The sequence below is a fragment of the Leptosomus discolor genome, chromosome Z, assembly GCF_034619465.1.
Source record: "Leptosomus discolor isolate bLepDis1 chromosome Z, bLepDis1.hap2, whole genome shotgun sequence".
NCBI classification, from domain to species: Eukaryota; Metazoa; Chordata; class Aves; order Leptosomiformes; family Leptosomidae; genus Leptosomus; species Leptosomus discolor.
In genome coordinates, this window is record NC_141419.1 from 80,364,409 (window position 1) to 80,652,766 (window position 288,358).

The 288,358-nt window shown below is 38.6% G+C and overlaps 2 protein-coding genes across 2 annotated transcripts; one reads left to right on the forward strand and one right to left on the reverse strand.

The window, feature by feature from the left end:
- Positions 1–21,033: 21,033 nt before the first annotated feature.
- SPEF2 (sperm flagellar and cilia associated 2) lies at positions 21,034–116,057 on the reverse strand. The gene is given in 34 exon segments (XM_086479742.1): positions 21,034–21,117; positions 27,341–27,463; positions 27,589–27,771; positions 30,982–31,155; positions 31,837–31,929; positions 36,473–36,655; positions 42,324–42,430; positions 58,771–59,000; positions 60,169–60,307; positions 63,112–63,234; positions 65,549–65,714; positions 66,452–66,635; positions 69,173–69,333; positions 71,782–71,919; positions 75,061–75,199; positions 75,313–75,440; positions 76,916–77,055; positions 79,292–79,449; positions 80,238–80,343; positions 82,042–82,289; positions 83,165–83,268; positions 85,867–85,951; positions 87,307–87,374; positions 87,591–87,721; positions 88,179–88,398; positions 92,645–92,813; positions 94,527–94,714; positions 95,869–96,057; positions 101,360–101,576; positions 102,465–102,544; positions 103,554–103,694; positions 107,236–107,488; positions 115,110–115,212; positions 116,000–116,057. Coding segments are annotated over 34 exon segments (5,013 nt in total).
- A 146,929-nt stretch (positions 116,058–262,986) lies between these two features.
- On the forward strand, positions 262,987–278,557 carry PRLR (prolactin receptor). The gene is made up of 12 exons (XM_009952687.2): positions 262,987–263,056; positions 264,076–264,208; positions 266,249–266,418; positions 267,214–267,380; positions 268,967–269,108; positions 270,583–270,715; positions 272,215–272,384; positions 273,664–273,833; positions 274,816–274,960; positions 275,801–275,900; positions 276,829–276,898; positions 277,532–278,557. Exons 1-12 carry the CDS (start codon positions 262,987–262,989, stop codon positions 278,555–278,557), a joined length of 2,496 nt encoding a protein of 831 aa, XP_009950989.1.
- Positions 278,558–288,358: the final 9,801 nt, after the last annotated feature.

The following is a 288,358-nucleotide window of genomic DNA, read 5'->3' on the forward strand; positions in this document are numbered from 1 at the left end:
TTCCTTCTTCCTCTCCTTCCTTCCTTCCTTTCTTCCTTCCTTCTCTTTCTTCTCCTTCCTTTCTTTCTTCCTTTCTTCCTTTCCTAATTAACAAATACAGCAACAGCTGTAACAGGAACAGTCATAGTACTTCTGGGCTTCTTTTATTTTCTTGCTAGTGTCTCAATCTTTAGGGTGTTCAGTATTGTATTTTCAGCTATTCTTTACAACAACCCGAGTTAAAGCATAGTTAAAGAAACGAAAACTTAGATTGACTTCACATTATTTACTTTAGCTCTTAAAGAAACACATAAACTACTGCAAGACATAATATCACTTACGAGATCCAGCAGGAAAGGACCTGCCATAAGACCACCGTACTTGCTCAACAACATTTTTCAAACACAGTGTTGAGCAAAACCCCTGCCATTTTGGTAACAATGAAGCATTTTGTGAATATATTTAAATTCTCCAAAATACTCCAATCTGAGCCCTCAACTTTAAAATTAAATATGTCCAAATTTTATTTCTTTTTGATGAATTTGATTTTAGAATTTCCTTAAACATTTGGATTACTAAAAGCTGATTTGGTTTCAGATGAATACATTCTTTGAGAATCTGCCTACAACAGTTGTGGCTGCGTTTGGATATTTATTATTTAGCCATGGGGTTCCTGCATGCAGACCACATTCTAAAAATAAAAGCCAAGGGGATGTAGGAGGCTCCATTCCTATGTATTACTACTCCATGACACAGACCTGGACTCTTTTGTAAGCCCCAGATGAAAAGCAAGCATAGACCTCATCAAACAGGACAAAGCGAATGAACGAACGGGGGGAAACATCATGACATGTCCCTGTAAAATGGAAAAGATGGACAGAAACCATCTTGAGGGAGTGGAGGCTGGTGACATGTGTGAAAGAGCACAGGGAACCTGAAATAGCATTTGTAATATCTATGTTTAATGTGTTCTGGATGTAGGGCGTCACCACCACCAGGTAAGTGGGAGGGAGGGAGGGTGTGCACCCAGCAGGCAGTGCTGGTGCGAGGGTGGCAGCACCCCCATTATCGTTCCCCTTCCCTCCCTCTTGGGCAGGCACAAGATCCACGTATGCCTGGGCATTGTATGACGCACAAGTACTGCCAGTACTTTTGGTAATAACTGCTGCAGTTATGAAAGTGGGTAAAAGTGGAAGCTAAAACTCTAGGCGAAAAAAGCCGGTGTTGAGCGCAGGTGGTGTGGCAAAGCCAGGGTGCTCATGGCCCCAAGGGAGCTGTGGTGGGGTGGGATGGGAAGTACTGGCTGCTGTGCTGAATGGCCTGCCATGGGGCTGACCCTGACGATGTTTGTCCCTTCACACCTTTTGTGTGGGTTTTGTGCTGCAGCCTGTGAATGCCAATGATCACGGAGCCCTCACCCCTGTACTCGGAGAGAGGGACATACCCTCAGGGAAAGGCAAGTCCTTCAGAGACACGGCTTATAGGAGGATGATGGGTTTCTAAACCAAGGTTTGTGCTGTTTAGATGGATACAAAGTGGACTTGGGTGGCAACTTGGGTGGATCAGCCTGCTGTAGGCAACCTTGAATACCAGCGTAGGTTCCCTTTGCTTCTCCTTGCACATCTCAGTGCATGTCAGTCTTCCAGTGGCTTATTGAGCAGCATTGAAAATGCAAAGCCGGCTACAGCCATACCGACTGTTAACCATACATTTATGATTGTAGATTGTAGTCAATCATGATTATAGAACTTATTGGTTAAAATTAGCGTGGTTGAATGTAGCTGCATCAGTCAAAGACTGTTTTTTAAAAGACACTTAGAACACTTCAGCCTATGAGGGCTAGATAAACATTACATAACAAAAGGTCATAAAAGAATGTAATAATTTAAATACATTTAAAAATCTCTTTGCTGGTAGGAAATCTACTTATAGACAGAGGAAAGACAGACAAGCAAATGGAATTGCAACTGAAAAAAATGTATTGCAAACAGACTTTATCAAAGGTAACAAAAATATTTCATGCAATACAGATTGCCATAACTTTTGTGCATTGAGATGTTTATCTTTTGAAAATTTATTACATCTATGTCATATCAATTAAATAAGAATAATGTTTGAGATATCATTAAATTGAGACATGTCGTGCCAGAAACCACAGGAAAATATATGTCATCAACCTGAAAGATTGTCCTCTATTTTAAATACGAATGTAGGGGTGGGGAAATCTCTATAAAGGGAAAAATAATTACATATTTTGTCTCCATTCATTATGTCTGATTAGCCAGGAGAAAAAGAAATATGCAGATAAGGCACTAATTGCAGATGGACATGAGCAAGATGTGATGGGACCCCAGCTGGCAGAGCCAGCATACAAATTTTTCGTCATCTTGTCATTGCAGTGAGCATTTAAAAACCACATTTTTCACATTTGAAAATGGAGAAACTCCATCAGATTTTAAATACTGTCCAGTGTAATGCAGGTAGCGTACTCTCAGCCCAGCTACCAGCAACTGGCTTCACTCTTCCCTCTGTGTCCTTCAGAAATTCTCTTTCTTTTGATCTCTGTTAAGGCCTGCTGCTGTCTGTTTTCACTGTCTACATTCCTGTTGCAATGTCTGCATTCACTGACTTGCTCCCATGGCTGCTATCCCTCCCTGCTCCTCATGCTCCACGTTTCCCTTTGGGCATGCATAGCTGTTCAGGGGCAGAGCTGCTCTTCCCTGCAGGCTCCTCCAAAGCAGGGTGCCACAACTATCACCGCAAGGCATACACACAATGCTTCACCCTGTCCCTGTCCTGGCAGAGCACAAAGAACGCTTTTCTTGATCTTCTCAAGACTTGAGGCAGAGGAGGAATTACTGCACCCCTGAAGTTAGCCATCCTTATCATTCAAGTTCTACATGTAAATTTGTCTAAATCCAACCTCCAGTGAGCAGATCTTGTCCGCTTTTTTTACAAAAATAATTATCAGAAATCCTTCCCCATGCAGGTAATTGTAGTCAACTATGAAATTATCATTTTATTGTGTTTTTGAACAATTAAACTAAAGCCATGGCTTTAAACTTGTCACTAAGACAGGTCTCCTGACACCAAAATTTCCTTCAGCTTTTTTCTGAAGTGCTCAGAACCATACACAATGCTCTCATAAGAGTCTCACTAATGCCTCTGTGCAGGGATATTACCATCATTGCGGTTCTTCACATTCCCATGCACTTTCTGGATAGCAATGGTTGTTTTAACTGCTGCGTCTACTGGTATCATGTGCTGAATTACATGGCCACAGTCTTACCTAACTCCATTTTGGAGTTATTACTTCCCTGACATCAGACCTTTATCCAATAAAAGGGATGAGATAGTGCAAACATTGACCAGATGACATACAAAAGCTGACTTCTGGGAATGTGAGGCTGCTGTTGAGCACATCTATTTTGGTCAGGTCCACTTAGGACTCTAATTGCTTAAATTCATGGGGTTGTTACTTGTCTTGCTCACATGCCTTCCCTGCAAGCTGCAGTCAACCTCACAGCTGCTTGGGCTGCCTACTATGGGCTGAAGAGACACCTTCACAGTTAAAATGAAGTAAGTTTTATTAAGGAATGTATTACCCAAAGTGGTTCTGATGAACAAACCAAATTACATTATTCTTTCCAATTTCAGCACTATGGTTTAAGAGAGATGTTGCCTATGTGGAGGGAGTAGAAGAACAAAAATGAAAGGAGTGGAAATCGTAGTGCAGGGTGAGAGGTGGAAAGACAGCTGTCAGTGCCTGCAGGGGCAGCATAAGCAGGACGAAGTGACCTGCAGTGGAAGGACTAACATGTTGCTTGTGGAGAAGTTTGCCAGGATCTGTGCAATGTCAGAATCACATGAATGGAAACCCGTGTCTCAAAGAGAAAAGGCCTGACTTGATTTTTGGGTCTCTGCACAGAGGCATGGTGCAGAACATAGTGCCCTGAAGGTACGCCTTCTTGTAATTCAGGGGGTGATCACACCTACAGTATTACAGGGCTTTTTCCTTGCTGTGGATGCAGTGTAGGCCAAGAAGGAGCTTTTTGTTTGCTGTTCACCTCACTGAACAATAAAAGCTGCACTTGCAAGTGCTCTTTGCAGTCAGCAGAGATGCATGTGCTGCAGGAGGAGCTGGCCACCTGCAGACCCTCAGAGGGGTCAGGTGGTTCCCATTCCTGCCAGCCTCCTGCAGCAGCTCCCTTCTTACACTTGTCTTGCACAGCATCAGCCACTGTTTTCTACCATTACACAAAGCTGATTTCTTTCTACTAAAATTCATACAGGAAAGTTAGATATATACTGGCTCTTATTGCCTACCACATGTGTGGGTTAACGTCACGTACTGCTGTCTGGACTTGTGAGGATGGCACAGAGTTTTGTACATAAGATACAATTTTAACTCAACTTTCACTCCATGGTGAGTCATATGTAAGGAGTGTTGCCTGAAAAGTCAAGGAAAATGTCAAAGCCAAGTCAGAAATTGATCACAGTCATATGAACCTGTGCCAAGGCCTTATACGAAAGTGAAGCAATGCTGGTGAAAAACAACAAACATGGATTGCTTATAGGTTACGGAAGCTGCCCAACCTTTCAGTGACCTTGGCCTGAGGTGGAGTTTGTATCAAAACATCAAAACAGGCATACCTCCCCTGGTTTCACTTTTCAAGGCAAACACTGCAAGCCCAGCCTCAGTGCAGCCGAAGTGTAACTGCCACGGGAGTCATCGGCGTCAAGGTGTTTGTGTTCACAACCAGAATGTTCTGTAAACCTGCACTGAATCACCTCAGCTTGGAAAAGAAAAAAGAAAAAACAAGAAAGGAAACAAAATTTGAATATCGAGCAGCCAAAGAGAAAAATCAAACCACAACAGACACCAGCTGTTGAAATGCACATTCGTTGCAACCCAAGATTCAGGTAGGAAAGTGATCAGCAAGATACTAACTGTAAGTACAGCAGAAAACAAAAGGATGGCTCTGACGATGGACCTTCTGGATGTGGCAGTGAAACTGTTAGGGTCTGCTATTTCTCCCTGTGATCAAGTAGAAAGGGAGTTAATGAAGTGCCTACTTCTTTTCTCAAGGAAATGGCGGTGTAAACCAGGGGAAAGTCTGGGGTCTCTGCTCTCCACATGCCACATCACAGCTGGCTAGAGGAGTCAAGCTGGCGCAGTGCTAGAAGCCATCTGGGCATAGAAGGAGAGCAGCTTCCTGTCCCTGAGAGGAGTAGGAAAGGCCAGGGACTGAAGTGAGACACAGGGACACTGAGACAATGAGCCCTTCCACCCAGCTGGCGCTGCTGCCTAGTGCAAGACTAGCGAGAAGGCATGTGTGTCTGAGTCCCTCATGGCTTGCAACCTGCTGTAGTAAGGTTATTACTATGCCATAAATGATACACTAAACTCACTGAAGTGTAACATCAGCATTCAAATATGCCCCATGTCATGACGTATGCATTCCTTCATCCCCAGAAACCATGCTGTACGGCCAGACCTTCACTTGAGCAAACTGAGGTCATCTTCAGCATTTGTATTTGCATTCCCTGAATATTTCTTTTCCCTTAGAGTCTCAGATGCAGTAGATTTTATAAACTTTCCTCTACAGACTCAGCCACACCTGAAGGAAAGCCAGGAGAAGTTTTATGGATAGCCAAGATGCTGTAAACACTGAGAAACAGGAGTATATGGTGAGATCCTCCACAGCCACAGATACACTGCTTAGTGGTTCAAGATCATTGTGTTAATGTGTCCAGTGTAACATTATAATTCCATATGCAAAATTCATCACACTTATAACAGTGAAAATTTGTAGAGCTTGCCAATGCTTCGATTATTTGATTCTCCCATGAACACCTTTTTTTTACATGCTAAAGCACTCGGCATTTATGTATGCTTATGTGAAGTGAATTTCCAGGGACAAGGAAGTTGCATTGCAAATGGTACTGGAATCATGGTTTCATACTTCCTTAGCTGCTGCATTTATATTTTTCAGCTTTCTGATTATTGTAGATAAAAAAAAATCGAAGTGGAATTTTCCAGTTTAGCCCCCACATTAGGAAAAGATTTTCAAAGTAATCAAGTAAAAGAGAGGGGAAATTAATCATTTCAGTGGATTTGTGCTTCTCAATCGCTGGAAAGCTTTTGAAAATGCCATGACAAACCTTTTGTTACCTAATATTTATTTTGATTTTCACCGCTTCTCAGCACCCTCAGAAGTTGGTCATTACCTCTAAATGCTTAACTACATATTTGAGTAAGAAAAAATAGATTTCTGTACCTGACTTTAAGTCACTATTTTGGAAAGGACTGTCCATAGTTTCTTCTACAGAATGGTGTTTACAAGGCTGTTGCACTAGAAAAGGTTCGTTCCATTTTACAGCCCCTTTGCCTAATTACAGGGCTACACAGGGCAGTTTTGTTAGTTACTGTGCATTGTCATTCAGCAGTTACTGGAAAAGGTATGTATAACATTTTGCAGAAATGCCCAGAGTTGAGTCTGGTTTTACGTTGACTCATTCAGCATTTAGACTGTGTACGAGGAGTACTGATTTCTTTCTACGAAGAAGTCAGGAGAAGATTTGCTATAGATAGAAATGGATGTTCATTTGAAGTGCTAGCATTGCTAAGTACAGTTTTAAAGGCATTCAGAGGTTGCAGTCATTCGCCCTTTCCAGGCCGGCTGGCTGCACACGTTCCCTGTGTCTGTTGCAGTTACCTTCAGCCCCACAGCAAAGAGGATGTAGGCACCATCAGAAACATACTTTGTAAAAGCAAAGTGGAATCAAGCTATTTACAGAAAACTGATTTGGGGCTATGATAACAAAACCCACAAAACCTTATTTTTAAGATAAGTAACTATTAGCTTCATTTCTCAGAGAGGAAATTCACTCTGCAATGTGAACTATGAATCCTACCAACATCCTGATCCTTTAGCAGCCTTTTTTGTCCACTTGTCCATCAAATTTAAATACCTGAAAAGGAGGAGAAATTTGGAAGAGGAATTGGACACTGAACATTGTTGGTTAGGAAAGCAGATCAGAAAGAGCACCAGCATTTTAGCAGAACTGCATATTTTGGAGTACTTTGTACTTCTGCTCTGCTGGAACCTTAATGAAGGCAACCTTATTAGCAGTAATTAGTAGCTGAAGGCATTAAATGGATGAATATGAATTTCCAGTGAAGTCATCGAGCTGTCAAACTGAGTTTAGGAAAGTCAGAATTTTAACCAACCACAACGTTACATCATAAACCATGATTTTATACTCAGAAAGTAATAACAATAACAATAGCAAAACCTTTGATTTCTGCTGCTTTCTGAAACCACAGAAAGGCTGTACCAAAAAAAGCAGCCTCTTAACCTTTGATTTACACTTCTATGTCAGCTTCACTTCGTTTTCTCTAAAATTGTTCAGTCATGTCAATTCTGGATTTACTAAGTAGCTGAGCACAAAAGCAAGAGATGTAGGGTGGGAAATGCACCATGAATCAGACCAGGACATGGGCATGTTCTGTCTCTGCCGCAAATATGCAGCTTTGAGTCCTATATAGGTATTCTCAGGCACCTTTGATATCTAACACTGGTTTATGCTGTCACAGAAGTGGTATTTTAACAAACACATGCAGAATCTTGAAGTTGCCTGACGATTGACTCATATGCACATACAAATGAGAAAATCACATTGAGATAGGAAGCTATCAAAACCCCTGTGTTTTCCTGTTTACAGAGGAGCCAATATATATAGCCTATAAAGCTCATTATAGACAAGAATACTATTAAAATATTCTTACTTATGTAAAAATTACCAACACTTTATGAGCACTGAACACCTGAAATTTTCTGTTCCAAGGTAAGAATACACAATTGATGAAACAGAGGGTTCAACAATAGCTAGCAATAGGGAAGACACCAGCATTGAGTACAATACAGAGTTAAATCACTTTAACTGGTTTGAACTGGTTATTTAGTTCGGCTAGAAAGCCTCAGAGCAGAAATTTGGAAGAGAAGATTTGGTAACTGATTTGCTGGTGGTGATCAAGGTCCATAAAAGTTGCTCCCATGCTCAGAGGCAGTGGAACACTGCAGTGAGCGGGAGGCTGACTGCACCAGTAGGATTCTATCATAGACATCACTGAGGCAAAGAAAGCTCCCAGCAGCTGCTCCATTTAGCTTTCTACCTCTCCTCGTATACTAAAAGAGTTGTAGAAGTGATATGAGTTTTACGTAACTATTCAAAAATTGCTTTTTAGTTTAGCTGCTGTAAACATGTGTACTTGGATATGAAGGGGACAATTATTATTAATGTATGAACTAGAATACCTGTTGCTCATTTTCCTCCCATTTTATCATCTCATATAAACAGGAATGTTATAACAATTTGCATTATTTATGCAAATGACTAAAAATGTGTAGGACTGATACAGATAAACAGAAAATTTTTAAACCAAAATCTAAATGAAGTTGTGAATCACAAGTACATTGCTACATCTTCAGATCAGTTTGTGAATGACTGCAAAGATGAAAGGGAGGCTAAGATTTTTTTAAAAAATATTTGAAAATAGTAATTTCAATAATTACATATAGCGATGGATTTGACAGCTCTGCTAATGATGTTAGTTAAGCAGTTTAATCTGAAAGCCTTTCATCTCTGCAAAAACCACAAAAATCTAGTGCCTTCAAATCATCTGCAAGGGTTACTACACCTGAAAAGACAGTCTACGAGACTTACTTCAGATGACAAACTCCAGTTTATTACCATAATTAAACCTCAGCTCTTACACTGGGTTTCTCACCTTCAAAGAGATACAGAAATTTATGTTACCATATTTTGTTCCATGTCTCCTTTTAAACTCATTACCTAATAAACTGTTTTGTTGCATAAAAATAAAGAAGGTACTTCTAAAAAAACATGGACCAATGTAGATTATTTTATTTACCTTAAACATGTACGAGTGGTTCATTAGGTGTGGGTGCGACATGACACTTTGCCTGTGGTTTATGTGCTAGCACTGTTTTATCTAAAGAGCCACTAGCATGCAGGCAACCTGTTGCTGTTGTACGTGTCAGGAATGAATGATTGTGGTCTTCATGTTTCTCAGATCACCACTCTACAGTTACTTAATTACATACCAAATCTCTGTCTTTGAAGAAGTTCACTTCTCATAGAAGAAAATAGAAAAACCTAATGCTTGCAAGCAATCAAAGTCCCTTCCCTTCCCTTCCCTTCCCTCCCTTCCCTTTCCCTTCCCTTCCCTTCCCTTCCCTTCCCTTCCCTTCCCTTCCCTTTCCCTTCCCTTCCCTTCCCTTCCCTTCCCTTACCTTCCCATCCCTTCCCTTCCCTCCTACCTTCCTTCCCTTACTCCCTCCCTCCCTTCCCTTCCCTTCCCTCCCTTCCCTTCCCTTCCCCTTCCCTTCCCTTCCCTTCCCTCCTCCCTTCCCTTACCCTTCCCTTCCCTACCCTTCCCTTCCCTTCCCTCCCTTCCCTTCCCTTCCTTCCTTCCCTTCCCTTCCCTTCCCTTCCCTTCCCTTCCCTTCCCTTCCCTTCCCTTCCCTTCCCTTCCCTTCCCCTTCTCCTTCCCTTCCCTTCCCTTCCCTTCCCTTCCCTTCCCTTCCCTTCCCTTCCCTTCCCTTCCCTTCCCTTCCCTTCCCTTCCCTTCCCTTCCCTTCCCTTCCCTTCCCTTCCCTTCCCTTCCCTTCCCTTCCCTTCCCTTCCCTTCCCTTCCCTCCTTCCCTTCCCTTCCCTTCCCTTCCCTTCCCTTCCCTTCCCTTCCCTCTTCCCTTCCCTTCCCTTCCCTTCCCTTCCCTTCCCTTCCCTTCCCCTTCCCTTCCCTTCCCTTCCCTTCCCTTCCCTTCCCTTCCTCTCCCTTCCCTTCCCTTCCCTTCCCTTCCCTTCCCTTCCTCCTCCCCTCCCTCCTCCCCTCCCCTCCCCTCCCCTCCCTCCTCCCTCCCTCCCTCCCCTCCCCTCCCCTCCCCCTCCCCTCCCCTCCCCTCCCCTCCCCTCCCCTCCCCTCCCCTCCCCTTCCCTTCCCTTCCCTTCCCTTCCCTTCCCTTCCCTTCCCTTCCCTTCCCTCGTTGTGTGGATGCCACCATCATGCTCTTGAGGGGTTAATCCTACACCACTTGGATGCCAGCCAGTCTGGGCTTAGCACCAGGGCAGGACAGTCTTTGACCATTTTTTATTTAGCAATATAGACACAGCCTGGGCATCTTTCTACTGCCTAAGAGTATGTCTCAGTATTTACTAAATACCTTAAGTAAAGGTCCTAATCATCTCCTTCCTTCCTTCTTTCTGCCACTCCCCCCTTTCCCTTCCACCTCCTTCAATAGTCTCTGGGATCTGTCAGCTTCTGCTTCTGTCCTTGCCCTCCTTTCTCTCTCAGTGATGCCCCTCATGAGCACTACTCAGTTTTGTCCAAATGCTAGTTGAACCATAAAATAACTGAACAGCAGAGCTGAAGAGGAAAAAAACCCAGAGCTTCCTACTACAATGCCACCACCTCTTTTAAAATAACCTTTTTAACAGAAGAGGTTGACTGGACTTAACTTTGTGTCCATTGTAGTCCTCCAGTATCCATTACAGACCCTCTGAAGAGATAGATACTTGGCCTTTCAGACAAACGAAGGCAAGAATCTGTGCAGAAAATGGTAAGTTCCTAATTAATACTATTGACTCTGCATTTAAAAACCACACAGGATTATGTAAAAAAGGCTGAATATGTCCTCCAGCACAGCAATAGTCTGACAAAGGATGTATTTGCCATCTTTTCAGATACTAGAAAAAAACCTGACCTGATATGGAATTTCCTGAGAATATCTCAAATGTTTAAAACATGGGTTAAACTCAAATATGTAAATGATGATATTTGAATCACCACTGCTACAGCAATTATTGAGACATTAGTTTCATTTGTTTTGGCTGTTCGGAAAGTTTCCAAAGCCTTTCACTTTTACATAAGCATGGCAATTAATTTGATGCAAGGACCTTTTAACCACAGTAATGCATGGTGATCTAAACTAGGTCAGCTTGTACTGATGAGTGTGTTAGCAGTGTAACCTACTCGGATCAAATCAGGTGAGCTCACAGTGTCCTGCTTATTGAAATATGTCTCTAGAACAGGAGGCATAAAATCTGTTGAAATATTAACTGAGAAAGCAGAGCAACTCGGGAGTACACCATCTTCTGTTTCACATCAGTATGCCTACTTTTGGCCCTTGTAAATGGAAGTGAGGAAATATACAAGCAACATATCTTTCCTTACTGTAATTATGCATTTTCTCCTCCAATACCATTTACCTGTTTGTCTCCAACATATGTCTGGCTGAATCTAATTGCCTAATCAGCCAGGTGAAAATCATCAAGGGAATTCTACAATATATTCTCTGCTTGCACAGAAAATCCAGCAATATAAAACTTGTGCTCCAGCTTTTGTAAGTGTTAATTTTTCATGCTCGTGCATTATTTGACTAAGGAGAAACAATATGATAACATATATTGGTACTTCCTTTTCAGGTATACAGCTTCTGCCCTCACTAAGCCCTTGAACATGGTGCTTTTGTTTCCATAAACCATCTGTGTGTAAGCCATGCTTACTGGGTATTTATGTTATACTGTATGTTCCTTTATTGATTAACATCTCCCTAATAATACAATACTAGTAGAGTAAGATGGATTCAGTATCTTGCAGCTGCAGCTTAACTTCACTAATTCCCTGTCAAGACTTCTAACGCTGACACATACAAGTCTTTTATCTTATAGATAACACAAATGCACTATGAGATCAGTATTAGCACTTCACTCGAGAAAACATGTGGCATTCCTTATATGAAGGCAAATTATTTAATGTGCAAAAGCAGTTCAATTCAATGCTGGTGAGTATTACAGCTGATCTTGATCACATCAATGCTCTTGGAGGCTTAGTTATGAAACACTGAGCTCACCTCTGTGTTAGTTTTACGTATAGGTTTTCCAGCTTAGAACACAAACCTAACAAAGTCCAGGCATTGTAGCGTAAAGTTAGAATTCAATTTGAACAAGAGGTGCACATTTTTGAAAACGAGAGTAATTATTAGAATAAGTCAGTGCCTAATATTCTCCACTCTCTTTCTCCTAATCTCTTGCAATCATGAATGGACACTTCTAAAAACTGTCAAGAAGAAATAGTGGACTTTTTGTTGTGAACTTCAGGATGAAGTTTCTTGCAATCAAACGTAAAATCTCCAGATGAAAACTTGGTTTAGTTAGAAATCAGTAACAAAAAGTCCACTGATTCTAGTAGAGACAAAAATTCACCATATGAATACAAATGCTCCAAAACAAACTGATGGTAGGAAACAATCTTTGATTTTATCTGAATACCGGCTCTTTTTTTTTCTATTTTTTTTAAGTTTGTCCTCATTTTGTTCCTTACCTTACCATTGTTTTTGTTGTTTGTATGTTCAGATGTGGGTAGTGGTAGCAAAGAGGAAGCCTGTTTCTTACTTCTAATTCATCTGTTTCTGAGAAGCCACCCTAGCCCTTCCTTTGCTCAGCTCTGGATCTTTTAAGGAGTCTTGCATTTTAACCATTTGGGCTTACAATCAAGCAGGAGAAGAATGAAGTAACAGAAAGATTTTTATTTTTCCTTGGCACCAGATTGACAGAAGATCAATTAAAACTAAGATAGTTTGCTTGGGGAAAAGATAAATCTGTGCTGATTATCGAGTACCCTATGTAATTCAGATAATGAGAGGTGAAAATATGCCATGGGCTAAGCTTCAGACAGCTCATCTAATTCAACAAATTTTAAAGGAAGTGGTTGGGGAGAAAAAAAGCCAAGTAGGCTGAAAACATATTTCTTTTAAAGTAAATGTTAATTGTTGCTGAAAGTGTTAAGAAGAAAACCCAAAGAGATTAATGTTCATCTTTAAAAAAAAAAAAAAAGGAAAAAAAGCTTCTATGGATTCTTTGAAATCCTCCTGACATGGAACAAAGCTGAAACCTTCTATTTCCTGCTCCCTTTGCCAGTGGAAAAATGTAAAAAATCTGAGGCATTTTTCAGAAAACTGATATGTCTTAAACTCCTTTGCCTCCTAAGGATGTATGTATGCTGCAGAATGTAGTATGAAGTTCAGGTGCTCTAAGTTTAGCCATGGCACTACAATTACCAGCCTGTTTGTTCTAGCAAGACTCCATTGCCTGAATTAGCTAATTAATTTACTTACAGCCAGCTTTGACACCTCTATATTACATTTCACTTGACAAAGAGACATATCCTTACTGCAGAACCCTAACCACAAGACCATCCTTCTTCCCTTTTAGGCTTCCTCGCAGAAACAATGTGAATGACATGCCCAGTTTAAAAAAACACTGGTTTCATTGTGTCACTATTAATCATTAGGAGGCTAAAAAGGAAATCATGATGCTAAATCAGTTGCAACACATACTATCTGAACTTCAGCCATGCACTACGACTGCCAAGTTTATTTGTGTGTTTAATCTGGGCCCGAGTACACAGGACCTTGAATTCCAGCTGACTTCAACACATCCAGTTTTTAAAATACTGGCAAAAATGACTTGATTTATATTAATAAATTAAAAATTACCAACAAAAATCGTACACTGACATAATTAAATGTTATTTCTCTACAATTAACCACAGTTCCGCAAGACCAGCTATGATCAAGACCTGCTCCTAAATCCTAAATCTACCTTATCATAGCTATAATATCTGTGAAGTTCTGCGGTGGATCAGATTATGAGTTCAATGGTTATAATACTGTAAGATAAAAAAAAAAATCAAATGGAGCACAGGCTGTTGTTTGCTGGATAAGCAGCAATTCACAGTTAACCAGGATGTAATTAAACTTCTTCAGATGAAAATGTACTCCTGTCTATAATTAGGCAAGAAAAGTTTTAGCTTTCTTTACGTACGAATATACGCGTACACATATACATATATATATATATACACGTATATATTGGAAACAGAAAAGATGAACCACTGCTACGAGAAAAAGATGAGAGGAAAAACTAAGTCTTTGCCTAAGCTGAACTATGAACTGGACATGGACACATTCTTTGCTACTAACAGGTACTGCTGCTACCTTTTAGTTAACAGGTATGATACTCATAGTGCAAGATCAGTACAGGTTTTTCTCAGAGTACAGACAACCACTGGTGTTACGTTAATGTAACAAGGCCATAAGCTAGAAGCTTGTCAAGCCTTGAGCTGCTAAATCAAAGCTCTGCTATTCTAAAGTATATGTCTAAAGATGTTGCTACTGAAGCTATGACAGTGAGAAATCTTGAATGTAAAGTGACTACAGAAGACAAAGGAAATGAAATTTAAAATGCTTCAGAGAATCTTTAAATGAAGAATAGAATATTCAAAGGTCAGGAAATTCCCCTTACATTTGCCTTTACGATATGAATGCTTCCAAACTAAATGAAGGTAGTGATGTTTTATTTCTATTTTCTTTGTTATAACTCTATTGAATCAACTTCTGATATGAATTAATGATAAATGCATAACTCATATATGGCAAAGCCAAGGGTGAAATTTAGCACACATTTAAAAGCAACAGTGGAAGATGTAATTTCTGCTTAACAACAGTGCTACCTGGAGATAGACAAAGTCATACCTTTTGATCTCAGTAATGAAAGGATGTTCACTTTTTCATTCTGTCATCATGGTGCTCATAAGATCAGCAAAGACACTGGATAGAGTTCTCATTCATTTTCATCTTCAGGAGAACTAGTTATTAAAAACCATTTACTTATGCTCGTGTTGCATCAATGAAATGGTGCAACCGAAAATAATAAATTTAAGATCATAGAAAAATTCAGGAAGGAATTTGCAGTGGTCATCTATTTCAACCTCTTGCTCAAGCAGCGTCAGCATGAGGACAGAACAATTTGCTTGGGGCTTTATGGAGTTAGGTCTTGAAAACGTCCAAGGATGCAGACTGCACAGCAAATCTGGGTAACCTGTTCCACCGCTGGACTGTTCTCATGGGGAAAAAGTTTTCTCTTACATCTGCTCAGAACCAGTTGTGTTTCAAACGGTGCCCCTTGTCTCTTATCCTCCTGCCGTGCACCGCAGTAACGAATCTCACTCCATCTTGATAATACCTGTCATAGGTATTACAAAGCTACCATTAGATTACCCCAAAGCCTGCTCTTCTCCCGCCTGAAAAGCCCAGTTCCTTTAGTGTCTCCTGTCCTGCCAAGTGCTCAAGACCCCAACCCTCTTGATGGCCCTCCACTGAACTCATTGCCATTCGTCAGTGTATTTCTGATATTGGGAGGCCCAAAACTGGACACATATTCTAGACATAATGGCTGCTGGTTGTTAGAGAGTAATGACTTTTCGCTTAATCTACTAGCTGTGTGTTTGTTAATAAATGCCAAGATGCCATTGGCCTTTGCTGCAAGGGCACATTGTTGGCTCATGTTCAGCTGGCTGTCCTCCAAGAACCCCAGGTCCTTTTCAGCAGATCTGCTTCCCAGCTAGAAAACCCTCAGCATTTATCATTCCGAGAGGTTACTCCTTCCAAAGGGGCAGCCTTTTGCACCTGTCCTTCTTGAATCTGCAGCAATGTCTTATGATGAGATGTCAAACTGCAGAATCTTCATTATACATTGTTACGGTTTGAGGCTGGGCCGGCCACTAACGAATGACAGACGCTCTCTATTAACCCCTCTCCCCTCCCAAAAGGGAAAAGGAGAGAGAATAAGGCAGAGAGACCTTACAGTTTGGAAAAGAAAACTAAAATAGATTTAATGAAATAATAACAATAAAAGGAAAGATAATAAGAACAAAATAATGAAATATATACAATAGGTACAAATATATACAAGTAGATACAAACAGATACAAAACCAATACTGAACACAACTCCCCCCACCCTGATGATGATACATCACCACGGGCATCACAGGGCTGGCACTGGGGCAGTCCCAGGCTGGACTGGGCAGCAGACGGGAACGGGATGCAGGCGCTGGACTCAGGCACTGGATTCAGGGATGCACGGATCGGGATCGACAACAGAAGAACAGACAGAGTCCTCCTCAGGTGTCGGCCATCGAAGAAGAGAGGTTCACCCTCATGATCCCTCAGCTTTACACTGAATATGACATGTATGGGGTGGAACACTCTGTGCGTCAGGTTTGGGTCACCTGTCTGGCTCGCTCCTCCCTGCAGGTGTGAACTTTCACTTTGCTCTGACCCTTTTTAACTTCTGGTCTCTCAACACGGGACACAGAATTTAGCAGTGACCTTGGTTGCTTACAGGAACAAGTACAAGCAAGGGCCTCTCTGCACACCGTTCCTTGGTACGAACTATGAACATCAGGCCTGATCGCTGCTGGAAGCCGTCACTGACTGGAAATACGTGCTGCTGTTTCAGAAAGTACCGTTAGTTAGAAGAGACTTAACTGAAAAGTTAAAGCACTAATTCAGAATTAGTTTTGCTTCAGCCAAACCAGGACAAACGTAATACTTAAAAATAAAATAAAAATATACTTCCCACTCTCAATAAAATTTTGTAAAATCAGGAATGAGACAAAATTGCTTTTCCACTTACAAATGAGCATATTTGTTATAGAATCTGTTAGAGGTGACAAAAGCAGTACTAAAGCAAGTAATTTGTACTGGTATTACATCTTTTTTTGAGTGATATCATATCTTTTGAAATTTTTGATTGCTGTTGTTTTAATTTCCTAACTATTATATTTCAAATAAGTTTGTGAAGTATGCTTGATTTTCAGAATGTATCTATCATTCTATGCTTCTTTGAATGGTTTGGAGAACTTTTGAGCAGTCTTACGCATTAAGTAAATTCAGCATAGCTAAGAGGCTTTTCACAAAATGGCTTGCTTCACTTATGAAGAATACGAAAGGAAACCATGGCTGAACCTCATGCTTAGTGGAAATTTTGAGGTATGGACCACAAAATAGATTGAGGAACTATTCTTGCTATTATGGCGACAATGTGACATCACATAGATGCATTTTAAAGTGAAAAAAATACTGTCTTTAGAAATGTTCTGGTTACTTGCAAAATTTTGAATCTGCCTGTATCAGACTCTGCTTCCCGAGGGACATGCCTGGAGGGATTCTACTTATGTAAAGGAATGGATCACATTCCTTAAACAGGCTGCTATGGAGCCTGAATTCTTTACAGAATGAAATGTTGAGCTTGATTTATGCAGAGAGATTTTATGCGTGTCAATAAAAGTGTAGGAGACATCCTAATTCAGCAGTACTTTTTGGTTTGTTGGGTTTCTTGAAAGAACATTTTTGCAGTGATGGAATACAAATAATTTTAATTATGATAAGAATATTGTTAATGTAAACTCCCTTGTGTCTTTTCTAAGGCAAAATACCTAAGGCATTTTCTATGCAGCAAACACAAGAATACCTGAAATAAGTGATGTTAAGGAGTAGAGGAAATACAACATTAAAAGATAGCATGCTGTGAAAACAGGATCAACCACGTTGCATACAACTAACTGAAAGACAAACTAATTTTTCAGGGTTTGTTTTTAATTATGTATCTTAATATCAAAAGTGGAGGTATTTCTTGTTTCAGTTCCCATCACAAACTGGATTCAAAGAATTGTCTATCTTAATTTTACAACTCTGTGATAAGGAAACTGGCACAACATTTAGCAAGTTTCTTCAACAGTTAAAAATCTGCATGTTACTTTGAAGCCTAAGGTTCCAGACACTGAATCTTGCTCATCTTTGTCTATCAGAATGAAGATGCCTTACACAGACACTTCTAAACTGATATCTGAACCCCCATTAAGTTTTCCTTTAATGAAGTAAGAAGACTGAGTTACTTGAATTTTCTGGTACAAGACATGATTTCCTATCACTCCTGTGGTTCTTCTCTGAACACTTTCCAGTTTTCAGCACCCTGCTTGAAGTGTTGATAGGAAAACTGAACATGATATGATTGTAACTCCACGGCCAACCTGAATGGAAATCTACTCAGCATCCCTCCTTCATAAATACAAGGACCTCTTTCATGTCTGGGCCCCAGCATTAGGCTGGGAACTTCCAGTCCGTTGAATAACTACTGTGATACTCAATCATACTCAATAGTAACTTTAACAAAAGTAAGTTACTATTGTCAGGGCATATATTCTTTGCTTTTTGAATTATGCCTTTACTTTTACCATAGAGAAACATGCACTGTTATAAACTTCACCATGCAATCCAGTTCACTTTTTATTATTTGACATTGCTCTACTATTTGCACTTTTTTTCCCAACTTTATCAGTTATAATTTTATGTTCCATTCTAGGCCATGGGTAAAATATATAAAAAGCCTATAACAAAGCAGTAACACTTGAAGAACCTTACCTAAATAGCAATTTGTGATTTCCAGTAGCTGAAGCTCCCTTTTACCTCATTCAGATTTATGGACCATAGGCAAGCCTTTCTGAAAATACCTTTTTATTTTCACATGGAGAACTCCAGTATGCAAAGTCAGACTTTAACAGTAATTAAAGCTGGCTTTTATTAGAGAAACTAAACAGTTCCCTATTTAATTAGCAAAAATTTAAAGAATCTGAAACACGCAAAAAGCAGAGAACTGCATTATAATTTTTTTCTATCCATGTAATATTTTCACATGAGAAGAAAAAAGCCAAAGTCATGTATGAATATATATATATAATATTTCAAAAACATTGGGGATGAAATTTTGACCAAGTTATACGTGCTATGTGTAGAAATGATTCTAGTAACAAAGCAGTTTTAATTTCTATGCATCATAAAGTCTGTTGTCATAAGTAAAACAAGGATGTTGAGGTTTTAGCATGGTTTGCGGGGGCATAACAAAGTTACATCTGTTTCTAAGATAGCACTTAGCTACAATGTGCCAGTGTGGTTAGCAGAAAATATGTAGAGTGAAGAGACACAACATTATTTGCCTGAAGTGATAAGCTTACTGGGTTCTATTCTGAGCTTCGTATATCACATATAGATGCTCTGATCTGCTACTGCTAGACTACCAACTTTCCTTTCAAAATTTGACTGTCTTTAATCAACAAAGAAACAAACCTGCCATTATTGACATCAGTAAGTTCTAAAAATCTGACAGAATGTTTATTATTTTATCATGACAGGAAACAGAATGTATTTTTCTGACATGCCAGTCATTGTCTAAGTATAACTATGCCAGTTTCTCTTTTTTGTATGCTGTTACTGCTTTTTTGATACATAATTGTTTTATAACTCAAGCAGGCATTTTAGAAACCTTGTTAGGAACATCCGCAAATGTTATGCATTTACTATTCTATGTCATGCATACTTGACTAGAAAGTAATAAAGATATATTGAAAATATAAAAGTATTCCGTGCAAATAATACTTCTCAACAAAGGGCAAAGGTTTGTGGTTCCCTGCATTAGCTGACTTCAGTCAGACTATTTGTATTGTTAGAGAGCGTCATATGCTTGAGTACTTTGCTGAATCAAACCAGGGAAAGGAAGCTTTAAATGTTTTGTGTAATTGTTACCAGGGTACTGCTAAATGCAGAAAAAAAATACACCAGAATGACAGAGCAGTGTTCAGCTATAAGTAGGCATCTTGGAAGTATTTACTTATTATGTTTCTAAGTGAGTAAGACAATGTACAATGCACAAGGTTTGCTAACAACTTGGCCAGCTGACAGATTGCAAATTAGAAGATACACTGTGTTTACATAATCACAGTTACCTACTTGCTATGTTCCGTCTTCAGAAAAATTGAAACTGTAGATCAGAAGAATGAGTACCACCAAAAACTGAGGATTTATGAGACATCTCAATGTTGAATTCCAGAGGAATTAATTACAAAGAGTGTTCTAAGTAAAAAGTTCCATGAAAAAATAGTTCTTATCATCTTATAGTTAGCCATCACTAGCCACAAGAGAACAGAAAAGTTGAACAAAACTGCAAGGAAACACAAACATTCCATTGACAAGAAAATTTCTGTGAAAACTGTTCCAGAACAACTTCCAGGAAAGCCAATACAAGTCAGACTGGATATAGAAAAAGAAACAATCACTTCAGCATTAATGAAGGAGAACATTTCATCAAGACTCTGCTTAATCTGCCACAGAAGGCAACATCCTCTAGGTGTCATCATGTGCCATAGAGACTGTTAGACAAAGACATACCATAAGCGAAAACCTGCAGTGTGCGTCTGGAGTATATGCTGCCCTTGAATACACTGTGCCGATTAAAAAGGACTTTTAGTCGATTACTGGAAACAGTTGTGAGGAACCCCACTGTAATTCTAGCAACTACTGATATTACGTGCAGAATTAGCAGTGGAACAACAAGTGGTGTAGCGCCTACCTTACCACTTCATTTGGGGCCTGCTCAGTGCAACATGATGGGAGGGGAGGTTATGGGGAGCAGCACTCTTTGCCACCCACACCCTTGGGCTGTGCGTGGTGCTGTGCTGGAGAAAGAGCCTGCAGATTTTTAGCGGGTGCAGCTGAGCTGTAATGCAAGGTTAGAAATACAAAGGTTGGATAACAAAGATTCATCATCTACCCTGTCAAGAAGCACTCCATTTTCCTGTACATGATGTCCTTCTGGTAGTTTTTCCTAAACTTAGAGGAAATAGTGTTTTCATTTACTTATTTTGTTAGCTATGAATTGCCATGTTTTTAAAAATTAATTGATTACAACATTTAATTAATTAAAATTAATGAACTAATAAACTATACATACAACAAAAGATGACCAGATATTTTAGCTCACTTACAAGAACTGGACATATTCTGTTCATATACAAATTATTAATGAACACACTATCAGCGCTATTTAAATTCAGAAATTGGTTTAATTTTATTTAAAGTATCATCAGATTATTTAATATGAACTAACCATAACTTTCCCTGTTTGTTTTTTTTTTTTAATTGCAAGGAACAGAAAATGTGTAATTGCAATGAGATTTTGCTCTCGCAATAAACAAACAACCCTTTCCCACAGAAGAGAGGACTGGACATTTAAGACACATTTCTTACAAACCCAGCCCCCCCATTTCTTAATGTTCATGAACAACAATTTTTCATAATCTGATGTCTTTACATGTAGTGTTTTTTCCATCTGTTGACTATGCTTGTTCAGATCTTTGGAGAAAGATTTTAATATCCTATGAAAAGGAAAACAAAATGTTAAAAGGTCACTTAATGCTGCAGCCCAATCTACCTTAAAACTTGTCATTATAATGCCTGTCTTTTCATGGGGTGAGCTTTCCAGGTAATTACTACAATGATGAAAAACTAACTTCAGATACTATAAATTACACTTCCCTAGGTTACATAAGATGTCTTCCAGAAGGGCACTAAAAACAACTCTGTCATTCAGCTTACGCGCTATGTACGTTCAATGCACTAATGAAACCATAAACATACAGTGATAATTGTGGAAAGAACATTCTTAATGGCAAGTTCTAAAAGAGTTCCTGAGGTATCACTAATATCACTGAGATGATGTTTTCATGTTATCCACACAACATCATTGCCCTCAGTGCTTTTACAAAACTATGGGGAATTAAAACGCAATTCTTAAAGTAAGAAGACATCTTAAGCTTTGGCTTAAACTTTGCAGCAAAGAGAGGTATTAAGACTGTTGTTTAAACCAGCAAATATTTAGAACATACAGAGACAAACTCTTCAGTAAAGTTTCTTTTTTTGTATGTCATATCTTGGTCTGAACTTAAACAACACTTCAAGGAAATGGAAATAAAAGAAAATATGTAACATCTGGAATAGTACATACCCACATTTAGTTCATTTTTTGTGCAGTTCTGCAGTCTTTATAACACAGTTCGATTTGTTAATTTTCAATAATTTTATATTAGCACAATCTTGTCTATTTCCAGTTTCAGCAATACTATCCATTGTGTAAGAAGCACGAACAAAAAATTTTTGATTTAAAAAAAAATAATGTGCTGAATGTTTAATACAAATAGCAATTAAACTTCCTAGCATTTTCTGGTATTGTCAGTAAGAACATTTTTCCTTTAGGAGAATAATAAACAGTCAGAATTTTTATAAAATAAATTAGTTTAAATTAAAATACATACTCCAACATGCATTTTGTGCATATTTGGAAAATACACCCTTTTTTCAAAAGCAGAAACTGCCTGTATGTAATGATGCCTCACATGCCTTGCAAAATATCAGGAGCATTTCCGTGAATACAGAAGAACCATGTTAAAGCACAATTTTACCAGTCCTTTGTTTTAGAAAGTAGTACTAACATCTATCTTTGACTATAAGAAGGTCTTCAGTTTAAGAAGGCCTTTTTCAGGACATTGAGTCAGAAAAAAGAGTTTCAATTCCGGTTAGACAAAAGTAAATGTTAGCAAATGGAACCTTCAGCAAGTTCATTATCAGTACTTATCATTACCACATGAAGTAGATGAGGATCTCAGTAAACTGTAGTGCTCTGGCATGACAGAATGTGAATTTTATTATGAGAATTCTAAATATAAAGTACAAGGCTATATTCCTGTAAAAAATAAGTTTGAGAAAGCTACTGTTGTCATTATGGAGCAAATGATATACAGAGACACATCCAATACTGTCCTTGTGTTCATGTGTGTGGGAAGCAGAAATTTTATACTGTAGCAATGGCACATAAATATATGTTAAATATCAATACAAAAGTAAGAATGGTATGATTGAAAATTGTAATCTCATGCAGAAAAGAGAGTGACAGAACAGCATTTAAGACTGTGTTAAGAATGAAAAACAGTTTCCTCTGGATAGGTTTTCTTTATGTAACTACTAGTTTTACAGAGGAAACCAAAACTAAATAACCTCAAAACACTGGAGAAATAGTACTCCAACAGATTTACTATGGCTATGTTTAGGGAAGCAAAATTAATGTTTCTGTTACATGAATAGATACTTTTATCATTTTTTAATGTAAGGAAAACTATTTTTCATATGTATTTGCATTTCCTAAGATTTTTTTTGATGGAATACATGAGAACCATAACATAGGTCTCTCTTTTAAACTAGGTATTCAAACACTAAGTTAAATTTTCTTTTGCACACTGGGACATTTAAAAGACCACATGAAAAAGGCTTCTCCAGTTTCATAAGTATTACAAATATTGCCTATGAGTAGACAGTGATTCAGCAGTGCTTTATTCTGCCAAAGCATTGACTATGAACTATATAGTCCATCTCATAAACCTTACTGAATATAATTTGTACGAACTCTCCCTGGACAGAAAGAATTTTTACTTTGTTAAATGGTACATGAAGTCCTGAATGTTTGTTAAGTTGTGTAATATTGTTATGGATCTGATGATCTTAGAGGTCCATTCCAACCAATGGTTTTATGAAATGGCTGCTGTGAATATAAACAGAGTTTGTAATAATTGTTCAACACGCTAATAATTTTTTTTTGATAAAGACATGTTAACTACACATTATGAGAATTCCTCTCTCAGTGGGACTCCTATTTGAATGAACATCTGAGTAACGTTACTGAAATGACTATCAAAACAAAAAATAAAAGCAGCAATAATATGACAATTAATTTAGAAGGAACAAGCTTGATGTAAGGGCCTATGTTAAATGCATTCAAAATATAGATGCAGAGAAATATGATGTGATATCCCTATCTTCAAAACTAGAGGTCTTTTTAAATGGACTATTCAGGATTTGAAAGCAGAATAAAAAATGTAACATAACATTATCAAATGCATAACAGCTTTGATAGCAACAAACTGAATGTTAATTATCAAACTACCTTGTTATCCTCAGTCATTATAAGAATGTAGTCCACTCAAAACAACAGATTAATGTATGCATTAAGAATTATAGAAGTAAAACATATTCCAGAATCTTTATTTCAATTTATCACAATCAAAATGCAGAGTTACTAAAATATGTGGGTGTTTCTCTATTACTGTACCTGTGACAGTCTCAGGATAGAGGCAAATTTTGTAACAAGAATGAAGAAGACCCCTTAATAGATCAACCTTAATAGACAAATCTATGCAGTGGAAAAAGCAGAGTCGCTTGCTTCTTCCATCTGAATCAGCTGGTCTAATAAAAATATTCTCTTATTTATTATTAAATGTATATAAAGACAATTTAGTGCATTCATTTACTGACCAAAAAAAAAGTGGATACATTTAGTCACATATAGGTATGGTCTAACTATTTTAAAGGAATATATTTCATCTGATAAGTGAAAAAAATGTGTTCATAATGGCAAACACTTGAAAGTTCTATCCAGGACCAGAAAGAGTTCTAATCAGGACAGAAAAGACTGAATAAACAAGTAATAGAATTTCCAGGCTTATTAATTTGTTGGATTTGTACTGAGGTTAACAGAAAGGTCATCATCATGTAGCATGTTGCCAACCCACTGGTATACAAACGGAGAAAACAAACTCCCTACAAAAGGCAAGAATATATCTCATCTGAAGAAAATACTTTTATCAGAGATAGTATTGGTTAAAATTGAACAAGTCATCAAGAGGCCAAAGGAATCAGGTGCCCTAACTTGAATTAAAAAAAAAAAAATTTGTAAGCTAGCTATTTGATTTACAGTTTTCAGCAAAACATTTTCTTTTCCACTGTTTATCACTGCAGTAGTAGAAACATTTTAACCTTAGAAACCACACCCTAACTTGCTATATTTATCTTGTAAAAGATCTCAAAATAACAGTACTGTGGTTGAATGCAATTTTTATAGAGATTTTTTATAATCTCAGGAGAATTTCTGAAAAAATAAGTGATGCTAAAAATATAGTTTACTTACTTCTGAAGTTTTGGGAATAAAAAAGTTCACCTGTTCACGAGATATAGAATTGTCAGAGGAAAACTGTTCTTGGAGTTCATATGCTTTTGACCAGAATCCTAACCTACATAAAACAACAGCCACTGGGTATCTATGCCTGTTTGCTGCTCAATATAATAATTTGCTATAAAGCTGAGCAAGAACCTGTGGTCTTAGCTCTTCCCCAGTTAGTCAGAATTTGAAAGTAAGACTGTGAAGTGTTGATTTCATGCATAAAACAGTAGCCTGCATTTACCAGTACAGTCAAGGAGTATCTTCCCTTTTTAAGTACAGAAACCATAAAGCACAGTATTTGAGATACAGTAAGTATAAGCCCTTGCAAGAGGAAATTCTAACTATTACAAATGAAAACTGAAGCTCTGCATCATCTAACTGTCAAGTCAGGAGATACTGGCATCAAATGCATTTGCCAAATAAGTAGAAAAATGTATTATTTAAATGCAATGATACCAATGTATCTTTGGTAGGCAAGCTGTGCAAATTCCTTTGGGCCAGAGCATGTGCACTGAAACCCCCAGGCACTGTGAAGATTCATATACAATAGCTTCTCTCCTACACCTTTTCTCACAGACTGACAATTTTTATAACTGTAGTGCCCTGAACATATCCTACCAGCCACAAATAATGTAAGTGGTTGATGGTAGCTAACAAATTTTAAACATATACTACAAGCTACTCTTCAAGCTATATAACATACTTCCTCCTGAAAGTAGTATATGAAGATTAGAAATTTTGATAAAGAATAATCTCTGTGCTCTTGGTATTCAGCTATCGGTTAGTCTGAAAAGGTTTTAAAAAGAAGTTCCCTTCCCTGTAAATAGCAGTGTATATGCATATGGAATTACACAGTTTACATCCTAGTTAAGTGTTACCTTAGGTTGCATCACTTTTGGTCTTCATGGGGATGTTAAATGTTGCAAAGCAAGTGAGGTGTTTGTGTAAAGAACAGTTCTGGAGATGGATCATGTATAGAACACAGAGAACTAGTTTAAGAAATGCTTCGGTCTACAAGAAATTCAGTGAAGCTGGAAAAAATGTTCAATTAGGAAATGTAGTACTTGATAAGATAAAAAGGGTCAAGAAGAGGGAAGGGAAGGGAAGGGAAGGGAAGGGAAGGGAAGGGAAGGGAAGGGAAGGGAAGGGAAGGGAAGGGAAGGGAAGGGAAGGGAAGGGAAGGGAAGGGAAGGGAAGGGAAGGGAAGGGAAGGGAAGGGAAGGGAAGGGAAGGGAAGGGAAGGGAAGGGAAGGGAAGGGAAGGGAAGGGAAGGGAAGGGAAGGGAAGGGAAGGGAAGGGAAGGGAAGGGAAGGGAAGGGAAGGGAAGGGAAGGGAAGGGAAGGGAAGGGAAGGGAAGGGAAGGGAAGGGAAGGGAAGGGAAGGGAAGGGAAGGGAAGGGAAGGGAAGGGAAGGGAAGGGAAGGGAAGGGAAGGGAAGGGAAGGGAAGGGAAGGGAAGGGAAGGGAAGGGAAGGGAAGGGAAGGGAAGGGAAGGGAAGGGAAGGGAAGGGAAGGGAAGGGGAGGAATGATCTAACATTCCATGGTATCTATCTTCTCAAATTGGCTGAGACAGGCACGATAGATACTCATTAATATTATCTTCAGTTCTGTTGTCTTTGTCTTACATTTTCCTTTTGTACCTCTTCCTACCATAGCAAGTACATTTTTAACCCTTACTTTGACAAAATACATGTATTCTTTTATTCTTGTATCTTGTATCTTCTTATATCTTTTACTAGCAATGATTATGAATGATATAATAAATGCTGGGCACTTCACTTCTTACAGGTGATAAATATACATAAGAAATAGCAAAGTTACTCCTAGAGTATCATGTATCTTATTCTGAGTTACTGTTTGTGGGATGCTGTGTGGCTCTGCTGATGAGTATCTCAAATTTGTGAAGACTGTTTATGTTTGATCTTTGGGCATGCAAATGCAAATAGTTTTTCATCTTGTCTCACAATATTTTCTTACGTTCTGTATATCATGGATTTTTGCCAAAGTTCAACACGTTTAATAAGTTGATAGTCTGGCCCAAACTTGCCTTATGTGCAACTGTTGTGATGTATATTTAGACATAAGTGTAGGTTATAGGGAAGCTCTAGAGTATGGCAGGGAAGAATATTTGAACCTTTACTACCTCTGCATGCCCTTTTCTGCAGACTGGTTGGCCTGGGATGTGATGTGTTCTATCACTATCCCATACTGGCTTGCAATAAGAACCTGTTGGGAAGATAATTCAACTAGGCTCCTTCCTATGGGTGGGAGGAAAGGCAATGCCACATGTGACAAAGCAGCAGAAAACCTGTAGGCAGTTATAGGCCAGCAAGACAGGTATAAAACAACAGGTCAGAAAGCAGTGCAGTCTTTGATGGATGGAATTTTCATGCAAAACAATACAACTGATCCAATCTACAACTTGCCATGCTGTATACCTGGTTTACACTGCAAATCGGCAGTAGCTAAATTAATTCCATTTACATTTCTGGGATAATGCAAATTTCGATGAGTGTACTTACAAAGTTCTTGGTCCCAGAAAGCAATACTTACAGGAAGCTTGTATTCTTGGTACCTGTTGATCAAGTCTTGAATGAAAGGATGCTTCAAAAGGAGTGCAACTGGAATGAGTGTCAGATCTTCAGTGCCTAATTCTTTGTATATTTTGATGAAATGCTTTAAGAAAAAATATGTTGTTGATTTATTAAGAGTTTAAAAAAATTTGGGGAAAAGCGAAGATTGCAGCACATATTTATTTAACATATATGCAAGTTACAAAACCTTTAAATCACCCAGCCTACCTTTTCATAGCTGCCTTCCTTCTCCAGATTACTAAATCTATGATTATCTTCACTTCCTCCAGTATGAAACACTTTGAGTAGAGTTGCTATTGAAATTATTCCTTCACTCATGTAATTCAAAATTTCTTTTTCATCTTCTATGAAAGTTTTCTCATTTGCCACTAAGTTGGTATAAGGAAACACCTAAGAAAATAAAGCGTAAGTATAATACTTGGTGACAAATAGTCTGTCAGTGGGTCAACAGTTTAAGTTAGACATTCATTAAGGATCAGTGTATTATAATTCCAAACTTTGGTTCTTACAAAACAAAAATCATCAACTCACACAAAATTATCTACTGAACTATAGGATGAAGGAAGAGGGTCCAGAAATATCCGTAATGTTGGTGTTACTAGAAATTTAATAAACAGCTTTTTCCAGGAAAGTGGCCAACATTCCACTGAGTAATTAATACTCTTCAGAGTAATAAAACATAAAAATACTTAATAGTTACAAATTACAATACTGTACCAAGAACTTTGTGTTTGTTTAAGAAGTAAACTTGGTAATTCTGGATGTTCATATGAAAAAAGCAGCATGAACTTTCTAGTCCAAATCAAGGAGTCACTACAATGACTTTATTTTGGCTAACAGTTAACAGAGGCTCATCATCTCTCCACAGAAAAAGATGAAAGGGCTTTATGCAGAAAACCTAAAAGTTTGCTATGAACAAGCAATGAGGTATTTCTGTGGTGATATTAAAGATGGCCAAAGAGAAAAACAAAACAAAATGAAACAAAACCAAACACTGTAGAGATTTGTGAGCACAAATATGACAAACGACTTTACATAGATGAACAATGCATTGAATAGATTACCACTGTGTAGACTAACCACTAACAACATCAGGAAATTCCATTTAATTGAACGTATCATTTCTTTCCTCACTAGGAGGGAGAAACTGCTGAGATTCAGTCACACTTGTGCTACATGTCTTAGGCCATAATACATGTCTTTTTCAACACAGGAGGAGTAGAGTCATTGATACATTCATTTTAACACTCAACGGTGGAGATTGCACAAATATGATCACTTAGGTTTTTCTATCCCCCACTGTACTGTTTATATTTAGCTATAAGACCTACACAACCATTAACAAAATTATTGAGACTTAAAAGATAAGCAATTTAAGTCAAATGGTCTTTGCTATGAAGTTAGTAAAAGTTACAAAAGTCTGTAGAATATGTTTGTCTGTCTTCTATTAACATCACTGAAGTTTCAGGTGTTATTTCTGTAGGCAGCTATTGATGAGAAGTCATTACAAGTATCAGCACAGAAAAAGAAAAAGAGAAGCGGCAACTTAAATTAGATGTTGCTGTATAAGTGCCTAGTTATAAGCTGGCTATCTAAGGTGTATTACAAAACTTTGAGATGAGCTAGATAGCTCTTTATATTCCACTGATGAATATTCCACTGACAGTATTTACTAGATTTCCAGTACCTGTAGTAAGAACTGGGATATTTAGATCACATGTAAACATCCACAGTTTAGATAAATGTTTAGGTTCTTAATTTGGTGCTGAAAATCATTTCGGACATCTGCAGGGATCTATGTCTTTCTCTTTGATGGAGCTTGACTCAAACATGATGCAATACCAACTCATCATTTACTTTTTGTCCCCTTGTGGTTGTGGAATATCCTGCATGAGATTCTGGCCCTATTGAAGCCAATGGTGAAAACTCACTTCAGTGGAACAGGATTTTGTTCTCTTTTTTTTGGCATTCAACATTATTGTTGAAGTGTACACATATGGAACACAAGGCATAAGAAGAAAAAAAAGATTAAAATTATGTTCTATCAGCCCTGCAATTCTGAGCATTAAGCTATAAAACATGACTATAAAGTCAAACAGAATTCACACGTGCAAGATGTTAATTTAGCATCTAATTCTTAGATATTTCTAGGTTTCTAAGGGACCTCCCAAGATGAATAAGGCACAAAAACTGTCTATATAGATCATTGTGATACATACATCAGACGTAGCACAGATTCACAGAGCCAGTACACTGAGTAGAAAATTAAGCATGAGGAAATTCTCAGGTTGGATGGGGTATACATGTTGCTCCTCAGAGATATGTTGTTAATTCTAGTCTGAAGGGAGCTGTTTCCCTTCACCTGTGACTCACAGCCTTAAGAAGTCATTGACAAACAGGTGTGATAATACCCGTACAGTTAATTACAATCTTATAAAAGTCCCAACCAAACAGATCAAACCAAGCAGAAAACACTAAGGAGGAAAACAGGTTGTGTTGCTTTATATCCAGCGACATGAGAGTTAGAACTTCCCATTGAAATATGGAAAGTACATCTAGATCTACTGTATGTAATTGGGAGCATTCTGTGCTCTCCTTCTTTCTATGAAATGTGAAAAGGAAATTTTCTAACTCACTCTCTCCCATGGACAAAACTTTGTTGTGACAAATAATAGCAGATACGGGGCAGTACCATAATATATTTTGTCATCCAAAGTGATAAAATGTAAATATGAATATGCTTAGGATTACACTGTGTGGTAAAATAACACCCTTTCTCTACTGTTTCTGGAGAGCACAACTGTTAAATATTAGGCAAATGCCATAGTCACTGTGGTTGTGACAGTATAGCTAAACATTTTGTTACCTAGAAGAGTGAACTCTTTCCAAAGTGTGTACAGATCTTTATTTTATGTCTCAAAATATTACTTATACTTGAAAAATAAGTAGCTGATGCATGCAGTGCACTAATGGCTGTTTCAAGACTTTGAAAATAACACATACTCCAGAAATACTAACAATGTTCAAAAGCCCAGCTCATTTGATGTGACAATATGTCCATCATGACTCTAAAATATTTTTAAAAATTATTTCATATTAAACTAATTATTGGTTATCAATCTTTCTGATTTACAGGTAAATTGAAACTCTTGAAAATAACAACAAAGGTTTATATACCTCTAAATACCCCAAAGAAGCATAGTGGAAAAGAAAGTAGGACCAGCAATAATACCAGGTTTTGTATCTTTAGATGACAATACCATAAGTCACACTACAGTGTAATTCCTGGGGATTGATAGCTGGACTTAATTGTCTAAGATTCAGTCAAAGAATGTCTTCCATTCATCTGTACAAGGAGTAGTTAACAGTAAATATCTTAAACTTTCATTATTATTTGTCAAGCAAATTTTCAGACCTTTGAAAGAATACTTCTGGGCATTATTACCAAAGTCAGTGGAACTATTTGCAGAGTTCCTATTAAGTCAGTGGGACTAGCTGTAAGGACTGGAGCTACCCAGGATAAGAAAATATACAGAAATGTAGCTAATTTATAATTTGCAAGAAACTACTATTCTCCAATATTTTACTCTAATATTTTACCACACATGGAAGAGAAGCTGCTTCTTTTCTATGAATATATGTTCCAGTAGCAATGCTAAGTGCTCTGTAAACACCTTCAACTGGATCAGAGTGGGACGAAAAATAAAGTAGCATCTCAATGTAATTGAGCAGAGCAGGATTTTTTCCAGTATCAGCAAATAAACTGAAGAAAAACTACAAAAAAACAAAAATATGTAAAGTAATTTCTACAAGTGGAAAGACAAATACTGTAGAGAAAAGGATGAAATAAAGTAATGACTGATGATAATTGATATTATCTTTTAAAATGTGTTGAGGCTGTGTAAATCAAGATAAATCAGAAGTGTGTCTGAGTCATTGAGGGAAACAGAAATTGTTGGGTTTTTTTTCTAGATTGAGGACTTTCATGAAACAAGGAGAAAATAATAAAATCTTGTATCATGATAGGAGCAAAAACATTCTCTTGTATCCATATTATTATTACATAATTATGTAATAATTATTATGTATTACCTCACTATTCCATGGAGACTTCTACAAGATTAGATGCAGGGACCATTTGCCTCCCACTCTACAAAGCTAGCTACTGTATAGTAAAATTGATGCAGTTCAAAGGAGAACAAGAATAATTAAGTCTTTCTGAGTAGACTATGATTTAGAATGCTGAAGGACAATTTCTAGGTTCTTTTTTACATTATTTCTAACTTTGAGGTTTTTATACTTGGAAATCATATTCTGAAGCACCACCTGACCTCAAAAACCACTGAAACATTGCAGCAGTTAAGGAAAAAAAGAGACTCAAGAAACTTCTGAATGAGACCTCTCAGGTTAGAATAGTGACTGATCTCTTCAAAATATCTATGTTTTTAATGTTACCTTTATGAGATGTCTTAGCCTATCTAAAGGCAAAGGTTCCGTGCAACGTTTTGTTATGCTTAGATCTTCATTTCCACTAAACCATAAGCCGACCTGATTAAAAAAAAAAAAAAAGTCATTTATTTTCACACATTAAAATTCAGGTCTTTACACTCTGCAATTGTTCAACAGACAGATTACTAAGAGCTTAATTCCTGGACTTAATCAAGCTGAATTTCTTATTAATATACAATGATATCAGAATAATTAAGTAGTTGTCTGTACTTTGTAAGATATTTTGGGAATTACTGAAAATGGAGTAGAATAGAAGTGACTATACTCTTGAAAAAAAGTGAAAATCAACTAGGTATTTATAAACCTACACTGCCCAAGAAGCAGAATATGATGCAGAGTTTCTATGTGTGTTCTGGTTTCTTCCTTTTATGGTATCCTTTGCTACTGCATAGCTTTTTTCCTGAATGTATCTTTGGAAGAAACTGTCCACACACTTCAGTATAATGAAGGACATGGCTCTTCCCATGCTTCCCTGCTCCGAACAAGATTAGGTGTCCTTTAATGCCTACAGAGCTATACCTACAACTGTAAATTAAAAGCGCCCAGAACCAATTCTCTGATATTAGACCCAACAGGAAATCTCAGATAAATCTTACCTTCTAAATCAGGATGACCATGAACAGACTGCCTACAGAAAAATTCACTTGCTTGGAAGTTGCTCATGTTAAACCATGCCAGGTTGTGCAACAACATCACAGTATGGACAATTGAGCACAATTGAGGATGATCCCTAGCACTCTGTAGTCTACTAGTACATATGCAGATTGAGGCGCCAACTGGGGCACCTCAAATTCCCAGTGCAAGTTTCTTCCAGTTATTCTCAATGAATATTTATTATTGTATCTTGTTAAGACAGTAATATAAAATAAAGTTTCATGACATTTTGAATGCATGCAAGTCTCAGTATGAAACAGAGAATAAAGTTTGTTTCCATTTTTATTGAAAGTTTTTAACATTTGAAAAAAATCTCAGTATATTCCCTATTAGGTTAATAGACTAGTATGGAAGATTTCAAATAGTCGGAAATTTTCGTGAATCACAGATGCTAATGATGCTAATAGTCTTTCAGTGCAGGCATTAAGTTAAAATATTGTAACAAAGTTATAAATTTCATTAGCAACATCCTTTCCCACATTTCAGGTGAATTACTACATTCTTGATTATGCAAAATATTGCATTATTATTATGTCTTTTCTTTACAAAGTAAGACAATGAAATAGGACAAAACAGAAAGTTCCAAAAGATTTTCAGAAAGAAAAAGAAATCGGTAAAGCTAGTTTTCTGCTTTTTACCCATATGAATTATCTGGGAAAACAGTAAATTAATAACAAGAAAATAGACATCATGGTGTCTTTGAGATCTTTACCAGAAATATATCAGATGGTTTCTTGTAGATGATACAATCATAATATTAATGATAACAACTGATGAATAATCATTTTACTAACTTTTTTCTATTGCTCTTTCCTTAATTTTATGGACTGCACTGACTCATTAATTCTCTAGTGCACCATGTTCCACAGAACACAAATCCTTTTTTCTCAAGAAATAAATGAAACAAGTATTGTCCTAATAAAATTTACCATGAATTGCTCAAAAAGGATACAACAAACATTGCAATAAAAACTACTCAGATGTTTCTCACCAATTAATTTGAAGTTAGAGGACTAAATTTTACTTGTCTGAAAAACTCTGTTCCTGTTCTTCTCATAAATGTATATGAAAAAATTCCAAACACAGTACTGTCAGTAATATGAACTGTAGCTCCTCATATATAGCAGATATACAGGGGTTTCATGAGGTTTTTAAGTGAAGAAAGTTTTGGCCATATTTTCAAACATGAAATAGGGGAGACAGGTATTACAACTTTTGTCTGCAATATGAAATGGTTGCAGAGAAAAATCTTCAGAGTGACACAGACTGTTGAACTGAGTTGCTTTGGATAGTCTCTGGAGGTTCCCATAGCATTCTCCTGAGCACCTAAGTTATGCACGTGTCTATATAATTATCTTCTGAAAAAGGAGCTTCAGCTGTGGAGTTACTTGTGTGTTTATAAACTTTTTAGTCCTTTCTGGTCTTTAAGCAACTGTATGAGACTGTAGGTTTAGAGTCATCACTCTCACAGAAATTTGGCAGAACTAACAGAGGGTAGGTCTGTAAAGAAACTAGTATACACAATTGCATATATACTGTCATTGACTGAATGTGAGCCAGTTCCAATCCTGAAGTGAGTAAATAAATTGCTTGGTTAATATTATATTTGAACTAGGTTTCTGTGTTAAAAATGTACATTCACAGTCTGCATGTCTTGTAACTGTTAGCTTATTTTTAAACTCTCACACTTCAGTAAAAATTACATCAACAGACAAATACGTGCAGATAGATCTACACATTTTGAGGGTTTTCTGGCTTTGCAGAATTTGTTTCTTTGCTTGTCTGGCCTGGGTAGGGTGCAGGCAGGCACGCCTGGAAGTTGTAAAATAGTCAAAGTAGTTCCAAAACTGACAGGCTTCTGGAATAACACAGCCTCTATATAATTTTTGAAAAAAACTAATTGTAATGGGTCTGCGTGGCAAGGTTTTGGTAGTGGGGGGGGTTACAGGGGTGGCTTCTGTATGAAGCTGCTAGACGTTTCCCCTATGTCAGCTATAGCCAATGCCAGCCGGCTTTAAGACGGACTCGCCGCTGGCCAAAGCCGAGCCCATCAGCGACAGCGTTTTTCACCTCTGTGATAACGTATTTAAGAGAGTGAAAAAGTTGTTGCGCAGCAGTAATTGCAGCGAGTGAGAGGAGTGAGAATATGTGAGAGAAACATCCTGCAGACACCAAGGTCAGTGCAGAAGGAGGGGGAGGAGATGCTCCAGGGGCTGGAGCAGCAATTCCCCTGTGGCCTGTGGTGAAGACCAGGGTGAGGCAGGCTGTGCCCCTGCAGCCCATGGGTGGTGGAGCAGATGACTGCCTACACCCCGTGGAGAGCCGCCATGCCGGAGTAGGTGGGTGCCCGAAGGAAGCTGTGACCCCGTGGGAAGCCTGCACCGGAGCAGGCTCCTGGCAGGACCTGTGGCCCGTGGAGAGAGAGAAGCCCACGCTGGAGCAGGTTTGCTGCCAGAGACCCCGTGAGGGGGGCTCACGCTGGAGCAGTCGGTTCCTGAAGGACTGCACACCATGGAGGAGACCCACGCTGGAGCAGTTCATGGAGATCTGAACCCATGGGAAGACTCAAGCTGGAGAAGTCATGGAGGACTTTCTTCCGTGAGGGGGAGCCCACATTGGAGCAGGGGAAACATGTGAGGAATCCTCCCCTTGAGGAGGAAGAAGCGGCAGAAAACAACAGTGTGATGAAGTGACCCCAACCCCCACTCCCTGTTTTCCCCCCTGTGCCGCTGGGGGAAAGGAGGGAGAAAAATCAGGATCAAAGTTAAGCCTGGGAAAAGAGGGAGGGGTGGGGGGAAGGTGTTTTAATATTTGGTTTTATTTCTCATTACTCCTCTCTGAGTTAATTGGCAATAAATTACATTTTCCTTTAATCGAGTCTGTTTTGCCCGTGACAGTAAATGCTGAGTGATCTCCCTGTCCTTATCTCAACCCCACAAGCTTGTTGATATTTTTTTTTCTCTCCTCTCTCCTGCCCAGTTAAGGAGGGGGAGTGATAGAGTGGCTTTGGTGGGCACCTAGCATTTTGGCCAGGGTCAACCCACCATACTAATACTAGGTGACTGGAAAACAAACTGCAATAAACATTCTATGAAATTTATTAAAAGCAGTTTAAAAATTATTTTGGCAACACCAAAAAATACAAACTGACAAAACTGTAGAACTTTTGTGTTCTATATGCACACACATATAAATCTACATGAATATAAGTATATATGTGATAGATATGGCTAATATACATTAAGAGTGACCCGGCAGTCATCCTAATTATGATTAAGAATTCAAAGTAAAAGTAAGTGAAAATTTAATGAGCAGAATTTTACTAAAAGAAGAAAAATATATTCTTGGTACTCTTTCATGAAACTTTCTTCCTGAAAAACCTTATTGAACCATGTGATGGTTTAAATAGAAGTTGTCTTTAGAGAAAATAATAGATCAAAGAATTTTATAATTTTCCATGTATTCAAGGTCTGAAAAACAATCTTCATTTGCAAAAAATATTGGAAAAATTCTAAAAAGTTTTAATTAAAGTAGAGCTGGTGAGCCCAAACTAAAATACTTATTTCTGTTCGGAGCAAATTTTTTGTCTTTTAGATACAGTGTCAAACAAGGTAATAGTAGCCCAAGTGATCACAGAATAGTTTCTTTGGAAGAATAAGAATTTTCATTTGAAATTAATTTACAGGGAAAGTAGGAAATGTAAGTAAGCTTAATTAGGGGTGAAAAAAAGTAAGCTTAATTAGCCTGATTTGTGGAACTATGCAGAAGATAGAATTAGGCCTTTAATTTCCCGAAGACAATTTTTACTAGAAAGCCCCCTCAAAACCCCAAACATTTAAAATTCAGGCTGAATGTCTTAATGTGAATAAACCCAACAATACATCATTCAATGCAGAGAGTTTAACAAAATAATATTAAGAATTATAACCTGCATACAGTATTCCTGTGTAACAAAGCCTGATCCAGCTACATCAGCAGACTGGAAGGTATTCAGCGTTTTGAGAAGTTGTGTCACAGATGGCACTGGCCAAGGCTGTGCTGCTGCCAGCAAGAATCTGCGCCAGTCCATATGTTCTGAGTTCACTGTGAACGCAGATGCCAGGCTTTGTAACTATAAAAACAAAATAATACATATTGTGAAATATGTGTGCATAAACATACTCCTTCTATATACTATTGTATTGGGTTTGCATGGCAAGGTTTTGATAGCTGGGGGTGGCTTCTGTGAGAAGCTGCTAGAAGCTTCCCCCATGTCCAACAGAGCCAATGCCAGCCAGCTTCAAGGCAAACCCACCATTGGCCAAGGCTGAGCCCATCAGCAAAGGTGGCAGCACATATTTTAGAGCGGTTAAAAACTGCTGCAGAACAGCAGTGGGAGAGAGGAGTGAGAGTATGTGAGAGAAACAGCCCTGCAGACACCAAGGTCAGTAAGAAGGAGGGGGAGGAGATGCCCCAGGCGCCAGAGCAGAGATTCCCCTGCAGCACATGGAGAAGACCACGGTGAGGCAGGATGTCCCCCTGCAGCCCATGGACGGAGAGAGCCAGGTCCCCCTGCTCCATGAGTGGAGCAGATATCCACCTGCAACCCACGGAGGACCCCAAGTTGGAGTGGGCGGACGCCCAAAGGGGGCTGTGACCTCATGGGAAGCCCACGCTGGAGCAGGCTCCTGGCAGGACCTGTGGGGGACCCACGCTGGAGCAGTCTGTTCCTGAAGGACTGCACCCCATGGAAGGGACCCACTCTGGAGCAGTTCGTAAAGAACTGCAGCCCCGTGGGAAGAACTCATGTTGGAGAAGAGTGTGGAGGACTGTCTCCCACAGGAGGGACCTCATGCTGGAGCAAGGGAAGAGTGTGAGGAGTCCTCTTCCTGAGTAGGAAGAAGCGGCACAAATGTGTGCTGAACTGACTGCAACCCCCATTCCCTGTCCCCCTGCACTGCTGAGCAGTGAGGAGGTAGAAAAATTTGGAATAAAGTTAAACCCAGGAAGAAAGGAGGGGTGGGGGGAAGTGTTTTTAAGATCTGTGTTTATTTCTCACTATCCTACTCTGATTTACCCAGTAATAAATAAAATTAATGTTTTTTCCCCATCAAGCCTATTTTGTCCATGATGGTAACTGGTGAGTGATGTCCCTGTCCTTATCTCAGCCCATGAGCCTCTCACTGTATTTTCTCTCCCCTGTCCAGCTGAGAAGGGGAGTGATAGAGCAGCTTTGATGGGCATCTGATGTTCAGCCAGGGTCAACCCACCACAAGTGTACTCGTGGGTTTTTTTTCTGACTAGGATGGACAGGGTTTTACACTGAGATTTCAAATGTGTATAAAGGATAGATATCACAGAATCACAGAATCACAGAATCCCAGAATCACAGAATGGTAGGGGCTGGAAGGGACCTCTGGAGATCATCTAGTCTAGCCCCCCTACTAGAGCAGGATCACCTAAAGCAGGTCGCACAGGATTGTATTCGGGTGGGTTTTGAATATCTCCAGGGAAGGAAACTCCACAACCTCCCTGGGCAGCCTGTTCCAGGGCTCCGTCATCCTTAAGGTAAAGAAGTTGTTCCTCACATTCAGGCAGCACTCCCTGTGCTCCAGTTTGTGCCAGTTGCCCCTTGTCCTGTCGCTGACCACCACAGAAAACAGCCTGGCTCCATCCTCTTGACAGCTGCCCTTTAGATAGTTATAAGTGTTGATAAGGTCCCCTCTCTGTCTCCTCTTCTCCAGGCTAAAGAGCCCCAGGTCTCTCAGCCTTTCCTCATAGGAGAGATGCTCCAGTCCCCTCATCATCTTCGTAGCCCTCTGCTGGACTCTCTCCAGTAGTTCCCTGCCCCTCTTGAACTGGGAAGCCCAGAACTGGACACAGCACTCCAGATGTGGCCTCACCAGGGCAGAGTAGAGGGGGAGGAGAACCTCCCTTGCCCTGCTGGCCATACTCTCCTTCATGCACCACAGGATGCCATTGGTCTTCTTGGCTACAAGGGCACATGGCTGGCTCATGGTTAACTTGCTGTCCAACAGAACTCCCAGGTCCTTCTCCACAGAGCTGCTCTCCAGCAGGTTGACCCCCAACCTTTACAGGTGCACGGGGTTATTCCTCCCCAGGTGCAGAGCCATACACTTGCCCTTGTTGAACCTCATTAGGTTCCTCCCTGCCCAGGTCTCCAGCCTGTCCAGGTCTTGCTGAATGGCAGGACAGCCTTCTGGCATGTCAGCCACTCCTCCCAGTTTTGTGTCATCAGCAAACCTGCTGGTGATACACTCTATCCCTTCATCCAGGCCATTGACGAGTGTGTTGAATAGGACCAGACCCAGTACTGACCCCTGGGGAACACCACTAGTTCCAGGCCTCCAACTAGACTCAGCACCACTGATCACAATCCTCTGAGGTCTGTCCTTCAGCCAGTTCTCAATCCACCTCACTGTCTACTCATCTATCCCACACTTCCTAAGCTTACCTATGAGGATGTGGTGGGAGACAGTGTCAAAAGCCTTGCTGAAGTCGAGGTAGACAACACCACTGCTCTCCCGTCATCCACCCAGCCAGTCATGCCATCATAGAAGGCCATCAGGCCGGTCAAACATTATTTCCCCTTGGTGAATCCATGCTGACTACTCCTGATAATCTTTTCCTCCACTGTTCAGAGGTAGAAGCCAGAATGAGCTGTTGCATCACCTTTCCAGGGATGGAGGTGAGGCTGACTGGTCTGTAGTTCCTCAGATCCTCCTTCTTGCCCTTTTTGGAGACTGGAGTGACACTGGCTTTCCTCCAGTTCTCAGGCACCTCTCCTGTCCTCCATGACCTGTCAGAGATGATGGGGTGCAGCTTAGCAATAACATCTGCCAGCTCCCTCAGCACTTGCCAGTGCACTCCATCGAGGCCCATGGACTTTTGAGTGTCTAGTCCAGCTAAGAGATCCCTAACCCAATCCTCCTCGACCAAGGGGCAGTCTTCCTTCCTCCAGACTTCCTCTCCTGCTTCCAAGATCTGGGATTCCTGAGGACCAGCCTTAGCAGTAAAGACTGAGGCAAAGAAGGCATTCAGTAACTCTGTCTTCTCCATATCCTCAGTCACCAGGTCATCTGCCTTGTTCAGCACCTGCTTCATTCAGCAGTGGGCCCACATTTTCCCTGGTCTTCCTTTTGCTACTGATGTATTTGAAAAATCCCTTCTTGTTGTCTTTGATGTTCCTACCCAGACTTAATTCCAAATGGGCCTTAGCCTTCTTTGTTGCATCCCTGTATACTCTGAAAACATTCCTATATTCCTCCCAAGTGGCCAGTCCTTTTTTTCACATGTTCTAAACTTCCTTCTTCCCTTTGAGTTTTTCCAGGAGCTCCTTGCTCATCCAAGCAGGCCTTCTGCTTCCTTTGCTCAATTTCTTCCTCATAGGGATGCATTGGTTTTGGGCTTGGAGGAAGTGGTGCTTGAATAGCAACCAGCTTTCTTGGGCCCCCCTACCTTCTAGAATCCTAGCCCATGGGATCCCTCCTTTGAAACCGCTAAATTTAGCTCTCTTGAAGTCCAGGGTTGCAATCCTACTGATTGCTCTGCTTCTTCCACGCAGAATCCTCAACTCCACCATCTTGCTGTCACTACAGCCAAGGCTACCCCCAACCTCCACATTCCCAACCAGTCCTTCTTTTTTGTTCATATGAGATCCAGCAGCACACCTCTCCTCATTGGTTCCTTCACCATCTGAGTTAAAAGTTATCATCAATGTTTTTCAGGAACATCTTGGACTGTGGATGCTTGGCTGTGTTGTTTTCCCAGCAAATATTAGGGTGGTTTAAGTCCCCCATGGGAACCAGGGCCTGTGATTGTGAGGCTCCTTCCAGTTGTCTGTAGAAGGCTTCATCCACCTCCTCATCCTGATCAGGCGGCCTATAGTAAACACCCACAACAAAGTCTGCCATCTTAGCCTGCCCCCTAATTCTCACCCATAAGCTCTCAACCCGCTCATCATCCCCCACTAGGCAGAGCTCCATATACTCCAGGTGCTCTTTCACACAAAGAGCAACTCCCCCACCTCGCCTAGTTGGCCTGTCTTTCCTAAAGAGTACAAGAGTATCATTAAATAAATCAGGTTACAGACCTCTGTCTGTCACTGAAGCTAATTGGCATGTGCAGTTGATATCCCTCTAAATAAATACTCTGACTCCCTAGATAGTGGTCTATACCTAAACTGCCTATGAGATAACGGCCCTTAGTACACGCTAACCCCTGAAACATGCTCCATCTGGGAGAATGCTAAGAACTGAACTGACAATTTAGCAGCATGAGTTCAAAATCTAGGGCCTGTGCCTTGGCTCTCTTCTCCTTACTCTTACAGGTGTCCACCATGTGGCTTTTCTCTGCTCCAGCATTATTTTCAGTTACAAAAAAACAGTAGTAGAAAAGCTGCTTTGCGGCTTGCCACACGTGTCTTTTTACCACTGATGACATTGTATGTGTACAGCAGAGCAGGGTACAGAAAACAAATAGTAAAATCTCCTGACAGAGTATTGTGAAGGCTGTGTCTGATAGAGCGAACAAAATTGGCACAATTAATTTCTTCACTACTGGTGTAGTGAGACTCTACCATGTACCTCTACACTATCTTCTGCCCCCGACCCCCCCAGATTTCCTTCTCAAGGGAAGGGTCTGGTTTCCGCCAGACTGGAGCTCAAGAAGGAAGCAATGTGTTTACAGGAATAAGGGCTTGGGGAAACACAGGTTGAAAAAATTTGGTAATGTCGTAGATGTCATCTGCCCTAACATTGGCAGGTACAGTACTGCTTACTATAATTTGAAAACTTATTTGAAATTCTGTTAAGTCACACAATGATGAAATGATAAGTTCAGCTCAGAATAAATAGCTTGTGCTGAATAAATATATACTGTAGCTTATGCTTCATGCATTTCCTTTTGTATGTAAGTTCTTGCTTTCACTATAAAATTAAAAGTCTCATTTTTAAAAAGTGCTTTTAAGGAAAGGAAAATGTTATTAAAATAAAAATAGTACTTACAAGCACTAAAAGTTCTCAAAGAATAAAGAACATGGGATATATGTACTTATGGGCTATTAATAAACAATGTTTGACTCACAGTTTTCCCTGTATAATTAATTTCCTGTGCTAAGATTAGATTTTTATATGCTGTTGATGACAGTTGTGCCTAGTTTTCACTCAACTCAGTGGAAATCCATCACTCAGTAACTTTAAAATTGCTTACTCATGCATCTCTGCAAAGAACATTCGAATAAGGCTCTTTCCTTCATGGAAAAATCAATTAAAATTATCAAAATATGCTAAAACAAGTAAACCTTTTCATGCCACAGGCTTATCAGCAACATCTGAAAGTAAAATTAATCAGAGAATTCAGTGATGGAAGATTTGGAAAGACTAAATTATAATTTTTCATGTTCTTTTTTATGTTCTAATTTTTCAGATTATCTGAAAATCTTGGATAAACAACTTTAAGGTCGTACAGCTCCAGATTTGATTCTGCTGTCTTCAGATAGAGAACATAAAGTCTTATTTCAGCTCCTGGAAACGAATTTTCAATGGTGCCTAAGGAACTGATATAATTTGAAAATTTTAAATAAATATAGTGCTGACAAAAGATTTTTATTTCTGTCACAGTGGCTTTTAGCAACTTTCTCTAGTGAAAATGAAGAATTTTAAGGAAAAACTGTTAACGTCCTATAATAGTTATCTCTTGACTTTATCATAGTAAGGACAATGCTGCATCTTCTACACAAACCAATACTACAGTTGAAATGAAAACAGGGGTTAACTTACATCTGGAAGTGTTAAGCTCATCCATGCATCAGGAAGGCAATTTGTTCCAAAAGTCAAATTAATCAAGTCCATAAAAATGTCAATAAATACTTTCTTTTGTATAAAACCTAATAAAAGAAAGTCAATATAAAAATAAATTATATTTACAATTTTTAATAGAGTTATTTTGTTGGTTTTTTAACTTTAATGGCCATATGGGAAAATTCTTTATTTTGGTATTATGTGCTATTAATAGTGGTAATATCTTTCAAGCCAAACATAAAATTTTCTCACTTAAAATAAATCATGTGTGGCCTGCCTAATAGCAAAATGTCAAATATTCCAATACACTACAATTCTTTTGATACTTGTCCTGATCTGCATTGTGATCACTAACCCATCCTCACACAGTCTACACTGATAGTTAATGAACCGTTCACAAATACCAATCACACACATTCTGTGTATTGAGTACCTACCAACCTTTTCTTTCACTGTGCCCTGTTTTAATTCAGTCATAAATCTATCTCTAGTCCTGAAAATAAGTGTGTGTTAGAGAACATGATGGAAACCACAGACCATTGTCTGTTAAACTTTGATTGTTTAAAAAGCTTCTCAGAATCAGCTTGTGGGACTTATAAATAGCTCCAATAATTTAATTTTAAAGAAATTGTAAGATAAAAATAAATAGGTGCAACCAAACCTGTTAGTTTTTTAAAATAAGCATGAATTTGCTTATAAGCAAATAGAACCTTCAAACTTCATGCACAGTATTAAAACACAAAATTAAGTATAGCAAAAAATGACAGACAGATGTGATTCTTTTCTTTAAGAATTTGACTTTGCTGGCTTAGTCAGGATTCACTGTGAAACCTCTGTAGTAATGACAAAAAATGTAAAATAAGTTTCAAATTATCTAAATTTTGAGAGACAAAGCTGATATGGTCAGGTTATGATCACTTCCATAGCACCAAATCAGTAAGTTTTCAGACTACAGTTAAAAGCAAACACAATTAGTGAAATAACAGGACTCAAATTTTTTTCTTTTGACAGCTGAACTTCTTGACCTTTTGAAAAGGCACATCTGTGCACATTCTATGGCTAACAAACTTTTTTCTTTGAAGTGGAACAGTGAAGTGAAATTCATTAAGTTTATGAAGAAAGATTTAAGTGGTAGGAATATTAAGAATCTGTTTGTATATTAATTGCATAATGTCAGTGTTTAAAATCAACTTGCCAATTTGAATTAATAGTCTACAATCTCTGTAGACATGTTCGCCTCCAATCAGGAAAACCAGGAGTAACACCCTCAGCACATCTTAATACAGCAGAGAAATCCTACACATATATAACCTTTGAGAGAAGAAGGAAAAAGTAGATTTGGGAAGCTTAAAGTCTGTTGGGACAGGAACAAGAAAAGGAGAAACATCTGGACGTCAAGCCTTTTGTCCTACCATTAATTTCAGCATGAAAGCAAAATCTGGGAGAAAATACTGGCAGATTGATAACAGTAATCTGATGTTACCTCTTCAATGTTTTTGAGGTTTCTACTTTGAGAAAGACTACCTTTTAAAATCATGTGAGTTAGGCTCTTTACTGTAGCACCTTGGATTGCTGATTTAATAATTTTAAGATAACCAGAAACTTGTATTTTGAGAGAACTTCAAGCCACAAGAATCATATGATTTCCATATGGTACAATAAAGCCTACATCACAGAAGCATCATTATTGGGAGACTTCACAGAAGATTCAATAAACATAGTAACTTTTTACTGGTCCATGGGGACAAAAGGCTATAATCCACTAAGGCACCAGTGAAAAAATGATATTAAAATATGAGAAAATTTTTTTCATCTTATTTGCAGTTTCAAATTGTCTAGTACTTTGCTTTACCCTGAAAATCCCTATCATAAGTTTTATTTCATGTTTTACTAAACATTTCCCTTTCCACATCTGGTCCTCAGTACTCTGGCAATCTAACTTCTTTCTCATATTATCTTGTGGTTTAAATTGTTCAGTTCCTACTGTGATTTCCCTATATGACAACAAAAAATGCTGTTCCTGTATTTGCTATGAGTTTCTGGCTGTCTAAAATGAGATTGAATTTTGTTCTTCTGCATAAAATTCTAAAAGGATACTAATAGCCTCATGTCATTTTCTGTGAGGATACGTGACTTCAGAAACACACCTAAAAAGTATTTGATGTGCAAGGAAATTAAAGCAGTTGAATCAAGTGATAATATCTGAAACAGGATTAAAGGATTGGAGTCCAAAGCATTAATCACAATTTATAAGCTTTGGATCGTATAACATGCTAGAACATAGTTTTCAGGTAAATTTGACATTAGTTGATGTTAGCCTACATCGAACAGGAATTATTGTGAGGTATTTAAGCACTGTCAGGTGATGTGCAGTGTTTACCCATTTTTCTTCCTCTGTGGTAAATGTGAAGAAATAACCCTCTCTTTCATTCAGAGCTAAGCTAATTTTTATCTATTAGTTATAGAATTGCTGATGTGCTGTAGGGTAATTTCTTTTACTTTACTACTTTCTCCTGAAACATCTGATGGGGGACAATTCCAAAGTATCTTCAAAAAGTTATGATAGTTAGAAACTTCAAATGGTGTGTGATCTAATTTTTTCTCATGACATATCTAGTAGGAATGAAGAAGTCTCAGAGAGAGAGGTGAAATCACTCATAAGCATATAAAAATATACATCAAATAACTTTCCTCAACCTATTTTTAGATATTTTGTCTAGGTTTAATGTATTTGGGTTTATATTATAGAACATGGAACTGTTTCTGAATATCTGATTATATTATAAAATTTATTATAAAATTTAATTTGGGGTTGCCAATGTTTTATAATTATGGAGAGATGCTATGAGTGGGTAGTTACACAGAAGGTGCTGAGAAAAGAATACTGGTGGATGAAAATTGGGAAAAAATTCCCATCATTGGCTTTGTCCACCTAACAAAACTGTTTCAAAACAGGTATGCTCTTTACAAAACCTTTTTGTTAAGTCAAAAAAATAAAAGGAAACCAAACCCAACAAGTTTTTGTTAAATGATACAGGAGACTGAATAGAAAATGAACTTATTAAATGTGTAGAAACACTTTTAATTAGAAGGGGTAGCAAGAATTTTGGAAAAAGAATCAGAAAAAAAGCTGGAGAGATGGTCAAGATCAGTAAGTAAACGTCACTGGAAACAGACGAAAGTACGTTGAGGAAACTGACTGCAAATTAATACACCTACTACATTGCAGATAAAACCAATCAGGAAAGGATTTCAAGAACACTTGAGAACAGGATTAGAATTCAAAGTGAACTTTACAAATCGGAGATACAGTCTAGGATAAAAAGGACACTATCCAATAAGAATAAATGTCAAGTGCCACACTGGGCTGAAATACGAATTACACAAATGTCACAATGGGAATCTTACTGTCAAAGTAAAATTTCTGTAGAAAAATCTCCAAGGATTATGGCAGACTACAGTATCACCACAAAGTACAGGGAAGACAGCGGAAATAATCCCTGCATTCTTTTTAGCCTGTGAGGCTTCTGCTGGCATACAATTTTGGAATTTGCAGATCTAGAAGGAAGTATGGAAACTATAGAGTGTGTCCAGAAGAAAGCAACAACTATCATCACAGGCTTAAAAAGCATGTCCTGAGAGGCAAGGTTGAAGGAATTCTGCTAGTTTCATCAAAAAAAGGAAGACAGTGAGAAAACATAGAAGTAGTTTTTCAGTTAAAACTGAATGTTACAAAGAGGATAGGGATAACTCCCTCTCCATAGCTGCAGTTAGGAAAAATTATAGAAAATAAAATTCATTTGCAGCAAAAATATTTCAGATAGCAGTAAAAAATATATAATCAGAAGGACTAAACTTGATCCCATTTTTATACATGGATGACTTCTTGATATCCCTTTCCAACTACTTGTTATGATACTAAGATTTTACTAGTATTTTTCCAAGGGCAATGTATCTATCTTCAATCCTAATACTAAAAATGTGATGCTGCCCCTGTGCATCATGGAAGTGACTTCAGTGTTATAGATTCTAAATATACTTTTTTTCATTACTCTGGTTTTTGTCTTCTGCTGTTAGACATTCTGGAGACACATTGTCAAACTTTTCCTAATCTTGTTGCAGTTAAAATCATAGACTCATCGAACAGTTTGGTTTGGAATGGACCTTTAAAGGTCATCCAGTCCAACCTCCCTGTAGTGAGCAGGGACATCTTTAGCTGGATCATGTTGCTCAGAGCCCCGTCCAACCTGACCTTGAATGTTTCCAAGGATGGGGCATCTACCACCTCTCTGGGCAACCTGTGCCAGTGTGTCACCACCCTCATTGTAAAAAATTTCTTCTTTATATCTAGTCTAAATCTACCCTCTTTTAGTTTAAAACCATTACCCCTTGTCCTATTGCAACAGGCTCTGCTAAAAATATTGCTCCCATCTCTCTTATAAGCCCCCTTTAAGTACTGAAAAGCCACTATAAAGTCTCCCCAGAGCCTTCTCTTCTCCAGGCTGAACAACCCCAACTGTCTCAGCCTGTCCTCACAGGAGAGGTGTTCCATCCCCCTGATGAACTTTGTGGCCTCCCAGGTTCATGTCTTTCTTGTGTTGAGGAATCCAGAGCTGGCCATAGTACTGCAAGCGGGGTCTCACCAGAGTGGAGTACAGGGGAGGTGGAGTCTCACCTGCCTTGATCTGCTGGCCACACTTCTTTTGATGCAGCCCAGGATATGGTTGGCCTTCTGGGCTGTGAGCACACATTGCTGGCTCATGTCCAGCTTTTCATCCACAGGTACCCCCAAGACCTTCTCCTCAGGGCTGCTCTCAGACCCTTCATCCCACGGCCTGTATTGATACCAGGGGTTGCCCTGACCCAGGTGCAGTACCTTGCACTTGGCCCTGTTGAACTTCAGGGGTTCACATAGGCCCACTTCTCAAGCTTGTCCAGGTCCCTCTGGATGGCATCCCGTCCCTCAGATGTGTCGACCACACCACTCTGCTTGGTGTCATCTGCAAACTTGCTGAGGGTGCACTCAATCCCACCATCTATGTCGCTGATGATGATAATAAACAGCACTGGTCCCAATACAGACCTCTGAGGGTCACCACTTGTCACCCATCTTCATCTGGACATTGAGACGTTGACCAGTACCCTCTGGATGCAGCCATCCAGACAATTCCTCATCCACCAAACAGTCCACCCATCAAATCCATCTCCTTTCAATTTAGAGAGAAGGATGTTGTGGGGGACTACGTCAAAGGCCTTACAGAAGTCCAGATACATGACACCCATAGCTCTTCCCTTATCCACTGATGCAGTCACTCCATCATAGAAGGCCACTAGGTTGGTCAGGCAGGACTTGCCCTTGGTCAAGCCATGCTGGCTGTCCCAAATCACCTCCCTGTCCTCCTTGTGCCTTAGCAGAGCTTCTAGGAGAATCCATTCCATGATCCCATTTGAAAACGTTGAGGGGAGAAACTTGGTATTATATCACTTGAAAATCCTTAGACTTAGTAATACCACATATCCTAATAAAGTACTCTGTATAATAGATAACCTCTTGCTTATTAGGTAAAGTATAAATATTTTTGTTATCTCTATGAGAAACCACAAATGAAGATATTTCAATGACGGATATTTTACAATCAACCATATGATGCACAGTACTGTTCTCTTTCTGATCCATACAGATAAACTCTACTCGAATGGACTAACATCCCTTAATGAAGCATGCATTCAAAACTTACTCTACTTCTGATGTACTGTTTAGACCTAGAAGTAGCATGAACACATATGCAAGAGACAAAAAAACTTCTATATATATGTATGTATATATATAGTATACAGTGCATCTTCTGCAATCACTAGACATGTTTTATATTGAGAGAGTTGATCTTGATTTAGACAAGGGCTGATTCAAAGGTGAATGACCCCACAGTAATTTCTCCCAAATTATTTCCAGTTCCTCTTCATCACTGTTGGAAGAACTATGAAGGGTCATTAACGATTTCACTTTAGCTATCTTTTTCCTTGATCATAGAAATATATTCTGCTGGTATGCTTTACCTTGATTGGAAATTATTAAGTAGAAAGTTGCACTTACAACATGGAGAATTATGAAATTGTGAAATCGGATACTTCTCTGAACAACTCTCATTCTCAGCTCTTAAGATTAAAAATCAAGATACATCACTCACTGCAACCCTCACAAACATTTTTACAGGGAAAAAAAGTGATTCAAGTTGTGAAATATATTAGTCATACCCTGGCTGTAAGAGTATTTGTTATGGGAAGACTGATTTGTGCAATTAATAATCAGCAATGGAAAATGGATCTGTTCTGCCTCTGTAGGAAAATCTTCTGAAGGACAAGTCTGACAAAAAGCTGTGAAAGGTCACGTTAAACATCTGTAAGAGAATAATAAGTAGCAACACATACAGATATGGAGAGAAGGTAAGACCCAAAATTCATAGGCTACAGAGGTCAAGCAATCATTTGACAGAAATAATGCACTGATTTTCCACATATTTATCAAAAGAAAACCAGGGTTTTCAGAATCAATAAGCTTCTTGAATTATTAAAGACTGATAGTAAGATGACAGCTAACTCCAATGATTATGACTCAGCTAAATGCAATAAACAATCAGATAGAAGATATGAGTCATACTTCTGTCTACATGTCGCCAAGGTAACAATGTATTCCATTTTTTGGTTCATTTTCTTCAGATTTTTAGAAGTTGGGTATAAAAGGGCAAATGTAAAGATCTACTGGCGATCCAGCAGTGAATATAAAGAAAAGCCATATTTTAACATTGTAATATGTTATGAAAAAAAAATAAATTTTACAGTAATTAACTCCACAAGGTATTCTGTTACAGTGTCCATGTATGTTACAAGAAGATTGTGAAATAAAAACTAACAATTTTCCTCTAGTCACTTCCACAGAGACTCTCCAAATCAAACTCAGATGAGTAATCTGGTCTTTCATTTGTCATCCTATCACCTCCCTGCAGTCTTCTATTTCTTTGCCAAGTAGCATTCCACAAATGAATAGCTTTCTGGGGGTCAAATTTTTTGATATCTGGAGAGTTCATCTGAATTATCATAAGATCTGTCACACTTTCAGACCTTAGTTTAGACTGCAAATGCATCATGGTGAGTTTCATTTGACTGAAGCCTCGCTCTGTTTCAGCTGAGCTTGCCGGCAGAGTTAGAATCAAATCTACCAGTGTCAGGATGTTGGGATACTTCTTCGAATAATCTGAGTTCACCGAATCCCATGTCAAGGTCTGGATGTTCTGAAATCTACAAAGCATTGGAATTATTGTAACTATCACTAAACGTATTTCCATAATCCTTTTGAGTAAACCAATAGACAGGCACAACTGCAGTTTTCTTATTACCTGTTATACAGCTCTAATTTCAACATGCTCCATTCAGTTTCTACTTCACCTATTTTAACACTAGCAGCTTCTAGTATGACTTCATAATGTTTAACCAAGACAGACACTTCCTCTTCACCAAATTCTGTAACAGAGGTAAAAAAAATTTGATGCTTTTGAAAAATTTAGAAGGTGCAGTTCAAATAGCCACTATCACAGTTCTATACCTTGTTTCATTTTGTCAGGCCATAGTTTAAAACTTCCAATAGTAGTTGCTCTCAAAACATCTTGACTTGCATCACAAAAACAATCACGTAGCCTCTTCACCAAATTACTTAGTACTTTAGTTCGTACTGCTGCAATATTTCCATTTCCAATAAGCTGGTAACCATGAAATTGCTGAATGGTCTCCATCAGGTATTCCTTTGGACCAGGTCTGAAAGATACAGAATACAAACCAATATACAATATTCTTTTATTATTTTCTGAGATCATAGATCAGTTGTTAGAAATACTAGACCTTGTTTGATACATGTGAAGTGTTTCCAGCGTTGACTGCACAGTTGCAAATATGTCTGCAATGGAGGACTTGTAATCAAGAGTAACACGTGACAGAATGTTGAGGGCATTGATAACATCCAATAAGAAGTGAGAAAACTTGACTATCTCCATTCTCAGAAGGAGGTGTAAAAGGCTTTTGACTTTTTGCTGGTTTGAGGCTCTTGAATCTTTTTCAACCTGCTAATGAATATTTTAAAAAAAAGTGCCAGGTATATGGACCAAGATCAGCCATAGCAATTACTTTTTCCTGAATCTATAACAAAATTTTAAATAATTTACCTTACTCAGATGTAGAACAATTGCAGGATAGCCTTTAAGGAGAATTTGTAGGGCTGTTTGTAGACGAGGAAGCCACTGGGAGCCTCCAATGCGAGAAGGAATAGCTGGGTGTAAATTAATGGCTTCATATGTGGCTTTGAGAGCACTCTTATTTAGAGGGGAGTTATGATAAAAGTAATACATATTTCTCAAGACATTGCTTAAGATGTTGTATAGCTGAATATTTTTCAGTGCTCCTTTATAAGCCAGCTTTAGGCGTTGAGCAAAACAATGCACAGACTGTACACAAGGCTGAATTTCTCTCAGAAGTTTAGCTACCCCACTGTTTTCTCCTACCATGACATCTGTCCCATCGCTTCCAAAACCAACTAATTTTCTTGACCAGTCTTGGCTGGCCAGATTGAGCTGAAGATTTATTTGTAATGCTTCCTCAATTGCATTTTTTATAGTTGAAGCATCAGTTCTGGGAATGGGTTGGACTCCAACAATCTGGCAATGGACTTTTCCTTCATTTGCAAAGCGCACATAAACAACTGCAGCTGCTTTCAGTGTACTGTCTGTGACTCCATCACTAATAACAGAAAAGAATTTACATTTCTTCAGTTTCTCTTTCAAAGCTCTTCTTTCTACTTCAGCAATAAAATGTACAAACATTCTTGCTGACTTGTCATTTCTAAATACAGAACCAATATCCACTCCTTTCATATCATCTAGTTTGCACATCCAGGAAAGGTCTGTAAAGGGACGACCAGACTTAGCAATAGCATGGCATGTTCTAAAAATATTTTCTACTCTACCTAATGTTATGGAGTTCATGCTCTTCAATATCTCGTCAGCAGAAGCTCTATCTGGTGAAGCAGTACTGGCAGCTTCCATACAGGTAGCCCAGGCATGAGCTTCACTACTCTGGTGTGTATTTATAAATTCAAGTTTGAAGTCATCAGTACCAGAACAAAAATTATGAATGTCTTCCCCCAAATCCACATTATGCTTACGACATGGTGCACAAAACATTATTCCTCTTTCACCATCATATTTTAACCAGGAGTATTTTGTTAGCCATATTTTTGGAAACTGGCGATTCCTCTTTGTTTTCTGATGTTCCAAATCTTTCTTCTCTTTCCCTCTGTCACCAACTTTTCTCTTGCTAGAAGAATTACTCTTGCTTTTAAATTGCTTCAGTGCTTTTATGGCTATAATTTAAAAAGAAACAACTAAATATAAAATAGTTTTTATTTCATAAATTATCAATTGTATTTTTTCTTTTTTTCATCTATATTTATTTTGTTAATTTGGGACTAAACTGTGGCTGAAAACAACACCCATAAAAGAGAACAAGGAAAAAGCTGAGATCTACTCTTGAATTACTTGGAGGCTACACAGGATCCTGGTAAGAAATGGTCAGTTGTGACTCCAATTTCCTTTGGCTACCAAAAGTTTGTCAGCACATGCAATCAGTAAAGTGCAGCAGCACCAATACCTTTTTGGAAACAGAGAAAAACAGAGTTAGGGAGTGCAATTCAGAGTGGTCTTTCAGGCAAAATGTCGTCAGGAGTTACTACTGAAGTCACAAACCTATTATGATTCCCATTACAACTGATATTTACAGAAAAGTTAACTTGGAGCAAGTCCGTAAATACATAATCAAATACCTGTTACAGAATTCATAAAATGTTCTACAGCATATGTAGCTGGCCTGATCTTCTTAAAATATATTTAACTGCAGAATGATTTTACTTCTGCTCTGAGAAAGAGGAACTGTATAAGCTTCGCATTTTGTTCTCAAAATGAAAACATTCTTAAAGCATCAAGATTGTTCTCAGTATTATTTTCCCAAATTGTTCTCAAGATGGTAATTTCTATATTTTGTAGGAGCAAATGCCACAAGACGACATTTTTAAAAATTCTGTCTCTAGAGCTTGTGAATCTCCTAGTTTTGGCAAGGAATTTAATGATTTTTTTAGCACACTGTTGACATAAGGTCATGACTTTGAAAAGAAAGCAGTCAAATAATGAAGACAAATTCCATGCAGAACTGAGGCAAAAACCCTAGAAATCTATTCATTGGGAAATAGCAGAAGAACCAAGGAAATGACCTAAGAACAGTCTGACTCCCCACCCTCCTTACTGTAATGTGCACGTCAAGAGGCAAAATTAACAATCACATTAAGAGAGAAATGCCATTTCTGGCACCTTAAAAATCTTAAGAAAAAGAGTCCTTGTACCCCACTCTTTTCTATTTTACAAGAAGGGGCAAATTTTCACATATGCATTATACAATTTGTAAGAACTGTTTGTTCCCATTCTCATAAAAATGACAGTTTGTCTGCTCCATTCTATTCTGGGCATTTTGAAAGGCCATAACATTAAAAAATGTTAGGAACATGCAGTTTAAATAGGTTTCCATTATGAACGATTCTTTTAAAGAACTTTAAATCTGAGGTAGCAGCTGTGGTCCACATGGACAGCAAAAAAACCTAGACCACAGCACCCTTTTCTGACTAGTGTCCAAGTACCATACCGAGGACCAAAAAGAGAGGAGGAGAAGAATTCTCAGCATACAGGAAAGATTAAAAACATTCCCTGACATTAGGTAGCCACAAAATCACAAGAAATTATGAAAAAGAGATGGGGAACAGGATTAATGGATCTGCCAGAGAGTGGAAGGGACAAAATGGCTGTAACACCTCTATAATGCCTTCTGCTTCCTGAGGTGTATGGGCACCTGTAGAGACCAGAAAAATGGGGATTAGAGTAGATTCTGTGAGCCATTGTCAGGGATAAAATTCCCTGAAAAATGGACCTTCAATGTTACCAACATTTTTTAAGTTTTGAATTTTTTTACTTCAAAACACCAGGGTTTAAAGTCTTAGAAAAATATATTGGGGGCACCATGTGTTTATAAGTGATCAGTTTCAGGTGTCTTTAGAAAAACAGCATATTCTGCAGTGTGTGAGAACAGTAAATATACAGCTGAGATGCATGAATCATCAAATCAGCTCTATAACCCTCTCAACTGTAATTATACTCATTACAAATCCTCCCACTAGTATATTCTTACTGGGGACATAGGAAAAGGTGGGATTTGTTGCAGTGGTACTATGAAAAGGACAAAGGATACAAAAGGAAGCCAGTCTGTACTAATTATGAAGCAGCTTCTTTTTCACATAGAAGTTTGTCATCAATGAAATAAAAAGGAAAACTAATGTAGAAAAAGCTACACAAGGTAGAATTGTTTTTCATTAAAATCTTTTAAAAAGTATCATTTGTCATATCAATACCATATCACGACATTGACAAACATTTATATATATATCAATAAGCAGTGCAGACATAATAAACAAATGCAAAAAACTGATCAGTGAAGAAACTAAGATTATGACCACAAGTGAAACCAAAACCAGAAAAATAAACATTCAAAAAGGAGCATTAAGAATGAGAGAAGCATAAGAGTACACTAGACATGCACCCTGTGAACCAGGACTGTGACTTTTTAAAGGGGCATAAGAAATAAAGAGCAATCACCACGCCTCAATTATAAGGCACAGATATACAAAAGAGGCTATTTCTTAATGATACACCAGTCAGCAGAATATTTTCATACAGGCACTGTATGAAAATATTTCCCTAAACTGAGGAACTGTGATAAAGAATCAGCTTATAAATTTACACAGGAAACAAAAAACGAAGAGAAGAGATTGTAAACCTATACTAGAGAATGACATTAACATTTTATTCCCTTTTCAACACATTTTTACCAAAACGTTTAAACAGATTCCTTTCCTCTCCATTTTCACTGAGAAAAATTTTTCCAGAGCAATTTCTGACTAGAAGTTTTTATGATGATCTATGCAAGTTACACACCACAGTCTGTAGCTATGCTGTAAGGGATGAATGAGTGAAATAAATCCTGAGGCTGAATTATATTCATTTAACTTTAGTAGTGTGAAAGCTAGTAATATGGGATACCTCTATCCTTAGATGAAGAAGACAGAAGTCTCAAAACTATGATTCATTCCCTCCAAGATATTGAGATACTCATCACCACCTGCAGGTGATTTTCACTGTAAATATTTACTTCATTTATTCGCTAGTTATTACTGATTCTGCTATGTTTTACATCCAAGCGTCACTAATTAGTGAGAATCAGGATTTTAAATTTAGTATTACACAGAGTAAGGTACGCCTGCTGCTGCACAGATGCAATGAGGTGAAAGGAGAGTTCACCTGTCACGCTGACTGAAATCTTAATACTTGGATATATATATTCAAGTATACATATACAAGTATGTTAAATATACATATACAAATTTACATATACAAGTATGTTAAGTATGTTTCATAAAAGTAACTGGATAAACAGATTTTTAAACATGATAGGCAAACAGTCACAGATTTCTGAAATTCAGTAACACACATGATTTAGTAAGAGACATAACAGGAGATGTAAATGAAACTGAGTCAGTAGAATTACCAAATTTTCCATTACCTGTAGGGAGAGGTTTGGATCTCTGATTAAGTGCTTTATATCCCAAAAGTTTGGGCATTTTCTATCTGTATTATTGGCCTAGTAAAAGATTCTTCCTCCGTCTACAAACTTAACCTTTCTTATTTACAAGTATTGAAAAAAGCACATTGAAAAGGAATATAGACTTAGAAAAGATAAGTTAGAGATGACAAACTTATTTCTACACTCATATACAGACTTCACTCTCTATTCACATCAAAGCCAGATCCTGAGGATTACTATTGTAGGCTTTGAATTGTTTCTACAAAAGTGCTTAGGAAGAGAAAGCATAATCTATAGACGTTATTCAAGATCAGCGGGTAATTCTGACTGTTCCACTCAATAAAATATTCTATTAAAAAGGTAAAATTTGAGCTGAACTAGATACATATTTTAATATGCCTATCTGTTTCAAATTTAGCAACACAGTAAAACTGAATTGACAAGTCTATAATTTGAAAAGAAATACCAATACGATTTGGTCATAGGCTGTCCTCTATGTTTTACTAGTTCACATCTTAGCAGACTATTTTATAGTTTTATAAATAAGCATTTTAAACACTTTTTGGATACTGGGTACATACGTTTTTTAAACCTGATTGAAGTTTATTTCTGATGAATAATCAGTTCTGTAATTCAAACTGGAATGATTCATGAGGATCATGACTGACAAAACAAACAAAATTTAAAATTCCCTTCTGTAACACAGACATAAGATGAGGAAAAAAAGTCTAAGATAGGACCTATTTTGATCTGTTTGGTAATACAAACATTACCAAAATTGGATTTTCTGAAGAAAATTGAGACATTCCAGGTGTGTGCTAATTGAATTGACAATAGAAGTGGTATTAGGAAGAATATAGTGCAAAGGGGATGAGATCTAATAGATGGTTAGTTTAATTCTGTGGATAAGAACAGAACACTTCCAAAGAGACAGTAGAAGAGAAAAGGAAAACCAATGAGTGTTAGTAGCTCCGTTTAAGACCTGCCACATTTCTTCCTGTAAAAAAGCAGCTCATTCCTGAGGCAATGTATTAAAGCACTGTTAACAAAGTGATCAAAGGAGTTAGTAAAATTAGTGAAAATATTGCAGAGCCAGAGTTTGGGCTATGGCACTTGGAATAATAAAAAAAATATATAATTTAATATTTGCTTATCAAATGAAAGACTCTGTCAGTAGGATAGGAAGTCCAGCATAGGCTGTATTTTCTGTCCATCGGTGCTTAGAATGGTGAGTAACGTGCTTCCATGGAGAACCAAGCATGCAGGATAGAACAAAGTTGTCTGTGATGAATCAGCAGTTCCTTAATACTTTAAATTCCTAGGAAACACAAAACTATTTACAATTTTTATACGATTTCTTTTGTAAATACCAAATGATTTTAAAGTATATTGGCACTCTCACTTTTTGCTTTCATTTTGGCAATTTGTTAAATGTATCTTGAAAAGGCATCCTTTTGACATTTACCAAATATCCTATGAAAAACTGTTTACATGTTTATTTCTTCCAACATAATAATTTCTCCTTTGCTACTCTTTGTTTTGCTTGGAGTTCTATGTAAAATTCTTCTTCATGTAATCTCCATAATGCTATAAAAAATAAGCCTAATACTCCATTTGCAAAACAACTTTAGGAATTTTGCTACCTATATAGTACAGAAGATTGGTAGATTTATTCTATTCAGACTTGCTTTATTGTGCATGCCTCATCTGCTCATTCACTCGGCTTTCCATTATGAATGGTCTGCGGACTATTTAGGTGAGTTAAGAATTAGAAGACTAAGGTATTTGGCAGCAAATCTAGATCTGTTTAGAGGTTGTCCTAGACAGGGACTACTTTTTTGTATCTCCTTTAGAGCTGCCATCCAACAGTGTCACTGCTCGATGCTTTAATGCTTTTCTCTCGTGTTTACTAGAGACAACTACTAAGGAGGCATCTATTTTCTGTTGAGCATTCTATTGAACAAGCATAGACAGAAGGATGTGAAAAATTTTCCTGATGTTTTAGGAGATTTTGGAAGGACTTAACTCTTCCTGTGGAGTCTCTATAATGAAGGGGAGTGGTTGCCTTAGGAAATCTGGGATGTGATTTATGCGGTCTTAAAATGGGTAAGTGCATGGGAGGAAGTATGTTAAGCTTGTGCTTCCCATCCTAATTTAGCTATCCAAAAAGGTAAATATCTTGGCTTAGTGGTCATCAGACAGTAGAAGAATGCTGTTGCACGTTCTTTGGTACCTTACTTTAAACAATAATTCCTTACCGTTGTTCCAGAGAACGTGCAACAGCATTCTTCTACTGTCTGATGACCACTAAGCCAAGATATTTACCTTTTCGGATAGCTGTGCAAGTCATCTTCAGTTATTTTAGTGACTATCATAATATCAAAAGGACAATATTGTAGAAAGATAAAGATTTCATTTGTCTGCTTGCTAATTATTACAAATGTACAAGGAAAACAGTTATTCTGTCTTAAACATGTCAAGACTATTAGAGTTTGTAGTAGATAAAAAATGGTTTAGTTTTAAATATCTCAATGAATAAATGATTTAAAAACAAAAGAAAACCTTTTGAATGGAATGACTAGTCAAACTCGTATCTGCGTTTCACCTCTACAGCACTATCTGATGATTACAAATGCACAGATTTTTAGTTTCACATGACATTATATATGCAATACTATCTGCTAAATTAATCTCTGTAGAAGAGTTTGGAATGCTTACATACCCACGCGTGCTCCTACACTATAGATAAGATGATATGCACCTCTCCGAAGGAAAACTGTAAACCTCTTTCTGCCTAAAATGGGTTCATGCTCAAAAGGTAAATTGAATTTCTGCATAAATATACATGAAAAGCATTTCTGAATAAAGAATTAAATTCAGTTTCATTGTGCCTTTGTAGCCTTATTATTTTGGAAGTGTTGGATACAAAATTCTAAGTATATGTTTACAAATTGTATTTCACAGTTTTAGTGGCAATCATACTCAAATTATAATTATAATACGGAACACTGGTGGTAGTAACAAAACCCTCTGCAAATATGTGTTTAATAACTTTCTATCTCAGTTTAAAACTGCTTTACCTAAATTGTTTTATAACATTTATACAGCAGAAGGAAGTTTTGCAAGAAAGTCTTTTCAAGCATGATAAGTCTCAGGTTCCCATAATTAGAGAGTAGGCGCACAATAAATGCATGTACAAAGGAAAAAAAATAGATATCTGAGTTAACACTTGCAAATCACCCAAAACAACCGGCACACAGTGACTTGAAGAATATAATGGTTAATAGTTATAATAGACCCTATACAATAGTTTCACTAAAATACTGATTTCTTTGAAAAAGTATTTTAAAATAATACAGCTTCAGTGTTCACTGGGCTATGAATTTGTAAACAAGTTAAAGACTTGCATCTTCAAGCAAAGTAAGCATGATATATACCACACTTAAAAACATATTATAGAGACACCTGCTAGAGCAATATTAAGTATGTGGTCTTGAGGATATAAAGCCCATAGCAAAGATATTAAAAGCTTTCAAGTGGTCTCGTATTTCACATTTTCAATATTCTCTCTACGATGTTACTTTTATATGTAGCAAGATCTTTGATTGTAGTATGACCTTTAACTAATGTTTAGTAGCCTCCAGCAGTCACTTAAATTTTAAGAAGGTAACTAACAGGATTGAAAAGTAAAAACTTTTCTTACCTTTAGGTGCCACCTGTAGAAACTGCTTGTGAAGTGTAGTAAGTTGTGAAATAGTTAGAGTACCACTTCCAGAGGTCTCTATGTGTGAAACATGTGGTGAAGGAACAGGGTCAGGAATCACTTTTACATCACTGCTGATGAAAAAATTTGTTTCTTCTAAAGTAATTTCGTATTGGATTTTGCTAGAACTTTCAATATGATGTCGTGCAACCTCAATCAGCTTTTCAACACTGTAAAGTGTAAAAGCAGAAAACAATGAGTACTTTTAATACACAATGTTAATAACTTAGGTTCAAATTTCAATGTGTTTATACATTGAGTGCTTTCCTGAAGAAAGAATTACAAATCCTTTACGTGAATTCTGTACTCAGCAAAATCATTATGAAGTGTACTCCTCCTTTGGCAGCAGAAAATTGTTTGACTCTGGTAAGAAATTTATATAAAGGCAGATCTAAGCCACAGAAGAAACCTGATGGAAAAATACAAAAAGGATGAGCCTTTCATTATTCCATAAATTTTATAGGGGTGGAACACACATGTTCTAACCATGTGTTCATCCTCTAGCCTGTTACAATGCCTTGTCTTCTGCTCTGCCCTTACATCCTAGATGCACAAAGCACTTTGTAGAGCACTGTGGAGGAGCAAATAAAACTGGCTGGAAGGCAGAGGCTTGGCCTCTTTGAGCTATTGCCTGTTAGAGCCTTCACATCTTACATTAATGTCTCTTATCTTGGGCTTGCCCTGGCATGGATCGACTAGCACTGTCCCAGTTATGATTCAAAAGCTAGTATAGGCCAGAAACATTTTCCAAAAGGCAAAGTGACCCCTTTCTTTTGGAGAGTAAAATCATTTAATGATATGGACATAGGCCATTCTGTGCCAGATGGCCTAAGTGTCATAGAGTGGTCCCAAGCACATTTTATTTACCAGGACAAAAAAATTGCAAAGAACTTTTTTTTTAATGGACCTTGAAATAATTTTAAGAAATGTTATACATAGTAGTAATAACAGTAGGTGGAATTTTTCCAGCATGTGTAAAGCACAAGGAAGAAAACAACCCCACAATCCAAAGTGACAGAAGCCACTGAAATGATATAGAGACTTTTACTAAACAGAGTAATTGGTTGTCTGCTGATGCTTGCAAATCTGTAATCTAGAAAAACAGTAGAACTGATAATTACCTCTACTGCTGCTAGTAGAACCTTCTAATCATCCAAGAAATGAGTTATAACCATTCAGGTATTTAAGATAAAAATAAATTCCAGTTCATGAAATTAAATTATTATTTTCTACTTTTTTTTTTTCCATTTTTTTGCTTCTATAGAAACAACTATTTTTACTAGCATAGTCTAGTTTTTTAAAAAAAAAGGTTCCTCTTTAAAATCAGATATACATTACCTGGACATTTCTGCCAAGAACCTGGATCCAAGCCACTTTTCCATATCTCTATATGTCTCTTCTGCTTTCATTGTTAGGTCTTCAACAAATGCTAAAGCCTTTTTTTTTATAAGTTCTAGTCGAGATTTTGTAGCTACCTCTGTTTAAACAGTAATGTCATGATAATATTTATAAAACTTGAGGAAAATTATTAGTCTTAAGCACCTAAAGTTTAACATGTTAACCTGTTTTGGGGCAGTAAAATATTTATTTAATTTCTCATATTCTTGAACAAATTATTTTTCAGAATCACTCCTATTGCATCACGTATTTTACAAAAGTGTGTCTTCTATAAGCATCAGAATTCACAAGGCAACAAAGATCTTAATAAAACCAATATAGAGGTGCAAGGGATGTTTAAGCAGGCAGTGACATTGAACTAAATTAGCACCATACAGCAACAGACCTAGAAGGTTAATGATGCAAGTGTGAGTACCTTGTTATAAATTTTAATGAAAACACATCTAAATCATTATGTATATTAATCACAATAAAAGTTTGCTTTTCTGTTTCTAACCTCCAGCCTTTTAAATTAACCTCACTGGTTTTCCTCCAATCTTCCTACATGTGATTATTTTGTACCCTGAAGTTCAGGTTACATTAGAAAACAGTTTTGTTAGTGAGTGCTAAGAAAATAATTCATAAGAAAATTTTGCATAGAGTATTTACATGAAACTCTAAAAACAGTGAGAATTTCATTACTTTTAGTTTTCAGAATGGGACAAACTGAGAGAAAAAAACAAATCAGTCTTTCACTGAGGGTTAATACTTAAAAAAACCCCTCTAAGCTGACAAGAAATGAGAACAAGTCAGCTAGGTCCAAAGTGAAAACAATGCCAATGGGATGAAAAGACAGCTAAGGTAATGTATTGAGAGACACATAGAACAGGCACTGAAAGACATTCAAAGCCCTACACAAGAAGAGTAAGAAAAGACGACCAGTAGCTAGAAATTATTTTCAGTCCTGAAAACAAATTCAGTATTCAACTGATTTTTCTTCATATTTAACCTTCTGTACTGCAGAATCTTTGAAACAATATTAAATAGTAATCGGTACAGTACTTCAAATTTAAAGACTAAAATTATTTACATTATAATCCTTATTCTATACACTATTAAGTTTTGAAAATACTTAGATTTGGGGCTGAAACATTCTTTAGGCAACCAATGTGGAAAGATGTGCCTTGAAAAATACAAGGCATGTCCTTTTAATGTTATTTCTCAGACACAGTAGAATGCAACTCTGCACACTTTCTGCTTTGAGCAAGAAAGAGTTGACGTTCAAAATCTTAAAACACAGAATGGATTTGGGTCTCACAGAGGGTTATTATATTTGATGGCAAAGACATGTGTAAAAGTTGTAAGCAATGAAAGTACCTTACAGGATGCTTTACACCTGTCTAGTCACTTTTCTTTAATACAGTTTAAGGCTACCTTATTTGTGACTTCTCTGCATTTTCGTTGAGTACTTGCTATCAGTATGTTTCAAAGATAAGTGTACGACAATTTTTGTCTCCCTGCATTTTCAGAAGCAGGTACTGCACAGTCCAGTGATAAAGCTGCTCTCTTAAGAGTAGCAGAGTAAAAGGCAAGGCACATTGAGGCAACAGAGAAATGGAATATGAAATCCACATTAAAAACTTAGCAACTGTCTATAACTAGTGATTTTGCTAGTCTCTGTGTATCTATATAAGCAAAAGCACAAGCATCCAGTTAGTATAGCTGCAAGTGAAACTACGATCCTCAAATGTACCAGCTATATGCCTGTGCAATTATGAAATACAGCTCAACAAGTTTAGTCTTCCTTAGATTCTTATACCAATTTTTTGTTAAATATGAGATGAAAATTAAGTAACCTCAAGAAAACAAAACATGTCAATGAATCATTAAAATATATCTTCCTGCTATTAAGATCTTCAAAGTTACTACTGTTCCTCTCCTCATTACCCCAAAAATTTAGAATATTTATCCCTAAACCGCGTTTGGATTAAGCCATGTTGATAGTGGTATGTCTACAAGCATTTGGTCTGGTGTGGACCTAAATAAGCCATATGAATTTGGGTTTTGTTCATTAACTGCTGTTTGCCCTCTGTTTTTCATAATAAACACTATGCAAAAGTTAGCCTGCCAAGGAGGTAAGATATATGATGACAGGCTTGCCATCTGCTGCCAAACAGAATCTCTAATAGTTAGCTTCTGTATTCCCTTTAGTGAGAAAGAGGTCTTTTTCTTCTAGTCTAAACCCATTTTCAGAAAAAAAGTCAACCTATTTTCAACTTGGGACTTCTGTTTTTCAGACATCTACTTTTTGGCTGAAATTGACTCATTGGCTTGGAAGTTACTGGTTAAGACAGACAAAGAGACAGAATGACTGATCATTATGTAGTTTCTGGAAGGGTCTGACTGGAAAGGCGTTTGGAAGAATAAACACAATACATATTTTGCTGCTTCAAGCCCATGTGGCTTGAGGAAGAGGGAATCAGAGAGAAGAGAATCAATGAAATATATAATTGCCACCAAATTCTTTCCCAGATTAAAACATTTCAAATACTGAATTCAGTTTAATTGAATACTGAAGAGTGGCTAACCACCTATGTGAAACATAGTCTTTCATGATGAATACTTGCTTAGTCATGGAAAATGAAATTAAATGAAAATTAAACAGAAGAGAACAAAAAGAAGAATGAAAAACACATTTCTATTTTAAATATATTTAACATAAACCCACTCCTGACTACCAGCCTAAAAAAATTCCTGATTTCTCCAGATACTGCTTTTTCTCCCCTCCTTTTTCTTACTTATCCATCCATTTTCCCTAGAGTTTCTGGCTAGTTTTCCTTATTACACTATCTAAATTAGGAATAAAGATCATGCCCCAGTATAAGCAACCAAATAGTAACATACCCTCATGTTTCAAGGCACTGAAATATTCTTGCTTTATTTTCAGTGTCAGTTCTCGTTTCTTTAATTCTTCTGGAGTTATAGGAACTGAAATGACTTCAACCACAGGTGCGGTAGAAGGTGGTCCTGCAGGAAAATAGACCTCCCACAGTCTTTGGACTTTGTTGGTAAGTTTGCGTATCAATACACATGCACCCACAAGGCAGCACATTTTTTTAAATTAAAAATGGCACTTTCCACCTTACTTGATGTGACCATTTATGAGAATACAAACACGGTTACTCAGGTGTCTTACGCCAACATAAAATATCTAGATTTCTTCAAATGTGATTTACATCTGCAAGATGTGCTAAGATTAACACTGCATAAAATTACTCCAGTATACACAACTGTATTAAAAGTGGCTAAATAACATCATAAAATGTATTTCTAAATGGAAAACATGACTGAGCAGGTGTAACTCTGTTGTGATCCTAGTGGTCAAAATATTCTCTTTGACCCTAAAACCTATTTATGCAATTTATCACAACCAGCACATAAATAAACCTCTTTTGAATTATAGCTGTTCCTTCTGAAGTGAATTCAAGTTTAGACAACTGTAGTAAAAATTCTATGTTAGTAAATACCATTAGTTACCATTAAAGCAGTGAAAAGAACAATAATGCTACTTAAAAACCCCATATCAGAAAAAAAAAAAAAGAGAGCTATGTGATTTCATGCCATTCTAAACCATTCATTCAGCTGCTTCTGCAGCTTGTTTTAACTTACATATCTATGAACAGACATTGTAAAGGTATTTTATCACGTTTTTAAAGATTGCTATTCACATTTTGGCTATTACTCAAAAATATTAATATATTTGTAACTGATTTGTCCTAGAGGAAAAGCAGATGGATCTGCTGTATCTGCATGATACATAATGTCAACATAAAGCAAATGGTCGAATCTAGAAGTGATAAAATTACATGGGATAAGTTGTAGCACTCAGTTACTAGCCTATAGCTGTATCCTAGGGAATTCTGTTACAGGAGCACTACAGTAACACTGTATTTGGCATGAAGTCAAAGTTGATACTTCAGTTACAGATACAACAGTTGGTACTCGATGTTTTACATGAGGAGTGCACAACAGAGTTCTAGTTGCAGTTCTGTCAAGGTAAGTTAGCTAGTACTAGGTCTGAGGAAAAATCTACTTCCAAGAAGTGATCCACAAACCCCAACCTAGTGACTCAGCTACTGATTTTTTATCACAAGACTTTTCTAGAAAACTGAAAATCTGCTACTCTCTTGGCTGGATCGAGGTGTTAAGCATACACCTAAGGCTCCCTGGGGCTCACAAATTAGGTATCCATGTGGCTAAGAATTTGCAAGGTTATACTTGTTCACTGTACTATGAGCAGAATCAGCCAGAGTGAGAGCACTGAGTACAGTGCAAATAGAATGTCAAACAAAAAAAGTCAGCCGCTTTACGCATAACAACTCTGCAGTTACAGCTTTCTCACTTGGAAATGGAGTACCTGAATTCCAGGCTACCATCGCACCTGCAGGGCTTGAGCCCCTCTCTTGCTATGTAGAAAGTCTTCACAAAAGGTACAAGGTTTAGGCTAATAGCCTTGTTTCCTGCTGGAGCTATCACATTTTGCAGAAAAAAGTCGAAGTTACTTAAACCACTGCCTGCTCAAGTAAGAACTATTTATGAAAAAATGTAGAAACAGCGTGGCATACCGGAATTCCTTCCAGCAGACTGCCTTAATTGCTAGGCTAAAGAGATAGGGGTTTTAGATCTGTTTCTCTTTTGCAAATAAATTTTGTATTCTCACCTGGTTGGACAGATTCTTGCCAGGCCTATGAGCAAGATCTACCTCAATGGGAGTCTGGTCTTTTTTAGGACAGCATATGCCATTGAATTTTATGTTCTTTATTTACACCATGTTATAGTTATATATAAAAACAATGGACCTTGATGGATTCATAGTACTATATGGCTGATGAATTAATTCCAAAATAGCTTGGGGTATTCAATAATTTATCCATTCTGTTCCAGTACTTTTATTTTAATATTTGAAATATTTTGACTTATGGCTGGAAAGTAGGCAGAATTTAATGGAATTTCATTTAATTTGATAAACTAATGCTAGCTATTCAGTTCCAAAACAGCACATGGAGAAAAATTAATCTTTACTTTTGAGATTCTATTTAGAATATTTATTTCTATATAATAATAACGGCAAGACATAAGATTAAATGAATGCAATTGACATTCAAAAGCCTCTGCCATCCTTTAACGCTATCAGCTTTTCACATTGATATGTCATATTTGACATTTCAAAAGGGAAATTAAATCCAAATTAAACGTCTTGGCTTACTCTTTTCTATATTACTGACATATTTACATTTCAGTAATTTCAAGCACTGCTAAAACAAGTCTGCATTTCAAATACCTTTCTTTTTAGTAGCTGATTTGGGAGAAAGCTTTTTAGCATCTTTGGCACCTTTCCCAGTAGCTTTGCCTGACAGCATCTGTGAAGATTTCAGATCTTCTTTCAGTTCTAGCTGAAGATGTTCTTTTTCTTTCTCCATTTCTTGAGACTGTATTTCAGCTGTTACCTTGACACCATAGTCACACATAGTAAAGTACATAGTATCAACACTGTGCTACTACTATTTTAAATAGCCTATACTTGCTGAAAGTAGTTGCTGAGACATACACACCTAAATAAAACAAAGCAGATATTTTAACTAATTAAATTTATTATCTTTTGATTATTTATAAAATAAAAATCTACAACAAAAACACAAGGAAAAAATGAGAAATGTAAGAATCAACAGCATGCAAAGCAAGACTACAGTTACACTGCAAGGGTGCAGAAATCCACTTATTTTGAAGTGATCAAAGAAGAAAGAAAAACAAACATAGAAACTAACCATTTGCCCATCTAATTTACTTTTAGTTATATAAAAAAAAGAATGTAAGTATAACTTTTAAAGTTGTGAAACGTTTGAGCAAACACTGCATCACAGGATAAAACTTGTCCCTCTTCTCATGCTTCTATTGAGGGATAAGGGGGGAGTTTCTCATGGAAGAGGTACATATATAGAGTTAACATTCAAAACATTTCTCTCAGTAATGAAGGGGTCAGTTATAAATACAGAGGTGCTGATCATACACAGATCTCAACATTTTCCTCATAGAAACACAAACATATTAAATGGAAATATCAGTGATGGAGCAAGAAGCGTGACATTCAGATACACAGTGTGAAGGCTGTGTGTTTAAGCTGCCTACTGAATATAAGGCTTTGACTGTCCAATCCAGAAATGTTTAAGTAAATAAAATTCTTTACCATATTTGATACTGCTGTTACTGCTGATTGCCATGTACCAGTAATCAGATTTTGATCTTTCCCAAAAGTGGCCACTCCATTTTCAGAATTCTCATCCTTGGCACTCTTCCGTGGAGTTCTCTTGCTTTTTGACTTGGTAATATTTATTTCTGGTGAAGGCACTTTCCAAGAAACCAGAGGGATCCTTAAAATAAAATATAAAGAATAATTCACACCCCTCTTTATAAAAAGTGTTAATTTATAACTACATTTGAGAATATGCTAAGAGAATGAGAATGCTATTTTCAAAATCTTCCATAGCAACAGAAAAGGAATGAACTTTCCCTATGACCAAAAGTGGTGAAATGTGTGGATGACAAGAAAACTGTCTAGTTTAATTACGGAAGCTAAGGAATAATAATAGATGGATAAAACTATGTCAAATGACTGCATGATCTGCTAATATATGTATATTCCACACAGGCTAGTAGCACAGCCTCATTGCTAAGATAGTTTCTAAATGAACCATTAAGTATTTAAAAAAAGCCGTGGCCATTATCAAAGGCATTTCTGATATTCTGGTTATTTGATACACTTGTGGCCAAAAAGGCCAATGCTATCCTGTGGTGCATGAAGGAGAGTATGGCCAGCAGGGCAAGGGAGGTTCTCCTCCCCCTCTACTCTGCCCTGGTGAGGCCACATCTGGAGTGCTGTGTCCAGTTCTGGGCCCCCCAGTTCAAGAGGGACAGGGAACTACTGGAGAGAGTCCAGCAGAGGGCTACGAAGATGATGAGGGGACTGGAGCATCTCTCCTATGAGGAAAGGCTGAGAGACCTGGGGCTCTTTAGCCTGGAGAAGAGGAGACAGAGAGGGGACCTTATCAACACTTATAACTATCTAAAGGGCAGCTGTCAAGAGGATGGAGCCAGGCTGTTTTCTGTGGTGGTCAGCGACAGGACAAGGGGCAACTGGCACAAACTGGAGCACAGGGAGTGCTGCCTGAACATGAGGAACAACTTCTTTACCTTAAGGGTGACGTAGCCCCAGAACAGGCTGCCCAGGGAGGTTGTGGAGTCTCCTTCCCTGGAGATATTCAAAACCCACCTGGATACAATCCTGTGCAACCTGCTTTAGGTGATCCTGCTCTAGTAGGGGGGCTGGACTAGATGATCTCCACAGCTCCCTTTGAACCCCTACCATTCTCTGATTCTGTGATTCTGTATCCTTTACCTTTTAATACGGCATTCAATTCTGTGCATCTTTGTAGGCTACTTTGATTTACATTTGTCATTACATAACCCATTTAATTATGTTTGTTGGTGCAAATTTTAAACCTGTTAATGTTCCATAATGATATTTAACTTAGTTATGTGAGGATTGTGCTGGAAACTGTCAGCAACACAGAGGGAAGTAGGAAACATTTCTATAGCAGATTTCTTTCTAAGGTGGCTATTAAAACGTTTTATAATTCAGAGATGCATTAATGAAAATGGTATAGGGAAATCACTAAAAAATCAGGGACAAATCAAACGTATAAGATGATTCACAATTCACCATTTGACTATAATACCTAGTCAAAAATTCTTATTTCCCCATCATTTGAAATATATACACACATATTTCCACACACACTCACAAAGCTATCTGTGCATTGTATTTGTTAATATTTATCATAGAATCATTTTGGTTGGAAAAGACCTTTAAGATCATCAAGTCCAACCATTAACCTAACACTACCAAGCCCACCACTAAACCATGTCCCTAAGCATCACATCTACATGTCTTTTGAACATCTCCAGGGATGGTGACTCCACCACTTCCCTGCGCAGCCTGTTCCAATGTCTAACCACTTTCAGTAAAGAAATTCTTCCTAATACCCAATCTAAATCTCCCCTGGCGCAACTTGAGGCCATTAGCTCTTGTCCTGTCATCAGTTACTCGGGAGAAGAGACCAACACCGGCCTCACTACAGCTTCCTTTCAGGTAGTTGCAGAGAGTGATAGGGTCTCCCCTCAGCCTCCTCTTCTCCAGGCTAAACAACCCCAGTTCCCTCAGACACTCCTCATAAGACCTGTTCTCCAGACCCTTCAACAGCTTTGTTGCCCTTCTCTGGACATACTCCAGCACCTCAACGCCTTTCCTATACTATGGTGCCCAAAACTGGACACAGTACTCAAGGTGTGGTCTCACCAGTGCTGAGTACAGGGGCACTATCCCTTCCCTACTCCTCATGGCCACGTTATTTCTGATACAAGCCAGGATGCTGTTGGCCTTCTTGGCCACCTGGGCACACTGCATGCTGACGTTCAGCCAGGTGTCAACCAGCACTCCCAGGTCCTTTTCTGCTGGGCAGCTTTCCAGACACACTTCCAAAAGACTTCCTTCTTGAAAAATATCCAGCCTTCCTGGACCTCTTTGCCCTTTAGGACTGATTCCCAAGGGACTTTCTCAACCAGTGTCCTCAACAGGTCACAGTCTGCCCTTCAGAAGTCCATGGTAGCGGTCTTGCTGTCTCTTCTCCTTACTTTGCCAAAAACTGAAAACTCTTATCATTCCATGGTCGCTAAGCCCAAGATGGCCTCCTGCCACCACATCACCCACCAGTCCTTCTCTGTTAGTAAACAGAAGGTCTTGTGAAGCATGTCCCCTGGTGGGCTCACTTACCAGCTGGGTCAGGAAGTTATCTTGTATAATTATTTGTTATAATTAAATTATTTGTACAATTTAATAATGCATTTCTACCTTCTTGATTTGCTTTGATCTTCTTTCTGCTCTGCATCAATAATATCTAACAATGGGATTCTAGTAAAATCTTGACCATCATCTGTTGGGATTTTTCCTTCCATTGCCATATAATAGTCATAAAGAAGTCTCTTTGTATCTTGAAAACGATCCACTTCAACCTCAAGAAGAAAGGACAGAAAGATTGCAATTCAAAACAGACAGAACCAATTTTTGTTACATTTTTAAATACATGATAGCAGAAGCAATTCTAAATCCTATGAGTTTGTGGGAGAGCAACAAACATAACCATATTTGTTTGAAAATTTATAGTGTATGCAATGCATACTTCTATAATGTCTTCACACTGGTATTTCTAAAGATTAACAAAAATCTTAGTTGTTAGAATACTAAAAATTATTTACAATAAATAATGTTTGATGCATTAAATTTATTTACAATATATTTTGATGTATATTTATTTCTGTAATAGCAACTACACTAGTACCAACAAATTATAGGCATCTTTTTGTTCACAAGAAATAAAATCCTTAATAGCAGAAAATAAAAAGGGTTAAGCTATGGAGAAAAATTTAAAAGCCATACAGTTTTTCTGAACCAAAGAAACCAACAGACTTTACACACTTAACTGTCTTGAAGATCTTTTTGTGTGAATCATCTTGGAAGAAATCAAGTAAGATTGAAAAAACATTTAACACCTGTCATGTTTTGATTTATTGATACAGTATGGTGTTCTAACTGTCAAAACAGTACTAAATATTCATGGGAAAATGCACAAAACCACATTCACAAAACAAAGGATAAAACCTTTGTGGTGTAAACCAGCATTTATCCATAAGTTAAGGAGAAAATATCTTCTAGTATAACAGTGTGTACACAGAAAGGTGGAAAGAAATCTGATAAACGGCATTTATAGAAATCTATGTGTTTACACAGTAACAGAGCCACCTGGGGAACATATGTAACTTCCCACAGAAAAACCCACAGACAGAGAGCTCAAGACCAAAGAAGCCTATTTTTGGCTGATTCTTAAACAAAGCCATAACACAGCTGTTATATTTTTAGTTTTGTAGTTTTAGCATTAATAATTCATTTATTTTGGGGAGTATATACTAAGTAAAGAAAGTAAAAATTGTTTCCTTTGCATTTTTCTTTAGGAAAATAAAAGCTTAGATATGTTTAATACACGTATTTTAATTTTAAAGGGCTATTCTGCATATCCACACAAGACAGATGAAATCAGATTCATAGCGGAACTCCTCTGGACTGCATCATACATGTCCATGAAATCCTGTTAGAAGAGAATTAGGACTGCAGAGTTATACATAAATATAAAAGGGGAAAAGTAAAAGATTTGAGCTCAGCAATATACTATTAATTTGGCTCCCTTATCCATATAATTCAATAGGTATTTCTTAAATACTCAGTCCTATAAATATCCTAATTACAGGACACATATGGTTCAGTTGCCAGCAGTTATTTGATATTTTGATGTCTCTCTTTAGTCGACGGTCTTAAGTCTTTATTTATGGCATTATTTAGACTCTTTGGAAACAGAATTAATAATTTCCTAACTACAGTAACTGACCACTTCTCACATTTCACTTAAATTACCACAACACGCATATGAGATAAGAGAGTCGTTCCCTTGTTTATTAAACACACAAAAATAACAGAGACTTAAAGGGCAGGAAGCCCACCCTAAGCTGTTTAGGCCTGATTTTTCAGTCAAATTAGCATCACATGGCAAGTGTTTAAAGCACTGTTTTAATTGTCTTCTTTAAAGTTGACAAAACTTTCACTAGCCTGTCTAGTCTGGTCTAGTCTGGTCTATTCCAGTCCAGTCCAGCTCTAAACCAAATTTATGCAGCTAGAACAACAGTCACACGGAAATCTTACTTTACTTCAGGAAGTGAAGTAATTAATAATCAGGCTGAATGAGAGGAAACGCTTAATGTGGGGGAGGGGAGATCAAAATAATTGAAGATGGTCTCTTGAAACTTAAAGATAGATGTGTGAAGCCTGGATCATGTTTGAATGGATTTTCTCAAGAGCAACAAATAACATCATATTCTCAAAAACATTCCTTGCAATTTTTTTTTTTCAGTCTCTAGGTAAAATTTCAGGCCACACTGGTGAAGTTACAACTGAAATAATTTTGTGATATAGGAAACACAGGAGAACCTTAACAGCACATACCCACAGTGAATTACGTAATTTGTAAATTAAGAGCAGATGTCAATACGATCACAGAAGGATAAACAGCTCTAACATTTCTGTTACAAAACTCAGATGATGCATTCACTGGACTGCTGAAATTGCAAATAATATAGCACTATACACTACAGATGGAAAGTGTTGGGGGTTGGACAACAATAGTGGTTTTCCTTTTCATTTTCTGCCTGCCAAACAGTTAAATGTATGGAATGTCATCTACTTTTTGTCTTTTAACTTTCTAGACACATTCAGAAGAGGTATGAACATTTGCTAATGCAATTCTCAATCCCTCGCTTATTTGGAGCCAACCATATGAAACTGCTCTGAGGCTTGCTGTCCTTCAAATCCAATTTGTGTCCCCTTCCATTGCAGACTCCATAGTGGATTCATACCTGCATAAGTGAAAAGAAATGGTTCATTGCAATCCCCCTATGATCTGGTAACCAGCCATCATTCATGATATCTGTACGCTCCTGCTCTGCTTCTTCCCTTCTCTTATCACAGATATCCCATAGATGATCTCTTAGGTCCTAAAACACAAAATCAAATATGAGAAATAATTATGAAAGAAAATGTAAATACCTTTTTGTATTTATTATTAAAAATTATAATTTTTGCCTGGTCATAGGTTATCTTCCCGTTTGGGGCTTTTTCTTTATCATTATGAATGTCAAAGCCTGGTCAACAAGTCATGTGCTTACAGAGACCTGCAGAAAGCAGGTTTACAATTGTGCCAGAGAGAATACAAAGGTGTGAGATGAATGTGTAGGCTGCCTTGCTTTCCTCAGGTAGAGAACATCTATATATGCTAGACAAAGACACAAGAATATGAACAGCTGAGCTCCCAACCACACCAACAACTTTCTACTTGAATGGTTTGCTAAGTAATACATGAGAATACTCTAAGGAGATGTGCAATACAAAAAATTCTGACAACTCTGAGAATCAGAGTTCAAATATTCTTCCAATATGGGTAGCTCCATGCCATTTTTCTTTAAAACTAAGGGCTCTTCAACTAGTGACTATATCTAATAGCAGCACTATGTGGCTCACTGACGGCACTGAAGACATACTAAGCATACAACATGCATGCAAACCCTCTGTTCTCCATTGCCTTCTCTGCATGGAAATAGTGTGACAGACCTCTATGCAGTAAGAGGTGACAGGAAGAGAATACTGTTAAATGCAGTGCTACGGTAGGCTAAGATGAGCTCTCTCTTGGGCTTCAAGGAGTTCTATCCCACTTGACCTGTTTCAGGATAAAGAGAAAAGGTGTTGCAGGCTACTAGCCTTTCAACGTGGAGCGTAGGCTTCAGGTGATAAGTGATTCCATATTCACCAGGTCTTGGTCCCAGCCTAATATGTCAGATTCTGTTTCTCACCCCACCATCCAAAGATTTCAGACAAATCCAGTTGCCCTCTGTTGGTCAAAAGTGAGCCCAAGTAGTCCTTGGGCTACCTAACACATCAGTGATGGCATAGATAGAAGGCAACCAAGGTGAAGGCTATCAGGTATTCATGATTGTCTTCATGGTAGAATAAACAGGTAAGGTTATGCTACTGAATAAAAAAGATATAAGCATAAAACTTCTCTGTTTTGCAGGGCTGCAAGGCACCAAGCTGCTCTATCTTTCCTCCCCCTCACAGGACAGGGGGAGGAAATATGATGGAAAAGTTCATGGGTCAAAACAATGATGGGGAGACCACTCACCCATTACTATCACATACAAACCAGACTCAACTTGGCAAAATTAATTTAATTTATTGGCAATTAATAACAGAGCAGAATAGTGAGAAATAGAACAAAACTAAAAACACCTTTCCCCCAGCCCTTCTTCCCAGGCTCAACTTCACTCATGACTTTTCTACTTCCTGCCCCCGAAGTGGCACAGGAAGGTTGGGAAGTGGGGGGTTGTGGTGAGTTCATTATGCGTTGTCTCTGCCACTCCTTCTTCCTCATGCTCTTCCCCTGCTCCAGAGTGGGGTCCCTCTCATGGGAAACAGTCCTTCATGAACTTCTCCAATGTGGGTCCTTCCCATGGGCTGCAGTTCTTCAAGAACTGGTCTAGCGTGGGTCCTTTGTATGTGTGCAGTCCTTCAGGATTGTACTGCTCCAGCGTGGACTCCTCTCTGTGGGTTGCAGTACCTGCCAGGAGCCTGGGTGTAGCCTCTCCACAGCCTGTCGCTCCCTTCAGGGCACATCCACCTGCTTCAGTGTGGGGTCCTCCACAGGCTACAGGGTGGATATCTGCTTCACGGGCTGCAGCAGAACAACCTGCGTCACCATGGTCTTCTCCAATGGCTACCCTCCTTCTTCACTAACCTTGGTGACTGCATAGCTGTTTCTCCACATTTTATCACTTCTCTCTCACAGCTGCAATGCAATGTTTTTTAACCTCAAATGACAGAAATGAGCAGGCTGGGAAGGCTGAAAATGCTCGAGGAAAAACATTCCACAGATTATCACACTTGTCATTTTTTCTTTCTTCTTTTCTAGCATCACAGAAAGATGGATGACAGAATTCTTACATTCAGGGAGGTACAACATGCAGGGCTTAAAAGCATAGAGGAGGTATCACCTTCACATTCACCCACAGCTTTGGGATCCACAAGTACTAGAATGGCTGGCTCATTCATAAAGCGAAATTCTGGAAACCATATATTTACTCCAAACTGCCCCACTTAGTGTGCTTAGCTTTGTCACAGTATCTGTGATATCTCCATCATATGGGACTATCACCTCCTCTTAACCTAATTTGAAAAGGACAACGCCAAACATGGATTCCAGTTACGAGTTAAAGGTCAAATATTTTAAATTTTCACTTTCTAAAATACAGGACAGAGGGATTTCAGTCTTTTTACATTTCCACTTAGTAGAAATCAGGAATATGGATGATGATTTTTAAGTCTTCTTCTTCATTCTATTGAAATAATGCTATAGAAAAGGAGGTCCAGTGCTTTTTCCATCTCAGTGGATTCATCCATGATTCCACCAATGTTACCTTCAACTAACAGTGTTGCCAGACTTTTTTTTCCCCTTTTCTGGGAGCATTTCCTGATATGATTTCAACTAAAATTATATCTGTTCTGAAATGGGAATCTGATAAATTCAAAGATAGCTCCTGCTTCCTGTCTACGTTAAATCTGGCTCTGAACTTGTTAGGACCTTTACTCTTACAGATTCATGTGAAGAAGAACTCTCAGGACATGTACGACTTAGCTAAGACCTACCTGAGTCAAAACATTTCAAAGAAATTCTCTGTATTTTGTATGAGTCAGTTTTAGAAAACATGTATTACCATATATCATTTATGGTCAAACTAAATGACTGCCAGGATTTATTAGAATGTGATAGAAATGTCCAAACTTGTGAGTAAAATCTCTGAAAACCATAAAATGTAAAGAAAAAGAAAGCACAGAAATATTTATTTTATGATGTGCCAGAATACCACAGTATAACCTAAAAAAAGAAGCAAGACATAAGAAAGGTATGGCCAAACACCAGAGAAATAATTGTGAAGAACCCTTTATGTACAAGAGGAAGTCAAAGAGTTTAAGAGGAATGGTAAAAAGGAAAAAAGTGTAAATAATAATATGATTCCTGTTACGTAGAGTTTGTACACGATGAAATAATACTTTAGGGTATATTATAACTTTTGCCATTTACTTACAGTAACTCTTTGGTGTAGTTCTGCTTTTGTTTCCTCATCTTCTCGCAGGTCATCAGCAATTGAATTGAAATCTGATTGCCACTGAGATACAAACTCCTGCTTAAGATCTGGATGCTTCAAATAATTTTGGAATTTTTTTCTGTAAATTATGGTAGAAATAATTTTGGTGTTAAAAGACATATATATATAGAATACCTTCATGAAAATACAAAAAAAAAAAAAATAACATAGTAAGCTACTATTTCTACTCACCTAACATCTGCTAAGTAATAAATCACAGAGTGCTGTTCATCTCTTAGATATCTAAGTATAGTTTTGATGGTATTCACATACGCACTTTCTACCATTTCCCAGTAAGGTACCAAAAAACCAGGTATCTCCTGTGAATTTTTTCAAAACATCAAAATTAATTGATACATTTCCTGGTAACCCATTTAGCTGCAGCATCAGCAAATACAAGAAAGATTATTTCATTGAATCATATTACTGATTTTTTTCACTATGTATTTCATTTGATTTATAACTGTTTACAACAGATTATAGACACTGTACCAACATATGATTTATCCTGTGCATTTCTTTGGAAAAAAGTGGCAGTAGTCAAAATGAATGGGAAATTTCAGCAGATTACTCCAACAGCTGTTGTTTTAGATATATACATAAACTAACTGAAGATATTAAGTGAGTACTTAAGTGTCAAAATTTGGCAGTACACAACTGTTCAAGCCGGTACAAGCTGTCTAGTGTTGCAAAAGTGACATTTGACTGACTGATTTTCATGAAACACTAAATAAAGCCCATGGCCAGAGGAAATCCCACATATGCGAGCTAATTGCAGTCATGAAGGCAAAACTGGTAAATACTAGGAAAGGAATTACAGAACAAAATGCAAAGCATTATTATACACCCTTCAAATCTACACGTCAAATACTACATGCAGTCCCAGCTCCCCATCTAAAAAAATTTACAGTAGAGCTAGAACAGACAGACAGAAGGGTAACAATCAAACTGAACATATGAGCTGCTCCACATAATGAGAGTTAAACAGATTATGACTGGAGAAGCAAAGCAACACTGAGCAAAATGAAGATGTAATAGATGTCCGTCACACCTTAAATACCTTCCGAAGGTGATTATAGAATTACTATTCATTGCAGCACACAATACAAGCACTGAAATGACCCGAGCAAACAACAGGTTTAAAACAAAGACAGAAATGCTTTTTTCAGAATTAGCATAACTATACATGCCAGATCATGGAGACAAAAAAGAAAATTGCTTCAAAAAAACCAATTAGACATAATCACAGAAGAAAAGTCTATCGAGGGCTACTAAACACAAAGATGCAGATATAAAGTCATCTCAAGAAACCCCTAAATTTCAGACCATTGGAAACTAGGAAGATGTTCTTGGGGAAAATACATCAGGCAAAAAGTATTCTAAGAGAAAGAGCATTAAAGACTCTCCCCATTCTTAGGTTCCTTCTATGAGATCCACAACTGGCCCTTGTTAGAGAGAGGAAACTGACCTAGTAAGTCTATGCTAGTAAGTCATATTATTAAAAATATTATTTTGGCATCCATGTCGTATTCTTCATCATCATTGTGAAGAATGTAGGAAAAAAACCAAACCAAACAATTATCAAAATTCTAAAGGTGTTTCCTTTACATATTTTAGGAGTAACCGTTATTTTTATTTTCAGATATTTATAGTACAGTCCTAGTGTACCTTTCTTTGAAAATATTGAAGAAAATAATGTGCAATGAGACAAAACATTTAGGTAGATTATGCATAAAATACTGAGGAAAAAACTCATACTTTGATATCTAAGACTTTTAATCATGAATGAATGTACCTTGGGAAGTGGTTCATCTACATAAATCCATTCGTCTGATCCTGGTTCAATTGGTGGTGCTGGCACAGGAATGGCAGGAAGCAGATCTCGATGTGCAACTGCTAAAAGCTTTTTTCCTGGTGATATTTCTTGAGCAGACCCTTGATTATGAACTTACAATTAGTACGTTCAAACGCCTTTTAAGTATCAATAAACAGAACTGACATCTCTGCTCTCTGACAAGTTCAAAATAACGGAATAGATTCAGTATTTCATTACTTAGATTTGTTGATCAAAAAATACTCTAATCAAATCAATGATGCCATAGTTAACAAAATCATTTTCCAGTTAAGCTTATATTTTGCAGGGCTGGTACTTTTCTAAAACCATCACTAGGAGAGAAACAGGAAGGTAATGAATCGTTTGTATGGATAAGAAACAAATTCTTTATCAGATAAACCAAGGCCAGTGGTGTTGATACAATTCTGAGATGCATTATAACTGTCATGAGTTCAAGGACTTCCTGCTTAATTAAAGAACAATTATAAACACTCACAGCTTTCATGCTAGTCTTGGGAAAGAGGGAATCAAGAAAAATAAACATTGAAGAAGAAACAAACAGGTAAATTGAGCTAAATCTTGCCTAATATGAAAAATGCACCTTACTCTGAGGAGAAGTATAAAAGATGATGTATGGGGGCGGGCGCGGGGGGGGAAGAGACAGAAAAGATCATAGAATCATAGAATGCATTGGGCTGGAAGGGACCCCCGAAGGTCATCTAGTTCAACTCCCCTGCAGTAAGCAGGGACATCTTTAGCTAGATCAGGTTGCTCAGAGCCCCATCAAGCCTGATCTTGAATGTCTCCAGGGATGGGGCCTTGGTACAGAATGAAATAAGGGAAAAACTAACCCTGCTAACCTATAGTACAGCAAAATAATACTGAATATAGTCGGCATCTTCAGAAGATGGTTCAACTCTAGGATCTGAACTGACCTCTGGAAAGATACCAGCATCTCCTCAGTGACCACAGAAGGACCCTACAACAACTAGATTTTTAAGTTCACATTAATTAACTGCTCAGAATCATCTGCAGGAATTCTGGCTAGTTTTGCTGTGGATATGAAAATATTCTTAGAAAACAAATAGGCTTGCATTAAACCACTGTTGTAACAGTCTTGTCTTTTGGTTGGAAAGAAGCTTAACATTTAAAGATTAGATGTCTTTTATTTTACTTCGTGTGACAAATCTACCTCTGGAAAACACTGTCTTCCTGGGTGCTTCAGTCATTCTCCTGATTTAAGCTTATAAAAAGAACAAAACTGTTGGCCACATAAAATATTCCAACTACTTCAGCTTTTCTTAAATATTTTGAGAGCCAGTCTCTGGATTTAGCTTTACTATGTCACTCCCAGAACGCTACTGATGTCTGACTAATTAATACACATTTTCATACCTCTGTTCTGCTTGTATAAACTTAATAGTGAAGGACAGTTTGGAATCTATCAACATAAATATGAAATTAGACATTATTAACAGACACCAAGGATTATTTCTCCATTGGGAGTAAATAGCCCTTATGGTACTTCTACAAGATAGGTGGATTCTAAACAGATAATCTCAACTCCATTTCTATCAATAGGAATTTTGCCATTGACTCCAGCAGGGTTATGAATTATATCAAGCATATAAAAAAATCCAATTCCAACCAGGTAGTTCTTTGAAAATGCTCTATCCAGTTTTCTGTCAGGTGAGATAATCCCAAGAATTTTTCATGAACTGGAACGCTTGTTCAGGAGTAGTAGTCTAAACTTTTACTGTTAAGAGTGCTTTTCAAGCTAATTTTTTTTTCCCCCAGTGGTAGAAGACATATCAAGACTTTATCTGCTTTTTCAAGGTGATTAAGAGGAAAAATGGAACAAAGATGCAACAAAACACATGTCAAAACTCCAAGTTATCCATGTTTTTAAGCTGCTGCTGATAAACGAACACAGGTTGATAATAGCAAGTTAGACTCATATCATTATGCTATCCCATATTGTGAAGATGCTAACTGTAATATTTAAATCAGGAAGAAAGGACTGAATTTAGTAATCCTTCACTTCATGGAATAAAGTAAATAAATAAATCCAGTTGACACTTTCTTTTTAAATATTTTAAAACTTTTTCCTCAAATGGTTTACAATTATGTGAAAAATTGGTCCGAAAAGGTAAAAACACAATAGAAAAGTTCAGAGTTCTAGTGCAGTTATCACTAACTCACACATCCCCAAAGTCTTGCAGGGGCCAGTAAAAAAGTATGTTTCCATATAGTTTTATATATTAATTGCTAGTGTTAATAATAAAAAACAAAGTGTTTTCTTACTGGATTGTAAGAAGTAAGAACGGGAAAACTTACTTCTATTCCTGTTTTTGGCAATTTCTTCCATTATAATTTCCTTCACTGTTTCACACACGAGACTTTCTTCTGTCTCTGCATTGACTTTCACCAGAATATTTTGATAGACTGAAAACCATTTCTCTAATTCTGGCCACGTGTCTAGAAAGCCTGAAATTCTACAAAAATAACATTAATGTATAAAATTAAAATCTAATGGAAAATAAAACATTTTCCCAAAATAATAAACAAAAGAAAAAGCAGACCATCTAATTTAATACTAAACAAATCTGGGCAATATTTTTTGCAAAATAATATCCCATCCACAACAACCCCTTCATTTTCAACATAGGAAAATTTTCAAAATCCTACCATTAACTAGCCTTATATATTTCTTAGTCTTTCTTGTCACAAGGTAAACCTACTTTCTTATATCACAACTAAAACAATAATAATCAATGTATAATAGTCTGAAATAGTTAACAGTATCAAATATTTAGAAACAAATCTTGTTGTTCTTGATTTTGCTCTTTATGTAAAGTTAAACTCCAATGATTCAATAAGAAATACAAAAGTAATTGGGTTTTTTATAAATGTAAAAGTGGAAAATACCATTTTAGAAAATCTGAGGGCAGTCACATGATGTATGACATACCTCAGATATACGTATGCATAGATACATATAGATGCATATATGTTTACATATGGTTCATGCAATATACATCTGAAAAAGACATTCTCCTTGGAAGAATACCTTGAAAAAGCAAAACACACAAATTCTTATCTTCTAGGATTTTATAATGTACCAAAAATGAAAGCACTTTTTAGGCTCCACGTTAGAGAAACTCTTAGGTAAACTCTTAACATTAGGCATGTCAGAACTATTATGGATCACATATGAGATTCAGATTAATTACATGCCTAAACATTTGGCAGAAGCAACGTTTTTGTACATCATATAATATACCTGTGTAGGACCTGGTCCCTGGCTAAGTCAATCTTCTCTTCTAGGATTTCAGCATCTGAATTTTTATTGTTCTCCTGTTCAGTTTGAGATGACTTTGATTTACCTACTGTGTGGAAAACAGCATATATGAGCATATATTGAAAAAGGCAACTATGTAGGTAGTTATTTGCCCAAACTAAGATATTAACATAAAAATGTCAGTGTTCCTTGATCTTAATTTCTTCATACCCAATTTTTATTTGGTACCAAACTTCCAGAAAGAAAGCCAGAGAAAATCATAGAAATATAAAGCTAAGCTGGAAAAGACCTGAAGACAATGTCTTGCCTCTTCCTCTGTTTAAAAGCATTGCAAATTATGGTACTAATGTTTCCTGATGGATGCTTTGCAGTCTTAGAAATCTCCAGTTGCATACAGGAAGCATTACTGTGGGCGGACTATTTCATGCTTATCTGTTCTAACAGTTAAAATGTTTTTTTTCCCGTCTAATCTGAATCTTCCTTGAAGTTAACTACTTCTTTTCGCAACAACAGGCAGATAGATCACTGTATCGGGAGACAAGGTATTCTCTCTCTCTGAGTCTTCTCTAAATTAAGAAAAAACACCTTCAATTGATTAGAAATAAGCCATTTCTATAGATTTCTAATTTTTTTTAGTGTTCTTTTGACTCTCAATCACCACATTACATCTTATGAAATAAATTCTCTTTGGATTTCTGAGACTGTATCATATATTATCACATTTTCAAAGTGTTTTGGTAACACAAGGTCTTGAACAAGAATTTTGAATGTCTATACACTTACATCTCCACTGCACTGTTAGCAGAAGCTCTAATGATTTTGACTCATCTTCACTCCTACCTATGCATAAAAGCTAAAGGTAAATGTTGCTTTAATTCAAGCCATGTACCATGTAAGTGCTGCAGCGAAAACAATGAAGAGGAATCTCCTTATAATTTGGACAATATGGGACATATTCATGAAAAGAACCTATGTTTCGCCAAGGTGAGTAAAGGCAATTAATAATGTGTGGTCTGCAAGTAAAACAGCCCTCAAAAAGCCTTTGATGCCTTTGCCTTTATTGGCCAAAATTGACAATTTCTGATTGTTCACTGACTAACTGAAGGCAAGACAAAGGCAGAAATCAATAGGGAATGAACGTTGGCACTCCCAGGGAATGAAGGTTGGCACATCACTTTGTTTATCTTTTCTGTCATCCCTTTCAAAATGTGTCTCCTGAAGAAAAATACTGTTTACACATACTCATTTGTAGAGGCATACTTCTGCATCTGTTGTAACTTGGGTTTTTTCCAGCTGCTGTTCTATGTGATAACTAACACAAGCCACTGCTATCTCAGCTCCAGTATTTGAAATAATCCAGAAACATTCAAGGTGATAATGCACAATTAATGAAAGCGATACTGTGAGATGCAGAGAAACTGTGCAGTAACGTTATTTTGCTCAAGTAAGTACAATTTACAGGTATATTTGGTAAATAATGTTCAGGATTAATGTATTGCTTATACCTAGTCGTGTACTTTTAGATGGCTTTTAACTTTTAAAGTTAAAAGGGGCTTACAAACGGAGAAGAAAGTTGTCAAGAAATCTAGACTATTTCTAATACCATAATTGTGAAAGGAAAATAGATATATTATATAATTTATTATTTCTAATTAAATATGCAACTTGGTATTATGTAGCAAAGTACTCACAATTTAGTCACTTTGTTATTATAACAATCTTTACATTCCACATACATCAGAATCTGCTTGTCGTTTTACTTTGTTGAAAGTAGTTGTAAACTTACACTTGAAGTTAGCCACACGTTTCAGTACCACGATGTCTGAAATATCCAATAATACAGAAACATCAAATGCAGGTGAGGTAACAGGAGGCTTTTTAGGGGCTCTGGGATCTGTAACAAGTGAGAGCTTTCCAGAATTTGCATCTTTTTGTTCAGGATCAATCCCTGTATAGGCTTTTTCAAATAGCTTTGCCTGATTAATTGTCATTGGAAACCCATCCACAATCCATCCCTTCTCTGGTGGTGTTTGCCTAAAAGTAAATGAAGAACCACAATTATACAGTGAATTGATAACATAATAATAAAACCTAAAGAAGAGCTTGCCCTAGCAGTCTTTCATTCTGAATTTACTCTATTAAATATCCTGATGAATACAGAATACAACAGACATAATTAAAACTTAAACCGTAAAGCAATGGATTTTAAATCAGAAAAATAACATCAAGCCTAACTAAAAGTGAAAAAAAGCAGAAACAAAACAATTTTTGCTGTCTTGATAAATAAAGTGTTCAAAAATATTCTCTATATAGACTATAGATCAGAGGTGTAATTTCAATATTTTCTCTACTAACTTCTGCCCTGAAGTAACAAACAGCAAAATACATTTTGTGACTTTAAAATACACTAATAGGTGTAATATAACTTAAATGATATCTATGTGGGAACTTAAGTGCTAATTGCATATCAGGGTAGTCGAGAAAATTTTCTGTCAAATAAGAGTAGACAAAAATAAGTAACCTAACTACTGAAACATGAATGCTTGGATTACACATTTCACAAAAACTAAAAAAACCCTAAAAATCCTAGCACATGCTGAATAGCTTCCATATTCATAATAAACAAAAGAGAGACATTAGTTATACTCAATGACTACATGATAGTCGTGTGTATTTTTGCTCACCTTCAGTAGTGTATACTATCTGCATAATTTAGGGGCTAGACTCTACTGCTAGCATTCTACTGCTAGCATAAAATGAGCATTAACTACACTAATTAGCTCCACTTCCCAAGTAGAAGACTCCAGCATGCAAAAAATACCTTAATAAAAAGAAATGGCTGAATCTGGATTACAAACCGGATAACTAAATTTTAAATAACTGAGGAAAAAAGCTATACACTTTCATACCTAATGGCTTCCAATAGGATGTCAATTAATAATTCATCGGGAATACTTTTTCCTTTCTTCAACAATTTCTGTGATGCAGCACCAAGCTGGGCACGAACAGACAGCTGTGGAAGAGCGCAGTGTAAAACTAATATGTTCAGAATGTTCACAACACTCACTGTTAAAAAAAGTATGATTCTACTTTATGTATTATGTATTATTTATTTATTTAGTTAATGTTTATTGTGTTATTTATTTATTTATAGTTGACATTTATTGTTATCTATTAATCATAGAATCATAGAATGGTTTGGGTTGGAAGGGACCTCAAAGATCACGTAGTTCCAACCCCCGGCCATGGCAGCGACACCTTCCACTAGACCAAGTTGCTCAAGGCTCCACCAAACCTTGCCTTGAACACTTCCCGGGATGGAGCATCCACAACTTCCTTAGGCAACCTGTTCCAGCGTCTCACCACCCTCAGGGTGAAGAACTTCATCCTTGCATCTAGTCTAAACCTGCCCTCTCCCAGCTTCCAACCATTACCCCTCATCCTATCACTGCAGGCCCTTGTAAAAAGTCCCTCCCTAGCCTTCTCGTAGGCCCCCTTCAAGTACTGGAAGGCCGCTATAAGGTCTCCCCGGAGCCTTCTCTTTTCCAGGCTGAACAAGCCCAACTCTCTCAGCCTGTCCTTGTAGGAAAGGTGTTCCAACCCTCTGATCACCTTAGTAGCCCTCCTCTGGACTCGCTCCAACAGCTCCATGTCTGTCTTGTGTTTGGGGCTCCAGAGCTGGGTGCAGTACTCCAGGTGAGGTCTCACAAAGGCAGAGTAAAAGGGCAAAATCACCTCCCTCGACCTGCTGGCCACACTTCTTTTGATGCAACCCAGGATATGGTTGGCTTTCTAGGGTGCAAGTGCACACTGTTGGCTCATATTCATCTTATTACCCACCAACAACCCCAAGTCCTTCTCCCCAGGACTGCCCTCAATCCACTCATCCCTCAGCCTGTATCTGTGCTTGCAGGACCTTGCACTTGGCCTTGTTGAACTTCATGAGGTTGGCCTGGGCCAACCTCTCAAGCCTGTCAAGGTCCCTCTGGATGGCATCCCTGCCCTCTAGTGTGTCGACCTCACCACACAACTTGGTGTCATCAGCAAACTTGCTGAGGGTGCATTTGATGCCACTGTCCATGTCGCCGACAAAGACGCTAAATAGCACCAGTCCCAGTACCGATCCCTGAGGAACACCGCTTGTCACTGGTCTCCACTCAGACATCAAGCCATTGATCACAACTCTTCGAGTGCCACCTTCCAGCCAATTTCTTATCCACTGAGTGGTCCACCCATCAAATTCATGTCTTTCCAATTTGGAGACCAGGATGTCACGCAGGACAGTGTCAAAGGCTTTGCACAAGTCCGGATAGATGACATCAGTTGCTCTTCTCTTGTCAACTGATGCTGTTACTCCATCATCAAAGGCCACCAGATTCATCAGGCAAGATTTTTCTCTTGGTGAAGCCATGCTGGTTGCCATCAATCACCTCCACATTTTCCATGTGCCATATCAGAGCCTTCAGGAGGATCTGTTCCATGATCTTGCCAGGCACAGAGGTGAGACTGACTGGCCTGTAGTTGCCTGGGTCTTCCTTTTTTCCCTAAATGGGGGTGAAGTTTCCTCTTTTCCAGTCAGTGGGCACTTCACCGGACTGCCACAACTTCTCAAATACGATGGAAAGTGGCCTAGCAACTTGGTCTGCTAGATCTCTCAGGACCCATGGACGGATCTCATCAGATCCCATGGAATTGTACACCTTCAGGTTCTTTAGGTAGTCACAAACCTGATCTTCACTTACAGTGGATGGATCTTCCTTCTCCCAGTCTTCAGCTTCTGCAACTTGGACAGTGTGGCTAGAGTCCTTGCCAGTGAAGACTGAGGCAAAGGAGTTATTGAGAACCTCAGTCTTCTCCATATCCCTCGTGACTAGTTCTCCTGTTTCCTTCTGGAGAGGGCCCATAGCCTCCCTAGTCTTCCTTTTATCACTGAGAAATAGTTAATTAAGGAGAAATAGTTCCAACTGATGTAAAAAAGGCCTAACTTAATTGAAATCTCCCAAATGATTTCCATCACTACACCCATGAAAAAGCCAGACAGAAATAAGGTTGAGAAACAAAGGATTTGAAGGCTGAGAAATAAAAAATTAAGTGTCCTGGTTCTAAGCTTATTCTGATTTTTCACTACCATAAATTCACTGATGGTTTTCTACAGTAGCACTTAACTTCTTTAGTTCTACAGGGATTCTTTTATATTTTAGCTTTCAAAGTATTTTCTAGTGAGCAATAAAGTCAGAGAGATTATTGCAGAATTAAGTATCTCTAAACATAAATAAAGGAAACCTTGGCATGGGACAAATTATCTGCTTGGCAGCAGCAAGATCAGGAATACATATTTGTTAACTCAGAAGTGATGTAGAAAGTATCATATCTTACATAAATGTAAGATTTAACAAGAAGATATAGAACTTCAACAATACATAACCTCTAACCAACATACACAGGAATAGATTTTCATAATATAACATTTTCATATTTCACACAGAAAATGCTTGCAGTGAGATCAATGAATTAATACAGAATTATGAAAGGGTGTCACCGTCTTTTAAGTAATTTAACCATTGTAACTAATGCATTTTTATAAAGTACAAGCTAAAAATGGATTACAAACCTTGGATAGGCCATCCTGACTGTCATCTGATTTAAACTCTTGCCCAGATGGATCCTTTTTGACAGGACAATTGCCTAAAATAGGTACATTATAAAGTTCGACAATTCTATTACTATGATATTTGTTACTATATAAGTAATAAATAATAAAAGTATATGTGTCATTCTTGTTCTTTGAACAAATCAATACAGAAGGTACATACAATTGTTAGAATCATAGGATCATTGATCAATTCAGGTTGGAAGCAACTCCTGGAGATCCCCTAGTTCAAGTTCAACTTTCTGCTCAAAGTGGCATCAGTTAAAAGGTCAGACCAGGTTTACCCAGTGTGATCTTGTCAGCCTTCAACACTGGAGACTACACTGCCTCTCCAGGCAATTTGTTTCAATGCTTGATGGTTCTCATGGGGAAAAGGCCTTGTCTTACATCTAGTCAGAGGGGCAACAAGGGCTTTTACATTTATCTTCACAGCAAAAGGAAGGCTGGGGAAAATGTAGGCCTGTTGAAAGAGACATACAAAAGACTGAGGTACCCCAAGGCCCTGAGACTAGCAGGAAAGTCTGCAGCAAGAAAGATTTAACCTTGATGGAAGAGACCAGCTCAAGGAACATTTAAATAAAATGGAAATGCTGAAGTCCATGGGACCTGGTGGCATATACCCACACACGCTGAGGGACCTGGCCGATTTCATTGCGAGGCCGCCTTCAATAATCTTTGAAAGGTCCTGGTGATTGGAGGAGATTCCTAGGACTAGAAGAATGCAACTGCCACTCCTCTCTTCAAGGAAAGCAAGAAGGAGGAATTGGGGATGTGTAAGACAGTCAGCCTCACCTCAGTCCATAGGAACTGATGGAGTAAATAAACCTTGAAGCCATTTCCAAGTGTATTAAGGACACCAAGATGATTGGGAGTTGTCAGCATGGATTTACAAAGGGGAAATCATGCCCGACTGTAGTCATGACTGCTACATTACTGTGTAGCAGTCACATCTGCATCCCACGTCCTATCTCCTTGATTCTGACCCTAATCCACACCTGCTGACTTGAGTTCCCAGCTTGACCTCAGACTTGCTTCAATGGCAGAATTCCTGGGTTATCACCAGACTGAGGATCACTTTGATCAATGTCTCTGGACCCAGTAGTGACTCTGACTTCCGTCAATACCCTCACTCTATCTGTGAATGTTGGCGCTTCCTGCCCTTGTCACTTAGCACACCTTCTTTCATGGAGCAGCCTGCACTTGCTGCTCCCAAACAGCTAGTGTGGAAACAGGAAATTCATAACGGAAACTACTACGAAAACTCAGATGTCATGGATATTACCTAAATGTACAAAAGAAAGGGGAATAGCCATTTAAATCTAATAAGAGAAGAAATAAAATTAAATTTTATAAATATATATATACATCTATAAATAAAATATATATGCACCTTTGGTTCCATTGACAGGTGTTTCTCTCTGGAGTTTCTTTAGAACTTTCAGTGGTGATTTTGATAAGTTCTTCCGGACCTTGTATTAGTTATGCAAGGAAATGGATTAGAAAGGAAACCACATATTACAGGAAAAACTAGCCTGTCAATTCAAGTGACTCTTGAAGACTTGTCTGTCAAAACTTAGAATTAAGTTTGAAATTGAGTAAAAAATTGAAACAATATGCTTTTTTCCTTATATATTCATTCTCACCTCCCTGTGAGAGCCATAACCAAAATTAACAAAAATGCTTACCTCATTTTGTTCCCCAGAACTCTCAACTTTTTGTGGAATCACATTGTGTTCATTTTTCATTTCATTTTTAAGAAAAGCTTGGATGGCCTCCTGAACCAGAGTATCAACAGACAGTACCCGGATATTGCAAACTAATACACAAAAAAATTAGATAACTTTACAATTTGAGTTGAGCATACATACAGAGAGACTATTACTGGCAGTTAAATTAACAATTTTGTTTGGGCTTTTGATGTAAGTTGTTTCCACTATCTCTTCTCTATAACCACTGCACAGTGTGTATCCACGATCACACAGCTATCTTGCTAGTCTCTTCTATAACAAACTTAGAGACGTTTGCCAAAAGCATTTTCAAATTCTCAATGCAGAAGTAACACTATGTTAACACTATATTCAAGTTCAGATGTTTTTAATCTTACTTTGGAAGACAATGAATGATCGACTTGCAACCAAGCCCTGCAAAATACAGACGCATCTGAGGTTCAAGAATTAGTAATGCAAAGATGTGCCCAAATAATTTTCATTGTGAGTGGGATTTTAATGCAAATAAACATTTTAAAGGATTTTAGGAAAAAGAAATAATTCTACCTTTTTCAATGAACTTTACACAGGTAGTTTTTCCACTAAAAAGTTTTCCCAAAATACATCCCTTGATAGGAAATCGAGGAAATACAGGTGGTGAAGATTCAGGTTTTGGAGGATAGAAAATCTCCATCAGTCTATGAATCACATGACCCAGTATGTTATTATTAAGAGGAGGTTTGTTTTCACTGTTCTCTTCAGCTGGGCACCATTCCCCTGACATACTCTGTATAAATGACAAATTACCCAATAATTTGTCAATATGCATCGTCTTTCATCTTTCTAGAATATGTATTTATACACAAACACAATACATACAATAACCAAATATGAATAGTACTAAATAATAAAATATTTTTTAGAATTGACCCTTGTTAAAAGCCATAATTATGCGATAATCATTAAGCATGTATTGATATTTAGTAATACCTAGTTGAGAGAGACAAGTACTCCTACAACCACTTTCATAGATTCCTAGAATCATTTTTTTTCTTCCAGAAACATGAAAAATCATTGTACCAATACCACAGAATGAATCAACAGCACGTTTTTGGAACAGAAGCCGAGTATTCTAAAAACTGGGCAACATTACTACCTAGAATCATACATAAATCTTTGCAAATATTTATGGACAAAGATTTCAAATATACATATTTGCCTAACACACATTCAATGGAGAGGAAAAAACCTCACAAAACACAACAACCCAATACAAACACAAACCAACGAAGCACCATATAATCCAAACAATTTTAAGGCAAGGAAATACTGAGTAGAAACTTCCAGTTCATCTGCTCTGAGACCATTATAAATTTATCAGTGGTATGAGTTACCAGCATAGAGCTTAATGAAGTTTTGCTAGTAAAGATACTTCTACTGAAAATCACATTGGAAGAAAGATAAGAATGGAAGGATGTGGTCAAAAGAATTGAACACAGAATTGTGCTTTTGCACTCTAATTCTACCAGTATTGGATCTTACAACACTAGGAAAGTCCTGAGGTGCAGTTTATGCTATGAGAAGTTAAAAGAGAACATTCTAGTATGAAGGGTAATACTAGTTCTGTATTAATTATTATTTGGTTCCAGGCTATTAAACAGCTTTTTGGAAATATGTGGACTAATAATATTCCCAATCTGATTCTAGCTTGTCATCTCATTTGAGGAACACAATAAAGGGTTGAGAGGCAAAGTCAAATGTTTCAGCAAGAGAAATTCCAACCAGGAAAAAAAATGAAGATAAAAAATGTTCACAGTGAGAGTGGTCAAGCACAGGAACAGATTGCACAGGCAGTCTGTGGTATTTCTATCCTTGAAAACACTTGAAAGCTGACCAGACAAGGTACTGAGCAACCTTATCTGACTCAGAAGTTGGCCCTGTCTTGAGAAAAAAGGTTGAATTAAATGACCTGCACACCCCTTTCAACCTAAAAAAATGTATCATTCTATAAATTAAATATTTAATCACCATCAACAGAAGCAACCAGTTTCAAAGTTCTACTGAAAGACAATGTTTTGGATTCATGTTCCAGACAGAATATGCAAACTTTCCCTGAGCTTACTCTCATGAATGATATATTGCCACAGCTACAGGCTTGGGGATGAGTGGCTGGAAAGCTGCCCGGCGGAAAAGGACCTGGGGTGCTGGTTGACAGCCGGCTGGACATGAGCCAGCAGTGTGCCCAGGTGGCCAAGGAGGCCAACAGCATCCTGGCCTGTATCAGAAGTGGTGTGGCCAGCAGGAGTAGGGAGGTGATCGTGCCCCTGTACTGGGCACTGGTGAGGCTGCCCCTTGAATCCTGTGTGCAGTTTTGGGCCCCTCACTGCAAGAAGGACATTGAGGTGCTGGAGCGTGTCCAGAGAAGGGCAACGAAGCTGGTGAAGGGTCTGGAGAACAGGTCTTGTGAGGAGCTGCTGAGGGAACTGGGTTTGTTTAGTCTAGAGAAGAGGAGGCTGAGGGGAGACCTTATCGCTCTCTACAACTACCTGAAAGGAGGCTGTAGTGAGGTGGGGGTCGGTCTCTTCTTCCAAGTAATTAGTGACAGGACAAGAGGAAATAGACTCAAATTGCACCAGGAGATGTTTAGAATGGATATTAGGAAAAATTTCTTCACTGATAGAGTGGTCATGCATTGGAACAGGCTGTCCAGGGAAGTGGTGGAGCCAAAACGTGTTGATGTGGCAATTTGGGACATGGTTTAGTGGGCATGGTGGTGTTGTGTTGATGGTTGGGCTTGATGATCCCAGAGGTCTTTTCCAACCTCAATGATTCTATGATTCTACAATACTAAAAGAACTTGATCAGTGTTGATTTTGAACACATGTGCATTGGACAGAATAACACAGTGTAATTTATTATCACTCTAAATGCAAATATACCTATTTTTAAACAGTAAAAACAAACAAAAAAATCTTTTTAGTTGTACTATATACCCTCTCTAATATATCTCAAAAAACATACTTCTTAACATATATTTGAAAAGAAATGCTTAAAAAAATCAAATCCTTGTCCTATCTGAAGCACTCTTCCTTAAACACATAAGTAGAGATGGATCAGTTGTTTTAAATTCTACCTGCAGGAAAAATGAATTCCCAACGAAACGGGCTCTAAATTCAAAGTACTCACCTTTCAGATTTCTTGCCCTCTTAACCAGAAGATTGCTAGGCTGTACCTGTCTTGAGCTAAAGTAACTTACCTGTCAGAAACCAGTTTTCAGGTATCCAGGTATCCTGGTCAACACTCTCGATCAAAACTGGAATTTATTTGATATTTTGAGCAGTGCCTCTGTTATGCTTGTTTTTGCTGATTCCATTAATTCCTGCAGTGATTAGCCGCAACTGGTGATGTGGTAATTTCCAAGCTCAATGTAATGTGGAATAACTGACCGATAGCACTAATTTTGTTCTTGTATTTTACCAAATATATTTGATAATTTTAGTCAGTATTTCTAAACTTAGTATGCTTGAGAGATGCCAAATTGCCTGTGTTGGGCTTTTTTCTCAAGGGTTAAGAAAATCAGCATAAACTTTGCCAGAATGCCCTGCCAATACAACTTTATCAAGAAGCAATAGTTTGAAGGTATTAGCTTCCATTTAGGTTTTTAGAAGGTAAGTATGAATTTTGCCAACAATTTTACACATGTCATATGATACCAGCTTTCGGTATTTTTTCTCAATACTGATTCAGAAAGGCATAAGACTAACAACATCTGGAAAAAAATTAATTATGTGAATGTATATTAGGACCAGACTGGTAGTAAAAAGGAGGCTTTAAATGTGTTATTAAATGTTTGGAACCTTTCGTTCCCTTAGATCTAGGGAAGACTACTGAGTCTTTGCAATAGAAAAAACAACGTGACTGTAAAAACTTTATTTTTCATTAGTGCTCCTCACTGTTTCCTGCCTATCTGTCCTGTATGTCCTCCCTGTTGATTTGCACGTATGTCTTTTTCACCTAAAGAAAGTGATCATGAAATTCATTACACGAGTTGATCTCGTCTGAACAAGGACCTTATAAATAGATAAATCAGAAAAACGTAGGTTAAGATTGAAACCAAAGTAAATTGATCTGTCAGGCATTCATTACAGAAACTTGTAAGAAACATTTGCATTCATTGCAATAGCAAATGTACTAATTGGGTCACGATGTGGACAAAAACACACATATATTGTAACTATAATTTCCCAACAAATCGAAGACAAATTATTTGCCATGATTTTGCCATATTCTAGTTAAACAGATTATTTGAAAAGACTATGGGGCAGGATTTTTTTTCCCAAAGAAAAGCATCATTAATGTCATTTGCAAAAAAATGGTACAATACGTTTTAACAGGGAAACATTTATCCTTCATCTTTCACTTGTGAAATTACATTAATGTATTGTAAAGTTGAAGAAACGCTTCAAGGAACCCTGAAAAACAGTTACACACATTCTAACAGAGTGTTAAGAAAAATGTCAGCCATTTTTAATAATTTTCACAAACGTAATTATCTTAAAATAAATGGATCACTCAAACCAACAAACCTTGTTAGAAAGCTTTTGCTCAAAATTTCTGAAATTAAGACTCTCAGGTTTTGTAACAGATACAGTATTTCATTTTGTTGGCTACTTTCTATTGTATTTTTGAATGTGGTAGTATTAACCACACATTCAAATTCCAATTAGCTCAAAGTTAATTGCATTGCAATTAACATACTTGTCCTATGAACTCAAGAGAGAAACACAATCAATTTTATATACGAGAATAAATTTATAACAGTATTTTAAAATTGCACCAGTTCTTCAGTGCTACTAACATAAAATATAGCCACGTATTTCATATAGAACCTCAAGCAATGAAAATAAAATACATGTCAAAATGTGGTATCAGAAACTAATAAAAGAACAAAACAAAACATCACAACAAAATGTTTATGATTATGAAAAATCAAGGTGTATTATATTCCATCATGTCTTAACAGTTTGATGTACCTTGTATTCACCATAATCTTTTTCATCTAGCAGATTCACTTTATTCAGCTCTACAAGTTGTTCTGGGCTTGGTTCATTTGGCAAAGGTTGAATTGAGGCTTGTTCATATATTGGTTTTCCATTAAAAAAAAATTCCTTCCAACCAAGCATCAGTTTCAATGGAATCCTGCTGTGGAACGAAAAAAAAAAAAGAATGAGTTCCAAAACAAAAAAGTCAAGGGTCAGATATTTGAGAACAGTGGACCCAAGAATCACAAACACGAAACAAGCATAGTTGAGCATATGCATAGTTCATAATGCATTTTTTAATTATTACAGCTTTCTATAAGTGCTTGGTTACTTATATGACAGCCATAGACCCTTGTAGGCTTCAGTGTCTTCACAAACATGTCATCACACCATATTTATTCAGCTGGCAGACGTGTAGTAACAATTTTGCTATAGCTATGTTTCCTGCTCCAAAATATTCATCCCTTTCGTGAGGTAAAGCCTCCTCTCATCAAAAATCTGTAGAAATTTTTCCTGGAAGCTAAAATGAATTTAGAATTATCTGAGTAATTAAACTCAATTTTTTTTTCTTTTAGAAAGGAAGAATATTCATATGAAACAACGAGACAAACTGTATATACTAGCAAGTTAAATGCAAACAGGATGCTGATATATGACATATTAGAATTCTATGGCTGCTAAATAAACAATATAAATAACAGCTTAAATTAACAAATGGTCAAAAAGAAAGTTTCTACTTTTTCTAAAGTTTACATCAATTTGGACTTCTTATTTTTTAGTAATGGTTGTAGATAGTTGAGAGTTACGGCTTTAAATAAACTCTGCATATGCAATAATTTAATACCTATCGTATGCATCCTGCACAATGAAGTGCACAGAAGGACAGAGAAAGCAAACCTATGGTGGCAGTACATCCAGATTCAACCTTGATATGCATACTTTGGAAAGATATTTCAAATATCTGTACATGCCGTGCACCACTCAGTACAAGCAAACGTGACACCAGCTTACATTGGAACCATGACTGTGTCAAACAAGGACAACATCAAACCATCACCAAACCGTGTCTATTTTATCAGGTACTTACTGGCCTAAATTTATGTAATTTCCATAAAATACAATTATATCTATTTCATATGATTACAGATTTATTATTTTAACATACAATTACACTAAAATGCAATGAAGATTTTGCCTTAGTTTCTAACACTGTAAGCCTTACCCTGTAGTCTATCCACTGAATACCCATAAAAGAACAACAGTAACATTGCCCCACTCTGTAGTTTTGGAAACGCTCCTACAGCACAGGCACTTGGAGGTTACTGCCTTTTTAGGACCTTCTCAGAAAACCTGCGCAATTAGGGCATGTCAGAAGAGGGAATCACAGCATGTAGGACTTGGAAGATTTTGGGCTGAGCTGACAGTCTTAGGATAGTCCAGGCAGGTTGGTGTATCTTAGGAAATTCATTCTGTTTATATTACACTGAGGAAGTGTTCAGCTAGTGAAGCAATCCAGAATGGGATGAGCATCAGTCAGCTTTTAGCCTTTAAACTAAAGAATTTGCTCATAACAAAGGAAATCAGTAGTTCCACAAGCTGTAGAACTAGTGGATCTTGGTCTCCTAAGGGTTCAAGTCAGTTGAGTTTTCAAAAAATTATCTTATGGCTTCAGCATTAGTTCACTCTGTACTACACATTAGTGAATCCTCACAGGAAAGTAACATCATCATTTTCCCACATAAACTAATTGGAGCTTCCCTGTAAGATATATGAGAATCTACATAACATGTTATGGTGCTTAAACTAGTCCAAATAATGAAGCCTAACAGCTACCTAACAGCTGTTATTATTGCCTTACAGCTACCATACTCACTTGTTTGTCAGCAGACGATATTCTCCTATTTTTGTTGACAAATCAATGATTTGGTCGATCACTTCCCAACATATAGAATAATGCTTTTTATAACGTGCCTGAGCTCTTTCAACGGCAATTTTCTCATGACGTTCTCTTTCTTTGATAATTTGGTCCTCATAATCAATTTTTTCTTGTTTTGCAAGAGCCTAGAAATTTTTTTTAAAAAGTAAACTTGAGATTACAAAGAAGGGGGAAGTGCAGAAGTGCACAGTCCTGGAAATGAATATGAACTTGCTCATTTAAGTCTCATTAAGCCTTATTTTCAGCATACTCGGGTAGCCAGCAAGCAGATTAACACATAGACAAATCTAAAAACTTTTATTCATTCTATAACTTCCAGTTTGTTTGCTTTCTAACTGATAAAATGTAATGAAATGAAGGAGAAATATATTACTTTTTTCCATGAGAAACAGATTAAGAACATATTCAGTGCTTAGGGGGCAGGGAAACATGAAATGATGCTGTCTACTCTTCCTAAGGAACAACTATGCAAATGCGTTGGTAAAGGAAAGGCTTAGTTCCACTGAAATCCACAATGGAATACTCATTTAGAATATGTGACAAGTAATTTAACTCACAAGATTCTGATCCGCAAATAATTTTATATTACTGATGCTGTTTAAACTTTGAGAAAGATTTCTGGTCATGGTAGAAAATTATCAGTAGTTTCTGTGACAGTGTGCTCTGTTTAGCCAAAAGTGTACTTAAAAGAGATGTTGTAATCAAAGCTATAGCTGCTGATTACATAGGACTCGGCTGTGTTGGAGGATTTGGAGCTGCTAATTGCTCCTGGCAGGAGCTAAATAAGACTTTTACCACCACATTATGGCCTACTATGAGCGTAGCACTTCACAGTTAGCCACAGGATTGTGAGTCCTTATAATTCATTAATCAACTCCAAGCTCCAAGGTAGGAATTGGCACTCACGAGTGACACACCCCCTGCATTTGTCAAAAATGCATGTTAACAGATTACATCTAAAGAAAATGAAAAGCATGATTCTTGGAACAAGATCTTATGTCACCATCTTTTGTCATTTTGCTTCTGCAAGACTGTGCCTTTTAAACTCAGCACACAGACATGTTTTCCTACAAAGGTAAAATTGGATTGGAAGAAAAGATCAGAATTGGACTTTAAGTTGCTCAGCTTCATCCCTTATTAAGGTAGCTATAACTTTGAATCTAGATAAAAGAAAATATTCACCCTGTCCCTAGAAAAATCCTAAAATACAAATTCCATTTTATAGCAGGCAGGTACAGTAACAGCCCTGCAGCAATTCAGGGAGCAAGTAATATTTTACCACTTCTCTATCAAGAGCTTCCTGGAACTCCTTCAGTCGTCTTTCTTCATATTGTCTTTCCCTGAAAATTCTGTTTTGCCTTAACACCTCTTTTTCATGTCGAACGTGCATGAGTTGAACAGCAATCCTCCGCTCCTGCTGAGATTGCCTCATTAGTCTGTAAATAAGTTGCTCCTCCCGGTATGCCTCCTAAAAGATAAAAAAATAATAGTATTAAGTACAGCTTACAAATTATTTCATAGACATCTCCTCAGTGTCTCATATGAGAAATATGAATGGGGTCATATAACAGCATTTACCTGCTAATTTGGTACATAAACCCAGAGCAACATCCATGAGTACTATTTTCGTAAACTTTATATGAACTGTAGAATTACAGAAGTGAATTCTAACTATGTCTTAACTGAGATACACTGTAAAAATACATTTGTTCAGATTAACTCAATTTTGACTCAGATATTTCCTGTGTGAAAAGAAACTGCAGCATATTTCAAATAATTGCTTCTGTATGTAAAGATATACCCTTTCCTCAAATCATTAACTTATCCCTGCTCTTCACCATTCCCCATTCTCAGACATACACTGCTGGATCCTTGATCAGTCTATTCTTTTATAGGTCTGAATTTTTCCTTCTTTCTTGGAATCTGGGTAATTATCTCCTCCATTCTCCTCCATTCAGTAGACTGGGAATACAAGGAAGCATTCAGAACAGAGGAAAATACAAGACTACTAGGTCACAGTTTCAGTGTAATCACTGGGACATGAACAGAATCCCCTATTTGGTACTATAAGAAAATAATTCTGAACCATTGCTTGAAGCATGGCCCGTGTGCACAGACACTTTGAAGGCTGTTGACTATTACTATTCAAAGTACTTGTCAAAACATAATAGTATCTTCTCACGGCCACACTTCTCTAGACTGTTCTTGGTATCTAAACTAAAGCTTAACCTAACCTAAAGTTTTGCCTTATTGCTCTCACAGTCCAGAACTACTTCTGAGTTCTGTGCAAAAGCATCATCTTGCCTTTGAAGCCCCATTGCCAAATATTACTCCTACAGCAGAATTTCAGAGGAAATTTCTGATTCCCTGGACACTTGTTTCAGATGCAGCTACAAAATTAATTCAAATTTAAGGACCTAAATTGGGAACAGATCTGAAGATTTCAAATTCACTCTCCTAAGAACAAAGGAACAGGTAAAGCCAGTTAGTTTGTTTTGAAAAACAAACCAAAAGAAAATATCACTACTATTTTCTTTTAATCTAGTTTATTTTCCATCATCTGTCTGACAGAGAGGGCAGAACACATTACATAAATTCACCTACAGGTGAATTTATTTCATTTACAAATGAAAAATCAAACATATATAAATTATATATTATCATACTATTTACGAAAGAAATATACAAAGGGGTCTAGATCTGTGCTACACAATGCAATCAGGACATCTGTAACAGATGTCTAACACAAAGCTGCAAAACATGGCTATTTTAATTGCAATAGTAAGAACATCAACTTTCTAATTAATTCAGGTCTTTAATGATGATGCTAGAGAGAAGCCAATATTTTTCAAACAAAACTCTTCCCATATTTTTAAGTTACTTTACTTTATAATTGCTGGGAATAAAGTGCACTCCAATTAAACACTACGCTAAGCTGATATAAAAATCCCTCCACATCGTTTAATTTAGCCAAAATGTGAGCTTTGCCCTCCCCTTTCCTAGCACTGAATCTCATGACACTGCATGATAGTTCTAATCGCAAAGATGCAGTTGCCTCAGGCTTTAAACTTAGAGCGCTTCACCTGCACACAATATTGTTTCTCTATAAATCTTATACAGGATCTAATTTTGAATGTGGGATTTTTTGTACACTATTTCAGTGTACTGTTTGTACACTATTTTTCTATGCACAGATTTATCACCATTCATGCATCTGAAATGCAAAACAATGCAATAGTAACACCTCCGTATGCATTTTATATTTTCATATTCATTCTATGTGTCATTTGTTATAGCTTGGGTGATAAAATTTTCCAATAGCACTGCCTACTGAAGAGCTAATCTGTCCTTTTGTCTCTTACATTCATGAAGTCAAGGCAATAAAAGGAGACATGATGCCCTTTGCTGCCTCAGTTTTATCCACTACTTCTTTGGACTTTCATTAAGTATTTCATTAGGATTTCAAAGAAGAGGATGCACAGACTTTCCTTCCTATTACAAGCAAATACCTTTCATTGTTTTCTTCACTTGTAACTGTTTATCCTCAGCCATGGACTAGTACAGCAATAAGTACCCCACCAGCAGAAAACAGATCTTTAAATCCTAATTCGCAGGGGACTGAAGGAGCTACACTAACAGAATGGACATTTGTCATACTCAAACCATCAACTGTGTGGTGCAAATAGTTGATTCAATGAGAAAACAAAACTCCTCATCTAGGTGAATGCGCTCTTTATAAAGGAAATGGGAAGATGCTCCTTTAGGACAATTCAGAGCAGGAAGGGTAGAGAACTTTGATACTCTAAGTGACCGAATACTTTGACATGCTGAGCAGGCCTAAAAAGAGTGAGCAGGAAATTTTTGAGGAACAAGAATATATGAAAAGGCAATTATCTCAGAGCTACACAATGGATAAATTAGGATTCAGAACACCAAACTTGTAATTTCAAAAAGGGTACTTATTGGTGGGGGACTGAAGCATTGATAGCTACCTTTCATACAAACAGGAATGGACAAAGTACAAAAACCTAAGGTTGAAAAGTTTTGAAACTTTTGGGCATACCAGGAGACAAAACAAATTTGGTAGTACCATTTTTTGATCTAACATTTTACATCACCTTTTTCAGAGGACTGCGAAGTGTCTGAAGAAATCATAAATATCATAAATGGGTCATCTCAGTAATCATCCAAAAAATTACTACTGAGAAAGCATAATACATGCTTTTTTTCAGTTTGCCTACTCGAGACAACAGTGGCATCCAGTGGCCAAATATTCATTTGTTTATATTTCATGTTCACACATAATTGCTAGATAACATTTTTCTACTTCCTTGTCTAGTTTACATACAAATGAAACAATTCATCTTGTTGTGTAGTCATAAGATTTATGACCAAAACTTTTAGCTTAGCGTACATAAATCTATTTGGTTGACAAGCAATAATCTAGTAACAATTCATTTCCCCTCCCTTTTTAATCTTTTCAATTTATCGCTGATGGAAACTTCTTCCTGACAACTTTTAAAATTCAGAGAGGTAAAATCTGAACAGAGCATTTAAAAATAATGAGTACTAAAAACAAATACTTTATTGAAATGGTGGAGATCAAAGATTCAAATGGGATGAAGCCATGTTACTGTCAATGCACTTTCGACTCCCGCCTAAGAAAATCTGACTGGCATCACCTTGTGATCCACATAGATTAGTCTCATGTAATTGTAACATAATTTTTCTCACAGGCTCCAGCTTGCAGTGTGAACAATATTCTTTTACTAGAGGTTTATACGTACGGACATGAAATACACTAAAGCACTCTGAAGGGATGAAACCCATTTGACTCTAAATGATCCCATGCCCGGTGTTCAAGTTTTATGCAGTATATGTAAAAATCTGACCCTAATCTCTACAAGAAAGCTACAATTTCAGTCTGCAAATCCCTTCTGGTTTGACGGCTAATGGAGGGAGAAAGTAATTTTCAATTATTTTGTATATTTATTTATTTATTAAAGAAAATATCTCAGTTTGCTTCACACTTCTCTGAAGTCAAGCAACATCTAATTTCTGAAACCTCACAGAGTCCCAACCAGACACCTCTTCCTCAGCTAATTTAGAACGGAATTACCATTCTAAATAGATTCTCTGATCTGGTCAGACTACTGTTCCAGTCAACAGCTCACCTATCTATCCTTCTAATTTCTGCAGTCTATGACTTCTATTTTTCCTATATCACACGATTTTTTCTTTCTGAGAAGTTAGGAACACTATTGTTACTTTTGCCTTGCTTTGGAGCCCCACTGGAGCCAGTCTGATTGGCAGTACGTTGCAACAATTCTTCCATCTCAAACCAAGAAGACTTGTACTACAACCTCAGGTGGACCAGCTGTCTGACCTCTTCTACAGCACTGGCTTAGAGCTGCTGTATCTACTAAAGGCCCCAGTGACTGCTGGTGGCCACATGGCCATTAGTCTATAGCCATGGCTATCGGAACCCACTAGTCCAGGCTGCTGGGGCTACAACAGCTGATAGCAGATAAAGAGCAAGTTTCAGGACTACAGTGATTTCAGACATCTGGGTTGCAAAGTTACTTCATGGCCTACGTATATCCACAAGAACATGATATAGAATCTCTTTGAATTTGAGCTCAGAGACAGGATACAGGGATAGACAGATTCTTGGTCTAAGCCACTACAGGTGTTTTTCACAGAATATAGGTCTGGGATAGATATTGAGAAATCACCTAATTCCAACATGCCTACCACCACAAATTTAATTTTTTCTTAACAACTCCAAAAACATCTCCAGACATTACATGCCAACGCTGAAATATAAATATTAGATAAAGTTTCATACTTTTGCTCTTCGGAGATGCCACACATCTGAAGTGCTATTATTGCACAACAGCAGTGGAGACAGGCTCAGCTATATGCACCTGGGTTCAACACATGATCTAAACTAAGGACTCAGTGCAATATATTAAGACAAAAGACAAAGAAATCACAGAAACCTAGTAAGTTACAAGGTTCTGTTTTGATACAATCATTACAAAAGAGAAGATCTGTGAAGTCAGTAATATAAGAGCTGCTTTTTGAATGAGGAGTGTCTGAGGAAGAATCTGAAAACCTTGTGCTTTATGGGACAGGATTCAAATGGCATAGCCTCAATACCCATTTCTAGACAGAGCACAGACATCCTCCAGGCACATATCTTCTATTCCATAACACATCAAAAATCAAAGCTCTGATCTGCAAAGTGTTTTGCTTCTTCACATCACCCAGCACAACCATTTCCGAATTCATGCAGCCAGATCAAAAACTTTACATAATACCTTTGTAAATATACAAATAATTATACAGTATATAAATAATACCAGTTTTCAACCAAGGAATGCCATGTTTGGTGGTTTTTAATAAAAATCTTCTTCAGAACTAGTATACATTTTGACAATCTAAAGTTCAGCTTTGGGGGTGGGGGGAATAGAAGGCAGGTCTTCAACTGATCTCTAATAATCTTAGCTTTGCTGCCTTCATTTGATCCTTTATGACTTATAAGGATGAAGTATGACATGAAGGTGGTGAGAAGAATGGACAACTTTACATATTTTTCAAGGAAAGACAATGGTTGGCATAAAAGTTATTTTCAGAGAGAAGTGCATATACCTCCCTTTAGCCCTCCAAATTTTATTCAGTCCTCAAAAATACTGTTTTATATTTGTAAGCCAATGTGTAATTACTAATTGTGCATGAGTTATATACTTCAGCACACATTTTCTCACCTGTTCAGCTTCATGTGTTATTAACTGTTCCATTAGCATTTTTCGTCGTCTCTTGTCTCGTTGTTCTCTAGCAAATGTATCTTCCTCTAAATGTTTTTGAGTTTTCCTTATATATTCATCATCTGAATAAATATTTAACAGCTCAGTTGCTGTTTGTGCTGCAGTTTCTAGAGTTGTTTCTTGCAGCTTCTGGGTTTGCAATGGTTCTTGTATACTGCTGATCGAAAAGATTAAATAGAAAAATATGACTGACTTTATAGGAATTATGGTTCTTAGAGGTGTTTTCATACAGAACCTTGTACAGTTATGTGCAAATCTGACAAATGCACAACAGCACTTTTGTGGACACTGTGACTACTCCTTGATGCCCTTGCCCCCCATAATGACCCCTAAGTCTAGAGGAGGGCTCCAGCACTGTCTTGAGCCAACTGTCAACTAGTTCATTTGCTAATATAAAGCCAAATTCTGCAGAAACAGGAAATTAGGATGGCTCACAGAATATCAAAGAAAGATGGGTTTCTCTTCAATATCTCCACAGACTCTAAGTGCAGTTTTGCAGAGTTATTAATTGCATGTTGTTTGCACACAGAAGTATCCACAGCAGTATGCATGAGTGCCACCTCTTCTGAGCATGGTAAACATATCACTAGACGTGGCAGAAAAACTATCACTCAAAATTATTCACAAATAAATCAACATAGAGATAAGTTTAAGGAGGAAGGTTACTTCTCGCTATTTTCTTTGAAATGTTACCATGTATGTCCACAACCATTCTCGTCTCTCTGCAGATCTAACTGACCTTACAGACTCAATGACTGAAATGAACAGAGAAGAGATGCACTTTGTGTCCTTTATTGCTGCATATACAGCAAAAAAGAGAGAAGGAAGCTTGAGTCATTCCGACGACAACTAAAGGCAAGGTAAAAACACTGTAACAGTGCTGGAGCTGGAATATTTGCAGAGCTACTGGGACAATCACTCAAAGGGCAATCACAGTTTAAATTAAACAAGCCATCACATTTTCCTCAAGTAGCTGTCTACAGAGATAGTAGGCACTTGAGGTAGGATCCTGTCTAATCTTAACAATCTAATATCCAAATATTACCTGTCAGTGACTTGGCTGTGTACTGCAGAGGCATTTGCTGCTATAGACTTCTCAAACTTTTTAATCTCCTTGTATGTGTCCTGAAGAAATAACACAAAATCTAATGTTTCTTTTCTCTTTACAAAGTATCATAAGGATAAAGTATTGGGGAATTATTTTTATGTCATGTTAGTAAAACTGAAATGTTTGCACTGAAAATATTTCAAGTGTCTTCTAGATCAAGAAAAAAGAAAAGACTATTTCCTTCTTTTACCTTTCACTTCCTTCCCCATCCTTTTCCTAGCTATATCTATGTCCACAAGCCTGAAAATCCTACCATTTTGTAGCTGTTCATTCTACAGAATAATTTTGATTTTGTGTAGGATTCTAGCAGTTTATAGAATTCCTACTCTTCGGGGATTTTAAACAAGGTATTCTGGGCTATGATCTGCTTTAGTAGTAGCTTGAATTTATCCCTGCTAGTTACTCAAGCAACTATGTTCCTACATTCTACATTTAAATGCATCTGTCATGGTTGCACAGTTGTAAAAACTGGTAATATTTGCACTCCTGATGACAATACAATCCACGAACTGTAAGATTACAACCCAAGTACTCTTCAGCACTAGATAATATAGATTTATTTTTTTTCATTGGTGCATTGCCATCATCTCTTGATTTGATCTAAGAGTGTTGTCAGTTTCAGCTTTTACTAACATTTTTGAGAAAGCAGACAATTGTATAGTGTGTTACAGAAGAGTTCGTACATTATGGTGCAAAACTTCAGCATACGCAAATCAGAAGGAAACACTAATGCTTTTATTTCACGTATTCTACTCAGTAGACTAGAAGCTAAAATACTGTCGGCAATTAAATTAGTATTTATTTAATAAGGACTTTCACCCTTATTTTTACTAAGTAACAAATGCTGAATCATAATCATATTAGTATTTAGCCCCATTTTCACTGATTGAGTCTACTTCATCATTTTAACAGTTATATCATCAGCTTTTGGATGGTGCAAGTACAGTATTTGCAAGTGTAAGTGCTCCCAGAAATCATATGTTGTGCAAGTTAATATAATTAACATTAAAAGAACATAGATGTTACCTCTGCTTCTCTTTTCTTCTTTAAGAATTTTTTGGCTTCAATAGCTTTTATGCCGTGGCTTGGTGGTGGCTTTGGAACCTGTATAACGGCTGCTCGAATCCTGGCCATTATTTCATTTTGTCTCCTTCTTCCTATGAGATGCTGAATATTTAACATCTTGTGTTCAGATACTTAAGTTCAAACAAAATACACCATATGGCCCTAATACACTACCTATATCTCTATGAAGTAAACGTAATTAAGCCATTAGGAAAAAAATCTTCTAGGAAGAAAGTAGAAGAGCTTATCAAGCTCCGGGCTAGAGCAAAAGACTTTTCATTCTTTCTTTTTTTTTTTTCTTCCTAAAGTGGATCACTAAAATTACATGAAAGCAAAAAATTCTGTATCTTTTGTCCATAGTTAAACCTTCTCAGCCACTGTACTAATAGATCATCAGTTTTATATCAAGAAGCGGATATCGTAAAATGCATTTTAAATTAAAGTATCATTCTATATTCTGAATAATTTGGCAGCTTAGCAATATGCTAGTATATGTTACCAATATTTTAGGATGAAGATACATTTTTAAGTTCCATTATCAGAAAATTATACACCTATATATGCTATGCTTGCATTAACAAATAGTACAGTGCAATAGAAGCACATCTGTAAAGAAAAACACTTTGTGCCCTATGCTTATTAGGCGTTTAAGAGCTTGTATTAAATTCTAGCTCTAGTGCGGTAACTATTTCAGTTCAGAATTCAGAATAGAAACTGAGAATACCAGTTTCCTCGTACGGAAACTGAGAATATCATCAGGTAATATTACCACGGAACAACAAGTCTCAGATGATCAAGAAGTAACAAATATTTAAATTACACTAGTTAAAAGTGCACTACAAATACATGCAGTTAAAACTGGAATTGAGTGGAAAAGAAGTTTTTTTACAAAGAGGCAAAGACAGTTAAAAAAAAAATTAATATATCAAATAAGATATTAATAAATTTTCTTTTAGAATTTTATTTTGAATATTTGGGATATTGCCTGTATTTTCTTTTCTAGATACATGGACTTTTTTCTTTTCATTCTTGTTCATGCAGTGGCAATAGAACAGCTAAATAACCACAACAAGCCTCTCTCCCTTTAATTAGCCATATAAAATGCATCTCAAATTAGGCAACTTCATTTTCACTGTGGTTCAACACCCCTTGGATAGCTGGCCAGTTCCTCTATACAAACTACAGGATGTACTTTGGTTGAGTGTTCCTGTATCTTAAGAAATTCCTCTTTTTCGCTCTATCAGAACAGCTCCACAGAGCTACAAGATGTCCTGAGGCCATACCCACTGTAGGTCCCCCTTCCCTGTGTTTTTTTCCTGCTTTTGAACAATGCTTCCTCTTTTCTTCACAAATGAAGAATGTCACAAAATTCTTTTACAAGGACATCTTAAACATGTACAGTTGTGAAATTTATGCTTTTGTCTTCATATCTATAAGTATTTTCCATGCATGATAATATGCAAATACTCTTAATTTAAAATTAAGTTATTTTTAAATATAAATGTTTTTTAGGGTCTTTTAACAGTATATTGGCTTTATATCTACACATTAATGATTGTCATGAGTACTCCTTTTCTTTGTTTTTGTATAAACATGACTGAGCAGCACAGAATTAAAAAGTACCCACACTGGCTTTAACTAACCCGTTGTGTACATGACCTTAAGAAAATATTTCTTCAGAAGACTATTAAAAGTAAGTAGTCACCTTTTCAGTGTCTTGGGCTCTCTGTTTCTCTTGGAGCTTCTGAACTTCCTGTTGTTCTGCGATATGTATACGAGCTATTTTATCTTCCATTGCCTTAGATTTTGTTTCAAAATGCTCTGAAATGTGCTGTAGCTGCAAATCAGCCTGACGTGGTGTTAAAGTTTTTAAACTCTAAAATTAAACATCAGTTAATGAAGAGTCAGAAATACTAAGAAATATATTTAAATACGATAATTTTGCTATAGTAATTTCAAACTGTGTTTTCCGGTGTTAATGTACACAGAACATCTAAACATGGTCAAATATTTTTCAGAAAAACAGGCCTAACTCTATTGAAAAGAACATGCAGATTTGAACTTGAACAATGCCAAACTGTATTTAGTTTGGAGCCAAGGAGGCTGAGGGGTGACCTCATCGCTCTCTGCAGCTTCCTGAGGAGGGGATGTGGAGAGGGAGGTGCTGATCTCTTCTCCCTGGGATCCAGTGACAGGACGCATGGGACTGGTTTAAAGCTGCACCAGGGGAGGTTTAGGCTGGACATGAGGAAGCGTTTCTTCACCGAGAGGGTGGTCAAACACTGGAACAGGCTCCCTAGAGAGGTGGTCAATGCCCCAAGCTTGTCAGTGTTTCAGAGGCCCCTGGCCAATGCCCTCAGTAACACGCCTTAGCTTTCGGTCAGCCCTGAAGTGGTCAGGCAGCTGGACTAGGTGATCGGTGTAGGTCCCTTCCAACTGAAATATTCTGTTCTATGCCAACTGAAATATAGAAAATTCAACTTAAACATAAGCAAAAAAAATAATGAAAGGGTGATGAACCTGCTCTAGGTGGTCTTGCTCTGGCAGGGGAGTTGGATTAGATGATCTTTCGAGGTCCCTTCCAACCCCTAACATTCTGTGAAACAATTTGCCCAGGCAGGCTGTGAAGTCTCCACCTTTGGAGATATTCAAAACGCAACTGAACAAGGTCCTGAGGAACCTGCTCTAGTTGACTTTGCTTAGAGCAGGGAGGGTGGATTAAACGACCTCCAGAGGTCCCTTCCAACCTCAACTAGTCTATGATTCAAACACCATTCTGAACCCAATCTATTAACAAGAGCTAATCTCAGTTGTTTTATCTTCTTTAAGCTATCCCTCTACAGGTGAAGGGATGTTTCCACTGTTTGGTACTATCCTTGCACTTTTGGTAAACTTTCTGCTTGTAGAGTATTTTTCAGGAAGTGTGCCGGAAAAAAACCCTGAAATTTCACCCAGCCGAATTTGTTTCACAATATACAGCTTCTTAAAGATTGCTCATCCTGATAACAAATTATGATCTACACATGCTGAACATTACTGTTGAAGACAAGAAGAACATCCTTAACAGAATCTACTACATCGATACTGACTTCCTCTTAGATAATCTCCTTCCCCTTTGTTTTTTCCTTTTTATATTACTCAGCATATGGTTATTGCAGGCTGAAGTGTAATATAAATATATGGAAAGACATGCAACAGAAGGAACCACTGTGGCACAAAGCTCAACACAGTTATAAACAGGTTTCCTGGGGGGGAAATTAGTCTAAATTGATACCTAGACTGCAACACAGTCTGCAATCTGTACTTATCAAATGAGTAAAATGGCAGCTGCTGAACAGCTGCTAGCCTTTGTTGCTATATGTATTTTAAGTCTGGTGAAAGCTTAAAAACAGAGGTAACACAGGTAACACAGAATGAGCCAAAATAGACGATCAGTATCCTCCTGAGTCACAGACAAACTGTGTAATCCCACTGTCCACGTATAAGATATGGCAAAGGACTGCTTCTTTTCCATGTAAGGACTGGGTTTTGAATAGGAGATTTAAAAAGTGGGGAGGGGAAACATGCAACATGCTTGAGAGGTACATGTAAATATGCTAGCTTTTTTCCTATTTATTTATACAAAATAGGCATAGTTAGTTACCTCTTGATACAAAACACTTTTAATAGACTTAAGCTTTGCAGTTGCTGCAGGTCTCGTTGCTTCCATGGCTACTCTAGTGAGCTTTGCCTTTCTCTTTTTTTGTAAAGCAACATACAATTCATATAAAAGCTTTGTTGCAGCCCCATGCCGTCCTGTCATGATGTCTTGGGCCACATTCTCATTAAACTGTACACCAAGGAGGTGAAGCGTGGGCTCCAGGCGAGAAAAATTGTTAAGTTTTGCATTTGCAACCCTATATGATTAAAAACAACAATAAAATCAGAACATAAACTTATTTTCAATACCAACTTGTTGCAATAAGCATGGATGTGACATCTATCTCACACCAAGATAGGAGCATAAAAAAACCACAGAGGACTTCCTTAAAGTAACGTGATGCACACTTTAGCTTAGGTTTTATACTGCAGTACATACAACTGCATTGATCTACAAGGCACAACTTTCGGAAAAAGTAGAGAACACATTGCGTTACATAAATCTTGATGAACACACATACAAAGTGCATTTGACAGCAAAAGCTTAGCCCCCAGTTGCAGATAATTTTATACCACCCACAAAAAGTGCAGAGTTAGAATGAAGTTTCTATATCAACTGTATCAATCCACTTGGGCTCTAACCAGACAAAATATAGGAAATTATTAAAATATAGTCTATTAATCCTCACAACACATCGTCATATTTCTACTCCAATTAAAAAAAATGGACACATGGGTTGCAGTACTGTTGAAAACAAAGACTGTGGTCTCAATAAGCAATTTACATTCAAAACTGAAATAGTGCATCATGGATTCATGTTTCTCTTGATATGTAGATTCTCCTGTGGGAGCATCGAGATCAACAGATATATAGGCCAAAAGCCAATAACAATAAATTATCATTGTATCACAATTAACACATGAAATTTCATCAAACAAATCCATAACTTCAACCTGAGTCAGAAGATCATGATTTCTATACTGCTCTACCATTTGAGTTCACCGTAGTTCCTTCACATGAACAAACAAGTTTTGAGGTCAGCCAAGCTACAGCATAATTCTACAAAAATGTCCAATATTAATATAAGACCTTCTGGTAACACAGTATTCACCTTATTGCTAGACAAAACAGTCCAGGAGCTCATTATTCTCACTAGAATAGTCCATGCCTTATTTCTTACGCAGTTATATATAACGTAGCTTACAACTATTGAACATTTTTCTGCCATTGAGTCAAGGTTAAGGTGAGCCCTATTGTCAGAAATCACCACACATGCATTGAAAAGCTGTGGTGGTATCACCTCTTCAATTTTTGTTCTGTAATCAGGTCAGATGGAATTTCTTAACCTTGCCTTTTAATAAAAAAAAGTTTTGTAAATCTTATTTCAAGAACATTGTAAGCGTTCAGGGAAAATTACAATGTTTTATTTTTCAAATATGGACAGCTAAACTGGAAAAGGTTTTCCAGTAGTATTCCCTTTAAAAAAGTAGTATCACTTTCTCAATTAATATCCCCTTGCTTATATGTCCAAGAACTGTGGAACATAAGCAGCTAATATAGCTAAGTAGACCTTGACTAGTTAGTCGCAATGACCCCACACACTTTTCTGTTAGTGCCTTCTAGATTACGGTCTCCTATTCCTAAAAAGGGAATCTACATTTCTCCCACCACCACCCTAAGAGGTATGATATTGCCTTGAGCTGTGCTAAAAAATATTAAAGGGATGCCAGCTTACCAAATGATCCATGAATAATATGCTTTCACTTAATAGCACACTCCAAATTTTAAAAGTATTACTTCATAGATATGAAGCAAGCTTAGGCAGGTATAGGTTCTTGCAGGATTTCATAACCATACAATGACTATTACACAGGAATAATTTATTTATTGTGCAGAAGAAATATCATGGAATTGAGGAAAGATTGCCTCAATTCTTGATAGTTGTCAAAAGATCAATGTCAGTAATTATTAGAAAGGAAAATAATGAAGAAAGGTGAAAACATCAAATTATCTTTACAAAGTCATAGAGTACCCCATTGTAAATAACACCACATACAGTCCTCCCTCTCATATGCCAGACACTCCCAGCCCTTACTAATCATCATGGCCTTTCTCTGGTCCTGCTCAAATACATTCATGTCATTCTTGCACTGTGGAGCCCCAAACTGGACACAGCACTCCAGATGTGGTCTCACCCATGCCATGTCTTCTTAATATGGCCCAGGATGCTGTCAGTTTCCTTTGCTGCAAGGGCACATTGCTGGCTCATGTTCAGCTTGTTCTCCCCCAGGGCCTCCAGGTCCTTCTCTGCAAAGCTGCTTTCAAGACAGCTGGCCCCTAGCTGGTACTGAAGGCATGGGGGTTTCCTCACCAGAAGCATTTCCCTTTTTGCTGAACTTTGAGAGATTCCTCTCAGCCCTTGTCCCCAGCCCATCAGGGTTCCTCTAAAGGGCAGCACAACCATCTGCTGTATCAATCACTCCTTCCAGTTTTGTATCATCAGCAAACATGCTCCGAGCGCACTGTCTATTCATGCAGATTGTTAATGAAGATGTTAAACAGCGTTGGTCTCAGAGTCAGCACTTGGGCTACACCATTTATCACTGACCGTCACCTGCACTTCACACTGCTGATCACAACCCCTTGAGCCTGGCAGTTCAGCCAGTTTTCAGTCCACCTCACTGTCCACTTACCTAGTCTATACTTCATCAGTTCGTCTATGAGAATGTAAGGGAGATGATGTCAAAAGTCAATGTAAACAGCTTACGCCGCTCTTCTCTCAACCACTGAGCCTGCCACCTCGTTGTGGAGGTTGTCAGGTTAGTCAGGCATGATTTTCCCTTCATAAATCCATGCTGACAACTCCAAATCATCTTGGTGTCCTTAATACACTTGGAAATGGTTTCAAGGTCTGTTTACTCCATCAGTTCCTATGGACTGAGGTGAGGCTGACTGTCTTACACATCCCCAATTCCTCCTTCTTGCTTTCCTTGAAGAGAGGAGTGGCAGTTGCATTCTTCTAGTCCTAGGAATCTCCTCCAATCACCAGGACCTTTCAAAGATTATTGAGAGTGGCCTCGCAATGAAATCGGCCAGGTCCCTCAGCGTGTGTGGGTATATGCCACCAGGTTCCATGGACTTTAGCATTTCCATTTTATTTAAATGTTTCTTAAGCTGGTCTCTTCCACCAAGGCTAAATCTTTCTTGCTGCAGACTTTCCTGCTAGTCTCAGGGCCTTGGGATTTCTGGGTGCGAGTTTTGCCAAAAGAGCAGACCAGGACAGAGAAGGCATTCAGCACCTCAGCCTTTTGCACGGCAGACTGAGGGATATTTGAGAGTCTGAGAGGGAGATTGATCATTGGAGTCGTACTCTGCCACCTATGACGCATGGAAGCCAACTCAGCATGGCCAGTACAGAGGCAGGTCCTCGATTTGCATTGTGCCAAGAGGGAGGCAGTATGACAAGGGATAAGGAGGGGTGGAAGGAGGTTACAGTACAGAGTGGAAGAGAAAACCCTCTTCACTCGCTGAGATACTCTTACAGAACATCTATGAGGTCCTGGGTTTAGTGGACAAAGAACATAATGATATAGAGGAGGAACTGGAGTAAGCAGTCTTGCTGAGGTGAGAGAGACCAACGCTTCACAACAAAATCTGCATTAAGACCGGCACTGAGAAGAAACAACGGTGAGTTACAGTCATTGGTGATTCTCCCCTGTGCAGAACAGAAGTACCTGTTTGTGGACTGGACCCTCTTTTCAGGGAAGTTTGCTGCTTCCCTAGGGCTCAAATTAGGGACATCACCACAGGACTGAAAACCTTAGTACAATCTTTAGACTACTACCCATTCCTGCTCTTTCACGTGGGTACAAATGATATCGCAACAAAAAGTCTGAGGTCAATCAAAAGAGATTTCAGAGCCCTGGGAAATAAGCTAAAAAATTCGGGAGCACAAGCAGTGTTTTCCTCAATGTAAGCACTAATGTTTGGGGTTTTTTCCACTGTGTCCTGTGCCCCAATCAGCAGTAGGCTTACATTTTCTCTAGGCTTCCTTTTCCTGCGGATATACCTGTAAAAGCCCTTCTGGTTGCCCTCCATGTCCCTCAACAGTTTTGACTCCTAATGGGCATTGACTTTCCTAAAGCCATCCCTGCATACCCAGACAATGTATTTGTGCTCTTCCTGGGTCACCTGGCCCTGCTTCCACACCTTTTATTCTTCCTTTTTATGTTTGAGTTTTGTCAGTAGCACCTTATTCTTCCATTTATACCTCCTGCTGTCTTTTTTCTGGTTTATTCACATAAAGATGTAATATTCTTGGAGAAGATGATGTTTGGAACAAACAAAAAAAAAAATTTTTTTTTTTTTAAAAAAAATATATCAATCAGCATTCTTGGACTCCTCTGCTCTCCAGGACCATTTTAAATAGGGTTCTTCCAAGCAGATGTCTTGGACCCCTCCTCTCTCAAGGACCATTTTACATAGGATTCTTCCAAGCAGATCCCTGAATAAGATAAAGTCTGCTCTCCTGAAGTCCAGGGTTGTGATGCTGCTATTTACCTTGTTCACTCCTCTCAAGATCATGAACTCTACCATCTCATGGTCACTGCAGTCAATGCTGTGCTTGACCTCCCTTGTTCATACTTATTAGGTTTAGTAGAACATCTCCCCTCTTCAGCTCCTCAATCAAGTTTCTCAGTAAGGTATCATCAATGCACTCTAGTAACCTCCTGGATTGCTTGTGCCTGGTGGTGTTTCTCTTCCAGTGGATATCAACTTGGTTAAAGTTCTCTATTCAGACTGAGATCTGTGAAAATGAGAATTCTTTCAGTCGTCTCAAGAAAACCTTATGTATTTCTTTCTGCTCAAGTGATCTGTACCAAACAGTCACTACAGCATCACTCAGTTTGGTCTTTCCTCTAATCCTAACCCACAAGACCTTAACTGGACATCATCCTTCCCAAGGCAGAGCTCTGTGCATTTTCTCTACCCTCTCACACAAAAAGCAACTCCTCCTCCTCACCTGCCCAGCCTGTCCGTCCTAAAGAGCCTATATCTAGCCAAGGCAGCACTCCAGTCGTGTGAGCTATCCCACCGCCTCTCTGTGATTCCAATGATACCATAGTCCTGCAACTGCACGCAGGCCTCTAATTCCTCCTGTTTGTTCCCCATGCTGTATGCATTAGTATCCAGGCACTTCAGAGATGCAGCCAGAATGTGTTGATTTACCAGAGAAAGTGTGAATGCTTCTCCCATAATGCTATCTTCTCAGCAATTCCTTAATTGCATACATACATTGGGGTGGGCAGCCTTCTGCACTGTTTTGACCCTCTTATTCACATATCCTCCTCTTGCTTGCCAGTCCAGGCCATAACTTCTTCACTCGTTTGAGAACAATCATCTCTTTCCCCCCCTCATTCCTAGTTTAAAGCTATCCTCACCAGGTCTGCCAGCCAGTTGGCAAACATGCTTTTGCCCAACTTGGTCAGGCAGATCCCAGCCCTTCCTAGTCCGCCATCTTCAAAGAGGATTCCATAACTGCAAAAAACAAATCCCTGCTGTTGACAGCAGCTGCACAAACACTTGTTGACCTGTAGAATCTGTCCACTCCTCATGAAGCCTTTCCACCTCACCAGCAGAAATGAGGAAAAAAAACACCTGGGCCCCCATGCCTTTGACTTTTGTCTCCAGAGCCACTTTTGTTATGCTCCAGGACTCTCTGGCAGTATCCTTGGTGCACACATAACAGAGCAGCAGCGGTAACAGCACAAGGGCTGGACAAGCCCTTCTACAGTCCTGGACCTGACCCCCAGCAAGCAGCAAACCTCCCTGACTAGCATGTGAGGTCAGCAGATTGGTGCCTCCATCTCCTCCAGTAGAAAGTCTCCCACTACTATCACTCACCTGTTCCTCCTGGTGCTCCTGTCTTGTTCAGATTTTTCAGCTCAGATGCTTTGTTGCACAGAGCCACCAGCTTATCATCTGCTACCAAGGCAATGAACCTGTTCTGCAGCTATGGATCAGCAGGCAGAGCAGGAACCTTCCTTCTCTTGCCAGAAGTCACAAGCTGCCAGTCATCTGCTTTTCCCAACCAAACAGGCACAGATTCTGACTGCCTTTCCATCAGCACAGCTCTGGGTTTACGTTCCTGTATCTGCAGTGTCTCAGAGAAGATGTAGTCAATCTCCTTTTCATCATCTGTGACACTGAGCAGTGTACTGACCTCCTTCTGCAGCAGCTTGACTTGGTGACACAGATCACAGAATCACAGAATGTTAGGGGTTGGAAGGGACCTCTGGAGACCGCCCAGTCCAACCCCCCTGCCAGAAGAGGATCACCTAGAGAAGGTTGTGCAGGACCGCATCCAGGCGGGTTTTGAATGTCTCCAGGGACGGAGACTCCATGACCTCTCTGGGCAGCCTGTTCCAGTGCTCTGCCACCCTCAAAGTAAAGAACCTCCTCATGTTTAGATGGAACCTCCTGTGTTCAAGTTTTTGCCCATTACCTCCTGTCCTGTCACTGGGCACCACTGAAAAAAGACTGTCCCTATCCTCCTGACACCTGCCCTTTAAGTATTTATAAGCATTGGTCCTCCACGAGCACACACCTCTGCAGGCAAAGCCACCACCTCCCCCTGTCCAAGGCTAAGTAAAGACTCTGGGCACTCGCTACAGCCTGAGACATGGAAAATTGCCTCCTTTCTCTGGAAAGCAATCTGAGTTGAGACCTCTAACATTCTGAGTAGCTGCTCCAGTGGGTACTGGGGATCATGCCCTGTCATGTATCACCACCTTCACTGAGCATACATACACTGTTTCAGCAGATTTTCTAACCTCTTCTTGCACTTGCTGAAGTGCATCTTCACTAATTGTACCTCCTTAATCAGAAGTCAGGTGGAGACAAGAGCTCAAAGCAATCAGGAAGCATGGACAGAACTCTCAGAAGCTGCTAGAACTTGCTAGAAGTAAAAGCCTCCTGAAGCTATCCTTTCCCAGCGGCAGCAGGCACTCTAAAGTTCCTCGAAGAGTTATGAGGTGTTCTCCAATGATCCTGGAAATTCACGAGAGATCTAGAAGTCCAAGCAGCAGAGCCCAAAAACTGCTGTGCAAAACTGCTGTGTTTGTTGGCTGCCTTTGTTAGCTGTGCTCAAGCTGCTCTCCTAGAAGTTGGTGGGACTTGGATAGGAAAGGGTATACATAAATGAGAAGTGCAAAGAACATAAAAAGAGGTTCAGAAGAAACAAAAAGAGGATGTACAGCCTGGCACATTTGATACACATGTACACCAAGGTCCGACAATATGGAGCATAAGACAAGGAACCCCACGAACTGCATCATCAACATACCAAGGCTCAGAGACCTGCACAAGATTTTTCAACTTCCTGGTTTTCTGTTCTTCTTCATTGTGGATATGACACCAGCTTACTTGTAAATTTATAAATTCTTGTACGAGCTTCAGCCAGGGCTTCACTCAGAGCCTCACAATGCATCTCCACCTTCTTCACTTTAGTGAAGGTGTAATGGTCACCACCACAGCATACCTCTGGATTCCTGGCTCTACACAGCTCATGGAGATACTGCAAGTATCTCTAAACTTAAGAGACATCCTTGAAGGGCTTGTTGAACTTTTTGTCTAACCTGCTACTATTGTAGTTGCAACCAAAATGCATCATTTTCTTAAAGTAGTATGATCAGTTTCTCTGGAAACACGAAGCTAATCCGTGTGTCAAATACAAGCAGCTTTTGACTTACTGATAAATGTATCAAATATCTTTGTAAGTTCTAGACGTCTTTCCCATTCTGCATTAGCAAATCCTAACTGAAAAATAAATATTTGATCTAATTTCTGTACGAGACATGGTATGCATATGTACTAACCTGCTCTCTGAAAATTGATTAAAGTCATCCTGAAGACCGTATTTGTGTAGAAGTTCTCCTAGGAGGTAGCCATTAGAAAATTCTTCTGAAAATGATCCTGGAACTAAGTTCGGTTTTTTGTTGTTTGTTTTTTTTAAAAAAATAAGATAATTAAAAGAATTCATACGTTAATCTTAATACAATTCATCATTATTTTAATAACAAAATTAAGTCCAAACTTTATTAAATAATTCAGAGGAATTTTAGGAGATTGATTGAGCAGTAAGTAGTTTTCAATTCACAAATAAATCTGCTTTCAGTGTAGTTATTTTGCAACACAAGCTTTAGGTAGTCATTTAATTCTCATTTTCAGTGTTAAAAAGTAAACATTGTCATAATGGTCATTAAAATCGTGGCAATATCTATAAATGATAATTACTAAATTTTCTGTAAAAAATGCAAATACAAACAAAGCTAGGTCTAATGTGCTTCTCTTCCACAGGAAGACGCTCCCTCCTTGCAGAAGAAATGCTTCTCCAAATCCAGCACAAGCACAACACCTTCCATTCAAAAAAAAGCACTGCTTTGCAAACATATTAAAACATTTTTATCCTCTGGAGTTCTCGTTAGCAGATGAAGCTTAAGCTTCTCTCTCCTGAGAGCACCTGTGCTTTGAGGAAGATTAACTTCACCTCGAAAATCACCGTCTTGCACATGAAGATTAAAAATCTACCTGAGGAGGTACCTGGACGCGAGGTTCGCCGGTTGGTCAGCGGGAGCTGGGCCCGCGGGACCCCCTCGATCCGCCGGCGGCACGAAGGCCTGACCCTGCGGCGGCCCCTCGCGACGACAGGCAAGCCTGCTGCGCCCCGAGCCCCTGCCCCTCCCAACGCGGCGGGGCCCTCGCTCACCCACACTCCGGGAGAGAGTCACCTCCTCGTTCAGCCACTCGCACAAAATCTCCGACATGACAGCAGGCGGCCGCCCTCACGACGGGCTGGCACCGCGTCCCGTTGCCACGACGACCGGACCCGGCGCATGCGCGGCGGAGGAGAGGCCGGCGTCCCCGCCCGCTGCAGCGGCCAACAACCCCACCCCCACCCCCCGCCACGAACTCCGCGAAGAGGCTGCGCATGCGCCGCAGGTGGGGCGGGGATGCGGGTGTGGCCGGGGCGGGGAGACGAGAAGGAAGGTGAGCGCGCTGCGAGGAGGAGCGCGTGCCCGCCTCCGCGCTCGCGGGTCAGCGCGCTCCGGGCGGCCGCCCGGCCCAGGCGCCTTTCTGGCGGGAGCGCGAGGCGCTGGGCGGGGAGCGCGGGGCCGTCCCCGGGCTGAGGAGGGGCGGCCGAGTGCCGGCGAGATCGTGGCAGGGGGGAGGCCGCAGAGCAGGGCAGGACCGGACCGGACCGGACCCATCCGGGTACAGGTGGTCGATGGCACCGGTTACTCAGCGTTCTGTCAGCGGCGGCCACCTTGTTTGCCGTGCTCCCGGCCGCCTTCGGCCAGCTGCGTGGCCGCATGTCTCGCCGTTTGTTTGATACGTGTTTCAGTCACTACTTCCCCGTTCCACACCCGCCTTACACGGTGCCTCGCTGCGTTTGCTCTTGCGTTAGCACAGGTGGCGTAGAGCACAGGGCGGTTAGGCTGACAAGCAGTCTGACAGGAAAAAGGAAAGTGAGGAAAAATTAATCCAGGGTGGTTTTCCCAAACCAGTTCATATAACGGCACAAGTTACTGTGTTGGCACCGTGTGAAAGGGGGAGGGAGAGCAAAAAAACGATGAAAAAAGCTCTGTCAGTTCAAATGTGGGCTGCACATTTACAAGGGTGTTTCTCAGCAGCAGTGTTTGTGTAAGAAGTCTCAGAAGCATTTGTGTGCCAATACAGCTGCTCCTGTGGCTCTGCAGCAAGCCAGTTTGGGGATCGGAGCTTGGTTTGGAATAAGCCTCTCTGATACTGTTTTTTGCTCTGCTTTTGTTTGTATTAGGTCATCTTTGTTTTAGAATCACGCTGAAATAGTCATGTATAGTTTTGGTGCCCCCATTTTGTTACAAAAATGTAGACAATAGAGAAGTGAACTGGAAGTGATCTGGAAAATATAGTGTACACAATAGGGATTTAAATTGTCCAGTTTCTTTTTCTGCAAAAGATCTGTAGTTGATTTAATTAAATTTTCAAGTACTTTTCAGTGCAATACAGAATCCTAAAGAGTTGTTTAATCTAGAAAAGACAGAAGCAAGAGGACCTAGTGGTTAATGGCAGGCAGACAACAAACTAACCATAATTTTCAAAAGTGTCAATAACAGTTGACTTAAACAACTTGGAATATTATGGATCTTGTTCCTCTAGAAGTCTTCAGAGTAGATCTCCGTGCTTTTACAGAGGGTGTGCTTTAAAGAAAAATAAATTACCGAGTTTTGTAAGAGTAAATGTGTAACTGGCCAGTCATTTATGTCTTGAGATGGTCATTGTAGAATTAGTGGCACATGAATGAATCAAGCAACTTCAACACAGCAATGAATCAAGGAGACTTCATGAGAGGGGATGTGCTTTCCAGGCAAATGTTTAAATTAATATTTATATTGTTTTAAAGGTTTAAAGTTTTGTGTGTGTTAAGTTATAAAAATACCCACATCTTAGGGGAAGAAAAACACCTGTGATTTTTTTTTCTTTTATTATAATGTTTGCGGTGTGAGTATCTACCATCAGAGTAAGTTTCTGAGATGTCAGAGTGCAAAGAACAAATCTATTTTAGCTTCGTCATGGAATTTTTTCCTAGGCTCCAGAAATCAATGTATATGTATTTATTTAGGTTTATATGTAGTTAAATGTTGCTGTAAGTAGTCATTAACAGAAGTTTGTGTTGATTTAAAAAATGCAAACCAGAACTGATTTACATTATGTTTAGGACTTGTTTCCATATCACCTCTGACTTTGAAAAGCTGGTATTGCCTGTATCTTTAGGATTTTTTTATGCACTGTATTCCTTCATGTTAATAATCATATTCAATGGATTTCTAAACAGCTAATTTTGTTTAAAAATAACATTGGTTGTTCTGTTTGCTGCGATGGACATAGTAAAATCTTAGATAAGCTAGAATTGTGAGAAAGATGTGGAATTTCATATTTGAGTTCAGTAGTGGTTTGCTGTTTCATCTAAGTCTGTCTTAGCTTTTAACAAATCTATGTAGCTTTCTTACAGAATTGTGAGTAGTGATGGAATAATGTAGTAATCAATTTTTACTTCATTCTTTCCATGGATTTAAGAGCTTGGAAAGATGTCTATGTTCTGCTCTGTGAAAGCTGAGTCCAGAGAGTGTTTAAAGGAAAACATTTACAGACAAGAAGTAAGGTAACTGTTTCTTTGATTCTACCCTTGCTGAAAACACAAGTATTTTTAAATAATAAGGTTATTTATTCTCTGTTCTGTTAATGCTAGGAATGCTAGTGGAAATGTCCTGGAAATTCCAAACTGTTTTTCCACAGAACACTGTACTTTGGATAATGTGGGTTTTAGACACTAATACTGGGCTGTGGAAAGCATCTGAATTTTTCACCTAAAACTCTGTGTTTATTTTAAACTTCATGCATCTTCATGTGGACTTGCTTTGAAAGAGCCAAGAATTGTCTATCCGTTGTATTTATAATGGTCAAAGGAATAGAAGACATCAAACAGCAATCTGGTGAGCACAGAGATTGAAGTGCCAAGGCTTATCTGTTACATTTTATTCCTTGTGTCCATCTGTAAAGAAACTGCGTGTATGAAGAACAAAAGAAGGGGTTATGACATAGTCAAGCCTACAGCTTTTGTGGAGATTAGTTTCAAAAAATATGGACTTAGTGGTATGCATAAAGAATAAAAGGGCAAAATCCTGTTTTTGAAGTTACTATCAATAAACTTAAGCTTTTATGACAAAAGGACAATCAAAATACTTTCAAATGTTCAAGATACTAAAATGAAGGATGCATTAGTTGGGCAGGATTTCTTCTTAATACAGTGAAGATGAAGAAAAGTCAGATGGAGAATTCTGTAGCTCAATTCTTAAATTAAATTGCATTTAGATTGAAGCCGTGCAGTAGCAGCACTAAACTGATACAGAGTAATTAGAGAACATGTGAGTTAAGGAGTTTCCTTTTTTGCACTAGAACTTGTTGTTGCATCACTAAGATTGTTTATAAACATAAACTTAAGTATGATTTTTTTGTAATTTTATGTTCTTTATTGTTTGCTTGCCTTGTCTCTTTTCTGGGAAGTTACAAAGATGCTAAATAGCCTCCGCTTCTCCTAGGGCTTCTTTTCCACTTTTCCCTCTCTAGTCTGATTATTTTTTTTACTTAATGTTATTTATTCCTTCTGGCTTGATCCAATGATCACATCCTCTTTGAAACTCTGTTTCAACTGTATTCATGCTGCACAGATACTCACCTCTGGATCCTCATGTCTGTACTGAGGACGGTAGAGGATCAAGCCCTAAAGAAAAACCTATGATCTTGAGGTTTGTTCTAACCACGTTTCCACAGCTGTTTGCTAGCTACATCTCTCAGTTCCATTACCTGTACCAACATTTAAAACACCATGACTGTGGAACCGTGTCCTGACTCCTGCCTTGGTTTTCTCTCTTGCCACAAGACAACAGCTATATTGATTGTGACCATGTGTTTGTCTGGTTGTTTCCTGTTTCTGACAATGATCAGTAACAAATTCCAGAGAAGAAATTAGGGGAACCCATATACTAAGACTCCCTACAGAACATTCTGCCAGCCACCATCAATTGTGCTGAAGGACTTTCTGCATTCACATGAGCTAGTACATGAACACATGCAGACAGCTTTGAATCTGTGTAAATGTTTAACATTGACAGTGGTCTGTGGTAAGGAGTTCCGTAGCTTAACCTGGCTTTATATGGACAAATTGTGTGAAGTGCAATGTTTTGTGTATTTTGAAACCGCAGTCTCATTGCTTTCAGTGCTCTAGTAGTTGTGTTATTTTTAAACAAGAACATTACACACCTGACTTGCAGGTTGAACTGATGTTTCAAGGGCTATCTTGCTTCCAATAGGTGTATAATGTATTATTTTAGATGTACATTTACTGTCCATCTTTATTCTCTCTCCTTCCCTGTTTTGGGGTTGGGGATTGTATCTCTGGAGAGGAACTGTGGTTCCTATGGCATATTCTCCATTTTTTATTATCTGCATGAAGAATGCTGGGGTCTGTGTAGAAGTACTGTAGCTAGTGTGCTGTAGAAGTACTGTGAAAAAAAAAAAGTCCCCCACTTTAAGTAGTTGTAGAACAAATACTTGGCAATGCTAATGTGGCTACATACAATATATATCCAAGAACTGCAATTGCTTCTTAAGCAGCCTCTTTATTTTAAACAAGTGTGTCACCTGTGTTCAAATACTGATGAGAATATGATGCAGTCTGGAAAATTACAGGTACACTGTGTGCAGGAAAATACTGTAACTGGGTGCATTTTTTTTCTGTACTGCAAAGCTGACTATTAGTATGGTTCAACTTGAATAAGTCTCAATAAATCACTGGGCAAGATGAAGGCAAAAGAACTGCAGAGAAGTTCTGACACTGAAGAAGCAGGTCAAAATGCTTCCCGTATGAGGAACAAGTATAGGGTTGCAGCACACTGATGTTTTGGTTTTCCATACTGGTAACCAAATAAGGAAGAAGAAGATTTCACCATAACTCGCTTGTTGTACCTAAGACAATACAGTTCAGTTTAGTTCAGTTACAGCACTTTCACATTTAAGCCAAGGTCTGAAGAATTTTTCAGTTCCAAATCAGAATTCCTGTCTCCAGTGTGATGTGTTTGTCTGGAATCACTGTCCACTATGGTGGATAGTGGCAGATAATATTGAATAACATTTGAAATATTGGTGCTGTGATTTCATTTGTAAGCCTACTACTTACTAAAGCAGCTTTTTTTTTTTTCATAGAATCATAGAGTACCAGGTTGGAAGGGACCTCAAGGATCATCTAGTCCAACCTTTCAAGGTAAAAATACAGTTTAAATTATATGACCAAGCACTCTGCCAGGCTGAGTCTTAAAACTGTCCAATGTAGGGGAATCCACCAGTTCCCTTAGGAGATAATTCCAGTCTCTAATTGTCCTCATGGTGAAAAAATTTCTTCTGGAGTCCAATCAGAGTCTCCCCAGGAGTAACTTGTATCCATTACTGCTTGTCTTTTCCGTGTGACTCCTTATAAAAAGGGAGTCTCCATCTTCTTGGTAGCCACCCTTTATGTACTGGTGCATGGTAATAAGGTCTCCCCGAAGCCTTGTCTTCTCAAGGATAAACAAACCCAGTTTTCTCAGCCTTTCTTCCTGTGGCAGGTCTTCCAGTCCTCTGATCATCTTTGTGGCCCTTCTCTGGACCCTTTCCAGCTTGTCCATATCTTTTTTGTATAGCGGGACCAAAACTGAACGCAGTACTTAAGGTGTGATCTGACCAGTGCTGAGTAGAGTGGGATAATGACTTTTTTATCTCTGCTCGTAATGCCCTTGTTAATGCAACCAAGTATCCTGTTGACTTTCTTTGCCGCTGCAGCATGTGATTGACTCATGTTGAGCTTGTCATCCAAGAGCCCCAGGTCCCTTTCCACAGGGCTGCTCTCCAGCCAGGTGGATCCCAGTCTGAGCTGCGTTCCTGGGTTATTTATTCCCAGGTGCAAGACCTTACACTTGTCCTTGTTGAAGTTCATAAGGTTCCTGCTAGCCTGCTCCGCCAGCCTGTCCAGGTCTTCCTGAAGGGTGGCTCTCCCTTCTGGAATGTCAGCTACCCCGCTTGTTTTGGTGTCATCCGCAGACTTCATCAGGGTGCTCTTGATCCCAACATCCAAATCACTTATGGAGATATTAAACAGCATTGGGCCCAGTGTTGATCCCTGGGAGACCCCACTTGTGACTGGTTGCAAGTTTGAGAATGAACTATTTGCTACCATTGTTTGGGTACGGCCTGTCAGCCAGCTCCCCACCCACCACACAGACCACTTGTCTAGGTTGTAACATGTCAGCTTTTCAAGGAGGAGGCTGTGGGGGACCATGTCAAAAGCCTTGGAGAGGTCCAGGTAGACAATGTCCACTGCTCGCCCTGCATCAACCAAGTGGGTTACTTTGTTATAGAAAGCGATGGGGTTTGCTAAGCATGATTTGCCCCTGGTGAATCCATGTTGGCTTTTCCCGAACACATGCTTCAGTTTACTTGTGATAGTCCCCAAGAGGACTTGCTCCGTAACTTTCCCAGGGGTTGATGTGAGGCTAATGGGTCTATAATTACCTGGGTCCTCCTTGTAACCCTTCTTGTAGATAGGGGTGACATCAACCTTCTTCCAGTCTTCAGACACATCTCCTGATCTCCACAGCTTCTTAAAGATTATGGAAAGTGACCTTGCAACAACATCAGCCAGCTCTCTTAACACCCTTGGGTTGAGGGCATCTGGGTCCATCGATTTGAACAGGTCAAGCTCCTGTAACAGTTGACACACCAACTCTTCCTTCACTGATGGAGGGTCTGTGTCTGCATCAATCTGGATTTTTGTTCCTGTGGCCTGGAACCCAACAGCACTGGTGAAGACAGAGGTGAAGAAGGTGTTAAGGACCTCTGCCCTTTCAGTGTTGTTGGTGACTAGTTCACCTTTCCTGTTTAATAGTGGGCCAATACTCTCCTTCTGTTTCTGGTTGTTGTTAATGTATCTGAAGAACCCTTTCTTGAAGTTTCTGACATCTCTCAATTTCAGTTCAAATTGAGCTTTTGCTTTCCTAACTGCATCTCTGCATACCCTGGCAATGCCCTTATAGTTTTCAAAAGGTAATGTTCCACTTTTCCATCCACAGTACGATTCCCTTTTGGTTATGAGCATACCCAGAAGCTCACAGTTAAGCCAAGGGGATCTCTTACGCCGCCTACTTCCCTTCCCTTTTCTTTTTTTAAGTGTATAGAATTAGTAACTTTCACTGAAGGTTCTTGAAGAGAAAAGGTCATTAGAACCTGTCTGAATAATGAGAACATACATGTCTTAAGGACACAGAAAATTACAGGGAAATTAGAGACTGACATGTAGATACAGCTTTAAGCAACTGTGTAAAACAAAGGAATGGAGAATTAAGGCCATTTTTATTTTAGAGAGGTCACTGTGATGCCACTGAAATGATTACCCGTTTTTGAGCATCTCATTCTTCTTAATAGTTTATTTTCATTTTTATTGCCAATTTCTTTCCTTCCACACTTGTAAATGTTTTCCAGCAGGAGGGTGGAGATTCTGGGATGTAGACTCTGATCCCTTAGTGGGACGCTAGGAGTAGTTAGGAAAGGCAGTAGGCAAGGGGTGAAAAAGTTGAAGATTAGAGACTGGAATTGAATAAAGATGCATCAAGGAATGGGACTGGTACAGATAGCCAAGAAGAGGGTTACATTAAGGATGGAATAAAGGGAATTGAGGCAACACAAATTGCCTTAGTTTTATGGCTTGAACAGAGCCTTGAAATTCTGACTCACTGTTTCTCTGCCTTAGGAAATTGTATGTAAAACATACTGGCAAAGGATGTTTTCAGTCAGCCCAATAATTGCCCATGTCCACACACACATCTGTGTCATAATAGTTAGAACTTAAATTACGTAAACATTTTTCTTGTAGTCATTCTTTTATGCATAGAATTGTTGTGTGCTTGGTGTAGATGAATGGAAGTTCTCTTCAGTCAGATGTTAAAAAAAAAAAATGGCAGCTGAGTAGTAAGTAAATTTCAGATAGTTAATTTTTATTGTGCACAGTTATCCATGGGATACAGGCCTGGAGGAAGAGGGCCCCAAGAAAGCTGGTTAATATTCAAGGATCACCTCCTCCAAGCTCAGGAGCAATGCATCCCCACAAAAGACGAAGTCAGGCAAAAACACCGGGAGGCCTGTGTGGATGAACAAGGAGCTCCTGGACAAAGTCAGACACAAAAAGGAAACCTACAGAGGGTGGAAGCAAGGACAGGTAGCCTGGGAGGAATACAGAGAAATTGTCTGAGCCGACAAGGATCGGGTTAGGAAAGCCAAAGCCCTGATACAATTAAATCTGGCCAGGGACATCAAGGGCAAAAAGAAAAGCTTCTATAGCTAAGTCGATGATAAAAGAAAGACTAAGGAAAATGTGGACCCTCTTTGGGAGGATATGGGAGACTTGGTTACCCAGGATATGGAGAAGGCTGAGGTACTCAGCAACTTTTTTACATCAGTCTTCACCAGCAAGTGTTCCACCTGCACTGAGAAAATGAAGAACAGCCCACTGTAGAAGATCAGGATTGATATCTAAGGAACCTGAAGGTGCTCAAGTCCATGGGACCCGATGAGGTGCATCCAGGGATCCTGAGGGAACTGGCAGATGAAGTTGCTAAGCCACTATCCATTGTATTTGAGAAGTTATGGAAGTCCGGTGAAGTTCCCACTGACTGGAAAAAAGGAAACATAACCCCCATTTTTAAAAAGGGAAAAAAGGAAGACTTGGGGAATTACAGGTCAGTCAGTGTCACCTCTGTGCCTGACAAGATCGTGGAGCGGATCCTGCTGGAAACTGTGCTACGGCACGTGGAAGATAAGGAGGTGATTGGCAACAGCCAGATGGCTTCATGTCTTGGTTTGAGCTAAACCAGAACTAATTCTGTTCAGTGATTTTACTTTTCAGTTCTCTTGTAAGTAACTGCACTTTCTGAAATCACAGCATGTTTTTCCAGTGTCTGCCTCTAGTAGTGATAACACTTGATGTTTATAGTTAATACGAAGGAACAGTATGCAGAGAGGCTCTTGCTTTTACTTGCTCCTATAGCAGTCAAGGTCAGTGCTAAATCTTTTGCCCCATGTTGGTGTATTGGATGTGAAAAGGGTCGCAAGCACGTAAAAGGTCGCACCTGCAGGGAGGAGCAAACCGGGCAGGTGACCCAAAACTGATCAACAGAGTGTTCCATCCTATAGATGCCCTATTCAGTATAAAGCTGAGGGATCACAAGGGTTAAGCACTCTTCTTCGATGGCTGGCATCCAAGGAGGACTCCATCAGTTCTTCTGTCTTCAATCCAAATCCGTACATTCCTGAACCCGGTTCCTGAATCCAGCTCCTGCACTCGGTTCCTGTCTGCTGCCGAGTCCACCCTGGGACTGCCCCAGTGACAGTCCTGCAGTGTTGGTGGTGACATATGGGGATTGGGGATGGGAGGTTTGGTTTGGTATTAGTTTTGTATATATTTCATTATTTTTATTATTATTATCTTTTATTTCATTGTTACTGTTTCATTAAAGCTGTTTAGTTTTTCGAACCGTAAGTCTCCCTCTCTTATTCTCTCTCCCTTCCCCTTCTGGGAGGGGAGAGGGGTTAATAGAGACCATCTGCCATTCATTGGTGGCTGGCCCAGCCTCAACCCTTGACACTTCAATAAGGGCAAATTGTGCCTGAAAATTTGATGGCCTTCTATGACAGTATTACAGCATTGATGGATAAGGAAAGAGTAACTGTACGTCACCTACCTGGAGCTGTGCAAAGAATTTGACACTGTCCCACAAGACATCTTTGTCTCTAAATTGGAGGGACATGGAATTGATGGATGGACCACTTGGTGGCTAAGGAGTTGGCTGGATAGACGCACTCAAACAGTCATGGTCAACGGCTGGATGTCCAAGTGGCATTCCTCAAAGATCAGTATTGGAACTGGTGCTGTTTAACATCTTTGTCAGCAACATGGACAGTAGGATTGAGTGCAAGTTTGCCAATGACACCAAGCTGAGTGATGTGGTTGACATGCTGGAGGGCAGGGATGCCATCCAGAGGGACCTTGACAGGCTGGAGAGGTGGGCCCATGCAAACCTCATGAAGTTCAACAAGGCCAAGTGCAAGGTCCTGCACCTGGGTCGGGGCAACCCCAAGCACGGATACAGGCTGGGCGATGAGTGGATCGAGAGCAGCCCTGCGGAGAAGGACTTGGGGGTGCTGGTGGATGAAAAGCTGTACGTGAGCTGGCAATGTGCATTCACAGCCCAGAAGGCCAACTGTGTCCTGAGCTGCATCAGGAGAAGTGTGGCCCTCAGGTCAAGGGACGTGATTCTCCTGCTCTGCTCCACTCTGGTGAGACCCCACCTGCAGTACTGTGTTCAGCTCTGGGACCCCAAACAAAAGAAAGACATGGACCTGCTCAAGCGAGTACAGAGGAGGGCCACAAAGATGATCAGGGCGCTGGAGCACCTCCCCTATGAGGACAGGCTGAGAGAGTTGGGGTTGTTCAGCCTGGAGAAGAGAAGGCTCTGGGGAGACCTTATAGTGGCCTTCCAGTACTTAAAGGGGGCCTATAAGAAAGATGGGAAGGGACTTTTTACAAGGGAATGTAGTGATAGGATGAGGGTAATGGTTTCAAACTGAAAAAGAGGTGATTTACATTAGATATTAGGAAGAAATTCTTCACTGTGAGGGTGGTGAGACACTGGAAGAGGTTGCCCAGAGAAGCTGTGGCTGCCCCCTCCTTGGCAGTGTTCAAGGCCAGGCTGGATGGGGTTTGAGCAACCTGGCCTGGTGGAAGGTGTCCCTGCCCAGGGCAGCGGGATTGGAACTGGATGATCTTTACTGTCCCTTCCAACCCAAACCATTCTGTGGTTCTATGATTCTATGATCCAGAATGCACCATTTTCTTCCTGCCTCTTCTGAGAACCTCACTGAATTTGAAGTAGTGTTAGTCTTGGTATATGCTCAAGTAGACCTGTCTTCACTGTCAGTAAAGAGGTGATAAGCCACATCACTCTTTCTTTTTCTTCTTCTCACTGATGGTTTCTGACAGTGAAGTTCATTCTGCCCTTTCTCTTTTTTTACCTGTCGCCATACTGTTAGATCTCTTTTACAATATCAAATACAGATGCTCAGGCTGCACTATTCAAAACAGCCATTTCAACTGCAGTTATAAGAGTGGGTACTTACTGATATTAAATGTTTTCTTATACAGGTACTAGTAAGTCGTTTGTAGACTGTAGTTGGTTTTTTGAAATTATATCCAGTAGAGGATTTGAAGATTTAGTACAACCTTGAATAGAATTCTTGCTGCTCATAGCAATTTAATAAATTCTTCTTTCATTTCCATTTAAATAGTGAAAAATTGTCACATTTTCTGTGACAAGAATTCTCCTGCATGGTAGATAATAAAATACTTAAATGAAGTCCATGTACTCTATCTTTTGGTCAGTTTACCATTGGATGGTAGCAGAAAATTCTTTCACTAAAGCTCGTAGCTCCTACAAATGCATAATCCATATATTGTACACACATCAGAAGAATCTTGTAGAAACAGAGTAATCCTTATGCTTCATTTAGAGAAAGGTGCATTTCTAAGATTTAGGTGTACGTTTTTGGTTTCTGTGAGGGTGTAATTCTTTTTCATTGTATTTGGAATAAGAAGAGGCCCAAGCATATAAAATCAAGTGCAGCATACTTTTTATTAAGTTATTTTAAATCAAATAAATTCTGTCCTTTGGTTTGAATTTTTTTTTTCTTTTACAGGTTAATGCATGATATTACTTGAATGGGCCAGGTGAAGCACAGAAAAATAGTTTTAATTTTGAAACAAGAAATAAGTGTGCCTGACAGACTTTACTGTTTATACAGTGTGAAATTAGTCTCACTTATATGTATAGGCCATGCAAATAAAATTTAATAATTTACTGCATAATATGATGCATGGAACCTAAGATTCATGTAATTCTGTTTTTGGCATTATGCAACTGCTTCCTGTGATTATCTGCCTTGGGAACGAATATGTTCTGTTTGCATTCATAGTGCTGCAATTGTAATTCTCTGGAATAATGTTTGAGGAAAAAAATGTAGTAACAGCTGAAACCATGTTGTGTGAGAGGGTGACATTCCTAAAAATAAAAATAATGAAAACCCCACTGTACTTCTTACAGAAGTTCCATTTTAGACCCTAGTTGACTTTTATTAATATTTTGCCAGCCTCTGCTTTGTGGTATGTTCCTTGCTTCCTGCTCCTTATTTGAATAGTATTACTATAATTTTTATTGATGACTGTTTGTGCAAGTTTGTGAGTACTCAGGAAGAATACTGTCTTTAATTTTATCAGCTTTTATTTTCTCCTATGCAAGACTTGCTCGTTGTCCTTTACATGTCTTTCTGCTACCCCTCTTCTTTCTGTGTTGTTATAATTCCTCACTGAAGAGAGAATTTTTCTGCTTTACTCAGTTCAGATTCCATTTCTTTTCATATTGATTTCATATTTCAGAAATACTAGAAAACATAAAATTCTTCTACATTTTAACTCAATCTTTTTCCACGAAGGCTTCATATTGTAATTAATTTTACATCAGGTCTTGGCAATGGAAGTAAAACTCCCAATCTAAATATATACGATACCTCCATAAGAGAAAGAAGAGAACATGTGAGTTTATGGGAAGTAATTTTGCTCCAGCATTATGAAGTCTAGCAAGTCCTGTCAGCAGCCCTTTAACAGTCTGCTGTTTTATAGCAGCCAGAAGAAAATAATATATTTACATTAAAAAAATGTGATCAAAGAAGTTAAGCTTAAGGCCCTAAAATGTCATGCTTATCATAGGTGATTTTGTGAAGTATTGTCGTTACTGAGCAAGACATAATGTAAAGCTTAAAAAGGCATGCATATCATATCACAGTAAATAACAGTTGATGACATTCTTTTCTAACACAGGATTTTGTTAAGATAAACAGAAATTTGCAAGCAAATGGCTTACTGTACCTGGATTTATCACAGTGTTCTCATAAACTGCACATGTGATAAATACTTTCATTATATAGTATGAAACATATGCATACTGTATTGGTAGCACATTGAAAACCTGGAAGTATTTCAAGACCTTCAAGCTAGCAAGTATGTAAAGCAGTAAGATAAAAACGTTAATAATCAGGTTCTGAGTAGAGATTACACAACCATTATTGAAGCAATTCTTATTAAAGCAGTTTTAGTGGATAGGGCGTGCTTTACAGAATAAGAATGTCACTTTCCCAACAGATGCAAGCAATGACTAGTAAACTTAAATGTGCAAAAAGTTAGAGGAAGAGGTTCTGGGTTTTTTGGGGGGTTGGTTTGTCTGTTTGTTTGTTTTCAGAAAAGAAACCCCATTGTTTTGACCAGAATCTGTTGTGTGAAGCTGTAGAACAACAAATGAGTAGAATAAATAAGATGAAGCACAGGCCTTTTAATTCACAGTCCACTCATAAGCAATAAGAAAATAAAGTGTTCTGGAAGTGAAAAGGGAGTTAAAGAAAGTGAGAGCTATTTGCTTAGCTGGAAAATGTTGATATATTTCCTTGCTCAATCCTCAAAGTGTTGGTTATCTAAAAATCTAGGAAAGGATTTGATGATAATTTTTGATGGAAAGTTGACTTTTACCTTTTTATATATCCAAATCACACACACTTAGAGACTTAATTTGGCTGTGTTTTTCATGCCTCAGTAAGACATCTGTTTATACTGTTCTAGCTCCTGGCCAGAACACGTATATAGTAATTTATTGTGGAGATACAATGCAATCGACTTAAAAGATTTAGGATTATCTTTTCCTTTAATATTTTGGCTAAAGTACTGTACCACTTGAGGTTTTTATTTGAAGATTTACTTTCAATCAAGTTGTAAACTTGTAAATTTTTTTTCATATATATGAACAGTTTTATTTCTGTTCTTACACAATTTTTTATTTTTTATTTACAATTTCAAATTGGATATAGTATGAAATGCTAATATTTTTCTAATTTGGGGACTTGTTTTGTTACTTAATCTACTTCATGGTAAGTCCATTTTATGCTTATTTTTAAAGAAAATAAAACGAAATTCTGGGACACAAAACACTAGTCCTCGCAACAAAATGCAGCTGCTAAATCATTAGGAACCTGTCTGACTTGACATTGTGATCAATATCTTGGATCTTGTTTGTGACAGGTGTGGCCCTTTGATGGCTTGTATAGGAAGACTATATGTTTAAATGGAGTAGAAAATTGTATGTTGTAATTTATAGTTATTAGCAGTAATTACTGTTTATTACCTCTCCGTGACTTGGAAATCCATTTATGATGCGATTTAAACACAAGAGATGATGATGCCTGACAACATGTATGAGGTGAAGATTAAAAATGTATTTTTTAGTTCGGTAATTTTTTTTTTCTTAGTTTAGCATTTGACTTTAAACATCTTTTATTTGTAGCAGCTCATCAGTTAATATAACTTGTGACTAATTCTCAGTGTGTTATCCACAGCTGGATACTGAGCTGTCCACTTATTTTATTGTCTCTACAAAAATATTGTGTAGTCTATCGTTTAACTGAGAGACAGTCTCTGGAAATTACCACAGCTTAAACCAGCAGATGTAGACCATATTTGCTGCTACCTAAACTGTGCTGCTTTGCTGGTCTTGCCCAACAATCTTTTCTTTAGACTTAACTTCAATAAGTTTGTTAGGATTTCATCAAAATTCTTTGACGTTTCTGCTAGATACAATGAATGCCAAATTTTTTTTAATTCAGACATGTCTTCTGAATATTTCATATGAAACTGTCTTACAGCATTGAAAGTGGATCTGGTGTTACCGTCTTTTAAAGCAATATTCTTTAATTCTACATTAGACTGCAAGAAGTTTTCTTAAAAGAAATTAAACTCTTAAGAGAAATTATCAGTCTAGGACTTCTTGTGTATTATCTATTTCTCACTTTGATCCCAGAGCAGTCAGTCTGAAGATTTTTTTCATTTTACAGCCTTTAACATACTACCTGTACTTTTGCTGTTAAGTTATTGTAGATACCTTACATTTCTGAATTTCCTTTGAATGTTTTTAGATTAAATGCTAAATTAAATGTTGCTATGAATGGACATGTTTTTACGTATTCTTGGTATGTGTTTTTTTGTTTGCTTTGCTATCATAGAAAGCACATAACTGTCTGGTTTCTTCAGGAATATGGCCTTTTTTGCACATGTAAGTTTAAATTTTTTAAGCAGATGACATGATTATAAAGTCAAATGTGTATTTACGTTGTGGTGGGGTTTTTTTTAAACATTGATAGATCATGTCTATAAATTTTTTCTTATATTTCAGAATAAAGTTTAGTGAATATATTTGGGTTTATGTCTGTATATATATGTATAAACATACATAACTCATGTCTATATATATGTAGCATTACTCCTTCTGTATGAAGCTATCCCTTTATAAATTTGTACCCTAGAGTTGTGAGAAAATACTCATCATTACTGGCTTATTAATGACTTTTGCTTAATGCGTAAGAAAGACATACTTAAATACATTTAAAAAATGAAAATGGGATTGACATGATTCGATTTGTGATTACTTTTATTGGCCTTGGGAGAAGATCTTTGCTTTATCTTCACTTTAACAGTACTTATTGTCAAAAGAGGAAAGAGCAATAATATTGGAGAGGGAATGGTCATGAAAGTCTGTTTTCCAATTTGTATTGATATTAGGAAAGAAATAATGATGTCCTCTACTGTCTTTTAAATATTTTAGCTTAAGTTAGTAAGCTGGTGTGATAAATGACTTGGTACTGTGTAATTCAACTGTGCATCAGGAACAGCAACCTGCTCTAAGAGATGATGTGAACTTTGCAGTAATTGATGCTGTCTGTTGATTTGGTTTTTTTTCTGAAGACAGGTACGTGATTTTGAAATCAAGGGAAACCTCGCTGCAGGCACAGCCATCAAAGATGAGGCTTTTCTAAATTTGTGAGGAATAGTATACCTGTGAGGCTATGGAGTTACCCTAGTATCAGCCCGAAGGGCAGAATTAGTACTTCTTACACACTAAGTAAAGTGTGTATTTTCTGCCCTCCGTGCCCACCCTCCCTGAGTCGTTTGAAGTGATATTCCTGTTAGACATCCAAAGCCATGCAGTCCCAGAATGGAAAAATAAATAATTGGATACAAAAATACAAGTCAATACAAGGAATTTATTGACTCCTCTCAGTCCTTATCCACATGAACAAAGTAGATGGTGATTTGATACTCTATGGTCAAGTCTAAATGGCTTTGAGTGCTGTTTTGTTTATAGAGCACTTGGTGGCCTGTGATGTGCTTTGTGCAAATTTGGGTCAGGATTAAGACTGACTCCTTCATAACTGATAATAGAGCATGAATAGCTAGGACTGGGTATGTGAATAAAGTGTAGACTGATAAGAGGAGTTTTACCGCTGCACTTCAAACTGTTCACCCTATGTGATGTGACAGAATTTGTTCTTGAAATCAGCTGAGATTCAGTGAGCTGAAGAAGTTATCTTTGCAATTGTGGAGTTAAAAACAAACTTGAAAATAGGAAAGCATCATGATGAAAATCTCAATACCTGAAGTATTTGATCTGGATTTTAAAGAGATGTATTAAAATATGGATACACTATGTCTTGGGTAGCTTCCTCTGGAGACTTACAAACCACTATGGAGTATCATCTAGATGATGAACCGAATGTACCAAGACAGAGTTCTTTTATGAACAATGAAAATCTGAATAGGTGTGTGTAAGACAATGATTTTGGTATGTATGATGCACATTCCGCGTAACACGTACAGTTTACTTTGTATAATCATCGCTTTCTTCCTAAATTCAGCTCCTCTCTTTTGCCTTCTTTACGTCTACTTGGAGTAACGACAGAACCAAAAGGGGAACATGGAGCAATTGTATAATTTAACTAATCCTTTCCAGCAATTTTAGTACAAATTATTGATATGCTAATCATATAATTAGTAATCTGTAGATAATGCCAGTTGGTCTTCAGAAATTAATTAGGCTAAAGCTTTGTGACAGTTAGTATTAGAAGTGATTCATAACAGTTTAAATCCTTAATTGCATTTAGTTATAGATTTGCTAATGAAACAAACAGCTGTACCTTTTCCATCTGCTCTGTTAGTCTGCTATTTGAAAGGATTAAGCTTCTCTGCGAAGTATTTTTCACCTTAGTTTGTTTTGGCTGTATTTTATATCTTACCTTGCACCTGGCCTAATTTTTCCAGAGCCCTTCATTGATCTGGTGTGATTTTTCATCTTACCACATCAATGACATTACTCTTTTTGTTACTTTTTCCAGTAACCCATTTGGTTTGCCTGTTTTGGCTCAAGATGGTAGAAATTAATTTAACATCTCAAATGAAATAACATGTATAATTTGCAAGCAGCATTCTTAAAAATGTTGTAACAAATTACTTAAATGATGTTCAATACAATTGAATCCTGTCTAGCCAGTTGCTGATAGATGCAATCTGGACAATATTTTGCAAGAGTTTTTATTGAGAATATTCAACATCAGCTTTTAAGAGCCTATGAAATTGACTGTAAATATGGACCCAAGCATATGGAGCTAAAAAGGAACCTTGTGAGTGACAACAGGATTTTCATGGAAATTTGTATTTAATTTTGGATTTTTTTGCGGAGAAGGTATTGAGGACTGAACTGCAAGGTAGCAGAATTACTTAAAATTTTGTTGTTTGGCCATGAATGCAGATAAGTTGTTCACCCTTCAGATTAGTGAATATGGTTGTTTGCCAATATCATAAATATGGAAAGCACAATTACAATGAAGTGTAGTTAGGTGGATATGTTTCAAATCCCTGTAGCATTTCCCCAGAGGACTGATGATACTGATGTGTGATTCAAAGAAGGGAAGCTACTTTAGCTGTGCCAGCAACTGAATCTTGAGATGCAGCGAAGGTTTTCCACACCAGCCAGAATAATCAAAACTTTTGCACATGTAATCACAAAGTCTGTGATTATTTTGTTGTCTGTTGAATTCTGGGTTGCTTAAACTTGTACTATCTTTGAGACAGGAATGAGAAAAACTGTGCATCTTTGTCTTTGCAGATAGTATGATTTGCATTCATAGTTGTGTCACAATAGATAAACCAAATAGTGACAGTTTGTGAGTGAATTACAAAGTGGTCTGGTCATAGTCTGATGTGTATACATACATGTCCAAGTGTATGAAAGGGATAGAAATTTGGCTGTTAGCTATCAGAATGACATGGCTTATATTATGTGATCAATCTTGAAGCAGACTGAGTCAAAATTTTTTTTCCCAGGGAATAAAAGCCCAAAGATTTGTTCTATCTAGTTGATATGATAAATTATTAAAAACTTTTTTCAGCAACCGGGCACGGCAAATACACTGTTTTGTACCTTTCACAAAGTAGAGATCTGAGGAGCACCTTGTTGCTTTCTTTCTTCTTCTTTGTTTTTATTTTTTTCCATTAATGTGTCCTTTTCTGTTAACGTTTTCAATCCTTCCTCCAAGACAGCGGTAATTCCCGTAAAATGATCCCCATGACAAGGTATCTACCTCTTTTCATACTTCTGGAAGTGCAATTTTGTTGACTTGGACATTGCTTCAAACCTTTGTAAAATTCAGGCCCGCTGAAAGCTTAACTTTTTCATTTCTTAAATGAAGAAGAAAAAATGTGAAAAGGACCTGAAAAAAACATTATTGTCTTTCGTTCTTTCTTTCTGTTAGAATTTATCATTTTGTCAGACTTTATCCTCAAGTTTATTACAACTAATAATTCTTTCAGCGTATTCAGGTAATAATATCCTGCCTAGTAAAGAGAGTAGGTTGATGTGCATAATGCTGCGTTCCTGGACTTTCCAAACGTTGAATACTGCTTAGCTAATAAGCTCAAGATAACATATTTGCTTTTTAAGTTAATGGCACCAAAATGGCTATAGGGATACATTTTCTGACATGGAATTTCTTTGTGTTACTTAATTCTGAAAAAGGAAAAAGATACAATATTTGCTGCATTGTGTTGAAATGTGTTCATTGTATAAAGAATAGTTTGTTTTAAATCAATGGAATTATTCTAAGTTAGTAACACTTTCTAATGTTAATTCCATCAAAGAGACAAACACTTGATCTGTCACACTTTACAGAATATGTAAGACTGTGTAGATTTTGTTTCTCCATTTGCATCTAGAAGGATGCTGAAATTTTACAAATTTTAAATGGCATGTCCCATCACTGAAGAGTTTGAGACTCTGCTAGTACTATTTTTAGAAGACTTACTTTACTGGGAGAAAGGTGAGGTCAAAAGGTATCACTAGATGTCTATGTTTCCTTGTATGATGTGCTGGCCACGTGTTCTTTTAGTGAAAAGGGACAAATTATGCAATGTTTGTATAACTATGCAATCCAAGAAATATTGTAATGTAGAAAAAGTAGAAGCAAGGAATATAGAGACAAGCAGGTAGTTAACCATGAATTACTGATGTAAAACAATTAAGATTGGTCAAAATTACTTGCATGTCTTAATGTTCTTCGTGTAATGAAGGATAATTGTGATACAGAAATCGTAATTGGAGCTGCAGTGATTGAAAACTTGGATGACAGACACACAGAGATGCTGGCAATTTGGATTGTTTCGTTTTGCTATTAGACTTCTGGTAATTACCTGAACACACTTGACAAGGCATCATTAAGTATGACAAAAAGAAAAATCTATCACCATCACATTAAAAAATAAATTCTGTAATGCTGAAAGCTACATCAGTTTTTAGGAAATGGAAAATTTTCTGTCTGATTTTAGTGCTTCTACTATTGCTCCCTTTTTAACCTGTGCTTGACTTTCCTTTCAGATACTGGAGACTCAAAGAATCTGTAGAGTTTTTGAAACAAGAATTGTGAAAAAAGTCTTCTCCTGCCCAAGCTCCTGACTGCGTGACATGTAAGTCATTTAACCATTTGTCCTGATTTCAGCTGGGATAGAGTTAATTTTCTTCCTAGTAGCGGGTACAGTGCTGTGTTTTGGATTTAGTGTTAGAATAATGTTGATAACACACTGATGTTTTTAGTTGTTGCTAAGTAGCATTTATACTAAGTCAAGGACTTCTCAGGTTCCCATGCCCTGCCAGCAAGAAGGCTGGAGGGGCCCAAGAAGCTGGGAGGGGACACAGCCAGGACAGGTGAACCAAACTGGCCAAAGGGATATTCCGTACCATATGACGTCATGCCCAGTATATAAACTGGGGGGAAAGCTGGCCAGGGGCTGCTGCTCAGAAACTGACTGAGCATTGGTGGACGAGTGGTGAGCAATTGCATTGTGCATCCCTTGTTTTGTGTATTCTAATTATTATCATTATTATTATTATTGTTGTTATTGCTGTTATTACTACTACCAATATTATTATTTTCTTCCTTTTCTATCCTGTTAAACTGTCTTTATCTCAACCCACGTTCAGTGTCCATGTTAACACAGTGTTAGCAGAGATTCTGCCTTGCAAGTAGAATATCAGCATCTTCCAACTGATCTATGTTACAAGCTGATTAGTGTACGTTCATAATAACTTAAGGAAATAGATAATGGAATTTTCAGAGGAATTTCTAGGTGAAGTAGGATGGTAGAGCTCACTCTGCAGTAGACAGGACATAAATAGGTTGTTTAAAGAGAAGAAGAGGGGAACGGATTTGGAATCCTGAGTAACTAATATAATAAAAAGAGGTGTTCATGGCTCTAATGACTCCTTCATTTAGCTGGCGAGATGCATATTACCACCATATGTGCTAGGAAAGCCATTCAGTTAAGGTCCTGACTGTAATAAATTAGCAATTGTGATCAACATGTTATTTTATTTGTAACATGGATTTTGGCATTGTTTTCCATACATTAACATTAGTATAAATATATTTTAACATCATTCATATCTTCATTCTTTTGTGAATATTGTTGTAAGAACTTAGGGATTCAGGGTTCTTCTAGAATGGGTGTAAACATTATGTGCCATGTAAGAATCCTGTTGTTAAACATGAACTAACCCTTGTTATACTTGTATTGGTTTTGATTAATTAGTGCCTTTTCCTCTTTCTTATTCCTTCTTCTTTTGCAGAAAGCCTTATATCCACTTAACTTTGCTTTTGCTTTTATCTTGCCCAATATATGCTAGCCTCCAAAAGGAGTGAACTTGAAATCTTAATTGTTTATTCACTAGTCATTCTTTTTAAAGAATTTAAAAATTAATTTGCTACATTAATAATTTTTCTTTTTCAAGTATTTGTAGTTATTATTTTTAGTGTTTTTCAGCTGATTTTTTTAAGGTAGTTGTGAAAATTAAGTTCCTTTCCTAAGTATAGATTTTTTTATCTGGTATGGATGTAAAATATGTGATGCAAATAGAACTGTGTTTGCAGTCGTCGTCTGTTTCAGAATTTCTAATAATTAACTCTGAAGCTTTCCTGTAGGTACTTCTTTGCCTAATAACATGAGCTGTCTTTCTAAATGTAGTTTTATTTCTTACAATTTTCCACTCCTAGATGAGACTTCTGTTTCTGGATCATTATGGTTTGAAATGGCTAATTAATGGTTTGGTTGTGTATTAACATTGTTTTTTAAATATGTAAGATCTTTTATAACAGTGATTTCACAGAGCATTGATAATGCAAGGTGCTCATAGTCTTTACAGACTACACACTCTTTTTAGCAATACTTTAAGGAGCCTGTCATTTTCCAAAAGCCACTTAGTTTCTCTTCAGTCTTATGCTACAGTATGCAAATTTTGTGTGATTCAATCACCAGTGTAAATAATAGCTTTCTCAGAATTGAAATGAGCAAATAATTAATTATTAATAGTTTTGCACTGGCAATATTTTATTCAAAATAAGTTTTCACAAGTTTACAGAAAATTTTAGGGTTTAGACTTTTTCTATCTTCTGAAACATGAGGGGACTAAACAAACAGTATTCACCAAATGCTCTTACTTTGATTAACTGGGGTTATTTTACTAGACCTGCTACATCTTGCTTATCGCTGCACTATCTTAGTATCTTAGAATATTGATATCGTCTTGCTTACTGCAAAGGTCCCAATTTTTTCAAAGGTCCCAGTTTTCTTTATTATTTATTTAATATGTAGTCTGTAGAAAAATAAGTCAGATTATACATTCTACATTTTATTCTGAAAGCAATTTCAGGATTCATAGTTTTCCTGACTTCCCAAGGCTAAATTGACAAATATGGGCTGGCCAGATGGAGAACACTTTCTATTGTTTGTTGGGTATTTAAAAACAAAATAAAGCAAAACAAAACAAAACACCTCCCCAAAACCTCCAGACCCCACAATAATTTTCTTTGCATTTTCAGCTCCACTGTTCTTGAAGATGGAAGTTTATTGTCATGGGACGTTGAGTTTGTAGTTGTGCTAAACCGATCTTTTCTGTCATGTAAGCTTGTACACTTGAGATATTTGACAGGAAAAATTGAAAACTTAAGTTTTACCATATTCTATAGGAAAACAATTATATGAGTGGAGCGATGTATTCTTGGTGACCTGTGTTGCTAAGAAACAAACGGCTGTGTTGTCAATTGATAAAATCCTTCTCTTCTAAGTGTTTTTACCACAAGGTTCATTGAAATGCCTTATTCAGGCTTCAACATCTTAAATCCATAAACCATGAGGTCAAGCTATTATCTGCTTCTTTACTTACTTCAGTCTTGCTCCATCTAGACTAAAATCATTCAGACACCTCACTGTGCACATCTAGTATAAAGTTCCAGTTCTACAGGGAACAAACCAAGACTCTTCCTGTTTCTCCAGATTTATCTCCCTCTCCTGTTTGTTGCCTTGATCCCAGCAATGTGTCTGTCAGGCCTCTATACTGTAGTATATTATACTGTGTTGGTTAGTAGATGGAAGTGAATGACCACTGCATGGCATCACCTGTCACTGCATGGCATCACCTGTCACTGCATGTTGAAAAGCTGGACTGTATAAAGTGGTATGTGGTTAATATGCTGGTTTACCAGATTCTAAGAATTCTGGAAAATGAGCAGGGTATCCTCTAAAATTGTTCTTTTAAAGCGTTTTTCGTTCTTGGTGCTATCTTACTTCTCATTGCAACTAATGTGAAAGCTCCTGACCAGCAAAGTCATATTCAGTGATTATCAAATAATTATCAAGCTGCTAGCATAGAGAGTTGTGGTGAATGGAGTTCAATCCAGCTGGCAGCTGGTCACAAGTGGTGTTCCCCAGGGCTCAATACTGGGGCCAGTCTTGTTTAACATAGAATCACAGAATGTATGGGGTTGGAAGGGACCTCTAAAGGTCATCTAGTCTAACCTCCTACAATTTCTAACAGTTGAAAGAGGCTAGCATTTATATTAGATCTAAATTTAGTAGAAGTTGATTGTTCCTGCTGTTCACAATAAGATATTGCTTCAGTGGCAGGCAAATGCAGGATCATGACAACATCCCAAGCTCTGAGGTAAGAATGTTTTTGCCACATGAGGTCTCACCTCCTTGGGACTGTGAAAGTTAGTAAGTTACACAGTGCCAGGGAATTTCTCTACTTGCTGAAAGTCAGTTGTCCATACTGTTTTATTATTTGTACAAGGGAGTAGAGTTTTGCCCAGGATGTTGCTTAAAGTTTCCAAAGTTTGGGAGTGTGTACAGGCTGTGGGTCGTTCTCAGTTGGCAGTTGGCTTGCAGACAACCTGTTTGGAAGGTAATAGAGTTTGATAATATGGACTTGTTCTGTTCTAGGGCAGTTAGTCTGAGTGCTGGAGAGTAGTCTTGGGCACAGTTAAGTTGTAAGTACAGCTGTAACCTTCAGTACCAAGTTTTGTATGCCTGCCTAAGCTCAGAACTCAGTGGAAGACATATTTTAGGTATTCTTGCATCTTGTACATCTAATCAGCTGAGCACTGGAACTTTACATGTATAGTTCTTGGGATCTTCTGCTCTAGTTCTATGAAACTCAAGAATATGTGCATCTTTAAAATTTCCAGTGTAACAGATTACTGTATATTCATTCATTCTGAGCACTTCTTTTCCCCTGTAGTGAGTTACAGATTATAATGCTTTTTTGCAGTTTTTCTGTGTAGTACAGGGATATAGAATTTCCATGCATTTATTGTTTTTTAAAGTAGAATGTACAACCTAGAAAATTATCCAGAATTCATGGAATATTCTACACAGACCTCCAGCAGTTATTTCAATGCCTAATTTTCAGTAATGTTGAAATTCTGTGCCTTACTTCTGTCCTGAATTTGTCTACCTTCAACTTCTAACTAGAGGACCTACTCCTTTCAAAATCTTTGTGTGTTGCCCAACATCCACTTCCCATGGGATAATCAAGATGATTTTCAGCAGTTATATATATATACACCAAGCAGTTTCAACTCATCCCTGAAATTTCCAGGGGATAGTTAAATTGGGATGAATTACAGTCATGGGTAAGAGCTCCAGGAATATTTGGAATTCATTAAACAAAAGAACAAGTTAGGGAAGGTTACTATGTTGTGTAACTGATAAACACGCTGTGAGCATTTATAAACCAGATAACCGCTCTCTGGTTCAGTGATAATGAAACAACAGAAAGGAACTTCTCTGGATCACTTTTCTTAATGCATTAGCCATTTCAGCTGAGAAGGGCAACAAATGATTTTAATACTAATTCATTATAGTGATACTGTTAAATGATGAATCTCTGATTAGACTCAAGAGGATAGGCAGTTGACCACCTTGGTTGAGATATGAAGTGAGGCTTAAATAATATGATGGTCTTGCATGATTCTCAGCTTCCAAACTAGTTCACTGAATATAATGTATGCCAGTCACTTTTTGAAAAAACATTTCAAAAAGTAAAAAAAAGTAGAATTGTCTCCCTGTTTGTGGTGTCGTTATACATATTTCCACTTTCCAGGTTATTATTGCATTTTAAAGATGTTTCATAATTCTGTCTTCTTATATCACAAGCTGATGATTAATTCTTACTTGCTTATCAAATGCAAATGACATGCCTTGAATAAAGAATACCCTTAGACTGTGTGCTCGCTAATACAAGAATTGTCATGGCTCCTGAGTTCCAGAAGTGTCCATCCCATATAGGAAATATCTTTGTAAGTGAGTAATAGCAAAGGGTTTAATATTAACAGAAGAAATAGAATATATAGAAGATTTTCACTGATTTTATTTTTAGCCTTCAATAACTTGTAGAAAATAGCATTGAATAATACATTTTCAGCTGGGCCATACCCTAAACCTGGACATCACATGTGGCTCTGGATGCTGTGGCAACTGCAGCTGTGTTGTCAAGGAAACAGCCTTGTGCTCAGTAGGCAAAACCAATGAGGATTAAGCAAGGCTATATTATAGCTAAGCCTCTGTGACCTTATCAGGGATCAACAAGATCTGTCTGTTCTTTACTGTGCAGGTGTCCCTCAGGAGAGAGGGAGATATGCACAGGCAAAACCATACATGCAATATACCTGATTTAAATGTCAGACCTGGATTATTCTAACAAGTGAATGCATTTCCCAGTTAGAAGGATTAAAAGACTCCGTTTGTGTAAGTAAAATGTTTACATAAAATAAAATTAAATAATAGAAAGGAAAGTAATGTGACATGTTTTTCTGTAAGCTATGAAATGAGGAAGAGATAATTGAAGTATGTTGAACTCTGGAAGTCTTTTTGATCTTTGTTGTAGCTTTAGAATCAGGCTGAAATTCACACACAAGTACGCCACTATAAAAATATGTTAATTTCCCAATGATACGAAACAAAGTTTGTAGAACACAGACATGCAGGATAGTTGTGAACAGTTTCAAGCACAGTATTCTTCTTTAGTAAAAGGAAATACTAGGTGTGTCACTGAAGTAAGCTCACAATCCAACATACACGTATTATTTCATCCCAGTTTTTTGTATCTAAAAGAATCAAAATGCAAGTGGAACTGAGATAAATAAGTGCAAGAGAAAAATGCCTAATTGTTTTTTGCTGGGTGGAGAAGGAAGTTGAAAAAGTTGTTTAAATTGCTATCAGAAGTTAATTGATTTCTGCTTAAACTTTAAAATATTTTTTCTTTTTGTTTCTAAAGCAAAATGTTACACTTTATTTGAAGCGTCTTAATAAATAATAATGAATGAACAAGCAAGTAAGTTTTACACGCTTTTGCAGAATCTGTAGAGTTTATTGTGCTTTTTTATATTGTCACCTAACATCAAAGCTGTTTAAATGTCTTTCTTAGTTATCCCTATGTTTTAGTTGTTAATCTGCATGTATTAACCATTGTATTTTTCTTGTTTCAGTATCTCTTGTGGCGTTACATGCCCATTTAAAAAAAAAGTAAAAAATTAGTATTTATCTGCAGATAATGCCAGATGAGCCTTTTTCAGTATAATACTGTCCCATGTCTTGTACAGAGAAGGGAGGAACTGAACCAAACTGTGAAATGAGACATATCTGATTATCATGGTGATTTTGCTTCTAACATGATCTTGTGATTTATTTTCTTTCTTGGTGGTTTTTTTTTTTTCCTACAGAAATTAATCTAACACTGCCAAAGCCAATGCATTTTGTCAAATTTTGTTTATTCTTTCCTGGCATCCCACTCTTTTTTTTTTTCAGTGCTTTTGTATTTCTTTCTTTTTTATATCTGATTATTTAAAATACCTGATTTTTTTTTCCAGAATTACTGTTTTTACCTTTTCATTCAAGTTACAGAAAAATTCTATGTGTAAGTTACTTCCTTTTAGAGAGAGTTCAGACATTTTGCAGCATGGTTAAGGCCATTAGAGAAAACTTGAAATTGACCTAATTTCATTGCTTCACTTCTGAGAGTTGCCACTCTCCTAATACAATTTTCTGTCACAATGTCAGGGGAAGAAATGAAGCGAAGAGGACAGGGAAGAATTGTCCACTTTTGTGAGCTGAATATGATGTCAGTCTTCTTGATTATGTAAAATACACAATAGAAAAGTTAGAGATTAGAGCATATTCAATGCTTAAATATTTAATTCTTAAATCAAGGTTGTTAGACTACATGCAGCAGTTAGCTTAAAAAACTGTGTCTTAAGTCCTTGGAGCAAAGTCCAGTATGATCCAGATACACTCAGAGAAACAGAATGTTAATATTCAAAATAAAAATATTGGGAAATGTGTTGTGCCTCCCCAAAAGTTTCTTATTCCCATTCCTTCTTTCCTTATTAGTTTTTACTTTCAATTTTCTGGTGGTTTCGTACCGGTGTCATATTTAGTCCCTTTAGTATCACATATGATTTCATCTTCTCATACTTCTGTTTATTCCTTATGTACCTAATAGTTATTTTGAAGGTCAGGTACAGAGCTGGATACTTTTTTTTAATTCATAGTCTGCATCTTGACCTTTTTCCCCTCCTTGCATGTTTCTTAATTTTGTACAAATAAATTTGTCTTTATTCTGTATTGCTCCATCTTCTATCTATAGCTTTGTGATCATTTTTCTTTCAATCACTAAAATCCATACTTTTGTTAAATAGCCTGGATTCCAGAAGGAGTTTGATGTGAATTCAATTTAATATTTAATCTAGGGTTCACTAATATGAATGACCTTGACTAGTCAAATCACTGATTTAGGGAGCAACAAGTGGAATCTAACTTTTTTCTTTAAACCAACTCACTGCTTTGACAATGTGCCGGTAAACTGCTGCAAGTTGTCTGCTACCCTGCCACTTCTGCAATCCTGAACAACAGGCAGAGCAGCAGCAGTCTCTCCAGTTGGGTTATTTGTGGACAAATAGGCAGATCAGCCTTTCCCTGCTCATGGAGTGAGTTAGATACATGCAGGACATCTCATCCCCCCTGTGCATGTGCTGTGCAGCTGATCTGTGTGTTCATAACAAATCTAAGATATTTCTAATGCTGTAAATTTACAGCAGGCCATCTGTACATGTCCCCAAACCATGTGTCCAGGTGTTCCAACTTGTGTAGTAGATCTCTTTTCTTCCATGTGAAATGCTGGCAAATATGATTTTCTTATTCCATTTTAAATTACTGGTGTAACTTTGGTCCATCTATTCTAAATGCCTTTTCCCAAAGGGATTTAATTTATTGGATCAAATTCAGGAGTAGTCATTGTAAACATATTACTGTGAAAGCAGATTAATTCAGTATGGAGGAAACCAGAACGAAACCTACAGTACTCTACTTATTTCTAATTTTTCTTCATCTTTCACTTTATGTAGCTATTTACACTGCTGTAAAATGGAAGAACAGTTTTACCAAATTGAAGTGTTCACGTTTGGCATATATTTCACATTGACAGAACAGCTCTGGAAAAAAATGAGATTGTGGAAGACCTCAAGCGTTTAGGCCGCTATTGTCAAAGGGCTGAACAGAGAACTGTCATTTTAACCAAAATAAATAAAAATGTAATGTGCAAGGCAAATTAATTTAGTCCTATGCTTTTCTCAAATCTTTTGCATGTGAATTCTATCCCCTTCGATTATGATGCATTAATTCCGTTGTTGTTATGAGATTATGTGTTTATATGAATAAAATATGTTGTATTATTTTTGCACTGTATTGTAATATTTTGAATTTGGTGCACTGTTCATAACACGTACATGCAAATCTGTACATTTGAAGTTTGTTTTTTCCTGATTTATCTTTAGACTTCTGATCTGATTTACACATTTAAAAGTAAGTTTCTCATGAGGGTGACTTAGTAGCCACAAATCACTTTCTGAAGAGTTTTTGGTGAATGAAAGCATTCAAACTTGAACACATTTTTTCAGGTTACAAAATCCATATTTTTTGGTGGGTATATTAATCAATAGATGTGTTGTTTCTTAAAAAAATTAATATATAGCAATATATTGTATGTTTTAAGTTAAAGACTGTCAGCTACAGTAGCTATCTGTGAAAAAAACAACTAAAGACTTTTGTAGTATGTATCTATGTATCACTGCAATAATAGGTAGCAATAGATAATCCTAGCAAAAATCAACGGTACTGCTCTAACAACTAGCCAGAAGTACCTCATGCTTTTGCAAATTTCTTGCCCTATTTTCCTGAGATTAATTGACTTTTTTTAATGTAGAAAATTATGCAAAATGTTTACATCAATATTTTTCTATTCCTGTGCATACTTGACTGCATTTTTGTTGTTGTTATTTGCTCCTTTAGTATTTGTATTATGTGTCTTTTGTATACAAAAATAATCAAACAAATAGAAAAACAGCCAGTGGTAGGCTTTAAGATCTGCAGATATTTTTAAAAATCAATTCGTTGTCAGTGTGTTTTTTGCATGTGTGTATGGTTTACATACTGATTTTCAATTTGCAATGCAGTTTAAACTTAGATGGAGAACCAGCCTAAAGCTTCAATTGTAAGACTGTTATCACTATGTTTGAATCCATATTCTTCCTAAATTCAAATTGTTTGACAGCAGCAGTAGTTAACCATATTGAAGATGGTTTTATGGAGGCTTACGATGATCCAACAAGCAGTGTACAAGCTGGACTATGCTTAAGTACTTCCCCTGTGGCTCATTGCATCTTCCAGGAGGCTTTCAGGTAGAGAGCTACAGAGCTGTGAAGCTGTAGGTCTGCACTGGAGGAAAGTGAAGAGTGGGTCTCAAAGCTGTCTCCTGTCTGTAACTAGGGAATATTTATTGAAACAATGCAAAACATGCATGTTTTCCATTACTACTTTTATTTAAAGCACCAGTATTTCAGTTTAATGGTTTAGAAGTGATAGAACAAAATCCAGAAAGTTATTAATAGACAAATTGAGAAAACATGTTCAACTGATTTGCTAACACTCTTTGGTGTTTCCATTTCTAGTCTGCAATTTTGATAGAATCCAAGTACTGGTGGTGCTTCCACTGAGAGATATAACGCTCTTTTGGAAGTAATACAGTTCATCCAGTTAAAAGACCTTCAGATTGGCTGGGAAAAGCACACAAGAGGATCATTTGGATTACCAATTCTGGTTTTTAAGGCTATTAACAGGCCCACATCCAAGAAGATGACTATTTTAGTGCTTTGCTTAGGATTTATACTGAGGCACATGGCTGCTAACACAAAACTGTTCTGCTTCCTTAGAAGGTATTTAAGTCCTTTCAGACACAAGAACATAGAAATGGCTGTACTGGATCAAAGCTGTTGTTCGTTTTCCTGGTATTCAGCCTATGGTTGGAGTTCATAACCCATACTTCAGAGAAAAAGGCAAGAATCTGTTGCATTTACAGAATAATCAGCCTAATAAAGAAAATTTCATGTTAGGTTCTCCCAGTGACTGCTTGTGAGGCTTGATTTATATGTGAAGACTGCTCCGTTCAGTTGGATGGAGAAAATGAAAGAAAGGTAGAAGTTACTTCTTAGTGCTCTGTGTAAAGGAGAACAGTAAGGAAGATTGATAGAAGGAAAAGGAAAGACAGAGACCCATAGATTGACAATGACAACGAGTAGCTGACAGTGTGTTCTGAAGAGTCAGTATTTGATGGATACTGCCTGAACAAGAATGGAGAAATTGTGTTAAGATTCGGGGTAAAGTTTGAAGGAGAGTATATGATTGTGTCTGCCGTGAGTGTAGTGAGAACCCTGGATATATTGTAAGGGGAAGAGGCTTTTGAGATATTGATTGATGTTAATTGCATTTCCTGATACGCAGCATATTAGGTAACTATGATAAGAGACCTACATGATATCTCAAGAGCTCCATGTTCAGCCTCTGATAGTAAACAAGAGAAGAACGGCAAGGTTGAGAAAAAGCGGGGTTTGAGCATTTCTTTTCGTCAATTTTGAATGTACTGCTTTTCAGTTTCTGAGTAATAGCAGCCCAGTTTATTTTCATTGTATCATTTGCTGTTTTATAAGCCCACATAGTCATCTCCTTTCTAAATTAGAGAGTCCGGGACTTTTTTCCCTTTTGTGAGGTAGTTTTTCTATACCTCTCCTTATATTTTTAACATTATATTTTAAATTCCTGTCTGAACTTCCTCCTGTTATTTTTGTATTCTTCTTGTTTTCCTCTTTTTTGATGTGTGATTCTTAGTACTAAGGTCAGTACCACTAGTATAGATATGTCTTTGATTTCTGTAGTCCGTATGAACACTGATAACATTCTCTTCCATTCTAATGTTTATGCCTTGTTTTTCCTTAAGATTTTGAGCAACTTTAGATATTGAGAAGAGTGGTTTCTTTCTTAGTAGGTGCATTTGATTGCATGTCCAATATATGTGCAAGTAGTTTGTTTTTTTCGTTCAGTGTCTACTGGGTTTGTAGTTATCAAGGAAGTTGTATTTGCTAATGTGATTTTCAAAGTGGAAATTGAGTCTGTCCATGTTCTCTTGGTGTAGAGTAGAGCTCAGATAAAAAGCACAGACAGCTTGCATATCTCATACACTGGAGCTTGTGGAGGTGGGACTAAAGGTTCTTGTTTTAGCTCACTTAGTCATTTGTTTCTCCCCATATATTCCCCTTTGCTTGAGATAATAAAATAGGATGTGCTATTCTCTGACACACACACATGCTTTTTTTTAAAAAAAAAAAAAAAATGTCTTTCAAGAGCCTAGGTTACAAACTCCCTGTCTGTTAAAGGAGATAGAGTATTTAACAGAGCAATGTGGTGTCTCAACAACCAGAATCACAGTTAGGCAAACATATATTCTTTCATCCAGTGGTCCCTGTAGTCAGGTGGCTATCATGTTCTTGGGAATTCGGGATTGTGAATTTCCTGGACTGCCGCTCCCTTCTTAAGCAATATTAAATTCCTTAGTCTGTAGCATTAGGTCTTTTTTAGAGGTCTCACACTGTTTAGCAGGGCAGATTCATTAACTGCAGGTTAATGTTCCCTTTGAACTTTTTCAAGGAATTTTCAACTTACATATCTTTTAAATCTTCTAACAATATAGTTAAATGGAAGCTTCAGCAGAACCCAACAGAAGAAAACTAATTACACTGTACTAGACACAAGCAGCACTTACCTTACTTCTGCAACTTAAACATATGCTTTTCCAAAAATCCTTTTAAATATCACACTTCAGTTTTGGCTGAGCGTAACTTTCACTGTTTAGGACAGGTATTAAGTCTGCAGAAATGACAGGTATTAGATGTGCAGTTCCTGTTTTGCTGACAATGTGAGCTTCACATAAACCTTTAATAAAATTTGGCATAACTACATGACCTTGCTGCATCACATTTACTTGACAAGGTACTATTTAAATAACCTGTCACTTTGCTGGAATCTTGATGACTGCAGAAACAGGTATTGCAGGGTTTTTTTAAAAATAAATATTCTGATCCATTTTATTATGTTGATACAATTTTATTTTTTTTAATGTTAGTGTTCAACTGTGCTTGCCCATACAAGAGTGTTAATGTCTCTGATTATTTTATTCCAGCTAGAAATTCCCTCTGGTTGATCTCTAAATTTTCTTCTTATTGACATGTCTGCAGTAAATTTATCCTATGCTATACCTTAATGAAAGGAATTGGGTAGGACATAAATCCCATGTTGAGATGCAAATCTTTGCCAATCTATGGGCAGAAGTGTTAACAAGATTGTTTTTCAAGATCTGTAATTCTTTGCTAGAATAAAAGAGTTCAATTAGAAGAGACCTACAGTGATCATCTAGTCCAACTTATTATGGTATTCAAGACTGACTCCTGTTCTTGTTACTCTTCAGTGATTTCTGTGTTCCCATGAAGTCTCTTCGCTGGGCTTTGGTGATTTTTTTCTTTAAGCATAAACCATCTACTGATGATACTGATTTGCTTACCCATTATAATTAGATTCTTTAGTGATAATTTGCAGTTCTTATGGAGTCTAATAATATATAACCAATTTCTACTGAACATTATTTAAAATCAGAATGAATTTTATTTTATCTGAAGAAATGGAATTGGAAAGACTACGGGTTTGTGGTCCTGCTTTTGAATAGCTCCATGGGCCTTGAAAGGATATGATTAAAACCTCTGCTATTAAGGGAAGAATGAGTATACCAGCATCACTGAGTATAGAATTTGCAGCTGTGTTTAAGTTTTGCCCCTTCGGTGTATTGACTTTCATTTGTTTTTTCTAACTGGGAGTATTATTAGAAGGTAGTCTAAATTTATTAGTCTGGATTTTCAAATGTTTTAAACCAGCATAAGTCAATATGAGTCAGGGCAGCCAAACTATTTTGTTGGGTTTAAAATAAACTATAAGAAAAAAATTACAGAAAGCATGTTTATTTTTGGAAGATATTTAAATGGAAAATATTCTACTTCCTCAGGTATGAAAAACAGGTATATTTAATAAAATAATATTTTGTTACAAATTTATTATTTATTATTATGACTTCTTGTTGGCTTCTTTGAAGAATAGTTCCGTATTCTTTGTCCAAGTGTATTTATAATATATTTCCCAGTCTTTTGCTCAATTAAAAAATATTTGTATTTTAACTTTTGCATTTTTATGACCCAGAATACTGTTCATTTTGCACTTTTGAAGTTTTAAGTGACCAAAGGAGGCACTCCATGTTTTTGATCTTTTCTTAAGCATCCAGTAACAGTACACATGACCTTCTTTGTGACAGTTCATTTTGTTTCCTACCTGTATCTTATTTCTACTTTCATTCTTGTTTATCTTCTTTACCTCTCCTCACTTCCTTGTGTTCCGTTCTATGGATTACTTCACCAGTATAAGTTACTTGTCAAGCTGTCTAAGCTCCCCCTCAGAAATCTAGTGGTGGGTGGTACAATTCAAATATTGGTATTGAAGCAAAAAGGAAATGCAATGCTATTTAATTGATTCTAATAGTTAAGAGGCACAATCTTAGAATCATAGAATCATTTAGGTTGGGAAAAAACCTTTAAGACTGAGTCCATTAATTCAGTCTGAACCAATAGCAAAAGCACTTGCTGTGAGAGAATGGGATAACTAAAGCACAGGATGGAATCGTTTCTATGTGTTTCTCTTTTTTGTATGATTTGTTAATTTTCTAAGATACTGCAAGAATCATTATTGTAATAAAATTTTCTGTTTTGTTGGCATTTGATATTTACTTACCTTTTGTTGCTGTGGCTGGTCTATTCTGCAGCTTCTCCCACAGTGAACTGAATTCATTTGCAGTGTTGTCATACTGCAAATGAGTGGGAAACAGAACTAGTACTTAGCTTACGTTCAGGGCAAAAGTAGGGGAACCCAGGCATGTACACTAGCAACCTGCTTTGGAAAATGCTGGAATTAAAATAGGTGCAACTAATAATTTAGTTGCTTTTGAAGTGTGTTCCTTCAAAACTAGTGAGTACTCTTCATGTAGTTTTGGCAATTTGTGACAGTTAATTTCGTTATTCTGTTCCAAATCTTCTACTGTCACATACATTTGAAATGGGTTTTCCAGTATATCCCTGTAAGGAAAGTTCCTTCCATTTTTTTCGGAAACCTGCTCGTGGTGCCACTGAAAAGTCTTCATGGAACTTCAAAGCATGTAAGATCTAGAATTTCGGTTTTGATTTCTTGTTAACAAGCAACTCATTTAAAAATAATTTCTTTTTTTGAAATTAAATGCTAGATTCTTGGAATTATTTTTTTTTTCCTTACATTGCCCATGAATCAAAAAATATGGTGGACACAGTTACAGACTATGTCCTTAATAATATAATTTTGTCCTGATTTTGTGGAGGACTAACTGAAGAGTTACTTCTCCTCTTATGGATTTCCTGACTGGATTCACTGAAATAATCCATTAAGTATTATTAGTTTTTGTCTCTGCAGTGCACCCCAGTGGAGTGCACCTGGCTTACGTTATTGTTTGCTTCTTGCTCTCTAGTTTCCTGGTGTCCCACAGTATGCCACAGTCACTGTCATCATCCTAGTCCCGCTATCAGTATTTGGGTTAAAAAACCTGTACTTTCCTACTTAGGTGAGGAATTCAAATCCATACTATGTTTCCCTTATTAATGCAGTGAACTTGTTTATATGATTTGATTCAGATATTTTAGTGTTTCACACTACTCCTCTGTTGGAGTGAACAACAGTTTTTCCTGTTTTGTGTACTGAACACAATAGGCATTCCGCTTACTATTTTTCTTCCATATGCTTTTATATGTGTACAAGTTATTAAACTAATTTAAAACCAGTCATTCTGCTTCTCTCGTTTTAATTCTTAATTTTTTTGCACTTGCGTGTTGTCATACATTTGTTAGTAACTTTTGAGGTACCATAAATGGGACTTCATTATTAACTGACCAATAAACTGAATTCTTTCATATCTACAAAACAGTTCCAGTAAATATATTTTCTTTTACTCTTAACTTCTTTACTTACCCTTCACTTCCACCAGTACAGTATAAACTGTATGATATTACTGTCTAAAAATTGAGTATGTCTAAGACAAAATTACCCTGTATTTGATTGATGTAAGATTAAAAAGAAAAAGCAAATACAAAAATTAAAGGGAAGAAGTTAGATCGGAATTCTACAGTTTGAGTGGAGACCCACTTAGGTATGAATATGAAATGTTTATGGATAGACATATGTTTTGTGGCAGGAGGCTGCAATTTTCCTCATGCATAATAGGGACAAATTAATAAAGTTTTTCAGGTGCACTAAGAAATATAATTATGTGATAGATCATACATGTTTCTACATTTTTTTTCCTGTATCTTGTGTCACTGTTCTATACTTTCAAGAAACTGAGAAGACTATGAAAGAATAGGATTTCCAATATTAAATAAGAAAAGGTCTGCACAGAAAGTTGGAGGGAATTGCAGGAAGTTTTTTTCCTAAATATTGGTTGATTTCCTGCTTTAAGCCTCCTCTGATTTTCTAGATACTGTAGCAGCCATTTCCTATGAGAGTGTGAGACTATTTGTATTAAATGGTACAGTGATTTTCATGCTCAGTTTTATGTAGTGTGCGTAGCAGTACTTTAGATCTGAAGTCATGATGAACCACACAGTCGCTATTTTGTTGTTTTAAACTCGGAGTATCTGGGAAAGACAACTTAGATTTTAGCCTCGTACTGGATACACGAAAACACCCCTTTTCCATTTCATTCATGAAAAAATGTTTCCTTTTATCTAGCAATCTTTGACTTGATTACAGCATTCTGGAAACTATTTTGCTTTGTTTTCTTTATTGAATGCTAAGGTAAGGGCATTCAGAGAAATATTTTTGTTTGTGTTTTGTGGTTTGTTTCATAACAAGAAAACATCAATACGAGACAGCTATCTCTTCATAGAGATAGGAAAAATCAAATTACATTAATTTTCATTATAAATAGATGTCAAATTACAATGCAATAGCCTTTGCTTTTGTCAAAACTAGAATGTACATAATTACACATATTAAAAAAATCTGTGTGTAATTACCATAATGAAAAAGCCATCATTTCAATTCTAAAGCACATCAGGAAACAAAATTAACAGAGTCTGCCAACACATTCGATTCGTCCATCTTTGACATGAAATTTACTAAACGTACGTTTAGTAAGGAAATTGTGATTTTTTTTTAGGTTTCTTCATGCAGATTTCATAATAGAAAGTGAAAATCTGTGTTCTTGTCTAAAGCAAAATAATTATAAAACTTTCTCAAAAATAAGAGCATTATTCTAGTCAGTCCTTGGAATTAGAATTGTAAATGTTTCTCTCCCCTCTAGCCCCCCGATCTGTTTCTTTTCACACGTATGTATGTCCCTGACCTCGGCCTGATTGGCAAGGGAACTGCAAGCTCTTAGTACTTTTTCCCACATGTCAGTGAGATGATGTTGGGAATACTAAATGGATTAATAGCGTAACTAATACTTAATTTATAAAAGGTGTCATGTATGCCATTTTACAGTAAACAGTTTACTTAATAATACAAGTGTTTTCTGTCAGTAAAAAAATACTATGATTAGAAGAAAACATTTTTAATTGTTTTTACAGATTATAAAGGCATGTGTCAGTATATTGTGTGCCTGCTGTTCGGATTTGCTTTATTTGGTTACAATTAGTAAATATTAGTAAACATGAACTTTCAGACTGGTTTTGCCCTCCATGGTCACTAAGCTGCTCCTTCTAAACCAAATTTTACTCCATCTCAACTTTTCCCAGCCTTCAAATCATAAAGAACAGGGCTGCCATTTCATCCCCAGGTGTGTGCATTCCACATGTCAGGTTATGAACTTGATTAGAGAAGCAAAATTGGATGTGGAAGCTGCCAAAAATTATTAATAAAACTTGGCAGCAAAAATAAGGTTGCTTTCAAATTGGGCATGTAGGGTAGGTGTTCTGTAGGTAAACTCACAACATTTTTGTGGTCTTAGAGACCTTGCTGTTCATCCTAAGATCCCAGTGAGTACAATCAACAATAAAATGTTATGTAAGGGGGAGACTGAAGGTTATCTATTATAGTCAATATTGCCTAGTTGTGGTTTCTTTAATTTTCATTCAAATTTCCTTTTATATCTTCTGTTTTCTTTGAAGACTCCTACTAAACCATAAAAAGTATGTTGGCCTTACACCTTGTATTTATTTCCTCAATCTTTCTTTACTATTTTATTAAAAGAAAGGGTAGCCCCACATCTCATGCAGACTTTAGGTCCAAGCCTTAAGTTCGAAGGGGCCTGTAAGAAGGCAGGGGAAGAACCGTTCACAAGAGTTTGTAGTGATTGGATGAGGGGTGATGGTTTTAAGCCAGAAAAGGGTAGATTTAAGTTGGACATTAGCAAAAAGTTCTTTAATATGGGGGTGGTGGATCACTGGAACAAGTTGCTCAGAGAGGTAGTGGAAGCCCCAGGCGACAATCACGGTCAGGCTTGATGGGGCTCTGAGCATCCTGACCTGGTTAGAGATGTCTCTGCTTTTTGTAGAGGGGTTGGACTAGATGGCCTTTAGAGGCCCCTTCCAACCCAACACATTCTGTGATTCTATGGTTCATCAAGATGAACAAGATTCTCCCAGTATTTTTATGCTGGTCTGGGTGGAAAGAGTGGGGTCTCATGAGAAACGGCTGGGTATCATGCTTGGACATGAGTGAAGTCTTCAATTTCCATAGATATGCTCCTAGAGGGTGTTTGTGATGATGAGGCTTAGTTACTCTTTTTTTTTTCTGGGTTTTATTGCTGTTTGTCTCTCAACTCCTTCCCACTTGTTACTCTGACTGCATACTAACAGGTAAGATGATTCACATTCTGTAAGATCCTGTTTCTCTTCGTTGACCATACAGGGACCCTATATAGCTCAGCTACAAGCTCAGGTATAGGCATCGGGTTAGGTGAGGTGAATCCTGATTTGTCTTTCTGAAAGTATTATCTCTTAGGGAGCACACATTGGACTCAAAGTTCAGCTCAGTCAAAGTCATTAAAGAGGGAACATTACTTTCTTGTTCCAAGATGGTCAAGTTATGGTGACCTTTCTAGTGTGTATTTTACTTGACAGTTGGCTGTGTTTTGCTGTCCTCTAGTTGCCTATAGTACTTTCAGGGTTGCTTCTTCCAACTACAGATTTATCTACATTTATTGAACAGAAAAACTTTTGCTATAATTTCTCTTTCCCCTCTTTCCCGCTTTCTGTTGATAGATTCTGAAACTTTGATACAGGCTATGAGTTAATGACTGAACAGTGTATTTCCTTTTTAAAATACAGTAATAAAATGTGGTTACATGAAATAGATGTATACACATTAACAACTTTCTACGGCAGAATGGGAGATCCCCTATCTTGTTTCTGTTTCCCTAGTTCTGGCCACAAGTGTGTGTTACTTACCTTGCACATGAGCATAGCCAGCTCACTAGAATGTCACAAAACTAGGTTGGGAAAACCAGAAGCTGTTTAACTCATTAAATCTTTAATCTTGAGATCATATAGATGCTGTATCCTGGACAATCAAACAGTGTGGGGAAACTGCATTACTAAGTGTGGGAAGGAAGGAACCATCAAAAGCGAGAAGAACAGGGAAAAAGTGATGAAGCAAGACCTTTTCCTTTCAGCACTGTCAAACTGCAGATTTGTTCCACTCATGAGCTATCATCTCCACATTTAATACAGCTGCTCTTCACTAAATAGAATAACTGAAGTTCATTGTGCCATAATTTACAGTTCCTTATTCTACTGTCAGGTTGTGTACCTGTGTCTTAGCTCACCTGAGTTCTTGTTTCAGGTGTGAGTTATTAGATTCCATATCCATTCTAAATGGCTACATTTACATCCTCTGGTTTTGGGTAATTTAAATGAATTGATCTTCTAATTAGGTCTTATAATTAAAGGACACTGACACGGTATACCTGAAATAATATTTATGTTAATACTGAGCTTTATCAGTGGCACGAATTTAATTCAGTAGTTTTCAGTTATGTGAACACAGTGAGAAATTAATTAAGAATTATCTCGTGCATTTGCTTTCGTTCACCTCTTAGTAAATTTTGTTGTAAACTGGCTAAAGGCTTTTATGAGAAATTAATTAATAGATGTGGAACCACACACAAAAACTAACTATCCCTAGTAGGTTTAAAAAGAGTTCAAGGAAAATATATTTTTTTCCTGTTAAATAAAGCATACTGTATGTATTATTCTACATACAGAATTTTTAGATCTAAGATAAAATCACTTTGCCTTAAGTTCCTGCAGTTACAAGGACTTCCCAATTTCCTGAATTATTTCTAAAAATTCAAATTGAATTATTACAAAATTGCAAAGGTTAGGGAACACAAAAGAACGTTTTGTTACACTTAGTCATCATCTAGATAGGCTTATAGTATTTTGTTGAGCGGATTATTTTCAGTTATTTCTTTCCAAATCGTTTGGTCCCTTTAAGAAAAAATAGACGTAGAAAATCTTTCATCAGTGATGCCAGCTTTTTATGTATTTTATGGATAAGTAGGAGATTTCAGACTCCAAGCTGATTACTAAAATTACAAAAAAAGTAAGAGAGAACTAAAACTGAATGGAAATATTTTTCCTATGATTATGATGATTTATAGCACATTTTGTTTCTGAAAGATACAATTGTAAAAATGTTTCCATTGCTTTTTTGGAGGATTTTTATGTTTGCATGTTAAACTCTGTAAATGTCAAGAAAGAAATAAATATTTTTGATCACAACCATAGTAAAATAATGACAGTCCTTTCCCACACACTGCTCAGTTGACATGGAAAAATCCTTCCTCAATGGAATCCTTAAATATGCCGGTATTCTTTTATATACTAGTCTGGCTGTTACTCCTTTGGCTTGATTTCAGTACGTTAGCAGTAATTCAAAAATGTTTGTTTCTGTTGCAAATAGATACTTTCTTTTTGCATTTAGTGCAGAATACAGGATTTGGATTTGGTGCTAGGTCTGTGCATAGGCTTTTGGTTGAGTAAGCTGTTTTAGCGCATCTGATTTGCTTGGAGTTGTACATTTGTAATTTCTAATTCCAGTTTCACCACTGTGCTAGCAAAATAGAGAGTACTATAAAGTTAGGTAACAGTGACTACATGTAATGAAATATTTCTACAAGATTATCTTCAGGTATCAAGGAAGATATATATGTCTTTTATTTCTGGTACTTTCTGTGGCTCCTATTGATGGTCATAGACATTGAGCAAAAGCAGTGTGTTTTTTACAGTAACAAATTTTTTCAGTAGCTGAGGCTTTGGTCTGAAATGAAAAAAAAGGTGTTGTTCATTTTTCTGTAGCTTTTTGCACTGTAATTTTTGGATTCGGTAGTGGTCTCACTCTGTGACTCAAACAGGAAATTTGTCTGCAGTGATACTAGTGAGTTAGAGCTGGTTCCAATTGATTCCACTTCTTATCTATCCAGAAACTGTATGCATGTTACTTATTTAATGGAAAACATATTTATTATAGCTAGTTGTGAGAGAAACATGATGAATCGGTTAACCAAAACCAAAAAAATAAGCGGGGTGGGGTGGAGAAAAGGGAATGGCCCTTTCTAGGGGAGAAAAGAAGCTCCAAGGTGTAAGTGTCAGTTCTTTCTGCTTCGTTAAAACTCTTTTTATTGATTTCTTTTTTCTCAGAACAGGTAAACTGGTTTTGGAATTAAACAACATAGAGGTATTAAGCACTTTAAAGAGATGCGTGGATACAGTGTTAATTCCTTTGCATAATCAGAAAATACATGCAAGGGTATTAAAGAGGTGGTTAAAATCAGCTATGACAGGATAGATTCCTGCTGAGAAATCTTTCTGCTGTCACGTCTTTGTTGTGCAGGCTGTAGTTACGAACACATTTTTCACTCTATTTCTCTCGGATTGCAGGGCTATTGTATATCCAACAGCTAAAATGAGAAGTGGTGGAAGTAGGTATTTGAACATCACATCCTCCCAGCCTTTTCTGTCCCTGAGATTTGTCCATCCCATGGCCTGCTTTTTTGCTCTTCATCCTTTCTTCTATACCCATAGTTTTGATGGTCTTATATTTTAGTCTCATGGTCAAACTGATTACAGGGACATATTATTATACTCTTACTAACTGTACCAGTCATTTGAGCCTGCCTGAGTTGAAAAGAACTCAACAAAAGTTCTTGTTTTGACAGAGGTTTTAGAACATCCATCCAAGCTACACCTTACCTGTCTGCACAGGAATGCTGAAACGGAAAAATATGACAAGACTTCAAATGAAATCGATATACCATAGCCTGAGGGCCTCTGCCATGAGGTTTCCCCTGCTAAAGCACATTCTCTGCAAAACGGGCTTTACAGAAAACACTGACCTGTCCACATCTTTCTGTCTTGCATGACAGAAAATGAAAGTCCCAGAAGAGATTGTCCTTTAGAGCTGCTGACTGTCTCTCATGCATAGCAGCTATACTGGGTGGCAGTTCCTGTGGTTTAGACCCATTTATACTGCTTGCAAGAAGTGAGGTTGCCCAGTGGACTAAATAACAGAAATTGTAAGGGAGGGTAAATAGCAGCAGGAGAGGAAAAGCAGCAAAGTCTTGAAAGACTTGAAAAGTCTTCAGTACATAGTCTGGCACATAGATGGTATCCGTATTCTTATACACAAAGTTATGCTCAGAGAAGTGAGCTAAACATACAGAAAGATAACTAGATAGGAAGGGACTTGGAGTTTAAGCAAAATTCAAGAGTTCAACATTTAATTAAGTAATTTCGTGATTGATTGGAATTACAATCCAAAGTGTATTTTGATGAGAAGGTGATTACATGTAAATGCTCTTGAGATACTGTCAGTAACGGCTAATGGCTAATTATGTCAGAGAAAGGTTGGATGACAGTAGTTGTCTTCTTTTTTTAAGTATCAAGATCGTAACTCAATTTTCTTTTTCATCTAATCCTAAGAATCAAGTGTAGATCAAAACTGTTACGTATAGTTCTGAAGTAAGAATTCATGTAAATTTGTGTTTCTGGGTCATTCCTTCCTAGGCAAAGGCATTATTTTTGAAGGAGGTAGCATACTAACCATAGAGAATTGCTTTATAGGCCACATTAAACAGGGGGTTTGAGATCAGTGAGAGCTGGCAGGTCTCAGTCTTTCAATCCAAAAAGCTCACTTCGGTTCACCAAAACTTTGAACCCACTCATGGATGTCAAATTCATTATCCAAACTGCCACTCTGGGGATTGAGTACTTGAGCGGCTAGTGACCAAAGTACCATCCATAACATAATATATGAGGTTTACTGGCTGCATAAGTAACTATGCAAAACTCACCAGTGATGTATAATTCCTGTTAATGAGGTCTTACATCTGTTCTCTAAATGTCCTGGGAGTCTGGAGAACTTGGAAATGACATAACTCAGAAGTAGACTCAGCTTTTCTTTGTTCTGAGTGTTCACAGGTTGGCTGTTCTGGTCACTTTCTGTAATTTTTCCAGTTCCTTGCTTGTCCTGTTTTCACTTAATTCAGCAGTTGTTTTACCTCTTTGAGCTATTATGATATTTTATCTCCTCCAGTCTTGTTTAAGAAGTCATAAATCACTGTGGCAGATGCTTATTGTCTTGTTACGTTTTGGGTTCAGTCTAGGTTACTTTTACTAACTGGCAGGTACTTGACCTGGACTCTGCCAGGTGTCAAAGTCAGCTTTTGCTTGGGACTAAATTATCTATGATTAATTGTCTCTTAGTGACAGCTGTTTACTAAGGTAGCAACTGTCACCTAACTGCCTCCAATTCCCATATTCGTATACAACTAATTTCTTGGGTTTGTTACTCTTTTCCTTTTGGCAGTGCTGTACATGTACTGTGCATGGTTATTCTTATTTTGGCTATCTTAAGATACTAGAATTTTATGAACAATTGAACCTCCAAATAAAAGAATAAAAATAGACTAGAAGTGAAGAAAGTACAATGAATAGCCAAAATCAAAACTTCCCTTTATATTTCTTTGTTTGGCATTTGGGTTGAATGTATCTCAAAATCTTGGATTTATAATTATTCTACATGCTTTTCTATTTCAACAAGCTAAATCAGTTAAGAGTTCTAATACACAATCTGGATTAGACTCTGCATTAGTAATTTTGAAGGCATTTTTCTATTTCCATGTTTTCCAGCTGAAATAAGAAGTAACTTTAATAAAACTGTAAATCAGTCTCAGACAACTATTTATATTCTCTAAGAGTTTGAATTGAGGGAGGTTTTTTTTTATCCAAAGAAAAGTGGCTTTATTGAAAGTTTTGATTCCACTGAGAAAGACTTTAACCTTTTAAGTAATCTTATTGAAGCCAAAGCTCTCTGGTGTTTATCTTAATTACTTAATACGTGTTAAATGACACGTTGTCTAGCATATGTCAGCTAATACGTTGGGTTGGGCATCTTTAAAAATTACCAGCTGTCCTAATATTGAAAAACAAACAAATTTTCTTTCAATTTTCTGACTTCCATTGTCTTGTCTCGTGTGATACCATCATTTCCAAGTGTCATTTGAGACTGCCTGAGATTTTACATTTAAGATTAAGCTGGAAGAAAAGAACTTCTGAATTCTTCAATAAATCCTAAAGACCCAAAATAAAATCCAATCCCAAATCTTTTTACTTTTACAAAATATGATGAAATTCAGCTCTTAGAGACACAATGATGTAGGTAAAGAAGTCCAGATACAAGTTATATCAACACTGAAGCTGTTAGTAGGCTGATCAACACTTTTGCATGTATTATACATCTGACATTTGCCAAGCCTTTCGTGTTGTTATTTTATTTAATACCCTGACAGGGTGTATACTTAGAAAGTAGGCTACTCAGGAAAGTGTGTTTTTCTTCTCAGAGAAATTAACCAGATTTTCCTTGCATAAATGTAAGTAAATATCAAGTCTTTCCTAGAACATTGTTTTGGTTCTTGGAATGATTTTAAAGGAAGCTGAGGATGGCTCAACTCCTTTTAACATTTTGCCCACTTCACTGCTGAAAAGTGTATGCTTATATGTCTGTGTTACATGACTAAAATTAGATGGGATTAATCAGCATCTTATTTTTCTTTATCCAATGGACTCTGTGGTGTGTTTGACATACCCAAAGAATTTTTAGGGTCTAATAAGAATGTAGTAGTAATAGATTAGGCTGTAAGCGAATGATACCAGAAGTACTATGATGCAGTTTTTCTGATGATGATCTTCATGTATATATGCATGTTTGAATGTATACTGTATTCACTGTGTGTGTCTTGAGCAGTGCACAGATCATTCAGTAATCAGATTATTAGTTCAATCGTATTAGAGTACTTTACACTGTGAGGGTATTCCCTTAATCCCATTCCTTTAGCATGCAGAAAATACGGCAAATAGCAGTGATGAACGTTAGGTTAAAGGAAGAGTCCCTTTGTCTCCACCTCCACCTCTGCAGCTTTAGAATTAAAGAGACTTTGTTTGAGCCTACAGGGGGAAAAACAAACCCAAACACTGACACTCTTAAAATTCACACTCTTCTCTGCTGCCCTCTTAATTGTTTAGCTCCGTTTTACCAAATAACCGTTGCACAGCTAGGAAGGTTACAATGCTGAAATATGTAAACTAACCTGCAGTAAAATATCATGTCTTATAGATTATAATACTTTATTAGCATATGCAGCTTTCATGTTATAAAACACCACTTACAGTTTAATAGTCATAATACATATGTATGCAAAGGAATTATATGTACTTAAGGTAGAATATCAGTAGACTTCCAATGCATATTAAACAGTTTCAGAATTCCTTTCTGCCAGGCAGTCATTATGGCTGCATTTTTTTAGTAATTTAAACGTGCCTAGGAATATTGGCTTGGAGGCCAATTGACAAGAAATACTCTATGTCCATACTTTTAAATTGCTTGCCCTCCAAAGCACTGTTGCATGCAAATAACCTACTGGGACCAGTCACTTGTGCAAGCTCCAGATTTATATCCAGATCTGAAGTTCTTTGAGAAACTAGTAGGTGACTTGAACCAAATCTGTGTCAGGGACATTCTGAAAATTTTATCAGTATAGGCAATCAGGTTCCAGTGCCCAGGAATGTTCCTAGGTAGACATGTTCCTAGATTTACAAGCATGGATGTAGTCATTGCAGCTAACAGGTAGTAGTTTCAGTCTGTAAAATTCAATGTGACCCTGTTAGCAGCTGAATAATATTTTATGTGGTTTTAAGTCACACTAATGTGTATTTTTTTGAATGCTGTTGCCATCTCTATTGAATTCTACAATAATTTCATGTTCTGAGGAAAAAAGAAATACATATATTCTGTTTGCTATCAACATTAATCAGATTCATTGCTTTTACTGGAACATTTAGAAAAAAAAAATGGCACCTAAATTTTTTTGTGTATATTCTTTTACATTTCAATGGGTGTGAATGATTTTACCTAACCATGAAGCTTTCTAATACATTGGCAAATATATTGTGAAATGTTTTGTTTTCATCATCATCTCAGTAGTTGAGCACTGTATCACAATCTCTGCTGAATCTTGAGTCAGAAACAAAATAAGACCTCTGAGTTCTGGCAGTACTTACTTTAGATGACTTGTACATTTTCAGAGTATTAAGCAACTTTATAACTAATAGCAGTCAGGATTTAGTGAAAGACAGATACCTATCAGCTTACAGGGAATATTCCTGTAAAATAATTCAATTCTAGGCTGATCATTTTGGCAGATCTGTAATGGAAAATAACTACAACTTTAAAAATAGTAATTTTTCCAGTTCAGGAGCTGTAGGATTCCATCACAGCATCGACAACCAGTTCAAAAACACGAAAGTGTAATTTACTGATGTATATGAATTTTTTACATCTGCAGACAGAGATCTCTATGCTGGAGTTAATGCTGCAAGCAGGCAGCATACAGTTAATTGGGAGGTTAACTGAGAGATATGGATCAGAGTCCTTTCCTTTTCATGGGTTTTTTTTTTTCTCTTCTAGCTGTTTCTTGCTTCTGGTTTTGAAATTGTTTTTTATTTAGGGAAATTCTCCTCCAACTGTATACTTCATTCTACATATAAAATGCACTTTTGTGTTTCTTTTTCACTAAACATATTTTTAAACCATCCAGACTTTGCTGCATTACTCAGTTAGACCTGCTGTTTTTACCACAATGGAGACTTCTTCCTTTTCTTTTGCATTTAGGCAACTTCTCTGTAGCACCTACACAACTGCATTTTAATTTGAATTTATTTTTCTTTCATCCAAGATTGCAGCCTCTGTTTTACGGATTTCTGTTACAGTGAGCTTCAGAGCATGAGAATGTTCTGTTACAAGCTGCTGGAAGCTTTCAGTAAGTTGGATTTTCACAGAATCACAGAACGTTAGGGGTTGGAAGGGACCTCTGGAGATCATCATAGTCCAACCCCCCCTGCTAAAGCAGGTTCATCTGCAGCAGGTTGCACAGGATGGCATCCAGGTGCGTTTTGAATATCTCCAGGGAATTAATGTTTTGAATGAACAGAATCCATTAGCTTTTGCATGCTGAGGCTGCCTTCCTTTCTGTCTCTTCAGAAAGCTTTTTTCTATCTGTTGGTGCATTCCAAACCAACGTGCTCCTGTTTCACTCTTGTTCATGTGCAAAATTCGTGTTTCCTAAGAATGGTCATTCACCCTACCCTTCAGATCATTTCCTCCAAATGTATATAGCTGATGATTGCATTGTTTCCAGTGTCCAAACTAACACCACTTCCTTTTTACCCCTCTTTGTCCTTCACAACAACACTACTTTGTAGTAATACATAGTAATTATCCTACTGATTCTCTTCTCTATCTGTTCATAATGGGCCGATTGTACTTTCTGTACTGACTGTATGAATAGATATGGGAGAGACTTGGTGATGCTTGTTTGGACACTTGGTCTGGAGCCTGGAATACTGTGGCAGATAAACATACTGAAATTTCTGGATAGTTTTTAAAGGGGACAAGAACGTAGACAATTACCATGGTGAGGGCCTAGTAAACAAAATTAACCTAGAAAGATTAAGAAAACAAAGCTTCTAATGAGCAACTATAGAATCATCTACCATTGCTAATGATAGTGAAGGATTTTGACTACTCAGATATATTTTGATGAAAGGAATACAGCAAAATAAATCCATCAGATTCCACATTAGCAGACTTCAGCTCTGAAAATTAATATGTAATACTTCACAGGAGGTAAGTCTAAGAAAACATTCAAGGAAAACAGGTATCACCTTAAATATAGTATACTATTATACTATATATTGTAATATATATTATACTGTATATATAAAGAGAGAGAGACCTAGACAGGCTGAAGAGCTGGGTGGGGAGAAATTTAATGAACTACACCAAGGTCAAGTGCAGAGTCTTGCATCTGGGAAAGAACAACCCCATGCACCAGTATAGGCTGGGGACTGAGCTGTTAGAGAGCAGCAGAGGGGAAAGGGACCTGGGGGTCCTGGTGGACAGCAGGGTGGCATGAGCCAGCAAGGTGCCTTCGTGGCCAAGAAGGCCAGTGGCATCCTGGGGTGTATTAGAAGGGGTGTGATCAGTAGGTCGAGAGAGGTTCTCCTCCCCCTCTCCTCTGCCCTGGTGAGACCCCATCTGGAATAGTGTGTCCAGTTCTGGGCCCCTCAGTTCAAGAAGGACGGGGAACTGCTTGAAAGAGTCCAGCGCAGAGCCACAAAGACGATTAAGAGGGTGGAACATCTCCCTTCTGATGAAAGGTTGAGGGGGCTGGGGCTCTTCAGCTTGGGGGAGAGGAGACTGAGGGGTGACCTCATTCATGTTTAGAAATACGTAAAGGGCGAGGGTCAGGGGGATGGAGCCAGGCTCTTCTCGGTGATGGCCGATGACAGGACAAGGGGCAACAGGTGCAAGCTGGAGCACAGGAGGTTCCACATAAACATAAGGAAAAACTTTTTCACTGTGAGGGTGACAGAGCCCTGGAACAGGCTGCCCAGAGAGGTTGTGGAGTCTCCTTCTCTGGAGACATTCCAAACCTCCCTGGACACTTTCCTGTGTGATCTGCTCTAGGTGGTCTTGCTCTGGCAGGGGGCTTAGACTAGATGGTCTTTCGAGGTCCCTTACAACCTCTAACATTCTGTGATTCTGTGATACTAACTACACACTCGTCCAATGCAGAGGATATACAGTGTAGAAAGCAACAGCCCAAATAAATCATAGGTTCTTGTTTGACGTCAAGTATAAGTAAGCACAAAAAAAGCAGAAGCTAGGTCAAATGACAACAGATGAGTAGAAGAGAGTCATATAAATCACAGAAAAACTCAAACAAATCCAGAACAGTTGGAGCAACCAAAATAAAATCAACTGCTGATTAATTAGACAGAATTTAGTGGCTGTGTCTATACGGATATAATGAATAAGCCAGCAACAATTCTGTAGCCCAAGAACATGTGGTGCCACACATCCGATATCCGTATAGCTAAACTCTCTTTCCTCCAAAACAGTATGTCCCACACTGTCTGTAGAAATGGTAACTTGTCCATACTTCTTCCCAAACGCTCCTGTACACCCCCTGGAAGAGTGCTGATTTGAGCAGGCTAAGACTGGCCCAAGAGTGTGATAACTTAAGTGGTATGGACAGATGCATACTAGTGCTTGAGCTTATGCCACTGAGTCCTTAGGGAGATCTTTATGTGGCTTGCCTATCCTTTCCCTCAAGGGATGATTTTAATACAGCACATTTTTCTTCCTGGGCTTAGTCCTTCTTTAAAGCCTTTGAAGAGGAATTAATCTTCCTTGATTTATTAACACAATAAGGTCTTGGTTTTCTTATAAACCAAGGTTATCAGTTTTCCCAAGCACAAGACATGAAATGAGATGTGTCTAAAGAGGGACAATTTGGAAAATATGAAGTATCTCTCTGGTACAATAAGAGAAGTAAGAGAAAGACCAAGAGAACTTGGTTCTCTAACAAATTTCAAGATTTTAAGATTAAGGCCAAAGATTTTAATTAGCTTTCAATAGAAAAGTCAGTCTCAATGAGCTGCTGAATGATGTTAATACCAAAAGGAAGAGCTAATGGTATTTGCTTAATTCTGAAGGAGAGAAATAGAACAATACAATCAAACTACTTATCTATAATCATCACGAGGGGAACAAGGAGATGAGTAACTTAACAGCTTTGTCATGAACAAATAATGTCAAACCAGTTTGGTTTCTTACAGGCCTTATAGATAGAGAAACAGTAAATATTAGACGTCTTGATAGTAATAAAGCTTTCAATGCTGCGTCACTTGCCATTCTTACAAGTTAGCAGGGAAACATGGTCAAGATTAATTTATATTAGACTGAAAACAAAACTAGTTGAAAAATTAAACCAGAGGTAGTTATCAATGGTTCAGCATCAAAAGTCTGTATCAAGTGGAGTTCTATATGCATCTGTCCTGTATCCAGTACTATTCAGGGTTTTTAATAACATCGTTAAACATCAACTTAAAAAGTAAGTAAGTGAAAGACAATTGGTGTGGTGGAGCTGCAATGGTAGATAATCCAAAACAGCCTTTAAAAATTGAAATCATATTATGAAAAAATAAGAGATCACAAAACAAAATTGGATGGAAACGTATGAATTTAGGTAGGAAAAAATAGCCACACAGCAATAGGATGGGGAACAACTGAATACTAATTTTGTAAAAATAAAAGGAACCATAGACTAGAGCAGATAACAAGCTGAGCAAGAGTTAAGCCTGTTGAATACTGTTTGTATTGGTGTGTTTCACTTCAAGTATCTGAATATGACATTTATTTGAACATTGAAATCATGCTTTATTTGCAAAAGAAAGACTTTCTGTTTTGCCATATGTTTCAGTTATTCTTTGCAGATAAATATATTTTATCTGAGCTAGACATATGGCTACTTCCTGGTTTGCTAGGAAAAACTGTCATTTGTGACAATGGCAAGTATTATGTCCGATATAAATAGGAGTACAGTTCATAAGATATGTATTTTCCCTTCTACTCTTCAGCAATGGTAATGACTACATTGAAGCACTTCATTCATTTTTGGAGTGTTTTTCTTCAAGAACAGGTAGAATAATTTCAGAGAGTCTAGGAGAAAGCAGCAAGCTTTGTCAGAAATCCAGAGAAATCTGTGACAAGGGAAAAACTTGAAATCTTTCGTCTTGAGAAGGTAAGATAGGAGGATGAGAGTAGGGGGGTATGATAACAATTTTAAAATACTTAAAAGCTGCTGCAAAAAGGAAGAGGTTAATCTGTTCTCTGTCTGTGATGTGAAGAGCAAACGGTAATAGTTCAGGTGATTTAGGTGAGAGATATGAAGACTTTCATGTAAGAGTTTAGGAGAGGTTATGGAGAAGGCAGATTTTTTTATTTGTAGATTTCCTGGCAGATTGTGGAAATCCCATCACTGAATCATTAAGAGTAGGTTAGAAAAATATCTTTCAGGAATGAAAAAGCACTTTGGTATTGGAGATAGAGCAGATGCTGTCTTAGGGCTGTTTCTGACCCTATTTTGTGGTGATTCTTAGGGTAAAGTTCCAAATTCAACAGCAGCGCTGGCATAAGACCTTTCTATTTTTCCATATTTGAACATATGTAATGTTTTCATTCAGTCTTAATTTTCCTACATTAAATTTTACTTTCTTTAGTGATCCTTCATAGATTATTCCTGACTTTCTCCTGCCCATTTCAAGTCATGGAGCATTGCCTGTCTTCTGTTTTGACACATTTATCTGTGAAGACTGTGAACCGAATCAAGCAACTAACAAACTCTTACTCTGTGGAAGATCTGATCAAATTTGCAAGTTTTGTTCAGGTGGACCAGTTCCTAGATCCGTTGCACAATAGATCCTGAAAAATAGATAAGTTGATGTAACTAAAGAGGCATCAGAGGGGAGGAAACAAACAGATGTAGGTTGTGATTAGAGACATTAAAATGAGCACTGTCGACATGAAAATGTACATGGACCTGTGGGGTCATACCCCTGTCCTCCCAAGCCACTTAAACAATTCTGTCTATGTGTTTCCATATACTACCTATCAAGCATCTGTATTGCTACTTTGAGAAGTTATATGTTAAATTTTTATCCAAAGGATGTTGCAAACATCAATATCTTTTGGCCACACAATAACCATGGGCTTAAAATTCCAGCTGTGGGCAACTCTGGAGAATTAGCTGCTAGTATTTTTTTGATAGAATAGAATAGAATAGAATAGAATAGAATAGAATAGAATAGAATAGAATAGAATAGAATAGAATAGAATAGAATAATTTCAGTTGGAAGGGACCTACACTGATCATCTAGTCCAACTTACTGACCACTTCACAGCTGACCAAAGGTTACAGCATGTTATTAAGGGTGTTGTCCAGGTGCCTCTGAAACACTGACAGGCTTGGGGCATCGACCACCTCTCTAGGGAGCCTGTTCCAGTGTTTGACCACCCTCTCGGTAAAGAAACGGTTCCTCATGTCCAGCCTAAACCTCCCCTGGGGCAGCTTTGAACCATTCCCATGCGTCCTGTCACTGGATCCCAGGGAGAAGAGATCAGCACCTCCCTCTCCACGTCCCCTCCTCGGGAAGCTGCAGAGAGCGATGAGGTCACCCCTCAGCCTCCTTGGCTCCAAACCAGAGAAGCCCAGACTCCTCAGCCGCTCCTCCCAGGACCTGCCTCCCAGCCCTTTCACCAGCTTTGTTGCCCTCCTCTGGAGGCGTTCAAGGACCTTCACGTCCTTCTGAAATGGTGGGGCCCAGAACTGCACACGGTGCTCAAGGGGAGGCCGCACCAGCGCTGAGTACAGCGGGACAACCAGCTCTTTAGGCCGGCTGGCCGTGCCGTGGGTGATGCACCCCGGGATGCGGTTTGCCCTCTGGGCTGCCAGGGCACCTGCTGACTCACACGGAGCCTGCTGTCGGCCAGCACCCCCAGAGCCCTTTCTGCAGGGCTGCTCTCCAGCCACTCCTCTCCCAGTCTATACTTGTGCCTGACATTATTCTGTCCCAGGTGCAGAATCTGGCATTTGGACTTGTTAAATTTAATGCTGTTGATGCTTGCCCAGTGCTTCGAACTATCTAGATTTCTCTGTCTTTATAAAGAAGTGCATCTCTGCTTCCTAACTGCTTCAGCAGCAGTTTAGTTCAACTGTCCTTCCTCTGGATGAGAATAATTTTTCATGTTTGAAAAAAAATAGAAAGAATATATTTATATACACACCTTAAGCATTATAGTATTGTTACAAGTAATCTTCACTTTGTTAAAATACCAGTCAAGAAATAGTCATCTGTCTGAGATAAACTACACTTATCTATTAACAGTAGCTGATGCATGTGGGGAATGGGGGAAAGAAAAACAACCTATACTTACTGAATGTAAAGCATGTTTTTATAACGGGAATATAATCTTCATTCAGATATTTGAGATAAAATACTCCAAACAGTGTTGGAGACATTGGCCATTTTTACCATTTCCAAGCTACAGACTACAAAGACAATGCAGATATATAAGATGAAGTTTTAGTTGCATGAAACTAGGCCTAGTAAAACAGAACTGTACCACATTATATTGATAGTAGATAAGGAAATTAGATACTCCAAGAGATTGACTAGATCTGTATCTTATTCCTTCATATTTTGAGTGACATGAGATGTTACAGTGTGATTCACATCTTATATTATACTTATGGCATATTATTATTGTAATTAAATAAACATTTTTTAAATAAAATAAATTGATGGATCATATTTTTAAACCTTGCTCACAGATGCTGCAATATTTCCATGGTTTTAATCCCAAAGTACTGTGGTACGATCAGCTACTTTTTGCAATTATGATTAATAATTAGACAATATTTCTCACCTTAAAATTATTCAGTGTCAGATTAATTTGCCAGTTATATTCATTAGAAAATTTCAGAAATACACATATCTCTTAAACATAGCAAATTGCTTTGTTTTAAAATGACGAATTTTGTTAATTCCACCTTTCTTTTTTATTAAGTTATAGACAAACATAGAGCTGTAGATGATGTTTGAGAGCCAGAATTTGGATAGAAAGAGGTGCTAGAAGAACTGAATATTTATAAATTAACCAAGGAGGAAAATCATACAAAGTACAATGAACAGCAGAGTCCTAACAAGCAGTGGTGTAAGAATAGAGAGTTGAGTATGAGAACAGAAGTAAAAAACTGTCAAAGAAGGAGATATCAGAGCACAATAATCGGACAAGAAATGGTCAGAAATTGGAAATTTCACCATCGGTGAATATTGCTTAAATATACTGCAAAATGAGACTTGACACCAGCAAAGGTATTTAGGTGGGATAAGGGAAGTCATCATTGGAACTGGCTGGTGAAGGACAGCAAACATCAAAACTGCAAGCATCATCCTGAGCTCAAGTTAACATTGGCCATGCAGAGAAGTGGGGCCTATTAACTTAATGTCATGCTAATGTCACTACACTACTGGTTTTGCTCGTGTGTGGTCCATCCACTTTCCATGTCAACTGGACATGTGATGGTCAACATCTAGTATTGCAGATATGTCCTCTGCTTGGCTCTCTGCCTGTATGAAAGAAAACTACTTTGCTTTAATGATAGTGTTTCTCTTCTGCACTTGGGTTCTATGCTGGTTTTTTTCTTTGCTTAGGTCCTTTAACTAAAAAAGGCTATCTGCCCAAGTGGCTTATAAGCATCTTCTTTGAAATCACTTAAAACTGTTTTTCTTTACAAAAATAAGAATTTTGGCAGCTCATTTCTTTAAAGAAATGAAAGGTACATCTCTCTAATTTCATTTGCCTGCTAAAGCTTTCAGAAAGGATTCTCAGTTACATACAGCTATATACCTTATCTATAGATGTTAACTCTTTTATTTTACAACTCTAAAGTTTTATGTCTTAAAATCTAGTTTTCCTTACAGGTATTTTCTATAATAGTTTTGTGGAAAGATATTGTACAGTTGCATGACTCGGTATAAAGCAAGTGTGGGATATAAATACTGTTTCTGGAATATGTAGTGGTACATACAGTTTTTGTACATACAGATTTTCCAAAGGCATGGAAATAGATGTGCATGGACAGACGTACTGGATTCCTCCAGTAACTGGCCTTGGGCAACTAGTCCAGCCAGTAGTTGCTGCTGGATCCCCTGGTCTCCCAGTTGCCTCACACACTGACACATGCATGCAAATGGGTCTCTTCACTAAGCTGGTCCAAATTTATGATCTTGTTGGTAGCTAACTCTGGTAGAATTCGTGGTCTCCATGAGCTGGTTTGAACCTTCTGGCCTTTCCAGTAGCCAGCTCTTTGACCCCTATGGTCTTTCCAGCAGTCTAGCCCAGACTTACACACTCCACTACTTGAGTCCCAAACTTTTATCATACAGTAAAACTATGCAGTAAAATTTCCTGTAAACTATGTGAAATATCTTGACTTGAAGCAGAAAGTTAAGGAAATCTGCATTATAGTATAATGCAGCAAAAAGTGCTGTTGTCCACAGAAATGCAATGAGTTCCACTTGCAATATTCTGAACAATTTTAGCTACCTTAGACTGTATACAAAAGAGCACAGGTATCATGTAACTTTATTTTTGTGATGTATTTTCTAGTATTTGTTTGAATTTCAGTCTTTAGCCCTGTTTTCTTCCAAGATCTAATTTTTTTCCTGTAAGTTTACTTAGTATTCGCATTGTTTCACTCAAAATTCTATCCAGCGCATGTTTGGGGTATTTTTGTTTGACAATGGCTGTATTGCTATGCAGAAGTTGTAAACTACTTAATACTGATCGAAGCAAGAAGGTGAAAATTGGCTCATTTTTAATAACAAACCTTGTTAATAACAAGGTTTTTTATTAAGTAAACAAGGATTTCACAAGGAAACAAGGATATATAAAACATAAATAAGTGCAAGGATCACTTAATAAAATAGAACCCCACAATCATGAATTTGCCATAGACATAGGTAGTAGCAGCAATGTGCTACTAACATACATCAGTGTGCATGCATTCTTTGAAATTAATCCCAGGGTGGCACACAAACATATAGTTACACAAAAACAAGCAGAGCATCTCAGACCCCACAGAATACACTGTCAAAGCATAACAAGGGAGTATTGTAGCTGAGTGCTATCAGTATTCCATTGAGAGCTCCTACCAATTTTTGTCCTTGAAGAGAGCTGAAGGACCAGACGAGCTATTAGTTCACTTTCATGTTTAGGCAGAAACATTCTTTCATAACTGGAGCTAAAGAAAGTTGGCAGTTTCTTAAAAGGACAGTATAAAGGGCACCCACACAAATTACTCTGGAGCAAAAGAGAGGCAATTCAATAAAAGACCAATTTGGCTAAATTGTGAGTTCTTCAAGGACTGAAGAATCTGAAGATTGACCTGAGAAACAGTGAGTCACATGAAAGGTGGAAACTAGGTCAAATTACAAAGGCTGAATAGAAAATTAATAGCATATGCAGGTAGAGGTCAAATCCCGCATACAAAGGTGCAGAATGATATACAACTAGTCTTTATTTTCTCTGCCTTGTTGTGTAAAAAGGCTATTTCACCACATTATTTTTATTAACATAGATTCTATTTTTAAAAGTTGGGTTTTTTTCTTGAAAACTGCATGGGATGCATTAGAAGTGTAAAATAATTCTCAGATAGTACATGTCAAAGGAAGTCAAAATGTGACAGTAACATCCTGATGGAGAAAATTGTTCTTCTTGGGTTTTTTAGGTATTTTATGATTAGTATGATCTGATGTGTTTCACAAATAAATATTTTTATCATAATAAAAATTAGACAGTATTAAACAGAATCCATGTAGAACAAAGGTTCTACATGGAATCTTCTAAATTAATCTAGATTATTGACTGAAAAACAGTATATTAAACAGTCGCTTTAGACAACCTGTGCAGGAAATGAAAAAATAATGAACAGCATTTATGGGAGAAAATACAACTTCAATCAAAATCTCCCATAGAAGTTCTACATTCCTGTTAGGAAAAAAAAAAAAAAGGTATTTTAAAAAGCATATACGTAAGAGAGGAGAAGGAGCAGTGAAAAATATGGTCTTTGTATGTTTTTTAAATATCTAGAACAAAATATCTTCTAGTACATTCCTTGAGAGATACTGTAGCAGAAAAAATAACGAATAATAAGGCTATTTTCTGATGCGTTATTTTTGTGAAGCATTTTAAACAGATTACTCCAGAGAAGGAATTCATATATTTAATCCAGAAATGATGAGTGAGAGCAGTTCTGCATAGTTAAAAATGCAGATTTTCTGCAGATTGTAAATACTTTCCCATGCCTATGAAACAGGTACACAGATATGTAGACTTATATATCTAGGTCTTGGTGCATAATTTAAGATAAACAATTGCAACTGCAATTGTCTGCATCAGGTGCCTTAAGATCATAGTAAAAGGCAGACTTTTTGAAGAACAGTGGGAAAAACTGTCTTCAACATTGCCTGGAAATGTAGAACCTCTATTACTAGATATCTTTGAGAACATGTGAGAGAAATATTTTTTATAAACTACTTTGGTACACTTAACTGTAACTTAGAACTGGAAAGTGATTTAAACGGACCTCAGAATATCAACTGTGCTCTGTGCTTAATTGTGTAAAATTAAAACTTTACCCCTTTCCACAGGTTGGCTTTTTGCTTTAAAAAGCAAGAAATAAACTGAGCATTTTCCAAAAGTTTGATAGCTCCTAAATTCCTCCCACAAGATGATTTGGCCTATACCTTAGATCTTCCATTTCAAAGGCATTTCCTGACTCTTGCATGTGTTGGTAACAGGAGAAGGCAGCCGATTTCATACATCAATAACTTCATTTAATCATCTCTCTGCTAATGAAATGGTGTGCCTGTGTCAAATACTGCACATCTGTTGTAAGATGTGCTGAGAAATGAATGTGTTGCAGTCTTTCAAAAATACTGTAAGACCATGAACCTAAAGCTGTGGTTTGTAATAAAGGAGCGAACCTATGACAAAATCACATTTGTATCTACATCTCTGTTTAATTATCTGTGCATATCAGCAAAGTAATCATAACAAAGAGTTTTGCTAAGAAACGAGTATTTTAATTCTCTACAACTAAAGCAACTTCTGCAGCAGATAAGCTTTTCGTAAGCAATCTTTGTAAGAAAGCTTCTGCTTGCACAATAATGAAAGATTATGTAAAACTGGAAAAGCAACATAACCTACCATAGACAGACATTGAAGAGTGAAACTTGAGATGACAAACTATGTTTGAAAACAAGAGGGTGTCCCTACATAATTACGATACCTTTTCCTCTGCCATTTTTACATACATGGGATGAAAATAGCTTATTTTTCTGTGCAACAGACCTATTGAAATGGAGATCAGGCTATTAGACTGTTAGCTTTACCATCCTGAAGTGAGAAAGTATAAAAAGAGTTTTAAAACAAGAAACAGGAAACATTCTCAAGGAAGGACTCACTACTGAAAAAAAAAATTCTCTTGTAAAAATAAACTACAGTTCTAGAAACATAAGGTTTATGCGTAATATTAAGACACTCTTTTGAACTATCACCATAGATATTATATAATGTTTGTGTGTATATTCTATCAGGTACTGAGCACTTAAACCCTCTCCAGGTCATCTGAGTTGGTCTTACATGCTGCCACTGGCTGTCCCTCAGCACCTGAGAATTATTTTTCTAGCTCCTTATACCTGATGAATGGAGTACTGTCAGCTGGATTTTTGTGTAAACTAGGGCATTAGCTCCTGAAGCTCATCTAAACCCAGACAGGGAGCATGGCCATCTGCTCTTGATCTTCCTAATGTGTAGGTGCTTACCTTCTGCAACAGAAGTTCCCTCAGCACATAGCTGTGCGCACCCCATAGTGTTTAGGAGTATTTGTTCTGCAGAGGTGACTTTTTCTTCTGTTAGGAACATTTAATATCTATAGCTCAGGTGGTACTGATAGTCAGTGTAGTGTTCTTGCCCCTATTTCCAGAGCTAGTGGTCTAATGTAAATACTTCCATCCGTGACCTGGATGATGACACGTCAGCATTAGCAAATTTACAACAGGTAGTAAATTAGGGGGTGATGTCAGGCTGAGAGGACAAGTGGCAGAGTTTTAACCCAGAGGATACTTAATAAACTCGAGGAGTGGGCCAAAAGAAGGCTTGTGTAGTTCTGCACCTAAGATGGAGTAACCTCGTGCATCAGTACAGACAGTGAACCAGCTGGCAGGGTAGCAGGCCTGTTGAAAAGGGCCTGGGATTTATAATGGAGGCCAGGTTGGATACGAACCAACAGTGCACTCTTACTGTGAAGCAGGCAACCATACATTGTGCTATGAGGGTAACTGCATCTGTACTGCTGTGTGTTCCCCAGTACAAGAGAAATGTCAAAAAGCTGAAGCACGAGGCCCCTAGGATGATTACTAGAGTGGAGCATACGATACACAGGGAGAGGCTGAGGGAAGAGGGTTTGTTTAGCCTGAAGAAGAAGTTTAATGGAATTAATCTAGTTATGTTCTTCAAGTACCTAAAAGGCCAAACTCCTTTAATAAGTGTATGCTGGGAGAAGACACTGGTCCAAAGTTGCAACAAGGGAGATTTGGATGGGACATAAGGAAAAAACACTCAGAGAGTGGTTAAACACTGGATTGGTTTAGCTAAAGGGGCTGTTGAAATCTCCATCTCTGCAATTCTCAAAGGCACCTCTTTCCATTGACTCTTGAGAAATTAGGGATCTCTCCTCTATCATTCCTCTCCTAAGGTCAGAAGCTTGATTTTAGAATTTATTTGTTAGAGAAGCAGTACCTCAAATGGGTGCTTAAATTGAGCAGAGCATGTTTGGCCTTAGGGGAGTATAGCAATAATTTGATTTGAAGAAATTACTTTTGCTGCCTTTACACTTCATTTTATGTGCGCTACGCTTTCTTTAATTTTGTGATGGTAGTTCTTTACTCTTTGCTAGGAATACTTCCATGAGAAACAGCATGAGCAGATAAAATTAGCATTTATTTTTTTTCTATTTGCTTCTGAGAGTGTTTCGTAAATAATCTTACAAGGCTTTGTATTTTTAATTATTTTGCCCAGAATTTTTTAAGTATTTATGGAGGTTTTTTCAAATATGTAGTCCTATTGAAAAAGCCATTTATTGCTGTGCATAAAGATCAAGGCATGTACATTCAATAAAAACTCTTATTTTAGATTAAAGAAAACAATAAAATATAAAAACCAGCTGCTGTCCCTGCAGATAAGCAGTCTTACTGGGATGTTAAAGCTCAAGTAACAAGAAAAGAAACAGAATTCTTATCCAAGTTGTACTTGTCAGAGTGCTTTGAGTGTACCTTATATTGTTTATTTGCCATGTGTTTTATTTTTTATTTTGCTTTCCGTTGAGGTTTTTCACATCAGTGTGTTGTGTCCCATGAATGGCTTGAGCAAGTTACTGTTTTTCCAGTCTCCAGAATCTGTCTCTTCAGGTCATATCATTGTAAAGTTCCATGTGTTAATTCCTTCTTTTCAGTCTATGGATTGTAAGAAATTGTCACAGCCATTTTCATTGCTAGTTTTCTACTGTGTGGCTGTCTCTGTCTCTGCAGAATTTGTTCTTCGTATTAATACGCAGAAAAAAGCTCAAAATCTAAGTAGGAATGCCCCACTAATAAAACATTTTTTCCGGCTTTGAACTACTACAATAGAACAGCATCAGTTAAAAACGTGAATTAGGCATTGCAACTATTTGTTTCTTGTTAAGAAACTATCACATACAAAACTTGATTGAATCTTAAGAAAAGAAGTTAGTAATTAGCAATGAGAGAGCCAGTTATCGTCATTACGGACAAGCTGGTTTTTCTTGCAATTATGCCCATCACTCAGTTCACAAAGAAGGGAGGGGGAGGCAGGGAAACACAACAGAGAAAAGGATGGCTAAGTAAGGATTGATTATTAGTAATTATGTCAGTATTAAACTGATCAGGTAGAATGCTTTTAGCATGCTGATGGTCTTTATGTGATTTCTTCTAACTAAAAAGCATGATTCTGGTCAAATGGTGAATTAGTCCCCACAGATAATCCTGAATAAATTTTGGTTGAAAATAATTAAGTGGAAAATCGGATAGCCTTGATAGGAAGGAACCATTTTCAATTTTCCTATTTGGGATCCAGCTATTTTTTTCACTGGTTTCTGAAAGATCAGGTAGTTAATGATGGTAGAGACCTCTTCCTTTAGGCTTACTGCATGGAAGAGGTTTCAGAATGTCCACATGTGGGAGGAAAAGATGCATCGTACCTCCAGTTGTCATTTCTTGATTTAAACTCTGCTAAATACTGTTAGAAGAACAGTCATACTGGGTCAGGAGAAAGGTCCATCTTGTTAACTATCTCTTCTCCAAACTTAGCCAATAAATGTTACTTGGGAAAGCGAATAATCTCAAACAAACACAAATTTCTGTTTTCTAAAGTAGCACATTAATCATTCAATCTAAGGCAAAATACAGCAGCTTTCTAGTTAAGATAAAGAATACTCAATAGGCTTACCTACAACATTTTTCTACACAATTATTATTCAGATGTAAGTAAAACAGCAGTATGATTCCTAACGATCACATAACATGATTCTGAATGGCAATGTTTTAATGGATGTGAGGATTATTTTCTATTTCATAATGAATTTAATACACTTAGTAGAAATAATTCTTAAGGGAAATTTTTCTCCTACTATAGTTAAATCTCATAATGTGATGTACTCTATCATATTATGTGACATAGACTTGGAAAACTAATACAAAAAGGCAAAAGATTTTTTTAACTTTGTTGGCTAGCACAGCACAAAGACCTGAGTTTGTTCTGGAGCAAGGAACACAAATACATTCAGGCACATTTCAGAAAAGATCTTTGAGTAGCTGTTCTACTGCAGTCAGGGTTGAATTGAAACATCACCTGGGAGGCACTGGTTTGGCCACAGGGCCTACACTGATGGCCATCAGTAGGATGGCATGGAGAAGTACATTATGCCAAGTTCAGAACTGAATAGATTACAGAGCCAGGAGGAATATCATCATCATCACATAGTTCTGCCTTCTGTATAATACAGACTTTATTGATTTCACATGCGTCTCCTCATCTACTTCAACAATTTCTGATTGATTTAGGGAGCAAATGACTCAAGACAGATTTCTAACACTTTTACATTTGAAGAGGCTAAAAAGTAACATAACAAAGACAATACACTTTTACAGCTAGTGCTCATAAGACAATCATGTAAGTTAGAAATGAAGGATTATTTGCTTTTAGTGTCTTTTAAAAACCTGCATCTGCCCTACAATAATGGATGGGACCATTTCTTAGAATATTTTAAGAGACTGAAACAATTTAAGAGAGATTCTAAATAACTAGGAAACAAGTCCTTTGAAAGCCTGTTTTTATTACTGCCTCTTTTTCTCTTAGACTTTTAAGACAAAATGAGATTCTGTTGGACATACTGTGTTAATTAGATGTAAAGTTTTGTGGAAATATATTCTGGTTTAGAAATGTAAGTAGGCTTTTTGTAACAGTAAAAATATCTAATAAGAAATTACTCATTGAATAATCATGTAACTTGAGTTATAGATCAAAGAGATGAAAATAGTTAAACTCTGAAAGGGTTAGCTGGTCTGTCACTTATTACCAGAACAGAGAGACCGTGTCATTGCGTAAACGCTACTTTGTGTTCATGACATCATTGTTTATCACTTAGCTCTTATACTGTTAACCTAGTATTTGTATATGTGCATCTCACATCAACCAAGCTGTTGTGATACAGAAATATTTTTGTTTATAATTTAAGCAAAAATATTTGTCAGGATGAATATCATCTTTATTTCATTAATGTTCCCATGAGAAGAAAACATATTTCTAGACAATAGACAGAGTTTACTGGTTTTCCCTTTCTTTGTGTGATTAAATTGGAGGGAGAGAGTTTTTGACACAGAAATATAAGAAATAATGAATTGAAATACAGATCATGGATGTGATCCCTATTCCTTCCACAATGTTCCAATTCTGTTTTAACAATAACCATAATTAAACTATGTGCCAACTGCAAGAGAATGAGATACTCAGTGAAGGTATCCATGAAAGCTACAGGTTTGTTACAAGTTCACAATTAAAAGAGATATGAACATTTCACTAATTTCTTTAGGAGGTAGTCAAGTGATCAAGGATGGCTTAATGAAGTGGGAAGCTGCCACATTGTACAATGATTCCAACCAAAAAAAAAGAATTATTTTATCTCTATCAACAGACAAAAGTCAGCTGAATGTGCCAGCCTTGTACAGCTGAACATGAATTTACAGGGGTTTATAGGGCAAGTGATACAAGGCTGAGTTAGATAATGTTACACTTAATATTCAATCTGTGTTAAAAAAAAACATCAAAGCATTCTGTGTGTCTATTGGACACCATGAGACACAGATGATTCCTGAAGAACAGCTCTTATTGATGACAGGCATATTCCTTATAGTTGTGTAAATATCGAAGATGTACTTATTTCAAAACAGAAGTAAACATATGGAAACATCTTCTATAAAACTATAAGTTCTCATTAATTAACTTGTTCATTATTTGATTCAGGCCTTATAACATTTTCAGATTTCTTCAACAGGGTTAGAGCTAGTAAGGTCTTTGCGTTGTACCTCACTTAATAGGAGCCCAATGTTCTCTATTATATCAGCACAGATCCAGAGCTGCAGTGGCTGCAGGCATGAGCAAGCGTGGTAGATGGAATACTTAATTACTAGTTAAAGGACAACTTTCACACAAGATAAGAAGTGACCTGACTTCTGGCAGAAGTCCTGACTGCCACAGTCACGTGGCCGGCTTACCCCGGAAAAGTGTCAGGTCCCTCAGGACCAGGCAGTCCTCCCTTCCTTTGCTGTCAGCTGCCACCCTGCTGGTGATCTCCAGACTCCCCGTGACAGCCTGGCCCCCCAGGCCATGCCTGCTTGCCAGTGCGGTCCATGCTCAGAGGTCACACTGACTGAGATCCCATCATGTGACCGTTCGCTATGTGTTAATACAAAGATCATCAGCACGTCTGAGGGTAAAAAACGCTGGGGATTTCTGTGGCAGATGGCAATCTCACATACCCCAACAACAGGAGTGCAAGAATAAGGTGCCCTAGGTGCAGACTGCCGTGGAGGTCTGGGGGATCGTTACACTGGCACAAGGCCCTGGCTATTAAAGTGATTACAGGTTTTTTTGAGAGGTGCAAAGGATGTGTGGAAAAGACTCACAAATGTGGTGGCTGGACACATGGACCAGATCTTGAAAATAAACCAGCATCAGTGCTTTTTGTTCATAACCAAAAATCCAGAAACAGGGAAGGGGTGTATTTTTGATGATATGGAGTGTATGCAGAATGTCCTGGACTTGCTGGCCTTGGGGTACTTCTGGGTAAACAAGAAGGCACCGCTTCAGCTGCCAGCCCATCGTAGGCCATTCTCAGATAGCATGGGCTGTGACTCTGTCAAAGTGGTAGCCACCATGGGCTAAGGGTGTCATGGTCCTAGGGGTGCTTCCTGTACTTTTAGGGTGAACCTTCTGTGTGACGAGGAAAGAGGAAGGACTTTTGAGGCACATGGGTGATGTGGGAGTGAGTGAGTGGGACCTGCCATGTCTTCTCTTGTTTGACAAATGTCCTGTAAGTACATTTTGTCTGTCTCTAAAGAGACTCATATCAGAGGGTTTGGGCTGGTGCTTCTTCAGAGATCATGGTAAGGAAAGTAGGCAGCAGCAGAAGAAAAGAGCATTCTTTCTCTGTAGTTTTATGAATTCTTATTGCCATTTTATTTATTTCTTATATTCTTTACATTTAAAAACAGAGGCTGTCTTGTTTGCTTTCTCACGCTTTTTTTTTTTTTGCAGGGGTGCGGGGAAGGGCAGGGACAAACAGCCACGACCCGTATACAAACTTACTCTCTGAGGAAGGCTGGAGGTTTTTGGTAGATAAGGGCTGTGGGAAAAAGAAAGAGAGGTTGGAGTCTCCTCTCGTATACCCTTTCAGTCTCACTGCCTGACATGCTGCTTTTAGCATTTTTCTCACCTGTAAAGCCCTTTCCTGAAACCTTATTGCTTCCTTTGACTAGTTCCTCCAGCTCATGTCTTCTTTACTACCTTTCTCCCAATCCTACGTGCTTCTTGTTGTGACATTATTTTGGTCTTTTTGAGGGCAGTGAAATTTCGTTCAGCCTAAGTGGCAGAGGTCTGATGGAGCTCCAATGCAGAATAAACTTCACTGAGGTTGGTGTGGTTATAGTGATACAAATGTCATTATATTGAAAATAAAGGTAGGCCCTTGCTCTCTTAATGTACTAAACCTTCCTTTCCATAAAGAATCTGTTGATGTTAAGGACTGCTCTTTGGAATTTAATAGCTTACTTTAACAGATTCCAAGCCTACAAACTTTTCTAAATAAATCAGTCTCTCAAAATGAAATTATTATGCTTCTAGATCAGCCACAGAGGAATCTTTCTCTGCGGATTATAGGGGCAGCTTAAGATCCTGACCTAAACCAGATTTCTAAAGTGGGTACGCCAGTTACATGACATAGGGTGGGTCAAGTTGATAATCCCTTTCAGAGACTGGCCAAGCTCTATTCTAGAAGTGGCTATGGTTTTGGTTTTTTTACCCTGTTGAAAGTCTACTCCAATTTTTCATACTCTAATGGTTAGTATTCTTTTGGTTTACTGCCTGGTTTTATTTGTGTTCCATTTCTACCTGTTGTTTTTGCTCCAGCATTGTTTCTTAGCCTAAACAGCTACTGGACTTTTCCAGTGCTTACTCGCTTTTGTATTTATTGACATACATTACCTTTATAGGGACATGTAAGTGCCTGTTCCATTTTCTGCCTCAACCTTTACTTTGCCACATTAAACCAGCCAAGTTCTGTCAGTCAGTTTTTAATAGATAGGCTTTAGAGCCTTTACCTCATCTTGATCACCTTTCTTTTTTCCTGTCCTAATTTGAAAGAATCTTTCTTGAATGTGGGTGACGTGTTCTTTGCACATTGTACTACTACCTTAAAATATTCTCCTTAATCCAGTGCTCCTAGCATCACAGTTGTGTTTTCTTGGCAGTATTCCACTAGAGGCTGAGAATGCTTATACAGACTTGCCTGACTGGCTTGAATATTGCTAGTAGTGTAGCTACAGGCACACAGTGCTCAATAAAAGCTGAAAAACCTAACTCAAAATCCTGGGGAAATATATAAAAACTATCTCAAACTGCACTGCCTGATGCCACAGTTACCAAGGTTGCATTACATCAGCTAGCTGTGAACTGGATAGCACAGGTATAAATGTCTAAAGTTATCCGTGTTACAGATCTCAAGGATAGTTCTTAACTCTCGTCCTTCATCTTGTCTTTCACTAAATGATTAGTGATTTAGTTTTTGTTCTCTTTTTCCTATCAACCACATTCCAGGGGTATTAAGCCTATTTTATAGGCCTTTATATACCTATAATGTACATGCAGAACTTTACATTATATGCTTTTCTTACAGAAATTAAGATAGTGATGATGTGGACAGTACTTCTTGATTCACCTTCATTTTTAAAATCTCTTCCCTGGGCAGAATCTTATCTCTCTTCTCGCCCACCCCTGCCCATTTTGCTGTCCCTGTGTTTAGCAGAGGCGAGCAGATGCAGAAGTAAAACAACCAGCCATAGCCTGCTACATCTTTTATGGCTGGTGACATACATGTTAGGTTCTACCTTCTGTTCCTTTTCTCATTTCTGAGGTGATAGCATTTTTTCAAGCACGCATTCCCTATTTACCCGGATCGGTTTCATCACTTTCAGCAGAGTCACTGGTGGAATTTGCTCAGAGCTGGCTGAACGCTGTAAGCATGTGATCAATTTCAGGGCATAGTTTTATGATACAATCAACTGAGTCTTTACTGCCAGCTATGCATTCCATTCCCCTGTCACCAGCATTTGTTTGACCTCAGAGCGAGCCTGTTCAGAAATTTACAATAGGTGGAAAAAAAAAGGAATTGTCTTCCATCAGTTTAGCTGCCTAATCTTAACATGGAGTCAAATGGATAACACAGCAGACATGATGGATGGAAGGGAGCAACCCAGGTGGAGCTGCAGAGTGAAACTGTTCCTCTCAGCAGCAGCTGGCAGTTAGTGTAGCCCAAACCATACTGAAGAAACACACCTGAACTTTCATAGTCTTTGTATGGTTATATCATAAGGTATGCGTTCCTTACTGGAAGATGTTTGCCTGTCTTGCCAAGAAACTGTTCATATCATTACTGGTTGTTTGAAATAGTCTGCAGAATTTCCATTTGAGCAAAAGACATGAACAGTTCTGACCCTGATTGGAGAGACTTGACTCTAACAACAACTTAACATCCACACCACAGAAATCTTGCTTCATTATGAAAAAGAATGTTCTTGCTCAATCTTCTTGCTTACATGAATTTTCACTACACATGCATGCATTTTATTTTCTGTTCTGTTCACTGACGTGAATACAGAGTAAAAAGATGTGATTCAGTGAAGGCATTAATAGGAATATGTAAAAATATTTTAAGTTAAGTAGAGGTTGATGACTAGGGAATAATTGGGTACGTCAGTAAAATTCAAAACCCTATTGCATAATCTGAAACTTTTCATATCACAGGAAAAAGCTAACAAAATTATATTAAAAAAATACTTTTTTCTTCTGTTTAGTCAGCTTTTTGATGTAAAACCAACACCTTTCATTCTGTTGTAAAAAGAATTTATTTTTTCTGCTATTCTAGAACATAAAACATGAACTACTGGTGCACAGAGTATCATGAATGCAGTTTATATTGAAGGGGTATTAGTTTTCCCTTAAAAAAAATAAATCCTAGGCAATAAGCATTTAAAAGGAGCCACAACAACCTGTAGCATATGTAGCTGATGCTTAAATATATTCTTTTTCTACTGATGCATTCCTACGCTCCAGAGTATAACTCTCACCTTTAAAGCTGTCACATTCAAAACATTGCTTGCACTGAAGAGAATCACTGTTTTGCCTCGAGCAAGGAACGTAAGTGTTGCAAAACTGACTCCTCCTCTAATGGGGAGAGCATGTACAAATACACAGAGTTGTATTTCTGCTAGAGCTGCCAGGCTGAATATTTTGCAGTCAGAGCTGTAAACCTTGCAGGCTTTTTCTTTGTTTATCTTTCTACTTTGGGGTTTTTCCCCCCCTTCTTTCTGGATTTTTTTTTTTTTTTAATATATGTGAAACTCTTTCAAATGCTGGATTTTCCCGTCCTTGTTCAGGAAGCATTCATGAATTGACATGGGTCAACGTACTTTTCGTTACCAGGCAAAAGTAAGTACTGCAGTTAAACCTGTTCCTGCTGTATGTTTACCTGACTATAAAGGGTTCTGTGTCGTCGTGTAAAGGACAAAGTAGACTGTAGTTCTATTAGCAGAAATTAAAAACATACAAAAAAAGTAAAAACAGTTTAACACAATATGGTATGCTAAATATTGTATGGCTCACATTCTGAAAAAAAAAAAAAATTCTTGTCAGTCAGTGCTCTCTCTTTTAAAATACTGAAATAAGCCAGACATGGAGATGCCACTCCTTCTATATGTTTTTTTTCTTTAAAATTACAGGATTGCGTTGTATTGTTTTAAAGCATTTTTAATGCTCTTGGTAGTACTGATCATGCTTCATATCATTTATGTTCAGTAAGTATACCTTATTTTTGTCATTCATTAATGAAAATATGCTGGTTGAGGAAATAAACCTCCTGGAGCTCCCATAACTGCCATCATCTCTTCCACTATATAATGTGCCCTAGCTATTACTGTATCCTTCCTACGTTACCCTCTCCTACGTTTGTGTATACATTCGCTGGTTACCAGATCCTGTTGTGTGTTACTATCTTCAGAATTCTTTGGTATTGGACTGCCAGTCGAAGGCTGAAGGGAAACAGATCTCAGAGAGAAGGGAAAGAAAAGCTGGTAACTGAGCTGGCGAGGAGTATGAAAGAAAGAAAATGATGTGATTTAATCCTGAGGTAATATTTTTAGCCAATTTTCCCTGCATTCTATTGAAACACTGTACCGTCGTCTTCATCTGTAATATTTTCACTATTCCAACAGTCAGCTGGGAATTCATTAAGAGTCTGGGAATGAATACTGTTTCCTTTGCTGTGAGTTCCCTCTAGAGAGCGCAGCAGCCTGCAAGACAGTCTATGGATTCTGTGTCTGTATTACCAGCACAAGCTTTCTGCTGCAGGAATGCTACGCTGCGGCTATCAGTCTTTTCTTCTTTTGAGAGTAGGCTTGCTATTATTGAGCTGAACTAGGCACTCCCTTCCCCAAGGCAGAAAGTTGGATTGCCCAGGCAGTGAACAAGTTTAAGCAGGTAGTGCTTGAATGTCTGCATAATGAATGGAGCCATTTAGCATATGCACTTTTTGCGGCACCGAGTATCTATAGAAAGTCTGTGGTGTGAGTGCACCATTGGTCTACTGTGATGAAGTACAGCCTAGTTAAGGTCTGACACAAGGATCAACAAGGACCCTTATTTGGCATGGAGCTTGCAGATCTTGAAGGAAAACAAAATCTAGAGAAACAGCAGTATAAAGGCAACAAGTAGAAAAAACTGACAGGTAATCCTAGCATTTTTGGTGTTGTTAAAACTGAATGGGAAATCTGCCAGACTAAATTTTCTTCTGAAAGGTGTGATGCTTTGACAACGCAATGTTTTCCAGTGGACTGAGCTCAGAAGGATAGTTCAGGTCTCTGAATTGTCATCTTTATTTTTGAGAAGGGCTTTATATGTTTTTAGGCATTTCAATTGGATTATCATTTTTTTTGTTGCCCAGCTAAAGATCATTTTTAAGTGTGTTGAGTTTTTGTGGCTTCAGCTGAATTAACACCCACAGCGAGTGAATCTCTGCTATCAGAAACAGGGCTTTTGAAAGCTCTGGCCTTCATTTAGAGATTGTGAAAGTTTGACTTCTACATGTTCCTTACTGCAGTGAAGCAAATGGAGTTCAGCTACTTCCTTCAGCTGCATCAGGATTTCAGTCCAAAATTCTAGTCTCCCAGGCTTGTATTCTTCACCTGAATTAGACACAGGTTAATTACAGACTCATAAAACAACATAAATACTTCATTCCGACTACCTCTTGGTTTTGTCTTGTTTGAAGGTAATATTCTGGTACTTACATACACTCACATTTACAAACTTTAAGTTGTTTTCTACATATTTCTGTACCTGCATATACATATATACATATCAATATACTTTTATCCTTCAGGCAGGATTTTATTAGGGTTTTGTTCCAAACTCTTGCTATGCAATACCCTTCTTTCAAAGATCTACTCCAGCCTGAAAACCTTAGTTTTCTGTGGCTTCAGCTTCAGTGCCTTTTGGTTCCCATTTATTCCTTCAGTACAGCTGCCTTTCAGACAGGTTGTAGGACTTCACAAAGTAGGATCAAAGGGCAACTCAGCCTGTACTGTTAGTACTTGTCTGTACTAATCAATTGGACTAATCTAATGCTCTAATAACTTCACTCACAAAGACTTTCTCATTGATCTTTTCCTGACTGGTCCCCTACACTTTTTGGGGTTTGGTCTCCTTGTTAGCTCTGATTGCAATCGCATTTCCCTCAGCCTGGCTCTGAGTTAGAAATCTCCTTCCACATGAATCTGTACTTATTCCTGCTGCGTGGTCAGCTAGGCTAAACTTAGTTCATTTCAGGCTGATCTTAACCCTTTTAAAGAATCAGCTCTTGTTATTTTGATATCTTTTATTGATTGGTCAGCTGTAGCTGTACCTATTGTGCAATCCTTCCCTCACCCCAAGTTACCACTGTGGAGCAATTTAATTAAACGTTATGAAATCAAGGATTCAGATTTTTTTAATGATCTAAATAATGAGAGAAGGAAGGTTTCTTACTTTCTTGTCCTTCTTCCTTCCTATCTTTTTTATTGCCTGGCCTTACTGAAGAGGTCATGACCTCCCTCTGAGAGAATAGTATCTCAAAGACCGGTTAGTGATGGTTCTATTTAACATGACCTTTAACCCTTGTAAAAACTTACTTGCTAAGAAACTTTCATATCCAGTGAATTTTTTTTACAATCACTTTTTAGTCCTAAAACTTTATTGTAACTTTCAGTAGAGCCACAGGTAATTCTGTTGGTAAGAATGTCTTTGCAGACAATCTAATTGGACTTTTATATAACTGATTTTTGAATTCATTGGCAATACTTAAAACTATTTTTAAGGAAATGGAAATTATCAGGTTTTCATAATTGTGTTCTGGTAAATTGAAAAGTCAATACTTCAGGCTGAACAAAGCATTCAGCTAATACTGTCTAATCTGAAAGAAACTTATTATTATGTCATTTTAAAGCTTTTTTTTTAGATGTAAAATAAAGTGAATTATTAAAAATGTAAAAGTTTCCTTCATAAAAATCCGTGATAACTGATTTCAGTGTTTCAGAACATTGTTTAGGTTTTCTTTCTCTTCTGAAACACCTTATTAAGATTGTTACAGCTTATTTAAATGTTTCAGCTCACTTTAGCCTGTGTGTCTGGATAAAAGTTCTAACCAAAAATTTCACTCACTTTAAATTAAATCTCTGCTTTTCCTTTTCTAAGATTTACTGTCAACTTTGGTATAGTCTGGACTAGCACAAACTTTATTCTGAGAATCTTCTAACTACTTTTCAAATTGTTGCTTGTCTGTTATGAGTAAGGAGGAACACCTTCTAATCATGCAAGTACAAGGATTTTATGAGACTTAGAGCTGTTGCATCCACAATCAAAACCTTTCTCCCACTTGTTCAATTGTAGATATTGATAAACAAACTTACTGTCCTTTGGAGTTCAGTCAAATTGCATGGCAGTTTTCTACAGCTGATCCACAGAAGTTTTCTTAAGGAATAATTCAATTTGTAGTGTATAGCAAGTAACTCCATATTCCCAGAAGAAGCCTATGCTTGGTAGAATTCTGCACTGACAGTGATGTTTTCTGTATGTGCTGTGCTCTTCTGGAATTTTCTCTTGCAGTAAAAAAGTTTCATCTTTTGAGTTACAGCATAGCTGGGGACCTTGCAAAGGTTTTGTTTAATCTTTATTTCAAAATAAACTATGTAGGATGTTTCAGTTGAAGATTCAGAAGAGTTTGGATCAGAATTCTTAAAATGAGAAATCAGAAAGCACTGAACCACAAGGAAATTTTTATCAGTTTCTGACTGTATTACTAAGGACTCCAGGACTACAGTGATTCATCCGAAAGATGTATCTGGAGGTTAAATCTGGGAAAGCATATGATAGGTTTACTTCTACTTAAAAATAGATATCCCTTTTTCCATCAAATTCAAACATTCAACTCAAACTATTTCTTGTAAGGGCATTTCTTATATATACATTAAAGTGACTAGAAAAGGGAGAGGAGAGAGACAAGCTGAGAGCCAAAAAATCAATTGTGCCTCAAATTACAGTATTCACAAACACAGCTCACTGCCATGGAACAGTTCAAGAGATCTGCAGTAGTTCAAACTTTGAAAATCCTCTGCAGGACAGCAGATTCACTTTTGCAAACTGCTTTATTATGCATATTTTCCCGTATTTCACTGAAAATAGTGAAATCAGCAGATAAGAAAAAAAATATTTTTAAAAAATCATTGCAAAGAGACAAACAAGTGTAAATCTCAAAGCAGTTGTTTCTATAGTCCAGGCTTCTTGACTTCCATCATGGGTGTTGGGAGGGACAGCGGCCTAGGAAGTCCCAGTGACCAGGAGCGCCATGACCAGGGCAGGCAAACAGGCCATGGGGCGTCAGCCAGGCTGTGGCGTGGCCATTTGCACGGCAGTTCGCGCGGGAGGGCGCGCAGGGAGGGCATCGTCACCCTACCAGCGCAAGAGGTGAGTTCCACTGCTGGCCATCACCCTCCCAGAAGGAGCTTAGCTGCGGTGTCCACCCGGCAGAAGGCTCTGTCCTCTGTGCTTGCCAGGACAGATGTGTCAGCCCAGACAGAGCTCCCACGGAAGCACACAGACCTCCAGACCTCGGGCTGCAGGATGTGCCAGAGCCCGTCACTGGTGATGGGTGGCAGCAGTGAGAGCAGCTGCGTGCGGTGTGACCAGGCGATGATCTGCTCAGCCTGGTGGCAGAGCTACAGGAGGAGGTAGAAATGTTGAGGAACATCAGGGAGGCTGAGACAGAGACAGACTTGGTGGAGCCACGCTCTGCCCTCCCCGGGATGGAAACAGGAACAGCCACCAGAAAAAAAAAACAAGATCAGGGGGGCCCTGCATCCTCCCCCTGCCAGGCTGAAGGCAGCAGCTTAAAGGGAAGGGGTGAATGGAGACAAGTCCATGCTCAGGACAGCAGGCGAACCCCCTCCTTGACCACCTCGCCCCCCCAGGTACCTCTGCACAGCAGGTACGAGGCTCTGGATGTGGGAGGCCAGCCAATGGATGATATGGATGACAGTCCACCTACACCAGAGGTGTCACCGAGGTCAGAAAGGCCTACCTCAGATATCACAACCACTGCATGAGGAAGAAAAGACAGGTTCTAGGAGTTGTAGGATACTCCTGAGGGGAACAGAGGGTCCAATATGCCGGACAGGCCCCCCTCTTAGGGAACTCTGCCGCCTCCCTGGGGCCAGCGTTAAGGACATCACCAGGAAACTCCCTGGCCTGGTACAGCCCTCGGACTATTGCCCGTTACTGGTCTCCCATGTGGGTGGCGATGAAGCCACAATGCATAGTCGAAGGGGGATCAAAGAGACTTCAGGGCGTTGGGACGGTTGGTGAGGCAATCTGGAGCACAGGTTATTTTTTCTTCTCTCCTTCCAGTCACAGCCAGCGACATTAGAAGAAACACATGGACTCAGCCTATTAATACATCACTCTGGGGCTGGTGCCACTACCACAGTTTTGGGTTTTTGGATAACGGGATGGCCTACATGGCACCAGGCTTGCTGGTATCAGACGGGATTCACCTTTCTCAAAGCAGGAAGGTCTTCGCACAGGACTTTGCGGGGCTCATTGACAGAGCTTTAAACTAGACTTGGACAGGGATAATATCAGGCTTGCCTGTGACAAGCTGTCAGATGACATGCCATGGTTAGAGGGGTGGGGTGCTAGTGAGAGCCCTCAGCCTGCCGCTCTGAGGTGTGCTGGGTACACTGCAGCACACTTGAAGTCTTACAGAGATGAGATAATAGGAGGTAACAGGAGCCAACAGGGAAATGAAACTCTGGCACAGGTTGCCCAGAGATGTGGTAGATGCCTCATCCGTGGGAACATTCAAGGTCAGGTTTGACAAGGCTCTGAGCAACACACTCTGTGGGGCAGCTTGAACCTGGAGTACCCCTTAACAGAAGAAACATTATTCCCCTACTTGCAACATGTACCTGCCAAGTGCAGCTGTGGCTCTGCCTGATGACTTTTCCTCTCCTGCATATACTCGCGTACCTTGCAGCAGCATATGACCAACCAAGCAGAGGAGTCTGGTTAGACTCCTTTTAGGGCAGGCCAACATAATGCACCAAAAAGGAGCTGGGGGATTATTTTATATTTCTAAGAGACCACTATATATATATATATATATATTTGTCTTTTGAAGAGCCAAGGGCACTCTATTTTATTTTTATTGTTTTCCTGCCCCATTGTCGGTTGCTGAATTAAAAATGTGAAAGAATGAATGTTAAAAATACAGTTCTCTGCTGTTAAGGATAGCACTTAGGTGAGTCCTATCACCTTTCTGTATAGGTTAGATTTCATTCTGATCTCTCTAGCTTTACAGTTAATGATCTCGGAAAAGATCTTGTTCAGCACATTTGTTAACATCTGATACAATTTGTTTTCCTTGTCTTGAGGAATTTTGTGATTTCCTGATTTTCAACCCCCTGACAACCTGAGGCAACCAGAGGTTTTTAGCATGGCAAATCTCTTAGCACATTCATTGTTCCTTCAGGGTGAAGTAATTTCATATTACCAGTCCTTTTAAATTGTCACATTTCCACTTCTAGTGAACATGAGATACATAACATTCCCTGAGAGCAACTGTGTACTGTTTCATTAAAACAGTCCATAAACTTGGCATTGATAATTTCTGAAAACTTTCAGACTTCTAACTGGAGCAAGAACAATCAGAAACAATCATGATATAAAAATGGAAGTTTTATAATTTAGGACAGAATCATCTGTTTGATGAATAGGATGTTTTGGATGCTTCTGTGTGGATGCTTCTGCATTGGAGGAAACAAGAGATGGCCTTTGGAAAAGCAGATGTGACATGTAGCCGAATCTACATCTGCTCACAGCTTGATCCAAAAATAAGATTGCTGCTGTTGCTACTTCTTCACCCCTAAATATTAGCTGGGAAATCAAGGGAGTTCAAGGAAGCTAATCCGAAGAGAGTAGGCTTTTCCTTTAAAAGATTAATTTTACTTAATCATTATGTAGAGAAAATAAAGAACAATACACTTCAGTTATGATAGAGCAAAGTCATATGCTATGGTGATGTGAAAGGTAGGTAGATCATGATGGTGTGAATACAGAATAAAAATAGCAAAAATATCTAAAAATTCAAAAAATAAAAGGTACATACCTTAAAGATTAGCTTTAAAAACATTAATAGAGAAATTACCTATTAAGATGGAAGTTTTAACTCAACTACCAGGTTTAACTAAACTGCTAAACTACCAGGTTCAATGACAAGGTCTGGGCATCTGAAGGTAGGATCCTTGTGTCACACCTTTGTTTTAAATAATTACATAAAGTATCTTTATATATATAATGTAATTGGGTTTTGTCTTATTATAAGGAAGAGAAAAAATAGTTTGCGGCTATTTGGCATTCAAGGTATTTCTTCTAATTTTCTTTCCAGGAAAAGCCCAACCTCATGTGTCTTGTATCATCACTATACCCTAATCATCATATATCTGCTTAGCCCAAGTAATGCCAAATTAACCCAAATTGCCTGCAATAATTACTAATACATGTTAAAATACTACTCATATGTTAATCCTCTCTTTAATGAGTATTATACACTGTTTCCTATATTTTTTTATTTCAAATACCTTGCTTCATTCTTTGTTTGAGTTGTAGCAACATAGATCTCTGTTGTGATTCTGAAAGATGAGGAAAGGGTGAAGAAAGGCTACAACTTAGGGAAATGTCATTAGTATCAGTTAAAGAACTTTGATACAAGATGCTGCAGGTGATTTCCATTCCCCCAGCTTCTGCTGGAAGACCTGCCCCTCAGAAATCTGATGAGCAGTGTCACCAGAAGCACTTCCCCCTTTTCCAGCCGTATGACCCACTTAGCCCAGGAGTGAATCAGATCCCTTAGGCCCAGAAAGTCCTCCCTTTGTCCATGAAAGCCACCATTTTGTCATGGTCATGGCCGTAACCCATATGATCTCAGAACCCTGTGCAAAAGCTGAAACCCTGCCCTTTTCTTTGCTCCAGAAGTATGTCAAAGGCCCTGATACATATATATATATGAACACACACACATACATATATATGTGTGTGTTTATAAAGATATATGTGAGAGTGTACAAAGTGTATAAATGTGTTTATACATAATTAGACTTCTTTATAAATATATAAGGACTGTATTTATAAAGTGTGTATAAAAATGTTGAATAAGAGATAATGAAATTAGGTCAAAATTGAATGTGAATAGAAAGAAAAATAAACAAAGGGAAGCACAGTTGAAGGGTGTGGGAGGGTGTGAGGGAGGGTGGGGGGCCATGAAAGAATTTGAATATGCATTGGGCAAAGGGCTAAGCCTGTGAAGCTAACCAAGAGGCCACCACCCAGCCCCAGGTAATCCAAAGAACACCACACACATCCAAAGACCTGTGAGTCTGGCTAAGATGCGCCCTTCCCCTAGCTTCAAACCAATCAGATCACCACACAGTATTGCTTGTCAAAGGCAGTCCTTTGACTTTGTCCTCTGCTAGAAAATACAGGTGACTTTGCTTATTAAAGTAGAAAGCCAGAACAAAAAAACTTCACAGGAACATGTGTGTAGGGACACCTACACCCCAAAGGGTTTTACAAAAAAGACCATCTGCATTGGAAAGAAGATGGTTGGACTGGGATTTTGGGAAAAAAAAAAGTTTGTTGGAAAGAGTGGAAGGCAACTTCTGCCTACAGCATAGTGTGCTGACAGCTACTTGAAATACCATGATGGTGGTGCATGTGTTCACTTATCCTTATGTTGCCATGGATTTTATAGCACTTTTTGAAAACATAATCCTGGCTGATTACATAGAAGACAGAATTACTTTGTGAACTGGTTTTGTTCCTGATTAGGACCACAGCATTCAAAAGAAGGATAATGCTTTAAAAAAGAACAGCTTTGGAAAAAAAGAAACAGTGATAATGTTTCATTACACCAATGATCAATTAATAAATAAATTTTCTTTGAACATGCCTTAAATCTGATTGTCTGATGTTTGTTTTCCTATGTCATGTAGTGGCAGCATGTTACTAGACTGCAGCACCTGTTAAAAGATATTTACTATGCTTTTGGGGAAGTGGTAAGATTCGAGGGTATAAATCACCTTTCTTAAACAGCCAGGAGTACTGTTGATCTGAAGAGAAGCCAGGTTGCTGCATGGCTTGTAAACCAAGACACTTAGAACATACAGAAGGTAGTGAGAAAGTTGTTTAGAAGGAACAGCTATTTGTGGCATATTGTAAACACGATAACAGTGTTAAGCACATCTTAATGGTAATGAATGTATTATCCAAACGTGCCTGGACTGTGTATCTAAAAGGCAGAATGAGTTCTGAAATAGCTGAGGCTTTTAAAACTGTTCTTGCTGCCTCAGTAATTACAGACCATGCAGGGAATATTTTTTAAACCATCCTTTGAACAAGCTGTTAAAATAGAATAATTTTCACTACTTTTTTACTATTAATGAAGTAGAGGCCTCTGTCACAAGTTACTTTAACAGGATGCTAGAAATCAAGACGTGGGGATGTTTTACAGCACACAGTTACCATTTGCTATATCGATGTGTTACTGGACTTTATAATAGAGCTATAACCACAGCTTCCGTAATACTGTCAAGAGTCAGACCTCAGGATGTGAAACCTCCAAACTGTGCAAGGATTTGGAAAATAATGTCTGGGAATTGGTGTAAAATTAGAGTAAATATGCCTCCATTCAGAAAGGATGACCATATGAGGATGTCTAGAACAAAAGAAAGATTTGACAACTGTTATGAGTAGATGTTCACAGATAGTAGTTCAAACTGTGAGAAAGGGTCAGATACCCATGTGCTGCTTAACAAACTACAGTCACCAAGCTATCAAGCAGTCATTTTATTCCAATTAACTTTAAAAAGTGAACACACTTTTTAGGACAGAATCTGCAAAATTGAAAAGTTTCTAGCAGTAAAAAGGCAAGCAAGGAAGAAACAGTTGTTTGTAATGTGGTGTTGCTGGCCCTAGAAATTTAACAGCTGGATAAAAGCCTCTCAAGTCCATGATGTTTAGCAGTTGGAGCCAGAGTGGGCAAAAAAGAAGGATGGTAAACTGTGGTTTTTACATCATGCCCCCAACAATTCTTGCACCAGAATTTCCCCACAAAACACCAGTTTGTGCTTTACCAAACAGCTATTCAAAGCCCCTGGGAGCTGTCGGGCCAGTGGGAGGTGAGGTTTGCAGAAATACAATACCCAGACAGCTGGAATAATATTCATAGTGCTGCTGGATAAGACATGGCATTATTCTTTGCAGCAAGTCCATTATCTGTCCATATGTATATTGCTGAAATTTATAAACACTTACTAGTTCCAACAACAGAGCTTTAACTGTTGACTGGCCATAGGCCTGGTCTTCAATCCTGCAATTAGAAAGCAAAGCTTAAAACAGATGAAAATTCTTGTACTTTTTGTACAGCTGGGAAGCTAGTGATTTTTTTGGAAGCTTCTCCTGGGTTTGCCAATGCCAGTTTCCCTTTTCAGCTGACATGCCTGGAAGGTTTATCTCAATCTATCTCAACACAAAACCTTGTTGAGCACCAGCTGGTTGGAGATTTATTGGTCTCATTATCATGCTGTGTTCTAGCAAATGGTGATAGCAGTGAGATCATTACAGCGACACAGTACAAACTACATTATGTGCCAGTGAACCAACCTTGAATCAGTACAGGCAGAACTGAAATAAATACAAATGAAAACAAGCGCATCTTACTTCACAGTGGAAGGAAAGTTGTGAAGTTGCATCTGCCACCTTGTAAAGTCCAGATATTTTAAGGAAGCATGCCATCATGTAGCAAAGAATAAGTAGTAAAGGGAATAGTAAAATAATTAAAATGATCCCTCCTTGTACATGAATTATTAAAGAGTCCAGGTGGAGTAGAAGTTATATTCTACAGCTTCTTTTCAAAAGCTACATCTTTTTTAGAAAGGAGTTTGGAAATTATTAAGTGACACATTAAAAGCGTGGCTGGAAATACAGCCAAAGCTGTGATCAGATGTGTCTGCCAGGCTGTTATGGCCAAGTTGCAAACATTGGCAAACCAGGAGGTCTCAGGGGTTGTTGAAAGACATGTCACAGCCCTGAAAGGATGGCATTTCTCAAACCCTTAAAAGGAAAAGGATGGGTAGTGCCAGGGTGCATTGTAGCCACAACAAGAAGTAAAAGAACAACAAACTCTACTGAACAGTGGAAAAGAAACAAGAAATAGGAGGAAGTTGTCTCATTCTACGACTAGGAAAGGAGATATATTTTAACAAGGCAGATTTCTGTTCACGACTGCTCAGAATAATGTACCAAATCCAAACTGGGGCCACAGACGAAGTTGAAGTGGCCCCAATGCAGACAAGCACCAAGAAGAGTTTGTTCATTGAGATGTCATTACTTTTACCTCTAACACAATTTTCCCCCCTGGACTTGAATGAGAAAGATTGTGCAGGTCTGGACAACCATGCTGGATCTTTTCTGCAAAATTGTTGAAGAGAAGAGTGAGTCTCATGAATTATTTCTTGGTACCTGTTTTCAGCAGCTGGATGTTACATTAGGAGACATCCTCATTGTGAGTTTGTATAGCACAGTCTGCTATGTAAGGTGTAGATGACCTGGAAATTGCCTTCGGGAGTTCATCTTCTCTCCTAGCAGACAGATACTGATGCATCATATTCAGGACCACCATTCACAGTAGAGAAGCCTGTCACGCTGCACAATTTGGTTTTGTTTCATGATCACAACCCAAGTATCATTTATGCCATGGATGTGGTCTTTTGAGGAAGATCCATTTGGGACTTTCCTTAGTGCCCCTACACATCTTCCTATAAAGTTGAATTTTTGTTCTTGTTTTCCATTTTAGTAGGCAATGTTGCCCATATGTTGTAGCACAGCATAGAGTCTAAAGATTGCCCCATAATACTGTATTGTGATCTGGTTGTTTTATCAGCAGTTTTGTTAACTGGTGGTCCCATAACTGTATTTTCTTCTTATTTAATGTTTTTCTATTCATATTTAAACTTCGTTAATTTCAGTACCTCTCATTAACTGATGTTTTATATGTAAACGTTTACAAATATAAATTCAATTTATATATAGAGAGAAGTGAATGTATGCATGTATACGTATTTACACACTCCCTTCTGTATAAATTTATAGAGATATTTACATGGCTGTATATCGTACGTGTCAAGAATATATGAGAGCCCTTGGGAAGGTTCCAGGTGAGTAGGAAGGCAGGGTTTCAACATATTCATCAATGACCTGGATGAAGGGGCAGAGTGCACCCTCAGCAAGTTTGCTGATGACACAAAACTGGGAGGAGTGGCTGACACACCAGAAGGCTGTGCTGCCATTCAGTGAGACCTGGACAGGCTGGAGAGTTGGGTGGAGAGGAACCTAATGAGGTTCAACAAGGGCAAGTGTAGGGTCCTGCACCTGGGAAGGATCAACCCCATGCACCAGTACAGGCTGAGGGTCAGCCTGCTTGAGAGCAGCTCTGGAGAGTTCTGGTAGACAAGTGGACCATGAGCCAGATATGTGCCTGTGTGGCCAAGAAGGCCAATGGCATCCTGGGGTGCATTAAGAAGAGTGTGGCCAGCAGGTCAAGGGAGGTTTCCTTCCCCTCTGCTCTGCCCTGGTGAGGCCACATCTGGAGTGCTGTGTCCAGTTTAAGAGGGACAGGGAACGGCCGGAGAGATTCCAGCAGAGGGCTACAAAGGTGATGAGGGGGATGGATCATCTTTCTTATGAGGAAAGGCTGAGAGACCTGGGGCTCTTTAGCCTGGAGAAGAGAAGACTGAAAGGGGACCTTATCAGTGCTTGTAACTATCTAAAGGGCAGGTATCAAGAGGATGGGGCCAGGCTCTTTTCAGTGGTGCCCAGTGACAGGACAAGGGGCAATGGGCACAAACTGGAGCACAGGAAGTTCCACCTGAACATGATGAAAAACTTCTCTACCTTGACAGTGACAGAGCACTGGAACAGGCTGCTCAGGGAGGTTGTGGAGTGTCCTTCCCTGGAGATATTCAAAACCCACCTGGATACAATCCTGTGTGACTTGCTTTGGGTGATCCTGCTCTGGCAGTGTGGTTGGACTAGGTGATCTCCAGAGGTCCCTTCCAACCCCAACCATTCTGTGATTCTGTGATTCTGTTTCAGCTGCCAAACAATCACAACAGGCACTGAGATCACACGGTTTATACTATGAACAGAACGGCAGCTGTGACAAAATGACTGCCCCATATTGCTCTCACTATACTTCTGAGTTGACCAAGGTGTGGCCTCACCTGCCAGCCAATCACAGGAAGTGCTGATATCACATGGGTTACAGCTGTGGCAAATGGTGGCCTCACATGTGCACAATGAGGTAGTTTGGGGAGGCATGACCTGGTTGAGGGGGATAAGCCAGTCACATAACTGCAAAATGGGGGGACTTCTGGGACAGAGGGGTCATGTAACCATGAGGGGCTGGACTTGCAGCAGGAGAGTCCATGCACAGCACTTGCCTTGTCTTACGTTATGTGCAATTGTCCTGACCCTTCCCGGAATCTAAAAGAAGACAGGGGAAAAGAGAGACAAAATCTTTCCTTTACACAAGAATACACAGTCAGCTGTTTCTGTAGTCTGTTCACAATTAGTACCTCTGTGCATCTGTTGTGTAAAGATTTTAAATGTTGGATCTGCTTAGTCACAAGAAGGAATAAAATGTATAACAAAAATAATTTAAATTTAACAGATGTGATTTAGGGGCAGGAGAGTGAAGAATAGCTTTTATGATCATTGTGCAAATTTCTCATAATCATCCATTCTTAGGCAATTGAAACTGAGAAATCTGTACCCTCTGTGTGTTGATCACTTGATTATAAGCTGCTGGGGGACACTGAAATGCGTGTATGAGAGAACATGGAGATAAGTAACAGCAACATATGCTCCTGCTGAAAAGAAACAGTCTTCTCAAAGCACAGAAGGCCAACAAGTCTCAAGGAGAGAAGAGCAGTAGTGATGTCATACATTTGCACTGTGGTCAGGCTTTCAATACAGTTTCATGAAATTTTCATAAATTAGCTAGAAATATGTAGTCTAGCTGAAACTACTGTGTTGGATGGGCAGGTCCTTGGAAAACCGTTTACAAGTGGTTATTAGTGTGTTGCTGTCAAAGCGAAGGACAGATTGAAACCAGCTGCATAAGACTAACTCCCTGGTGTAGCAACTAATCATTATTTCATTAGTGAGGTAGATAATGTTATACCAAATGTATTTACTAGACAAGAGTGAAAGGAGAGGGACTTCTAGTTACTGAAGAAGAGGAAGAGAAAGCAGTGATTTTTATAGTTTGCTGTATTGTTTCTCATGAAGAAAAAAAATGTTACTCAGTAGAAAAAGTGCAGTGTTGCTCTTAAACACGGATACTCAGTTGCACAGATACACGAAAATGGTAATTAGGGTTCAAGAAGGTATTTTTATGTAAATAAGGGTTATAATGGTATGCAGGAGGAACAGGACTCAGTATGTTATCCTGTGCAAAAAGTAAATACCGCGCCAGGTTTTATAAATAACAGACTGGTTTGAGGTGTGCAAAGTCATTCTTTTATTCACTTGAGTATTTTCAAGGCCTCAACTGAAATACTTTGTCATTCTGAGACAGTGCTTCATGGAAGACAAGCACAGCATCTGCAGGAAAATAACAAGAAGTTTTAGCAATCTGGAGAATGCAGCATATGACAAAATGAATCAAGACTGATAAATATATATAAGAGAAGACAAGTGTGATATATTTGAAGTGTTCAAAGTAGTGTTTCTTAGCTCTGCAGAGAGACTTGAGTAGTCTGTTGTTTTGTTGCTTTTAGAATGCAAGAGAAGTACTGGGTTAAGTTGCAGCAAGGAAGATACAGATCAGATATTAACAACATTTTAATAATAAATATAATAAAGAAGTACCCTACATTGCCTAAGGAGATTGTGAAATTTCCCTAATGGGAAATTTTTTAAAACAGATTAAGCAAATCTCAGGAATGAAATTGGCAATGTTAATCCCTCCTTGGGGCACTTAGATGGTCTAGATGACCTCCTGAGACCTCTTCCAGACTACAATTTATTGAGAAATTTTTATGCATGAAATTATTGGTTTCACATTCTTTGTACAACACATAGCAAAGCATTCCAAGGCTAGAGACTGTAGTCATTATAGAAACTGTGTACTAATAATGATATCTAATCAGCATGTTGTGTTGGAACATAACTGTAAAACTGTGAGTCTTGTACTATCCGTGACGTGGTGGGTTAACCTTGGCTGGCTGCCAGGTGCCCACCAAAGCTACTCTAACACTCCCCCTCCTCAGCTGGACAGAGAAGAGAAAATATGATGAAAGGGTGGTGGGTCAAGATAAGGACAGGGAGATTACTCAGCAATTACCACCATGGGCAAAAACAACTTGGCTCAGTGAAATTAATTTAATTTATTGCTAGTTAACACCAGAGTAGAGAGAACAAATCTAAAAACACCTTCTACCTATCCCTTCCTTCTTCTCAGGCTCAACTTCACTCCTGATTTCTCTATGCCATCCCCTCTGAGTAGTGCAGGGGACAGGGAATGGAGGTTGTGGTCAGTTCATCACACATTGTCTCTGCTTCATCTTCCTCCTCACACTTTTCTCCTGCTCCAGCATGGCATCCCACCCACAGGAGACAGTCCTCCACAAACTTCTCCAACATGGATCCTTCCCACAGACTGCAATTCTTCATGAACTGCTCCGGCATGGGTCCTTTTCACAGTGTGCAATCCTTCAGGAACAGACTGCTCCAGCATGGGTCCCCCACAGTGTCACAAGTCCTACCAGCAAACCTGCTCCAGCATGGACGTCTCTCTCCACAGGTCCACAGGTCCTGCCAGGAGCCTGCTCCAGCATGAGCTTCCCATGGAGTCACAGCCTCCCTTGAGCATCCTGCCACTCTGGCATTGGGTCCTCCATGGGCTGCAGGTGGATATCTGCTCCACCATTAATCTCCATGGACTGCAGGGGAAGCTCTGCTCCAGCACCTGGAGCATCTCCTCCCCCTCCTTCTTACTGACCTTGGTGTCTGCAGAGGTTTTTTTTCACAAATTTTCTACTCCTCTCTCCCAGCTGCTGTTGGACAGCAGTTTTTACGTTTTCTTAAATTTGTTATCACAGAGACGCTACCACCATCACTGATGGGCTCAGATTTGGCCAGCAACGGGTCCCTCTTGGAGCTACTGGCATTAGCTCTATCTAACATATGGGAAGCTCTGGCATGTTTTCACAGAAACCACCCCTATAAGCCCACCTACTACCAAAATCTTGCCACGCAAACCAAATACAACCATGTTTCAGAATTACTTGGCATCATTCAAATTATCTTGGCTTAACTTTATCGGAAAATGTGGCAGTGACTGGGATAGGTAAAAATCATGTTTTGATATGATCTGTAATAGAAATCAGATGTGATAAACTCTAATTTATCATTTTAATATGTTTTTGTCAATATAGTCACAAACCAAATCTAAATCAAGAATGACTATTATGTGTATCATATTTGTGGGGTTGTTAGTTTGTTTTCTCCCAGAACAATGAGCAAGAGGTACTCAGATCTGATGGTTAATAATACCACGTGCCATTGAACTCAGGGTGCTCTTGGATCTCCTGCTGTTTTTTCTCTATTCATCAATTACCATACAATCATAAAAAGTGTAGCAGATATTAATATGGCCATGCTGTTCAGCCTCTTGATAAAGGGGAATACTCCCTAAATGAATGATGTACAGTCTGTTGTGAAATCTGTTAACCCTGTTACAGAAATCTGTAACCCTGTTACAGACAGGAGCAGCCTCACGTTCACAAGCCCTCTTCCTCGTGGGGGACTTCAACCACCCTGACATCTGTTGGAGGGACAACACAGCAGGGCATAAGCAATCCAGGAGGTTCCTGGAATGAGTTGATGACAACTTCCTTCTCCAAGTGGTAGAGAAGCCACCAAGGAAAGGTACTATGCTGGACCTTGTGTCACCAACAAAGAGGGGCTGGTGGGGAATGTGAAGCTCAAGAGCAGCCTTGGTGCAGTGACCATGAAAGGGTGGAGCTGAGAATCCTTAGGGCAGCAAGGACCGTGCACAGCAAACTCTCTACCCTGGCCTTCAGGAGAGCAGACTTCAGCCTCTTCATGGTTGATACCATGGGATACAGCCCTGGAGGGAAGAGGGGCCCAAGACAGCTGGTCAATATGCAAGGATCACCTCCTCCAAGCTCAGGAACAATGCATCCCAATGAAGAGGAAGTCAGGCAAAAACACCAGGAGGCCTGCATGGATGTTCCTGGCAAACTCAGACACAAAAAGGAAACCTACAGAGAGTGGAAGCAAGGACAGCTGGCCTGGGAGGAATACAGAAAAATTGTCCAAGCAGCCAGGGATCAAGTTAGAAAAGCTTGTCATGGTTTAGGCCCAGCTGGGAGCAGGGCACCACGCGGCCACTCACTCACCCGTCCCTCCACAGCAGGGTGGGGAGGAGAACCAGGAGAAAAGGGTAAAACTCCATGGATTGAGATAAGAACAAGTTTAATGGAACCACACAGAAAGAGAAGAAACAATGGTAACAACAACAATACTAATGCAATAATACAAACAGCAAGTGGCATGGAACACAACAGCTTACCACCTGGACCACCCACCTTTCAGACACTTCCCCTTATATACTGAGCATGACATCAGTGGTTTTGAATACCCCTTGGCTAGTTCAGTTTCGCCGTCCCGGCTGTGCCACCTCCCAGCTTCTGGTGAAAATTGACTCTATCCTAGCCTAACCCAGGACAAAGCCAAAGCCCTGGTAGAATTAAACCTGGCCAGGGACATTAAGGGCAATACAAAAAACTCCTATAGGTACATTGGTGATAAAAGGAAGACTAGGGATAATGTGGGCCCTCTCCAGAAGGAAATAGGAGACCCAGTTACACAGGATATAGAGAAGGCTGAGGAACTCAAGAAATTTTTTGCCTCAGTCTTCACCAGCAAATGCTCCAGCCACCGCGCCCAAGTCGACAAAGGCAAAGGCAGGAGCTGGCAGAATGAAGAACTGCCCACTTGTGGTGAGTTGACCCTGGCCAAAATGCCAGGTGCCCACCAAAGCCGCTCTATCACTCCCCCTCCTTAACTGGACAGGAGAGAGGAGAGAAAAAAAATAACAACAGGCTTGTGGGGTTGAGATAAGGACAGGGAGATCGCTCAGCATTTATCGTCACGGGCAAAACAGACTCGATTAAAGGAAAATGTAATTTATTGCCAATTAACTCAGAGAGGAGTAATGAGAAATAAAACCAAATATTAAAACACCTTCCCCCCACCCCTCCCTCTTTTCCCAGGCTTAACTTTGATCCTGATTTTTCTCCCTTCTTCCCCCCAGTGGCACAGGGGGGAAAACAGGGAGTGGGGGTTGGGGTCACTTCATCACACTGTTGTTTTCTGCCGCTCCTTCCTCCTCAGGGGGAGGATTCCTCACACGTTTCCCCTGCTCCAATGTGGGCTCCCCCTCATAGGAGAAAGTCCTCCATGACTTCTCCAGCTTGAGTCTTCCCATGGGTTCAGATCTCCATGAACTCCTCCAGCATGGGTCTCCTCCATGGTGTGCAGTCCTTCAGGAGCCGACTGCTCCAGCGTGAGCCCCCCTCACGGGGTCTCTGGCAGCAAACCTGCTCCAGCGTGGGCTTCTCTCTCTCCACGGGCCACAGGTTCTGCCAGGAGCCTGCTCCAGTGCAGGCTTCCCACGGGGTCACAGCTTCCTTCAGCCACCCACCTACTCTGGCGTGGGGGCTCTCCACGGGGTGTAGGCAGTCATCTGCTCCACCGCCCATGGGCTGCAGGGGGACAGCCTGCTTCACCATGGTCTTCACCACAGGCCACAGGGGAATCGCTGCTCTGGCACCTGGAGTGTCTCCTCCCCCTCCTTCTTCACTGACCTTGGTGTCTGCAGGAAGTTTCTCTCACATATTCTCACTCCTCTCACTCGCTGCAACAACTTTTTCACTCTCTTAAATACGTTATCACAGAGGCGAAAAACGCTGTCGCTGATGGGCTCGGCCTTGGCCAGTGGCGGGTCTGTCTTAAAGCCGGCTGGCATTGGCTATATCTGACATAGGGGAAACTTCTAGCAACTTCGTACAGAAGCCACCCCTGTAACCCCCCCCGCTACCAAAACCTTGCCACGCAGACCTGTTACACCACTGTAGAAGATCAGGTTGGAGACCATCTAAGGAACCTGAAGGTGCACAAGTCCATGGGACTTGATGAGATGCATCCATGGGCCTTCATCTGGTGGATGAAGCTGCTAAGCCACTATCCATCTTATTTGAGAAGTTGTGGCAGTCTGGCAAAGTTCTCATTAACTGGAAAAGAGGAAACATAACCCCCATACTTAAAAAGAGAAAAAAGGAAGACACAGGCAATAGCCGGGGAATTACAGGCCAGTCAGTCTCACCTCTGTGCCCGGCAAGATCATGGAGCGGATCCTTCTGGAAACTATGCTAAGGCACATGGGAAAAATAAGGAGGTGACTAGTGACAGCCCATATGACTTCACTAAGGGCAAATCATGCCTGAAAAAATTGGTGGCCTTCTACAAATCGGTTACAGTATTGATTGAGAAGGGAAGAGCAACTGATGTCATCTACATGAAGTAGTGCAAAGCATTTGACAATGTACCACAAGACATCTTTGTCTCTAAATTAGAGAGATGTGGATTTGACAGATGCACCTCTCAGTGGCTAAGGAATTGGCTGGATGGTCACACTCACAGAGTCACGGTCAATGGCTTGATGTCCAAGTGGAGACCAATGATGAGTGACGTTCCTCAAGGGTCAGTGTGGGACCAGTACTGTGTAATATCTTTGTCAGTGACATGGGCAGTGGGATCGAGTGCACCCTCAGCAAGTTTGCTGATGACACCAAGCTATGTGGTGTGGTCAACATGCTGGAGGGCAGGGATCCCATCCAGAGGGACCTGGACAGGCTGCAGAGGTGGGCCCCTGAAAAATTCATGAAGTTCAACAAGGCCAAGTGCAAGGTCCTGCACCTGGGTCGGGGCAACCCCAAGCACAGATACAGGCTGGGAGATGAGTGGATTGAGAGCAGCCCTGGGGAGAAGGACTTGGGGGTGTTGGTGGATGAAAAACTGAGTATGAGCCAGCAAAATGCACTCACAGCCCAGAAAGCCAATTGCATCCTGGGCTGCATCAGGAGAAGTGTGGCCAGCAGGTCGAGGGAGGTGATTCTCCCGCTCTGCTCCACACTTGCGAAACCCCACCTGCAGTACTGTGTTCAGCTCTGGGGCTTTTCTCAGCAAAAGAAAGACTTGGACCTGTTGGAGCAGGTCCAGAGTAGGCCACAAAGATGATCAGGGCGCTGGAGCACCTCCCCTGTGAGGACAGGCTGGGACAGTTGTTGTTGTTCAGCCTGGAGAAGAGAAGGCTCTGGGGGGACCTTATAGCGGCCCTCCAGTACTTAAAGAGGGCCCACAGGAAAGGTGGGGAGGGACTTTGATCAGGGAGTGTGGTTATAGAACAAGGGGTGATGGTTTCAAACTGAAAGATAGGAGATTTTGATTATATATTAGGAAGAAATCCTTGACTGTGAGAGCAGTGAAGCACTAGAAGAGGTTGCCCAGAGAAGCTGTGGCTGCCCCCTCCCTGGCAGTGTTCAAGGCCAGGCTGGATGGGGCTTTGAGCAACCTGGTCTGGTGGGAGGTGTCCCTGCCCATGGCATGGGGGTTGGAACTGGGTGATCTTTACTGTCCCGTCCAACCCAAACCATTCTGTGGTTCTGTGATTCTATGAAATATCTTCATTAAAATGATTTTTTTTAATGTACTCTTTTAGACTCTGGTAACTAATAGGAATGTATTTGTATTAACAGCATATTTACATGTCACTGTCTGGTATTTATAGGCAGCTGTATTATAGAAGAGGTGATACACTGACAAGGCTAACAAATGCTTTATCCTGAAGAACTACAAAGCAAACACTTTACAAACCACGGCAGTTCGAAGAAGACTTTCAGGCAGCAGATGGAAGTGGGAAGCTATTTACAGCACACAGTGATGTTACACAACAGTTTTTTGGAAGGAAATGTGGAAAAGAGTCTCTCATTAACTAAAACTGTAAGGGGATTTGTCTACATTACACAATGCTAAAAAGCAGAATGTATTAGCCCCTGTGGAGGGTTACATTAATGCAATGATACTAATTTAAATGCTTAAGCTAATTGGCTCAAAACTAGCTTGATTATCTGTGGTAGACAGACCCTTAATTTTGTAGACTGTCTGGTAGACATCTACATTTATCATATTCTGGTAGACAGAAGAAACCCGAATATGGTTGCACAACAACAGTGTAAATCAGGAGTGAACTTGTTGAGGTAAGGAGGTGCTTTATGGTTTGAAGCACGGTGAGTTTTATGAGACCCAGGTCTTTAGAAATACACACTCCTTGAAGCAGTGTATCACCTGACTCCATAAATAGTGTGAAGGGATAGTGCAGCTATTGAATAGTGTATTTTAGAATCTGTTTTTGCCAACAAATTCTGAACTCAGTTACACATTACTTTCATCAAAAAATTGCATAGTAACTTCTTTAAATGATTTTATAATTCTTATCAGATTAATTTAAACTGTTTTCTTTCTAAAACAAACTTGCATGTTTCTTTGTCTCTTCCGCAGTATTATCCAGGTTTTTTCATCATAACTTCTTCCAATCCCCCTTTCCAACCTCCTGATGAATAATGGACATATAAATTCATTACATATATGAAGAAGAATTGGTGTAAAATGTTGGGAAGTTTATTTGCCGAGACGTGAATGTTCTATGGGAATATTAAAAAAGGGGGTTTGTTGGTTTTTTTTTTTTTTAATTTGGAAGGGAGAGGTTTCTTATTATAAATTTTGACAAGAAATTGTAGTTAGAAGAGTTGAGAGGCTAGGGCATTCATTCTCCTTGGGTTTTAGGCAATCGGCTCCAAGTCCTTGCTTTCTTTCGAGTAGAGTCTTTAACTGTAGTAGTCTATGTCCCAGTTGATTTATCTTACCCACTAGGATAAAAATACCATGATACCTTTTTTTCCCTTTTTGAAAGAAGTCTGAATAGCTACTACAGAATTGTTTCACCTCACGTCGCCAAGTAGTTAAATAGTGTTATGTTACTATTTAGTATTTATGAAGAATGAAATAGTTTAATTTCTTTTGTAAGTAGTTACACTCTTCATAAACAATACGATATTACGGTAGCAGGGTCCTGGCTGTCCAGCATTGTAGATTAATGTTTTTTCTCCTGGATTATGTTTTGCCTTTTGCTCTCTGGCTCAAGTAAACGTTAATTACTATACAAAGGGGAATAGTTCAGGCAGGCTGAGTTGAGATACAGAAGTTGAGACTTGTCTATAACTAAGTAGTAATGGCATTGATTGGGATTTGAGAGATTATCTAAGGGTGCCTGAACTTTTCAAGGGCCAGTCCTACTCTAATAATGCGTGGAGGCCATGAGAGGGTCCTGTACAGAGAGGTAAAGAAAGGACACACTGAATTAGCTGTGTCTGACTTCATTTATTCAGGTACAGCCTGTGGCCGGCAGGGAGTGGTGTAAGGTGGGAAATTTAACCAATTTAGGGAAGGAAGGTTGGTTTGCTGCTGTATTATAGAAAATGAACTCTGATGGGCTCTGTAAATCTCAAGAAGGTCTAGATTCCTATGTAAGGTTGCTGGAAATGAGATAACTAGTGATAGGGCCTAGAGATGCATTAAAATAATGGAGTATTACAGAAGTAGTACAAGCACTGTTGTGAACCTTTGGGAGGAACAGAGGTGAAGATAGGAAAAGATGTTTTTTAAAATTGCATTCAAATGGGATTTAGGAATTGCTACAAAAGGAAGCAGTCCAGAAAGCCTGGGATGTAGAAATGGACAAGGCTGGGATGTTTTTTGCGTGATAGAAACAGGCCAGTCTAAGTCGTGGAGTATGGAAGCTAAGTGGCACCCCAGCAGAGGTTTATGGAAATCTTTATTTTGGGAAAAAATTGCTAATGCACAGTGAGGAGTGTTTTCATTTTTCTTATTGTTGTGGAAGGAATGGATAGTACAAAAGGATTGTGTCAGGACAATACAGCATTGTTGAAGGCAATCCTTTGAGAGAGAAATGTACCTGGATTGTGCCCAAAGAAACAGGGACAAGGCATTCCAGGGCGACTTGTATTCAAGTCTTCATATAGGTAAAGTAAGGCATCATCAGAAAAAGATGTAATTAGTGATAAAAAGATGGGGACAACGATTTCACAAAGGCAGGAGCTCTGTAGTTGAGGCACTCACTGTAGCAAGGAAGACCTGCACTCAAGTTCTTGATCTGAATCAAGGAACAGAAGGTCTTGATTTTCTATAATCTACTATTGTGCTCTTTCAATATATGGGAAGATATTTTCTTTAGCAGGACAGACTTGTAATGATCTTTGTTTTCCTTCTGCTCCAAAGCTGAATCTATCAAAGAGCGATGAAAGCTCTGTTTCAAGCTGCAGCCCTGCCAAAGGGTCTCACTTCTCTACATCTATTAACATCTGTTAATCCTGTGTCAGAACTCAGGTTTGAGTTCCATACCCCAGTATCCCAAAATCCAACCCTGAATGCCCCAGTGCCAAAGTCTTGAAACATGGTCCTTTGCCGTACACAAACTGGCAGATAAATGTGCAACAAAATACACCATTCACTGTCATTGCTGAGCAGATTCTGGAAGCAAAGGAGTGGTGAACACCTGATTGCTCTTTCCTGCCTCCAGTAAAAATTAATTAGCAAGTTCAGATCAGAACTCAGGAATGCTCCAGAAGGAGGAAAAAAACCAGCTTTTTCCCTCCATTTTCCTGTTCCTGCAGTACAGGGTGAGCTGAGCAGCAGCACCCTGAACTGAGTTACCAGCTAGTGCCAGAAACAGGGAATAGCAGAGGAAAGAGTTATCTTAGAGTATAGGCACTGATCTCAAGTGGAAGGGTTTTCTTTCCCCTTTCAAATGAAAACTGTAGTTTATTATGGTGCAGAAAATGGAGCTGATTCAGCATCAATACCTAGTGTTGGAGATTGTTGATACAGTATGATCACAAGCATAATCACTTTAGGATAAAATATTTCAGGTAGGCAGCAATGATGTTGCAACAAGAGGTCTGAGAGTGATCAAGAGAGACATCAGGGCCCTGGGACACATGATTAAGGGATCAGGAGCAGAAGTAGTGTTCTCCTCTGTCCCTCCTGTTGCAGGGAATGATGGGAAAAGAAACAGGAAGAGCCAGCAGGTCAACACCTGGCTCCAACCCTGGTGTCACAGGTAGAATTTGGGGGTTTTTGATTGTGGCTTGGTCTACATGACACCATGCCTGCAAGCAACAGACAGGGAATGCCTGTCACAAAGGGGGGAAAGGATCTTTGCATAAGAGCTAGCAGGGCTCATTGAAAGAGCTTTAAACTAGACCTGAAGGGGGAAGGGGATGATACCAGGCTCACTAGAGATTAGCCTGGGGGAGTCACATCAATGTTCGAGAGATGCTGTGCAAGCAAGGCCCTTTGGACAACTGTCTCAGTGGAGGTGGGAAATGGGGACCCATGCAGCAGCAAAGACACAAGAGTTATTGGTGTGCTTGATACCACAGAAGTGCCCAAGAAACGCCACATAGGATTTAGGGCTTCTCCCTCCAAAAAGGTGGGGGGATCAATAGCCCAAGTGAAGTGCATCTATGCCAATGCACGCAGCATGGGCAACAAACAGGAGGAGCTGGAAGCCATTGTGCAGTGGGAAAACTGACATAGTTGCCATCACAGAAATATGGTGGGATGACTTGCACAACTGGAATGCTGCCGTAGAAGGCTACAGACTCTTCAGAAGGTGCAGGCAAGGAAGGAGAGGTGGTGGGGTAGCCCTTTATGTTAGGGAGAGTTTTGATTGTTTAGAGCTTAACAATGGTGATGATAGGGTTGAGTGCCTATGGGTAAGAATCAGGTGGAAGGCCAACAAGGCAGATATCATGGTGCGAGTCTGTTACCATCCAACCAGGATGAGGAGGCAGATTAAATATTCTATAAGCAGCTGGGAGAAGTCTCACAATCACTAGCCCTTGTTCTTGTGTGTGACTTCAACTTACCAGATGTCTGCTGGAAATATAATTAAGTAGAGAGGAAATAGTTTTAGAGGTTCCTGGAGTGTGTGGAAGATAACTTCCTGACATAGCTGGTGATGGAGTCAACTAGTGAAGGCACCCCACTGACCTGTTTGTGAACAGAGAAGAACTTGTGGGCAATGTGATGGTAGGAGGCTGTCTTGGGCACAGCGATCATGAGATGATAGACTTTTCAATTCTCAGAGAAGTAAGGAGAGGGGTCAGCAGAACTGCCACCTTAGAATTAGGGAGGCAGACTTTGGCCTGTTTAGGAGCCTGTTTGACAGAGCGGGGCAGAGGAGTCCAGGATGGCTGGACATTATTCAAGAAGGAAATCTTGAAGCCGCAGGAGCAGGCTGTCCCCATGTGCCAAAAGACAAGCTGGCAAGGAAGAAGACTGGCCTGGCTGAATAGAGATCTTTGGCTAGAACTCAGGAAAAAAAAGGAGAGTCTGTGGCCTTTAGAAGAAGGGGCAGGCCACTCAAGAGGACTACAGGGATGTCGTTAGGTAATGCAGGGAGAAAATTAGAAGGGCCAAAGCTCAGCTAGAACTTAATCTAGCTACTGCTTTAGAAGACAATGAAAAACGTTTCTATAAATACATTAGCAACAAGAGGAGGGCTAAGGAGAATCTCCATTCTCTATTGGATGCCAGGGAAATCATAGTGATGAGCATGAGGAAAAGGCTGAGGCACTTAATGCCACCTTTGCCTCAGTCTTTAATAGTAAGACCAATTGTTCTCTGGGTCACAGCACCGTGAGCTGGAAGACAGGGACGGGGAGCAGAATGAAGCCCCCATAACCCAAGGGGAAATGGTTAGTAACCTGCTATACCACCTAGACGTACACAAGTCTTTGGGGCCAGATAGGATCCACCCAAGGGTACTGAGGAAACTGGCAGAAGTGCTCACCAAGCCACTTTCAGTCATTTATCAGTAGTCCTGGCCAACTGGGTAGGTCCCGGTTGACTAGAGGTTAGCAAGTGTGATGCCCATCTATAAAACGGGCTGGAAGGAGGATCCGGGGAACTACAGGCCTGTCAGTCTGACCTTGGTTCCAGGGAAAGTTATGGAGCAGATCATCTTGAGTGCCATCACATGGCACATGCAAGACAACCAGGTGATCAGGCCCAGCCAGCATGGGTTTATGAAAGGCATGAAATGAGCCTGATCTCCCTCTATGACAAGGTGACCTGCTTGGTGGGCAAGGGAAAGGCTGTGGATGTTGTCTACCTAGACTTTAGTAAAGACTTTGACACAGTCTCCCACAGCGTTCTCCCAAGAAATCTGGCTGCTCATGGCTTGGATGGGCATAGTCTTTGCTCAGTTAAAAACTGGCTGGACAGTTGAGCACAGAGAGTGGTGGTAAATGGAGTTCGATCCAGCTGGTGGCCAGTCACAAGCGATGTCCCTCAGGGCTCAGTATTTGTGGCCAGTCTTGTTTAACATTTCTATCAATGATCCGGATGAGGGGATCGAGTGCACCCTCAGTAAGTTCGCAGATGACACTAAATTGGGTGGGAGTGTTGATCTGCTGGAGGGCAGGAAGGCTCTGCAGAGGGACCTGGGCAGGCGGGATCGATGGGCTGAGGCCAATGCTATGAGGTTCAACAAGGCCAAGGGCCGGGTCCTGCCCTTGGGTCACAACAGCCCCAGGCAGCGCTACGGGCTTGGGGATGAGTGGCTGGAAAGCTGCCCGGCGGAAAAGGACCTGGGGGTGCTGGTCGACAGCCGGCTGGACATGAGCCAGCAGTGTGCCCAGGTGGCCAAGGAGGCCAACAGCATCCTGGCCTGTATCAGAAGTGGTGTGGTCAGCAGGAGCAGGGAGGTGATTGTGCCCCTGTACTCGGTGCTGGTGAGGCCGCACCTCGAATGCTGTGTGCAGTTTTGGGCCCCACACTGCAAGAAGGACATTGAGGTGCTGGAGAGAGTGAAGAGAAGGGCAGCAAAGCTGATGAAGGGTCTGGAGAACAGGTCTGGTGAGGAGCAGCTGAGGGAACTGGGGTTGTTTAGCCTGGAGAAAAGGAGAGTCAGAGAAGACTTTATTGCTCTCTATAACTGCCTGAAAGGAGGTTGTAGTGAGGTGGGTGTTGGACTCTTCTCCCAAGTAACAAGTGGTAGGATGAGAGGAAATGGCCTCGAGATGTGCCAGGGGAGGTTTAGATTGGATATTAGGAAAAATTTCTTCACTGAAAGGGGTATCAAGCATTGGAACTGGCTACCCAGGGAAGCGATGGAGTCACCATCCCTGGAGGTATCTAAAAGACGTGTAGATATGGTGCTTTGCGACATGGTTTAGTGGTGGGCTGGGCAGTGCTGGGTTAACATTTGGACATGATGATCTTAAAGGTCTTTTCCAACTTAAATGATTCTATGATTCTCTAAGTGACTTTAAGGCACCCAGCACTTTCTTTGTTGAGGTTTGGTCTGACATTTGATATGAAGTAAGAGAGAATATTAAGCTTGAATAATAAGTGTCAGCTAAAGAGTGTTTCCATTACATGTTACTTGCAATAGCAAAGCTAAAGGAATTCCAGCCTTAAGCTTTTATTTTCTACCCCTGTCCTCCTATTCACTCTCACTCTGTAGTGCCAATACAATTCATTTAGGAGTAGTATAAACTGAATCACTGAGATGACTTGGGTTTTAAGAAAAATTAAAGGTTATTTTTCAGTACAAACCCTTTTCACAATTGCCTCGCAGACCCATAAGCAGCTGCATCAACCCAACTGAGTAAGAAGGAAACTGCAGTATGGGAAGGGCAGTAAATTTAGTAAGGAAAGCTTTCTGAGATAGCTGTATTGGTGTACATCAGTGTGTTGTAGAATTACATGCATAGCATTCAGAAGAGAGGTCAGCATAACCTACACTCCTTGTATAAATGGTGTCTGAGCTGATGACTGTGGCCCTGTTAGCGGGGGAACCACTGCCTTTGTTCTGACCGGTGATAATGGATGGTGCTTGACCTGGGCACTGATAATGGATGGTGCTTGACATAAACATGAAATTTCAAGTTTCTTCATACAAGAAATCACAATATATGTTCTATGCATCCAAAGCCAGGTAGATATGGTTTAGAGTGTATGGACTAGATTTCTTAAATAAGAGATAATTTATACTGGATCTGTAGGACTTAGTCCCTCTACACACCCCCATTACCATTTTTTCTACCAGACCCTAAAGGTTTCTTTTTGACTGTGGGAAGACCGATAGCCACAGCTTAAGGACCAACATCATGTTCCCAAATTTTTTGTGTCTCAGACTTTGCTCATGCTATCCCATTGCATGGGGATCCTACTTTATAACAAACATACTTGAGAAAATTCGATGTTTGTGTATTTAGCTGATTTTAATCCTCTCAGGAAACTCTCTCCTTGGTTCCCGCAAATAACAACTAACTTTGCCCAGCTCACAGGGGCATGTGTGACTTTTTTCTGTGGTTCTGGAGACACGTAGCTGAGGCACAGGTCAGCCAGGCTTGGAAGCCCATCTTCAATTGTGTGATGGACTCTTTGCAGCTCTTGCCTAGTACCTCCATGAAAGTCTGGGCATGTCACCGTGGCTGTACTAGTATTTGTAGCATAAGCTGTCTTCATTCAAACAGGCGTGAGAGCTATTTGTTGCAGGTAATAAACAATACTCATGAGTACCTGAAATAACGGCTTTACTGTATTTCCACTCGAGTTTGGCTTTTCAGCTAACTCCTGTTAACAGACTACTTGCTAAGTTCAACAGGTCAGTGAGTACATAGGGCCAGCCTTAATGGCTACAAAGAACAGCTAGGCATATTTTAATAGTCCTTTGATAGCAGTCAGTAAAGAATTCATTTTTCATTGGCTTTTACATTGTCACCTTGATGTTAACTTTTAGTTACATCCTCATACTTGAATCACAACTCCACAGGGATTGTTCTTAGTGTCTGCCTGAAGCAAGGGTCCTGATTAGGTTTAAGTGTGATTGCATAAGAGTTTAAACCATCTCCACCTCCTCCCTTGTTCTTTGACTGACATCCATCTGATTTGTTCAAGGAGCTAATATAACAAAAAAAATAGCTCTACAAAAAGAGAAGTTATTGATTTTAGTTCCTTGAACTGATTCATTGCAGGTTCAGGTGAGTGCTGCAGAGAAGGTAGGAATATCTGGTGTTTATTGGGCAGGACTGCTGAAATAACTTCAAGTTATAGAACTATACCATATAAACTGACTTAACTGCTCAGCATCACCAAAAAATACTAGAAGAAGATTATCAGCTAGTACAAAATATGACCTTTTTTTTCTCATGGGTTGACATCTGTCATTTATAAGTAGGTTGGAGGTTGTTCTAACAGTCTCTCTCTACATAGAAATGTCTTTTGAAGGTAGTAGATGTCCGTTAGCCATGCTGACCCCCTTTCCTGTTTTACAGTTGGACTAACTCTGCATGTTAAAATCCTATGCCCTGTTTTGGTTTATGTATCATACCATGCTTTAGGTATTTTCTTCTGTTCTAATCCATATAAGGAAAAAGCTAGTATTACAGTGAGTTTTATGAGAATAACTTCAGACTGGTATAACTAGAATGATTGCCTCTCCCTTGCTCAAAATGTCTGGTCTCTTTCCTAACTAATAATCTCAATCCTGTTGTGCTGCCAGAATGAAATAAACACCTATGTTGTTTAATCAGCCTCTTGAATGTTGAGCAGTCAGTGTCCAATGACTGGCAGCTCATTAACTCCTATACAAACTGCCTCATGGGAAAAATTAAAGAGATTAAATCTTTGAATTAATGAGTTTGTTGCCATTTCTTCATTTTTTTATTTCAGTAACATAATTTTAACAGAGTTGGTTAAACTTACTTGCTTTTCTTTACTAATCCAGTTCACAACCTGCTAGTGTAGGCACCAGTGAGGGTTAAACTGAAGCAAAAAACCTTTTTGTAAATCAATGTCATGCTAAAAAAGGTTTAGTCGGGTTTGATATAGCACTGGTAGATTAAAAACTACCTCCAGTCTCCTTGGTTCTGCTGCTTTCCCCACAGGGAACCTCCCACGTTTAGTTTGGTGGGAGGCTAATTTGCTATCCACCCTGAAACTCAAGTCCAGACGTCCTTGTCTGCAGAATGGGTTGTTAATCAGGCAGAGCAATCCTGCTAAACTACGGAGTTTTAGCTCTTGGCTGCTGTCCTAGCCCAAAGGCTGCATGAGCATTTCCCAGTACTGGGACATGAACACAATGCAGAGCAGCAACATGTGTGTCACTGCAGCTGCTGGCCTGCCAAGCCCAGCGTTCCACGTGGGGCAGATGATGTGCATGCCCCTCTCCGCCTTTTGTTTCCTGTTGCCTTGGTCCCCAGCTGTGCTGAAGGGGTTTGCCTCAAGAAATCGGTCGTATTTTTCTTTAGAGAATCTATTAATGAAAACATTTTGGAGCATTTTACAAAGCAGGTATCTTACTATGTAAAACATAAACTGAAATTAAATGACGTGACTTGCACTGAAACTGTCTTCTGTGTCGCCTAAAATAGACCACTGAAGTAAAAAATACATAGGCAAGACTCTGTGTTAATTTTACAGTCAAGCAAAGACTCTGTTTCTTTGTTTAGCTAGTTGGAGAATTCCACAGGTAAGGCACATGATACAGTAAACCCTGGCATGGCACCAAACAACAAAGATTGCAGGGGCACAGCAAGTGCAGTTTGTTCAAAAGTCCAGTTAAAGCTGAACATAGAGATCCCCAGAAACATACTGGAATAATCTGATTTACAGGTATGCTTTCTGCTAGAAAACTATTAACTAATGTAACCTTCAGTTGATCTCTAAAACTTAGAAATAACCTGATCCTATTACAACTGACCAGAAGTCAACAAGGGTAAATTTGTTCAGAAGAATTTATATTTAAACAACTATGTTGTTCTTTAAAAAAAGAATATCATGATGACTCTTAAAGGCCAACTCTGAGGCTTGATCTTGTGCTAGTTCTTTAGAAAAAGAAAATAAGAAATCATACTACCTTGATGATTTGCTTTGGTCTTACAATTTTCCATGAAATATTTTCACGAGAAAATGGGCATGATCTGGCAGGCAGAAGGCACTAGGTGTAGATGTAGTTCTGCTGAGTTCAGACTAAGAACACAGACAAGTCAAAATTTTTTTTTTGGCAAAACCAGGCTTTGCTGAATCTGAATATGTCACAGGATCTAACACAGAATAGCTGAAATTTAGATTACATCAGTTGATTCTGAATTTGATTTTGTTAAACACAGCAAATCCAAAATGGAAAATAGTCCTACAGCTCTTCTTTAGCTATAGGAAGCATTCTAAATCCCAAAGCAAGATTTCTTTGTAAGGGTTCTTGAAGGTCTGAGTTACATTAATGATGTAATGTTCAGGAAAATATATTTTCTCTGAAAAGCATCTTAATTTTCTCTTCAGAGTTCTGTTTAAAGCAATGCGTGCTTCAAAAGTGGATTATAATACACACTAAATCTCCAAAAGTAATAGTCTTTCTTCAGAGGTGTTTCCAGATCTCTGAAGAGAGCAATACTGCATTTGCTTCTGCTTGATTAATTCTCAATGATGAAAGAAATAATGAAATCACTCCCGAGTAAAGTGGCCAACAATTGTCATGGAGGTAAATAAGGATGAGAAGAAGGAAATCAGTTTGGGTGACATGACAGCTTAAAGCCATTCGTACAGTGCATTAAGCATAGTTAGGAACAAAGCAGTAGATAGCAAGTAGCAAGTAATGAAGGTAATTTTTACAGAGTGGAGACTGTGTCACTGATTCTGAGAACTGCTGAGGCTTCAGAGAGGACGAGCATCTTAGGTACTGTCAGCTTGATGCTGTAGGCTAACATGAGATCTCAACAAGCTTGCCTCCATAACGGTAATTTTGTTTACAATCTCTCTGTACACCATAACAAAATGCATTCTCGTGTATTCAGTATATTCCCACATTTTATGAATGCTGAAGAAAAACAAGGGTGCAGAGATCTGCAGTATTTGTGGGGGAGCTGAAGTCAGTGTCTTAATGTGAGAAGAATCAGGAACTCAGTCTGGTTATTCAGAAAAAATAGGTAATTTAAATTTAAGTAATTGTATAAGGAGAAAAATTCTTAAAAGCCTTTTCATCTGGGTGTTAAACACATAGGAACATATCACCAGAAGTTAAAACCAGAAAACTTAAAATTGAAAGTTAACAATACTCAGCATGATTCTCCCCCCAAGATAAGTTATCAGGGATAATGTCTAAATAAGGACTTTACGATAGGCATCCATTGGGAGAAGCAAGGCATATGTTGAAAATTGACACAACATATTTTTTTTGTCAATTGACAGGGGAAAAGCTACAACACTGCACTTCAGCGAGGAGATTTGGAGTCAAAGAACGTTTCTGAAATCGGTGGAGGCTGCTTGAGAACAGAACCTAGTAAGGTCACACTTCTGCCCTTTTTCTGGATGATACATATTATTTTGAATTATTTAGTTAAATGGTTGAAATGTATTAGCCTCAGATGAGCAAATGGTACTAGATGTTCTGATTTTTCTTTTTGTCCTTGAACTCTGTGTCTGCTCATAACTTGGGAATTAAGTAATAAGAAATAGGGTATGTGGAGTGCTGGGATAGAACCCTGCTGCAAGTATCCCATTAGAAACTTAAGCTGTGGACAAACTACTGCTGACATAAAATTCCTTTTAGCCTAGAGTTATAGAATATTTTTGTATTGTGTTATTACCAAAAATGTATAGAATCTTTGAATGGTTTTAAATGCAACATTACTCCAAGGAAACTATTTCCCAGGGTTTTAAATTAAATAATGTATCTGCCTCACAGTTTGAGTATTGGAATAAACAACCTACATGTTAGTAAATATCCACTAGGTTTTGTGTTTCGTGAAAAGAAACACAAACCCGAAAGGAAAGACTTTAGAGTAAACACTCATAAAAACACACAGACTTTGTTAAGAAGCGGATTCAGGATCAACTCTACTTAAAAAGAGTACTTGCAAGTCAATTTTATTTAATATGATGAAACACCCTTTGACTTTGAACTAGACCTGTTATTTCACTATTTGGGGGTTTTTTCCTTCAGCTAGACATAGTGTTACATCTATGTATATAGGTAATTTTTTTTCATGTGCTTTCCTCAGGTTTATGGAATGAAGTTGGACAAGCAAACCCTGAAAGGCCATCTGAAAACTTTGCATTTCTCTAGAAATTAGAATCACCAGGAAAAAAAAAAAAAAAAAAAAAAAAAAAAAGGCACTATTTTTTTACAATAGTTTATTCTCAAAAGAGCTCTGTGTATTTGCTTGGCATTTTCATTTGGATGTGAATGTGTAAAACCTCTTGGGTTTTGTGAGAATTTTATTCCTTGAAGAAGAAAAAAACCTGAGTTTATAATTTGAAACTCTGTATGTAAGAAATAAGGTATTTCAGTTAAAAAAAAAAAAAAAGGCATTTGCTTTTAAAATTGCAGAACATTTTTTGAAGTAGCTGAAACGAATTGAAAAACATCTGGGCTAAAGCCAATCTTTGTAAGACAATACCAGAATGTAATTTTAAAGATCTGAGAACCACAAAACCACGAGTGTTTTAGACATAGTGACAGAAAGCCAGCTGCTGATACAAAACATACTGCCTATGGATCTGAGAACAGTGCCCCAAATTGCTAACACACAGCAACACACAGAGTTGGGTTTCAACATTGTTCTTCATTTCATAAACTCATATAGATTTCAGTAGGTGTTTAACTTTTCTCCAGTATTGATTTGTACAGTTATAAATCACTTGGTACTTTTGTTTTTTCAAGGTCTCATACAAGATTTCTTTTATGATTTATTGAGTTCTCAAATCATATAATAATGTTGGGGAGTGGGGAATCTCCATCACATAGCTGTGTGGAAGCAGTATAAGGAAGCAGATCATGTAATTATAAAGTCTATTCATTCTCAGGTATTATGAGATGACTCAAGAATGTTGTGTATACAGAATCTGTATTAAAATTGAGATTGAGAGAAAAACATACAGGCAGCTATGCACTGGTCAGAATAATTTAGAAAATATGCAAACCTTTAGGTAAGGTAAGGTAGATTTTAAGGTAAAGACAAAACAGCAATAAAGGGAGAGTAGAATGAAATGCTGAAGTAATTTAAGCTAGACTAATCTTGATACCTGTCTACATAGAAAGTGCAGTAAATCTCATCTAACTTCACCAAAGCATATCTTTTGTTGATGTGTAGGAAACTGTGGGATTGAAAAGTGAGATTTAGTAAAGGATTTGTAGGGCTGTACCACAGTTGATAGTAACACTAGCAATGGAAGGAAAGCTCTTGTGCAGAAGATGGTTAGCTTTGAAATTCCTCAGGGTGAGTGTTGGATCTGAATATTTAATACTTGTTTTAATCCCTTGGACACAAAAGCTAGGAATATGGTGATGAAATTTCCCGGTTATACAAAGTGCACTCTCAATATAAAAGTGCTGTATGAGAAGAACTAGGTGACCTTGAGAACTAAAGTAATGTAAACATGCTGAAATTCAGTAGTACAAAATGCAAATCCAATCGAATGGAATGCAAGGACTGAGAGTGGACTAATAACAAAAATTACTGTTTCAGCCAGGGGCTCATCAGTTGGAAAGACAGGCAAATTACTTTGGCAAGTACTATCCTAGAAGCTTTGGCCTGCCTTAGCTGAATTATTTCTAGCAGAATTAAAGGAGTGTTAATGATGTTATGCAAAGTTCTAGTGAACACGTCAAAATAATTTGTGAAATTCTACTCATTCATATTTAAGAAACATAAACTAAAATTGGAGCAGATGCAAAGAAAGCCTCTATTCGTACTATTCTAGCAACCTTTCTTACAAGAAGATACCTCAAAAATTATCTGTTTACCCTAGCAAAAAGTCCATCATGGAATTATAGAATATTTTGGGTTGGAAAGGACATTTAAAGATCACCAGATTTCAACCCCCGCTACCGTGGGCAGGGACATCAAAGCCCAATCTGACTGTGTGGTGTCTGAGAGGGGCTATTGTATCTCTCTATAACATGTTGTACAGTGGAGGAAGAATACTAATGGGAGGGTGTAATTCTAAGGACAGAGAGGAAAAGAAAATGCAAAACTCTTCAAACTATCTAAGCCACAAGAACAAGTAGACGTAAAATAGAGAATAAATTTGGGAAATTAGAAGGTGATTCTTTTCCATTAAAGCAATTAAAGGCTGGATCACCTCCCAGTAAGAACAGTCAGAGCCAAAGTAGGTACTTTTAAAATGTATCTTGATTAGTTCATTAGCAGACTTAGGCAATGTGGTTATTCATAACAGCAGGTGCCTTGGCTGCGTCAGGTGTTTTCTTCCAGCCTCTGCTCCCAGTTGTTGCCTTTGTGAGGGCGGATCTGTAAAGAAGTCTATGGATGACAGATTGCTGATATATTACACATTTACCTTAACTCAATAATTATTTTTTGAAGACTGAACCATTACTCTAGTGTCAGGTCTTTGGAATTGTCTGGTTCAGATACTGTTTCGATTGCCTGCAGCACATACTTTCATTGCAGGTCTAGACAGTGGTCAGAGCTGGTTCATTATACAGGGGTATTAGATTTTCTCACTCTTGAGCTTTTGATATATCAGTAAGGAGTATGAAAGGATTAATTATGCCTTTGTGAAGCTAAGGTGCTGCCTGTGGTGGGAAGGAAGTGCTTTATGGCAGCTGGGGATGCTGTGATACCCTCAAGTACTGCAGTTAAATGGTTGGGCATTACCACCAAGAGAGGTCTGGCTGGTGTCCCTACAGCTTTCCTGACTGTCTTTCCCAACATGTGCAAGTGAAGAGAGTTCCTTGGGAAAAAATAGGAGGAAAGGGAAAAGACAAAGGGGTATAATCCCACTTTTCAGACGTCTCTTCGGAGTCACCGTTGCCTGTGTTAGTGGTAACTGTTACTGAGTTTATAAAACCTTATTTTGTTGACCTCTTGCCTAGATTAGTACAGGTTACCACATTGGTAAGTGGGTGTCACTAAAGGGTTTGGGAGCTTTGCTTAGGGAATATGCATGTTTAACTGCCAAACTAAATAGAAGACTATGAAGGAGAAATGCTGTATGTGTTTCTGTACCCCAGTTCTGTACAATGGAGATAAGCTTTTCACGTCGCTCTCTCAGTTTCTTACCCCATTTTTTATCAGGCATTCAGTAACATTCATGTGTCCAACACCATGGAAATCTGCAATATGTACTCAAGTAGGAGTGGTAATTACATAAACACTTTTGGTGTTTATGCACTTCCCACAGACCTCTTGGAGCCCTTGTGTAACAGTTTTCTTCAATAAAGAAAACTGTATGAGCATTAATCATGGAAACATAGCGAGATCCTACAGTTTGGTGGGTCAGGCATCTTGCCTGCGTTATGCAGAGTGCTGTTTGACATTTTCTGGCATTGGCAAGTTCAGGAAGGGTTGAGTTGGGTGAGTATATTGGGTCTGGCTGGGATGGAGTTAATTTTCCCCACAGCAGCCCTCACAGTGCTATGCTTTGTATTGAAAACACACCAGTGTTTTGGCTACTGATGAGCAGTGCTCACACAGCATCAAGGCTATCTCTCCAATATGCCCCCTCCAAAGGCCAGTAGGCTGGGGGTAGGCAAGAGGCTGGGAGGGGACATAGCCAGAACAGCTGAACCAAGCTGACCAAAGGGATATTCTGTACCATATGATATCTGCTCAGCAGTAAAAGCTAAGGTAAAGGAGGAGACAAGGGGGCAGTAATTATTAAGGCATTTGTCTTCCGGAGCAACCCGTACATATCCTGAGGACCTATTTCCCAGGACATCACCTGCTGATGGAAAGTAGAGAATTAATCTTTTCCTTTGCTTCCATGTGCAGCCTTTGCTTTTTCTTTACTGAACTACCAAAGCTACTGGCTTCTTTAACCGGAAAGCTTGATGAGAACATGTACATTTATGGATGCTATTCAAGGAGCTGAACTGTTTTCTCTACTCTCTTTTGTCTCCCTTCATAAACTCTTAGAGAAATGTGGCATAGCACAACTTGATTTTACAGTGATCAGTCATGCAACTGGCTATAACTTTTTAGGACTGGGTTTGACGCTGTGGCTGAGTTAAGATAGAAAATGCTGCTACAAAAGGGGAGATTTTGTTCACCCACTCCTCCCTCTGCTCCTTTATTCCTACCTACCAGTGAGCTCTACCTCCTTTGCACCAGGCTCACTGGACCTCTTATGAAGCTGATTTAACTTGCTGACCTGACAGAAGGTTTTTGTGAAGGTAGTTCTTTGTCAGTTTGGAGCCCAGCTGGCAGATGTAGAAGTGGGAGCACTTGTCCAGGAGCAAGGAGAGTGAAGGAAATGAGCTTCCCAGCTTCACTGATCCACTCGGCCATATTGTCAAAATGCCCCAGTTGCAGTCTCAAACACATTATATGCTGTCCGGCAAGAAACTAGGTAGAGACAAACTTTATGTCAGATATATATGTTCATAATTTGTTCAAGGGCTCAGCCCTGCAATGCCTGAATAAGCCTAGTGACAGTAGCTGGGTTCAGCCATGAGCCCAAGTGGCCAGACAAGTACACGAAGATGAGGCAGGTTGGGGATCAGGCCAGGAGCTCAAGTTCAAGGCTCAGGGTCAGGGTCCAGATCAGTGGGAAGCCTGGCCCCTTGCAAGCATGGCTGCCACACTGCTGCAGCATAGCTCAGGTGGGAGCCAAGTATAAAGCCCTCAGCTTAAAAGCCACTGCAGTGCAAAACGGGGGACAGTGCCCACTGAGGCTTCTCAGCAGAGATTTCTGGAAGTGCTAATTTCAAAGCTAGACACTTGCACCATTATTGAATCTGATCCTGAGCCCAGGCAACCAAACCCCCAGCCACGGGGAAGGTAGAAGGCATGTGCTTAGAGCTTTGGCAGCTTTATAAAAACATGCATTAGCTCAGAGCTAGAATTGTAGTGAAGTAATAAATGTTTTGATGGGGGGGGGGGGGGGGGGGAGGCAGGGGGAGTGTGTAAAACTTTTTATGTGCCAATGCCTACAGGATCTGATTTTTATGTTCTCCATAGTGTAGACAGAATCAAATCTGGCAATAACTCTAAACACCATTTACATTCTCTGGAAACAAGAAGATGGTGTATTTGGAAAAGGATAGAAATTTTCTTACAGTTGTATTTACCCAGTGCTTAGGGACCATAGCACCATTTATGGTACCTCCTTTCACACACCGTAAGTGGAAAATTCCCACAGATGAGCTATGCTATGCATTTACAGTAGGAAGTCTTGTGCTCTGCTTTGTATCAGCTATGAATGGGAAAGATAGACTATAGGATCCTGGATCTTCCCTTTCACGTATTTGTTAACCAGCCATAAACAAACACAACAGAATTTATAGCAGTTCATATGGGACTGTGGTTCTAATTCAGACTCACAAAGCCTTTAAAAAAACACATGTATAAAACAAGGAGATACCTATCTTTAATAAATTCTAGTTCTATCCTTCACTCAGTTGGCATATACAGGACAAGGACATGGTTAATTAATGATGAATAATTCATTACAACATTTAAAGAAAAATCTTGTCTGAAAACAGCTTACATTTAAAATGTTCTGGCCTTACAAGAAGAATGTACTTGTCATCATAATACAGTGGAATTATTCTTTTAAGTAAATGGAAATAATATACTTGGTCTTTTGAAATGTCTTTGGGTGATCAGAGCTCTCTGCTGACTTAATTTCACAGAAGATTTTCTTATATTTATTCTGGTTTAACATATTAAAACTGTATTTGGTCCACATTAAATAAGAACAAAATTTTTTAATCCTACTGTCATCACTTAGTAAATAATTATGTGGCTGTCCATCAGCAGTCTTGACCTAGTCTTACGGAATATCACTGATGTAATTCTTCCTTCATGCTGCCTGCTGTCCTGAGTTCAGTAAGATTGTTTCCAGAACAGTGTTCTATTCCAGTATCCTGCAAGTCAGTCAAGGCTAGATTAAGATGGGAGAATAAAAAGGTTGTACTTAATTTTTAGAAGTCTACATGTATAGATGATTACTCTTTTTTCACTAGAGTTAGAAAACACCTGATGTTTCTGTTACACAAGAATAAAATCAAAATATGTCTATAAGGAAGACATATTCTGGAGGTTTCATAATTTTTTTTAAGTTTACAAAATGTGTGTCTTTTTAAACTATATTTAACTAGACATAACATGTAGATGTGTGTAGTTCAAATTAATTCCCTTCTCTCCATACTTTGCTGTACAAACTGGGATTTGTTACATTAGTCATTCAGTTCTGTTTTAAGATTATGTCACCTGCTAGAGGTAGAACAGTGAAATTAGATTAGTAGTGAATGATTTAACTTGACAGACAGTTTAAATTATATTTAAAACATAGATCCACTTTTCTGTTATGCTTCTAAAGATGAAAACATACTAATTGCTTCAAATTCAGTGTCCCTGCGCAAGACGTTTGAATGTATGGGCAAAGGTAGCTTTCGATATTCTGAGTTTGTAAGGCTCCTGTTTATGTGAAACTTAAATTTACCAGACCTCCTGAGTGTGGTGAAGATGTCTGCCCTGCTTTCCATAGAAATACCTCTAATTAGAGGTATGCTAACATGTGTTTTTCTGCAGTCCTCTCTGTTCCTATTCACCCTCATGTAAGCAACAATCATAGGGTTTTTAGTCATTGTCTTTCATTGTCTAACTCAACTGCCTCCAGCCTACAGTGATGAAATAACTTCTTCGCACTTCAAAGTACAAAGTCTTTGATTTTGCTTTTGTCAGTTAGGTTATAAAACTTCAAAGTGTGAAACAACTTTGATAGTCTTTATAAACTCTTTCAGATAAAGCTAATCTCTGTAGGGATCTGGAGCAGCATGATCAAGATCAGATTTATTCTGTATTACAGTAGCAACAACAAGAAAAGGGACCTTTCTAAAGGAAAAAAAAAAAAAAGACCCTTTCTAAAACTGTTGAAAATACCTACTGACTGCTTCCATGCTCTAAATTCACAATCAGATTTGACATGAGATTATCAGCAGCATGTCTGCAACTGTTCCTCTTTTCTGTGTGTAAGCATGAGGTGTCCCAGTTTCCAGTTTCATTGTGTCAGGAAAAGAGGGATACATAGAGGACTGATAAACAATAATCTAAGAAGAATGTCGTGACTTTATGAATACTGCATATGCTTAGTCTGTGAAGTGCAATTATTACAGACTGGGTTTTAAGAATCTATTGTGAATGTGCATTCATCAAGCTTTACAGGAACTGTGAGAAGAATAAACCTGAAGACAATTAAGTGTCTTCTGAAATTAACATCTTCCAACCAAGCATTTGAGGATCATGCTTACTTTATACTAATGCACTTCCAGGATTCTGGCAGAGTGACGTAGTCGTATAGTCAAATCTAGGAATAAAATAAGACAAAAGAGCAATGAAAAAAAAAATATTTTTGGATTAAGAAATGGGGAGGGTGTACTCATTGGGAAGTGTTCTCATTGGAACAGTCTCAGGTCCTGGGAAGCAAAGCAGCTGAGGCCTTCCCTGGCTCTCAGGGAATGATGGGGCTTAGAAAAACCAAGTGTGTAAATGGACTTTTTAGGATAGGGCAATCGAAGAGATAATGCATTGCTGTAAAGAAGATGTCTAGTCATGGCTCATCAAAACCATTGCTTTTAGAGGATGCAGATGCTGTCTCAATGCCTAAGAGGAAACTGAAGTCAAGGAAAGACTTATTTATCTTTTACTTGAAAACAGTCTCCTCCTGTATTTGAGCACACTGTTTTTGTTAACCCAGTAGCACTGGTTTTGTTTTTTTGTTTTGTTAACACTGTTTTGTTTATGTTAACCCAGGCTGTTATTTACCAGTTTTGATATATTTGCTTAGTTTTGATACATATTCATTTTGGAGGAATGCCTTGATTCTTACATTTGCTGTGTGCTACCCCCATATCTCAGGACTTGAATTAGTTGATTAAATCCTTCTCTGTCAAATCTCCTTAGTAAAAACTGTTGCACATCTTTGCAAAACGTTGTGCTTAGGTTGTGTGCTCCAGAAAGTAAATTAGGCACCAGTTTCCCTAAGCAGATCATCATTCTACTGGGCCTAGAACCTGCTCCTTGTATTTGGTAAAAAAAATGTTGGTTCCAAACTCTCCAGGCCAGGGCTTATGCATGCTACTCTCTGCTACCTGACCTCCCAGTGCTGATGCTGGCAGTTAATGGTTATTGAGACAACTGCTTCATCATTTGGGAACTAAGCTGTTTAGAGGTGCTTAGGCACCTCCAGAGTTTTAGCAGTTCTGTCTAAACAGGATGTGGGTCTTTAGACATGTTGTGCTTTTACCCCAGTCAGCAACTCAGCACCACACAGCCACTCTCTCACTCCTCCACAGTGGGATGGGGGAGAGGAGAAGAAGAAGAAGAAAATTGAGAAAACTCACAGGTTGAGATAAAGATGGTTTAAAAGTTAAAGCAAAAGCTGTCCTAGAAACCTTGCATTATTTCTAGCAAGTTCCACCTAGCACTTGCCTCCCTTGTACTAAGTACGCTTCATAATCTCAACATGTAAGCCTGTTATATAGGGTGCCCTACTTACTGACTTAAATGTCCACATTTGATTTTGTTGTCAGCTTGCTGTCAACAAGCTGGTACATGGGAAACCAAAAAAGGATGAGATGCAGGCTGGCTGAATGCGAAGTCAGGCAGTTTCCATATTTCTGTGGCTCTGAGACAGTATCACTCAGCAATGCAAATGTTGTTCCCTGTCCATTTCACAGAGAACACACGAGAACTGTAGAATGATGGCAACACTGCGGTCACACTAGCATCTGTGGATAGACTACATCATTCTTCAGGTGTTGAAATATTAGTAACAGGATACTAATTTCAGGATGTGGAAGGTCCTTCTAGGCCTTATTTAATTAATTCAGAATTAGCTATTCTGCCTTTTCAGAGCTGTTCCTGGGTGTCCATACTGATCCAGGAATGGGTAGGCATCATTTGGCCACAATGTACTCATTAAAGATTTGGGGCTATCTTACTGTTGGCAAGCTCTGTTCCTGTAACTGTTTCTGTAGCAAACATGCTCAAGGCTATCCGCTAACTGTTCATTGCTTTGGTCATCACTGTCCTGACATCACTGCTGCTTTCCATGAGGCAACATGACCAGAGGTTTTGTTGAGAAATATGTAACTATAGCTGTTCTCTGGAAAAGTCCTGACAACATTGCATCGTACTCTGGTAACTTACAAGCTACTCTAAACAATTCACGTTTAGCATTATTGTATACTTTGTGAGATGCTGCGATTCACAGATTTCAGGACTTCAGACTCTCCCTGTAGGCTGTGATGTTAACTTGTTCCCCTGCAGAGCTTCGCAGTCAAAACATGAAAGTTCTGCCTAGATTCCTACTGCTTATGATTAGCTCTGCTGTCATATCATATGTTCCCCTTCTCTGATGACAGCTTCTCATCATTTATCTGCTGGGTGCTCTATCAGGTGGTTTAAGGCCTACTAGTATTGTCCATAAAATCAACTTAAATACCAGCCTGGATAAAATTATTTGAAGGCAGCTGAATTTGCAGGCTGTGAAAGAACATTAAAGAGCAGTGGCCCTTGCTGGTTTTGTCTCCAGGCCCACATCTAAGCTGTTGCTAAGCCTGAGACTGACTTTGGTTACAAAGCCAGCAGCCTATGAGGAAAAGATCTTGCTTAAGATTTGCAGCACCATGACTGTTCCTGCCTTTTCTTTTACCTAGTCTTGAGGCTCTAAATCTACTCCCTTCACTCCTTGCAAACTGTTCTTTCATCTTCCTCCTCATCCCCATATTTTCATAGCTACAGATAGGAAAGATGTTGAGCCAGCCAGTCAGAACAGACTTTGCTGCCCTCGCATAAGAAATATTAATGGACATATTGGGTGTAAGTGTCAAGGTCTTGGCATCAGAGGGCTACAGGGGTGGCCTTTATAAGAAGAGATCAGAGGCTGCCCTGTGCTGGACACAGCAGGTTCCAACGGGCTCCAGAACGGACCCACCATAGGACACAACTGAGCCCATCAGCAAAGCTGGTGACACCTCTGTGAAAACGTATTTAAGAAAAGGTAAAAGTTGCATGGCAATGTGAGGAGTGAGGAAAAAAAGTGTGAGAAACAACAGTGTGAGCACCAGGGTTGGAGAAGAAGGCAGGAGGTGCTCCAGGCATAAGATCAGCTATTCCCTTGCAGCTCATGGAAGAGACCACAGTGGGACAGACACCCACACTGCAATCAGTGGAGCACCCCATACTGGAGCAGGTTGGTATTTCCTGAAGGAACTGAAGCCTGTGGAGGAGCCCACACAGGAGCAGGTTCTTCTGACAGGAACTGTGGCCCTTGGAGGACCCACATAGGAGCAGATTTTTTTTCCTGAAGGACTGCAGCCTCTGGAGAGGACCACACTGGCACAGTTCTTGAGGGACTGCAGGCCAAGGGAGGGCCCTATGCTGGAGCAGAGGACTAGTATAGGGCAAAAGCGTGGGGAGGAAAGAGTGGCAGAGATGAACTAGTGCGTACTGACCATAAATCCTCTACTCCCCAATCCCCTCTGGACTGCTTTGGTTGTGAGGAGTAGAGAAGTCAGGAACAAAGGAGTGAAATTGAGTGTGGAAAAAAGGAGTGTGGGGGAAAAGTGTTTTAATTTTGTCTTTGCTTCTTCTTACCATCCAAATCTATTTAACTGGAAATTTAAATCACTTTTCCTCAGGTTGAATCTGTTTTGCCCAAAATGGTAATTGGTAGGTGATATCCCTATCTCGACCTTTTTTCGTCTTACTTTTTCCTCCTGTTTTGTTGAAGAGGGAGGTAAGAGTGGCTGGGTGAGCGTTTGGCAGCTGACAAAGGTAAATCAACTACAATTAAAAAAAAAAAAAAAAAAGGCTTTCTCCTGGTTTTTATTTCAGTTTGTTAATGATAAGCAAGAGGACTTAACTTGGATTTGACACTCATGCTTAGATAGCTTTAATTTGTGTATGAGTTCAGAAAATGCTCTGCACAAGGTGCAGTCTAACAGGGCACACAGGACATTTGGCTGGACCTGAATGAGATTTTGCCTCCAATAGCTTGTGACAGCTATTTTTCCTCTTCTTTTCCTTTTCTTTTCTTTTCTTTTCTTTTCTTTTTTCTTTTCTTTTCTTTTCTTTTCTTTTCTTTTCTTTTCTTTTCTTTTCTTTTCTTTTCTTTTCTTTTCTTTTCTTTTCTTTTCTTTTCTTTTCTTTTCTTTTCTTTTCTTTTCTTTTCTTTTCTTTTCTTTTCTTTCTTCTTTTTCTTTCTTCTTTTTTGTGTGTAAGTCTTTTTTATTGCTGCCCAGACTTCTCCTGCTTGCATGTTGCTTTTCTGTCAAGGGCAAATGAGCAGCTTCCATAAAAGCTGACACTCAGTGGAGACCCAAGAATAACATCCATATTTCACCTTTTCAATCCTTATGTTTAGTAACCAAGTTCTACTGCCCTGCATGTTCCTCTGCTGCTATTTCTAGCACATACAATTGGTGCTGCCCTATCTTCTATAGGAGACTGCAGGTTTGCCTTTAATTCAGCTCATGATGCACTCACCAAAAGCTAGGACTCCCTTTGCTGGGCAATATGGTAATAGTGTTTGAGTGAAGAAATAATATCTGCAGCCTGGAATGCCTTACAAGCAAAGATGGCATGATATGACAGAGTCCCTGGCCTCCATCTGAAATAACTCTTTGGAAAAAGCATGGGGCAAGGCTGCCAGTCCTTGTTGATCTAATCAGCCTCCTCCAGGAGGCCAGAGCATCTCTGACAACCTTGCAGGTGTTTACTTGCTAGCACATGTGGTTTTTCTTACTGGCTTTGTGCACATTCAGCAAGCATTGCAATGGAGATTGCACTGTAAGAGCATGACTAGGCATGGCATTGAGCTTCTGTCCTGATTCAGGACTGTGCCCCATCCTTTGTGTCATCCTTAGGGACTCCTTACAGAGCCATGTTCTATTGCACTGTCTTGGGATCTTTGTCCTCTGTATTAGGTGATAATGAAACAGACTCACTGGAGCTCTGCTTCTTTTGGTGATTGGCTAAATTTTGTCAGACAGATCCTTCCAGAGGGAAGGGGATTTCTTTGTATGTGAGCCAAATAGCAGGCTGGGTGGAAGCCAATAAGCTCAATAGCATAGATAGTCCTTGCCAGAAGGAGGAAGAGGTGGCCCAGCTGGATGGATCTAGTGGTAATTGTATCTCATAGTTTCTGAATTGTAAACCTACATGAATTGATGGCTAGGGAAGATTTTGCTGCAACAGTAGTCAACCATGGTAAGAGGATACCAACATCTGTGCGAACAGTTTTGCCACTACCCTCTGAGGTGATGTCTACATGTATCTTGAAGGGCCTTTTTTATTCTTCTTCACCACATTACGGTGATGAATTCATGCACAGTTACAGGCTCTGTAATTCTCCCCACAGTAAGGACCACTACAAGGATTCTTCCTCCTCACTCCTCTTCCAGCTGTTGTTGTCCTCAGATTTGTGATAGTCATAGTTTCTTTACTTTTGTCTTACACTCATGTCCAGTCTATTTGTGGCATATAAGCAGTGATGGCCATGTAATAGGTAGCATTTTCAAAAACTTGATCCTATCTGCACAGATGTCTTAATTAAAATAAGGAAGGTACTACACTCTACAGGGATTCATGTTGCCTTTGCCTTCAGCCCTGAAATGATGATTGCAGCATGTTCTCCATTGTGCAGGAGGATGCTGTGGAAAGTATAGTAAGCATTGGGCACTCAAGAGGTTTCACTGTTTGGTGCCCTAAGGGAGTGTCTTGAACATGTAGAAACTTGTCTGTCTTCTGAATGTGACTGCCAGAAACACTCTGGTACTTCAGATGTAGAAAAAGACTGGGCATCCTCCATTGCTTACAGAATTTTTTCTCTTGCTGGCAGTACAAAATGTTCTTTTTACATAATTATGGAACTGTCTTGTGTTTGTACATAAGCAAAGAATTACATCCTTTTTGACAATGAGCAGCAGGCCTATCCACTCTATAGATTGTTTTATTGCTCTTCTTTCTTCTTTTTTTTTTTTCTTAAATCAAAACCTTACCAGTCCCTCTGTAAGCTTCCATTTTAGCCTGACAGGCTTAGGTCATTAATCTTTCTGCTGTGGTCTGGAAAACATCCCCAGACTTGTTCCCAGATGTTCTGTTCACTTTCTTATCCAAAATGTGCACCCTGTTGGTGAATCTAAAATTTTAACCCAATCATGGGTACTTTTTTTCACAGTGGCATTATAAACAGCATGTTTTCCAGATCACTTGCAAACTCAATGCATAAATAGCTTCACTAAATCATGAAATCTACCAATTTGAATTCTCCCAATTTGTCTGCTAAATTTGTCCGTCACCACCACTAGCACCACGCAAACACATACTGGTTTTGTTTTCATATTAGTTTATGTATCTACAGGGAGTAGGAGAGGTAATTAGCTTGTACTGGAGGGCCAAGACTACTTTTAATGAAGGCACGTGTATTTGCTGAGGAGGTCCATTGGAGCAAGTCATAGACCCCATTTTGAAAACCTCTCAAGGTTTCGCTCAGACAGGGGTTGTTTTGCTATGCACAACATGGGGTCTACAAGATTTCTGCATGCCATGATGTGGCCCACAAACATTCATTTCTTAGAAGTCTGAAGTAAAATTCTAGGTTGTTTGTCCATGATCTAGAAGCATGTTCTTCTGGCAGCTGCACCCTGAGAAATACTGATACCATGTGTTAAAAAAGGAAGGCTCTTTTATTTTTAAATACTTAACTCTCATTCGTGCTGCTCATTACTTTGATTTACTTCCCTGTACAACAATGGAAACTATTTTAGAATGCTTTCAGACATCCTCATCTCCTCCATCACAGCACCTCTGCTTGGTTAATGGCTTTTAGAAAGCTGTATGTTCCAAGTAATGTGTAAATGATACATGACATGCTATTCCAGCTTTTTGGTTGCTGTAGCAACATCACACTAGACTACACATTAGTCAGTAGTCCAGGCCAGCAGCTGCCTTGTTTCTAAAGTGTGGTTTACACATTATGAAGACTATTAGAAACAAATGCTAGAACAGATAATTGACTATGTAAGCAGTTCCAGTGGAAGAATGTGCATGAGAAAGCATTACGTTGATTTGGTTTAGAACTGAACCTTGGGATTCTATGATTCTATGATCCTATGAATCTGTATATTAAGCTCCATAAATAAGTCTTTCAAATTTCCTTCACCTCCTCTTTGTCCACTCAATTACATACACCATTTTTAAAATGCATGCAATGAGGAAAAAAAACATGCTTCAAACATAGGTAAAAACTGAGAACTAGGAGTTCTTTGTGATGACCCGTTTATCTCATATGATGAGATAAATATAACCTATTTACCTGTATCTGCAATACCCAGTCATATGATATTGCTGCATTTGCCATGGTCTTTTTGTTTCTGTATATAATATGATGACCCATATTTTAGGAAAGTCAGTAGAGAGATTACATATGAAAAACAGCTATCAAAACATCCTTTCCATGAGAAATAACATGAGATATTAAGGATCACTAGTCAGGAATTGTAAAACAAAATTTGAATGTTTAAATAAGTTCTAGATAAGGGGTAATGTGTTTTAAATTTTGGTATGAGCAGAAAGGAAACGTGTAAAGCTATGCATTTACTTTTATTGTAATAGAAGAGTGCAATCAAATAATTCTTATTAGTCCTGACCTAATTGTTACAGAAAAAGAAAATAAAGAATACAATTCCAGAAAAGTCTCAAAAATAATAATACAACGAAAATTGTTGTGCACATGATTCCTAGTATCTGACTCTTTTTCTCTGCTTATTCTTTTGCTGCCTCTGCCTGCTAAGGTCAACAATGCTAGTCTGCCTCGAGCAGAAAGGAAGGGGAAGCAAACGATCAGTGTTCCAAGTCTTTTCACCGAGGGGAGTGAAATGCTGGTGCTGGGGTTACATGCTCTTCTTTGCTAGGAGGAAGATGATATTGATGTTCATGGTTTCTTCATCCCCTTCCTTAGGATACACTTTGAGACGATTTTATGTTTGCTAATGTTCTGCACCTTGCTATTTATTCATTGGTTTGACAGTTTACATTATGTCTAAGTTTACTCTACTTGGCAGGGTTTACATATTTTGGATATTATTCTTCCATTACCTTCATTTTGCTCAGCTCAATGTAGGCATTCTTTAACTGGCCATTGGTGAGTTGTTTATAGCCCTTGGATTTCTAGTGTCAGCTTGTCCCCCTTTTCTTATCAACCCATGCCTGAACTCTTCTGCACTGTATCCTGTGTCCTCATTCTCAAGGTTTCTGAAACCAGACCAGGCTTGTATTCCTCTACACTGTATCATTATGCCGTTATTAGGTATTTCACCATATCAGAATAACTATGTGTTACTACTGTATATAAAAAAATGTGGTTATACCATACAAAAAAAAAAAAAAAAAGAGAAGTAAAATAAATTAGAAAAACTATTACTATGCCTAAACAAGCCCCTAAAAAGGTGCAGGCAGGCCAAGAGAAGTTCAGAATAAGCCTGTCAAGCTGCAGTCCTGTGGACTTGCAAAGCCAGTACAGTCTGAAGCCCATGGCTAGCAATAGCAATGGTGTGTTTACAGGGCCACAGGGCCACAGTAGAAGACAGCTATACCTTTAGAGAAAAATGGAATTGAATTTGAGGTACAATTTGATCCTGGACCACAGTATGACAAGCGTCAAGGTGCTTGTCGGTAAACACAATTAAAGAAATAAGAAGTCTCACATTAAATGAATATCTGGAAAACCAAATGCTAATAATTTGAACTGACATTAATTTTTCATTTTGCTTGTCAAGTAAATGCAAGATAGCTATAGCAAGTATTCAAAGTGTTGCCATTCTTGAAAGAAAAGAATTTAAGCTGTTGTTTACTTGGTAAACCTTTAAATAAATAATCCCTCCATAGTTAACTTTTGTGAATTACAGTTCACTGGAATGAAAAAGACACTGATGATTTGACCATACATTAGAGAAGAACTTGGTTATTTTAAAAAGTTGCTTGAAATTCCACTCTAATTAGCAAATACTTACAGTTTTACCTTCAAGGATGCCCCTGAATGTGTTGATATGGGTGCAGACTTCACATGGTTGGTTTACTAATTTCTGTGGAATTGTTCTCTTTTCTTACATCACATTTTTCCTCTTGTTTGAAGATGAATTATGCTAGAATTATTCCAATTAAAGTTGGCACAAGTGTCAGGGGGATGTTGGCTCAAGTTGGCACAAGTTGGCAGTGAGATCAGGGGGAATATTCCTGGTCTTCTGTTAAACATTGTGATTTTGTTTTTCTTTAATCATACAAGTTTTCCATGCATTCCATTTCATGAAAAAAATGTTAATTTGAGTTTTGTGGAGTTTTTATATTTTGCCCAATGAAGCAGAAAGCTACTTGCTGGAATTCAGATATGCTATGTGTACCTTCAGCTAATACTAAATTCAGTGAAATTTCTCTGTATATGCTGGTCTGAATGTGGAGAATGCAGAGGAAAAGAAGAGATTAAAGTGTACATGGGATTGGTATAGCAGGTAAATCATCTCAGTATTTAACTTAGAGTACTACTTGCCGAATTTTTATTACTGGTTGCTGTTAGAGATAAGATAATGGCTCAGATGAGCTTTTGTCTAACCAGTTAGAGAAAGTGCCATGATTTACCAAAGAAGATTGTTTATTAATATGGTTTTTTCCCACATAGTATTCTTAAGGGACTGATTAAAACCAGAGTAAGCTCAGTATTTCAGATTCTTTACTCATTAATTACAAATTTTACTTGACTTAATTGCCTATGCTTACCAACTGCTGGTGTCATTTCTGTATCCTACTTCTTCCAATGGAGCAATCAGGAGCTAGCATTCACAGACACTGAAAATATTGAACTGAAAAAGAGAAATAAATGAAATCAATGCTTTGCACTATAAAAGGGAAAAATGGAGGCACTAAAGTCTTTTGGTTTGGAATTTATTTTATTTTTTGCTTCAAGCTGGAGATATTTTTCAGGATTCATGGAATATTTTAGTACTGAATTTGGTGTTTGACATCAAAGACAGATCCTGGCAATGTCATGGAGGGAATAATTCTGTAATTAATTAATAGTTTCATCTTAGGTCTAAGAAATTGAATATGCATGTTTACAGTATATATTCCTAGTAAATTTTTTTTCCTATTTCATCTTAGTTGCCATTTTTTATTCTCAGTAACACTGATTTTGACAGCAATAGTTACTGTGGACAGTTTTGCAAGTTATGTAAGTAGTCTTACAGGCAGTTCAGGCTTCTTGCAGTGCCACTGTTAGAGTATGTCTGAGCTTTGCTTGGTGCCACCACTATTCTGGTGTTAGAATACTTCAAAGCCAACACTTCTTTTGTCAGAAGCAGTTGTAATATTTAGCTTAATTGGAAGGAGAGTGGGCAAGAAGGAGAATCTGTATTCTTAATACAGAACAAGGAAATAAATATTATTCACTGTTTAAATGTACTATTAATAAATGACAGTTGTTTTCTTGGAAAAAAGGATGTTCGACAAACTCTAAGACATTTTAAAGATGTGTGCTTTTCAGCCAAGCAATATCATGATTAAACTTTTCCTCCTTCAAATCTTGATCTTCATCTGAGATCAGATATCCTTATCTTGCATCACACCAATCTAAATTTAGATAGGATCCATATTTTTCCAGGTATTAGGTATGTGTATAATCAAGCAGAATAGAAGAGGATAACTTTGAATTACAATTTGGAATGTCAGAGAAGGACCAATGAATTGTCTTTAGACAAGATAATAAAGAATTTTCTCTAGATTTTGTAATTAATATGCTACTGAAATTAAAAATTAGGTCCAGCAAGTTGGAGATGATTGCAAGCTTGCGGAAGGTACCAGCAAGAAGCAGCTAGAAGTTACAGTGCAAAGCACTACATGTGTCTAGTAGGCTATGTTACCTTCAGATGGGAAGCATCTTCTGAACTATCTCCTGTGAGATTTCCAGATGTCTGTAGGCAAAATCAAAACATATAAATCCATCATTTGCAAAATCTATCAGGTGCTTGTATTTTGATATTGAAAGCCCCCTACGTGTTTAAGCTTAGCCTTCTGCATGTGTGCCATTGATGCAGCTAGAAAGACTTGCTCTATTCAGCATGCCTAATTCATACCAACAGTATAACTCCTCTTTTCCCCATTATAAAATACATTCTTTATTTAAGAGTGTTCCTGACCCGAAGTAGTTTCTTGCCGTATCCTTAAAGTTTGCAGATCAAACTTTGGGTCCTATATGCGAAAGTGTAACAATAATAGTTAAAGCATGATTCTCCTCTCTCACATACCAGACTCCTTGGGCTCTTCCTGTGGCTAGCCTGTCACTGGAGATCTCTTCTTTCTGTGCAGCATTAACAGCAAGAGCTGCAGGAGGCACTTGATCCGTACCTGTACACATCTGCTGGGGCTCTGCTGCCTTGCCTTTGCTGCAGCTCTTCTCTGCCATGCACAACCTGTAATACAGTGGAAAAAAATCAACACTTGGGATCTAAAGTCCACAAAGCTTTCAGACAAGTTGAAACTGAAATTTATTATCCAGGCCCAAACCGAATTAATACCTCTTCCTCTTCAAGAGTGTGTAAGATTTGCTTTGTCAGCCAACAAAAGCTCTTTGTTTCATTTGTATTGAAGAAGCAGTTGTTATTTTAACTGAAGCTCAGTTACATGTTCTGTATTCGTAGGTCCTAATTCATCTCATATTTATAATCTTGTTTAAATAAAACCAAGGTTAACAGGATACTGAGAGAGATTTTCCAAGGATTTTTGGAAGATCAGGTATCCAATGACTCGAGTAATTTGTCTCTCATAATGCCTCCTTTATCTTTAAGTAACCTTTTTTCTCTTAGCAGCTTGCTCATGTTTTTTGCTCGTCTTTTCTGTATGCCAGCTGTCCATATAGAAAACAAAAATGGTTGAAAGTTGGTATGTCATGATAATCAAAATGAAATACATTATTGCAAGCTTGTTCGTTCATAGGTGTTTTATGCAATATTGTGTTCACCTATTTGGAAAATGTCTAGATTCAGAGCTAAAAGAGCTCCTGCATTAAAACAGTAATCCTCTGCATTAAAACAGTATTCAGTGATTTTTTGAGAAAAAACAGATTTAGCTGAATGGATCAATGAGTTTGTGACTGAGTCACAGATTGTAGCATAAAACTTACAGGAAATCTTTTGGAAATTAAACAAACAAGCAAACAAAGAAACAAACCAACCCATTTATTACCTATGATAATATATTGCACTTTTTTGAAGGAACATTTTTCAGCCCTGTGCTTTTAGCAGTAGTGTTCTTTTCTGTTGTGGGAAGGGTTGAAGGTTTGTGCTTACAGCACAGAATTCTCTGCTGCTAAGATTGATTTTTTCATTACATTTTTGTGCTACAATTGGTCTCATTTCTGAGTTTCAAGTATGCTTTTATCTATATCTACTTTCTAGAAGTCTTTCCTAACATTTTCTTACTTGTTTTCCTTGTAGCTTCCTTAATATGATCTGCTGTTTTGCTTTCAGCTTTGTGTTTGTCTACGTGGTCTTTCTTAGCCAATAAGGCATTAGAAAAACCAAGGCAACCTGGTAGTTTCTTCTCGTTCTTACATTGCTGATTTGCAGTATCCTGTGACAGAGCAGAGGTGCGTGCTTTACTCTAAAGGAGCTCAGATTGGTGAGAGCAGACAGCCAAACGTTTGTGACTGAACAGGGTTTCAGTGCTTTTGTAGAAACAGAGCAGTAAAAGAAAATGCTTTCTTTGTTACCTCATGGCTGGAGAATTTATTGTAAAGGTGTTTTGTGGTGGTGGTGTACATAAATCTGAGGGCTTCTTTCCCTGGATATGTAAATCATTAACAGAACAGTATATGTTGTCAGTAATCAGCTTATGTTTTAAGTAAGTAGTGCTTACTTTTATCTAGGGCATGTGGTTATAGCAAAGCATAAAACTGGTAAAGGTTCAAATTCAACAGTACCTCATCTCTAGCTGCAAAAATGATGTCTGGAATTTTATATTTTATACATAGAATAATTGTTCAAAATATAAATACTCCTTTCCTTATAGATGAATCCAGCTACTGAAAAGCAGCTGCTGTATAGAATCTGCTTAAACTAATCTTCTTTTCCTGCTTCACCCTCTTCTTCTGGAGTCAGTCCATTCAGGCCCCTTTAATTCCTTAAAGAGAATTTAAGTGGTTTGTCCTCACCCTTGAGGACTATACAGTCTCGCTGCAGTTACTCATACAACCCCTCCCTAACCTATGGCTCCACTCTCTCCTCTTTTGTGCTTTCATGTGTCAAGATTGTCATTCTGTGCCTATTTCTAGCAAATGTGTTTAGGTCAACGTAAAACTTGTTTTTCCTCTTTCCTTCCTTGGTATAAAAAACTTTTGAGGGACAAGGTTCATCTGCCTGGGACAGGCAGTGAAGACTTGAATTTATAATCTGAGTTTTGTGATATTCAGGTTTACTTCTTGCACAGAGGTTTTTATGTAAGAATCAGTTTCCCATTTTTGGCTTCCAAGAACACTTTTATCAACACTCACTTCTAGAAGTTCTTCAAACTCCTAAATAGTTTGAGATTTTCTACTTGATGCTTCTTAGCTTGCAAGGCATTACCCATAGGAATGCATCTTAATCTGAAATTTGTAAATAGCATGTAAAAATGCAACGTTATGTTACTTATTTTTATCAGTAGCTTGTTTAAGAATATTATGTAGTGCAAAAATACTTTACAAGTGTTCATTTTAATTCTTAAAAATTATCTAACTAGACATCATCTTAAAAATAGATTGAAAAAAAGGTAGTAAAGCAAATATTTCTTTAAAGGAAAGGTTATGTTTTTACTTCATCTTTCCTTTTTTTATGCATGAAGCAACATACAATATTTGCTTTGATGGTGAAATAAATTTCCAAGTTTTGTTTTCAGCTGTATTTAATGTATATCACTCACTGTGCCTTCATAGAAAATGGAAATAACAGTAATTTCTGTGCAGTTTATGAAGTGTGAGAGAAATTATGAAGATATGAAATTTGGCAGGGGAAATTATAAGTTGTTCTGGCTCTCTTTTTGCATTGGCATTACCTCAGTGGAGCTGAAATCAGCTGTTTACTACAAGGGAGGTACAATGTCTCCGCTTTTTTATATAAATAGTTCTTTGTTTACCTGAATAAGGGGAAGAACCCGAAAAACTATACCAGCTGATGCTACAAGTTTTCTAGAGTCTTTTCAGAAAACATAGAGTAGACAAATGCAAACAGAGAATGGAAAGAACAAATATGTAGATACCGGCATTCAAAAAAAGAGCAGATAGATGTGTCAGGTAAGGAATCCCAAGGACCTACAAGGGGCAAAAGGGGTGTTTTACATTAAGTTTGAGCTTGTTAAGCGGTGGGATGAACCCTGTAACTAGCCAAGATGAAACAGTCCTGGAATAAGGAGTTCTGTCTGCTATTTTCTTCTAGTTCTGTTTCTTTCATGCCATCTGAGTACAGAAGATGTGTTTAGACTCCCTGTGCAAAGCTGAAATGGTTTTGCATGTTGATCTATCCAAAGAGAGGGTCTGTTCCACCTGTTGGGATGCCTTGGAGGTCAACAGTGTTTCCAGGAACATACAGCTGGAGGGCTCCATTTTCCCGGAGCCCCACCAGCAGCCCATACACAGGGACTATGTCACAGGGGAAGAAAAGCTGTATCAATTCAGGATGGACAGACGTGAAGAATACAAGTGTCCAGTGCACTGGGACTCTGCTCAGCAGTCAGGTGAAGGGAGGACTGAGCCAGCACCAAGATACTGACTTTGTACAGAATATTTTGAATTGTTAAATAGGGAATGCTCTGTGAATGTGCAAGGTGCCAGGGGTTATCTTTCCATTGCATTGAACAGTGTCTTACAAATCAGAAATTACTTAAATCAGATTTAGACTACTTGTTTGTTCAAATGAGATTCTAATCTCAAGAATTTTAGCTTCAGGAGACTTTGCTGTTTCATTCATATTAGCTCTGGGATCTTAACCGTTTATTTATTAAGACAATGGGGAAGCATGAAGAATTTGCATTTGGAGTTTCATTTCAGCTATTTGTACACAAAAAGGAGGTTATTGTTTTTATCTTTAAATCAGTTTAATAACTGAAGGTACTTCTGCAGCCCTGCTGCATTATCATATTAGAATCTTTCTGAGCCCATTTCTAGACTGTTTCCACATAAACAGCATGGGTTTATTATGTGATCTAGAATATGTTCTGAGTCAGAGTGCAACTTTTTTAGTTTTTCTCAAGTATTCACAAGGTAGTTATATGATATATGCATGTCGTATGAGAAAAAGGGCATTGTGTTCCCCTTACAAGTAAAAGAATTCATCAACATTAGCAAAACTTGCAAGGCTTATACCACATAAGCACAAGCCAAAAAAAAAAGTCCACAAAAAAAGTGGGAAAATATATGAGAATCTCAAAATCTTGTTGTATTTACTGTTACTGAGTAAAGGCAAGATGCTGCCTTTTATCTACACATAAAACTTTATTGTATACCTCCTAGAGGAAGTAGCTTCAGTCTCTTGCCATAGGAAAGACAGAAGCGTATGTGCTCCCACAGCCATGGGTAGGTATCTTGAGCTTTACGAACTTAGGGACTAAGAGCAAGGAACCGATAATGAGTTATTGACATAACTGCATTCATTTCAAGGGTTTTGAACCTAAATATTTGTTGTCTAGTGATCTTATTTAACAGGCAAACAATCTTTATCTAATAGGCTCCATTCTTCCAATGTAGGTCGGTTTAGTGAAATGCTGATGCTACCCAGTAAATTTGTAGAACCAGAGAATGGTTTAGGTTGGAAGGGATCTTAAAGATCATCTAGTTCCAGCCCCCCTGCCACAGGCAGGGACAACTTCCACTAGACCAGGTTGCTCAAAGCCCCATCCAACCTGGCCTTCAACACTGCCAAGGAGGAGGCAGCCACAGCTTCTCTGAGCAACCTCTTCCAGTGTCTCACTGCTCTCACAGTCAAGGATTTCTTCCTAATATATAATCGAAATCTCCCCCCTTTCAGTTTGAAACCATAACCCCTCGTTCTATCACTACACTCCCTGATCAAATTCCCTCCCCACCTTTCCTGTAACCCACTCTAAGCACTGGAAGGCCGCTATAAGGTCTCCCCAGAGCCTTCTCTTCTCCAGGCATAACAACCCCAACTCTCCCAGCCTGTCCTCATAGGGGAGGTGCTCCAGCCCCCTGATCATCTTTGTGGCCTCCTCTGGACTTGCTCCAACAGGTCCAAGTCTTTCTTTTGTTGGGGGCCCCAGAGCTGAATGCAGTACTGCAGGTGGGGTGTCGTAAGTGCAGAGCAGAGCAGGAGAATCACCTCCCTCGACCTGCTGGCCACACTTCTCCTGATGCAGCCCAGGATGCAATTGGCTTTCTGGGCTGTGAGCGCACGTTGCTGGCTCATACTCAGTTTTTCACCCACCAACATCCCCAAGACCTTCTCCCCAGGGCTGCTCTCAATCCACTCATCCCCCAGCCTGTATCTGTGCTTGGGATTGCCCTGACCCAGGCGCAGGACCTTGCACTTGGCCTTGTTGAACTTCATGAGGTTTTCAGGCTTCAGCCTGTCCAGGTCCCTCTGGATGGCATCCCTGCCCTCCAGCATGTTGACCACACCACACAGCTTGGTGTCATCGGCAAACTTACTGAGGGTGCACTCAATGCTTTGCGCAAGTCCAGGTAGATGACGTTGGTTGCTCTTTCCTTATCCATGAACACTGTAAACCCATTGTAGAAGGCCAAATTTCTCAGGCATCATTTGCCCTAGTGAAGCCATGTTGACTGTCACTGATCACCTCCTTATATTCCACATGCCCTGGCATAGTTTCCAGAAGGATCCGCTCCATGATCTTGCCAGGCACAGAGGTGAGACTGACTGGTCTGTAATTCCCCAGGTCTTCCTTTCTTCCCTTTTTAAAAATGGGGGTTATGTTTCTTCTTTTCCAGTCAGCAAGAATTTCGCCAGACTGCCATGACTTCTCAAATATGATGGATAGAGGCTTAGCAACTTCATCCACCAGTTCCCTCAGGACCCGCAGATGCATCTCAACAAGTCCCAAGGTGGACTTGTTCACCTCCAGGTTCCTTAGATGGTCTGCAACCTGATCTTCTACAGTGGGCGCTTCTTCATTCTGCCAGCCCCTGCCTTTGACTTCTGTGGCTTGGGCCCTGTGGCTGTGAAGAGTGAGGCAAAAAATTTCTTGAGTACCTCAGCCTTCTCTATATCCTGGATAGCCAGGTCTCTCACCCTGCAGCTGTAGGTTTAAATGAGCACCTGCAGAATATCTGTTCTGCAGGGAAGAGGACAATGGCATTGAAAGGAATGGTCTGGACCTGGGATCATGCAGCTCTTATCAAAATAACAATGAAAAATTAGTTCAAAGCTATACTAATCTTTTTAATCTGAAACAATAGGCAGCTGCATCAAGCTAAGCTCTTTCTAATCTTGCAAATTTCAAGAACTACTTTTCCCATAAGTATGAAATGTTCTTGAACAATTTCTTTTGCACACAAAGTTTGAATAGATTTTGTTTTAATAGAGAGTTGGCATTTTTTTGCGCTCACTTATTCTTGTGTAATTTTTGGAGTGTTCATCCCACACTGGCTAGGGAATGCCGATAGTATTATACCAGTTAAAATGTAAAGTCCTTTTCTGAGCTTATAATGAAATCCCTCATTTCAAGACTCTTTCTTTATCAGCCATTTCTCCTGAGAGCATGAGAGCCCACAGGCTGGTTGGCATTCTTTGATGAACTCCTGATGCTGTTTACCCTACCTCCCCACTGGGACCACCTACTTTATTTGCAGAAAAGTAGGTTTCTAACTGCAGACATACACACAAGATATGAAGACAGGGATGATCAAAATGCACAATATAACAAGGCTAATAGTTAAGTGTCAAAATACGACTTGGTAATTATCTCACACATACCTATTTTAATATTTTGGTAGATTTTTAGATCTATTCACTGTCACAGTTGAGAGTTCTATGGGAGCTGATGAAATTTCTTTTATCTAACTCATTCCAGAAGAATGAATTAGGATTATTGTTTCAAGTTGAGACTGCTATAAAGAAACAGCAGAAGCTCACTACAGTTCATTTTCATGATCTACTTGAATCTTGTTTCCTTTTGTAAAAATATACGTGTTCATACTAAGTTGCTGCTGACGTAGTCTCTTTTATGTAGGTCAAGTGCAATTTTCTTTTTCCTTGATTGTTGCTACTTAGCCAATGTGAATGAAGGAACTGCAGTTTTTGTTTTACAGTTTTCATTTGCTTCTAAGAGAGAGAAAGAGCCATAGACATCATAGAATGAATATACAGTTACTGCATCAAAAGGTCAGCTTAGAATTCAGATAAGTGCTCCAAGAGAGCAAAAGTTTTGGATTACAACCAGAGAGTGACAATAGGACAGTAGAGCTACAAACAGAAGGGAAAACACAAGCCTGCATTTTCCTGTATATTGAAACAAGAGTTCTAACTGAATATAGGGTAGTATTTGTTCACCCTAAGGACAGCCAAGCAATAGAACATGTTGCCCCAGAGAGGTGGTGCAGTATCCATCCTTGGAGATTTTCAAGCTATGAATGGATAAACCCAGACCGACCTGGTCTGGTCTCATAGGCAACTGCTTTCAGCAGAGGATGTATTAGAGAACGCCCAAGCTCCCTTCAAACCTGAATTATTCTTTGATTCTGTGGTTCTGTGCTGTTCTACTTAAACTTAATAGGCTCCACGAAATTTAGGTGACCCTGTTGGGTTTTTCTACTGCTTTTGTTTTCCATTCTTAGTGCATTTCTTACAATCTGCTTCCATATAGACACACTGCCTCTTTCTGTGTGCAGCACTTCCTAAATTAATTCCTGTGTGCATGCTTTTCAAATTCTTCACTAGCGGTGCCCCCAATAAGAGGTAAAACTTCAGTAGTTGTACTTACCTGGTCTTTTTACCCTTGGCAATAAGATTTACCCGCCGCATCTAGCTCAGCGTAATTAACACATACAGGAGAATACGTGGATACCATGCTAACTGTAAACCTTGTATGTTTCTTTACTACATCTAGGTAGCTCCAGATGTTCACAGCATTTAATGGAGTTCTAACCAAACATGTATTTGCTTTTCCACTTTCCTAACTTAACTAGCTTTGTACATCTAGACTCAAGGTCAACTAGCTTTTTTGGCTTTCTTATTTGTGTTCAGATAAACACCATTAAGTCATTCTTCAAGACTGTTTTTAGTACTTCTCTTTTGAACAGAAAATTAAACAAATATATGCTTCTGCATGTCTAATTTGACAAACACAGGTAGCTGGCTAATTTCAGGCTCCAAGGATAGTGATTCTACAAGCTCTTCTATGCAAACTTTTACAATTTAATACAGAGCTTGTGAAAAAACTTTTCTCTCTAAAAAAAAATTGCAGAGGATAAGTTGCTTTGTCCCCTTTCCCCTACAACTGTCTTCTCTTCTTCCTCAGCCTCCCCTCCCTTCTGTGTGTGCATGTCAACACACGACAGGAGACAGAAGTTTTCCTTTTATCTCTGTCTTCCATAATTCTTCTGACTACTACAGCATGTCTTCTCTCTTCTTTCTCTGCAGGGTCTACTCTTGATCCTCTTTCATTCTTATCTTACTCTGCATCTCATCTGAACTGACAACTCCATCGGTCTTCTCTGTGGTGATTACCCATAAATCTACATCTCCAAACCTTTTCTTTTGCCATTTGTCCAAACAAAAATATTGGCCTGTCTTTATGACATCTCTTTGTGACTTTGTCACCTGCAGAGCAAGCTTAGACAGGGCTTGAGGACAGTTCCTGATCAGTCACCCAAATCCTTTGTTTCTCATACTCTTCCTTAACTACTGCAGAAAACTGTACCATCCTGCCAGTTAAGCAGCAAATCACTTTTCACATCTGAATTAAGCTCAAGGCTGTCTTACACATTCCTTTGTGTTGCTATTCTAAAATGCTCTGTTTCCTACCCACCAGATCTCTTAATGGATTTTACATTAACCAGCCACTGTACAATAAACAGAAAATTTGGGGAAAGAGCTAGCAAACCTCATTCTTTCCCAGCCAAGTACCCTCAACACTAAGCTACAGTCACATTCTGTCCTGGTTATCTTTTTTCTGGCCCTGTATCTCTTGCATTCATGGCCAGAATGGAAACATGATTGGTACAGAACAATTTTAGCCTAGATTACTCTAAGACATAAGAAATAAGAGATTGGGGATTGAATTTCCCTAGGATGAGATGATAATTTAACTTATGCCTCCTGTTTTCTAGGCAAATGACCAAACATGTCTATTTTTATCCAAGTGAGGCAACAATTCATAGTCCACATGTTTTTTAAAAGCCTGTGCCCTGTTTGCTCAGGTGGCAAACCATAAAAGTGAACTGGATGCTCAGAGTGAACAGAAATACTGTTACAGACTTACCAGAAAATAAAATTAAAACTGCTCTAAAATTACAAAACAATCATTGGAGATTTTGATATGTGAAACTGCTCTTAGTTTACTAAGGAAGTGAGGCTAACTGATCTCACAATATATAGGCCTCATTCCTTCCAATATTACATTATACTGTTGCCCAGTATAAATCGTATTTAAAAGAGGCATCATTCATGAAGATAATAGAAACATACAATTTGTCTGAAAACTGAATGAAAAAGAGACCCTAATTAGCATTTCTTTTCATGTGGAAAGAAAATTGTGCAGAATTTAGTTAATATTGCGTTTCATTTGGCAAAAGCCCATTAGACCATCAGCATATGCATCCTGGCCATTCAAGCCAACTCATGTAGAAGCTACCCTATCAGCATAAGTTTATCTCCAACTCAGACATATCTTTTTGGTCTCTTGCCTAAAGGAGTATCACAGAGGATGTCAGGAAGGAGGAAGCTGGCAATGCAGTGGCACGGTGAAACAAATTCTTAGAAAATCAGGCTTTATTAGTTCCATTGCTGATGAAAAACCATGGGGTTTTTTCCAGGCTGGTCTCAGCTTTAATCGTGTATTATTGCCATGTTTTAGAATTAAACTCCTGTTGATTCAGTATTGCAAAACTGTTCCTGAAAGAGCTTTTGTTCTCACAAAATTACAGACACTATATTCAAGTGTACAAAGTGTTAGCAGTGGCCAAGAAATCTCTGATGCAACTGAGGGATAAGCAATGTCTCTAAGCCACTAATCACACCCTGGCACCATCAACGTAGGTCAATACCACCATGTAGAATGGAACTATTTGAAAATAATTTTGTTTCATACCAGCTCTGTGATTCAAACCTCATCTCCTGGCTTGAGAAGAAGGATGGTACATAAATCATTACGAAAACCAGGATGAGTATTCTCTTCCTCTGTGCTGCTATAGTCATAGCTGGCACAGAGCCCATCTCCTCAATTCATAATGTCCTTGGTGTATTGGATTTGCGTGGCAAGGTTTTGGTAGCTGGGGGGCTACAGAGGTGGCTTCTGTGAGAAGTTGCTAGAAGTTTCCCCTATGTCTGACAGAGCCAATGCCAGCAGCTAGAAGATGTACCTGTCACTGGACAGATCTAAGCCCATCAGCAATGGCAGCAATGCCTCTGGGGTAAGTATTTAAGAAGTGGGGGAAAAGAAAGGCACAAGAGCAATTGCAGCTGGAGAGAGGAGTGAGAGTATGTGAGAGAAACAGCCCTGCAGACACCAAGGTCAGTAAGAAGGAGGGGGAGGAGGTGCCCCAGGCGCCAGAGCAGAGATTCGCCTGCAGCACGTGGAGAAGACCACGGTGAGGCAGGATGTCCCCCTGCAGCCCATGGAGCTTAGCGGTGGAGCAGACATCCAGCTGCAGCCTGCGGAGGACCCAATGCTGGAGTGGGTGGATGCCCGAAGGAGGCTGTGACCCCGTGGGAAGCCTGTGCTGGAGCAGGATCCTGGCAGGACCTGAGGACCCATGAAGAGAGGAGCCCACGCAGGAGCAGGTTTGCTGGCGGCACTTGTGACCCTGTGGGGGACCCACGCTGGAGCAGTCTGTTCCTGAAGGACTGCACCCCATGGAAGGGACCCACGCTGGAGCAGTTCATGAAGAACCGCAGCCCATAGGAAGAACTCATGTTGGAGAAGTTCATGGAGGGATGGACTGTCTCCCATGGGAGGGACCCCATATGGAGCAGGAGAAGAGTGTGAGGAGTCCTCCTCTAAGGAGGAAGGAGCAGCAGAGACAATGTGTGATGAACTGACTGCACCCCCCCTTTCCTTGTCCCACTGTGCAGCTCGAGGGGAGGAGGTAGAGAAATCAGGAATAAAGTTAAAGCTGGAAAGAAGGGCAGGGTGGGAGGAAGACGATTTAGGATTTAGTTTTTATTTCTCATTATCCTACTCTGATTTGATTGGTAATAAATTAAACTAATTTGCGCAAGTCAGCTCTGTTTTACCTGTGACAGTAACTGGTGAGTGATCCCTCCCTGTCCTTACCTTGACCCATGAGCTTTTTGTTATATTTTCTCTCACCTGTCCAGCTGAGGAGGCGAGTGACAGAGTAGCTTTGGTGGGCAGCTGGTAACCAGCCAGGGTCAACCCACCACAGTCAGGTACACCACCCAGACTTCATAACCTAGTACTACTTCTGTCATTATGTAGGAGACTTTGCTGGGGTTCAATGTCGAACATTGTTGTATAAGTAAAGCAGCAGGAAAAACACAGACCTGCATATTTTGTAGATGCTAAAAAGAACAAAAAGTCATGTTCCTCAGTAATGAGAAGTGTGCTGTCACTTTGAGCTTTTTGTAAAGTGATAATCATTAAAATGTTCTGGGATGTAATTTCAGTGCAATCACTGAAAATATCACTCAAATAGAAATGCCAGGCATATAATTCTTGTTAGGGGTTACTAACCTGCATGCTAATGGAGGGACAGAAAAAAATATCAAGAAATTACAAAGCTTTTATTTTCCATGCAGTTAGCCAAACACAAACAGATGAACTTTCTGAAGAGCGACAGTTTGTTCCCAGGTTGAGAATTTATATGACATTTAATGGCTTGGCTGTAAAGTCAAAAATAAAGTGGTTTGTAAAGGAATTCAGTCATTGGCTGATGCTTTTGTTACGAACACAGTTCCCCTAAAAAAGGAATTGATTTTTCACTAATGGAAAAGTATCATTTAAAAGAAAATAAAAAAGAGATGTGGGATTAGAATCAGAATTTCTTGAACCTCAGTGCCAGTTCTTATGTATATTTACCAGTGTAAAATAAGCATAGCGGAGCTTTAACACAAAGTTCTTCTCAGAGCTCGCCTCATAATCTCTCCCTTTCTCAATGGATGGAATTAGTTATATACTTTAGCTTTGTCTTTCCAGTGTTGTCATCAAGGGTTAGACAGTCTTTAAGTTTAAAGCACCTGGAGTGTTGTGTCCAGTTTGGGGCTCCCTAGTAGAAAAAAGACATGGGCATACTGGAATAAGTCCAGCAAAGGACCACTAAGATAATTAAGGGACTGGAGCATCTCTTCCATGAGGAGAGGCTGAGAGATCTGGAAATATTCAGCCAAGAGAAGAGGAAGCTCAGGGGAATCTCATCAATGGATGTAAATACCTGATGGGGAGAGCAAAGAAGATGGAGCCAGACTTTTCTCAATAGCATCCAGGGAAAGGACAGGAAGCAATGAGCACAAAAACCGAAGTACAGGAAAATCCCCTTAAACATAAGGAAAAACTTGTTTACTGCGAGGGCAAACAGTGGAAAGGGTTGCACAGAGAGGCTGTGGAATATCCAGCCTTGGAGATATCCAAAACCCAACTGCGCATGACCCTGGGCAGCCTGCTCTACTTAACCCTGCTTTGAGCAATGCAGTGGGACTAGACAGTCTCTGAAGGTCTTCCAGCCTCATCCATTCTGTGTTTCTTTGAAATGGTTACTAAAATTCCTGCCACTTGGATATTTTTTTTAATTATTTAAAACAAAATCACTACTAGCAATAATTCTGCTTATGAATAATCCCTTCAATCTAAAGACCTCAAAGTATCTTGGAAACATTAATTTCAATCAACATGCAAATTATAAGTGTAGTTAAAAAGATACACATCTCAGAGAGATTTAGTGTCTGCCCATTTTGCAGGTGGGTAGGAGGTGTCCAAGATATCAGAGACTAAGCTATTGGCAGGGATGGGAGCAAAACTGGAGCTGAGTTCTAATTCTCCATCTTTGTCAGCAGAACATACAGCTGCTTTCTGATACTCACTTTGTCTTCCCTACCTCTTGGATGGTACCTGGAAGGCTTGATGCCCTCCATGGTTCTCTGCCCTCGAAATGTTTTTCCTCCTCTTATCCATAGATTTGTGCTCCAGAATCTATACTTTCACTGAGGAAAGTAAAAATAGTATCAGGTCTTATGCAGCAGTAGCAAGTCTCTAAACTGAGAGTCTAATTTTAAAGCATTTGAAGCAATGGAGATGCCTACCAATTTCACTTGCAGACAGCCTGCAGAAATATCTTTGATTTTAACAGTTGCCCCCTGTATTTCTGCAGTGTTTTTTAAGATAATTGTATTATTGGTGCTAGCAGTGCTTCCTGCTGATTGTTTACATATCAAATTGATGCATTTAGTCCATAATCTAGAGTACTTGCCCTGTCATGGTACCAAAAGAACGAACTATCTCCTATCCTTTTTAGTTTCTAATAATGAATTGATTATATATATTAGTATTTAATTCACTGCGTGACAAAAGTGCTTTAATTCAGTGAAAGAAAATTGATTTCATATCAGAGTGTACACTAGTGAATTTCATTCCATAGCAAAACTGACCTTGTGAATATGCTACTAAGCCTCAGATTCCTGCAGGAAAATGCTTGCTTCCTGAAGAATTTGAGCAAGAGTTGTGTCAAATCAGGAATCACTCCATAAAATTTTTCAGTAATTCACATCCATTTAGTGTGCTACTGTTTTAAGAGTCCACTTAATATCATATATTTTACATGTTCATATTTTGTAGGTATTGTATTTTTAAAAAAATCCTCAGATGCTACGATATTTAGGGTTAAAGAAAAATCTAAATAAAGCAGTGTGTGATTCCCATTATGTTCATCACGAAGATTGAGAACTATCGAAGAATAACTTCAGATCAAAAGGGCTCTCACAGGAGTAAAGAGGTTCATACAGACAGAATAGGAAAGGACTAAGGCCATGTGCTTGATTGCTGAGCCTTGTGAAGTGAGAACATATCATTCCTAGAAATTATGCTTGGTAATAACACCAAAAAATAGATCTGTCTGGCCTGTGAAATTCTCATGAGAGACAGTGAGTTTTAACAGCTGAAATTATCAGATGTGGAGCATGTAAACAAAATGTAGTATTAATGATAAGAATATCAATCACATGGAAAAATAGGATAACAAATGATTCCTGAAACACCAGAGGTCTTAATAGCCTTTTCCTCAGTAGAAGAGTCTTGCCTTTGCCACACAGAGGATCTTAAGACTGCTTTCTTCTTGCATCTGCTGTTTGCAGTTGTCCCGTGAATACATCATTTACGTATAACAGAGCTTTAATACTATGCTTAAAGAAAATATTCATGTATATCTAGTCTTACAAATGTACATGCTCAGAATGTGATCCTATAAAAGGAATCACGGCATTTGCCTGCATTTTTGAATGCCTGAAGGTATCTTGAAGGTGATTCAAGATTGACTATTAAAATGAAAAGGAGTAAGCTTAAGCTAATAAATAAATAAGCTAAGAATACATGGTCATGCTTTGTGTTGCAACATGGTTGTTATTGTGCACTTGGTTTGGGGGTTTTCTGTTTGTGTATACTGTTGTATACACATAATTGTTAAACTATTATAGGTATACGCAGGTATAAAATTAAGCACTCTTGCTCCAATTAAAGTTTTTGAGACCTAAAAAAGAGCTCATGACCTTTGCCTTTCATATGCTTCTATGCATACATCAGTATTTTCAAGTACCAGCCTCACCTTTCAAAGAACAAATTTTGTTTAAGCTGTTTCAGAGTTGAGCAATTAATAGAGGTGGAAACTGAAATAGTGGAGTAGATTTTGAAATGCAATGAGCATCAACAGCTTGCAGAACCAGTGTTCTTTTGCACCACTGGAGAATGAATGTACCAGAAATCTCTATTAAAAAAAACCTGTCCTCTTGATTTGGTCTTCATATCAAAAACAAATGGGCTGTGAGAAGTGGCTAAATGTTACTTTGTTTATTTAACCTTCCGACAAGTGGGACATTGCCTGTCTCTGGTCTGTATAGGATTACACAGCATCCTGACTGCACTTGCAGCTTCTGTCGAAGGCAGTAACATATCCATACATGAGGTTAATGGTTGTGTGTTCAGATCTGTACGCCTGTGACACTCAATCTGTGTGATTCTGGGTGCCTGTCCTCAGTAGCTCACACTATAGTCCGGAACAGAGAAATGAGGTTTGCACTGGCATGCTGCTTCACCAGCCATAGGCATCTGAAGCAGTTTAGGAACAGTGCAGAGGGAGCTGTTGAACTGAGTGTGTCATTAGTGTATGTTATTCAGCAGCATTTAACTATGAAGAAGAATTGATCAGTACTATTAAACAGATAGCAATTTTTGTACCAGTCAGCATACTTCATAAAAGGTAGCTATGTAAATGAAAAGTAAGACAGTAAATGTTTAAATGTACCTAGGGTTCTGAAAGTGAGGTAAAAATCAGTTTGAAGAAATCTGAGCAAAAAAAAGGCAGAAAAATTGTATTTATAACCAGTGGACTTCTGTGACTCACTTGGTCTATTTATTTCTAAAATGTACGTTTACATCTAAAGACTTCAAAATCCCTCAATCACCCATCCATATTGCCTGCAACTAGTTTGCCCTCTTAAGGTGCTGTTGCTATTTGCGCTGTCTTGAAAGCCCACCTCAAGGCAACCTTCTAACCTGTTCTTCACCTAGATAGCAACTTTGCAGGCTGAGTCCCCTACACACTCTGAGCTGCACCTGGGGCAAAACTCCAGGGAGGAGGAAGGAAAGGTGCCTCTTTTACCCACTTCTGTGGCCAGTTCTTAGAGCTCTAATAGTTTCTGTATGCTTGAGCTGCTTCACAGAGGCTTTGTTCTGTGTGCTGGTGATAGCCACCCAAGACTGTTATACTGGCAGCTGTCCAGAGGTGTAACTGTACTTTTCTCATGCATTCTGAAGAATGCACAAATTTCAAGTGGACGAAGACCTTAAGGTAGACAGAGATACTACTGTTCTGGCTCGAGGTACCTACCATGCCCAGTTAAACAATCTGAGTTGGATTTGAAAATCTGGTGCCAGTATCTATTAAACAGTGTCAGATCATATGTTCAACATATTGTCAGTGGAGCAATTCAAGGATTAAATGAAAAGAATAATATAAAACATGGTTGTGTTCTTCTTCGATGATTTTTCCATTTAAATTATATAAAATATGCTGCCACCTAGGGCATGCAGCCAAGAAGATGCAGTCATACAACCATAAAAGCCAACACTGAAAAGGCAACTTGAAAACAGGTGACAATAATGACTGAAGTGTGGATCCAAGTTTCAATAAAAACGATTTTTGTATCAAGTGAAAAGGTCAGGCTTTATGTAAGCAAGGATTTAAAAGCCTGTGTCGTTATTACCTAAAGTAAAACCCACAGTTACGGCATTTTTTCCTCCTGCCATTTCATAAATGTCAGCATAAGGTTTTTATTTCAGGGATTGTGGAAGAAATATTGTGGATTAAAGGCAAAATTAATGTTTTTACTGTTTTAAATACAATTGGGTAACTGAGTGCCTACAAAAAAAAATTGCTAATTAAAGTTGATTGTAATGGGATATAAAACAAAATGGGTTGATGTTAATTATAGAAGCTGATAGTTGATTTCAAGTGATCTAAATTACCATCCTTAAAATTATTTCACCTGTTAGTAAAATTTACTAGTTTGCTGCTATTTACCATGAAGTCCACTATACGGAGGGCAAGCATGAAGGTTCCTGATGTTTATGCCTTTTCTTTGATACTTTGTAAATATCAAATACTTCTAAAAGAAATGTCATTGATATTTCAGATTTATTACCTTCACATTTTGTTTTTTTGACATTTTTGTGAGATAGCCTTTGTCCAATTAAAACATGCAGATCTGATATTTCAGATGCTTGAGCATAAAAAGTAATTTTTGTCTACCTGCAGTTATTGAAACTTTTGAATTTTGATCAGAGGTTTCTTTTAGTTGAAAATCAGATGGTTTTGCTAGCAAGCAGTTCTGAATTGACCACTCCAACACCCCACCCCTATACCTTCTGCTTTGGCCCCTAAATTGGATGGCAGTTTTATAATCTTGAAGAAGCATCCCATTTCAAAGGCAGACTCCAGTGTTGACTCCAGTGTTCCAAGGTGAAGCCATTACCCGGTATAATAAGGCTTATAAAACTTGATCGTTACCTTTCACACCATAGGTCCAATCTGAGACCAAGTGCAAAGAAGGAAAAATTTCACAGCCACTGACACTGTACAATAAACAGTGAAACAAGAACATTTACTGAAAAAACAGATGTAGCCAGATGCATCGAGACATGCTATAACCAGAAGTCCTTAATTTCACTTGGAGTCTTTTTTCACCAAATAACAGGAATGTATTGAAGAAAAGTGTTAAAATAGATTTTGCTGTAGTGCAGAACATATTTTTTATTCCTTGAAACCTTTTCATTTCCAAATTCTGTTTAATAGCTATTTCTTCATTATTTAACCAAGAAGTGTGCGAACTACACAGAGGAATAGGGCAAACTGATACAGTGCTGTTAAATCTAATTGGACATACTTGATGTTACAGCAGAGGTAAGGGAGAGGCATTCTTTTGTCCTTAGCTTGTTAAAACTAAACATTATCTATAGTCCAAAACCTAATATTCCATATTTAGTAATTCTTTATTTGTGAAGCCATTTGTTTGCCTTTACTGCACAGTGAAGATTTATCTCTCTTTGCAAAATTAATTTCTTCAGGTAGTTTCTTGACACATTTTATTTACTCTGTCAGAGATGCAGTTATTACCTGTTAGAAGTGCATTCATCAGTAGAAGACACAATACTGTCTTTGCAGTTTCTAAGGAACAGAGCAAGTGAGTTAATGAATGAATGGGTTAATAAATGAATACATTAATAAATTTACCTTTAACCTCCAGAGATTGCAGTGTAAGTCTCTATTCGGTAAACAAGTACATAAAATCTCACGGCCTGCAACCTCAGGGTCATTTCCTTATACTGCAAACCAAACAAAAATATCCAAAACACAATTCACCATGACTGAGAATCGCCAAGGAATAGCAGCCTAGGATGAAGATAGGGAGTAGGTCAGGTTAGTGCTATAATTCGTTCAGTTTATATATGCATCATGAAGAAATTAGGGGGGAAATTCATACTCCTAATCAAAGTATGAATTCAGTTCTTTCAGAATGTGTATTGCAGCTTTTACAAGCTTTAGTATTCTTCCACTGCAGGACTGTAATTAAATAAAGTTATTTTTGCTGGAAGATGAGCATCTGTGTGGAACTTAGGAGGGCTGTGATACAGCAATATTGATACTGTCACTGGTTTGGCATGTAGAAAGTTCAGAGTAGTTTGAACATTTGTTGAGACACTCCTCAAAAGGAAGCTGTGTGGTTTTTACTGACATTAGAGATTAATGCCACCTGTGTAAACACCTGTAGAAAATAATACGTTTATAAAATGTGTTAAACACTAGTCTACTCAGGAATGAGGTACTGGAGGAGATCTACAAAATGCCACCAAGATTAGAGCTAGGCATGATAAAGATACTTCTCTGCATATCCACATATTCCTATATTGAAGGGAGTATAATGCTTTAGGGTATAAGTGCCAAAAGATTAACTATTTTAAGCTCAGGGAAGTGAAGGTTGAAGATTAAATATCATTTTTTCCCTCAGTTTTAGATTACTGGGATAACATTGTTTCACTCCTTTAGCTAACCAATGTGCCACTCGATCTGTATATGGTATTAGTGGTAGACTTCAGCATGCAACCACAAAGCTCTTTCATCAACATGTTTGAAGCTTGGGCAATATGCTTGAGAAATGTTCATATTCGCAAATAATAGGACATTGAGTGTTTATATCAGTTTGATTGGAATAGTAATTTTTGGTAATTGTGTTCTTTTACAGAGTAACTCTACAGTCATTTAAGCAATTGAAGTATAAACGTACAGCATGTACTCAGAAAAACACAAAGAAACAGCTACTTTTCTGACCTCATACTGAGGACCTCCTGAAAAAGAGAACACTGAAACAGAAAACAATTATTTGTCTGATAGTTTTCTCTGCTCCCACTGGTACTGTTAATAATTGAGCATATTTGTGATTGAACAAGAACATTTATTCCCCTGCAGCCAGGTTCCTTCTGTTACAATCTTACTACAGTCTTAAAACTTTTAAGAGAGACTCCAGACACAGGCTCAGACAAAATGGACTGTCTGAGTGAGAGGGAATAAAGAAATTGTGCTAGAGCTAAGGTGATTGATTTCTTCAGCATTGCTCTAGTGATGCTTGCAGGCACTAGTATCCAGAAGATGCTTCTCCTCCACCCAACCTCATCACCTGTGTTCAGCAAGAAAAGGCTGTTTGGGGATGGCATCCAGTGGATGGAGCTTTGAAACTCAAAGGGGGTATTGGAATACATTCAAAATTAGAACTTTATCCAAACCTTCACCCAGTAATTATTTGTTCTTTCTTCCTTCTGTGTCCCTCCTCTTGTCCCTTTCCCTCAGATTCACTCCATAAACTTTACACATTTTCTCAGTTACTGTTCCTTTTACTACTTTCAAAGTCGTGTTCCTTTGCTTCCTGTAAAGATTTAGTCATTTTAGTCTCTCCACAATAAACTTCCTCACCTCTACACCAGCATCTTCCCCCAGAAATGTCCAAATATTGCTCATTGTAGTTCTGTGTACAATTAAAGATTATCTGAAATTTTTCATTGCAGCATGTTTTCATTGGGGGAAAAAAAGTTATAATATAACTGCAATTATTTGCTTAGATTTCAGAAAATATTCTACTGGAAAACAAAATGCTTTATGTTGATATTTGGTGATACTTGTTCATTTTGAAATTTTGAAAATATGCATGCATTAGCTGTGGTTAAAAAAGAATTTGTGACGTTCTGAAATGACATTCTGAAGTGAATTTTCTAATCTGATTCTTCACAGGCAGTTTCCAGTTTATGGGATATTTTGAAAATATTTTGTGATTAAAATAATCTTTAGTTTCAAACCAAAAATATTCAAGTTGTGACCTGCTTGTTATATTCCTTTCTTCCACTCTGTATTATTAATTGGTTATTTACATTTTCAGTTCTTAAGAGCAGAAACTCTTCTTTGTACAGCACCTAATGCAGGGGGATTCTATCTTTGTTCTCAAGACTACCATAATAAATACTATTTGAACAATAATTATTTGATACACAAATACTTGAGTGAGAGTCATTGTCCTCATAAATGCAGGAGGTAAGGTCAATTCTATCATGAACACTTTGAATCACTGATATGAACAAGCCAGTGCTTATGGCACTATTGTAGCTTTGGTAAAAAGCACATTTTACTTCAGTCATATTATGAAGGGATGTGTCACCAGTTCATGATATCAATTCCTGATGAAAGCACTCATGAAAACAAAATAAAATTTGCTGGTAGGATAGAACTGTATGTTTTGATGTAGTACCAAGTAGTAGAAATCAGAAAAAATAGATTAATTAGTGATCACAATCACACAATTTCTCTTAGAACTAGGCTTCCTTTTAAATGTGAACCAATTGCATAATCTTTAAAATGTCTCTGTGAAGTGATCTAGATCTACAAGGCAGCTTGTATTTTGGGATAATTCTTCTATTTAGCCAATGTCGAGTCAAACTGTGTTCCCAGCATGCACACTGACAAGATCTCTGTCCTTTATAAAACAGGGAGCACTTGTTAAGCTCCATCTTTAAACCACATTTCCCCTTATGTCATGGTTGAATACCTTCACTGCAAACATTATTTCTGCCATATTCAGTTGTATGTTATCTATGCCATCTTATATATGTGCCAATAGAGAAACCATTTATCACCCTCAATTAAATCTGATCCTCTGTAACAGCATAATGTCTACCTGCCAAATAATTTCATGGTATTTTTATTGTTCTCATTAGCTTCACTGAAACAGAGACAAACAAAAGAATACCCTGGTAACTGAGTAATACATCTTCCCACCTGGTCTCCAGGTGTTAATGTTAGTTGTAAAAATATTCTGCTTTGTTTCAAATTGTTTAAAGAGAGAAGGGTTTGTAAGAAATAGTATGATGAAGTTAGTAACTTCAAAGTTAGTAATATAATGTATAGGTTTTCTTGCTCTGACAGGTAAGTTGCCCATTGAAACTCATCTATATTATTTCTTCACAGCATAATGTATTCAGAAGGGATGACAAAGAACAGTTAGCTAAACATAGTCACTTTTTTTGGTAAAACATTTAATTTCAGTCTATTAGAGGCAGTTGAATCAGGTAGCCCAATAGATGTGAGACTGCTGTAGGTCCATATCCTCAGGTTCTGCCAGTAGTGAAGCTGAGCAGCTGCTGCCAATGGGTGGGTGATGGACACAATACACACACAGAGGCCACACACATCAACAAAGACATAACATATACATTTACACATATATGTGTGTGTTTGCACAAAAAAAAAAATGGAGGGCTTTAGTAGCCAGTCTTAGATGCTCAGCTGACCCAGTAGCTAGCCCCGGATCCTCTGTCCTCCCCAGTTGCCAGGGAGTTGCACTTGAGCTGGGAGGTTTGCATTCCCACTCCTCACTGGCTAATCAAGCCAAAAGTTCACTAGTGTCCAAATGTACCCGCTCAGAACAGAGCACACCCAGACAAAGGATAGTTAGAAATAGGACTTAATGACAATATAGGGTAGGCTATGGTCATCAGGCACACATGTCAGTCAGACAAGCCACCAGTTTGCACTTAACTATTCCCCTTTCCACCTTATTTTCCCACGCTTGTTTCTCCCCAGTCCCCTTTGATACCTTCCTTTCCTCCCCAAATTCTCTCCCTCCTGCATCCCTTAATGAGTGCTATACCTCCTTCAGCCTGGGAGGCATATGGAGAAGGGGATTTGTTTGGTTGGCTCCTCCTGGTGTGTTCCACACAAGGGACAATGGTCTGACTGTGCTTTGGTAGTCTTAGGCACAGCTGATTCCCTGCACCCCGTTTTCACTGGTTAGGCTGCTAGGGTTCTTCTCCTGACCCCATCAATCTTTATCCAATTCTGTCCCAGCTTTTGTGTAGATGGCGATAAGCCTTTAATCGCATAGCCTAGCGCAGTCTACTGGTAAACTAAACTGCATCCTAAATCGATAGAAAATTTTGTGCTTTCATTGAAACAGAGTGAACAATAACTGTATTTCACCATAGTCACTGTTGCTCTCAATGTTTAAATGTATTGACTTAGTGTCATATCCAAACCAATACAAAGAGTGATTTTTCTAGCTTTTGTTTTAGGAATAATGTAGTGATACTTTCAGTAATATAGTAATCCGTGAATTTTTTTTCTCTTACAGATTATCAAGTGATCTGACATTCATGAAAGAGAGGAACAGAAATCTTCCTCTCACACATGAATCCTTTAGGTAGGAAACTGGGCTTTATATTTCATGAGTATGCCATACATAAATAATATTTTAAATTATTATAGCAAGATAATGACTGTGGAATTGGGCTTGGTAGTTGGTAGAAATTAACTTCCATCATATTTCAAGAGAAATTCTCAAGTTCTAATGTAAATTCTAACTTTCAAACTCTAAAATTTTATTCTTTACAGCTTATGCTTTTCTTGTTTGTAAAACACTATTGTAAAAATAATAATCCTGAAATTATGTCTAAACATACAGACCAGCAGGGAAGAAAATAAAATACTCAGGAGCCATTAGACTGGTAGAGGAAGATTGCTATTGTTAGCTAAATCATGTTTTAGTGGGAAAACAAAGGCAGTAGAGGTGGTATTCAGGAAAAAAAAAAAAAAAAGAATAGTAGGAAAGGATCAGTTTTTAGCTTTTGTTACATTTCTAATATGAGTCTGAGCAAAGTACTTGATTGATCTCTGTCTTGGTTCCCCATTTGTAAAGTAGGGATAATGGTGCTTTCTTCTTGTTGTCTTTGCTTTTCTTGTCAGTTTAGATATTGAAAGCTTTAAAGAGTTTCAGGCTCAGTTCTGTAAAATCAAAAGGAGTTAAGTGCATAAATACTTTGATGGAGAAGAAAGTGTCTAAACTGTTCTCAAGAATCTGAGGTTTCATGATTTTTCTTTTTCAAAATTACTTAAGTCTTTCAGACTGAGGATCACATCTCCATGGGTGAGAGACATTGCTCCATTCATCATCATATATAGACTGCTAATCCAAGGAAGGATTACAAAGGGTCCTTAGGAGGTCTGTTTAAGAAAGAAATTTATTTACCCTTATATAGGCTTTTCAGGTGAAATCTAAAAGAACTTGTAGGTGCTTCCAGTTTATGCAACACAGAAATACAAGGTGCTTGGTCCCAAGAAATTAACTGGATGTCTAGGTTCCCTTACATAGCCAACAGCAGGAACCAAGCTTCCTCACAAAGCACACCACAAAACCTGCATGCTAAAAGTAGCTACCTGGAATCAGTCACAACAAATTCGGATCAGAGGCATGCCTGAACTCCCTATCTTCTCTGGAGCCTACATATCTGCATGAAGGCTGTACCAGGTGCCTGAGTGATTCAGAATGGAGAGACTTCCAATTAGGACATATTCAGAGGGAAAGCGGAGCTCTGGACACGCTGCACATCCACAGCTTTTGATTTGCATTATAATCCCGACCATCACTGATATTCAGAAACAGACCTAGTGATAGCAATTTCCAAGTCTTGGCTAGGGACATGTATCAGCGTTGGCATTTGAGAACTCAGTGTGGGAAGGCAGACTCATGCAATGTCCACAGTATAGTTTAATGTATGGCCAGTAGGATTCTGGATGGTCTAACAGACTGTCACATTCTTGCTTTATTCTGTTCTTTATTTGTGCTGGGTTTCATGCAGCTGTAGTTCAGCTTTTCCAATGGTAATAAACTGCACCGTTTTGAGACTCCTTAAACTGCCTTCCCCCAGGCCTGAAAGATGAACATTGTTTATCGTCATAACTACTGGTAATGTGAACATTGTTCAGTACAGATTGGTAAAGTACCTTCAGCTTCAGATTTCTTTAGCAGCACAAGCAAAGCTTGTGATGGACATAATGTCATTGCCAGTGGGTGCTACACAGTTGTTCCCCTTCCTGCAGGCCTGAAAACATTGCCGATAGAAATTTTTTTTCCACCTGGACAAAACTGAGTAAAGACTTCTCTGGTAAGCTCAAAAAATTCATCCATCAGAATAGCCAAGAAAGAGAGAGAAAACAGTGTAAGAACTACAACTCAATTAGGACAAGGACATTTTTTTCTCAACCCTGCTCCACAGTACCTGATTTCACTATTGGTATCTAATTTCAGCTTCATCAAGTAGCATTGTAAGCACAGCTTTCAAACCTACAATTTCATAGTATTATTAATTGCAGAGCAGGGTTATTTTACAGGAATATCTAGCACTTCTGTGCATTCTAAAACCCCAGTAATCATTTCCATTTCTATCAAGTCGCACTGTTTTCTGGGGTACAATGTATAGCTGTTGAATACTGTGTAACAGCTGTATTAAAAGGAAAAAATTCAACTACAATGTCAGAATGTAATAACTCCGTTGGAATTAAATCAAAACTTTCAAAAAGGAGGCATATGATCTTTTAATTATCAATTACTCAACCCTTGGTTTTGCATGACATCCTGGAAAATCAATGTCCGCTCAGTCCCTTATAAAAGAATGCATTCAGTCCTAATAGTGAGGCATTCCCTCACAACATCTTCAATAATGCTAGTTACCCTTTTATGAAAACATTTTCAAGTCATAGATAGGGGAGACACTTTTGATATAGTTATGACAAAGGGGGCATTATATTTTCTATTAAAGCAAGTATTTTTAAAAAACGAGACATCTCTCCAGAAGCCTGATAAACGATACTTGAACCACAAATACCAGATGCCAGGCAGCCATGGAAACATCGGCACTGGAACAAATGAAATATGGTTAATATGCCTGGAGCCTCCTGGCTACTGCTCTGCTGCTGCTTACATTCCTTCAGAGAGCAATACAAATATCAGAATGAAGCTTTTCTAAGATGCTTTTAAGCATGATCTTCAAATAAACAGAAGTTCTGATAATTCTTTAATAGAAAATATTTTGAAAGCATTAAATCCTGAATGAACAGGATATCCAGCCATCTCATACTTCTGGATAGTTTTCTAACTGTTAACAATTCAAGGTATTTAACTTGAATTGAAACACTGGCCTGGAAAGCATATATTGGATCACAAAGTCCAGTCCTCAGCTATCACAAACAACCATATATATTTCATAATAGATCAGACTGCCTGGAAAAATTGAATGGGATTTTTGTGTTTGGAAGACTATTCCAGAAACTCACTGCTGTGATGGTAACATTTTTCTCTAATTTTGGGGGCTAGTTATGACCATCTATTCCTGTTCCAACATTTGCTAGAGTTTACACATGCTTATTTTCCCTCTTTTGATGCTAATCTCCTTCTATATATAGAAGACAACCACCCTTGCATGGAGTAAAAAGCCAATTCTTTAAATCATCATCATGAGACAGCCTCTGTGTCCCCTGCTCATCTTTGCAGCTGTGTTCTAGATCTGTTCTAAATAGGTCAACCTGGGGTTATTTTTCCAAAGTATAGGTGACAAGAATTGTACATGAAGTTTAATCTGTGGCACTAATAGGTCTGTATTCCACCCCTGTATCTCTCGTGTTCTTTTTCACAGCCACATTACAGAAGTGGTTACAATCATCTAATTTTTAAAAAACAAATGCTCCCAAGGAAGAATACTTGGTTTCAAATGCATTAATTTCATCTTATTTCTATTAATTTGTTTCTTTAGGTCTTGCATTTCCAAAATTATCCCATCTTCCTTGCAGAGTACTCTGTAACAGCTGTTTCTTGATGATGCCTCTCTTTTGTCATATTGACAAACTTCACTCTTTTAAACACTGTAATCAGTTCCTCTTATCTGTCAATTCTTCACACAGAAAAGATAGGTCTGTAAAAGTAAAAAAATTAATCAATGTACAGTTCCCTAAGGGGCAGCACAGTATGAGCCCCAGTTTGAAAGTGCTGTATTTTGCAAATGTTCCAACTATTTTTAGAAATAATAAAATATCATAAGTGGTATCATATGTACATGAAATAGTTACTGTTTATAGTTCATTGTTTCACCTTCACTTGAGAAAAATGTGCCCTGTTCTTGCATGAGCTCAATGGTCTGTGCTCCACATTACATAACACCAGGTTTTCAGCTCATTTCTGAAGTTAAACACTAACGTTTGTGCCTGCCGTTTGTTTACAGCCATTAAATTTGCTTGTGCTTACACAAAACTGGCATTTATATTTAAATGGTTTACTCTCCACTGCACAGATTGCTGTAAGTGAATTTAAAACTAATCCAGATGTGATTTTGCAGCCAGTAACTCAGTTACAGTCATGAACCGTGTCTGGATATTCAGAAATGTTATATGGAAATGTAGCCAACTGTTGTTCTTCTCCACGTTGTCCACAGTAAACATCTTTTAGACTCCGTTAATTTAACTGAGGCTTCATTTGCCTTTGCGCTTGAAAAACATTTATACACTGACGGATTATAGCATCTTGATACAGAAAATGAATTGCATAATGAAAATTGAGTCATCTGATAAACCACAAAGATTTTTGCCTCAGCAAAGAGACAGCTTGTTCCCACGCTCTGCTACACTGAATGGGTTTCAAGCACACAAATACCTGTCAGATGTGCTTGGTAGGAGTGGAAAGCTGAGGTAAGGAGTCTCTTATTTAGATAGTAAATTGTTTTTCTTTCTTTTCTAAGACTGAGGTTGGCTACCAAGAATCTAATAGCTGACTCCAGTCACCATCTCCAAGCAGGAAGCATATTGGTGGGAGAAGCAGGAGGTTTGCTTTAAGTCATTCTGTCTTTTATTCAGACTAAGCAAACAGATTTAGAAGCAACGGGGACGCCTGATCACCCTGAGCTGTAACCTGAATTCTGAGGACATCTAGTGGTGTCAGCCCACCGCAGAGACTGGGTCTTCACAGGTGGCAGCTTCCCACTTGCACCTCTGTATTTCAGCTAGTTCTGCAAAACTGCCTCTGGCCTTTACGGGTTGAAGAAAGAGGAATAATTGCATCCCATCTTGCATTTTCACCTCAGAAATTAACTGTGAAGTTATGTTACGTTATCCTCGGTTTCTTTTCTCTGATCTTGGCGTTTCCACTTTACTGTGAAATCAAATGCACTAAAAATAATGAGTTGAATGCACAGAAGGAGTAGCATTCTTCAGCTCAGATGATTGTGAATTCAACATTGCCAGTCCCAAGTTTTCAGAAGTCATGCTATTGGCTCGAAAATCATAAACTTCTAAATAAATTCTGGATATTTTCTATTTGCCTTCTGCTTTCAGGATTTTCAGAGTTCAAATATGTTGATCTCTTCTTTGTATCAACAGGGATAAAAGTACATTTTTTGTTACTAAAGGGCTGATTTCTCTAGTAAATTAATGAGTCTAAAAATTAGAGCTTTAAGAAAAGCACCCAGTATCCCAAGATGCCAAATAAATACACAAGATTTGTTAATGCTATGGAATTGTAATCCTAGCACTGCTAACTGTCCAAAGACCTTCAGAAAGACCTACTGACTACTCTGTGATTCAGGTTTTCTACTTCTGAAGTGGAACTGTAGGTGTTGCTGCACATTTTTGAGAAATAATAAGAATCAATTAGCAGCATTTCAAGGAGGACTTTGATCGAGCCAAGTGATACGAATTACATGTTAAGCACTGTTACTGATTGTTGCATGATGGTGTATTTTTCAGTGAGCCCTTGATCTGATAGTTCCTTCTGAGAAGCAGCAGACATCATGAAGCAGAAACTGACATCATCAGTTAAAAATATTTTGCTACTTGCTCTGACTGCAATGGGTCTGACTGGTAAGTACACCACTCGCTGAAACACTCGTTTGTCATTAAAACACTTTCTTTAGAAAAGCCTGAGGCTTTACCCGACCTATCCTGACCACCACTGGAGCCTGTTCATATTTAAATTATTTTCTTCTAAACTTTTGTACGGAGATTTTGAAAATGGCTTGAGTCCTCTTTTCTTTTTATAGTATTAATTTAATGATTATGTGGTGATGATGATCAATGGCACTCACTCCACCCCTACACTCAGTCCATGCTTGTCCCCTTCTTGGGAATTAGCATCATGTGAATAGTAACACTATTAGAGATAATGGTATGGAGCTTTGAAGAAATAAAGGAAGCTTAGGTTGAAAAGCCACATACTTTTTATGTCCAAATGTATGTAAATTTCTGGTCTACATTCTTGGTAGAAGTTAATTACAACTTGTCTTATCAGGAAATATTCTTAAATTTATTGTGACTATTAGGGAACATTCAAGTAATTAGTGAATATATTCAGGTTGCCAATACACAAAGTACTCCATCCAGCCCATTGATTCCTTCTTTTTATTATTTGTCTTACCTATAATTTACACTACATATAATTTACATCTATAATTTTGCACTCTTATGCAAAGAGTGGAATTTTGGTTCTGTTGCAAAGTTGAAGATGAAATTCAATTGTAAGATGACCTGACAAAAAAAAATTTTGGATATTTTAGGAAAAAACAAAAGGTCATACACTTACTTCCAAGCTTTTAAATTTAATTTAGTGATAACTGTAAAGTTTTTAAGTTTAGGTAAAAATGAAATTTTCATTTGAAAAAGAGAAGTAAAATAATTTTAGTAGCTATTTTAGAAGTCTGAGGTAAAATATATTTACTTTTCTGAAAGTTTTGACCTTTTTTCCAGGCAGATTTATTTGCCAAATTCAGTCCATAGTTTCAAACAATTTTATCATCCCCAAAAAAAGCATTATCATTCAACAATAACAACAAAAAGCATTGTCCAACTCTAATATAACTAGCTGGGTTTCTGCACTTCTCTAGGTCAATCATACCCTGGAAAACCTAAGATAATAAGATGTCATTCTCTAGACAAGGAAACCTTTTCTTGTTGGTGGAAGCCTGGCTCAGATGGAGGACTTCCTACCAATCACACCCTGTTCTACAGCAAGCACAGGTAACAAGCAGTGCATACGTATTCTGTAAGTGATCAAGTGATGAATATGGCAGAATGAGGGAACAATAACATTGATTTATAAAGGTGCTTTTATGAATCTGTGTTAAACCTCAGATAGCCAACAAGGGCTACGTGAGATGAACAGCTTTACCCTGTCAGAAGAGAACATGACCACTACCTGTCCCAAACCTTCAGCCCGTCCCTACTGAAACCCTACTGGTCGAAAGATGTGCTGGGAAAGGGTAGTTTATCCACCTTACCAGGTGGCACACAGCTTTTAGCAGAATGGCATGCTCCTCTGAGGGGAGAATCAAGGCACTACAGGGCCATGGCGGCTCCCCTGGGGCAGCTCAGCGAGGCCTCCACCCACCACCCCAGCCAGGGAGCAGGACAGGCTGGGGGCAACCCAGCCCTGGGCATTGGGCACCTCCCTGGGGACAGGAGGTCAGCCTGCAGGTTGGGACAGGCTCAGGGAGGGACCCATGGCTGGAAAGGGCTATGGGGAGCTAGAGACTAGCCCTGCTGTGGTGGGCTGAAATGGGGACCTGGGACCCCAGCAGTGTGTGCGGAGGCCCCGAGGATGCTGGGCAGGGGAGTGAGGGCTCGTGGTGCCCTCACTGGCCCTGCCAAGGAGCTTGTCATTACTGTGTACAGCAAACCCCCACCTGGAAAAAAATCTGTAGACAGTCTTTGCTTCCCCTTCTGGATTTCTAGCCAACCTTGTGGTTCCCAAAATGGAGTAAAATCAGTTATGGGTATCACATCTTGAAAGTTCCTGTTTTGGTAAAGTCTGTGACTCCCTCGTCCTGTTTAAGAATCAAATTTGTATAAGTTTAGCACCTTTGCTTAACCTGTGCTTCTTGTATAACTGCCCTTTCTTCCTGAAAACAAGAGGTCTCAGAACAGAGCCAAGTAAGCAGGGAGGCTCAGAGATTAAATTTCTTTGAATAAATCCAGTGAGGTTCAGAATAGATAAGGTAAAGCCTCAGACTTCCCTGCTTCAATTGAATAAATGCCAGATCATTTGGTACTAATTGATCAGGAAAGATGCAGCCTCTAGTGAAGTTACCACACTCAACAATGATCTGAGAGCTTTTATTTTATGAAAGGACAGATTTTTCAATCTTGATCAAAACAGAAATTTTAATGAACATTTTAAGTCATACCTATCACAGCTCAGAGGAGTCCTGCTTTAGGGATGGATAGGAGTGCTTATCCATTTCATTAAATCTGCTGAATACCAGGCACTAACAAGCACTCCAGATCTGGGCCAGTCCCCTTATTCCCATTTTTCTTTGTGAACCAGAAAAATCTGCCTGGAAACTAAGAGACCTTGTTATTAGCTGTGCATAGAGTGTAACAGTGGGACTGAAGTCATCCTGAACCACTTCAGCCGTGCTTTGGGTTTGTGCAGTTCTTCATACCTGGGATAGGCTCTGAGTACATCACCCAGTTCAGCTTTAATTGAGCACAAAATAATCCCTCTCCTAAAAAAGCCAGACTCATATAAAGGTAATAGATAACAGATCATGAATTAATCAGCTATTTTTTGTTGAGACAGTTGTGATGACAATCATGTTAAAAAGCAGATAAATTAACATCTTGCTGAAAACAAAATAACCTATAAAACACACCTCTGCCATTGGGCCTATCAGGTCACTTTCCAGGTGAAAGATGTAAAGAAGATATTTAGCAACTTTTCTTCTTTAGTCAAAGTGAATGTGTTCTATTTGCCTTTTAACTTGCTTTTAAACATTTTTAAAAATTGCCTTGTGCTGCCCTCTTTCCATTCTTTTGTTGACAAATTTCTACGCATAAATAAGGGGATAAAAGCGTTCATCCTGAACAACTGCAGTAAAAATAGCAATGAAGAATTTATGGTAAAATAGCATTTGACACTCACCAAAATGTTTCCCAGAGGTAGGATTATATATAGGTTTAAAGTTAAGCATTTTAAATTTCTTTGCTGAACCTAGGCCATTACTAGAATGCTTTGCTTCATTTCCTAAACTTTTAACTTTTAAAATCATTTTATTTCAGTGAAGAAAAAATCTATGAATGTCCAGACTACCGAACATCAGGTCCCAATTCCTGCTACTTTGATAAAAACCACACTAATCCCTGGACAACATATAATATCACTGTAATGGCAACGAATGAGATTGGAAGTAACAGCTCAGATCCTCAGTATGTGGATGTGACCTCCATAGGTAAAAAGGGAAGAATGAAATGGAAAACAAACTAGTTGGAGACGTATGTGGTTTTTAATCCCAGAACAAGTAGTGGTGAAAGATTTCTTTCCTCATGATGTGAAACTTGCTATGGAGGAGTGTTTATCTATAGATGATCTAAAATATGCATCTTTAATTTATGTGAAAACTGCATTTTACTTATAAATTAACTAACTACATATTTTATTGTCATTTTTAACTTTGGCTGAAAAATTGGCTCCAGTTGGTGGGTACTCCAGTATTTCAATTAGACTCACAGTTTTGTAAGTTCCTAGCACTGCACATTATAAAACTTTCAAACTAGTTTAAGCTACCTAAATTTTCCAAATGTAAACATTTTTCTGGTTGCTGGCATTGCAGTGTTGGGAGGGTAAAAATAACTGCCTAAGCACTCTGTGGGTTTTTTGTAGTATTTCATATTCCTAACTCCATTCTTCTTTCTGCATACACGTAATCTACACATTGTAATAATAAATGTACACACTCTTTTTAGATATGAAATGTCTGACATTTTAATTTTGCAACAGTGGCCTAATGAAATTATGTTTGTATTTCCTTAGCCTGACAAATTCAGAGTAAAGTCTAAGAGTTGATGATACTGTGTTAAATCAGTAGCTAGTTAAACATTATTCGGGAGAAAGAAAAAAAAAAGCCTATTGTACTGTTCCCTTACAGAAGTGCTGAATGATCTGAAATTAATGTGATGGAACCGTAAAGGAGGTGCCTTTTCTGAGAAAAAATTAAATCATTAATGCAAACTTTTCATTTATACAGTTCAGCCAGATGCTCCTGTGAACCTCTCTCTAGAAACAAAAACATCTGCTAGTGTAATGTACCTTTGGGCAAAATGGTCTCCACCTCCATTAGTTGATGTCAGCTCTAATTCACATGTATGTCATTATGAGCTACGACTAAAGCCTGAGGAAAATGAAGAGTGGGAGGTAATGGAAAAATATATATATTGTATAAATGCTCTTTTCAGTGAGTTCTCTTGTCTGAATTTAACTAGTACTATAAAAATTTTAGTTTCTGTAAGGATAGGAAAATTAATGTAACCAAATTTGACTAAAGAAAGAAAAATACTGTAGTGGTTTGTAGAGAGTGAAATCAAAGGTATTTGTATAATTGTCCTAATTTTTATACTAAAAAACCCCATTTAGTCCACTGATATAATATTTAACCGTAATTTTCATTAATGTGTCTGTTCCCAAGTGTCACAGTAAGAGACTGCTCAGTTCATATAGTTTAAACCAAATCAGGATAAAAGAAGTTTATGGATCATTAAGAAGCAATTAGGTAACTATGCAGTCAAGGTCAGTCTCAGCAATACCACAGATAAATCACGATACTGGGCACTGAAAAACGTTAATAGACACCTACAAATTTATAAACACACTCCTATAACTAGTCCCAGAAATATGTTATGTTCAGAAATTCCCCTCTCCCAGGAAGGGAAGGTTACAAGAATACCCCACCCTCCTGGAGTACAAAATCCTCCATTTACACTTATTTCTGTGGGGACTATGGATACTTTAACATAGTCTGAACCCACATCCCTCCTTACAGTCCACTAAGACACACACAATGAGAAAGCACCCACAAGGTCACATGCATATGCCCAGGTGCAGGTTCCTGCCTGCTGCAGCCCACACTGTCTGGATTGCAGCTACTCACAGCATCAGAAAGGGAGGCTGCTCTGCTTGGCCCAGGCAGAGGTGATGGCACTAGCAGAGCAGCTTCTGATAGCTTCAGACTAAACTTCAGCTGCTGCTGAAGCTTCCAGTCTCATCATCCCACTATCCAAATTTTCATGCTACTTTAATATGTCTTTTCAAGCTGACCCTTTTTGTTTCAGAATTATCTCAGTTATTGCCTAATTAGTATTTAATTGGGCTGAGAGTGGTCATCATCATCCTTTTCAACGTGATCAGCTGGAGGCAACCTCCCTCTTAGAAATTTTGGGGTGCCCTACTCCCACTATTTCCACTGACATTTGCAGCTGTTGCCATTTTGCTAGGAATGGGCCACTGTACTCCCACAGTTGAGATACCATGATAAAATAACATTCTTCAAGTCACAGTCTGATGGCCTCAATGCTACCTAAATTTTTGATGCCTTAATGATGGAGAAAGCTAAGCATCTTGAAAGACTTCTGAAGACAGATTCAAAGCGCTTGAGGAAGGCACTTAATAATAAGCACTAAAACTATCCCTTAAGAAACATTACACAGAGGGTTTATCTCTAAGTTGGACTACCTATAATGTTTCTTGCATTGTGGATCTGGTGGAGTGCTAACTTAAAGTAAGTCAACAATTAAATATGTTCTCAAGTATCAGAATCTCAGTGTCACTGAAGTGAGTTTTTCTATTAGGTCACTATTTTTGCTTCTTTGTAATTCACATCTTATAAAACACCCGACTGAAACCCTTGCCTTTCAGAAGTCAGTGACATAAGCCTATTCCTTTATGGTTTATTTGTTAAAATGGCCCAATTCTGTATTATTTTTCCAGTCTATTTTCTTTTCCAGACAATATCGGTTGGAGTGCAGACACAGTACAAAGTAATTATGCTACAAGCTGGAGTGAGGTATGTTGTTCAGGTCCGTTGCATGTTAGACCTTGGAGAATGGAGTGAGTGGAGCTCCGAAAGACACATTCAGATCCCCAATGGTGAGTGGATGATTGCTGTTCTGTTAATTGTTTTTAAATCCTAGCTGTTCAGTGTGAAAGGTGACTAAATGGTAGCCCTGAAAACCCAGTTCCTCACACAGATACTTCATAGTGCTGGGGGAACACCTTAGGGCCTTTTACCATACTTCATGTGTAATTGTGTATTTAGATGTGTTCACCCACTCGGGAACCTCTGCCGAAACTGGTAGTGACAAACAGGCTGGGATTTACTAGGAAGACACTTCTGATACAGGTGTGCCTAAATAATTTATTGTTCCAGTCCCTCTATTTAAAAATCATATTGGTTTCATCTGTAGCTATAGATAATGGTAATTGTGTAAGAATCATTCATTTGCTCATTAGTAACTGGACCGAAGGCACCACCATGTCTAACAGAGCATAGCACTTGCAGCTACTATCACATAGAAATAATTATCTGTGTTTTGTTGGGTCTGAGTGGACACATTAAATATGCATGACATCATATCTTCTTGTCAGACACTTTAGCCAGATTGTGTCAGATCTTCTATCGCTAATTGTATTATTCATTATTTGACATGGAGATTGCTGAAGTACTGTTAATAGAAAAATATTTTTTAAATATCCTGTTTTCAGATCTGCCTTAGGCAATTAGAAATTTGGAAAATCAATGTCCCTACTCTAAACAGTAGAAAATATATATTATTGATGTAATAGGACCATATTTTGCCACAAATACATAACTGCAAAAGTTTCAATCACATCAGGGTTTTGACTAGCATCATCATATTCAAAATTTAAGCTTTTTCCTCTACCCTATTCTAAGTGCCTTCCTTGAGTCTATAAAAACTTAATCAGGAATCCAAGTAATTATAAATTGCTTGGCAGCAATCAGGCAAGTAGCCTGAGTACTAAGCATAATGTCACTTTACAAGGAAATATGAGAGCTGCCTCTTTGTATCTTTGGAGTCAGCTCAGCATATGTACTTCAGAACAGAATTATTGGCAGGGACATAAACAAATGGGCAAACGCTTACATTCTTCATTTTTTTCCTGTAAAACCAAAAGAAATGACAGCATATTTTTTTAAACAATCAGAAGCATCTTGAAACACGTTTTTTGAAGAAAAATTGGTTTACATAGAAAATAGATTGGATAGCAGATTGCATTTTAAATCATTTTATAGAATGTGCTATGACAGTATTTGAGCAGTACTTATCATATCTGGGGGCAAAGAAGAGCCACAGCCAGGCAACTAAAACAGCATAGTTCCTCAGCATAGCTGCAGTGGGAAAGGATTTTGAATCCAGGTCCAACTAGCAGGATGCTGCCCTAACCACTGAACTGTTCTTCCTCTTCTATGGGAGGAAAACTTTTTCTTTCCTTGTAGAAAAAAAAAGTATTTTCCTGTGCTGTGCTTGGCATTGCTTTATGAACTCAGGGTTGACCTAATGCATTAAACCTATTAATTAGTTCATTTCTTTATCTCTTATAGGAGAGTCACCTCCTGAAAAGCCTACAATAATAAAATGCCGTTCTCCAGAAAAGGAAACATTTACTTGTTGGTGGAAACCTGGTTCAGACAGAGGACATCCTACTAACTACACTTTGCTTTACAGCAAAGAAGGGTAATAAGCTGTATATAATTATTCAGTGTTTTATTGGAAGGACCTAGAAAATCAGTCCTGACTGGTTTTGCATTTAGGAGATGTCATTTTCCATAGCACATGGTTTTGTCCAAGTGATGCATACTGGAATAGCACTAACAACAACATATTTAAGGTTGAAATAGGATCTCTTTATAATGTGTTTTTCAAATTTCTGTGAATTCTTCTGCCTTGAAAGATAGACTGCCTTGAAAGTTGCCATAGCACAGCAACTGGATAATGGTATGCAATACAAATGCACAGTCCTGTAGCTCTTCAGCCAGGCAGCCCCAGAAACAAAGCTTTCCAAAATGACTAGATAATGAAATTTTCATCTTCTGATAATGCTTATTTTGCACAAGTATTCATGGGCCATGAATGCCTCCTGGCTTTTGCAGTAATCTTGTTCCTGGAATTTAGATCAAGTGCTAAACATTCATTTGAAAGGAGTAGTCAGTATTTTGTTTCTGTCCTGTATAATCTATTTTTGGTTCAGCACTGCTCAGCCTTGCACTGACCTAACTGGATGCTAAACTCTGTACTTGTCAGCTGAGAGCCAGGTCTTAGTGGAAGAAGACAGATACTGGTCCAGCCAGCCAGGGCAGTGTGATGTCCACTCTTTTGTTATTGTGCATCTCAGAGGAGCCTGGAAACAAGTATTACATACTGAACTTTCCCTCCTATCCCTGCTCCCTTTAGAAAGCTTGGGAATGGATTTGGAGGACAGATACAAAGTGGATTTTTTTGAGGAACAGGTGGTGAAAGAACAAAACGGATTCTGAAAGCATATTAATTAATATGCAGAACTCATGTAAGTGTGAATTGAACATTGGAAATACCCATTTTTGAATAGATGGGTTAGAAGACTTCAGCAATCACTTCTTATAGAATCATAGAACAGTTTCAGTCAGAACAGACCTTCAAGATCATCACGTCCAACCTTTGTCCTAGCTCTGTCAACACCACTAAACCATGTCCCTAAGTACAACACTACCCGTCTCTTAAACACCTCCAGGGATGGTGACTCCACCACCTCCCCAGGCAGCCTGTTCCAATGCCTGACAACCCTTTCAGTAAAGAGATTCTTCCTATTAGCCAGACTGACCCTCCCCTGGTGCAGCTTAAGGCCATTTCCCCTTGTTCTGTCGCTTGCTACTAGGGATTCTTCTGGCTCTCTGGAACCTTTAAGGGCTATGCAGTGCACAATGGCATTCAGAAAAGTAAAAGCTGCACTCTACTAGCCCACTGCCACATCTACAACAGCCTAAATTCTTCAAGCTTTGTAGTCTTTATTTTTTGGGGAAAGTGCTTACTACAGTCTCTGGAACTGTTCAAAGACTTTTTAGTCTAAAAGCAGTTTTCCAATTTTCTTCACATTGCCAGGAATGAAAAATCTGATCCAGCCCTAAATAATGCTGAACTACTAGCAAAGTCAGGCGTTTTAATCATGTAACCTAATCACTGTGATTCTTTCATTTCAGAGAAGAACAAGTTTATGAATGTCCAGATTACAGAACTGCAGGCCCCAATTCATGCTACTTCGATAAAAAGCACACTTCTTTCTGGACCATATACAATATTACTGTGAGGGCAACTAATGAAATGGGAAGTAATGTTTCTGATCCTCATTATGTGGATGTGACCTACATAGGTAAGAGATTAAAAGTATTTTATGTGGAACCAAATAATTCAAAATTATGGGTTTTGACACAAGAATTTTAATTCCAGCTCTTCTTATATATATTATTATATCAAAGTTTAAAACTTTTAAGAACAAATAAGATCTTATCTGCTGTAATAATAAATCAATATTCATTCTGTTACCATTTTATTTTCAAAGGAAGCCTAAAATTGCTAAAAGCTTTAAAACTGCATTCAGATAACCATTTATTGTTTTTCCATGTTTCTTTCAGTCAAGCCCTGAGAAACATCATCCCGCTAAAATCTTTTTCCACTCTACCAGCAACAGAAATCTAATTGATCTTTTAACTAATAATACTTAAATTTGATAACCTAAAAGTAGTTCCAGACCCAAGAGAAGCTGAATTAGCGCTTTTTATAGCAGTGTACTGATAATCTCTTTCTCAGACTTTTTCCACAGAGTGGCTGTGAACAAGCATTTTTTTCTAAGGGAACAAACATTATCGCTGATAACCATCTTGTTATAAAGGATCTGGCTGCCAGGAGCCTGGCAAGTGGGAAAGGGCTGTTGGAGAAAAGGCTTTACATTTTACCTCCATGCCCTGACTCCTTGATGAAGCTTTGTATCAGACATGGTAAAACACATGCACGATATGCAAAAGTTCTGCCTCTGAACTGAGGAAGCTGCAAGCTTAACTAGGAAAAACTTGCATTCCATTTCGGTTTACTTTTGATGTATAGACAGGGCTTTAATATTACTGGTTTGGTTTATTTTTAAATATCCTTACAGATGCATGTAGGGATTATGCGGCTGTGTTTTCTGAATGTAAAAGATTCAAAGGGGGGGCGGGGTGTCAAGTTTCATCAGCTACATCTCTTTTCAGCATTCCTAAATATATATGTATGCCAACGTTGCTAAGATTATTGTAAACAACACCTTTCATAACACAGCATTAAAGGTGTTGACTTTGAAACACAGTTGCAGGGAAAAGTAACAATAAATGGTAAGGTAAGAAAAAACTACTTCTGGTGATAAATGATTAAGGCAAACCTAAACATGAACTCAATATATTCACTGTTCTTCATTTTTTTCTTCAAACTTGTAAGTCCATGCTTATGTTATCAGGCAATTGTTGATCCCTGTATTCCAGCACAAGTCCTAAACTACTAGACACAATGGAGGTGGCAACTTACCGCTCACACCACAATTCACAGCATTTTATATTCCTTCCTAAGATGCAAGGAAGAAATAATTTAGACTCTTATTGTCAGTTTTTTAATTTTAACAGTACAGCCAGATCCTCCTGTGAATGTAACTCTGGAATTAAAAAAGCCAATAAATAGAAAACCATATCTGGTCTTGACGTGGTCTCCACCCCCATTGGCTGATGTCAGATCTGGATGGCTTACCCTTGAATATGAGTTGCGACTAAAGCCTGAAGAAGGAGAGGAATGGGAGGTAAGTATGTTGCAAGTTTTTGCTAGATTATGTTTTCTGATCAATTAGATTTTGTCAGCCAGGTCCCATGCCTGAATGTAATGAAGCAGGCACATTGAATAGTTCATCATTTTTCAAAAGCACTTGTGTGATCTACAATTTCCTACTGAGACTACTGGTATCACAGATGCTGTTGTGTGATAGCAAGTGATAAAGTACTTATTTTTAATTGTGGCTATTATATATTAATTATATTTGCATTATAGTTTAAATTGTTCATTCTCATTTAGTCAGGTTTCTTTTGTGAGAATTTGTTCTTAACCACAAGAACTTCTTAGGGAATAGAAAGCTCAGTGATATTATGTAAAATCATTTAAATTTGTACAAATAGCCATTAGGTGATAGTTGTCATGGCCACATAATAATAATTGTCTATAACCAGGATCTGCAATTCAAATAACTGGACAGAAAATTAAAGACTCCAGCTATTGGTATTTAGCTGCATCCCCCTTTTGTCTGCTGCAATACCACCCAGCCATCTCTGTATCTCCTCCTCCCTTCCCCCTGCCACTGCATTTCCCAGCTCCCTGGCTATCGCAAGATCCACTTTTCACTACCCCATGCAGTTCCACCACTCTGCATTCCTTCTTTTCTCTCTGCATTTTCTTCCCCCATCTCTGCTTCTTGCCTCCTTTTCCTTCTCTCACCATTGCAGTTCCCACCATTACCACAGTTCCTCCCTATTTGTCTTATGCTCATAACGTGTTTTTGTAGTAGTTTAATTTGCACAGTATACCAGCACCAGATTTCTTTCCCACTAAATTATGTTAGAAAGCTGAACTATAGAAATAAAATAAATGTACTGTTATTCCATGACTCATAACAATTCTTAGGAAGCTATCCAGATTTGTTCTGTATTTCCAACTTGGTTATCAAGACTTAAACCTGGCTGTGATTTTCATAGAAAAATGTGTCAATTTTATGATTTTTATTTTATTTCCAGACTATTTTTGTTGGACAGCAAACACAATATAAAATGTTTAGTTTAAATCCTGGAAAGAAGTACATTGTACAGATTCACTGCAAACCGGACCACCACGGATCATGGAGTGAATGGAGCTCAGAAAAGTACATTCAGATCCCTACTGGTGAGTACCCAGGCATCCCTTCAGTAACAGTTACTACGTGGAAGTTCATGTAACACTTTTGTTAGCTGTTTCTGGCAACCGTGCAGACTGACATCCCATAGTTTCCCTCAAACAGGTAAGAACATCATTGCCAAGGTAATAGAATTCTCAGCATCCCTACACCATACCCAATTAGCTTTCCCCTTCATTACTTTTTGGAGTTGACAAGGTGAATCAATTTCTTTACTTATTTAAACCATGTCCTTTCTGTTTATTGCCTCATTTGTCCTCATGATGGTAGTTTTTAATTAAAAGAATTCTGCTAAGTGCATTAGAACTGCTACAGAGACAACAGAGTGACTCCAGACAGTAACAGCTCTTCAATGCCCTTTATCTGGAATGAATTTGAAGTGAACACCTCAATGTAAAAAGTGCCATGTTACAACAGAAACCCTTAAAAATACCTAGTCCTAGATCACTTAACCCACCATTTAATTAATTGTATGATATGTATTTGATAATGAAATGACTACAGTATTGGCATAATTGGATTTAAATCCAATTGCTGTTAACTGGCTGTGAAAAAATTTTCCTCTTCATACATTTTTGTATCATTTTTCCAAGAGTTTATTTCCTGCACAGTGCTATTAATAAGTAGTATATTAATTATAATAATAATAATATAATACTAATAAATATTACAATGATTATTGAAATCCATCTGTGCTAGTAAAGACCTCTAGATTCAATACCAAACTGTTTAGACCAATTTTTAAAATAAAAGTAATTTTAGACTTTTTTTGCATGCTGACTATGCATAAGCTAGATGTGTGTCCTTAAATAATGCTGATTGTTTCCTAGACTTCAGAGTAAAAGATATGGTTGTGTGGATCGTCGTTGGTGTCTTGTCATCTCTTATATGTTTAATCATGAGCTGGACAATGGTTTTGAAAGGGTACAGGTAAGTCACCAATTTCACAATTGTGTGGAGTTCAAAATGTCAGCAAACTTTTCAAAAATAGATTCTAACATTTGATTCAATTTCCTATAGGTTTTGTGTTCTCTTACAAACTGTAAGTTACAGGTATTTCACGATAAATTCGCAACTGATAAAGAGGTATTTCTGTTCTTTAGGAAAACCAGGCTAAATTCTCAGTTGGTAAAGACATGTCTCTATTAGATCTGACCATCTTGGTTAGCCATGTAAGTATTCAGCAAACATCATTTGGAGTATCCCTGCTCCTGTAGAAGACACACCTTTTGGTTTTGCCCTAATTTCTTAAAGGAAACAAGGTTATATTACGACGTTGTCTTTCTGCCCACCTGTCTGTCAATTCTCCGAATAATTTATTAGAACAATGGCTAATTTCAATCAAATTTGAAACAGAAAGGTATCACAAAGTTTATCATTTTTGTACAAGTCTTGCAAAAAATATTGGCTAAATAGAAGAGAGAAATAGAAACTGTTGATGGAAAAGCAATCAGAAGTCATTCATCATAGATCCTGTTCAGCAGTAGTCAGCTGACAGACAAGTATGTACATACAGGCTCACCAGTCCTGAACTGTGCCCCACATAGCTGTTTCTTGGCCAGTGACAAAGTTACAGTGATATTAGAGAACTGGAGGTTAAAGGACAATAAAAGGACATTAGAAGTGTTACTTTTCTTATAAAAAAAACCTTCTGTTTCTTATAAATATATCTAAGGATAACTTATGAACTGCAACTGCATTTGTAAATTACCTGGCTTAAGAGTTAGACAGGAAATAGAGGTCCAACAGGGAGGTATCAGATATGGGAGAAGTTAAAATGTGAGTCACATTCTGAGAATATGGGAAAACAAATAGATAAGGCCCATACTGACACCTTGTGTGTGTTCTGGTTTTTTAGAATGATAGCCTTTATCCTACCGCCAGTTCCAGGACCAAAGATAAAAGGCATAGATACACATCTGTTAGAGGTGAGTACCACTGATAACAACAGAAGAATTCACCGTTACTTACTTTTCCAAATTAAGTACTAGCAAACACAATAACCATAATAAAGTATAGAACAGCTGCAACTAGTTTAATCAATGTTAAAAATAAGCAACAGTGTCAGGTTGATCATGTGCAGGGTATGCATGAGGCAGAGTCTTGCTTTGCACTAGCAGTAGGAGGGTGTTTGAGAACAGGGTTTGTGACTGCAGCTGGGACACCACAAGAGCCAATGCCTGTGTGATCTTCCTGATAGTTCTCATGGAAGCTACTCTCCACAGTCTTGTGCCATACTGAGGAGATAGGACATGGCTGCTCTACCATTCTCCTCTATTTCCTTCATGTTAAACCCATGAACCCCATACCTGCCAAAAGCTCCCTAGTCCTCCCATTTTAGAAACATGAATTCTGGGATTGTGTCTCCTCACTGAGGGAAGTCAAGAAATTTTCTTCTGTTCTTCCACTATTTTCTGCAGCAGTAGAAATCCAGTTTAGGTCTAGTGATATAACTATTTAAGTATTTGTATATTAAATATATAGAATATTGACAATTGTTCTAGTCAGATAAACCCTAAGGTTAACAGTGAAAGAATATGTCTTATTTATTATGCCCTTAGAGAGGAAAATCTGAAGAATTATTGAGTGCTCTTGGTTGCCATGGTTTCCCTCCAACATCAGACTGTGAGGAACTACTGATAGAATATCTGGAGGTAGAGGACAGTGAGGATCAGCAACTCATGCCAAGCCATGACAATGGTCATCCCAGTAAAACTGCAAAAATGATACCCAAGGAAACAGACAGTGACTCAGGCCGAGGGAGCTGCGACAGCCCTTCTCTGCTTTCTGAGAAGTGCAGGGAGTCCCATGCCCTTCCATCAACACTTCAAACACAAGACATAAGAGATGTTCAAGAAAATAAAGGAGGAAAAAGGAGCTGGGAAGCTCAGTGTATAACCTCAGAACAGAAAACACTCCTTTTTAACAACGAGAGCACAAAATCATCCACATGGCCTGCGGCTCAGTTACCGAATACTCAGTCTCTTATGTTTGCCTACCACAGTATTGTAGATGCACATAAGATAACACTGAGTACCACAAATGTGAGCAGTGCAGCAGTTCTAGTGGGAAATGAAGAACAGCATCAGTCACAATATCCTATCACTGAAACTGTCCATGACAACATGGGAAAGCAAAGACAGATGGAGAACTTGCATTCCAAAACGGACCAAACCACACTGCAGGTCAAACAAAACAGACCTGATGACAAGTCACCGTTTTTGAATCCTGAACTAATGGATTATGTAGAAGTTCACAAAGTCAGACAAGATGAGGAGCCAGCAGTATTACTGAAAAGTAAAGAAAATAGCGGCAAGACTGAAAAATACACTGTTCCAGGAACCACCAAAGAATATACCAAGGTCTCAACAGTTGTGGACCATAATATTCTAGTATTAATGCCAGATTCACGCATCCTGCACACATCTGTGTCTCAAGAACCTGCAAGGGAAATGTCTCAGAACCTTCAGCAAGGTCAAGCTGAGAAAAATACGAGCTACTCTCTGACAGTTCCAAGCGAATGCAAAAGAGACACCAGTGGATCAGAGTACATGGACCCATCTTCCTTTATGCCCTCCTTTAAATAACTAGTAGTTAGTACAGTACACAATTACGAGTTATGTATATTAAAACAAAACCACATAGCAAATAGTTCCTTGAAAAAAGCCTAGCGTCCTATGTGTATTATATACAGAATAAAATTAACTGTGGGTTGAGGTAATAATCATGGAAGTAAACCCGGTATCATTAACACATGTTTCTGACAAATGGAAATGAGGAAACGTACATTATCTGCCATGAAAATTACATTGTAAACTAATAATTGAGCTCTGCAGATCTTCTATTAGTTGATTAAACCTGAGGGAATCCTGCAGATTCAACAAAGATGAAAATTGTTTTGGGTCAGTCGGTACAGCATAGCGAACTGAGCAGTTCCTAAATCAGACAAATTGTTGCACAACAGCATTCTGGGCTACAATATATTTTCTCCTGAATGCCTTCTGACACTAGATTAAGTTTTCTTTATATTTTTTCTCAATCCTTAAGAAAAGAGGAGCTCATATGTATGACAAATCATATGTAAAAGAGAATATACTCAACGAATTACAGTAAAATAACAAATTCTAACTAAATTCTTGCTTTGTTTCAATATGACAGAAAACTTTGCATCCCATTCATATCCTACTCCAATCAAAGCAAACATGAAAAATATAGCAGGAAATATTTGATATACTGCCTTACTGTATATAAAATACAATTCTACTTTAGTACAAGCCCATATGTTTAACAACGTATTTTTAAAGGCTATTTTTCTATTACCAAAAAAAAGGCAAAACAAAATATTTTTTCATTTCCCAATGCTATTTAGCTACTTCAGAACTTTTCTGTTTCCTTCTGTTGAGACAGCAGCAAGAAGTAAATCTACCATTTCTCTTCAAAACGTAAAATTAAACTTTATACTAATTAAGAATATTAAATATATTTCTAATATATTGCAGATGTATTACTATTTGAATTGTAAATTATTTATTTCACACGGTTTTTTATCACCTGTAACTATAAAATCACAATAGAATCTAGGGTTTGAGAGCAAAGCTTTTTTCCCACGGAATGTGTACTCTGATGCCAGCCGTGAATGGAATGGTGTTCTCCTGCATCCTCAGACAGACTCCTCTCGGAGCCTGCGAGGAAAGTCTGAAGTCAGATTTTTCATAACGAACTTACCAACGTTAGTTTTGGAATCCAGCCTCCAAAGTCAAAGATACGAGCCATAACATCTGAGTCAGAGCTCTGCTGGAATAGCGGTGGGAATGAGGAAGGCGTCCATGTACTTGGGCAGGATAGATGTCCCCGGCACAGCAGTGGGAACACTGAGGATCCCTCCTATGCCACGTAACCAAAGGTAGAGCCAAAATAATACTGGAATGGCTCTGAACTTACTGTGGTCCTCACTTCTTGAAACAAAAGTTTCACTTACTCCAGGAAAGCATGACCGAGTGATGACTGATTAAAACCGGGCCGAGTAATTAGCCAGTATCACAAGCATCAGGGGAAACCGGTAACATAAGGTAAGGGAAATTGCACTGTATATGTGAAGGAAAGTGTAGGTACTGTAGATGAGCTCTCTTCTGTTCTTGTCCTTCCTGAACAGCTTTACATTTCTCATTTCATACCTTTTCATGATTTTATGCACTGAGCCAGCCCTCCTGCTCTATCAGGTAACCTGCTGCAGAGCCACCCAAAAAAGACTCTCAGATTTTGAAGGTCCCAGAAGGCCACATCTAATTTGGCAAATCGGATTCTCACCTTTTACCTTCACGCCGTGGAACTGCTGCAGTACGGATCAGTCAAACTGTCTGGCCCTGCCACTGGCAGGACTTCAGAATTTAACTAGTTGTCTATGTGTCTGTAAACATATGTGTCAGTGCATACTGTAACATTTACTTTAGCCACCAGTTTCAGAGCCTGTGTCCTCTGTACAGGCAACACACTGCCCACTTCCAGGGGCTGATCAGAGCAGCCTGAATGGTCTGATGAATGTGTAGGGAGGCACCTTATTCTTAATTCAGCCACTTACGTAACACTTGAAGACACAAAGTGGCTACTCCAGAAAGCAGCCGAATATCAATTTCGTTTAGTTGTAGTTAACACCTTTTTACTGTAGCGTTTGTAGCATACCTTACACATTTTCTAGAGATGCTAAAAGCACTGCAAAGAAGCCGTCGACTTCTCAGTCAAAACTGGAATGTTCTGCAGAGCAGCAACCTGCGCGTACGCATGTACGTAAGCTGACAGCATACTTTTTCTGACAGTGCTTCATTTATGCTTCAGTTTCCGGACTGAATCTGACAGAGCTGATCCAGATCAGACATGTTCTCTTTCTTTACACAGATAGCCGTATCTGAGCCAAGCCGTTGTTTCCTACTTCTAATGTTGTGCGTGGAGACATATTCTACAGGCCCTCTGTGATGCATCTAGCGATGCATGGAGGCTATAGAATCGTATCAAGCCCCAGCCTAAAGATTTTCTTTATGAGGTGGATTTCTTCGGCTAAAACACGGTTTCCAACATCTGCGTAGTCACCTCAAGAAAGCATGGGATAAGGTGTCAGCAGCAGGCTGTTGCTGTCGCATCGGTTACTTTGGACCTGAGGCGAACAGACACAACTTTTAGCAGATTTTAAGTGTATGATTCATCCTGCCTAACTGTAGGTATCTATAGGTGTACCTCCAGTAATCCACACAGAAAGAGAACTGAGTGGGAGAGTTTCTATACTTTGCCATAAATTGTACTGAAGCTGCAAAATAGCTGTAGCCTAAGTTACACGGTGAGGTGTAGATTCTCTCCCACCTTTGCTGGTGAATGTCTCAACGCGAAATCATCATGGCTTTCTGTGAAGAGGGAAATTCAGCCAGAGTGGAAAGGTGCATTTGCTCATTGGTCTGAGGTAGCTGAGCTTCTGGAGGGATTTGCTAGCTTACAGAATTTGAACACATTTTTCCTAAATGTATTTCATTCTTTAAGCTGAACAAATGTGCAGGTTGATTATTTCTCCCTTGGATTTGCTTTTCTTTTCCAAAGCACCTTGTTACTCCCCTTCTGCAAGCGGCCTTTAATATCTTGAAAGTACTTTGAGAAGAGAATGAACTGGTGTTCTGTAGAATCGGAATAGCCCTCAGCTGAGCGTTGTGGGCCTTCGGGTGTTCAAATACTTCATTCTCTCTCTTTGCAACAATGTTTTTGCTTGTAGCTTCAAGGAATAGCTTTTTATTAGGAAATAGGTGAGATTTTGCAGCAGTTGTACAGAGTCAATTGTTGTAAAATCATGACACACCAGTGGGGAACAGCAGGCTCTTGACACCCCCTTTGGCATACAGAGGGATTAAGTATCTAGCAGAATTTACCCCAGGAACAGGGATTAGCCCTCTAGCTCTTGCGCCATTAGTCAAATTTCTGACTTGGCAGAAAAGTTTGAATGATGTCTTCGACATCCAATTTATGCATGTGTCACTTAAAAGGGTGAATTACTTTTTAGTAGCATAAAAGACTAAAAGGAAGCATAAAGGCTTTCCAGAAGTAATTAATTTTCTAAAAGTCATAAAATTTAATGGAGATCTTTTTAATTAATTACCTTTCCTTTGGACTCAGAGTAATTCTGTTAACAGTTTTTCTTCGGTACTGACAAATACAACTGACCATCTTAAATTTTCTAATTAGACTTTTTTCTTTCGTGAAGACATATTGGATATACAACTTTAGTATTTCCATCTCATATTCCTGACTTTTAAAGAAATACAGTGTATTGAGTGGGACATGTGCTCCCAAAACTCCCTCTCACCTAAGATGCAGGCTTGAGGAACGGTCATAATGATACTATGTAACTACAAAGATTATTGAATAAAAATGCAGTAAGCTGACCTTATATAATATTAGTAAGAGGATACAAGTGTTTATGGAACAAACTGTAAAACAAATATGTAATTGATTTATGTTAAAGCAGTGAATGCCGTGGTATATCTATGTGTCTATGTTTAAATGGCTTGCAAATATACAGTTGCTTTAAATGTCATTTAAGTATTTCAGGTGTAGTAACAGCAGGTGTTCAAAACGAACAAGCAGAATTTTTTTGTGATCTCTGAAGCACTGCATATGTGCGGTTCACATCATGGAGCCTGTAAAGGTGTTTCATAATTTTTCATTAACTGTAAACGATTTGAAGCTGTTGTGCAAGGAAACCAAAGTCGCCTAAGCCAGTTGATAGACACTAGACGTCTTCGACAAAGCCATAAAGCCAAATGAAATGAAAAACTGTCATGAGATCGGGCATCGTATTCTCAAAGAATTGCTACCTCAGATTTTACTTTTTTTCCCTCCCTTTAAAAAGGCAGACAAAAGCATTCTACTTTGTGTGTCAAATTGTGAATCATTCTACCAAGATTTTTAAAATCTTACTTGTAGTGTTAAAAATATCTTTCTTAACGAACAGGTGGTCATGGAATCGTCACTCGTGTTGCACTGGTAGTACTAGGACGGGATAGTTGATACCTGTAGCAAAATTAAATACGAATTTAATAGGAAAGAATTTAATACGAAAAAATAACAGAGACATTTCCGTCTCGTAGGGAAAGCCGTACTGACCACCTTGGCAGCCAAGCATCAGTCCCTTTCTGGGGCTGGAAATGTTTTTGCCACTGCTTGTGCGCCCAGCTCGCTCGGACTGAATGAGCCGAGTTGTCAGAGACGCTCCGGTTGTGGAGCTCAGTAACGGACCTCAGAATTTATCAGTACCTGCTACTTAGAAAGACCTGTTTTCAGCTGAGTTCCTGAGAAGTAAATCTTCAAACTCCGTCCCTAAGTGAGTGAAAACGGAGACCAGCCCTGCCCTCAACTATCTCAAACCCTCATACTAAATTCAGACTCCAGTTCCGGTGGGTGCAGAAAGATGGACTTCGTTACATTAACTGGAACAACCTTGTGGCCCTGCCTTGGAAGCCATTGTGAAACAAATAAGGAAATTTATTTCCTCCTCCATCAAGCAGGAGATTAAAGGTAAATGGAATACAGAAATACATAATATATGGGGCTAGAAAGACAGCTTAACGAGGGAAAGAGGGACCCAGTTGCTGCACATCGCCGAATGGAAGAGGAGCACAGTCACTATAGGATGGTAGACAGGGAGATAATTAGAGAAAACAGAGGGGATAAACATGCATTTTGACTCCAGCTCAGAAGAGAGGGAAGGAGAACAGAAAATGGAAGCAAAACGGTCAAAAGAACAGAGGGGAAAAAATGAAAACAAGTAGAGAGGAGTGATAAATGATAAATGAGCTCGTGAGAAAAAAAAAAAAAAGAAAGAGAAGAAAACACTTTGGTATCAAAAGCGGGAATATGCACGGCTGCCTGAGACAGTCCACAAAAGCAGTAAAGCCTTTAAGTGCTAAAGAGTTGGCAAAACACTGAAATCTGCTACTACGGCTGACCTACTATGTATGAGCGGAAAAAGTCCTAGACATGAGAAGCGGTCGTTCACTTTCCATCAGTACAGGACTTTCTTCCACGTATCCGACATCGGTCCCGGGCAAACAGAGTACCTGAAGCACTAGACCCCTCATCATGTGATCTGCTGTTGCATTTCCTATAGTCCTAAGGAAAGAAATCAAGAGAAAGGAAGTGTAACACACTGTTTTTAAAAGCAACCTTCTCTTTTTCAGACGAGATCTACAGATGAGGTGTATTTATCCATTTACACATCGCTGTCGTTCTTAAGCATTCTTCTGGTTCTTTATTTATTAAAGATAATGAAATGACCTAGAAGCTCCAAGAGAAAAAGGACTTTGTGGATACTACTAAATGGTCTCTTGGTCCTTCCGGACATTGTTCAGTTTCTACCTGTGACACAGTATCTGTTAACATTCTCCTTAATCGGGAAGTCCCCGTCTTGGCGATACAACTTGGAAAATTACCCAGTCAGGTTTAAAATACACCTCTCCCACTGAAGCTAAGATTTTAAGAGAAACTACTATATCTGTCAAAAGTAATTAAGAAATACATTCATTAGTTGTGTGGCCTCTTGCAGTGCTGATATACTTGCTGTGCTGGGCTTACACTCAAGACCTTAGTGTGTAGAGCAATTAGATGTAAGGGTGTCTTTTTTTAAACCTTTCTCTTTTATTTTTTTAAGCTTCAACATCCTGTTCTACTTTGTGATGCTGCTTGTCTTGGACTTTGTCTTTATTTAACTTTTTTTTTCAGACAATGCCGCTTTTGGGTCTGTGTTTGTGAGCTGCTGATTACCTTCACCTCATTTTGACATCAGTAAAAATTGAAAGCTTTCACTTCAGTTCTTACAAAGACTGCAATGGTCAATAGATTTTCTTACAGGACGCTGCAAATCTTTGTAGAAGTCATTTGTAGAAAATATCCCTTCCGTAGGGCAGAAAACTATAGCTGCCTAGGAAGAGGCAGATTTTTCTGCGTGCAGAACACATGCAGAAATATAATGATGTCGAATCACAGGTTTTAATATTCATAATGCTGTAGACTACTCTTAATTCTCATCCCTGTGTCCTCCATTGCAAAAGGAAGAGGAGAGTACTGCTCAGCTATACTCAGAAAAAGCTCCTAGGCTGCTTCAGTGCTATTTTTCATCTTGGAAAGTAATTTTTTTATTCTGGCTACAAACACCATTCATCATTTGGAATAACACCACCACCAGTTCCGCATATGCATCACATTGCTCAGAGATAGTCAGCACTATCTGGGCTTCTCAAATCCTTATGCTGTGCTGCCTCTTTTTTTTTTTTTTTTCAGTCATTACGTAAAAGATAGCAATACTGAGGGTGCTGGTCTGAAAAAGTACTGCCCACAAAAAACATGTCAGCAGTCACTAACTACTTGTATTTGTTCACATTTCTGCCGTGCTGTTAAGTGCAGGTAAAAGGTCTCTGGAATTTCTTCGCCTTTAATTGTGCCAGCAGGTCTCTCAGAGAAACATATTTACAATTAAACTGCATGTTCTGAATAATACGCAGAATAAACAGGATCCTTTCCAGCAGAGAAAGAAATGATCCAATATTACAGCAAACTTATTTCCACTTGCATAAACGTTTCATTGCTAGCCTCGCAGTACAAGCTAGGCACAGTTTCAGAATTTGTATGCAATCTGGAACATCCAAGTTACCGTAGTGTCATTACTGTAGCAACAGAATGACTTGAAGCACAATTATTCCATGAACCAGATCCAAACGCTTTGTAAATTTCTAAAATGTGAGAAGTTATAGAAAGCGGATTTCATATGCACGATGCACATTGGTTGGAGAATACCGGTATAAGAACAGTTGCTCAGGAATTCTTTGTTGTTTCTAAGTGTATCTGAAGGAAAATGCTTTAAAATGTATTTTTTAAGGTCTTAATATTGAAAATGCTGGCTTTAATAAAATCTGTTAGCGATTTCACTCAAGATCAATATCGTTCTGAAGTCTGTAGCTTTCTGATGGACTTTTCAGCCTTTGTCATTGTCAAATCTCTTTGCAATGCTGTTCGCATTTCAATTCAATAAAAGTTCTTGAGAAAAATTCACCAATTCTAGCTTTCTTCATGAAATGCAACAGTTCCAGTAAACAACATAGAGAAAGGAAAAGGAAAAGCCAGACACCCAGCACAGTCTGTGGGGTGGACGCCCACTACTCTGCATGTGGAAAGCACTGTGACAGACGTGTTTGACCCACTTTGCATGCACCCAGCTACTGAACCAGTTAACACAGATGGCTCAGGCACCAGGTCACAACTTTTATACTCATGCTTCTTTACGGCTCTTTCTATCAAGGCAGATTGTCTTTACCATTGAAATTCAGGGATTTCAAGTTAGCAAAAGCAAAGTTTAATTGAGAAAGGTTGAGCATTTGGGATTCCAAAGGTATATATGGTTAGTAGAAAGTACTAATGTCTGGCCCGTTGCAGCATGACTGTTGTCCCACGAGCAGGGCCCGGTACCCGGTGTGCAACAAGCCAACCATACACATAGAGCCAAGATACTTATTTATTTCAAATCTGCGCAGGAAAGGGTGCTAGGTGGAAATTCCACAAAGCTAGCGCACCTCCTTGTTTCGCTTGACAGCTTACACACACTTAACTACTACGCATCCTCAGAAGGTATTTACTGTTACGCTGTCTAAGAGGAAAACAGACCAACTAGTCACCTTACAGATTTTCAAGGCTATTTTCCTCAAAAATATGGTTTTTTACTTACTGATTGTCCTTGCCTAGATCCCATACACCAGCACAAACAAGCAAGGCTGTCTGGTGGTACTTTCTGGCGCAGGATGTTTCCCTTTTAGCAGTCTATTCGTGTCCCCCCATTCAGGGGAATGCTCACTAGTAAGGTATGCACTGCTGGGAGACCGCCTGGTCCAGCGGACAAAACAACAGGCCCTGTGTCTTGTGAAGAACAGGACCGGCGTCTGGAAAAACAGGACAGAGCTTGGGAAAAGAACTCTTGCTGATAGACCACCCAGTCCATCAGACAAAACCACGGGTTCCGGGTGTTGTGAAGAACAAGGTTAGAGTCTTGTGAGAATCTTGTGGGAACCCAGGCCGAAAAAACAGGGCCAGCCTTGGGAAAGGAAGGAAAAATTCCACTGCGAAAAAGAGAGAAAAAGAAAGAGAACGAAAAATTTTCATTGCTTGATCAGGCAGTTCCCCTGCAAAACCGGGGCTGCCCCGCAGGGTAGGTGACACAGTCAGCCTTCTGCCTTAGAACAGCCAGGGTCAACACAACCGTTGTGAAATACCCTTTGTGCATGCCGATCGCCGTGCTAGGGAACGCCGCCACAACTCTGACTTCAGTATTGCGGGGAACGGGAAGGTAATGGAGGAAGGCAACGGAGATCTGCCCTCCTTTCCCGCCCTTGTAGGAGGTGGCGCTACTACTCTGCTGAGGAAGCCGGAAAAAAAAGGAAGAAATGGGTCGTCGCTTGTCCCTCTCGCAACACCTTTCAGCCACCCCTCACCCACCCGGCTGCACGCAAGGCAACACCTCCGCCTGGGCCCTTGCCCGGTGTCGCCCTCTGCGCCGGGCCCGCCTCACGCTCGCCGAGGCCTCGGCTGAGCCCAGGCCGCCGCCACGGCCGCTCCCGCCGCCACGTGCGGGCGCGCGCGGCGGGGGCGGGGGCGGGGGCGGGGGCGGGGGCGGGGCTCGGGGCTCGGGGCGGGCCGGCGCGGCGCGGCGCGGCGCGCCCGCCGCTGTCCCGGCACAGCGGCCGACATGGCTGGGGGGCTCGGGGCGCTGCTGCGGGGGCGCGGCCGGCGGCTCGGCGGCGGTAAGCGGGGAGCGGCTGCGGCGGGACCGGGCGGCCCGGGCGGGGGCTCGGCGGGGCCGCGAGGGGCGGGGGTGGCTGTTGCCGCGGTGGGGGCTCGCTCCGCCGGTGCCTGCGGGAGCAGCCGCTGTGCACCGAGCCCGAAGCCCCGCAGGCCAGGGCTGGGCGGGGACGGGGGAGGCCGGGCGGGGGTCGGCGCGTCTCCCTGAAAGCCGGCTCCTAGGGGGGTGTTGGGTGCAGCACGGCGTTTGTACGGGGCCGGGAAAGCAGCGCTCTGGGTGTAGCTGTCGGTCCCCTGGGAAGGAGGTGCAAAGGCAGAACTTCTCTAACCTAACGTTTTTTAACTTTTTCGGTTTGGGACCGGGCTCTTGTAAATTCATTAGCGCCGTAAGTGGTTCTAAGGGAGGTGACGGGGCGTGTAACTTATTTTGGGAAATTCTTGACTCATGTACATTTTAATGTGTTTTAGAAGTCGGTTAAAACCCGAGGCGTTTAAAACTAAATGTGTAGTTCTCCGCAGATAATGCTAGGGGTGCAGAAAGAGAAGGTATGCAAGCGATAACTTTTTCTGAT

Coding starts and splice junctions, on each gene's coding strand:
- PRLR (XM_009952687.2), top strand. CDS start 262,987: ATGAAGCAGAAACTGACATCATCAGTTAAAAATATTTTGCTACTTGCT. Junction 272,385..273,663: donor TGTGGATGTGACCTACATAG/GTAAGAGATTAA, acceptor TAATTTTAACAG/TACAGCCAGATCCTCCTGTG. Junction 275,901..276,828: donor ATGGTTTTGAAAGGGTACAG/GTAAGTCACCAA, acceptor CTGGTTTTTTAG/AATGATAGCCTTTATCCTAC.